The following is a 266,671-nucleotide window of genomic DNA, read 5'->3' as shown; positions in this document are numbered from 1 at the left end:
TATCAAGGGGTTTTCTTCATCTTTTCCCACCCGGAGACAGGAATATGAAAGGGGTCTGCTTGGAGAACCGGGTAAAGGGGAGCGCTCAGTCTAGTGGTGGGAGAGGAGGTTTCCAATAAAGCTTTTAACTTATCATTTGAATCTTTGACAGAGGCGAGTTTTGATTCTGTCCATCTATGATTTGCCTCTTCCCACCATTGCATGAAACAATAGACCTCTCCTTTTGCCAATTTAGTTTTAGATTGGCCAAGTTTGTCTTTTAAGACATCTACTCGGTCCTTGTCCCAAGATCCGAATAGTGGCCACTGAGTTTTGGGATCTCCCTGAGTTAGCCTAGACCATTTTTCCAGAAATTTACAGGAGTCCAGACCCTTCCTAAAATACATAAAATGAGCTGGCGTTCCTTTAGGGAACTGCCCCGACTTAGACGTCTGGTTACCCATCCAGGAGGACTTTACACACCAATCACATAAGAAGGAAATTCGGGGTCGTCAGAGCGATGCCCGGTGCAACACACAAAAGGAGCCCACAGGCTACTGCCTCAATTGCCCTTGTTTTCACACCAAGGGTTTTACCCAAGGTGCAGTGCAGCTGCGATTGTGCAGATTTCACTCACTCAGACCGCGGGGACAGGAACCCCTTGGTTGGCCGATCCCTGGACGGAGATGGCACCCAGACTCAAACACTCCACAGAGAGGATGGATAGACACAGAGACAGGACAGTCCTCAGTCCGGACAAAACACAGAAATAATTACCTGACCAGATTCCTGATGTCAGATCCCGGGATCCCTACCAGAACAGAGTGGGAACCAACAGGTTCGATGGCGTAGACTTCACTGCGGTCGTTCACCCTTCCGTTCAGAAGCAGGACCGCTCGGGCCAAATGCCCAGGTGCCGGCTGCCACGGTCATCCCACAAAACGATCAGGAATCACACGGCCCCAGTGAAGATGGTTGCCGTCTCGGTGGAACCTCCAAATTGTCAGAGTTAGAATCAGGATTCATAATTTGTCAGACCACTCTGTTTTATTAGCACAGCGCTCTGCCAATAACACCCAGATAATGTGAGTGGCCATGCAAGACCCAAACAGTCTTATTTATACAGATAAAAGAGCGGGAATTAGACAAAGGAACAAAGAAAGCAAAACGGTAAAATTCACCTGGGGCACAGCATGCATATCCTTCTTCCTTACTAACTCTTACCGATCTAAGGCTAATGCTTCACCAATTGCCCTTAAACGGTGCAATTGTTCTATGTTAATGTCTGTATTCCTGACACCTGGATTACAGCATTCCAGCAATTTTGCTTAAAGGTACAGACAGCATTTCTTTAATCCTTTCTATTTTCACAATATAATTCATTCTACTTTCACAGAGCGTAAGTGCCTGACTTAGCTTTGTGGATTGAAGTGTTGTTCCTGTGATTTTTGTAGGTACCTAAAAGTAGTTGCTAGGATGCTCAGTGCTGCAACAGCTAAGCCCCTTCTGGAGCCCATCCATGCTGCTTAGAAAGCCAGTGCAGATTAGGTTCCTGATCCAAAGCCCACTAAAGTGAATGACAATTTTTCCATTGACTGAGATGCAGGGCCGGCTTTGGCTTTTTTACCGCCCCAAGTGCAAAAACAAAAACAAAAACCTGTGTGGGTGCTGGAGCAGCAAAGGGGGGGAACAAACCTGCCAGTTGGCCGGAGCGGCGAAGAGGCGGGGGGAACAAACCTGCCAGCCATCCGAAACAGCAGGATAACTGCCGGCCAGTCAGAGTGACAAGGGGGAGGGGGGAGGCATGAAACAAACCTGCCGGCAGGTAGGAACGATGAGGGGGAGGAGAGGGGGGCGCGAAACAAAACTGCCAGCCAGACAGCAAAGGGGGGGGCGAAACCTGCTGGCCGGTCGGAGCAATGAAACGAGGTGGAGGGGGGCGAAACAAACCTGCCGGCCGGAGCAGCAAAGGCGGGGGGGGTACCTGCCGGCCAGTCAGAGCAACGAAGCGGGGGGAGAGACAAAGGGGCAAAACAGACCTGCCAGCCGGAGCAGCAAAGGGGGGGCGAAACCTGCTGGCCGGCCAGAGCAGCAAAGGCGGTGGGGTGGGAAACTTGCCGGCCAGAGCAGCAAAGGGAAGAAAAACCAAAAAACCAAAAAGAAAAACAATCCCTGTGGGGCTGCGGGTGCAGGGGGACTCCGAGCCCTGCAGGCCCGGGGCAGCGGAGTGCACACCCCAGCTAGCGGGCGGGTGAGAGAGAAGGGGGCTCCAGGGCTTCCTTAAGCGGGGCGCTCGCCATGCGGCCCTGACCACCGCACCGCCTGCTGGAGGGCTCCACGCCGCTCTGGGGGGCAGGCTGCCATGCCAGGCTTGCTGCAGACCTGGCACTGCTCCCAGCAGCTCCCCTCCTCTGCGCCACCGCCCCCTACAGGGCGGCAGGAGCAGCAAACCAAAAAGAAAAAACTTGCAGGGGCGGCGGAAGCAGCGAAACGCAAAAAAAAAAGAAAAAAGGATAGGGCATGGAGCCGCTCCTTGGAATCTGCCGCCCCAAGCACCAGCTTGCTCAGCTGATGCCTGGAGCCGGCCCTGCTGAACTGGATTCTAGATCTGGCCCTTGCTGCAACTATTTCCCTTTAGTCATTCTAAATCTGCTAGTCCTGGATTTTTTTTTTTCTGTCCAAACTCGCCTGCTCTCATGAGATCTTATCTTGGGTATTACAGGAGCAGAGATCCATGGCTTCCACCGCAGCGAGGAACAATAAAATAACTCGGGGGAGGCACTGACAGAGAACTGATCCAGAAATCCTTGCTGAGAGCTGAATTACTTAATCTCTCTTCTGTTAAGGGCTTAGCTAAATAAGAAAGTTGCATCAGTATTACTTGACTCTGCTTTTAAGCTGATGTAGTTTAACCAGAGTAAAAAGGCTCTGCTGACAGTCTTATTTCTGCATAAGAGTGGCTTATTTATGTTTAACCTGGTTCCTGATCGACTTAAACCCTCTGCAGCCTTTTTGCAGCCTTTTGCAGCAGTTTAACTATATTGGTTTAAATTCATGCCCTACATTATACTGGCACAATTTTTTGGGGGGAATGCACATGCTGAACTCTGCTGACTTGAGGAATCACAGTCCTGAAGTTATCCTTGAACCTGGATCTATTGTGTGCCAGCATTGTGCTATTTGCAAATTACTGGGATAGCTTTCCCTCTTTGTTTGTTTGTTGTTTTTAAATAAACTTGTAAGCTAGATACTTGTCTGCTGCAGGATGAGCTGAAATAGGTTTAAATCAAGAAACACTGCTTCAGATACATTGTCATGTGATTAATGGGGGGGGAATCTCTCGCTCCGTTGGCCACTTGCTGAGATCATCAGGTTCTGTATCTCACTGTCAGTGAATCCTGCCAGCTCAGAAGCATGTAAGCTTCTTCAGTGCTATCTAATGATTTCTTTTAAGTGCTTTTGTGCAAATAAAATTCAGAAGATCAAAGAGTCAGGAAGATGGGATAAAAATTAATAAGGTTTATTTTTAAAGCAATAGTTGTAAATATGTTACTGACATCTTCTCTTTCCTGCTTAATAACTAAAGTCCTTGGCTTCTGTTGAAATTATTTTGATCATAATGTGAAATCCTACCCACTACATATATTGTGTGACTGCACATGGTAGCTTGCAGTTATTTGTGATGTGGAGAAAATACTGCACTAAACAAGAAATCTCTAGTTACCAAGGGAAAATGTGATATAAATAGAAACAGCTGGATTTTTTTTCACTTTGCTCCTGAAAACCTATGTTGTCCACAAGTCCCTAAGAGTTGTAGCTTATTCCAAACAATTCTGTTCAACAAAAGATTAGCCACAACCATTTGAGTAAAGACGTCCAGTTATTTATGCTGCTTATTTCTTTCTTCTGTACAAGAACATCAGTCCCTTCTGTGCTCCATTCTGATGAATTATTGAAAAGTATCTTTGAAACAAACATTTTATGCATAGATACTTTGCTATGAAAATTTCATCAAACAACTATGATTAGTTAGCAAAGAAAACAGACAAGGAAAGACAGTGACTTATTCTCCTTAAGCGCCACCCACAGTCAGAGACAACGGGATGGTTCTCAAATGTTCAGCAGTGAAATAATTAACAATGTTGACATTTACACATTCATCATTAGGTTTCAACTTTATCACAGAAATAAGATGCTCGGGCAGTTTACATTTCAGAGCTAAATTAATCTCTGTTGAAGCAAATGAGTAACACCCAGGATGAATTTGGCTCATTGTATCTGTCAGTCTGCAGACGCAAGAAGATAACCTCAGTTTGATCTGATGCTATATTTGAAACCAGGGAGGCCAAAATCTTTGTTTCAAATGGAAGCTTAAGTTTTGCAGAAACTGAACAGAGAAGTGGCAGTTTGTCCTGCCTGTTTAGTCTGACTCCCGCAAAGCATTATTGGACATTGGAAAGGACTCCTATCTGTGTGTTCCTTCACACTATCAGCTACAACAATACACACATGCACAATTGAATAACAGAGAGCTGTGCATGAACTGAAATGTAGGTGATTTCGGATTCCTCTGCAGAATAATTTCCTTCAGTAATGTTATATAATTGCCTGAAGCCTCACTTGGATAATTAGTCACACATAATCTCCACCTTGATGCAAATGCCTTGTTACAGAAGAAACTCTTTGCTTTTAATGGCATGATATATTCAATGATTCAAAGGTGCTGCAATTTTAAAAGATAACTTAATCTGAAGGCTTAATTAAGTAATGATAACAAGAAACAAAACAAATGAACACGTACTGGATATGAGCATGATACAGTAGGAGTTCCATGCAAACCTGATGTGCTGCAATACTTATGCATGTGCTGTCACTTAGATCACAAACTATGAACATGTTTACAGTGCTGCTTTCCCCATTTTCCCCTCAACAGCAGCCACCACCAACAGTCACCACCCCTTGTAATAAAAGACGTGCGAATCTCAAGATGTGAGGCTAAACATGATCGGCACCAGTTGGTACCCAAATGTTAACTTCTTCTCACAGCGCCAGGATCTGAATCAAACACCCCATGCCCCCACAAAAAAAACTACAGCTGGTATCAAGGTTCAGCCCTGGGGTCATTCCAAAAAGTGCTAGGAAAACTAACGTAGGGGATTTGAGGTGTTGTAATGCATTCTACTGCCCCAGGCAGCTCGGTGTAACCTCAAAAGTTTGTCCTCTCTCACCAACAGAAGTTGGTCTAATAAAAGATATTACTTCACCCACTTTGTGTCTCTAATATCCTGGGACCAACATGGCTACAAATACACTGCAAACATTAATTTGAATGGACGTGAGCAACCCAAATTCCTTTGAGGATCTGGGCTTTGATCCCTCCCTGCCTCAGCATCTTACCTAACATAGGGATAATATTTCCTTTCTGCCAACTTTTCTTTTGTTTTATAAGCACTTCATGGTCTCTCAGCATGGCTCAGATCTTCAAAAGTGCACCCAAATCTGGGGGCAAGGCACCTAAATACCTTTGAGGATACATGCCTATGTGTCTATACAGTGCTTAGCACAGTGGAGCCTCGATGTTAATTGGCATCTAAATGATACTATAAGGTAAATAACAACACTTTCAAACCTGTGTGCTTCAAACTAGACTCCTAAATAAAAGTTTGGCTTCTTTTTAGAAAGTGCTGATGTGCTTATAAGACAGATTGGAGAGAGTCCAGAGAAGAACAACAAAAATGATTAAAGGTCTAGAAAACATGACCAGTGAGGGAAGATTGAAAAAACAGGGTTTGTTTAGTCTGGAGAAGAGAAGATTGAGAGGGGACATGGTAACAGTTTTCAAGTATGTAAAAGGTTGTTACAAGGAGGAGGAAGAAAAATTCTTCTTCTTAACCTCTAAGGATAGGACATGAGCAATGGGCTTAAATTGCAGCAAGGGAGGTTTAAGGTTGGACATTAGAAAAAACTCCCTGTCAAGGTGGTTAAGCACTGGAATAAATTGCCTAGGAAGGTTGTGGAATCTCCATCATTGGAGATTTTAAAGAGCAGGTTAGACAAACATCTGTAAGGAATGGACTAGATAATGCTTAGTCCTGCCATGAGTGCAAGGGACTGGACTAGATGACCTCTCGAGGTCCCTTCCAGTTCTATGACTCTATGACTCTACTTGCAACTCCCATTGACTTTAATGGGATTTGTGGGTATTCAGCATTTCTAAAAGTTGCACCACATTCCACTTCTATTTAGGAACCTAAATACAGATTTAGAAGCTTAAACTTCAGGCACCCAGCTTTGCAGTTTTATTTACAGATTCTGTCTTATATAATTGGAGAAGAAATTACAACAGAAACAAGCAGAGTCCTTAAAAAATACCATCCCCAGAAGCAACCTGCACCTGTGCAAAATTTTCCAATTAAAACAACCAGAATCCTAGGTTACAAACACAAATATCAAATATTATGCCTGCTGCATTAATTATGTGTCTTTTCTCTAAGCATTTTAAACCCTACACACCACTGATCGGCTGTAATCAAGTCTACATAATAACATCTTCAAGTGACTCAAAGCTGTTCTGAGGCTCATTTATAGCCCTTCCCCAATTGTGGACGGTACTAGAGGTGGGCCAATGATGCCGTGAGGACTCTAACAGCACTAATTAATCAGGCTTAATGAAAGGGTTACTCCTGCAACGTTATCCCTCCAGAAGAACTTTCACAACGACCTTCCACTGCCCATGCCAAAGTGCTGTAAAAGATTTGCCTCTTCCTCAGAGCAAAGGAAACTTTTAAACATGACTTGTTGCATCGACTCTTTTTTCTGCTAGAGGATGGTAAGTCATAGAAGTGGTTCTACCAGTTCCCTGCCTCAGTTTACACACAATACAGCCAACTAGGCTTTATGTTTGCCTGAGTTGACTAGAGATCACATTTCCCTCGCAAGCATTTCAAAGAGTTGGGTGAGTCTACTAGCTGCACTTCCTTGTTCTGCTTAGCGACCCACAAAATTAGTGTACTTAGGACAAACTGAAGGTAGGATCAGGAGAGAGAAAGTCAAACCAAACGTTGTGTTTTGACATACTGTGGTTGTCAGTACAGCAACCTTTAAATTGCCCATAATAGCATTTTAGATTGCTGCTGAGACAACAGAGGTACTCATTTAATCTAAGACGGGGGCGGGGGGGGGCGGGGGGGGTAGCTGTCTGCCTTTGTGCTATCAAGCACAGGATGGTAGCCTTAGCTAGGCTATATTTACCAGTAGCTATGAGTAGCATGGAGATGATAGAAAAGTGCAAATGTATGTGGTTACTGAAAATCTAGGCATGTGTGTTTCACTCACCCTCACTGATGAATGGTTAAATCAAGTCTTAATGAATAGGTCAGAAATTCATACTTCACCATTAACTACTGTTTTATTTCAGGCTCTTTCACTTAAATGGCCATGATCCTGCCTGCTATAATTTAATTGCATTATTTACCAGCTTCAGAAGAAAATCATTCTAGCCAACATTCTTGTCCTGGTGCTTGGTGGTGGATTTTCCAAACAGAAGATTTTCTTTCCCCAGAATGCCCACTGTATGCCACAGGAAAATACACAAGTCTGAGCTTTTGTTTTCAGTTGGTTATACAGGTTCAGCCTACCGATTCACTCTTCCTGTCTTGGCTCCTGTCCAAAGGATCCATAGAATGCCCTGAGAGGAAGAGCAGAAATAGTCATCTGTGACAGCTGAGATACCTTCTAAGAAGGGATAAGATGAAGGAAGAGCACTCCTAAACTGGTGGATGTGTGAGAGAGCAGGTTGTGCATTGGGAAAGAGGGTGCAGATTCTACATCCAACGCTGAGCGAAGATGCCCCCTTAGTGTCAAGATCTCAGTTAGAATTTGCGAGACAGGAGTCTCTTAGCAATGGGAAGCACAGCATAGATTTTTTTCAGTTAGCCATTCTCCTCTTTCAGGAGTAAGGGCCACTACGAAGGAAGAGGAGGGGAGAGCATACAGAGTCCCTGTTAGTTCTGAAATAGCTTTTAGGAGCATCTCAATTCCTTGCTGCAATTAGTTTGGGTAAAAGTATACCCTAAATTTCTGGCATTTTTCAGGAACCATTATTGAGACTGGAATGCCAGTAACTATGGTTTCAGCTACTGTATCTTTTTTTCTCTCCAGAAGACTTTCCCCCCCTCCCTCAGTTTTCAGGAGAGAATGATTTTACACAGTGAAGCAAGGGTGTAAGGAAACAGCATTAATTATGTGGTTATGAACATTACTGCTGAGCTTATAAAGCGGGAGAGAGTGAATGAAAACATACAAAAATCAAGAGAGAGAGCTAACCACACTAGGGACAGCGTGGGGATTCAAAATGTAAAAGACTCATCTGAGATGCAGGATTCTTTTCAACAGCCTGCCTGATTCTATGTGCAGAGCAGGCAGGCAGAGTGAAAAGACAGAATGACATGCTCTCATGTGTGCACAAGCACAGCTGTTGGCTCTAATATTAGTCTGTCCAGCCTAGGCAGTCTTAATTTAATATGCATCCTACACATTATTGTATAGAATAATTTGTAGGATGCATATCAAAGATATGCTTAGCACCTTGATGCTATGCACAATAGTCACTGAGCCAAATTCCTCCCTGATATAATTCCTTTGACCTCCTTGGAGCTACTCCAGGGATGAATTTGTTCCATTATATTTTCATAGCTTAAAGGAATCATAGACGTTAGAGACAGAAAAGGCCTATTAGAATATAGGCTGCTTCTCCTAATGTCATTGTGACATGACAACTAGGTCCACCTCAGAATCCTGACCAATGTTCAGAGGCTGCTTGAAGTTTCCCTGATGACATGGGGCGGCATTTCCAGGCTTTTGAAAGTTGATCTCCCTTTTAGGAAAATGAAACCAATAACACCGCCTTCAACCTTATGTAGTTAAACCCCTACCCAAAATGAGCAGAGTAGAATAAACAGATCTACACAATATACTTGCTCTCCTTTCTTACATACTTTGCCAGAGACATACTTTAGGTGTCAACATTAACTATCATTGTTAGCATTCATTGAAATGCATGAGAACTTCTCATCTTTGAACTATTATGTCAGGCTCTCTGCAAACTCAGACATTCATGTCTGCATAGGTTACACTTGGATCAGATTTTCTTTGTAATCATAATAACAAGAGACTTACTTATTTTTTTGTGAAAGCTGAGACTCTGGAGAACAATTAAGAGGCCTCCCCGCATCCCTTTGGCTCTTGGGAGGGAGTATACCCTACCCTTTGGAAAACACTGATTTAGGGCTTGCTCCTGCTCCCGTAAGTTAATGGGATTCCTGCTCTTGATTTTCACTGCTGTATGACCAGACTCTGATATTCACAATATTGCCTATGTCATCACCTCAGCTGGATCAGTTTAAGTTGTCTCGCAAATAGATATTTTCTATGGGGCCAAAAGATATTGAGAAGTACATATCTAACCATAGGATGGCATGTTATAAAAGAAACCTAGCATGATCTAATCTCGATAAAGCATTCATTTTAATATTAACAATATCACATGGCGTCGTGAGAACAATCATGTCAATGCCACTTTTTAAATTCACATTACATATTCATAAGAAAAGAATGTTCAATGATTCTTCTCGTCTTTAGTGAGTGGCTGAAATTTGTTTGCAATATGATTAAAAATGGAAAAGTTTAATTTAATTTAGGGATATGGGGGTGTTTGAATCCAGGTGCTTGGTTTATGCACTTCTTGTTTCAATTGCCCCTTGAATTCCCATCACTGGTCACTTTCAAATCAAGATTGGGTGTTTATTTTTTAAAAGAGATGCTCTAGTTCACAAGAACTGTTTTGGGAAAGGTCTGTGGCTTGTGTCAGACAGGCGGTCAGACTAGGGCAGACCAGTGGTCCCTTCTGCCCTTGGAATCTATGAAACTATATTAGCCTTGTGCAGTGTGGACTTGTGTGTTCAAATGACAAAATAAAATGTAATTCACAAAAGGTTCACTGAGCATTAGTGGTATGAATTTAGACTAACTATAGTCAAAAGGTAGAGTTATCACAGCAATGTAGCACTAACCCACACCACCAGTGTTGTAAATAATGAGTATAGATTTAATTGCCTAATTAATAGAATTAGTAGTAACCCTCCCACTGTAGTACATTATAACTGTGGATCTGTAATAAAGCTATATTGACCTTTTATAGCTCATCTCCTTGGCTGGTGTAAAGCTGGCACACTTCAATGTAGCTGTTTACAGCAGCTAAGAATTTAGCTCTACTTCTTTGCACTTTAGGGTGAAACTGTAGTTTCAATTGTCCTATATATGCTGTGAGCCCAGACAGGTTAAAACAGTGTAGTAAGGGGATTCTGTATGTACTGGGCAATTCCTCTTTCATACAAATAGTCAAGAAAATATTGATTCCAATCCACTGGACTGCATAGTCGTGTGGCACTGGTTGGGTGTGAGTAGGTGACTAGTTGCTCTTTAGTGACTGTCAGACAGAGAATAAAAGGTCTACTAAGAGCAGCAACTATGGACATTTTCCTTTAGGTCAAGCGGAGCAGGCTTTTTGAGGCAGCACGACAATGGTTCAGATCTCATGTATATAGTAACCTGCTGGCAGCACATGAATTCATTATGCTGGAATTGATCATATTCAACCCCCCCGTTTATCATGTGAAATACGGAACAAGGTACATAATACCCATATTTGTAGATCAAAAGTGATTTTTTTGTAGTGGGAACTGCCTGATTCATCGAGTTAGATCAAGCAGAAAATGGAAATAAGTAAGACAGTAGAAGAAAGAGACCTAGGGCTGGTTATAACTTGTGATAGTAGATACACTGTATTGCTATTAGCAATGAGTCAATAGGGTGTTAAATTTCAGAAATAGGGGAATAATGTTTCAATCAAAGATGTAATGGTCCCTGTCCACAGACCTGGGTAAGGAAACACGGATTAAAAATGGATATCCTGGTCCTGGAGAGAGTACAGAGGGTGACAGGTTTGATTCATGATCTGAAGGGTATGGTTTATCAAGAAACAAAGCCTCCAGTGGTAAAACAACACTGCAATAAAAAACTTTCAGCACCAAGACACAGAGCTTGGGTGGGTCATCTGACTTGGGCTCACGGGGCTTGGGCTGCAAGGCTAAAGAACTGCAGTGGAGATGTCCCGGCTTGAACTGGAACCTCAGCTCAGACTCTCCCACATCGCGGGATCTCAGAGCCCAAGCTGCAGCCTGACTCTGAATGTCTACACTGCAATTTTATAGCCCCACTGTCTGATCCCCATGAGGCCGAGCCAGCTGCCCTGGGTCTACTCCAAGGGTTTTCAAACTTCATTGCACCGTGACCCCCTTCTGACAACAAAATTACTTCACGACCCCAGGAAGGGGGACCAAAGCCTGAGCCTGCCCAAGCCCGGGGGAGGCGGGCAGGGTCATTCCCCACAATTTACTGCTTGTATTGAGGCAGGCAGGGGTTGCCTCTGCCCAAGCCCCACCGCCCCTGCCACCCAGGGCTAAAGCCCTTGAGCTTTGGCTTCAGCCTTGGGCAGTGGGGCTTGGGCTTTAGCCCTGCGCCCCAGCAAGTCTAAGCCAACCCTGGCCACTCCATTCAAAGGGGGTTGCGACCCACTTTAGGGTCCTGACCCATACTTTGAGAACCGCTGGTTTCCTCCAAACCACTCTTGTATTAAATGGCACATTTCTCTAGGGTAACATGCCTTTAGACTTTAACAACAAGTTACATGGACATAGGTGGCACTAAAGTTTAGCAGAACTAGCATGCAGGTGAAAAACATAATTTATCAGTATGAGGGTTTAGCCCACATGTAAAACTAGGACTATATAAATCAATAGGTTCCTATATTTATAACACTGTTAACTCAGCTGGACTCTAGTCATAAAGCATTTATATCCACCTTACGAAGAGAAGACATTATCTTGTTTCTAAAGTTATATGTTCATATATGCAAGATTCATCTTCAGTTGTTAGGACTACTACTACAAAATAGATATCAATTCCACTAATTTTTGGATACATGCCTGTGTTGTAGTGTCCTTTATTTCAATATATTCCTGCAAAAATCTTATTCTCTTAAATCTTTTGTGGTTTCATTCTTATCAGTATCTAGAGTTATACATTTTTTTGTGGTGATATGTTGCAGAGTCATGCATAGGCTGTATTTATCGTGAACTTTGACTGTGTCATGAGGTATCTTGCCTAGTAATCCATCTTCCCTAGGGTGTAATCTAACATTCCAAACCTCTGAGCAGCTGTTAGATAGCTGCTATTTACAACAAACAAACAAAACCTCCAACATTTATTGGGGAAAGGTAGGTTTTTCCCTCCATCAACTGTAGGGGTTTCCCCCTCCAAACCACACTGGTTTAAAAGTAGGATGGGAAATATTCAGTCCTGGTGATGGATTTATGGTTCCTTATCTCTCAAACCAACCCCATTAGGCATGTGGATTTTCTCATGGGAATCCTGTTTCCTTACTGCGATACAGCACTTGTTTCTAGCCCAAGCAGCTTGGGAGACCTTATCTTACAATGTCAAAATTGTGACTTTAGATGAATTTAGAGCCCTCTTCTTCTGAACTCTATGCTGTTGGACTTCTGATACTTAAGTTTCCTGCTTTAGAGGCTGAGGGATAAATATATGCATTGTCACTAAAAATGTTTAAAACTCACATTTTAGACATATAGATTTTTCCATAAAATGAACTTAGATTTGAAACTCAGTAGGACCATCTTTCTGGGTTGTGCATGTACACTGCATCCCAGAAGGGAACTCCACTCCCTGATTGGGGCCTCTGCCTGCTACTGTAATACAAATTAAAAAAAATGCGTGCCATACAGGGAGTGGTATGCTACAAACATTTTTCTCAGCACTCATCTGGGCACTGGCAGTTTGATCAACCCACAGTCAGGCTGACAAAACGTTTCTATCCCCTGACCCCTTTTGTGAGTGCACTATATTCGATTTGACCTCTTCTTGTCTACTATGAAAACTTCTACCTGTGGACCCTAGGGAACTATTCAAACTGGATGAGCTGAACAGCTTTTAAGTCTGGCTGAGGCTAGACTATGTAAATGGATCTTGTTTGGGTGAAGTCACCTCAGATCTCGTCTACACTAAGGCTCTAATCCGCATAAAAATGACTTGTAAAACGTGCCCAGGCTGAGTGGGCCATAAGGGAACCATATGGACCGGCCTCAATTGGTCCCCTCTACTGCATCTTTCACCTCCATTCTTGCCGGCTCTAGTGCAGGGCCTGTCCCTGGAGGTTGCAGGGATTAGGCTCAGCAGCTGCTAGCAGCACGGCTCAGTTTCCCCGGCGCACTGGAGGTGTGTGGGATGGGACAGGGCCAGGTCAGCAACGTCCCCACCCCGGGAAGCGACTAGTGTAGCCTGCAGCTGCCCCTGCCCTTCCCACGCCGCAGGAGTGTGTGGGGGAGGGGGAGGTGGGAGGGGAGCAGTGATGGGAGGGGCTGAGGGGGAGGAGCAAGGATGGGAGAGGGAGGAGCAGGGGCTTCCCAGATCACGTGATGCGGCGGCCCCAGTCCGTTCTTGCCCTCTGATTGGCTGTCCGGCATCAGGTGACGGGCGGGGCGTTTCCCCGGGGCTCCTGGGAAGGCGGCGGCGGCGGCGCTCGCGCTCCATGAGCCGTAGCTGAGGCAGCTGCCGGGTGCGTGGCGGGATGCGGCGCTGCGCCCGCCTGGGAGCCGCGTAGCGGGGCCGGGGGCTCCGGCCGGGCCCCATGGGGAACACGGTCACCTGCTGCGTGTCCCCGGACACCAGCCCCAAGCTCGGCCGGGCCCGCGCGGGGGGCGGCGGCGGGGCCGCGCCGGGGAGCGAGCGCCGGGCGGACGCTTACCAGGTAGCGGCGGCCGCGGCGGAGGCCGAGTCGGGGGACTCGGATCCTGGGGGCGGCCCCCACCTGCAGCACATCAGCGACCGGGAGTTCCCGGATGGTGAGCGGCGGAGCGAGCGGCCCGAGGGGGAGGGGAGGGTCAGAAGGGGAGGGGGACCGGACCGGACCTGGGGGATGTAGCGAGGGGCCGGGCAGAGCGAGGGGGGGTCTGCCCTCAGGTGACATGTGGTTGCGCCCTGCTGATGGGGGCACCGTGGGCGTGGCAGCCCACGGGTACCGGCCTTGCCCTTGCGCTGTGATGGACCCTGCTTCGCCCCACTCCCGAAGGGAGCCCCCAGCACTGCGGTGGGAGGGGGTGAGGCTGCTGCCTGATGAATCTATCGCTTATTGGAGGCGCCCCCCATTTCTTTGGGATGGGTCCCCATGGATACCCAGCTCCGTACAGGGGATGCTGCCCAGCCACCTCTCTCATCCCTTGCCCCCCCGATGGGCTGGCTGCAGGGAATGTGCTGGCGAGGCAAGATGCAGCATACATTCTTCTGCTCCTTGGGTGGCTAAGGACTGAATCAGCTTCTCATTTGGACACGTAACTGCTCTTGAGGCGCTCTGAACATCCGTGCTGTAATTCGCATCTTAATTTTCTTTAGTGTTGCACTGCTTCCCTAGATGGCCTTCTGTAGGTCATGATGTAGCTGAAACAAAGATTTATTGGGTATTTGTAAATTTTATAATTCTTATAGGTTGCTGGGTTTTCTTCATTTTCTAGAACAATTTATTTTTGGCTTGAAACTAAACAGAAATATCAAGTCAAAGAACTTTTCTTAAGGAAGTTAGGGGAGGATCAGAAATAAGGCTTAGAATGGAAAACTACTGGCAAGCTTAAAGGGATGTTATTTGCTTGCAATCTGGTCAGTGTCTTAAAAAAAAAAGTTAAAAGTTGCTGTAGGTTCTACAGTTTAACCTGAAATTCACTGTCAAATTTTGTGGTTTCACAAGATTTTCCTCCTAGACTGTGTGGAAGCCCCACCCAAGAGGAGAGACCAACTCAACAGACAAAACAGTGAAACAGGCTGTAGACAATCAATCTCTGTAGAGTTTTTCTTTAAATTTTAGCTGCCAATGGTAATATCAGTAAGTAAAACACTTCCAGGTGGAACTGTGTGTTTTACATTGATGATAGCCCTTTAACTTTGGAGTCCTAACTACCATCATAACTTTTGTGGAGCTGACAATAGTTGCTGCATTCCCAGTCTCCATTTAGCTGAAAGAATGAGGAGGATTGGAGGGTAAGGGGATTATTAAATTATAAAGATTGTGTGTAATGTGACATCACCCTCAGAGACAAGGACAATTTATAAACCATCCCCACAGGGAGCTAAATTACAGCAGTAGACTCATTGTGGTTCTGCACTTACTTCCCCATTGGCTCAAGGATTCCAGATGTTTCACTGCAGTCTGAACAGCAAACTTGGGTGTGAACATAATTGTTCTGTAGTGTTTCAAATCTCTCAACTGCACCTACCACCTAAGTAGAGCTGACAGGGCCATGCTGTGGTGGGAATTGTTTAGACATCACCTGATGTCTTACTGGTGCTCTGTGTGTGAGAACTTCGGTTCAAATGGTATTACACTCAGGGCTTGTCTACATCAGAAAGTGGCAGCACTGGTGAGGGAGTTACAGCGCTGCAACTTTGAAGGTGTACACATCTGCAGGGCATCACCAGCGCTGCAACTCCCTGTTTGCAGCGCTGGCCGTACTCCCGTTTTGTCTCGGGTGTAGAGGATCCAGCGCTGGTGATCCAGCGCTGGTAATCCAATGTAGACACTTACCAGCGCTTTTCTTGACCTCCGTGGAAGGAGGAAGCCTCTGGTAATCAAGCTGGTCTCCTTTCCCGGTTTGCTCTCGCGTTCCCGGAACCCCGAGCAAGCAGGTCTCCTTCCCTGCGGTTTGCAGGGTGGCTCCGGGAACGCGAGAGCAAACCGCGGCGAAGCTGGTCTCCTTTCCCGGTTTGCTCTCGCGTTCCCGGAACCCCCCTTGAAGCCACCCAACAGCGCTGCAGTGTGGCCACATCTAACACCACTTGCAGCGCTGGTTGCTATAAGTGTGGCCACTCTGCAGCGCTGGCCCTATACAGCTGTACTAATACAGCTGTAACAACCAGCGCTGCAAAATTTTAGATGTAGACATGGCCTCAGTCTTTCACATTTCATGACTGTCTGCTTGACATCTTTAACTTCTGACTTGTATAAGAGAGCTTTGCCATCCCATTTCATGATAAGCACCGCCACTCTACAAAATACACACAGTTCAAAAGAGACAGCATGTTTGCCATCTGGTGTGTAGGATGCCTGCAGTAACATTTAACATTGGTCTTCCATTCTTGTTCCTGAATTTTAGGGACACATTTTTGGCAGTCATTTAGAAACTGGCTGCAGAGGAGTATGAGAAAACTGTCAGAAATGGAAGATTTAAACAGCTATGGTTCTGCACACAGGACCATATGGCATAGCTGTTTTTATAGAAATGAAACTAAATAGAATAACCAACTTTCCAGATTTCCTCTGAGACAGCTGTGTAATGCTGCAATGGAAAAAGTCACATTTACAGTTTAGGAAAAGGAAAATCCTAATCATGCAAGAAACTGTTATGGAATTTATGAACTATTTCCTCCTAATTGTCTTTGGGTGGGAGTGGGTGGGTTTAAATTCTCTAATAAAGATTCTAGTAATCTGATAAATGCCTAAACTAAATAAAGCTGCTCAGAAATAAGGGCTGTGTTTGTCTGAATCTCTCAACTATGTAATCACTTCAGTTTTGATCCAGTGCTGAATAGCTATGGTAAGCTTAATTGTGAGTTCATCCCAATGTCAGAATTGGCCTTGGAGAAGAGACGCATTTAATTTTCTGGGTTTGCAAACTTATGACAGTACTGTACAATCAAAGGATAACATAGTAGCTATTTAACACAGATTGGCTTTGAGGTTGTGGAAATTTTGATCTTGAGGTTGGACATAATTCTAGAATTTGTGATAGGCACAAATTAGACAAGTTATAAGACTTTCAGAGGCATAGTTATTCATACAACATTGCTCTTAATTCATTTTTATGTTGCCTTTGGTAAATTAGGCCTTATTGCAAGAAATCACTGTCTGTTTCCTGTCTCTATTAATATTATTGTATGTCTTGGAGAAGCAACCAGCTTAACCATGAAAGTTATTTACTTCCAGGTAATAACCATAGGGGAGCCAAACAAAGAAATCAATTATAAACAAATTTGTTACTTTTAATATTATAAAAGTCAGGTTTAGAAAACTATAACTGATCACACAGGTCCGGGTCAGAAGGCTCTATCTAGAGAGAGAGCTGAGTTCTCACCACTCCGTGAAGCTTGAATTCATTGGGGTTCCCAGATGGTGGTAGCTGAGGGTCCAGAGTGTGGAGACAGGCAGAGCCCCCAGCATGATCAGTCAGGAGAAGATAAACTCCCAGTGGAACTGATGCAGATGTTGGATACAGGCATCAGAGCACTTACTTAAGCATGGGTAGGGGGTTTTGTAGGGAAAGAACAATGGTTCAAGGGAGAACACTAGATTTGTTCATTGGGTAAACTAATGGCTCAAGGGAGTATACCAAAGTTGTTTTGTTCAGGCTAGACAATAGGAGCTGATCATTCCTGGCTATGGGCAGTGTTCCTTCAAGGGAGCTCACAGTGCAGTTAGGCAGCATCAGTATTTTGGATACCAATAAAGGATATTTTTACTAGAATTGGTCTGATAACTATCGAGCAGGAGGTGTGCAAGTGTGGGTTCATTAACGTATGGAACAGAGATCTCCCATCATGCACTGCTTCCCTGCTTTTCTGGTCCCATAGTTCAGTGCGGTTCTTGCCTTGGAATCTGTTCTCCATTCTGTATGCTAATAGGCATGCTTCCCTGTCCCATCTTTGATGCAGATGAGGCTAGGGGAGTTTCCTTGTCACCCCAGTCTGGAGGGGTTTAGATGTGTCTTCCACTGCCTTTTTTCATTGCTTTTTGTAAGTCTTCTGATTGGCTTTGGTTCAAGCAGAGGTGGGAGGGGGGTGCTTTCGTGAGTCAGACAAGTTGGATACTGCACCCTGGTTCCCCAAGAACAGAGGTAACAGGTAACACTAGTGTCTGAAAATGATGATAGACATCTTGCTCAATTTCTGGCTTGAATAGAATTCTCTCTGAAGTGCTCTTTGAGTGGGGACGATGATAAAGCAGGGATTACACTTTAAATTCACACTTTAACTCTCTCTCGCCTTTGTTTTGCTGAAATTGAATGTTTCAGTGACAACAGGAACTTGACAGTTAACAGCTGAGACTTAGCACTGTTAACCTGTTTGCATTGGAGTATGGTGCTGATGTGTGCCTGTATCTTAAACTGGAAATGGTCCCCAGTTTACCAGCATAGTATCTTAACAGCACGTTTTAAACTATTGTTGGTTTGATGGATAAACCAAGATTTGATACTTAGAAAAAGACAGTGCTCAAACTACACTGCATAAATCCAAACCAGTTAGGATCTGTTTTTGTTGTCGAAGAAACATCTTCACTCCAATTGTAACTTGAGTTACATATTCAGTGAATATGTACAGCTGAATAAATCCCTAATATTTTTGTTACCACAAATTGGCCTATCCTATATTCAGGATTGAATTACAGTAAGCAGTTATTAGCATCTATTAACTGTACTGATGACACATGCTACAGCTCATTGGACTTCAATATGAATACTCATTAAATTTAGTCATTTAAAAAGTTCCTATACTTATTGCAGGCTGATGGTTTACGGTTCTGATCTGAGGTCAATTGAATCAAGTCCTCCTAGGGAGGATAGTATGGTGCACTGTCCAAGCAAGGTTGGTTAATAGCACTACTTGCATTACATGAATCAAATCCATGTGAGAAATCTGCATGTATCAAATCTGAATTTCAAAGAAGTCAATACTTTTGGAGGATATATGTGGGGAAGAGAGGAAGCTGATCAGAAGAGGAAGAAAATGAGAGGTAGAGCTGACATAACCAGCACTGGGTTGAACTAAGAATTGGGATAACCAGGAATGGGGAAGAGAGCCAGGCAAGATTAGGAGAAGCACCAGGTGGGGTGAAATAACCACTTGCGGTTAAGATAAAGATCAGGGCTAAAAAAGAATGGAAAAACATAGGCTTCACTTCTCTCTCCCCTTCACTATCTGTCTAGGATGAGAACCTTACTACTGGAATACAGCACAGTACTTGGTTCTTGTTTTGACAAACATGTCATCTTATTTTCTTCCCCTTTGACTAGTTAGATAAATTTATTCTAATACTGACAAAGTCCCATTCAAAAGATGAAGGCTCTCCAGAGGAGTGCAGAAGCAGTTGCCTAACCTGCAGGAAGGCATAATCTGTGAAGTCTGTCTGTCTGTCTATCTGTCTGTCATGATGAATATACAGTGCAATAATACATTGATGAACTATAGTCTATCCGCAGATCTTCATTTTAGATATCTAAGCACTATTCCATTTTATAGAATAACATGTCAAATAGCCTGAAGTGTGTGGGTGTTTTGCTCTTTTTGATCTTGGTAAAACTGTTTGCAAGCTAAATCAAAAATAAACTTTGATGCAAGGAGTCAACTTTTCCCCATGATGGAAACTGCTTGTGCATCAAAGACTTAACCAGCTTATGTTGTATCTTATTTTGTGGCTCGTTGTATTTGAAGAGCAGTAGTGAAGTGGTGCATTCAGTTGTCTGCTGAGGTAAAAGATGAAGTTGCTGGTGGAAGACATGCTTTGCTCGACACAATCACAATCTATTTTTGTTTTGTTTGTCTTGTCCTGTTTCAGGCTTGCTGTCCTGTTTGCATTCTGGGTTTTATCCTTATGATCTTCTTGCTCATCTCTTTAATCTCTCCCTCTTGTGATCTTCTATTTTTCCCAGAATTACAAATGGTATAACATCTTCACACATACCTGCAGCGTGTTTGCTCAATTCTTGACTCCCTACGTTACCTAAAATGCATCTTCCTGCTAGTAGGTACAGTGGAACCTCAGAGTTACGAACGGACCAATCAACCACGCCTTATTTGGACCTGGAAGTACACAATCAAGCAGCAGCAGTATAGTACTGTCGTAAACATAAACTACTGGGGGGAAAAGGGAAAGCTACTGTTCAGAAGAAAAATGTTAAGTTTCAAAACTGTATTAAGTCAATGTTCAGTTGTAAACTTTTGAAAAAACACCATAACGTTTTGTTCAGAGTTACAAACATGTCAGACTTATGAGTAACCTCCCTTTCCAAGGTGCTCTTAACTTTAAGGTTCTGTTGTAGTTGACACCTGATCAGAGGTCAACTTAATGAGTTCCCATTGGATAGGTGGAAATGAGGGGGTGGATCAGAATGTCTTCCCCATGAATGTACTGTATCCATGTGGTAGTTGACCATGAAGCAAAACACCGGTGTTGTGTTTCCCACTTTTTCTTCCATGCTTAGATGCTACTAGTAACCAAAGAATCTCTCTTGTTCTCCTCTCTGTTTTTCCTCCATTAAATTCTGCAAATAATTCCATAACCAGGGATTCTTATGGCATGGTAATCAGTCTGTGGCTTGTATCTACAGTTCCAGTTCATGAGAAGCTAAGTGTAGTTTATATGGAAAGGCAACTTATTTTATTAACTTATGATAGCATGATCCCACAGGGCAGTGGAGCTGCTATGTGGAACTCTTCTCTTGGCTATTAAAATTTCAAGAAAGATTGCTTTCCATGTAACTTTGGAAATGCTAGATAAAATATTCAACAATAAGAGCGTATAACAGTAGCTTGGTTTGATGAAACTTACAAAATAAAGGAAATTCAGGATTAAATTTCAGCTCTCTACTTTCTCCAAATATTGAGAGCTCTGTTTGCTATTGTATTGTAATTCCTCTCATCTTAAATAAGACTTACTACTTTTGATTTTTGTTGTTACTGTAAAGTATTGACCCAGCTGCAGAAAGGGCCGGGGGAGGAGGGGAATGGGAACAGATGCGGATGGCAACTGTAAAGTGCAAAAGAGTGGGAAGAGAAAAATCACTGGAGTAAACGTCAAAATTTAAAGTAGGAGAAGCTTTTAAAATAGCATTTCAGGTCTGCCCCCATCCGACTCCCTTGCAGTGAGACTCCCTTTCCTTTTTTGCCTTGTTTAGGCGGCTTTTGTCTTGCTTTTCCCTGCTCAGGTCTCATGCCCAGAAACAGCAGGGGGAAGGTGGCTAAGAGCCTTCATGGATATCTCCGAGCCTGCTTGGAGCCTACAGTGGGTTCATGCCGAAAGAAAAGAGTTAGCTAATGGGAAGTGGGTGGGGACCGTGAGACTTTTTGCTGCTGAGTGTGGGAGCTAACTTCAGGCTTTTAACAGCACTTCCTTTAGTAGCTGGGAAGAACAGGGAGGTGGGGCTGGGAGTGTGGGGTAGAACATTTAGTGTGAAATTGGAGCTGAGATCTCAGATACGCATCACTCGCTTTAGAACTCTAACTAAAACTGTATTTCTTTTTATGGTTCTGAGGTAACTTTTTTTCATTTTATTCCTTATCCATACAAATGGAACTGAGAATATGAAAAAATATTATATAGAAATAGATATACAAAGTGAAATAAAACACTATTTTCAGTGTCCATAAGGAAGATAAACTGAAAACCTACATCAGAAAGAAGGTGGTGACTGCGCTCAGAGAACTCTTTGCATAAATTCAAGCACAGTAAAGCAAGAATACTAAAATTAATAAAATCAAAAACGTGGATTGATACAAATTGGGATTTTTAGGTTAAATCCCAATTTGAGTTTAATAAAATTCTGAGTTGTTAAAGAAACATACTGATGTACAGAAAACTGCCTTCCATTGTTGAAATTCTTAACTTCTTTTTTTACTGTGTTTGTGCAACATTATACCTAATACTGGCTCAATATCAGTTGCGACAGGAGTAAACCCTTTACACTGTTGAAACTGAGCAGCCCTTACAAAACTAAAAAAAAAAATCAAACTAAAAATTACATTTTAATCAAACCTCTTACAGAACAAAATGTTAAAGGCTGAGAAGTTAGGCTACCGATAACCAAAACTGCTATGAAGAGAGAATTTGAGCTGATGCCTGAAGTGACCTTTAAAAGGAAGTTTGAAAAGTTCTCTAGTAACTTTTATGAAAGTCAGAGCATCATATTTTCAGCATTTAAAATTCTTACTGAGGGAAGGTATTGTTGCATTTTCACTTCACTGTTTAAACTGAAGTTAAAAAACCCCACAACCTCCCTATAATCAGATGGCCTACTATGCAAATTAGTACCTAATACACTGCATTATTTTAATTTTATCTGTAGAGACTAGATGGAGTCTGACTTGCCAGATTATTGGTCCATCATTTCTGGTAATAGTTAACCCCTGACTTCCTTGTAAAGCATTCCCTGTAGTACACCAGACAAAGTGTACATGAAGAAACAGTGAGGAAAATGCCTTTTTTTAACCTCTGGGGTGATCCGTTTTGGCTGAGAAGCCTGAGATACGGCTACCCATACTTTAATGTACAAAAATGTTTTTAAATATAAAAATCTGTAACTTTCTAAAAATTCCAGGGTCTATTTTAACTTGTGCTAACGAATTCCAAATGCTGAGGAAATGCAAGAGGTTAGTGCAAACAGGGAGGAAAAAGACAGTTTAAAGTTGGTTTTTTAACCACCCAACTAAATGGCACATTGAGTTTGTATTAAATTTTTTAATTGCTGTATTAAAATGTGGTCCATTTGTCACATCTTATTTCATTTGGGTTTCCATTTTCCTTCGCTCCCCCAGATACAAAATGTTGAGGATGTTTCTCTCTCCTTCTGTAAATTTTGTAATTGGTTTTATTTTTCCCTCTGGAATTCTTGGTCCCTTTCACAGTCTGACTCTGCCCACCCAAAATCCTTTTGCTACTGCACACACAGCTCCAGGTGATGGACTCCTGTTCAATTTCTCTCAGTCCCTGAAAGGCCTGATTAGTGCATGTGGTGGAATGGGCATGTATTTTTTGTTTTAGGTTCCTTAGCAGGGGGCTAAGAGTTAAATTGACTAGGACTTTGTTGGTTTTGCTGTGAAGGAGATTGAGTACCACAGGGACTTCTGAAAATGCAAAACCTTTAATACCACATCCAGTGTCAATCCATGAACAGTATACAAATACTTTGCAATATCCTTATTTATTTCATCATTGTGTCATACAAAAAGCAATTTCCCTTTGTATTTATTTGTCGTCTGAAGTCCTGGTCCTTGGAGATTATCATTTCTTCAGCAGTGACCAATGGTGTATTTCTTTGATGATGAAAATAGGATTGGACTTTCAATGGAGAATGAACTGATAGGAGTTTCTAAAGATCCTGCTGTCACGCAAGTCTTGGTTTAAAGTTTTCTTACTCAGCAGACCTATTATATTCAGAGCCACGTTAGTTTACTTTAGTTGCTAAAATGCAGTAATCCTCCCCCAGAGTCAATCTGGCAATGGGAGGTTGAGTTGGATTCAGTTTCCTCTGAATTGACTGTGGAATGGTTTACTAAGTTCCTGTGCAAATTCATGGAAAATGGAACTAAGGGTTTAATTTGAAGACTCCGTGGCATAAGTATAACTGAGAGCATAACTTGCCTTGCAGCATCTTTATTACTGGTGCTGACGCATGGAAGACAAAGAGCTCACCTGGATTTTCAGTGTGTGTGTGAAATTTGCAGGGCTTGTGATTCTTCATGTTAGAAGTAAATGGAGCACATTTGATTTGGAAACTAAACCCCACAGTAATTAGTCACTCTGAACATAAATGCACTAAAATGGTTTGAAGGAAATGGATCATGAAACACCACTTTATCTTCATTCATAACTGTGTTAGGGAATAACAGACTTTGTACTTTCTGAAAGTTATTGGCATACGTATAAGTCTGTTGTCTTAACTTATTGTGAGTGTTAAATAGCGTGGACCTTCCTGTTCTGGTAGATAGTGAAATAAGGGCAGTACAGCTGTTAATCAAAGTTTCAGACTGCTTGGCTGGGGACGAAATCCAGCCCAGAACAAAGAAAAGAAACGATTTTATGACTTAAAATGGTTTAAGTATGTGCTATATCACAGTGTTAGTGCTTTGAGCAATACTGCTGTCCAATGAAGCAATGGATGAGGATAATGCTACCATAGGAAATGCAATATTTTAGTGTTCTCCTGCAATGAGTTCACTTGCTAGAAAACTGTTATGGGGGTTGTTTTTAGATAAGAGTGACATCTAGTCTGTTAGCCACATTCTAACTCGTGAATGTAGCTAGGATAATGCAATGTAAAGCACCTCTGCATTCTTAGTATGTAAAGGCTAATTATGGAGGTGCTGAGTAAAAGTAAAAACTGGGTGCTGGCCTAGTGTTGTAGCAAGAACATAAGATCTCGAGTTGTGAGTTGGTAAAGGATGGTTGCTTCTAGCAGTAATGTGATTTTCCTGGTTTTAGGGGTGTGGGGGAAGATGCATATTAGCATCAGTGCATCGAACAGTAGCACTGGTGTTTGCAGAGATTACTGTTTGCCTGCATTTCAGACTACAGCCATTGTGGGGAAGATGCTCATAGATGAAAGTGTTGTAGAATAATGAAGCGTGATCAGAAACCTACTTTAGTTCCATGCCACTTTATCCGAGCAAGGTGGTCTAATAATTTGACAAGCTGAGGCACTTTGTGAATAAATTTCATTTTCTAAGGAGAAGTAAAGGAATGGGAAGAAAAGGGGTTTTTTTGTGTGCTAAATTGTGTATTTTGCTTCTGATTTCAGGACAAAATGTCTTAGTAATGTTGTAGTTACTATGGTTGTGATTATACGCTGCAGTGACTTGACTTCACAGTTGTCTGAGAGCTTTCCTTTCCCCACTTTACTTCAAATTGTGGGCTTGATTGAAAAAAAATTTATTATGAGGAGACTGTGTTTTGACTTCTGCTGGACTGGTAGCCAATAAAACTAAAGTTCACTTTCTCCCCTCCCTGTAATTCTGTGCTTTTTCAGAAGATAGTCCTTTTACTTCCTCCCTCTGCAAGGCCACTTGTCAAACTTGATGATCTTTCAGTTGTCCTGGAGTAGTAGCCGACAATGACTTAAAAGCACATCGTCTCCAAAGCTGAGTGTGCTGGTTTCTGGCTCACAGATGCTGCATGCATAAAGGACTAGGTTTGGTCATGAATCCCCTGTGTTACTAGCAGGTCAGCCTTTCCCATGGTTTCTCTCACTGCGCTCCACTTGCTTTCTTGTCTTCCTCACTGCTCTGACGTCCTTCCTGTGTTCTGCTTTGTTCATCACCTCTGCTGTTGCTCCTGCTTATAGCACTTGCCCAGCAACACAGAGGGAAGTACTGGAAAAGTGAAACTGCCACAGCTGACCAGTTTTGTCCTGCATGCGCTGTGGAGGAACAGTGCAGTCATATAGATGCCAATCCTCCATGGCTGCTCAGATGGTAGGGGCTCTGGAGTTGTGAGCTACTAAATGCATCTCTTCGTCCCTTGCATTCTCAGCTGCTGTGGAGGAATGCAGCTCTGCTGTTCCTGCTGGTGCCTTTCACACTGCTGAGGGGATGAGAAGCACTGGTACACATGTAATCCTGATCAGGTGTTGCTGGGGTTTTGTCCCAGAGACAGCACACTATGTTGTCTCAAAGTGGTTTACTAGTGTGTGTAACTAGAAACAAGAAGGGCTGTATCTATATTTCTGGTAGCACTTTCAGCTTTTCACTTTGGCTTCTAGTATCTAATACTAAGAAAGGATTGGCAGAAGAGAAGAAAGAGGAGGCCAAAATAATGGAGGTGGGGTCAGGGTCAATTTAATCCAACAGAGTGTCTTGTCAGTTAGACAAACATCACTTCAGTGGAGCTTCAGAGATGTGAAGAAGCAATAGGGGGTATATCTCACTTGGCTGACTTTTAAGAAAAAAAAAAAAGCAGCATTACTCTTTGCTCTTAACTTTTTTCATCCAATTTTTCACTGAGATATCGTCCCATTATGACAGATTGAGATGTCTGTTCAGTCATTGCCTTTATGCTTTAAAACCACGATACTTGTCCGACAGCCTTTGTATTGCAATGCCTTATAAACATTGGTTTGAATTATGATATGCTATACAGTCTGCTTAGCTAATGATGAAATGTAACTTGCATGATAGAGGAGATGACTGGCATCTAGTAATGAGATACAGAGCACTTCCACTTCTGGGTTGCTGCTTTTTTCCTGTCCAGATTGGTAGTGGCTGGCAGTCAAAGTAGCAACCATCTTAACTATCCAGTCATATATAAAATGTGTTGCTCTTAGTCCATTTCCTAGTGGGCAGGTGTCCATGTTACATAAATCCTCAAAATATTATTATTGTTAAGTATTAAAATTAATACTCTTGTTGACAATCCTGAGTATAGAAACAAAGGAATTAATGGGTGGAGAGAGTAAACCACTCCCTCTTTTTGAGGTGATCCTGCCAAATTGTTACAGCCGATTGTTCAGGACTATGAAGAAGCTTTTTCATGGGCACCATGAGCACTAAACTTACTGTGTGTGTGTGTGTGTGTGTGTGTGTGTGTGTGTGTGTGTGTGTGTGTGTGTGTGTGTGAGAGAGAGAGAGAGAAAAACTGTACAAAGAAATTTTTGCTTTAAGTTTAAAAAAACTGATCAAAGGGATCAGTTTTCTTGATTATGATCTGTTTGAAGTGGGAGGGCTGGAAGAATTAAAAAAAAATCCCCAAACCTTCATATTGCTAGAATAGATCTTTATGCACCATATTTGTATAGTAAGGTTCAGAATTACACTGTTCTGGAACTTGCTGTGTTCAGTCCCAGACTAATGTCAGAACAATACTGTTTGCCATGATCAGTGATGGTTTAAGCCAAATATTTGGCAAATGTCCCAGGGCTAGAAACCAATGTAATGTGCCATTGGGGAATCTTGAATGAAAGGACTGAGAGGAGTATGTTCACCTGACCCGTAACTTGACTTAAGCTATATCTACGCTTTAAATGCTACAGCAGCCCAGTGCTGTAGCATTTCAGTGTAGACCCTCACTACAGTAATAGGAGGGGTTCTCCCAGTGCTGTAGTTAATCCACCTCCCTGGGAGGCGATAGCTAGGTCAATGGAAGTGTAGATGTGCGGACTCACCCCTGCGGCGCCTCCTTCTGGTTGTCCTCAGGGGAATTAGCTCACTTCCAGCCAGGAGCACCCTCTGCAGGCTGGTGATCCGCCTGTCCTCTTGGCCCCTGTGTCCCTCCCTGGACTCTGGTGCCCTTTTAATTGGGGTGCTGCCCCCTAGCAATACCCCACCAATCTGAGTCTCCCTTCCCTGGGGAACCCCCAACCCACTATCCCCACCTTGCCTCAGTTTTGGCTACTGCCCAGTCTCCATCTAGCCCCTGTTCACCGGGGCAAACTGCAGTATCAGCCACTCATCATAGGCAAAGGCGTTTGGACTTGCTGCCCCCTGCAACTCCCAGTACCATTTGGCCTGGGGCTTTCCAGGCAGGAGCTCCCCAGCTCCTCTGCCTTTCCCCAGCCCTGCTCCACTCAGGTACCCTGTGTCTAGCTCTCTGCAGCCAGGCCCTTTTTCTCTCTACAAGCAGAGGGAGAGTACTTGCTCCTGGCCTTTTTATACAGGCCAGCTGTGGTCTGATTAGAGTGTGGCCCAGCTGCTGCCACTTCCCCAATCAGCCCAGCTTTTAGAGCTGCAGTTTTCAAGCCTGCCCAGGCTGCTTTTTAAACCCCTCAGGGCAGGAGCGGGTAACCACCCCGCTACAGGAAAAGTCCTGCCTGCCTAGTTCCCGGAACCCAATAGGTACAGGAAGAACGTCAGTTTAGCTACATTACTCAGGGATGTGGATTTTTCACACTCCTAAGCGACATAGCTGGGTTGACCTAACTTTTCAGTATCGAAGGGGTAGCCGTGTTAGTCTGGATCTATAAAAGCAGCAAAGAATCCTGTGGCACCTTATAGACTAACAGACGTTTTGGAGCATGAGCTTTCTTGGGTGAATACATCTGACAAAGTGGATATTCACCCACGAAAGCTCATGCTACAAAACATCTGTTAGTCTATAAGGTGCCACAGGATTCTTTGCTGCTTTAACTTTTCAGTGCAGACCAGCTCTTACCATGACACATGAGGAACAGATATATTATGGGTAGATGGTGTGTAGCACAGAAGGCTTGTGTGTATGTGCCTGGGGAGAATCCAAGAGATGCATGAAGAGTTGTCACATTATTGTAAGATGTATTATTTTGCCTACTAATTATTTAATCAGCATTTTAGTGTGGGGATAGTGTCAGGATTAAGGGTGTAAACAGTTTAATCTCCCTTCACTTTTTCTGGGGAAAGTGTATGGGGCATTTTAAGTTAATTTGTACCCTTGAAGGAGTCATCACTGCGTCAATACGTTGTCTTGAGATACTAGACTTCTTGTTCCTGGTTTGTATAGTTTATGTAGTAAATGCAGCATATGTTGGAAGAGGGTTGGTCAGAATGATTAATGTAAAGAATCAGGAATTTTGTTTCTTAGGGTGTAGGAGAGCCTAAGTTTTGGTTGGTTGGGTTTTGTTTTTAAGTCCCATCAGAAAATACATTAATTGGATCGTAAGGCATAGATTGGTATTTCTACAGCATGAATCCCTCAGAACAGCTGTTCCACCTTTCATAAACCTAGTGCCAGCTTGATATAGCATGATGTTTACAACCCTTTCAGTACTATGACTTTTCCAGGCACTGTGTCTGTCTCAGTCTAAGTGAGGTGTGGATTCTTTTCTGATGTCATCTTTGATTCATCATGGCAAGAGACTAAAGCAACGTTAATTCTGACATTTCCTTACTTGACTACTTAACCTACATCAGTGTTTCATAGATTAGTTGGAATTTTAGTGAGCAGGCTCTCAAGTGATCGTTTCTGAGTGGGTAAGTTTTTTAAAAGTGCTCTCCCCTTCCGTCTCAAATATTTGTAAACATTTCCTGATTACCTAAAATGCATCTAATTTAAATTTATGCAGATTTTCCACTAGTGCAGGCAGAGATGTAGTTAAAAAGCAGTTTGGCTTTTAAACTAAGTATTTATCCCAGTTAGTGAAACGGTTTTTAATGCCAGGGTAGCTTGTCCACATGGTATTCTGGGAATTGTGCGTCTGGCATAGCTTCTATAAAGGCAGGACTAGTGATGAGATTAAAATCAAACACTTTGAGACTCAAGTGAGGCTTGAGCATGCTTGTAGCTAAGTAGAACCTACTTTGAAATAGATGTTTCACCAAACTATACTGCCTCCCACTAGGGTGGTTTACAAGTCCCAAATGGAAACCAGGCTGGCTGGGAATGGGGATGAGAGAGCAAGAGGGATCTGACAACAGCAAGTACCTGTCCTGGGATGGGGGAATTCCTAAAGGTAGGGGATAACAGGAGGCTGCTTCTTAGCCCGTGTGATAGCACCAGCAAGAGGTGGCAGATCTTGCTACTTCTCAGGACTGATGCTATTTGCATATCTCAGGCAGCTTTTCTTTGTGGGAAAGGAAACTTTAGTAAAGTGAAAAATAACCTGTTTACTTACTGAGACCATTTTTTGTCCTCTGCCCTAAATAACTGGCTTCTAAATTGTACCTCCATTTGCTTATAGTTTTAAAACTAGTAGTGTAGACTGGATTTTTGTTTGGGACATTAAGCTAAAAAGCCAGGATTTTAACACCAGCTTGTTGATTTGAAAGCTGATACAGCTCTCCAAGAGTCGGACAGCCTTCAGAATGTTCCCTTCAGCCTCATCAGTAGTCACCTTCGCTACCACTACATGGGCCTTTCTTCTCTTCACCCCAAACTGAAATGCCATCTCTTCGTCCTTTTGTCTTTCAGATTTAGCCTTGGAATCAAATCCATCTGACCATCCCAGAGCAAGCACAATTTTCCTGAGCAAGTCTCAAACAGATGGTAAGCGAATGCTTGTTTCGCTTTTTGAAAGGGGGTGGAAGAGCAGTGAAAAATAACTGGATATTTGAACTGCGGGTCAAGCTGAGTCATGGAAACGTAAATTGCCTTTGTGTTTAACCTGAGTCACAGCAAGAAATTACTAGCTTAAAAATTTGCAGCTCTTCATAGTAATGTCTTCATAGGCTGTTTTATTATGACTGTGCCATTTGTGCTTTATGGGTATCAAATATCAGGAGATTCAAGCTTCTTGATTTCCAGTAGTTTGAGAGAACAGGTTTGCCTTACCTCACTTCGGTATTTAGCTGCAGAAGACAGTTGTTTTATGACCAGGGATTGAAAAAAATCCCCTTGCAAGTGGGAAGCTTGCCCCAATGAATGGTGGGCCGAAGCCATGAATTCTGTAAGGGACACTATCCGTTTGAAATCTGTTCACTTTTGTAAGTGTTTAAGTAGTTTCAGAAAGCACATCTATTCTTGAGCCCCCCTTAAACACATGCATAGATTTACTAACTTAAAAATTTTTCCCTTTTCTGTGGAAGGCTCACACATTGGAAACTGACTATTCAGGGTAAACAGTGAAGCTATCTGATCACAAAAGGCTGTTGAATGCACAAGCTAAACAAACTGAAATAATGGAGAAATATATTCTCATCTTTCAGTTATAGAAATCTGTTATTTGTAATGATGATAGTGTTAGAAATCAGTGATTTAAACTGATGGGTCCCTTAAGATTCACTTTTCTTTTAAAGTTTTTAACCCTTATTTGGAATGTTATCTTTGCAACCATAAGAATTAAGGACCTATTTGCCTTGACAAAAAGCTTCAGTGTGGCTGCTGCTTGCTTATAGTTCTGCCAAAGAACAGTAGAGTTAAATTGACAAATCTGTAGATTTCAGAGCTGCTATTCAGAATCCCCTTTCTAGGGAGATTCAGTAATGTCAGCATCATGATTATGCTGATTGGGAAGTCTGTAAGTGAGAGAGGTGGGCACTGAAGTTAGTCATGGGAAGGAGGACTCCACCTACTCCCACCCTACCAAAAAGCCCCCCCAAAAGAGGTAGAGGTTGGGACAGCTATAGAGATGAAGTTGCAAATATTAGAACTTAGTTTAAAGTGGCATTTGGATACTATCAGAAAACTTGACACATTTGGGAATGTGGTTTACTTGTGCAGTATGCAGTCTTTAAGCCATGCCAGAAATATGTTAAACTATACGAAAGTCCTGCTGGCGGAGGATCAGTCTTAAACGTGGGTCTGACATGTTCAGTATTACTTGGAACTGATGTATAAACATTTGTTTTAGAAAAGTAGTATGGATCTGCTAAGGATTAGTAACTGTTAGCGCTATGGTGGACAGGACTTTTGCATGAGTAGAAGATGCAGAACCTTTTATTTAGAATGTACTGGGTCTGCTTTATTTCTGAACATTTTGCCAGGTCAATAAAATCAATGATTTCTACTTTGAGACATTAACACTTATCCGGGCCAGCAATTCTTGTCTGTTTAAAAGTGGTAGTTTATACATTGGTGTCAAATGTGCTAGTTTCTGTACAGACAGGTAGGAAGACACTCTCTGCTTTCAGGAACTAGCAATCTGTAAAGTCAAAGGTTGAAGGTTTGGAAAGAGTATGTTGTACAAGCTGATAGCCAGACTGCTCATTATTTTTCAGCTTGTTCTGTACATATAAATATTCCCAACTGCTCCCTATGCTTAGCTAGTTTTAGTTCTGTTTACTGCTGCTACTTTATAGTTGGCTTTTAATCCTTATTGTATTTTTAAAAAGACCAATACAGTATCATGAGAAAATTGAAGTAGTTCCAACCCTCGTGTAGACTTTATCTAACAAATAAAAATGTGGCCAGATGGCCATGAGCTTTGGCTTGTGTCATTTTTGGAATGAGAAGTCTCCTTTCACCTTCTGTTAAGTCTGTGGCATAAAAAGATTGCATGACAGGTCCCTCACCAAAGGCTCTTAAGCGAAGTAAATTGTCATGGGATAAGAGGGAAGGTCCTCTCATGGATTGTAACAGGTTAAAAGATAGGAAACAAAGGGTAGGAATAAATGGTCCATTGTCAGAATGGAGAGAGATAAATAGTGATGTCCCCCAGGAGTCTGTACTGGGACCAGTTCTATTCAGCATAATCATAAATGATCAGGGAAAAGGGGTAAACGGTGAGGTGGCAAAATTTGCAGATGATACAAAAATCACTCAATATAGTTATGTCCTGGGCAGACTGAGAGGAGCTACAAAAGGATCTCTCAATACTGGGTGACTGGGCAACAAAATGGCAGAGGAAATTTAATTTGATAAATGCAAAGTAATGCACATTGGAAAACATAATCCCAACTATACATATAAAATGATGGGGTCTAAATTAGCTGTTATCACTCAAGAAAGAGACCTTGGAGTCATTGTGGATAGTTCTCTGACCACATCCATTCAGTGGTGCCATGACAGTCAAAAAAGCAAGCAGTGTTTGGAATCATTAAGAAAGGGCTAGATAAGAAGACAGAAAATATTATATTGCCCCTATATACGGCCCACATCTTGAGTACTGCATGCACATGTAGTTGCCCCATCTCAAAAAAGATGTATTGAATTGGAAAAGGTTCAGAAAAGGGCAACAAAAATTATTAGGGATATGGAACAGCTGCCATATGAGGAGAGATTAATAAGACTGGGACTCTTCAGCTTGGAAAAGAAACAACTAAGGGGCGGATGTGATTTGAGGTCTATAAAATCATGACTAGTGTGAAGAAAGTGAATAAGGAAGTGTTCTTTACTCCTCCTCATAACACAAGAACTAGGGATGACCCAATGAAATTAACAGGCAGCAGGTTTAAAACAAACAAAAGGAAGTATTTCTTCACACAACGCACAGTCAACCTGTGGAACTCTTTGCCAGAGGATGTTGTGAAGGCCAAGACTATGACAGGGCTGAAAAAGAACTAGATAAGTTCATGGAGGGATAGGTCCATCAATAGCTATTAGCCAGGATGAGCAGGGATGGTGTCCCTAGCCTGTTTGTGGAAGTTGCTGGGTTTTTTCTGAACCTCTGAAGTCTTCCCAAAACGGAGGTAGTTATCCTTGAACTGTGTGGTAGGGCCAGATGTTGATGCTGAGAATATTTCCATCTATGCATATGAAAACTAACAGCTAGTTGTAAAATGTGCCCAACTTTTACAGATGATAAAAGCTTTACATTCAAGGCATTCTCAAGTGTTTCTGGCTGCCAAATAGTTCAGTTAGCTTCCATACATATTTTCAACACTTCTGCACTTTTTAGAAGACTATACAACTGAAATAGTGCAATTCTTAATTGTGGTTCTAAACTGAGTTTAGACTCTGTCATTTGATTTTATTTGAGCAACAGTATAACTTCCATTATCTGAATTGCCTTTATCCAGAAACGCTAGTTATACAAGGCCACAGTATCTCTCCCTCCCCCTGGAAAAAGCTGGGTTAGTTATCACCTACTGTCTGGTTAACATCAAGGTTGCAGGAACTGGGATTTGGGAGGATTTCTAGAGATAGGAATGAGAAAAGTGAGGTGTGAGGGGAGAATGAGAGAACATGGAGGAGGAGAGAGCAAGAAAGAAGTGAGGGGTTCAGTGAGAGGACAGAGGGAGACTTGATGGGCTAAGGAAAATGAATGGGGCAGGAGGAAGGTGAAAGGGAGAGAATGGAAAGGAAAGGAGGAGGCAGGGGGTGGGGGTTAGCTGCAATGGGGAATAACTTCCTTGTTGCTGCTTGAACACTTCCTGGCACTGAAAGCCCCAATGGACGGGGCCAGTCCTCTCCCTCCCTGTTTGTACTGGTGCTTGCAGACTGTGAGGCTGTCAAGGATGCTCCCCGTTTCCTTACCCTTCTCTTTACCTCCCTTTGGGCTCTGTCCATGCAGCATGGCTGCAGCATGCAAGATCAAAGCACAGGAAGGCCTGATCACTGCCTCTTGCTTCCTCTGGCTTCTAGCATTAAATGCTCTGGCACTTCCATTTATCCAAATGCCCAGTTATCTGAAAGTTTTGGCTGTCCCCAGGTCATTTGGATAAGTGAGAGAGTACTTTATTCATAATGGCTTTGTGAAACATTTAAAAACAAATGTGTTGATTTTGTCCTCAAAACTGAATTCCTGATGTGGAAAGTACAAGAACTAAAATAGGATCCAGTGTGTTGCTTGTTTATATTTTGGGAAAACACTGCAGCTTGCTTGATACCACTGCATGCCTTGCTATGGAACTTCTTATTTTATAATCGAGTTCATTTTCCTCCCCCATTCCTAGTGCGAGAGAAGAGGAAGAGTAACCACATCAATCATGTAAGTAAAACAAACCATCAGACATAAGATGTTTAAGGGATACTGTCAACTTGGAATTTAGTCAAATTTCAAAAACACATTCAAAGTAGCTGTAGGTCCTTTATGTACCCCAACGTCCCTGCAAACTTTATTAATTATACACTTATCTTTTCCAAGTTTTAAACCCTTTCACAATCATTTCATTCCTACATTGCTCTGTGAAAGATCTACGCAAATGGAGAAAACAGACACAGGAGAGCACAGCGATGAATGAGCTGTCAAAACATAAAATAGCATTTTTTTTCAGTTATACTGACCTTCTGTATTAATTGTAAACAGTAGTGGGGGGAAAATTCAGACAAGTGTGATTCTTAAATTGATCTCTCTTTAAAGCAGAAGTAAAACCACGTACATTTAAAAACTGAGATTACAAGCTATTTAAACCTTAATTCGACAAAGATTTGCGATTATGAGTGTTGCTATCTAAAGGCAATTTTTAGGAAATGCAGCTAGTCTTCATTGAAGTAATGACATTTCTTCAGTGCAAACTGTCTTGTTAAAAGGAAGAAAAAATTGAGCGATGGCTTCTAATAAACAGAAGGAAGTGATCTGACTCTTCAAGTGCTGAGCATCCATCCATAGCACCACTGCAGCTCTCACTGAAGTCAGGTATTCAGCACCTCTGGAAATTGGGCCCATGATAACCTGGCAGTAACTTTTTAGTAAACAGAACTGTTCTGAGCTTCTCATTTGCTGATACTTCACACATCTAGCTCATTTTCTCCCACCCTCCCTTTTTTTTTTCCTTTTTGACATCTCACCAGAGAGAGAGATGCATGAGACTATTATGCCACTGGATAATAGGTCAGGGGAGATGTCTTCTAATAACTTACACTCTTGGTACTTAAAAAGAAACAAACTTAAATTAGTAAAACTGCTTTGGTGCTGCAAGTTTTTGGATGTGCCATTGAAAGTGAAATGTATATGCCCACATTGGTAGCACAATGACTTGTGTATTTTGTCATTCTTAATTTATATCTATATCTGTGAAAATAAGTTCCAGTTCTGTCTGCCAAAATTCAGGTTGAAGACTTTCTTGTTTTTGCTGGAGGACTTAAGAACTGCCATGAGATCTTTCCCCAGGCCTCAGTTGAGGGGGTGAAAGGTGTTGGAGCTTACACAGATTTCTCAGTGACTGAGGTTTGGTATTAAGCAGAGGTTGGCAAACCTTAAACTGTTCAGTTAAAGCTCTTCAACTTTGTGAGGTCATATCCCTTTGGTTGTTCAGGGAGGCCTCCAAAAAAGAGGGAAATCAAATCCTGATGTTTTTAATACTAATAATCCTTAATACGAAAAATCCTTTTAAATATTTTTTTTAAACAATCAGACCTTGTTCAAACATCAAACGCTACATAGTTGGAGGACAGGAAGTGAATTATACCTTACTGAGGAAGAGGCACTCATTGGTAATTACCAATATTGCATCCTTCAGCATGCTTTGGTTTCTTCTGAGGTTTCCTATCCCAAGTACAGACCCTCCTTTGCCTGAGATTACAGCTGCAGACCAAAACAAAGATCTCCAGATAGCTCACGTTCTGGTTCAAAATGATAAGCCGGATACAAGGAAGAGATTAATGTTATGAAGAGTTTATGGAAGAGCTGAGTTTTAAAGAGAGGATGGAGTGGCCAGAAAATGGGAGCGTGTTTAAAGTGCGGGGTGTGGTATAAAAGAAGGGGATAAACAAGGAGTGGGAGAAGGAGACATGGGAGCAGTTGGCATAGAGGAAGTAGGTAAATGTATTAAAGGAGGGAAAAGGCTGATACCAAACTAAAATTAGAACACTTACATTTGTTGTCTTGCGTTTATGTACATGAACATTTCTGTCTGTCTGCAGAATTAGCAGCATCTTGGCTAACTGTACTGATATAGGGCAGTTTAGACGCAAAGAGCATTCATCTCCAGGTGCCTCCTGTTTGCTTCTTAGTATCCATCTGCAGTATTTTGGATTTGTTGATGAAGTTGTACACCCAGAAGCCAAATTTCTGTAAACAAATTTGTAGCAGCACTTTTCTTAAATTTGTCTTTTTTTTTTTTTTTAAGGTTTCTCCAGGGCAGCTTACGAAAAAGTATAGCTCATGCTCAACCATATTTATAGACGACAGCACAGTCAGCCAGCCTAATCTTAGAAGCACAATAAAATGGTAAGTACCATTCTGATCATGCGAGAGGCAGAGTGACATTGCGGGCTTTGAGCCTGGGATTGGTTAATCCTGCTGGTCTCTGTCAGTCAAGGCAGTCAAGTGGCTCTGATTTGACAGTTCATCCCAGACAGTTTAGTCACAGAAAGGGATTGGGGCTAGCAGAGTTCGGGAGGTGTGAGGGCTGAGTTTTTCCCTTGCCATCCAGTAATACAGCTTAACGTGTTTTCACATGTCAGGGCTTGTCTGCATAGGACATTACTTCGTGGCAGGCCTGTGCACTGTAGAGTCACACGCTGCTGCATACTAATATCCTTAGTTACAACCACACTCAGTTCACTTGATTTTTTTTTTTTTTTTTTGCAGAATTGGAATATTGATATTGAATAAAAAGGGGTTTTTAATTCTTTAAAACGAAAGCAAAGCAACAAACTCTGGGTTGAAAAATGAGAAGTGGTTTTGTGTGGAGTTCTGTAGAATACAGTCCTTGGGAAGGTCTTCCCAAGCTGCCGATAGTGCTAGTCTGCCCTCTAGTGGTAGAAGAATATACCTAATGCAGAGCTTTAGCTCTGGGTCCACAGTCGTCCTCATGTATTTGAGTATAGTTATAAAACGTCTTTTTATCTACAAAGAAGTGACAATACAACCTCTGTTGTTCCCCATCTGAGGCTTCTTTTTGATCCACATGCCACTGATAGCATAGTGAGAGCTAGTTTCATATACAGCTGGTAGGGAGCCAAAGCTGAGAAGTGATTTTCCTTTCCTTGATGCAACGAAGAGCAGGCAGATGCTAAAGTTTGAACAAATTTTGGAAGTATATTAAGCTACTGACTTGGCTATTGGAATCCAGATCTGAAAGTGACACAGCTGCGTGATACACAGCTGCTGCTTGGCCAGAAGGGAGGTGCTGAAGGTGAAGAGTTCAAACCATCCCATCCTCTCTTGTCCTCTGTTGCCTTGCTATATGCCTGGCTGTCCTTTCAGCAGTGGGTTGGCTGGCATGTTGAGCATGTCTGACTTTGTTTAGGACTTGGTACGTTTCTTCGTTTGGTAAGACTCTAAGGTTAGACTAGGAGAGGGCTGTGCAGATCAGAACTGTAATGGGGTTAGGAAGCTGCATGTACCGCTTGCCTCTCACATCTGATCCAGACAAAACTGTCAGACTTGTTTCAAAAGGAATTTTCCAGCCAAAGTGGAAAACCGAACCACCAGTTCCCCTTTTATTGGCCAGTACAAGCAATGAGTCTCTGCCATCTGAAGGCTGTTTCATTGTCCATGTGAAATGAGTTGTTCGAGTTGGCAGTCACAACAGGTGTGGCCAGGACTGAATGGGCAAGAGAGTGAACTCTACTCCTGTCTGCCTCTGGGGCTATGACTGACACTCCCTGGTGGGGAAATGGGCACTGGAGTTATGCCCTTTTTCTCTGACTAAACAGATCCTTTAGTCCCTACAGCTGTCAGTTTAATGTTTCATAATATTAAATTCATTACTCTGAATGTTCTGGCTTTTTAAATTTTGTACGTCTACTCAAACAAAGGGTTGCACCAAATCCAGCAAGTGTAATAAGAGAACAATTTTACTGCATGCGTTGTACTGCTTTAACTATTTTGGTACAGCCCCTCCCCCCAGTGTAAATGTGCTTATACTTGTTTGGGCAGGGGAAACTATACCAACATAAGACACCTTTTGGTCTAACTGTGTGCATGCTGCATTTCGTACTGCTATGACAACATCAGTAAAAATAAACCATATCCCAAAACTGACCATTGCTATAGCAAAAACTCTGTAGACCAGGCTTTTCTCTGCACTCTACACTTTGAAAAGCTGCAGTGCTCCTACCCCTTCAGTCAGTTCTGAACAATCCACTGACTAAACGCAGAGTCATTTGATTTTAGTTTTTATAAAGGATATTGAAGGGGAACATCAGCTAAAAATCACCTGTTTGAACATTTTTACCCAAAGTTATTGTGACTGAAATTAGCCGTTTTTTCCAGACTTCTGACTTTGTACACTTGACATTATAGTCAGATTTACTACTTAACTTGTTTTTGTGGGTCTCATGCACAGTAGGAAACAGGTGAAGAAAAAATTGGCAGGGGAGCTTGTGCAAGTACCTGAAATACCTGAAACTTTTAAAATCGGATCTTGAGTATATACTATGAATGTAAAATGCTCATTTGTAGCAAGGGAACTTCCAAACTGAAGCTCTGCTTACATGTAATGTGTTTTTGTCTCAGCATGAGTCAGTTTTTAAGGCTGCTCACTTCTTAGAAACCACCATAAAGAAGACCTTGGGCCCAGGTGGATGATTTAAAGATGAAGCGAGACTCTTACTGAGAATTTTCTTTGGCCAGTGTTTGGAAACGAAGATGACAACAGATCTAATTTAGAGGGTTAATAGTGAACTAGGCATAAAATAAAAACATGACAAATTTAAAATGACAGTTTATAACTGAATCGTTTATTTTGCTAATCTAGTGGTGCCCTGTCAATAAATGTGGACATGTTTATTTTCAAAGCATATTGTCAGTATAACTCAGGATCTCTAACTTCATTTGTTTCTGGTGTGTGTCGGTACCATACAGTAGTGGGTGCTAGCTTCTTTCCACCATTGCATCTGTTCCACATATATGGCCCACATCACTGCAGTGTCTGAGTACCATTATGGACTGGCTGCTTTCTGATTGTGGAACGAACAGATGTTTCAGCCAATAAGCCCATCTTACCATTAAAGTACAGTGTTTAAAAAAAACAAACAAACAAAAAAACTCCAAAGGGAGCTTATGATGAGCGGACTTCTGGCATGCTGAAGCTTTTTGTCAGTGGTTAATCAGACATGCATTCAACTAGGTGCCACAGGCTTCTTTTATGATACGAAGATGTATACATGTAGTTTTTAAAATGAGTTTAGCTAGCAAATCAGATTGTATCTGTCTTGGCTAACTTCCGTTCACAGGAGAGAACCAGAGCCAGGGAATGAGAACTTAAGAAAAAAATGTACTTGGGAGAAGGGGAATCACTAATTTCATTTAATCTTCAGAAATAGAATAAAGTCATACTCTAAATGGGTTCTAGAAATCTGTTTTTGTCCTGAGCAACATCTTGTCAAGGCAGAATATGCTTCGATAAAATAACCTTTTTTCACCCTTTCCTTGCAGTGTGACATTAGCAATATATTACCACATAAAGAACAGGTGAGCACTCTAAACTTCTCTCTCTAGTTAAGCAAAACCATGTTCAAAACATCATACAGTTTTATGGAGCCTCTGCTTTTCCCTCATAGTTATGTCATAGGTTGATCAACCTTCTTGTAAAACAATGCTTATGTTCAATATTACGTCGAGGGTGAAGCACAAAAATTAAAGTGGCAGTGTTGGAAAAACATACTGAACTTGTTCTAAAACTTGCTGCTGCTTTTAAGTGTACCAGCACTTGATCTAGGCTTTGGCTGGTCTCCTAAATAAAATGGGGTTTAGATTATTACAGTTTAGATGTTCATTAGAAAATGTTGCTTTATGTACTACATTAATATGCAAATACCACATACTAGTAACCTCATTACATATAATCTAATCCCTTTCCTTGGTATGATGCTAAATATTTGAATTGGGAAGTGAATGTTGAGCCTTGTAGAACATTTTGCCACTCAAATGAAGTTGCTAGAGATGCCCATTCAGAGAATAGAAATAGAGACGATCACGAACTGTCCATGTATTAAACAAATGATCAGCAGCTTCTTAAAAACAAGCCAGATCATGTCTAAGATCTGGCAGCAGAGGGGTGCCAGCCATCTCTGTCACTGTCCTTCTTTGTGAAGATGTCACTTTTTGTAGATTTGAGATCTGCTGCAGTCTTACTTTTGCTAGAGGTCTTACCTGAGATTAACTACCTTGAGAGAACTGCCGGTGTGATTGTGGAGACTAGTCCCTGGAGTAAACCACAAATGTCTAGGGACTGTCCAGGCTTGCCTCTACGATCCTATAAACTGCCTTGATCAATTATGAATAGATTAATTTTGAGATAAATAACTCTCAGGGTGGTGAGTGGGCAGCCCCAAGGGTTGAGTAGAGCAGGGATGCATGTCAGCTTACTTCACCCCTACAAGTTTTACAGAGCCGTTCCTTTTAGAGAGGGGAGAATACCCTTGAAAGGTATCCAGCCTTCTTGATTGGGGAAAAATTGGGCATGTTTTAACACTGTTAGCTCAATCGAGTTAGTGTAACATGTTTGAAAAGCACTTTTCATGTTTGAGGTCTTGGTACATATCCCATCTTAAAGCCTAGTCTATACAAGTCTTTTGTAGACAAGGCATACACTGCCTTTAACATATGTTAAACTAATCCAGTTAAAGTCTACTCTAAGGGAAGCCTAGGCTACAGTGTGGGCCAGCAAACATCTTAAGGAACAGTAAGAGGGCTTTTCATTCATGTTCAGTTAACGTAATTGAGTTAACACAATTGAAAAAAGTACATCAGGGCCTTTTCTTTACTAGAAAAAAAGGTGTATTTTTAAAAGCGTGTTGGTTAACATGCTAAAATCCTACCGTAGGCAAGGCTGTTGTAGTTTTATGAACGTTAGCTGGCTGAAGTAGACTCTAGGGAGCAAAGGTTTTATTTTGACTAGCTAACACATTAAAAATGTAGTGGCTTTGCCTGTACTAAGATTTTAACGTGTATTAATGGCCACACCATTTTTCCTAGCGAGGACAGGGCTAACTGAAGCTCCCAGGGGTAACTGCAGCTGAGGGATTCAAAGTGCAATGCTTGCTATATCTTCCCTAGAAAAAAGGTGCTTCTGACATTGAGATAGTTAAGTGTTGTTGTGAAATCCTAGTAGAGACAAGGTGCAGGTAGTTGTTTGCCTTGATGCCTCTAGTCAAGGTCAGCACTATACCCCTCACTTGGGATTTGTCTCAACTAGCTACACTGAGTGCAAACCACCTGTGCTTTGTCTCTAGGATTTTACATCAAGACAGCTAACTCACATTAGAGATTTCAATGTAAAAACATGTTTTTGTGTTTCTGCAGCAAAGACCTAGCCATAAGTCCACTGGCACCATGCTGCCAGGGCTTGTATTACATTATATTTAGCTGCAGCGTACATCGTATGACTATAAAGCAACACTTCTTATACAATGAGATGAAAGTTTTTGTTTTCAGAAGAACCTATACAGTAAATAAATTTCATAGAATGTCAACTCTAGAGCCTTTATGCAGATGCTTAATTTAGCTTCTGGTAGTGAGAATGTAGTTAGCTGTTCACATGCTTGCTTTTGCTAATTAAATTCTTTCAGTTGTGGAAAATCTCTTCATAATCATGCTTATGGGAATGCAGCATAACCTAGTGCCAAATTCCAGGAAAAACCTACAAAACTGAAAAATGCTTTAATGTGGTGAACAATTTTTACAATATCAAATGCTTTGCTCTGCCAATAGTTATTCTCCATTGGTAAAATGCGTACTCTTGTTTGATAGAGATTCAGCAAGATCTTTGGATATTTTTGATGAAAAATCCCATCCTCTCACGGTAAGTGTAATTTCTTGAGCTTATATCTGTCTTTTTTGTTACTCATGTATTTATTTTCATCTGTGTCGGTCTTGTATATCCAGTATAAACAGCATTCACTTTAAAAGAGTAAAATTGCCGCCTTTTAATTTTTTTGTTAATCTAGATCTAAGTGCAGGCAAAGATGTATGAGCCGCCTCTTGGAGTTTCTAAAACCAAATTCTTTTATGAATAGACGACCAACTATTATATTAGTAGGCAAATTGCCGTATAGTCTTCACTTTTTTCCTCATGGTATTTGAAGAATAAGATGCAACAAAAAGTGAAGTGGTGACATTTAGCATGCATCATGTTAGTTCGATGTTTGTTCTGATTTTTACTATTCTTTCTTCCCTGTGTCTGGTTTTTTTAACACTATTTTGTGCCAAACACTTGGCTAAGGCTGTATAATCATTTTGGCGGAAGCATGTGTTACCTTTACAGCCTTTGTGCCTAACCTTTAAGTGATAGCAAATAGGAGTACATAGTTCATGAAGCATCACACAAAGCAGGAGACGGTGAGTCTGGCCTTTAATGAACCTGAAAGGCAAAATTTTAAAGTAAATACGCTTAACGTCTCCTACTCTGGCAGTTTGGGGCATTCAACATATTATTCTAAAGTTATTAGTTTTCATGCTCCTGTTTACAGACAATCTTCTAAGGTACAAAACCTGATAGTAGATTTGAGCTGAAGGCTGTGTGCTTCAGTGTGCAGTTGCTTGAGTGGTGTCGAGTTATGACTGCCTTTCAGAGTCCTAATCATTTACTTTGTTTTCCTTTTCATCAGGATTGAACTTAGAAGTGCCGGTGCTGGTTTAAAAGACTTTTGTGGTTTAAAAAAAATAAAAATAAAAATTCAGTTTGCCTGTCAAATATTTAAACAGATAAAGCTTTGATTAATCTTCCTGCCAGAGCTTAATGTTAATACTAAAGCATATTTTTACTATTAATATTAAAAATATAAATATTTCTGGTGTGGGGTATGTGTATTGACTATATTAGCTGAGCTTCATACTTTTTAAAGTAACTTTACAAATTGTTCTTTACAGTGTCTGTGTAGCGGCAGTGTTTGACCTCTAGTATCTAAAACTACTTTAAGGAAGTTTAATTTGGCAGAAGAATTATTCTGTAAAGATACCTTCCATAGAGGAGTCTTGCTCCAGGGTCTCAACTCCGTGTGTGAGGCCTGCAGACATCTGCAAACTCTCCACATCTTTTCTGTCCCTAAAGACAGTGATAATGAGTAGGAGGAGTGCAGCCACCTCTGCCTGTTGATCACTTGTCACTACAGAGATTAAGCTTTTGAAATTTTTGGAGCTGTTCTTGCTTGATTTCAGTCAGCAAAGAAAGGTCCTCCCTATAGGAGTTGAACCCCTTCGGCAGATGTTTCAGTACCACTTCACCCTGTCCAGCTTTGACTGTTCCCGGTATCCTTTTCCATGGCCTTCCCTGCCTTCCAGTCAGATCATAACTTTTTCTTCACTTCCCCCTCTATTCCCTCCTGAATCTGCTGGCCTAAGATCAACAGTAGGATTCCATGTTCCAGGCAGCCTCTGAGGAATCTTGTTTCTGTGTCCAGGCTCAGTTAGGTGCTTTGCCTTAGAGTTCACTTACTTCACTGCTACTTGCTTCTACAATTCCTTTGTCTGTTTAGGACAGAGGTGGGCAAACTACAGCGCGTGGGCCACATCCTGCCCGCGGCACTGTCTGGCCTGGCTCCTGAGCTCCCTGTCGGGGAGGCTAACCCTGGCCCCTCCACTGCTGTCCTCCCACCCCCGCAGCCTCATTTTGCCACGCTGCCAGCACTCTGGCCTGCCGCTCCTGCTGGGTGGTGTGGCTGCAAGCTCCTGCTGCTCTGAGCGGCATGGTAAGGGGCAGGGGGTTGGATATGGGGCAGAGTGTCTCAGGGGGCAGTCGGGGGACAGGGAGAAGGGGGTGGTTGGATAGGGCAGAGGTTCTGGGGGTGGTGGTTAGGGCACTAGGAAGGGGGGGGTAGGCGTGGGAGTCCCGGGGGAGGGGGGGATATTGGGGACGGGGGTGTGGATAGGGGTTGGGGTAGTCAGGACAGGGAACAGGGAGGGTTGGCTAGTGGGTGGGGTCCTGAGGGGGCAGTTACGGGGGCAGGGGCGGGAGGGAGTGGTCAGGGCACAAGGAATGGGGGCGTTGGATGGGTTGGTGGTTTTGAGGGGAGCAGTTGGAGGGGGGGAGAGGCCAGGCTGTTTGGGGGAGGCACAGCCTTCTCCACCCAGCCCTACATATAGTTGTGCAACCCTGATGTGGCCCTTGGGCCAAAATGTTTGTTTGCCCACCTCTGGTTTAGGATATCATCCTCTGTTTCAGCCACTTGGGACAGGAAAAAAGCATCCCTTCTTCCCTCCTTTAGATACTCAGAAACTTATAAATCTGGCTTAGTGATTTGAAGGAGAAATCCTTGAATGGTATGGCAGAGTCAGGTTTGACAGCTGGATGCCTGGGTTGTGCCAGTGCCACTTGTGCCCTCACAGATTCTGCTTCCCTTTCAGCCCAGAGGTCAAAGTCCAACATTATCCCCTACAAGATAGGAACTCCACCGTTTGCAGAGTCCCTAATATCCTCTGTTCTGATTTGAAGTCAGTAATACTAAGGTCGGTCTGTCTTGAACAAGACTTTACGTTCCCAATGAAGCATCAGCTGGAGGTGCCAAGTAACAAGTTGCCCCTGACTCACAGCCGCTAAAGCCTTTAACTTAGGGTAGCTCCGCTTCAAAGCGTATGTCTACACTTCAGTTAGATACCTGAGGCTGGCCTGTGCCAGCTGACTTAGGCTTGGGCTAAAGGGGCTGCTTAATTGCAGTGTAGACGTACAGGCTCAGGCTGCAGCCCAGGCTCTAGGACCCTGTGAGGTGGGTGAGTCCAGAGCTCGGCTGCAACCCCAGCCCCAGTCCAAATCTCTACACCCTTAGCCTGAGCCCTGCAAATCTAAGTCAGCTGGCATGGGTCACCCACAGGTGTCTAACTGCAGTGTAGACATACCCAAACACTCCAGCCTCCCCTCTCTCTGTACAAGTTCAGAACCAGAGACCTAACCATCTCAGAGTGCAGTACCACCTTCGATGCTCTCCTTTGACAGGTTTTTTTTTTTGTTGTTAGTGTGACTTTTAGTTCTGTAATCGAGTGACCAGGGAGATTGAAGTATTCTCCAACTGGTGTTTGAATGTTATAATTCTTGACATCTAATTTGTGTCCATTTATTCTTTTACGTAGAGACTGTCCGGTTTGGCCAATATTTGTGATTGTGGCTTATTTGGAGATGGAATTTTTGCTTCCTGCTAAATAGGAAAGTTCCATGGATGAGTTAGTCCCCTATGGGGTGGTTCATGTTCTTGCCCACAGATCTTCGAGAATTACCTTTTCAGAACTTAGAATTTCCCTTGCCTCGTGCTAGGTAGCTCATGCAGAGCAATGAAAATCTTGCATGATACTTTCCAAGAAGCAGAATGCCTAGGGATTCCTGATGTTATGTAATTGCTGTGTGGATGCAGAAGAATGCAGCATGGACATTGATATGCCAAGAACATTACCCACCATCTCGCCTGTCAAGATTATATACTTTTGATCATCACTCCAAGGATATAATCAAGAAATGTAACTTCGGGATGACAGGCAGTAGTCTGCCTTTCATTCAAACCTATATTCTTATAGGAGCAAAATGTGAATTTAAACTGGACTACAAGAGACCAGGTAAACTATTGCTTTTTGTTAGAGGACTCTCCTAATATTTACGTGTATGGCCAGTGCTGCTTTCCTGTTTTGTAAAGGATTTTGTTCCTTCTCTTTCCAAGGCAAAAGTTGGTGTAGATTTGCCTTTCAGATTGGTGAAAGGCAACAATAGTGTATTGCTGTAAAAAGCAGTCCCAAGTAACATTTAGACATACAGTGACTAACTCTAGGCACTTTCTGTTTCAGCGGGAAGAAGTTCCGAATGACTACGGCAAGCATGACCCTGATCACAAGCACATTTACCGTTTTGTACGGACGCTTTTTAGCGCAGCGCAGCTGACGGCTGAATGTGCAATAGTGACACTGGTAAGCCTTGCTCGATCATTCAGTTCAAGCTGTCAAAATTCCTTTTCCATTGAACAAGTTGATTAAACTCTGCTGAATATAAGGTATATGTAAATTGAAAAAGGATACAAACACTGATTTGTGGTTATCAATCAGCTGCAAAATTGTATTTATAATTTTTCTGATATTTCAGGAATGGCATGTACAAGTCCTTTCCTGTGTCTGCATATGCAATGTCTGGTCAGTTTGTAAAATGAACCATTTGTTCCAATTTGATAAAATTAATGAAAAGTGAATAGTTACTGGTGAGATGCCGTTATAGGGGAATGGTCAAGGGGTCTATGGCACTTACAGGTTGAATCTAACCCCCATCAGTCATGATTAAAAACAACCACTATTGAATAGTCATTTGTTGGCCAATAAGAACCAAGTTGTGGCTTCAGTATAATTCTTAAGGGAAATATCCACATTAGGAAGTTATTTTCCCTAGGCATCTGTGCGATGAGTAAGGTTGAATTGACTGAATTTCTGTCTAAATCCTAGAAGCACTATGAAGCATGTGATGTCTGCCCACATGGTATCTGCAATATTTGGTTTCCAGGACTGTCAGTCAGGCACATTAACTTCAAATTCATGTGTAGACTTTCCTACTTTTTCTTAACTGCAAATGTAGCAATGACCTTTCTTTACAATATGGCTGAAGGCCAGTGGGCTTTGACATCACGTCTCATTTCACCTGTGGTATGCAGGCAGGGCTTGAAAAATCTACTCACCAGTGGTATATAGGCTAATTTTCTTGGAGAGCAGTGAAACTTTTTTCTAAAGGATCTTAAGTAATCAGTTTCAGAGTGTTTTAAGCTTTCATTTAAAAATAAGCTGCTTGCCCTTATGGTAACTAAGATACACTGTTGGGTAAATTGAAGCAGTGGAGCCCTTGCTGCTCATGACTTTTCCAAGCCACAATTTAACTGGTTTATTCAGAAACTTATGAGCAACAGTAAAACTAACCAGGTCCTATTTACTCTGCTCCTGCATATGATGCTGAAGGGCCGATGGAGTTATTTACTGGTGGCGGAGAAACAAAACGTGGTTATGTATAATAATATAGTAGAGACCTTTTGCAGAAATTAGGAGTTTAGAGGAAGATATAGCAATGGACCACCACCCTAAACACCTCTAGAGTTGGGGGGAATTAACTCCTTTTCCCTTCCATCAGTTGAGAGAGGTGGGCTGCTTCTAGTTTATCAGATGTATGTTAGCCAGAGACTGATGTGGAAGATAGAGCCTGTAAGTGGGTCTAGGAACAGCACTCTGGTAAGAATCCCAGCAGCTGAGCTGCCTGGCCATTGCAGTGCTGGATCCCCTCCTCCCATTTTATCAATATCCAGCTGTTAAGTTTGGTCCTCTGACTAGTAGCTGCTTCCAGGTATGTTTTGATAGGATCTTTTAAAAAAAATAACACCACCCAAAACATACAACCATCTCATTATGTTCTTGCTATGTGACTTTGAAAAGTGCGGCAGATAAAGAAACTGAAGATTGACACTGATTGTCCAAAAAACACTTCCTAACTTACAGTTATTCTGGGGATGTGGACTTTACCAGATAGATTTATAGCAGGCAACTAATTTCAGTTTAGTTTCACATCTAGGAGCGGAAGAAATAATACAGAGATGAGTAGAGGAGGAAAGAATTACAACCAAAAAGAGATAACAGAACTGAGCGTGGCAAAAAAGCAGACTCTTAAAGTTAGAAATGATTTAATCAAAATTGTGACTGTGAAGGCTAAATAACTACATTGAGCTACTGAAACTCTGCAAGCATTTTGAGTTGCTTTCCCAAAACACGCGTGCATTTTTACAGTGCAGGCCGTGTCTGACCTCAGGCATTCTGGCCAGTACAAATATTCAGAAATTAGCATTTCTCCTGATCTGAAGGTGTGTTTTTAAAAAGTAGACTTCCGCCAGTAGGTGGCTCTATTAGCTGTTCGAAAACTCTGGGATTCCAGTCTATTTGAGTCCATTTTTTCCATTCAAAAAAGTCTTATGAATAGATGAAAAAGTATTGAAAACATATTGAGGTCACTAAGCTCTAGTTCTCTCCAGGCCCCCACACCCACTTGTGAATGGTGTTTTTAAAATCTTGATTCACAAGTAGATTTTTTTTTTCTCAAAAGTATTTTTTTCTATAAAAGTGCCAGCTGCTTGGCACATGTAGCCCTGGAGTAAACCTGCATGTACCTCTGGGAAGAGCAGTGTCTGTAAGGAAACAGTTGAGATTCAAGCTGCTTGGGGGTTGGTAGAAATCATATCTGAGGAGGTAGGAAATCCACTGGGAACTTTGAAATTCAGTTGTCTACTTGAGGCTTTGTCACCACCTACCTCTCAGTGTGGCAAGCTGAGATGTGAGGGCAGCGCTTACTGAGATGTGTTCGCGGTGACTAACAATCTGCTTCATGCAAATTGAAATGGAGCTATGATGTGACGGAACCTGCATACCACAATGATGGGCATGGGGCAAATAGATGCAATGCAGCTTAAGGCTGTGGAAAAAATGGCTTAAATGCAGGCCATGATACTTGCTTTAACCACATTAGCCCAGCCATGAAGAGAGAAGGCTGATGTATTAGTGGAGTGGTTAATAATCCTGCGTTGGCATTAATGAAAACGTCACACTTGTAAAGGACTTTCATTATGAGTCTTACTGGTATAGCAGAGCTTATTGTTAGAAACTGATTTTACTTCATGCATTGTATTCTGCACTTCAGGATCATTCAGTCCTTTAATGTCTTGCATTTAAAATGGAACGTGTAATCTTTTTGAAAGTCTGAATGCTAAAATTCAGTAATAGCCACTAATTCTGGTAGCTTAATGGATTTGGGATAAATAAATGAACATAATTGGTAAAGTCTAATTAAATCTGACTGAACACTTGTTTGGAACTCGAACTTCAGATTGAGATGTCTAAGATGAGTTCTCTTTCTGTAGGTTTACTTGGAAAGACTCTTAACCTATGCGGAGATTGACATCTGTCCTAGTAACTGGAAAAGAATAGTTCTAGGAGCTATTCTGCTGGCTTCTAAGGTTTGGGATGATCAAGCTGTGTGGAATGTGGATTACTGCCAAATATTGAAGGACATTACAGTTGAGGACATGTAAGTTGCAAGTTTTGTCAATTTGCTGCTTTCTTAAAAACAGTGTTTTTTGGAGAGCTGCCATTATTGTAAAATTGTCCATTCTAAGGCTGGTGTGTAGTATGGAGAATTGAAATAGTTCATGTTGTCAGGCTTTGTTCCCTTTGAAGTAGAATTATCTGTCTGTTAACAGGGGAACTCTGGATAAAAGCATTCTCATAGAACAAGTCCATATTGGTGTTTAGCAAAAATGTATTAAAAGTTTAGTGTCTGCCATTTTCACTTCCCTTAGCTTGATGATTAAAAAAACAAAAACAAGCTAGTCACTAATCGATATCACTTTCAGGTTTCTGTTTGCTAGTGCAATAAAGAAATATTTGGTTTATAGACACAATGGACATCGTTTTAAAAAAAAATCCATTGAAATTTAAACTAAGAATTGATTAAAATACTACTTGTTGCTCTTGGAGTTTTTGTAAGAGCTTTCAGGATTAGTTGTGATTTCTCACTCCTGATCCATATTCCAGCTTTCAGCCAAATCAGGAACACCTTCTTCCGTTTAGTCCAGAAGCAAATGTCTTTTGTGACACATCGGCACCCCTAGTACTGTGACTGCCTTTCTCCTCTGAATGAGTTGTTGAAAGCACTTTCCTGTGATCTGTGCAATTAGTTCTTCAGCTGTACTGTTCATCCTACAAATAAACATGTTCCTCTGGCCTATTCTTTTTGCCTTAGGTTTTTCAATTGCAAATCGTAGGAAACCGTGAACCACCTTTGTCATTACACATAGGCCTTGAGCCCCACAGCTCCTGCTGTGTTCTTGTGGTATTCTGTACTTGTGTTGATGGAGCACAATATGTGGAGAAGAGCTGGGTTGGGGACTAATAAATTTTTTTGTTTACAAAACAATGTGAATGTTTTGAACAGTCACACTGTGTGCCCCGTGTAGAAGCTTGACTTGTATTTTGTGCCTTACAGCAGTTCATGACTGGTTTTGCTATGACATTTCCTCACATTACCTGAGGCACTCAGGCCAGGACCTGACCATCTGAATCTCTTCTGGCCTAAAAAGCCATCTCAAAAGGCCTTAAAGGCTCTTGACCATGTGTGAACCAGCTGGTCATTAGTTCTTTTGGCACCTTGTGTGTTTTCTCATCAATAGGAGCTGAAAGAGTAGAATGCCTTGGGTGGCCAGAAAGACCCAGTATTATATTGCTTTCCTTAGGACGTCCTAAAGTTTCATACTACTTCAGCGGTGATTGATTCAGACTCTTGTTTAGTGAAATGTCTCTTCTTCTGAACGGCAAGATGGGTATGCAGTAAGACTAGTCTGTGCTGACTTCAGCTTAGGCAAGCAACTGGTCCAAATCTTCAGGTGCCTCAGCTTCTGTCAGCAGGATTTCTGGTGCAAGACAGCAGGAAGCATTGATCAGCCTCATGCCTTCTTTTTTGTTCTGAACTCCTGTTGCATCAGATTTCTACACTAAACCACTTGACGTGGTATCTTGAGACCCAGTTGTCTCCAGTGCTGTGGAAGCACTGAGCATATTGAAGTAGAGGTTTGGACTCCCACAAGATGCATTGGTCTCTGGGCTGATGTCTATGGCTAAGCCTGCTGTGATGGTCCTAGTGTTAACACACTTACTCTGGTAGTTTAGCTGCTCCTGCTTTTGCAGAAACCTGCAATGCCTGTTTGGGATTAAGGCAGTTTCAAAAAATGATTTGAGAGATTTGGATGTTAAGGAGGAAGAGAACTCTTCTGATGCAAAGCATTTCTTTGCTGGGGAAGAAGATAGTAAGCAAACTCTTTCCAGGATATTTAACATTTACATGGTATTTTAAGACTCTGAACATGAAAACTACTAACTTTCTGGATTTGGCTTTCTACAGACTTGAAGATAAGGTCCTTTAAATTTGGAGCCCATTTAGGATACAAAGCATACATATTAGGGTATGTGGAGATAGGATAGTAGTGCCCATCCACTTCCTTCTGGGCTATTTGATGTTTGTGTCCTGCAACCCCAGCTGGGTCCAAGTTGGTAGGTAAGTAGTACCTTCAGCATAGGAACACCAAGATTGTTGCATCACACTCCCTGTTCGATCCTGGTTCTGATGACTACTACTGTCAGAGTAGATCTGTGGTAGAGCACTTCAGGACCATAATCGGAAACATTGGGACGCCTTTGGATGAAGATTTGCCAGTTCATCTCGATGGCAGGTGTCATTGGAAACTCCGTGTACTTCATGGGCAGATGCTAACTAGAGCTGTGTTAGACAGCCCAGGCACTTATTAGATTCTCTTCCCAAACAGAATAAAGGTTCTCAAACTGATTTGGCACTGTGGAGACAGCAGTGGTATCTATTTCCTTTGATATCAGTGAGATGACAGTATGATAAACTATTTACAGTATTGATGTTTCCATGAGAACAAGACTGCCTTTTATAAGACTTTCCACAGATGTTCAGCAGAAATTTTGAGGATCTGCCAAAAGATGGATGGGGAATGTCTTTTAGGCAAAAGTTAAAGGCTAGTTGCAGATGCTAAGCTCAGTCATCCAGTCCTCTTCCAATCAAGTATGTAATAAAGAGACTGCATCAGGCAGAAGCCAGCCCACGAGTCTGGTTGCAGGGTTGCTTATTACATCCAAAACTGGTGTTCTACCTTCCTGTGAAAAGCCAAAGTCTTCTGAGGCCCTAAGAGAAGAAATAGCGTCAAGATTTCTGAGGTTGGGAAACCAGCCAGACTACCAGGATCCCTCTTTCAAAGGATCTTTCTGTTGTAGGGAGACCAAAAGCCTTTTTACCTCCACCTCCCCAGTAAGCTTGCATTGCTGTGGACTTTTGCCCCTTAGGCATTAGCTAGCGGACTAATTAGCTTCAGAGAATTCTCCAAACTTCCCCCTTGCAAATGCAGTTTGAGACTATAGGCAACAACTCCCCTCCTGAAAGGCTATCAGAAAAGGGGAAGATTTTATTCTAGCTGCTTGCGTATTTTCCCAAATGACAACAGGCTGGGGCTCATCCTGCATCTCAAGTCTTAAACACTTCAGGTTGCAAGAGAGAGTCTACACCAGGTGGGAGTCCTCAGTCTGGAAGATTCTTCCTCTTGCTGCTTTTCCCCACCAATCTTTTAAGGGCAGCAACATGAAGGCCAGTGCAGGATATCAGCTGAACTGCCTGTATGGGTAGATTGAGAAGAAGCAGATGAAGCAGCCAGGGAGGTAAAATAGCAGGTAGGGTAGCTAACGAGCAGAGGAAACATTTCTTTTGGATGTGGGGAGCAATCTGACTGAGGTAAATTGATGTGGCTATCTGTCTGCATAACTAGAAGGCCTTTCCTGGAATACTTGCCAAATAGCTGGCCAAGTGAATTCTTTGGCTTTACACAAACCATTAAAACTAGGTCACTTCTTCTATAACCCCTCCTTATTGGATTAGTATGGTGATTGGTGCACTTAAACTGCATGTCATTTTATATTAATATGAACATCCTGATATGATTTACATCTACTCAGTACCCATGAGCTTGTGTTCTACGAGAACACAAAATATGTAGAAGTGACTTCATGTCAAACTGAACATCAAGCTCCAGGGACTAATCCATTTTATTTAATTCAAATAACGCAGTGCTTAGGACAAATACTAAATTACCTACTAAGGTGGTTTTAACTGCTGCCTTTAATCAACCTGCTAATGTTCTAGAGAAGGCCCTTTTTTTTCCCAAAATCCATGTCACTGGGCTTTTATATGGCGAGGACTTCAGCTCTCAAAACCCATCAGCTTTTGGTTTCAATTTACACCTCCATAGGCTCTGTCTCCAAGAGAACATCATCAAAGCTGCAGTTTAATTATATTTCTTAGTTAATCGTGGTTTTATTTCTGTTCTCAATTATTTATCGGCATGGTATCTAAGCACCTCAGAGGATGCACAAAGCGTTCAGCATAGGGAACTTCACACTGGATTTGGTGCTTCACTTCTCCCAGGTTGTAGCTAGCTCTTCTGTGTGTTTAAAAAAAATTAACAGTCTGATAGAGCTATAATTTCAAGTACATATTCAGTCTTATTCAGTATAAGGCAGTTGTGTGTGCTATAACGGTAGGCGTCTCGTTTCTTTCTCAGTAGTAGATTTACAGTGCAGAAATGCTGCATATGTTTCCAAGCACTTTGGATTCAGCCTCAAAATTTGACCTGTTTGGTTCTACAGGATTTTTTTGAGGACTAGGGTCACACATTTCTCTTCCCACATAGTAATTGTACTTTCCAAACAATAAAATATCAGAAAAGTGTTTTGAGATAATGATCCTTTTTAAAACCAACCAACCATGTGTTTATCATCCTTCACACCAAAAACGTTCCTTTGTTACTGTTGAAGGTATTTCCCTGGGGTTGTCTGTCTGCTTGTTTTATACACACGCCTTTCCTGCAGACTGGTCTTCAAGAATGGGGCGCTCTTGACTGTTTTGGAGAAGAGAAGTGGAACTGGTGTTCTTGTAGCAGATAGCAGTTGTGATAAATCACCATTCATCTTACCTCAAAGCACGTGTCTACACACACAGTATTCTTGAAAAATTTCCCACAAGTATCCCTGGTACAGCTGAACTGGTGTTGGCAATGCTGGGGAATCCTGCTGACTGTTAACAGCCAATATCTCATCCTCTAACCCTGCTGGGAACAAATTGAATTGACATAGGGCTGAAAAGTTAATTTTTTAAAGGTGTTTTTCCCTAGTGTGGACCGATGCTGAGTTGAAGGGTCTGTGATCTTTTTGATCAAGTCTCTCGTGCACATGCAAAAACTTTCCACCATTGGATTGAAAGGAGCTGGCATTCTAGGAGGTGGCTTACGTTTCACTGCAGGGGTTTAGCCCCTGCTTGAAACTAGAAGCTTAGAACTCTGAGCTTGGAGTTTATGCAGAACAGACCCAATTGTGGTGGCCTAATGTGATCTAGATCTTTAGGAAACTGCTACTGGTAAGTGATTTCCTTGTAACCAAACCTAACTTAAGCCCAATTCAGTCTCGGTGTCCCTTTAATTAGTACTTGGCAGTGTATTTTTTTTGCCAGTATTAGCTGTTCTGCTATTTTTAAACTACTTTTTCCAATAGTGGGAATTAAGTCCTTTTGTATGTTAATCCTACTGAGCGAAGTACTTGGGAAAGAATTTCAGAAATGGTCATGTTCAGATGTTGGAGACAGCTTTGTAGCAAGTGCTGAGTTTGCTGCAGATGTTAAGCAGAGCCTTATTGTTTGACACCAGAGCAGCAGTATCAGTGCAACTTTTATTTACCAAACACTTGGGCCATGTCTAAACACAAGCTGCTCTGATTTTAACTAAATGGGGAAACTTAACCAGTGGACCCATACTAAATAATTATACTGCTATAGTTATTCTGCTGGTCTATTTCCCTGTATAGACAAGCCCTCAATCAATTTAGAAACCAGTCTAACTAAACTGGTGTAACTCTTTGTGTGAACACTCTCTTAAATCAGTTTGAGTGTCACAAGGGTTTTATACCAGTTCCACTTAAATCAGTTTGGTGCAACTTTTGTGTGCAAATAAAGCCTTTCACTCTCTACGGCTGTTAGACCTAGCTGATTTCTAGTAGCCTGTGTGCTTCATTTTCTCTTTGAGCTGAAATTTAGAAGATCAAGGACTATGATCTCTTTCATTCACACCCCTACCTACCTGAGAGTGGTAATTGCAGAACTGATGAAAAAGATGCTTTACAGGTCTATAGCTGCTAATAAACCAAGTAGGCAATGCCACAGAAGAAGGCATATTGCAGAAATAAACGGACTTTCTACTATTCATAACACCACTGAAGTGCTTAATTTTGCAGTGTGGTATGGTACTTGGGGTCCCAAACGCATTGGTTAGCTGTTAGAAAATTCGCTTTTTGTAGCTGTGGAAAGTGAACACTACCTAAAGTCCTCTTACGAGTATATGAATTTAATTTTGATATGAAGGGCAAATGGAGAGGCAACATGGGCAAAAGTAAAGCATCGACATTCTGCATATCATCCTCTGCCTCACCTCAGTCTCCCCAGAAGAAAGTTTGGACCTAAAGACACTTTCTTAATTGAAAAATTAAAAGAAAATTAATTTGATATTTGGAAACCCTTCTTTGCTATAAACTTTTCTGCCTTGATGGAGTTTGTCTCTAATCAGTGACAAAATTAATCGTGCAGCTGCTAATCCTGTGAATTACATTGTGCAAAAGAGGGAACATGCTGTTCATTCTTTTGGCTACCTACATTTGTACAGAAAACACATGGGTATTATGCTTTTGCTAGATTTTTTTAAACTGCTTTTAACAGACTTGTTAATCCTATGAAGTATTGTATTTTTACACAATTAAAATGTATTAGTGTAGCAAGAACAAAAGGGGTGATGAAGAGCATTTATTCATGGGATAAATCAAGCTCTGATCAGCTGATCACCAAAACATTATCTGATTTACATTTCTATAGGCTTATGACCATATGAACAGGAAATTAATTTTGGCAGTAGGTTCAATGGGACTCAAGTCCACCCTGCTAGAAATAACACAAAGCTGCTATTCACGTTATGAGACCAGCCATCCAACCCAAGACACAATCTGGATGATTCCTCAGTTTGTTTTTCCCTCTCTGGTGAGGCCATCTTAAAAGCTTCCAAAGAGCAAGAACAACGTACTGAATTTTTTGTGACTTACCTTTCAAACTGCATACAGTTTGTTTATTCATCTGCTCGCTTGTGTATTAGTCTTGGGGACTATGGTGCTGTTCTCAGTTAGCGTTGAACTTAATTGCCTATTCCAGGTACCAGTTTATTTTTTAGGTTAATTTTAAAACTTTTTATTTCCTTGTAAAACCATTTCTGGTCTGTTCGATACCTGCAATAGGCAAAGAGCTTTTTTTTTCCGTGTAACAGACCGCTTCCTACTTCCCTCCCCCTCAAATGATTTGGACGGTACAGATAGCATAGTGAGTCAAAACTAGTGCCTGTGCTCTGACAGAGGTACTTTGTTATCCTGCCTAATGCCATTGAGAAGAAAATTCCTTTTCCCACCTAATGCTGCTTGCTTATTTATTTACTTATTGGAGATGAATCCATGTTGCCTCAAGAGGCTTTTTTCTCTGAGATAATAGGGGCAGCTCTTCATAGATCCATTTGTTGCCGTGGTGATATGACTACTCCTTTTGTTGGTCCGCCTCTACTTCAATAAACCCCCTTCCTGTTATCGGTCTGGTGAAAATGTCTGCAAGTTCTTCAGAGCTAATAAATAGCATACATCATTCCTTTCATCTGACTGCTATAGTAGGGCCTTCTGAGAGAATGAGAATGGAGTAGGAATTGTACAGCTGCCCTAATGGAAGTCTGAAGAATGAACCTTCTAAGTCAGTAGTGAGTGTGCAACAGTGCAATGACCTTTCTCCCTAACCTGGAGGTGCTGGGGCTAAGAAGCTGTACCTGCTTTTGAGCACTAGTGAATTAATCCATTGTGTTTTGAAAACAGTAGTACAGCCCAGAATTTGAAGGGCTGTTGTAGAACTGGTAATTGTGAAAGTGCTTCATGATCTGTGTTCAGCTTGACTTGGTTGCAAATGTTGAATCCCATTTCCTTGTTTCCCTGCTACCCCTTTTAGGAATGAGATGGAAAGACACTTCTTGGAGCTGCTGCAGTTTAATATCAATGTTCCTGCCAGTGTTTATGCCAAATACTACTTTGATCTTCGCTCCTTAGCAGATGACAACAACCTGAATTTTCTGCTGGAGCCTCTTAGTAAAGAGAGAGCACAGAAACTGGAGGTAATGGCCTGAGACTTGGTGAGCTGGGCACTCGTGTGTCTGCATAATAACAGCTTCTCTGGCTAATTGTATTATGTGGTGATTAGCAAAACTAAAAAGCTTTTAGAGTCGTGTATTAGAGAGGTTTAACCCCTTAATAATGGGAGTTGTCACCTGTAAAACACATTGATGCTTTATAACTTACTCCATCTCCTCAGGATATTTGCTTAAGAGGGGCTACAATCTATTTAGGTCCTTTAAATAAAACACGAGGCATTCATTTCTGGAACTGTAGTTCAGCTTGGTCACTTAATAGTAAAAGCTGTATTTGGAATGGACTGTTTCTCTCTTTCCCTGGTCACGTCTCCTTTCCAAGCGCCCTAAAACATCCTGTTCAAACCTGTTGAAATTCAAGTTTCCATAGCACCCAGTGCACAGCTCCTTTTAGCTTTAAAGGAGTACTTACTGCTCCTAATGATGATTTATTACACTGGCTGTTTGATAGTAGCAGCTGTGGAGGTGGTAGTTTCATTTCACAACTTGAAAAAAATCACTGTGAACTAACCTTCTTCTTCGAGTGCTTGCTCATATCCATTCCAATTAGGTGTGCGCGCGCGCCGCGTGCACGTTCGTCGGAGACTTTTTACCCTAGCAACACTCGGTGGGCCAGCAGGTCGCCCCCTGGAGTGGCGCCGGTATGGCGCCTGATATATACCCCTGCTGGCCCGCCCGCTCCTCAGTTGCTTCTTACCGCCCGTGTCGGTCGTTGGAACTGTGGAGCACGGCTAGCCATTCTCCACCTCCCTAGCGTTTCACTCTTCTACAGTTTAGTGTATATAGTTCTGTTATTCTAGTAATAGTTGTAGTTATAAAGTTAGTTAAGTGTAGTTGTAAATAGTTATACAGAGGATTGGGGGTTCGCCCCTTTTCCTCCCCGCGGTGCCGGGGCCCATGCCTGGTTCACCCGGCTTTAAGCCTTGTGCGGCCTGTCATCAGCCGATGCCCACAGGAGATCCGCACGACTCCTGCCTGAGGTGCCTAGGTGAGTCCCACCTTGTGGACAAGTGCCGGATCTGCAAGGCGTTCAAGCCCCGAACAAAGAAGGAGCGGGACAGTCGCCTGAAGCAGATCCTGATGGAGACAGCGCTGACTCCCCCACCGTCGGCACCGACTCCGGCACCGGGGCCAAGTGTCGCCTCTGCTCCGGAGCTCCCGGCGCCGGCAAAGGCTTCAACTTCCCGCTCGGCACCGGCCCGGCACCCTAGCCAGCACCGCTCCCTTTCCCCGAGGAGCAAGAAGCACAGGGCTTCTGCGGTGCCTACAACTGCACCGCAGTCTGAGCGTGCCTCCAAACCTGACCGCCCGGCACCGTCATCTGCCGCGGCACCGAGCGTCGTCGCACCGTCGATTCTGGCTCCTCAGGGACCGTTGAGTCTGGTGCATCTCAGCTCCTCAGTGAGAACAGCGGTTGAGCTTGTCGTGCCCTCCACGCCGGAGAGCTTCTCCGTTGCACGCGACCTCATCACCCTGACAAAGCCCGAGCTGCCCCAACCCCCGGCACCACCGGTGCAGGTTCTCCAATCGATGGGCAAGCCTGCCATGGTGCGGCCGCATTCAGCGGGCACTACTGGGCATTGGTCCCGTTCCAGATCGAGGGACCATTCTCAGCGACGCCGCTCGCAATCCTGAGACCGCTACCTGCGGCACCAGTCGTACTCGCGGCACCATTCAAGATCCCGGTTGCCGTTGTATTACTCTCGGCACCGGTCTAGATCGCGGCACTGACATTCCTACTGTAGCCGATCCCGGCATGGCAGCGTACGGCACCGGTTGACCTCCCGTCACCGAGCTGGTAGCAGGTCCCGGTCCAGATCGAGGTACCACCATGACTCCCGGTACCGCTTGCCAGCACCACGCAACAACGTCGGGGTGCGCAGGGGCCTGACGCAGTCATCGACGGCTCCTCCATGGCCTTCAAGGCACTCGTCCACTTCTTCCCGGATGGACAGCGCCTCTTATGGGGGTTCAGATGTGCAGGCCCACCCAGACCAGGGACCACCACAATGGTCCTTTTGGACGCCCTGGGCATACCATCAAGCCCAGGGCGAACCTTCGGGCCCCGCTCGCTCCCGCCAATCGGAGCATCGTGCACCAGAGGCCACGGTCAGCCGGCCCCCGCCCCCCCCCCCCCAGGTATGGAGGAAGTCCCTATGGATCCCCTGGTGCAGCAGGATGCTTGGGAAGTGGAGGTCCCTCTGGACGAGGCTTCCGTTCAGGAACCACTCCTCCCTGGGGTGTCTTCTTCCTCATCCCCAGATGAGGCGGTAGCGGGCACATATTCATCAGGGCCCCCGCCGATTGATCTCCGGGCACACCAGGACCTTCTGAGGCGAGTTGCCCAGAACATAAACCTTCCTGTTGAGGAAGTCCCGGAAGTGGAGGACCCGGTGGTGAGCATCCTTTCTGCGGAGGCACCGACCAGGGTAGCCCTCCCCTTCATCAAGTCGATCCAGGCGAAGGCGGACACCATCTGGCTGTCTCCGGCCTCCATTCCACCCACTGCCCGTGGAGTGGAAAGGAAATATATGGTACCATACAAGGGGTATGAGTACCTCTGTGTACACCCCGCTCCCTGCTCCTTGGTGGTACAGTCAGTCAATGAGCGGGAACGCCACGGCCAACAAGCTCTTGCGCCAAAATCCAGGGAAGCCAGGCGCATGGACTTGCTGGGCCGCAAGGTTTATTCCGCGGGAGGCCTTCAGCTCTGTGTGGCGAACCAGCAAGCCCTCCTGAGCCGTTACAGCCACAACACCTGGGAGGCTGTCGGCAAATTTACGGAGCTGCTTCCCCAGGACTCACGCCAGGAATTTTCATCTCTCCTGGAAGAGGGCAGGAGGGTCGCCAGGACCTCGCTACAAGCGTCCTTAGATGCCGCAGATTCGGCAGCAAGAACACTGGCATCGGGCGTAGCCACGCGCCGTATATCGTAGCTGCAGTCTTCCGGACTACCGCCGGAGCTACAGTACACGATTCAGGACCTGCCATTCGATGGGCAGGGCCTTTTCTCTGAGAAGACAGATCCCAGGCTACAGAGCCTGAAGGATAACCGGGTCATCATGCGCTCACTGGGAATGCACACGCCCCAGACTCAGAGAAGGCTATTCTGCCCCTACCATCAGCGCACTTACCCCCCGCCTCGCCCAGACAAGATTTCAGCCGGAGGCGAGGTCGGCCGAACCGTAGACGTCAGCCAGGTCCTCAAAGGGGTAATACTTCCGGGTCTGACAAGCCACCGCAGGGACCCAAGGTGAACTTTTGAAGGTGCGCCCGAGAGCAGCTTACCAATCCCTTCCCTGGATCCACTTCATTTCCTCAACCGCCCCCGCCCCTTCCTGCCGTCATGGTCCCAGCTAACCTCAGATCGTTGGGTCCTGCGCACGGTGCAGTTTGGTTACCATCTTCAGTTTGTTTCTCCACCCCTCTCCCATCCTCCCTCCTCGTCCCTCTTCAGGGACCCCTCTCATGAGCAACTTATCGTCCAGGAGGTTCACAAGCTCCTGCTCATTGGAGCTATAGAGGAGGTGCCAAGGGAGCTAAGGGGCAAGGGGTTTTATTCCCGGTACTACTTAATCCCCAAGTCAAAAGAGGGCCTTCGACCCATCCTGGACCTGCGAGGCCTGAACAAATTCATCAAAAAGTTCAAGTTCCGCATGGTAACCTTAGGAACCATCATTCCCTCCCTGGATCCCGGAGATTGGTACGCCGCTCTCGACATGAAGGACGCATACTTCCACATTGCGATCTTTCCCCCACACAGGCGGTATCTTCGCTTTGTGGTAAATCAGGACCACTACCAGTTCACGGTCCTCCCCTTTGGGCTCTCCTCAGCCCCCCGGGTGTTCACCAAGTGTATGGCGGTCGTCGCCGCTGCCCTGCGCCGCCGTCGTATCCATGTCTTCCCTTATCTTGACTGGCTCATTCGAGGCACATCGGAGGCGCAGGTGACCGGGCACATCACCATCATCACGGAGCTGTTTGCGAGTCTAGGCTTGACCATCAACCCGGACAAGTCCACCCTGGTGCCTACGCAGAGCATAGAGTTCATCGGGGCAGTGCTGGACTCCAACCTCGCGACGGCCAGCCTCCCCCGGCAGCGATTCCAAGCCATAGTGTCCATGGTCACAAGCCTACAGGCCTTCCCGACCACGTCTGCTCGAACGTGCTTCGCTCTCCTGGGACACATGGCCGCATGCACCTTCGTCACCAAGCATGCAAGACTCCACATGCGCCCGCTGCACACCTGGCTCGCGTCGGTCTATCGACCGGGCAGGGATGCCATAGACACAATCGTAACGATTCCACCGAATGTTCTCGGTTCCCTAGGCTGGTGGACAATGCCCTCCCAAGTGTGTGCGGGCCTGCCATTTCACGCCCCTCAGCCCTCAGTGTCCTTGACGATGGACGCGTCATCGCTGGGCTGGGGTGCACACCTGGGGACCCTGCGTACACAGGATCTATGGTCACAGAGTTGACTCTTCACATCAATGTGCGGGAGCTGCGGGCAGTTCGCCTAGCATGCCAGACATTCCAACGCCATTTGCCCGGCTGTTGTGTCGCGGTATTCATGGACAACACAACGGCCATGTATTACATCAACAAGCAGGGCGGGACCCGGTCCTCCCCGCTGTGTCAGGAAGCAATACGTCTGTGGGACTTTTGCATAGCCCACTCTATTCATCTAGTGGCCTCCTTTCTCCCGGGAGTGCGAAACACCCTTGCGGATCACCTGAGCAGATCCTTTCTGTCCCACGAATGGTCCGTCCATCCGGACGTTCTCTATGTCGTTTTCCGGAGGTGGGGGTTTCCCCAGATAGATCTGTTCGCCTCCAGATCGAACAGGAAATGCCAGGTGTTTTGCTCTCTATAGGGTCGCTCCCCGGGCTCCCTGTTGGACGCGTTCCTCATTCCGTGGACGGGACGTCTTTGCTATGCCGTTCCACCCTTCCCTCTCGTCCACAGAGTCCTGATCAAGGTCCGGAGAGACAAGGCCCGCCTCATCCTGATTGCTTCGGCTTGACCACGGCAGCCTTGGTACATCATGCTGCTCGATCTGTCCCTGGCGTATCCAATTGCCCTACCTCTTTGGCCAGATCTGATCACACAGGACTTCGGCAGGATGCGCCATCCGGATCTACAGTCCCTCCATCTGTCTGCATGGCTCCTGGCTGGTTAAGCCAGTCCGAGTTGCGCTGTTCTGATGCAGTACAACAAGTGTTGTTGGGCAGCAGGAAGCCTTCCACGCGTTCAACCTACCTAGCGAAATGGAAACGCTTCTGCTGCTGGTGCAACCAGCACGGCCACGACCCACTCTCCGTGCTAGTCCCCACCATTTTGGACTACGTGTGGTCTCTCAAGCAGCAGGGCTTGGCGATCTCCTCTCTGCGCGTCCATCTCGCAGCCATATCCACCTTCCATCCAGGCGAGGCTGGCAAGTCCGTGTTTTCCCACCCTATGGTGTCAAGATTCATCAAGGGCCTGGAGCGGCAATACCCTCAGGTCAAACGGCCTACCCCTACTTGGGACCTGAACCTTGTCTTGACTAGGCTCATGGCGCCCCCCTTTGAACCCTTAGCCACATGCTCGCTGCTGTACCTGTCCTGGAAAGTGGCCTTCCTAGTTGCTATCACGTCGGCTCGGCGAGTCTCGGAGCTTCGGGCTCTAACCGTGGACCCTCTGTATACGATGTTCCATAAGGACAAGGTACAGCTGCGACCGCACCCGATGTTCCTCCCTAAGGTCGTCTCCGCCTTCCATATTAACCAAGACGTCTTCCTGCCAGTCTTTTACCCAAAGCCGCATTCATCCCGGAGAGAGCAACAGCTCCATTCCTTGGATGTCCGAAGGGCTCTCGCGTTCTATATTGAGAGAACTAAACCCTTCCGACGCTCACCACAATTGTTTGTGGCAGTAGCGGAACGCATGAGAGGCATGGCAATCTCCTCCCAGCGTATCGCATCCTGGGTCACGTCCTGCATCAGGACATGTTACAACTTGGCCCGCGTGCCAACGGGGGCCCTTACCGCCGATTCTACCAGGGCTCAGGCTTCGTCGGCCGTGTTTTTGGCTCATGTCCCCATACAGGAAATCTGCCGTGCGGCCACCTGGTCTTCTGTGCACACCTTCGCATCACACTATGCACTGGTCCAGCAAGCTAGAGACGATGCCGCTTTCGGCGCAGCGGTTTTACAGTCTGCAACGTCTCGCTCCGACCCCACCGCCTAGGTAAGGCTTGGGAATCACCTAATTGGAATGGATATGAGCAAGCACTCGAAGAAGAAAAGACGGTTGCTCACCTTTGTAACTGTTGTTCTTCGAGATGTGTTGCTCATATCCATTCCACACCCGCCCTCCTTCCCCTCTGTCGGAGTAGCCGGCAAGAAGGAACTGAGGAGCGGGCAGGCCAGCAGGGGTATATATCAGGCGCCATACCCGCGCCACTCCAGGGGGCGACCTGCTGGCCCACCGAGTGTTGCTAGGGTAAAAAGTCTCCGAACGTGCACGCAGCGCGCGCACACCTAATTGGAATGGATATGAGCAACACATCTCGAAGAACAACAGCTACAAAGGTGAGTAACCGTCTTTTCCTTTATCAATGGAAAGCACTGTTTTTTATGAATAAACTTGAATCTCCACGTAAATGTTGTCTACTATTACTGACCTAGCAGAACTTGGCTAGTGAAAAATACTCCATGCCAGAGAGTCCTTATGACTGCCTAAGAGCTCCATTACTGTTCTCTAGTATTCGAGCTCACTTAATTAAAACGGACATTGCTTTTCACAGCACAAGCCTTTCTTCATGGTTGCTTTAACATGATGCTAGGGTACTATGCAAGGAGAACCATTTGAACAACATATAAATTACAGGGGAACCCCAGGCAAAACTTCTGTCAGGGTCAACTCCATCCCTTCTCTTTCTGAGGTAGATACATTGACTACCATGCAGTTTGGTCTTTAATTTGAGACCTGAAAAACAAAGACTGTGTAGACACTAAAAGGTCCGATAGCCCCTTTCATAATAGAGTTTTGCTATGTTATTCTTGGCCCAAACCACTTTTAATCCACACCCCAAAAATTGTGCAGCGTGCTGGGTTCTTAACTCCATTTCAGAAATGGCTGCATTTCAGGAGTGTTATGTAATCACTTACTGATCCTTTAAAACAGTAGGCAAGATATGCCTAAAAATGGAACTATATCATTTCATTATCTTTCTGCACATTTTGTTTTGCTTTTCATTGTGTTTTTTTTTTAACCTTTAAGTAACGTTAAAGCTAATACTGTCACTAACTGCTTGTGATTATAGTGCACCTCTGGGCAGGGAGCTCTTTCTATAGCTGTTTGTACCAATACCTAGCACAGCGGGGTACAGGTCCAGGACGGGTTCCCGGGTATTACCATCCTACAGATGTTTTTATATTTGAGCACTCCAATAATACTGTTCCTCAGAAAATTGTTCTGTAATCTGTTCAGTACGTAGGCAGAAGTAGATGACTTCTCGACAGGTGTTTGCCCCTGTTTTGCACTTCTTTGCTGCAAATATTTGAGTGCCTGTTATTCAATATTACTTCACTGAATGGTTTTCAGAACAGCATATGATTTGCCACAACATACTCACTAATGTGCATATATATGAAAAATATTTACTGCATAGCCTGTGATTTAAAACGTGTACAATTTACCAAGTATTTGCTAAATGTTTTTTTCTGAATTTGAAAACTGACTTGCCTTTGGCTTAAACACACACAAAGGTCAGTTTTTGGGAGCTTGTCTTAAGCAGTGAATTAGTATTCCAGCAGATTGAAAATGGATTTGCACCATATGGAGGAGTGGGGCTTAATGTGCCACACGGGTTCCTTTATGATGGATATGCTAGCATTAATGCTAAAGCGAGGTTTTGTCTGGTCTTGCAGCGGGGGCTTGTGCAGCCAGTGTCTCAAAGCATGCCACTCTTGAGCCAAATGAATGCCTCCAGAAGGAGGTTGACAGAAAGAAATGTAAATAATTATTTTAGAATACACTTAGCAATCTATTCATGCTGAGAAGCGCTGCTCACCTTTTGAACTTTGAGAATATTGGGCTGTGCAGAATGGGTGATACCCTAGAGAGAAGGTGCAGTCTTTTTTTACTGAATGAAGAGCTGTGAAAGCTCATCTGCTGATGGTGGTAAATTTTTAATGGAAGTTAATACTCACAACTGATATTCTGAGTCTAATAGTAATGGCTCAGCATACAAATAGAAAGTGACACTCTTCTGTATTTATTTATTTGCATTATGATGGCGCCCGGAGGCCCCAATCAGGACTTGAAACACTGTCCTGAGGTGTTTCTAATCGGAATAGTTGACACACATTTAATGGGAATCTCACTACTGGAATAACTGCACCAGTGTACATGCTGCTTTAATCGTTCAATAAACAGAGCTACTCTGCAGTTTAGTTAAAGCAGTTCAAATACTAAATACAGTTCTCAGACCTGTGTGAATAGGACATTATCTGCACTAAAGGAGGGTGGATGGTACTGTACAGTTCAGCACCAGGATCTCCTTATCGGATTCACAAACCCTTTGTGCTGGTTTACAAATGTCAGCAAAAAGTTGGCTGGCTCAGGAAGTGCAAAAACACCAGCCCTAATAAATTTCCCTTTCAAATTCTCCACTGTACACCCTAAGAATCCTAGATGGTTATGTTCGGGGAGGGAGGGGGGGAACCAGCAGCCACCTGTGACTTCTTCCTTCAGGGCTTAGGAATCTCTAGCATCCCTCCTGAGTCTCATATCCATAGCCTGGGCTCCAAACCCCATCTATTTACATGGAGTTTTGAGTGGAATTTGCACATGAACACACATACTTCAAGTTGGTTCCAAGATTTCCATTAAGCTGTAGAGTCTGGTATAAGATTTAAGTTTCTTAGAGATGTGGAGATTGAACTGCATTTAAAAATCATCTCCTGTGACTAATAATGATATGGGTGAACATGGGGAGAGATCCTTAAAGATGCAGTTTCTACAGCTCCTTAATGTTTTCCCTCAACAAAAGGCTTTTTTTTTTTTTGTAATGGCATACCCAGGGCAGCAGCCAGTAGCATCAATGAAAGATATAGGCATTATAAATGCTTGGTCCATTAGCGTTGCTGTTGTAAGAGCTTTCTTAAAATGTCGGAACGCTTCTAATTCATGCATTCATTCTTTTGTATCTGAATATATTTTACAGGCTATCTCCAGGCTCTGTGAGGACAAATACAAAGACTTGTCCAAAGCTGCTATGAGACGATCTTTCAGTGCTGATAATTTAGTTGGTATCCGTCGTTCTAATGCCATCCTCTCCTGAGGAGAGAGAAGGGTGCAGCACCGTGAAGCCAGTGTACTTGTGAACCGGAGAAATACCACCACTCCATGCACATAAGCCAGCAGTGATGGTGTCTTCCAGAAAGGGGAGGAAGGATAAAACCAGCCAAGGGACCCCAGGGCCTGAGGAGCGTATTCCATTCAAAAAATGGGACCTTGTCAAATCAGTGCTCCTCCTTTTAATGTATCCAGAGGTGCAAAAACAAGCTCCCCACCTCCCCCCACAGATGTTTGCTTACTGTGTAGGCCTATAGCTGTGAACGATGAGGTTTTTAATAATGAGTAGTTTTAAATTTTAGGATTTAAACACTAACCACGTGACGATAGTTACAATGTTCTTCCCTCTTCTCTCTGTCATCCAGAATCTTGTTGCGTTTGCCTTTCAGAGCGAATGCAGTGTTAACAAAAAAAAAAGAGGACTCTAACGAAGTATAAAGCCACTCTGGAGCTTGAAATGATAGCATAGATAAGTGTTTTGCTATTCAAAAGCTGCTATTATTGGTGGTGGTTTCAAAACCAAGAAGCTGTTTGAGCAGGATATAATAACTGTGTACCAGCAGTGTCATTCCGGTAGAGCCTGTCAAAGGATTTTGAATGTTTTGGTTGGAAGCAGAGAAATGGTGTTACATATTGATTGTTCAAATGTATAGGGTCCATGCTGCATTTCTTGTGAACTATGGTGCTTCTCACTTTCTAATACTTTTACTACTGCTTAGGAAAATATGCATCCTGTATATCTTTCTGAGGCACTGAATGAGAGAGAGCTGTATTGGAAACAATGTGGCAATCCAGTGATGAATAGCCAACTGAATTGCTCCTCTGAATTCTTCCACTACAGGTCTGTTGTGCTTTATGCAGTGGAGTTCTGACAAAGTTGATGCTAAGATTATCATGTGTTTTGGTTTCCCTAGACTTCCTGCTTTCAGATGGGCGTTTACTTTGTGGTGGGACAGTAGTGAGTTTGAGGATCCTGGACTCACTGGTAGGGATAGATACCTATTCCCAATTAGCACATAAGATTTCGTTCAAAGGAGTTCTTAAAAAAACAACCCCCAAATGTATAAGTTGTCACTCATTTTTTGGAGAAGTGACTTGTGTAGCTCTGCTTTTCCTGAAGATAGAGTTTACTCCCCCAGAATGAGAAGTTGGGATGAAGTTTCCTTTCAAACTTCAAAGCTCTAAACAGGATAAGTGTTAGACTCTTCCTGGTACTAACCCTTATATACCTCCTCCTCCCAGTTCTACATAGATTCTAGGCACTGAATGACATTTAGTTCCTAGGTCAAATTTTGTTCAACCCTGCTTCCATCCAAGGTCCAGTAAGCTGTCAGCTCCCCATACCTTTTGAGATTAGGGACTTCCAAGTATAACAGTTTGGCAGCATTCAAACTATTTAAATACGTATAGTATTTTAAAGTTTGCAAATCTACCAGCTCCAGGCCCGCAATCCATGGAACTTCAGGTATCGATCACGATTCAATTTTGAAAATAATGCTACATCTTCAGGTGGTTTTCCTTTCTCATGTTTGTATTAAAAAAAAATAAAAGCTAATAATAAACTCTATTTTAATTAAAGCTAAAGGTGATTAGAGTGTTCTGTACCACTTTCTCTGAGTTTGTTTGCAAATAACTTGTTGAACAGATTAAGATGAAGATTTGGCCTTGCGTGGCTGCTTTAGAATCTCACCAAATCTTAGTCCTATGGTGTGTGTGAAATCCATCCCAATATGAGCTGATTACATTTTTTTGTCTTACCACCTTTATCTGAAAATATCCCTTACGAACCAAAAATGAATATTATTAGAAGTTTCAAACAGTTTTGTGTGTGCTGGGGTCATACAGTTTGCAATCAACTGCAGTTTGTGTATTTTAAGCTGAAGGAAGGGTATGACTGAATGAAAACTTCTGTGATTCCAGGTCCTATTTATTGTTAACATTTGTGAACAACAATGTTTAAGTAACTAATGGTGACTGGTAGATTTTTTTGGTTTAAATGCATGGAGACTTTTTGGAGGTAACTTGTCTCTCACTGCTGCATTAGTCCCCCTTTTGAATCTACTCTGGAACGAGGTTAGCTGATTGTAATTTCCAATCTCTGATTTTTCAAGTTGACCTGTAACCTAGTTCTTACTAGTCTGTGTTTTAGTTAATACTCTGCAACCTGATTTGAACTTTCTGAAATGAATATAAACACTTTCTCCTGTGCTTATTTTGCTGATTGGTTTTACAGCTTTCACAAACATAGCAGGTGCCTTCTGGCACTTCTAAGGAAAGCATCACCTGTGCCTGGTGTTCACCTTTTCTTTGACAGATGAAATAGTGAAGGATGTAATAGCACAGTAAGAAAAGAGATTTATGATTCTGGTGTCTAGGCGCATGACCGATCCTAGGATGTATAAATAGACATCTCCCTAACAGTGTGGGAGAATTGGAAAAGAACTTCCCACAAAGTAATCCGAATCTGCAGGATTTATCGCTAATCTTTTGTGTAGCTAGCACAGGCTCTCACAGAAGGCTAGGATTGTATCTGACTCCTCATAACCAGACTGAAATCAGGAGCTGCCTTTGCTCAGTGGTATTTCAAGTTACCAAGTAGCATGCACGATATGTGGTGCTGCAACAGCATGGGGCATCTGATGACACATGCAGAATAGATAAAATCTGCATTTGAAAAAGTCAGTTTACCTTACACATCAACGTTCATTGATGCATTAATCTGACAGACTGGCTAACAAATTGCTACTTATCAGTCAGAATGCTGATTCTCTCCTTTCCACCTCCCTCATATGGAAATCCACTGTTCAGCCAGCCTTTGGTGACCAACCCCTACAGATGTTATATTCAGTGTAGTTCTAGCTGTCAGTCCCAGGATATGAGAGAGGAGGTGGGTGAAGTAATATCTTTTATTAGACCTTTCCCAGACCTGAAGAAGAACTCTGTGTGGCTCAAAACCCAGTCTCTCTCAACGGAAGTTGGTCCAATAAAAGCAATTACTTCATCCACCTTGTCTCTCCAACCTGTGAAAAATACCGTGTATGAAATTTCTACACAGTAAGATATTTGTGTGGAAACATCTCTTACTAGGTTCTCTGCATTTCTACTGATATTTCATGTTCTTCATTTTAGGTGTAGGTGATCGTGTTTGTATTACAGATGCTTTGAGTCTCCTTACCCGTTAGTTTACATCTTTGCCTTAAAAGCTTTTGAAAATGACTTAGGGAGGAATAAAAGGTATGCTCTTTTTACTGCTTCACAATGTATAAAGGCCTGAATATTTTTAGAACACTTTTTCTTTGGAAAGCAAGTCTTGCAAAAACAGGGTAGTAAAGAGGAGTTAGCGGTTGACTGGAGAACGAGTGAGATTTTGCTATAACCAAACTCAGATCTGAGCTACTGAGGAGGGGGAAGTGATTTTTAATCTATTTAGAACAGTTAAATAGGAGTTAACAAAAGAAACTGACAACCGCTTGTGAGAAATTAAAGCTGGCAACATCCATTCCCCTTTGGTTGAGGACTTAACTCCCACTCCAGTGCTCTAGTTTTCCAGCAAAAACACAAAAGACAAACCTTTAAAATCTACTTTGCAACCTCAGAGAAATTGGGGATATTCAATCTTTTGGACCTTTCTGTATAGAAGCAGCAAAGAAATTGGGTTTTGCTTTTTGGTGCTGTAAGACACCTTAAGGAGAGACAGCATATGCGTGTTTCAAAGGGAATCTCATCCAGCTTTTCCTCGGGAAGCCTGGTGTTTTTAGAGAAGGCTCAATAGAAGGTGTCAACCATGCTGTTTCAAAAACAAGCCATTGCTAAGAGGGAATTTATTCATAAGCACTATTGGAAATGTCCCTTTAAAAACAATGAGATTTTATTATAGAGGACAAGTTAATTCTTTTTCTCTCTCTGCCTGTGAGCCAGCCTGGCAGGATAGGTCAGTGTGTGCATTGGGCTGTGTACTGGGTCTAGATAACCCAATGAAAAATGCCCACCAATCCAACAGTTGGATACTTAAATCTTTATTGAGCTGCAACACTGTCATCTTCTAGTCGTAGTTGTGACACACTCAATCGCTGATAGCAAATTGCCCAGCTATGTGCTTGCTTCAATGCAGGCTAGTTAGAATCAGCTCCGCTCCCATCCACAAGTAGTATTAGGTGGAGATCAACACTCTGCCAACCATTCATTGCTACGGGCTTAGTCTGATAGAATCCCAGCTGAAGAATGCAAACTTGCTTCAGCGCAACCTTTGCCCTCTGGATACAGGAACTGTGTGTTTTGTTGCTACGACAACTTAGTTTGAGAACCACTTGAAGTGGGTTTGGTGGGTAGTACTCCCAGGATAGAATAAATGTCAACACCCATATTTTTACCAAGAAAAGACATCAGGCATAATGTGGGCAAATGGAGGAGGAGGAGGATAAGGGAGCAATTTTGAGGCAAGCGCTGAAGGAGAGGTGGAGTACGTGCTACAGAGTACGTTCCAAGCACGTAAGTAGGGGTGGCTGCTGGTCAATGCTGAAGTGTAGATCTGAATAGTGGAGAGAGCTCCACCAGAAAGGAAGTGGTGGTATCTCTTCAGACCTAATTTCCATGCAAGAACAGCTATACTGGGTCAGACTAATGGTCCATCTAGCCCAGTATCCTGTCTTCCGACAGTGGCCAATGTGCCCCAGAAAGAACAGAAAAAGTAATCAAGTGATCCATTCCCTGTCGCTCACATAGTTCTTGAGTGACCTGTACCCAGTTTTGGTAAGAAATATCCATCCTTATGTGATACATGTTCTCCTGCCAAGTGGCATACCAGAGGGAAATGCAGAAAGGATTTATAGAGTGCACCAAATTACACTGCTCTTTTCTTAAGAGCGTTGTCACTCAACAGTCAACTCAACGTTTACCTTCCTTTCTTCTGGTGCATGGTATCTTAGAAGTTGTGAGCGCTCTGGGGATTTGGACCTGATCTTCCTGTCTCTCACTTCTTTGTGGTTCCATTGAATTACTGCTGATTTGCTGTACTGGGGGTGGCAAATTAGGCTAACTTGTCAGTCTGTAAAGGCTAGACCTAGTTCTAAGACAGCTGGAGGGGGAGGGGGCAGCAGTAGGAGGAGGAGGAGTCTAATCCAAGATACATGAGTTTATCCCCAGTTGTGCAGTTCCTAAACTTACAGGCAGCTTTTTTCAGCTCACAAGACTAAGATCTTGACAGCACCTGTTCCCTGCCAGCTCCTACATGCTGTGACTGGTTCTGTGCAAGACAATGGAAGACACAGTAGCTGCCCTGAGAAGATTAGTCTGAATAGACAGATACGGACTGAACACACCCTGGGGGACCTAGTGATGAGATGCCTAATCATGGGATAAACTATTCCAATACCTTACTTGTTAGTAAGGGACTGACTCGCTTAGGTGACTAGCAGCCTGCCACCTACAGTAACCAGCTTCCTTCCCCACCTGGAGGGATGAACTCTGGGCCAGCGCTGTGTTGAATCTTGGTGTCCTACTTCTGCACACCTATTCAGCTGTGCATTCTAACTCTCCATGCAGATCCAGGTCTCCAAATCCCAGAGTATGGCAGACTCCAGGAGAGGGAAGGCTGGAACAAGGCAAGACCCAGTGTGTGTTTTAAAGGGCGTATTTAAAAGAAAGTGAGTGTCCCCTAGCTTATTAGAAAAGGCCCCATTCTGAGAGGTGCTGCAGGCTCTCTACCCAAAGGAAGTTGTGGATCTTGACGCATGGCAGGATCAGACTCTGTGACCATCTTATTTGCACTGATGGAGAATGGCCAGACAGGTATTAGTGCCTTGGAATCATAAGCTTGGGGGTCAGTGTCTGTATTTTGTCCATGATCACTTCTGATAGTGCTGCTTGGGTGATAGAAATCCAGCTGATGCTATGCACACTTCAGAGCTAACTGGATAGCTGAGTGCTGCGTGAGTAGTCACAAGTGAGCAAGTCTTAACCCTGTGCCTCCCTATTTTAAATGCTCTTCCTGCAGCATCGGTACCTTTAGACTGAATCCTTGCAAAATGAGATGTTACCTCCTGGAAAGGAAGATTTCCAGGGTTTGTCTTGCAGATTATGTGGGTCTGCACCAAATCTGGACATAGGAGTGTATGCCAATCTTAGTCCTAGTTGACTGAGACTTGCTTGACTGTGTTAATTGGTAAGTACTGAAGGACAGGGGTACGGTGCTTGAGTTTATTGCTGGATAAGGACCTGACACTATTCCAAGTCAAAAGACCCATACATTTTACAGCAAGGCCTATGCTCTAACTATGGGGTGTTACCTTGAACAGTCAGGGCAGTGCACTTTACAGGAGCTGTTATGGACACAAGCCAACAGCAATGCTGGCCTTGAAAGCAACTCTTGATCTACTAATGTGTTTACCCCCCCTTTTTTTTTAAAGTCACAGAACAGACCTAAGCTTCCCCCCTCCCCCCATTTCTGTAACATTTCCTTACAAGGCTTTGTTTATAACCTGCAAGAGGACTTCTGGTGGGATTCCATTAGCTACATTCCTGTTTCCTGCAGGGAAGTGTGACATGTTTCTTATTTGTATAATAATGCCTTGAGTCCCCAGTGTGGGAATAGGGCCTGATGGAGCTAAGCACTACTCCTATAAGCCCTATTTCATTGCCTCAGGGCTAGTCTCAGCACATACTTTCAGTGCCTCCTGCTGGTAAGAAATGGGGGGGGAAGCATTCTCTAGCACATTCTCATTTCCCCCTCTGTTGTTCCTTTTTATTTTGCTCTACCATCATCAGGAACAAAGAAATAAAAATAGACACTTTTGTTTTCTCATAAATAGCTAATCTCATATTTTTTTCTTTGAATAAAGTTTTCTTCAACTTTTCACAAAATGGAACACATACAAAGTTACTTCTTAAAAAAAAAAAGTTCACAGGGTCACAACTCAAGTGTGTGAAATCTAATGTGAACAAGTGTGGGCCCTACCCCCCTGGGCACAAAATAATGTCTCTTTACCCACCTACTGCTTTTAGTTGTTGCTGCTGCTTTGCAGTGGTGAAAATCTGGAGAATCCTGAAAGCCAGGGCAAATAAAGCTTCAGCCGTTATGATTGGTTGTGGCAAAGGTTTGTCACTAGCTCAAAGCTACCCTGACCCCTGCTTCAACTATGCTCACATTTTTTTCAGCAGTCCACAGCTGTTTTTAAAAAAAAGAAAACTATACTGAAGCAGTTACACTTGAAGCAAAATCCTTTTGATGTGGTCTTGTTCAAGGTAGTGAATGACGTGTGTATAGCCGTACCTACAGCAGGCCACTCCAGCAAGACCCAGGTAAAACTGGGCATGAATTTAACAACTAAAATGAGTCAGGATGCTGAACTACGCCCCACAACTTGCCCCAGTGTAGCTAGGCTGAAGCTGCCTTGTTAATGAGAACAAACCCGTATCAAAGTTCACTAAAATTCTCTAGTATATACAGACTAGATACCATAATACAATTATTTACAGGGTGTAACAGAACTATCTCCCAGTGCAGTACTGTACACTCACTGCATTGCAAGGCCCTTGTCACAGCTGCTGCAAACTTGTGCTGGGGCAGGTTATTGCCAGGCTGCTGGGGCCTTGTTCATACGCTTGCCCCCCACCACACATGACTGGACAGGCAAGACCCTGGCCATCCTTGCTTTCCAGCTCTTTGTTTCTGACAAGCAGGGGACGAGAGCTTGCCTATAGCACTACCTTGGGAGGAGGTGGGGTGTAGAGCGTTCAGAGCCTGGCCATCTCAGGTAACAGCTGCTCTCTGGGGCCACCGTGGCCATGTGAGGTGGTGCAGCTCAGAAAAGAACACATGCATTCAGCTGCTTCTGGGGAAATCAGGGTTTTTAGAGCTTTTCCCCTCCCTCCTTCTACTGCCCACAAAGCGAAGGACTAGACTCAGGGGCCTGGGCCTTGAAATATTCTGCTGCTGCGGAGAGGGACTGTGTGCAGGTCAGTGGTGCTGTTACCTAGGGCAGGTCAATGCACCAGCCCTGCCCCCTTACCCATGAGAGTCCCACTGACTGAGCGCTCGCTGGTGGGCGCCAGCTTTAAAGCCACACCACTTTATAGTCCAAAAGCAGGTGCAGGGCTACCCCCACATTGCATCAAAGCTGGAGGCTGGTGCAAGGAGAGGTGGAGGGAGGGGGGGGAGTCATTAGGGGGTGGTTTGCTAGAAAGTGAAGAGCACGCTGGGGTTTTATTCCTAAATTTGGTCCCAGGGAGTGGAAGCAGCTCCTGGGAAACTCGAAGCAGCTGCACTTAGCGGGGGGGGGGGGGGGGGGGCTGCTCTTTTGATACAGTTGGTAATTCCTGCTCCTCACACCCAGCTCCTGACTCTGGGTAAAGCTGCCTGCCCAGTTTGGCAACAGTGCCTTCCTTCAGCCCCGTGAAGCCGGCCTGCTCTGCACTGCGGAGCCCTGGCTGGCTTAATGGGGAGCAAACTGCCCATTTGTGTCAGTGTTGAGGCCTTTGCACAGGGAGGGGATTGCACTCCTGCGCACCAGTCATGAGTGGGGAGCAGGGAGACACTGCTGCCAGCTCTCCCTGGGGTCATTTCTCCCTCACAGGGCTAAATACACAGGCAAAGGGGCCTGTTGCTGCCTGACGGCTCAGCGAGCCTGTCTCAGCAGAGTGTAGGGGCAGCCCGTGAAATTGACACGAGCTGAGGCAGATCTACACGTGCTCCCGCTGAAGCCTCTCCTTTTTGGAAAGGAAAAGGGGCGGGACGTGGGCCCCCAGTAGTGTGTCCAAAGCAGGGGCAGCCCCTTGGAAGCCGGCAGCCTGGGTAACGCTGGTGGTGGAAAGTTGCCTTCCCCTGCATCGTGTCCCGGGCGCAGAGCTCCTGGGCGCTGACACGGCCCAGCCGCTGGAGCAAGGCAGGAGGCCGCGGCTTTGGCTCTAGGCTTTAAAGAGTTTCAATCCGGCCACCATCCAGCCGGTTTTCCGCAGCTGCCCGGCCCTGCCCTCCGGCTGAATTCGGAAGCCAGGCGGGTGGCGCCCCGCCTGGAACAGAGCGGAGAAGGAAGTGGCCAAGCCGGTGTCAATAGAAACCTCTGGCCCGCGTTCCCCGGGGGGGTGCAAAACTGGCCCGCACTACTGCAGCAGGCGGTGGCCACGGGGAAATGATGCACTGGGCAGCCGCTAGGCACCTCTGCCTGCCCCTTCCCCATCGCCCCCTGCAGAAAGGGCAGAGCCCGGCTTTGGCTCTGCCTGCCCGGCGGGGGGCGGGCGATGCTTCCTGCTAAGAGCTGGCTGCGGATCGCTGCTAATCGCGCCCTCGCCCACTGCAGGAACTGGGAGTCAAAGCGGGAGAAGAGGCGGCAGTAAACTCCGCCCTGGCAGGCTGAGGCGGGCGCAGACCTTTGCGCTGCTCCAGACGGTGGCACCACTCGCAGGTTGCAAACACGGGCAGGCGCTAAGTGCGCAGCGCCAATAAACGACCGCTAGCAGCCGGGGGCCCTTTCCCCGCCCGGACTCTTTCAGGGAGGAGGAGAAGCGCCCCCCTCCCCAGGACACTTGTTTTTTGTAACTGTTTCCTGCGCTTGCTTTCCCCACCCCCCTTCACTAACTCGGGGGATTGACTCCGGTTTAAACAGGCGGACTGTTAAAGGCCCCTTGTAAACTACGAATCTCTGCTTCGCGAGAGCTCACTGAGGTTTAACACCGCCCCACCCCCGCGGCCGGAGGAACTGGAGGGGGGGGCGGATTCCCGGGGACTGCAATGGCCCCAGCCTTGCACGGAGGAGGGGGCTTGTCTGTTGCATGGGCACGGAGCTGGGTGCCGAGCACTCAGCGAGGGGGATTTGCCTTCGCACGCAGTTGATTAAAGCCCCGCAGTGTAACGGGGCTGTCCCTGCCTGGATCAGCAACCAGCGGGGGCTGGCCTGAGAGCAGGAGGCCGCTGACCACAGGAATGAGGTTCAAAGTCTAGGGCTTAGTCCTTATTTAAACCCCTTAGCTCCGTCCCATTCCCGCTTGCCAGACGCTGACAGTCCGTCTCGTCTCACCCCCGGTCCTGGGGTCTGGCCCTGCTCTAGGAGACGACAACGGATTAGCCCAAGACCTGTCAAGCTTAGGGTGACCAAATGTCCCGATTTTATAGGGATAGTCCTGATATCCGGGGCTTTTTCCTTATAGGGGCGCCTATTACCACCCCACCGCCTGCCCTGATTTTTCATACTTTCTAGCTGGTCACCCCGGTCATGCTTAGGTGACTGCCCGTCCCTTGCACCCAGCGGAGGCACCCTACGGAAGAAGGCAGCAGTATCGGTAAAAGGGGCATGAAAGCCCCGTCTTTATTCTCCGCCCCCGCCACCCAGGGTTTCTGAATAAAGCTACGCTGGAAGTTGATCTTCCAGTGCGTCGATCTTCTGAAAGTCTCCGTTCAACGGGCTCCCTCGTCTATTACATCCGCCCGTGGCCAACTCGGAGTGAAATCTACCAGGCAGCCTTAGGGAACCGTCCCTGCTGGTACCCGCAAGAGGGGAACGAGCAATAGGCTGGAGTTACCTGCGAGCGGCTCTGAGCGGGGCCGGCCTGAGCAGTCCGCTCTCCCCACTCAGCCAGGGGGGCCACACCCGCTTCGAGGGACCCTGGCACTTCCCAGCCGGATCCCCGTCCCCTTACGAAGTGCTGGGGGAGGCAGCAGCTCCCGGCCCCCGGAGCGGAGCTCCCACGGCCCCGGGGGAGTCTGGCGCGGTCCCGGTGCTCCTCACACCTGAGAAAGCGGAACCTGCTTGTGGTAGGAAGCGGCGGCCGCGCCCCCAGCCCTGGCTGTCAAAGCGGAGCTGGCTTCCCCGTACATGGAGGGCTTCCTCCCCCGGCACCACCTCCCCGTAAACTGCCTCCAGGAGTCCAGCGTCTTCCCGGACCAGATCCACACGCCCGAGGTGATGCCCACCACCAGGCACATGAAGTACTTGAGCATGAAGACGGCGTAGTCCGGTTTGGGCTTGCTGGGGTCGCCGGGGCAGGAGCAGTTCTGCGCCCTCTCCCAGCTCTCCCGGTAGTGCTGCTCGTACACGTAACACGCCACCACCAGGGTGGCCGGCACCGTGTAGAGGACGGTGAAGATGCCGATGCGGATCATCAGCTTCTCCAGCTTGTCCGTCTTGGTGCCCCCCTGCTTGATGACGCTGCGGATGCGGAAGAGGGACACGAAGCCCGCCAGCAGGAAGAGGGTCCCGGTGAAGAGATAGACCACCAGGGGGGCCAGCACGAAGCCCCGCAGGTTGTCCAGGTTCTGGTTGCCCACGTAGCACACCCCCGCCACCGGGTCCCCGTCCACCGAGCTCAGGGCCAGCACGGCGATGGACTTGACGCTGGGGATGAGCCAGGCGGCCAGGTGGAAGTACTGCGAGTAGCCGGCGATGGCCTCGTTGCCCCATTTCAGGCCTGCGGCCAGGAACCAGGTGAGGGACAGGATCACCCACCAGATGGAGCTGGCCATGCCGAAGAAGTAGAGCAGGAGGAAGACCATGGTGCAGAGCGCGGGGCCCGTGGTCTCGTAGTGCACGTGGCGGTACTCCGGGTTGCAAGCCACACTGGCGTGGCCCGCCACCAGCCGCACGATGTAGCCCAGGGAGACGAAGAGGTAGCAGGCGGAGAGGAAGATGATGGGCCGCTCCGGGTAGCGGAACCGCTCCATGTCGATCAGGAAGGTGGCCACGGTGGTGGAGGTGGAGAGGAAGCAGAGGATGGACCAGAGCCCGATCCAGAAGCTGGCGAAGGTCTTCTCGTCCTGGGTGAAGTAGGGCTGGAAGCAGGGCACGGCGCAGTTGGGCACCTGGCCGGTCCGGATCTTGCTGTAGAGCGGGTGGGACTCGCGGGCGATGGGCACGAAGGGCTCGGTGCAGCGGCACACCCGGCCGCAGTCCGGGCTCAGGCTCCGCTGGGGCCCCCTGGAGGCGCGGGTGGGCTTGGCCAGGGCGGGCGGCGCGGCGGGCGGCGTGGTGGGCTCGCTGCGGTTGTAATCCATGCAGAGCGTGTCCGGGTCCCCCAGCGCCGGCAGCCGGTCGCAGCTCATCCGCTCGGGCCAGGCGAAGCCGTACTGGCGCATGAGGGGCGAGCAGCCGGCCTTGGCCCGCTCGCACACGGCGCGGCAGGGCGGCAGGGGCTTGGCGTAGTCCAGCAGGCAGATGGGGGTGTACACGCTGCAGAGGAAGAAGCGCAGGTCCGGCGAGCACTGGATCTCCACCAGCGGCCAGAACTGGTGCACCTCCAGCCCCGCCTCGTCCTGCGTGTCGTGGTTGAACTGGTTGGGCATGTAGGTCAGGTTGTAGCCGATGCCCTTGCACATGGGCACCGTGATCTCCTGGCACGCGGGCGCCTTGGCGGCGGCGGCCGCGAGCAGCGGGAGCCGCAGCAGGAGCAGCAGGCTCAGGAGCCCCCGGCCGGCGCCGACCATCGTGAGCGCAGCGCGCCCCGGCACCGGCCGCGGCTGGCCCGGGGCAGCAGCAGACGAGCTCGGGCAGGAGCTGCGGAGTCTCTCCCTGGCGCCCGCCGCCGGCGGGGACCCCGAGTCCGGCGGGCCGGGGCGCTCCCTAGGCACGGGCGGCGCTCGGCTCCCGGAGAAGTTTGGCAGCGGTCCCTGCGCCGCGCCCGGCCCCTGGGGCATGGCCCGCCCGCGAGGGGCGGCTCGGCGCTCAGCCCCGGCCGGCCCGCTGCCCCCGCAGGCCGGGCTCCATGGCCGCGGGCAGGCACCTGCGGCGGAAGGGGACGGGGAGCGGGCAGGGCATCAGGCTGCCCCGGGCACCGTGTAGCGCCCCTGCAGCTCCGCCTCCGGCACACGCTGCAGCCACCGCCACCCCTGCAGCCGGCGCCGGCGGAGTGGAGCCGCGGACACAGCCACCTGCGCTCAAATGCACGGGCTGCAGCCCCGCCCCTCGCTTGCTGGTCACGCCCCCTGCGGAGTGCCACGCCCCTCCGCGATTAGCCCCACCCACTCCATGCGGTGATCCCCGAGGGAGCGTCTCATCCGCCCTCCCACTGGGGCACACACCGGCGCCGGGCGGGGCGCCCCACCTCTGAATCTGCTCAAACGGGGGTCCTGCCTCAGCCACAGCTCCCCATCCAGGCCACCCCGGGGCTTCTGAGCGCTCACTTCCACACAGGCACCGGCAGGGGAGTGGCTTGCACTGTCAAATGCAAAGGTGGGTGTGGCGATGTGTCCCTTCCCTTGCCCTGGGTGCACAACATCACAGCACCATGCTAGTGCGTGAGCCCCACAGCGGGAAACTGACTTGCAGAGAGTCTCTTTGCAGCTACCACAAACCTAAATAGTAAACAACCCTATAGGGAATCGATTAATAACACAGATGAGGAATTTAAAAAATCTCAGTTTAGGATTTGTAAACTGACAGTTCTTAAAACATTCTAGGTGTCCTAATATTTTTATTTGCTAATATTTCAACATCTAGAGAAGACTCATAAGTTTAATGTGTTTGAGATGTAGTTCACCCCATGCATGTACACAAAGACAACTTATATGACCTTATATAGAAACTTGGCAATAGGTGGACTGGGATAATGGAGCTCATTGAAACAAACACAATTCCCTACACAGCGATCAGTTGAAGTGACGAACAGGAAGGAACAGGACAGGAATAAGCTGTGGCTTTCTGCTTTCCACACCTAAGAAGTGCATCAGTAACCTACTAATGCATCCTCTGGAGAGCCCGAGAGCTCACTAATTATACAGTTCATTAAAAACTCACAAACAGTTTTGGGATGTTTCTCCAACATATCCTTCTGCTATGAAAAGTAGCTCCCAGTAATAGGAGAAGCAAACGTAGCAGGGAAACATTTAGAAACCCCTTGTCTCAGCTAGTTTGAATCTAACTGGGTCCCTCTTGTTTGCGTTGCTGCTCTCTTGGTCTCTCATCTAGCTCTTTCTGGCCCAGCAGAATCCCAGCTGCTCTTTCAGCAGCACAAGGTCAGCTCGCTTGCTTTGCTAAAACGCTGATTGAACAGCTCCCAGTTTTGCTAGACACCAGACCATGAGTGCTGAGCCTCTGATGCAGGGACACGGATGGGGCGTTTAGCACTCCCAGGAAAGAAGCAGCTATTGAAACTTACTTTTTCCCCTTCATCTCCTCACTGCCCCCTTCACTTTCCACCCTCAGAGGTGCAGTATCTTTGTCATGCCTCCTCCATTGAGGAGTAGGATTTTGGCATGTAAGAGTAAGCAGTGGGAATTGGTGTACAGCAGTGATATAATTAAAAAAAGACCCAACTAGCCAATCAGAAGGTGGTTTGGGACACTCAGTGTCCTGTGTTGGGGACTAATAACCTGCAAGCACAGAATAAACTATAAATTACCCACCCTCGTCTCCAGGCCTTCAGTTAATATTCTGACTGCTAACCACCTGTTTCCCTAGGCAGTCTGCGAAACTAGCCCCCTCTGCACTGAACCAGAAAGAACCAGAGCAGGAAACAAACATAGAAACAGCATGTAGGTTGAAACGTCTGCTCTGTGTAATTCTGTCTAAAAGAGATTCTTATGCATGTAAACAGTCCAGGTCTGGAGAGAAGGGTAACTACTTTGCAGATGCATAAAGATGGTTTGGCTGGAGAGTGGGCCACTGCAGCTAGGGATGTCTCAAGTGTGACCTGCTGCTGAACTGGAAGCCAGGCTACCTCAGGAAGACTAGAGTTCCCTTTGGAAGGTGTCCCAGAGTACATCCTATTAGACTCTCACTTCTGTATTATAGAATATCAGGGTTGGAAGGACCTCAGAAGGTCATCTAGGCCAACCCCCTGCTGAAAGCAGGATGAATCCCCAGCCAGATTTTTGCCTGCTCAAGGATTGACCTCATAACCCTTGGTTTAGGAAGTCAATGCTCAAACAACTGAGCTATCCCTTCCCCAGGTACAAGCTCTGATCCGGCGCCTGTTGGAGACCATGACAAAACTCCCATTGACTTCAATGGGAGGTGGAGCATCCCATATTATTTCCCCTCCTAGGAGAGAGTAGGTACTATGACAGAATCCCGCCCAATTAGTTTTTCCAGAGAAAATAAGGGTGGGGCTACACTAGCAGTTAGGTTGATCCAGCTACGCTGCTTGAGGGTTGCGAAAAATTCACCCCCCCCCCCACCCCCCGAGAGACGGATGTAAGCCGACCAGTGTAGACAGCGCTAAGAATTCTCCGTTGACCTAGCTGCCACCTCACGGAGAGGCTGAACCCCTTCTGTTGCTGTAAGTGTCAATGCTACAGCAGTGCTGCCGCAGCCTTTCTAATATAGACAGAGAGCCTCCTGATTACAAAACCCTGGGCCTAGTGCCCAGGGATTGCCCTGGAGACCAGCTCATCAGCCCAGAGAAAGCAAGTGATGAACCGGGGTACACCTTGTGATTCCAACATCCCATCCCTTCTCCTTCTAGATGGGTGTCCCCTTGACTATTTTGCTTTAGTCTGAGTAGCAATAGAGCACCCTTGCATGCAGAAACTGTCAGCAGTTTCTCTTGGTTCCACCACCATTGTACTACCAGGGGACAGCAGCCATGGCATTGGCCCACCTTGGGTCCTGTGTACATAGGGGAAATATCCATGGTCACCTTCCTGGTTACCACAGGCTGGACGCTTCCCCACGCAGCGTCACTCAGCTGTATCATCCTGCTCCCTGAGTGGCATGAAGAACCAAGAAATTGCTGATATTTTTTCAAAACAGAAGCCAGCTTCTGGTTCATAGTATCTCATCCATATTATAATCAATAGATGATAACGAACACGGTTCTTGTATTTATAAGGTGCCTGTCACCTTAGGTGCTAATTCCCAACTAGTCAATGGGAGTTAAGTAAGTGCCTAAATACCTTTGTGAATCACACCTACAAGGCTCTGATTCTGCAAAGGCTTAGACCTTGTCTACACACAAAACGTGCACCAGTTTTGCTAAAATTGGATTTTTTAAATCAATTTCTTGAAAGCAGTGCAAGGCCCTACATTAATTTAACCCTGTTTCGGTTTACTGATTTACACTAAATCAAAAGAAACCAGATTTAAACTGACCTAAGAATGCCTACCGACCGGATTGCACCAGTTTAGCAAAATCACTTTAAACACCTTACCGTTTGCTAAATCAGTACAAGTCTGTACGTAGACACGTACTTCAGTAGCTGCTTAACTTTACACCTGGAACTAGTTCCATTGACTTCAAAGGGAGCACTGGTGTGTGGTATTAAGCACGTGCATAAATAGTTGCACGTTCAGGGCCTAGCCACCAAGCTAAGCATTAATAACTGCTGTCCTGTAATAACAGTGAGTAGTGCTTTTTTGTCCACGTGTAAAATTGCCACTTTACCAAAAAATAATCAGTTGATACTTATACAAGCGCTTAACATATTAGGAAGTGGACTAGACAAGTCTGTTATATCTCTTTCTTCAAGATCAAGCTCACTGCTCCTTATGGAAACGTCCTATAGCATTTAACAGGGAAGAAACCAGTCTGTTTCTATAGACACTAACAAGCCTGATGTCTGGGAGAATGAGCTCCTTTTCCTAGAATTTTTGAAGCTGCTTACAGAATTGAGAGTTTTGGAGTGTTAGCAGCCAGAGAAAGGATCTTCTCTATTCATTTCAATATGGCAGGTCTGTAAGCGGATTCTATGATTTCTTCATGTTGCAGCTGCTTGAGCATTCCAAAACTGAATGCAGTTTATCATCAATATTGTAATACTGATAACACGACCTTTGGTGTAAATGGCAATTTGCAGCTACTACAGCTGGCTGAAAAAGGGGGGGTGGGGAATTGCAAAAAATTGGTCCCCTTTTGGGTGAATTTTTTTTTTAAACCAGTGCTAGTAGGGATTTAAAGCAACCAGGTCCCATCTTCAGAGTGCTTACAACCTCATTATTGGCTCATTCTTTCCTTGTAGTCTCCTCGTCTGTCTGTTGCCTCTCATTGAATGCTGCCTGTAAGCTCTTTGGGGCAGGGACCCGTTCTTTGTTGTGGGTTCTTACCGTGTCTAACACAATGGGTCTCAAGTCATGATTGTAATCTAAATAATCATCTGGCAACCTGAGATCTGCAAAACCTTAAAGACTGCATGTGTGAGTGAGGGTTTTTGCAGCATTGGATCAGCTAAATAACAAAACCACATAGGCACGTAAAGACCAAGTCAGGCACTGTGTGGTATGGGAGAGGACGGGAGTGAAGCAATAGAAAATGACAGCATGTTGCTGCCTCCAGGAAAGCTGATTCATTCATCCATTCACAGAGTTTAAGGGCAGAAGGGACCAGGCAGCCTGATCTCCTGCATGTGGCAGGCTATTGCATTTCATCCAGTTACCCTTGGATTGAGTCCAATAACTTGTGCCTGACTTGAAGCATGGTCCCCAGACAGGCATCCAGTTTTGATCAGGAGATGGAGAATCTACCACTTCCATTGGTAGCTGGGCTGAGGTATCCTATTTTGTATATTTCTTGGTTATTGTTAACAATGACAAATGAATTAAATGCCATGCAGCCGAGGGATTTTAATCCATTAATAGTGAGCCCCTGTTCCCCACCCCACCCCTGGAACACGCTCAGCTGTCACTTTCATTCACTTAGGACGGAATGATCAGATGCAGGCAGAAGAGGTGTGCCTGCTGATCTGAGTGTTTGCACATGCAAACTGGTATTTGCCTGTGTATTGAGAGCATTGTGGGAGCAAAGGTGCAGGGAGGCGTCCCGTTACATGCAAATACTGCCCACATGTGCAAATGCAAGCGCATGTACCCGCTGGGCCCCAGCTTGAAAATACTGTCTTGTTTGGCTTGCAGTTTTAGAGAAACAATTGCACTGGAATCATGAATTTATTTGTCTATCCAGGTGGCAGGTGTCTATGAATTCAGCACTGGAGTCCACCTCAGCCATTTTCAGTAATAAAATAGGCCTGTTTGGGAGATCAGACCCCATTTCATCTGACTCTGGTAGGAAAAACTGCCTGACTGACTAAACTTGTAGATCGAGGTGACAGGCTGGTAAAAACACCCGCAGCCACAGCTCCCACCGCTCCCAGCCGCAGTGGAGCTGCCCTGGTATTAACAGTGGAGCTGGTCCTACAGCTTTCAAAGTAGGCAAAGCCTGTCAGAGCAGGGAAAGCAGCAGGAGAAGGAGGAGGTGCTAATCATTGTCAATGAGCAGCACTTAGCACCTCCTGGGCTGTTAATGACAATGGGATTTGCCCAGGCAGGGAACAGGATGAGCTGTGAAAGTCCAATGAAAGGCACTGAAGCAAGTGGGGATTTTCATTTCACTTCATTATCAGCAGCTTCTGGTCAGTTTGTTGTTACCCTTGTGCACTGTCTACGCTAGTTTTCCAGAAGGTGAGCGAGTTCTCCAAACATGCCAGTGCAGCCACAGGACTGCTCTACACTGAAAACTGGGGGCCTAAATTAGAACACAGCACAGCTAAATCTCTCAGGGGTGCGAAAAATCCGCACCCCTGAATGACGTAATTAAACCGACCTAATCCATGGCATAGCCAGCGCTAGGTCAAGGGAAGAATTCTTCCATTCACGTAGCTACCACCTCTGGGGAGGGTTTCTTAACTACACTGACGGAAGAGCCCCTCCCCTCGCTGCAGTGAGTGTCTACACTGAATTGCTACAGCTGTGCCACTGCAGTGTTTTCAGTGTAGATATAGCCAGAGTCATATTGCCCCGCTGTGCCCCCAAGCCAGCAGCGGGGGTGGTTAAGAGGAGCTACAGTAACTCTGCACTGCCTGAGGATCATCCTACCCCCGGCCAAATCCTCCAGGGATCTGCTGTGGCTTAGGGTGTAAGAGTTCACTCAGGCTCTTATTCAGGGTTTAGTCCAAACTCCTGTGCTGTCCACACACAAAACCCTTCGACCCAGGTTTATATGTGCTTTGAACTTGGGCTGTTTACCTGGCTTGGGGTATAAGTTAGAACCCAGGTATTCCTTTATGGTGAGCTCTAACCCACCCACTTTCCAGTGTGGATCGAGTTGAAGCCCAGCTTACAGAGCTAGGGTTGTGATAATCCTCCAATGTCTTCCCACAATTCCTTGGAGACTGTCTCTTCCTGCTTTTCTACCCATCGGCTTCCTCTGTACCGTGAGCCAGCTGCTGGTTGATATACAGGTACTCAGCGTTTAAACCCTTCCTTCCACGCATCCTGCTCTACCTCTGCACAGCTCACTCACTCAAACAGCGCTAGAGCCAAGTCGCTATCTGGGAGATCCTCATCCCAGCGTGTTGCTGGCTGGCCAGTGATGCTCAGCCGTATCCTGGTGGAGTGCTGGTGCTGGTTCAGTTAGCAGCATGGTTCTGGGAGACATACCCCAAACCTGCACCTCTGCAACTGGAGGAAGAGGGGAGTAAGCAAATGGCAATCCAGTGCAGGAAGAGAATACAAAACTGGAAGAGGGCATGTACAGCAAGGTGGACGACGCCAACGGCATATCAAGACGCTCCCCATCAGCCTGCCCCTACTATGAGGATTTTGACCAGGTGCTTGGCCCTGCCCTGACCATGAAGCCCACCCCTGTGCTTTGTGTTGGTGACTCAGCAAGAGTGGGTAGGAGTAGGGTCTTGCTGTTGAAGCCAATAATGACATAGACAGGGATCGTCAGCAGCAAGAGCGAATTAAAAAATCCTAGCTCAACGTGCAAGACAAGAGTAGGATCTGTGTTTTACTCAGCAAGCCGTGCAGGATCCTGAAAGGTTTTCACCAAATGGCGAGGGTGTCGCTTTACGATCAGGACTGGCTCTATGCCAGTTTCCAAGTTGGAGCACTATATACTTGCAAATCTTTCAGACTCTTTCTCTCGCTCTTTGCATCATCAAAGGAGACCTACTGGCAGTCACATGAGTTTTCCTTTAAATGTTCACACTGAAAATTTGTTTGAATGAAAACGATAGCGGAGTGGCTGCTCTGCTTTCGTTTAGGTGGCAAGGCGCTGATTGTTTAAAAGATGGCTATTCCTAGTGCTCTAAATCTAGATCAGGGGTAGGGGTCTGCCACTCCACCCCTTGCCCCTTCCTGCCTCCTCCTGCATTCTGCACAGCCCCCCCTCACCCCACAGCCCCCACCGGCTGACCAGGGGCATGCAGTGCAAGGAAGAGGGTGGAGCTGGTGTGTGGGTGTGTGAAGGGGCTTGAGGCAGTGGGGGCGTATGTAGGGGGGTGCGGACTGGCAGGGAGGGGGTTAGGCAGGGCAGTGGGTGTGATGAAGGGCCTGTTAGGGAGATGGAGCAGTTGGGGGTGTGTGGAGGGTCAGAGTAGTGAAGGGGATTGGGTGGGAGGTGTTGGAACAAGGAAGATTGAGGTGGAAAGGAGGGGGGAGGAGCGAGTTATGCAGTGGGATGTGTTTGGGGGATTAATCTCTGTCCTCTCCAAAACCCCCAGATCCAGGCCCCCCATTTCTGTTCTCTCCCTGCACAAAACAGCGCCACGGACGCCATGCTCATCCCAGCACTCTTCCTTCAGCCTCTCCCCAGCTCCTCAGTCCTGCTGCCTCCTTCCTCTCCCGGCAGAGAAACATGAGACAAGGAGATGACACTGAGGCAGTGAGGGGACCTACTTGCAGCCAGTGCATTCGGTGGCTGGGGCAATCATTGCCAAGGAGCCAGAGGCAGTGAAGGGGGAAAGTCCATGGTGCATGGGGCTATGCAGAAATTATTTAAAAAAAAAAAAAGGTCAGGAAATGAAAAGCTCGATAATTTCATTGTTTCTCTGATGGTGCCTTGTGCCCTTCGGAGAATGTGGAGATCAGCTAAACGTAAACCTCTGCAAACCAAGAAATACGTAGTACCTGCCACTCCCACTGTGTAACCTTAACTCTGCCCTCTTTGACAGCTGCCCCTAACGCGTAGAGGAGCATTACACCCTCCCAGATGCTGCAGAACATGTTGGGAACTGAGTGCCTGTACACTGAGAGACTGACACCTTCTCCTTGCTAAGGCAAAACATGGGTGTAGGTCAAGCAGAGCAAACAGGAGCTACCTACAGCTGCAGGGCCGGCTCTGAGTTTTTGGCTGCTCCACGCAAAAAAAAAAAAAAAAAAAAAAAAATCTCAGAGAGAGCTACTGCCGAAGGAAAAACAAAACCAAACCCAATACAACCTGGAATGCCGCCCCTGGAATTGTGCCACCCCCAAGCATGTGCTTGGTTTGCTGGTGCCTAGAGCTGATCCTGTACACCTGACCTACATTCAAACTCCGACTTCAGCTAAATCACCCCCGCCTCGCTAAATGTAACCACGCTTTCACATTGCCCTGAGGAGTCCTTCGGAGACATTGCCTTCGCTTACCCTCACTGAGCCCCCCAGCCCATTGTCATGTATGACCCTGGCCTGCTGACAATTCCCATGGCACAAAGACATCTCTACCAGCACAGCCTGCACACTTCAGCAGTGAATAAGGCCGACTTGATTGCTCATGGTACCTCCCTTCCGAAGTGTAAATTCATAGCTGTAAAGGCCAGAAGGGACCATTAGATCACGTTGCTTGATCATACCTGGCCAGAGGATTCCATCCGGCTACTCCTGTATTGTGCCTAATACCTTGTGACTGAGCCCAGGTCTCCGCTCAAAAGTTAGGTCAACTCAGCTGTGAAAAATCCACACGCCCGAGCGGTATAGTTACACTGACCTAACCACGGGTGTAGACAGTGTTAGGGCGCCAGAAGAATTCTTCCGTCGGTTTAGCTACTGCCTCTTGGGGGGTGGATTAACTACAGCACTGGGAGAATTCGCCCTGCTGTTGCTGCAGTGAGTGTCTACACCGAAAGGCTACAGCTGCGCCGCCCATAGTGTTTTACATGTAGACAAGCCCTGACTCTTCCACACAGGTGTCCCAGCTTGACCTGAAGAGCCAGCAGGAGATGCATAGACGACGTGAGCCTCCCCGTACTGTAGGGACACACTCTAAAGGGGAAGACACGTGACTGCCTCACGCCTCCTCTGCCCAGTGACACAACATCCTCCCCCCTCATCCCGCACAACCAGCCAACAGTAAGCGGAGCTGTGGGGAGCTGCGGACCCTCCACCTGTCCTGGGCAGGGGTCCAGGAGGTGGAAATATTGGCCAGGGGCTGCTCTCAGGCCATCCCTCCCTGGGCATGTGGAGGGGCTGTGGCTCCCCACAGCTGCTTGGGCTCCGTGGGCTGCTCTTACCCCTGCGGGCTCCAGCTTCTGGCTTGGCTGGGGGTGGGGGGTGTCAGGCCTGTCCACTTCCAAAAGTGGGAGGGCCATGGCCTCTTGGCCCCACCCTGTTCCAGGGCCCCTGACCAACACTAACAAGGCCCAATTCTGCTGAGCCCAATGGACAGCCTGTATGGCTAGCCTGCAAAAAGAAAGGGGAGGGGATTGAAACTGTGTTGCTGCATCTGTCAATAACTTGTTATTCGTGCCCCAAACAAAACAACACTGCACGTGATGCAAAAACCACTTTAAAAAGGTCACTCCACTGCTGCATCCCCTATTACATGCTGCTTATTGAAACCCTCGCTACCCTGGGCGCACAGCTGGGAAAAGACACAACGCTCCATCAGTCGACTGCTCATAAACACGCCGAATAGCAATGCTGAGGAGACTGGTTTGAAGCAGCCTGGCTGAGCACGAAGGCACACAAGAAGGCAGTGAAGTGAAAAGGTTAAGGTGCTGTCTAACCTATTACCCTTTCAACGTGTGCCTTTGTCCTCCGTGTCTGTTCTAGGAATTTTAACTCTTCCTCCGCTCCACCAAACAGACCTCTCACTCTCGAAAATCCCGTCCACAGCAGTGCCGCTTGGGGTGTCGCTGGGCCCCATTTTAAACATTCTGTTGTTTCACTTGCAGGTGGGGCTGCGTGGCTTTTCTGTGGGAAGCGACAGCTCTCACAGGTGGTCAACGAATAGCCCAGAACCAGAGAAGAGCAATAGAAAAGAGAACAAAGCTCGCCTGTGGAGATGGATGGAACTGAGAGATATTTTTTCGAGTCTGTTTCTCTCTTTTCTCCTTCTGACGCGTCTGGAGGATTTGGCCTATGTCTGGGTGTTGGCGAACACGGGTGGTGTCTATGGAGTTCAGGGTCTCGTGCACCTCGTAATATGGAGCTCTTCATAAAGGCAGCAGAATGGCCTTTTCCCCAGTTCTTGTTTTTCACACCCACTCACAGCCATTAGATTAAATCCTGCTGCTCCCTCCCCCCACCAAGGCCCCAGGACTTTTGACACGTTTCATGGCCCCCCAACCTAGCCCATCTCCTGGCAGAATAATCAGGAAGTAGTGCTGGGGGGAAAGGTGTTGGAGCCAGGGTGAGTCAGCAGTGACCAGTGTTTGCTTTGTAACTGCAATCACACCACAGCCTTGGTACAAAGGTCATGGTAATCTCTCAGCTCCCCTCCCGCTGCCTGGCTGTACTCCCTATATGGCAGGAAAGACTGTGGTGCAGCTGCTGCTGGAAATCTGTGCAAAGCTGAATCCCCCCCTCGTCAGGCACATGAAACAAGTGTGGTCCTTCAGTCCCACCCTTCTAGCAGGCATCTTCTCTGGCCTAGTTTGGGGGAGGTTAGCTGAGCTTTTCAGGGGCATTTTTTTTTTCTTAACTACTGTATTCTGGGATTCAGTTGCCTTAGGGTGACAGATAGCAAGTTTGAAAAATGGGGACAGGGCATGTGTGTGTGTGGGTAATAGGAGTCCATATAAAAAAAAGCCTCAAATGTCAGGATTGTCCCTATACAATCAGGGCATCTGGTCACCCTAGGTTGCTTGTTGTGGGGAGAGTGAAGGCTGTTGAGCTGAGCTGGGTTGAGCTGAGTTTTTGTATGTATTGTATGTTGTAAATTACAGATATGCAATCCAGCCGAAGGTTAGGGCCTCTGTTGCCAATCAAACTACATAAATAAATAATACACACCCACCCCCACATCCTGAATGCACTGCAGTGACCTGGATGGTAGCGGGTTCTTTCCTAACTGGCCCTGTTGCACAGCTACCGCATGTTGATTGTAGCTAGTGGGGCTGAGCATGAGATCAGGTTTCTCCCTTTGTCGTTTTAATACAAACTATCCCCTGCAGTTTTTGTAGCCTAGGAGTGGCGATAGTAGTTTAATTTCCTGCTCCTGTTGAAAGCTGTGTGTACAGCCATTGATGACATGGGCCAACTGCACCATCATCAACTGACAGAATGCTGTTAAAGTGGCATGTCCCCATTGTGTGCACAGTGTGTTTAAGAGATATGGCCAAATCTTCCACTGCCAGCTAACGGGAAACACCAGATTGCATGGCTGGGAAATGGTTAGGAAGTCATTGTTGATGCGGAGATCAACAGGGACCCTGATAGCAATTCAGGGGCAGGGGGAGGGACTCACAGCATTGACCCCCTAATGAGCCACCACCTTCTGGGTAGGCTTGGGTAAGCCATGGTCCTCCCCAGAGTTTCCCCTCCTTTGCTTGTGCAGGGGACAGCTCTCACTCTGCCTTCAAGCCACAGCTGACCTCCCAGGCACACCCCCAGGAGAGTCTAAACAGAAACCAGAGGCAAAATAAGATCCAGCTTTTGCCTTTTTCCAGACATAAAATCGGCAGCCCACTGGCTACCAGCCTGGAAATAGTTTTCGCAGTGCTCCAACCAAGCAGTGTATGGTACGTGCCATGGGACACGGATGGCATGCATCACCCCGGCCCATTTCACTCAGACAGAAGCATTGGCCTCAGTGCTCAGCCTATTATCAGAGTGCAGATTCAGAGACTAAATCTGGAAATTCCTTCGTTCACTGAGTTTTTCTTACCTTGACACTTTTCCGGTGGGAAAAATGTTCATGAGCTAGCCAGTCGCTATACCTATATCTATGCTGCCCATGAGTGGAGTGCCTTAACACTGATTCTGTGGTCATGGCTGTCAAAATGTTCACAGATTCATAGCTTTTTAAGGGATGATTATGATCAGCTAATCTAAAGTAACCCTTGTATAACACCAACCACAGATTTCATCCCGTAAGTCCTGCTTGTAATTGAACTGGCGCAGCCAGCCAGTGTTGATTTAAACGTTTTAGTCCCTGGCAGGCCAAAGTTTTGTAGTCACGAGAGCGAGGCTGTGCTTTCAAAAGCCTGCCTATAACTCAGCATTGTTTGGGCCCGTGTAACGTTTGCTGGGGTCTCTACACTGGCACAATGACAAAGCACATCCACGGAGCTCTGTTAAACTAAGTTTTTCCTGTGCTGAAGCTATACAGAAGCTGGCTGTGGCTATTTACAAGGTACCCTTCTCTTTGAAGTACAATAGCACACGCCTGTGCAGGCCTCACGGTTTTTTTAATTCTCCCCTGATCAAGAATTTCTGTAAATTAGGAGACTGTCAATAAACAATCATTGGAAATGTCACTAGGGCATTTGGTTCCTGATCCAAAATATGACAGATGGCAGAGGGCCTTCTTCTGTGCTGCTTACTGTGGAATTAGGAGTTGCTGGATGTAACACCACGGCATTCTTGTCTCTTTCTGTTAGTGTTTTTTATTTTGATGAGTGTTTCCCTGGTGGGCCACACGTTGGTTTGTCCTGGGAAGTGTGTACATGTGTGTTGTTAGGGGAAACAGAGACATGCTGGCTTCCCAGATGTTCTATCAGCTGTTTGTTGCAGGTTTTTTGCCACTGCTCCAGATGCATCTAAGTCTTAGAGCCTGGCTGTAAATAATGCTCTATTTTTACATGAAATCTAGCAGCCATTGGTTGGCTTGTCTATGCTTCTGTTCTTTTTTTTATGAATACATAGCAGAACACCCATAACAGGATTATGTATTGTATCAGTGCAAGCACATTTGGTAGGATTACGACTTACCTCTAGAGTATCGTAGGTGAGCATAATGTATGACAAACAAATACAAATATGTTGGTATTATAATGTATTTTTTTGTATTGTGGCAGTGCCTCAGAATCCCTCACAGATCAGGACCTCAGTTTGCCCGGCCCTGTATAAGCACAGAACAAAAAGACAGACCCTGCCCGAAAGAGCTGAACAATTTAAGGGAGTACGTGGGTGATAGATATTGTGAATTCCTAATGCAGCGCTTTACCTTTACCCCATGTAATAAAGATGTTGAGGTATTCCCCCATCCCACCAGCAGTTTCTGTTTGGACATCATGTGGCTCTTTCCTTCCAGGAGACTGCTGGCCTAGGCTGACACTATATGAGTTCCTGGAGATAGACCTTGTCATTGTAGATCAGTGATACTCAGACTGAAGCTCAGGAGCCACCAGTGGCTCTTTAATAGGTCTCTTTGCAGCACACGATATTAAAACCGTGTGATTTAATTATTAACCAATCTAAGTTATTAACCAACCAGGATGCTTTTACTATATTAACCAATTGTAGATTACTTGGCCAGTCATTTTGCTGTGAGAATTAGATAGATCCATCAATTGACAGTAAATGAAACAAGGAATTGACACAACTGTGGCTCTTTTGGGTAATGTTGATCGCTAATTTGGCTCCTGAACCATGGGGGGTCTGAGTATCACTGTTGTAGACAATTTCTGCTCACTGAGAGCAGAGCTGTGCTTGGTAAGAATGAGACACATCAAGTTGCGAGCGGTTCCGTATTTGATTCTGTTATTGATCTTGTGTTAGCCTACGAGCATTAACTTGAATAATTCTCTTGATGAGGGTATCCTGGGATTTTTATACATATCAGCTGGGATTGTCAAAAAGACCTCAGGCAGTTGGATGTCTAATTCCCTTAGGTTTCTTTGAGGAGACCAGCCATTCCCCTTGTCTACACTAGCGGAGTTTTACAGATACTTCCCATATTTGTTAATACTGCGTCAGCTCCACTGGCATAAACGCTGGAAGCCGCAGTGTAGATGGTTTGCTGTTTGCCTCCATCTTTTTAAGTACCATGACAATTAGACCTGCTCCAAACAGGGTTAGTTGAAATGGTGCCAGTCCCAACACTGCTAAACTCAGTACAACAGAACTAGTGCTAGCAGTGGGGGAAATGTTTCCAGTTACACAAGGCTCCACTGCCCGGCCCATGGGTAGTCATTTACCTCAACTATGAGGATTTGGAGGCGCATTGCACCCTCTTTGCCCAGGTGAAAATGGCAACACCAGGTGCAAGGCAGAGGAGAATAAGTGCCATGTTGCCTTGGGGGGAAAATGCAGAGAGGGGTTAGCCAGCGACTCCAGCAGGGCAGAGCAGAAGCCACCAAAGGGGAGGAAGGACCTGTGGACATTTGGAGAACTTCCTACAGTTTTGATTGGTCTGTCTCAGCCTTGTGCTGATTGGCCCCCATCACAATCTCTTCACCTCACATTTATGCCACATCTGCCCTTCTTAGCCTCTTCTCCCCAGCTTCGTCCTCCTCCCTTTTCTAAATGCTGATCCCGGCCTCATTAACCACCCGCTTCCGCCCTCCCCCCCTCCATTGGAACTTATATGCCACTGGCTGCCAGCACATTGGTCACTCTGCTTGTGTGTTCTATCCTTCCCCCATCCTGGGTCTGGCTTGCCTATTTACACTGTAAGCTCTCGAGGGCAGGGACTGTCCCCTACCGTGTATGCACAATGCCTAGCACACTAGCTGGGCCCTTGGGCACTGCCCTGTTTGGCATGATTTGTTTTATTTTTACATAATGCATCTGTATCAATCAGCTGCCTGGCTTGGAAGACGCGCATTTTCTGTATCTAAACTCTCAACACATGGGGCTCTGGAATACATGTATAGATTGTACCTAAATAATGGCACTTGTCTGGCTTCCCTGCTCCAGTGTTGTTTCACTGCCTGGCCTTGCTTCTGACCACCTGAGTAATGTGAGACCTTGGGCTGGGAGACCTGCACTTTGTGTGCAGAGCCCGACTTTGCTCAGCTGAACGAGGGCGAATGGTTTATAAATACGAAGCCAAGGCCCTGCATTACCTTTGAACAATGTAGCCAGAGTCCCACGTTCAGTTACAGGGCAGCTTGCTTTGTTCTTGACATTTCACCCAGGTGGGTGACGGACATCCGACCAAGAGAACAGCATGGGCGCTAAGGACAGCATGGGGGCTTTACCTTTGATCTTCCTGGCTGCCCTGTTGCGGCCCATCACAGCCTGACATTTTTCATAGATGTACTTTTTGGTGCATCAAGTTGTGGTTTAAAATTTTTTTTTACACTGGCCCTTGGAAAAGAGCAAAGGCTCCATGCTGAAGTTGACATGATAAATTATGATGACTCTTGCAAAGCCCTCAGTGTTCCTTGTGTAAATACTTATTTTTGGACTTTAAAATTGTGGATTATGTAACTAGATGGTGAGCGACTTTAACCCCCTCCCTCCACTCTATTGACTTGATAGAATCTAATGGCTCCTTCAAAGCAATTAGGGTCTATTGGGTTAGGGCCTACTGTGTATTTAGAACATTTTTAAAACATGTGTTATTTACCCAAAAGACTGTAATGAGTGTTTAAATACCTAGCTGGATGGGTTCTGAAATGGATATTGCTACATAGAGTGAAATGTTTCATGAAAAGAGGTTGCTCTGAGTACTTTGCAATGTGAAATAGCTTGCTCATTTGGGATTTTTAAACAGCAAGGGGGATTGTGGTGGGTAGAAATTTGTATGTTTAAAAATCTAGTTGTAGTGAATTTTGGGTTTCATGAAAGTTGCCAAATTGGAAAAAGCTGTTGGAGTTCATGCTCCAGAGTCCTGGCCCCGTACTGTCCATCAATGTGGCTGAACAGCAAGGACTGCTTCCTGGGGGGAATGAAGTGCTCAGCGCCCCGGTTCACTCAAAATTTTCTCCTGCAAAGGTGACAGTGAATGACAATGAGGTGGAGCTTTTCTTTGGAACAGGACTGAAACCTACTGCCTCATTTCTCAGACCCTGCTGAGCGGCCATCAGATGGGGAACAAGTCCTGGTCAGTACAGACTCATGCTGGATTTGAATTGCTGACCTCAGCTGGTTTTAAACTGCATAGCTCCATTGACTTCCTAAGAGCGCCACTGATTTACACCAGCTGAGGATCTGGAGGCAAAAAGCGCCATCTCCCATCTTGGAGCTATCCAGTCCCTCTATGAGATGATGATAATATAAGCTAATTATTACATGCTATATTTTTAGACCAAAACTGTTTTTGACCAACAACCACCCTAAAATAGCTGTTTTCTTTCATTCCTCTCCCTTACAAATGGAGCACCAATTTATTTGAGTCAAATACGCGCAGCCATTCCATTGTGGCACAAGGTTTTGCGTACCATGTTTCAGACCAGAATATTTGGCAATGTGCTTATGTTCCTATGCATTATACTCAGGCTTAAATACACTCAGTTTCAGTTGCAGCATATAAACACCTTCACAGGGGAAAACACTGGGGGCTAAAGGGCTCTTCTCTAGCAAAGAAAGGCAAAACAAGAACCTATGGCTGGAAGTTAAAGCCAGACAAAATCAAATTAGAAATAAGGCACAAATTTTTAACCCAGAGGAAGAAACAGTCCAGGGAAATGATAGATTCTTCATGGCCTGAAGCCTTCAAATGCCTTTCTGAAGGCTGTACTTTGGCCGGACACAGGTTATTGGCCAGTCCAGCAGTAACTGAATGCAGTTCTATGGTCTGTGCTATACATGCGGTCAAACTAATTGATCCAATGGTCCCTTCTGGCTCTACAAATCGAAGACAAAGGTATTAACTGTCATAGCTCAGCATGGATGCAAACCATGGTCAGAAAACCAATTTTCAACCCATACGTTCATAAAAATGTCACGATCTGGTACACGCACGGTAGGAATAACAAAGCCCTGAACTGGCCCCATTTATACCCTCGCTCTTTCAAGAGGCTATGACCAAGCTTTTCAAAAAGGCTGAGTGATTTTGGACACCCATTTTGAGACACCTTAAAGATGCCTGAGTGTCAGAAAGTAGAGGGCACCCACTTACTGAAAACCAGGCCCCTGGAAATGTCTCACAGTGGCCATCCAAAAACAGGGGCAGCCAATATCACCAGTCGCTGTTGAGAATCTAGACCTGGGTGTTTTCCTCCATCTAGAGGGGAGGACACACACACTTAGCAGTATTGGCAACTCAGGCTTGTATGAGCCAGTTAATGAACATCAGGCACAGGGTGCTCCCAAACCAACCTCCTTTGACCTCAATATGTGCTTTTAACATAGAGTCTAACTCAGGATGCCACTCGCCGAGGAGCGAGTTCAGGTTAAAGTCAAACACTAAGTTCAGGGACGGGGAGAGAATTCTGCAGAAACAGCAGGTCAGCTGCTGCTCTCATATCAGAGCAAATCCACTGAAGTCAGTGGATTTATTCTGGATTTCCACTGGTGTAAAGGAGATCAGCATCTATCCCAGTGTACGCAACCCTGGGGCATGAGGTTGTTCCCTAGTGCCTCCTGCTGGCAAATGGAAGGAGGAGCCGCAGAGGAAAGATTTTGCCTCTGCGGCTGCATCTATAGTGCAATGGAAGCCCTGTGGCATGGCGTGGCTGGCCTGGGTCAGGTGACTCAGGCTCACAAGGCTCAGGCTGCAGGGCTGCCAATTGCAGTGTAGATGTTTGGGCTCAGGCTGACGTCTGGGCTCTGAGACCCTCCCCGTTATGAGGTCAGGACCGCCAGAAGTATGTGGGGCCACCGGCACCCAAACTCTGCCCTGCCCTGCCCCCCCCCCGCCATCCCTTCTCTCTGAGGCACTGCCTCATGCTGCCTCTTCCCCGCAAGGCCCCACCCCCCACTTGCGCCTCTCTGCCCCCTCCCTCCATCGTTCACCCTTATGGCCAGTAAAACGTGACAGGGCCATGGCCCCCTCCGTTCCAGTGCCCCTGCAAGGGGTCTCAAAGTCCAGGCTCTGGCTCAAACTCAAACGTCCACATTGCTGTTTTTAGGCTTGCAGCTGAGCCCTGTGAGCCTGAATCGTGGGGTTTTCATTGCAGTGGAGATGTACATTGAAGCCCCGTCTAGATTTGGCCGGGAACTGGCTTAGCCACACACTGAATTTGGAACCACTAGCAGACAATGTAAACGTGGTTTGGCCGCCCTCCCACCCTAGTGAACCAAAACAAGTTTAGGCAAACGGTGTTTTAGAGCATTTCAGTGACCACACACTGAGTATGGCCGCACTGCAATTCAACACCCACGGCTGGCCCTTTTCATCTGACGTGGGCGTGGGTGGCTGGGAGGGGGGCATTTAATTTCTGTGTAGCCATTCGGGCTTAGGCTGGAGCCCAGCCTCTGGGACCCTCTCGTAGTGGGAGCCTTGCAAGCCCAAGTCAGCTGACATGGGTGAGCCACAGCTGGTTAATTGCAGCGTAGATGTACCCATTGCGTCCTACTATGAGTGAGAGGTGGCTGGGGAAGGGCTGTACAGAAAGGAGGAGATGGCTCATCTCAGGAGAGACTCTCAGGGTGAAAGGAAGACAGCCAGCTTCCATGCTGAGCAAATGCATACAAAGCCCTAGAAGGAGCTGGGATTCGATTTGTTTCATTTTTAACCAAAGTGGATCCTTTATAGCCGCTAAACTGATTGGTGTTGCTGCCACCTCAGCTGAACTCCATAAAAGTCCCAACGTTCCATCTATGTATTTTACGAGGAAAGGAAAAAAGAGCCCCAGGAAGCATGTTGCGCTGATTAAAAGTGCCAGGATGTGCCCTGGTTAAAAGTGGCAGAGGCTTGGCCACTGCGCGCATCTCCCCAGGCTGCATAAAGGGATGGGGTGGCTCTCAAGGTACTTGAAACAAGCCAAACGTTGACTCCAAAACCATACCCATATGTCGTGCTCCGGCTGCAAAATACCCTGCGTAATTGGCTACAAGCTTCAGAGAATAAAATCCAATTTACCTGTCAAAAAGAAGCGCTGAATGGCCCTCTACAGAATGTGGTGAGCACTGAAGTGCCGCCAACTCCTAGCCCTGTAGTTTTTCTCTGCTCCCCCCGCACCCGATTTGTAAGGGGAGGGAGGGGGGAAGAAGTAAAAGTTGGAACAATCCACTAAAAAGGCCTAGTGTTCTTTGCACAGTTAGCCCACTAATTACTATTAAACCCTAGTTCCTTTTTGTGTTCCAAGGGGTGGCTTCAATGTGATGCTGGTTCTTGGGCCTTTCATGAGCTTGGCCTAACCCTTGAATAGCTGATTCCCCTCTCCGCTCCCTTTTTCTACACTGCCTGCTACCCCCTCTCTCCCGCACCCGCTTCTTCTCTTTTTTTCCTTTGCTTTTCTGATAGCATTTTCTGTCCATGTTGTGTAAGGCCCTAAATGAATCTTGACTGCCCCCACGGCCGACTGGAGAAGCACAAAAGCAGCCCATTCCACTGGCTACAGCGCCATTGTGTGCTCGAACAATGCACTAATTGGCGGTGACAATTGTGCGGTTGGAGAGGAAGAGGAGGGGGGCGGGTGGGCTTTTCCAACCAGCGCACCCCCTCAATAAAAAGACGACGACAAGGCGGGGGAAGAGAGCGAGAGAAAGAGACACGCACACAAGCTACGCCGCCGGCTTGTTTGCGCCGAGCTGCCAGAAAATTAATAATGATACGAGTAAAAATAATGATTTTACTGTGTGTGGTGGTGGTGGTGGGGGAATAAAGGGAATGTCTCAATCTGCCAAACAGTCTCAAGATCCTAGTGGCTGAAGAGTGTATGTGACGGGGGCGGGTGGGGGGGCACCACTTAAATACTCATGGGAAAAGAACACAAACAAAACCCAGTGGGGCCGGGTGCCCTGGTGCTCTGCTGTATTTAAAAAAGCCCTGAATGAACTGGACTTTCAAACTCTTCTTTCTGCCTAGGACCAATGGGAAACAAGAGTTGACTGAGTACGACAGTGCTCTACTGTGTACAGCCGGGGAGGATGGGTGGCTGGTCTGTGGTGTGGCAAGTCCTGGGCTAGTATAACCATATGGGACAAAGTCTGAACACACCTGGGTGTCATCTTCAACTGCGCTACAAGCCCAGGCGAATGAAATGATACAACATGAAGGGTGCCCAGGGAGCGAGGCCACTCCTGTGACTGTTGGGACAACATGAAGGGTGCCCCAGGGAGCGAGGCCGCTCCTGTGACTGTTGGGTAAGGGTCAGATTCTCATGTCACGTACCTTGGGGAGTAACTCTGTTCATTCCAACAAAGTTGCTCTGGCACAAGATCAGAATCTGCCCCGGCATTTGCAGCAGAAGTTCTGTCCAGATGAGTGAGGTGCAGGTTCAAGATCAAAATCCAACATCTCCAAACTAATCATCTGGAATAGGAAAGTAGCAAGAATAATGGGGTAGGAGAAAGAGAAAAGGCTGATGGGCTTGGAAAGGAAGGAGAATCTGGTGGTTCAGGCTCTGCCAAAGATCGCCCGTGTGTCCTTGGGCAAGTGACATGGGAGTAGAGAACTCATCACCCAGAAGTCTCCACTGAGAATCCTCCTCATCAACTCCCTCTCAGAACAAATCTAGTGCATCCGCTGTACCTCAGTTCCCCTGGGTAAAATTGGGATGCCACCCTCTGCCTCACAGGCACAATGGGTTGAGACATTCATTCCGCTGTGTCAAGTGCCCCATAAATACCTACACGGAGGTGAATTTCTTGGAAGCCTAGGAGGTTTTGGAGACGCATAGTCCAGGACCAGGCCACCAGACTGCGAGCATGGAGACAACCCCCCCCCTCAAGTGGGAAGCTGCAAGACGGCTAGAGGATGGGTCGTTTCAGCTAAATCTTTGCTGCAAACCTATCCTAGCTACCTGGAGAAAGAAGCAAAACCTCTGACTAGTAACAACAGCCCATGGGAGACTAGCAACTCGCCAAAGCAAGACGAATGAGGGGCTCCAATTCTGTCTTGAAGAAATTGAGGAGAAAAGTTGGCATAATCATACAAAGGGATGCAAAGATGTCTAGTCAAGATGGACCCACACTGAGCTTGGATCTAAACTTCCCCCTAAATCAGGGTGTCTGGACCTGGGGTTGTGGTTTTGCCCACTATAAAAATGGGGGTTCAGCTGTCAAGTCTGGATCTGAATCCCCAGGTTCTGGGGACAGGCATGTCCACAATGATGTGCTTTAAATAAAAGCCAGGCAGCACAAGGCTGGCTCAGTACTGCCAGCCCAGGGGGCTGTGGGATGAGTTGTCCAGGAGAGTGACTGGAGTATGGCTCTGACGCTTTGCTACCAAACAGCACGTGCTGTTGGCAGCAGTGGTGCCATAAACCTGGCTCATGACAAGTTGTGCTCTCATTGGCTTTTTCTTTGTAGCTCGGTATCAGCGAGGTTCTGACTCAAAACCACAAATGCTGGGGGAGACAGTCACAAATTCCTCTCTGGCTTTAGCGTCATCTGTGCTGTCTCTGGCCAAAGGGTGTTAGAGACCCAACCCCTACTGAAATTCCATGGTATTTGGGTGCCTAACACCCTTAGACACTTTTGAAAAATCTAGGTTTCCCTGTACATAGGCCTGGGGTCAGTGAGATGGAAGCACAAGAAAAGGTGGTGTTCCCTAGTAGTTAGTACCCACAAAAATGGCATCGTGTGCGAGTTTAGGTTGCCCTTAACATAACATACGAGCATGGAAATGAAACGCTGGCCTCTAGCATTGCATACGTTCACCCCCTCTGTCCAGAGACACACACCTCGCCACTAGAGACACCACCGTCCAGCATAGACGGCGCTACACAACCGCTCCCCGTCCCATTTGGCACGTTTCCCTTCCAGCACCCGCCACGGGCGGAGGGGAGCTCATCAAACCAGAACTGCTGCTAACATGGTGAGTTACATGCTGTCAATGTAGCAAACAAACCGTCTGCACTTCCCTTTCCCTTGTAGGATCCAGTCTAGCTTGTACTGAATTCTCTGGAAAGATTGGTGTTGATTTCTGGAGAGTTAGAGAAGGGCCTTATTTAGTGAGATTCCCTTTGCCCTGACCCCCTTCACAGAAGGGCTTTATTGCTTTATGGCCGTGCAGCAGCACTTCACATAAACCTTTAGGTCCCGTTTACAATGCCACTGCTGTGTACGTCTATTACACCCTCCTTATTTTACCTGGTAGCATCTAGTGTTAACTTGGTACCAAACACACGTGCTGCTGCTTCATTTTTACCGGGAATCTGCCACCCTTGTAAACTGCTACAGTTTGTATTTCTGAACGCTGTGGGCTCGATGCTGGTCTCTCTCATACTGCTGCCTCTTCCACTGACGTCACTGGGATCTGTCCCTGTTTACGGGACCAAGCTTGCTGAGCAGACAGCAAAGAGCCCAGCCCCAGAGTAAGGTGCTATTACAGGGTGTGGAACCTGGCCCCAGCTCAGCATGTTTAAAGTCAAACTGTGCCCGTGGCTGTGCACGTCCAACAGCCATTGATTTCAATATCAGGCGCACCTATGTGCCGCAGAGCTGAATGTTAGCCTCAGGGCTCAGTGCTTGCATCACTCAGGGCAAGGTTCTGTGCCCACTGGACTCTGTGACAAAAATTCAGCACAAGGCATTACTCACTGTGAAGCAGCATGGCAGAACCATACGCTGGATTTTCAGTGCACTTTGACTTAGCATTTGCACATTATGTACCTGCCTCTGGCATTAGTCACAGACCAGTGAGGTTAGTTTGTAAACAACGGTGCTTGATACAAGGACACCTTGGTTTCAGTTGTTACATACGTACGCTCGATTTCTACCCGCTGCTGTCTTACTTTGGCCAAGTGACTACACCTCCTTATGCAGGCGTATTTACACAGTGCTCACATTGTTAATATGGTTCAATGCTACGACATTGTACATAGTGAGCAACTCTGAGTTCTCTAGTGAATGGAAAGTGCAAGACTTGAAACAAGCCCTTACCTTATTTCTCTTTCCAGATGAACTGACTAACCTCATTTTTAGTGTCTGAACAATTCAGTGGCAGAAATTCAAGAGTCCTTTACTATAGGCAATGAAACAGCTCTTCAGCATGCTCACCACCCCGATGCCAAGGTTTTCGTTTGTCTGTGCTTCAAATGGCTGGAATTTACTCCTACTCACTGTGAAGACCTTGTCTGGTTTGACTTGTGACACCCAATTAGCTGATGTGCTTTTCAGCTCTTTTCCTTAATGGTAACACAAGGCCCTCCTGACTAACCTGGTGTCTGAAATGCTATTTGGCTGCTGTTTAATTAAACAGGAGCCCTTTTAAGAGACAAACCATAACTGTGTACGCCAAGCCCCAGGAATTCTTTCCCTTCCCAGAGACGATTTGCATATTGGTTCATGCTGCAGTTCTCAGCCCCACCCCTCACTGGTCACTGCCAGTCTCAGAGCTAGACAGCTCAGAGGGCTGGAACGCTCTCCTTCCCCCGAGCTAGCTCTAGCTGGCTTCATTTACACCAGTAACTTCACACCAGTGCATCTCTATCCAGAGTTTTATGTTTAGAGCCCTACCAAATTCACAGTCCAGTTTGGTCAATTTCATGGTAATAGGATTTTAAAAATAATAACTGTCATGATTCGATCGGAAATTTCACGGGGTTGTAATGGTAGGGGTCCTGACCCAAAAAGGAGTTGTGGGGGAGGATCACAAGGTTATTGGGGGGGGGTTTGCAGTACTGCTACTCTCCCTTCAGCCACTCGCTGGCCGCCCAGCTCTGAAGGAAGCAGTGCAGAAGTAAGGATGACATGGTATGGTATTGCCACCGTTACTTCTGCGCTGCTGCTACTGGGGTGCTGCCTTCAGAGCTGGGCACCTGGCCAACAGCCACCGCTCTCTGGCCACCCAGCTCTGAAGGCAACACAGAAGTAAGGATGGCAACAGTGTGACCCCTCCCACCCTAAAATAACCTTGTGACCCCCCCCACAACTCCCTTTTGGGTCAGCCCCCCAATTTCAGGAACGCTGGTCTCCCCTGTGAAATCTGGTCGTTTGTGTGCTTTTACCCTCTATTATACAGATTTCACAGGGGAGACCAGATTTCACAGGGAAGACCAGATTTCACAGTCCGTGACGTGTTTTTCATGGCCATGAATTTGCAGGGCCCTATTTATGTTGTACTGTTTATGGCAAGCAAGCAGGAAAGAAACCCTAGGGAAGTTGACGAGGGAGGTAAATTTTAGTTCTCTAGAGCTGGGGTCGAGCTCTGGGTGGGGGCAGAAGCCATATGTTACTTTTATTTTAGAAAGGTTCCCGTAGACTCATTGAACCTGGCCCTTGCGGTGGTCACGTGCACCTGGTTACATTCTAATTCTAATTACATGCTAATTCCGCTATGTGGACTGCCTGTTAAAAAATGAGTAATTGAAAGATTATTAAAGTTCATAGTTTCCACGGCCAGAAGGGACCATTGTGACCATCTATCTCATTTGACCTCCTACGTAATGCAGACAAGTTGGGCATGGCAAATTCTCATTGTAGGTGGACGGTCTGATATGAAAAGATTATTAGGGTACGTCTATACTAGCCGCCGGATTGGTGGGTAGTGTTCGATGTATCGGGGATAGATTTATCACGTCTCGTCTGGGCGCGATAAATTGATCCCCGAATGGATGCCCATACTCCACCTCGGCAGGAGGAGTAAGTGGAGTCGACGGGGGAGCCATGGCAGTTGACTCGCTGCCATGAGGATGGCCAGGTAAGTCGAACTAAGATCTTCGCATTCAGCGACGCGAATAGTGTAGCTGAAGTTGCGTATCTTAGTTCAACCCCCCCTGCTAGTGTAGCCCAGGCCTTGGAGAAGAAGGCCCGATTCTGCACTGCCCGAGCCTTGGTTAGTCATTTACACTGGTGCGTTGTGGTTTGGTAGCTGCAACACCCGCTTCGCACTGGTAGCAAATGACTATCACAAGGTGCCCGATCAGACCTGGGAGCACAGTGCTGGGATCATTTCGCCTACGCAACCCAATGCAGAATCATTCGGCCCTAGGCACAGGAAGGGTGGATTTGGAATGAGGAAAAGTGTTTCTGTGTGGCTTAGTATGCTAGTCACATTAGTGAGTGGTTATAAGGTGACTCCTCCAGGGGCTGGGACTACAAAGAATCTTGAGCTGGTCCAGCTGACTCTACTGTAAAGCACCGTGTGTGCAAATAGGGCATGAAAGGGCAAAAATGCCCTTAACAGCTGGTTTCTCCCAGTAGATTGGACTTCAGAGGTACAGCCCAGCGCCGGTGTGCTCTGCCTGTGATACAGTGCTCCCAGAGCATTGAGAGGGGCGTCTAGACACGTGTATGCCCTCAGGATGAGGGGTATAAATGAACCCACGAGGAGGAACACAATGCAGAAGGGTGTCTGGGTCAGGGGTTCATTCAGCCTTATCCTCGTGAGGGCCTCTCAGGGAAAGAGACCTGATTTATGGCCCACAGCACCCTGACTGACAGCACGCTGGGAGGGGAGAGGTACACTGCCCCTATCTTGCTGATCTCAACTAGTACTCAGCAACTGCGCTCCCACTGGTTTCTGTGGGGCCTGGAGAGTTCACAGTATCCCAATGGGGCATTTCTACCTCCTTCCATGCCTGGGCTGATGACAAAGCTCAGGCCCGCTGAGCAGTTAACAGAGTGGGTTAATAGAAGTAGCAGTTAAGTCCATCTGCCAGGAAAACAAGGGCCATGAAGGTAAGGTTTTATTGCCGTAGTTAGACTTTACTGCAAGGAGGCAGTTCCAAAGTGTTTACTATGCACCACAGGGTGGGAGGGGGCAGGAAAAAAATCACAACTATGAGGTTATTGACCCAAACTGAAATCAAGGCCTCCTACCCCAAATGGCCCCTGACAGAGGCTGGAATATATTTTTTTGCCAACGTGGTTCATTTAAATGCTCATAAAATGAAAAAGAGCATGATGGGGAAAGAGCTGCTTTCCAGCCATCCGGCTCTCTGCTTCCCACTGATGCCTAGTGATGAGCCAAAATGTCCTGCCTTGTCTAATCCTATTGACTGGAAAGGTGTGTGTGTGTGGGGAAGCTGTAGAAACAGAACTCACTCACCTTGTAAGGCAAATAAGGAGGTAAGAGGAGGTCTTATCAGGAACATGGTTACATGTGTGGCTCCTTTGACTTCAGTCAAACATTAACTCGTTGCTCTTTATCTTAGCTGGTTTCATCAGGGGGATGAAGTCCAAAGGCACCTGAGGAGTAGAGGATTTACACTCCTGATTGATTTTTTTTTAAAGGGTTGGGTGGGAGGAGTGGGGGAGGGATCACTCTGGTCTAAGACGTGACAACACAAGGGTCACCAGTAGACACTAGAGGCACTTCCCTTCTTGTCCATTTTCTCATCATCTTTTTCTTCCTTTATTTTAAACAGTAGATTTAGTGCTTGCAAGAAGCTCTGGCTTCCCATCCCTGGGGCATGGATGCACAGACCTGATAAAGCAGAGAAAGTGGCACTAAAAACTTCCCTACAAGGTTAACTTGCCTTAACCTTGACGTGGAGGGACCACATCTAGGAGGTGACAGGGTAGGTAAATAGCCATTAGATGCCTGGTCTCGCTACTGGGCCTAAGGATGCTAGAGCATCCAAGTCCCATGACATCATAACGGGATGTAAGCGCTCCGGGCTTCCACCTTGTTTATTTCAAATTCCCGCACCTCGCCAAGGCCAATCTAGTTTATTTAATCTTTGCCTGGTTGTAGATTTTTAAACATTATATTTCCAGAAATGAACCCAAGTGCACTTTAGCATAACACAGCAAATTAAAACATTGTCATCATCCACAGAGCCAGGGACTGGGCATTTTTATGTATGTGGTCTTTTAAAATTTGAGAAACGCTTAGTCATCACATTCTTGCTGATGCAATTCCAGGGATGTCTCCTGGCCTAAGACAGCTCATTGTGCTCTGTGGTGCACACCAATGTGATCATCACCTTTGTTCTCACTTGTGATCCAAAGCAAGATTTGAACCCAGGTCTTCAAAGATGAAAGGTCAGTGCATTACCATGTTCTGACAAACCCTTGGACTAAAGTATCCTGCCACTCCTTTCCAAAATCTTGCTCTTTATTTCTCCATGAGGCCTGCTTGTCCACAAGACTACAGCAGTACGGAACAGTGAGGACGGGATCTGATCATGACACCAGCTGACTCAGTGGTGAAGACTATTTGCCCTTGCCTATACTGACTGCTCAGTCATTGTCAGCGTCACGACAGCTAAGATGTCTTCACAACAGTCTTAGAACATGGTAACATTCTGTAAGGCAGACAAGCCAGAGGTGGCTGCATTTCAGTAGTGAGTGACGTGGTCTTTCTACTTCACGGTGGCAGTGAGAGATTTATGGTCTGGTTTTCAAAGTTGCTGAGCAGCAACCGCTCTCATTAATTGCAAAAGGAGTGGTAAGTGCTCATCACCTCAGAAAATCCAGTCATGAATCGTTTGTAAAGTGCTTTGAGATCCTCAGAAGGGAGGGACTAAAGCTCAAAGCCCAGTGAAATCCATTGACTTCAATGAGCTCTAGGCCAAGTCTACACTTAAAATGTAGATTGACATAGCTACATCATTCAGGGGTGTGAAAAATCCACACCCCTCAGTGATGTAGCTATAGCAACCTAATCTCCAGTGTAGATGCAGCTAGGGTTGATGGAAGAATGCTTCTGTCGCCCTGGCTACCATCATGAAGAGAGGTGGTGTTCCTACAGCAACGGAAAACCCATGTCCTCTAGTATAGACTGTGTCTACACTACGGGGTTATGCCGGCATAGAGACGGTGCCATAGCTATGCTGGTATAGTCTCTGTAGTGTAGCCATGGCATTGGATCTGACCCAAGAAGAGCAAAATATTATTATTAGCTAGAAACTAGAGGACTTTCCCCAGTGCACTAGGGTTTGAAGGTAAACTAGATTTAAGGCCTGAACAATCACCCAATGTTAAGTCTGCCCTATTCATGCTGCAGTGTTTCAATAAAAGAAAAAATGGTGCCAAGGAGACTTTTTTTAACCATTTATTTAGATTTAGCTTTATACACAAGAGACTGGTGCTCTGAAATTATGTCACAAATAACCCCCACCTAGGTACACTGTCAACATATAATTCAAATCACTGAGCTTAAATGGTAACATTATTATCTTTACTGATCATAAATTAAGGATATTGATTCAACAGTTGCGGATAATTAAAAATAAATCCTTGTCAAAAGTAAAAAACACAATTGTGTCACACACAGGTTAGCAGCTAGACTACGATGACTGTCCATGAACGAACAAGGCAGTACAAACTCAAGAGACACCACCATTGGTAAAATCCACTGTTCTTAAGTTCTCTAGGTAAATTTGGAGCTCATGGACGAGGGAGTGGGTTCAGGCTAATGCAGACTGTAGGAGCCTCCCCACACTGGCTTTTCTTAGATCTTGTCTACCCAAGAAAGTTGTCTTGGTTTAACTGAAATTGGTTTTGAAACTGGTTTAGTTGAACTGGTGCAGAGCCCTGTGTAAATGCTCTCAATTCTTTTTGTAAGTTTCTTATTTTGGTTCAGTGTAAGAAAGTAAGGGATTGATTTACACTAAATAAGCCAGATTTAAACTGGTTTGAGTATCTGCACAGCCTTTTGCACGAATGTCACTAGAATGGGTCTGAAATCATACCTTTTGTTAAACCAGTGTAAACCTGCCTTTAGATGAGCCCCGAAGCTAAACTAAATCAAGCCACCCCACTAATACAGTGGTTTTCAAACTGTGGGTTGCGACCCAGTACTGGAATGTAAGGTACTGGGTTGCAGTGGCTCTGGTCAGCACCACCGACCAGGCCGTTAAAAGTCCCATTGGCGGTGCTGCCTGGCTAAGGCAGGCTAGTTCCTACCTGTTCTGACCGTGCTGTGCCTCGGAAGTGGCCAGCAGCAGGTCCAGCTCCTAGGTGGGGGGGGCCATGGGGTTCCGTGTGCGGCCCTTGCCTTGAGCACCGGCTCTGTCCTGCAGACGAAAGCTGCATGGAGTCACTTGTGTGCCTCCACCTAGGAGCCAGATCTGCTGCTGGCTGCCTCCGGGGCGCAGTGTGGTCTGTGGTGCTAGGACAGGCAGGAAGCCTGCTTTAGCATTCCTGCTGAGCCGCTGCCCAGGAGCTGCCTGTGGTAAACCTATGCCCTAACCCCACACCCCAATCCCCTGCCCCAGCCCTGAGCCCCCCCCAAAACCTGAAGCCCCTTCCTGTACCCCAAACCCATCATCCCCACCCCAGAACCTGTACCCCCAGCCCAGAGCCTTGAACTCCCACACCCCAATCCTCTGCCCTGAGCCCCCCCAAACTCAGAGCCACCTCCTACACCCCAAACCCCTCATCCTCGGCCCCAATCCAGAGCCTGCACCCCCAGCCCAGAGCCCTGACCCCATCCTGCACCCCAATCCCCTGCCGCAGCCCTGAACATCTCATTCTCAGCCCCACCCTGCAACCCTCACCCTCATACCCCAACCCTCTGCCCCAGCCTTGAGCCCCTTCCAAGCCCCAATCCCCCTAATCTCCGTTGGGTCGCGGGCATCAACCATTTTCTTGGTTCTGGGTCGCCAGAAAAAAAGTTTGCAAACCACTGCCCTAATGCACATTGGTTCCGGCCAGCGATGACTCTGGCTTTCTAGACTCTGGGTTTCTCTTGGGATTCCTGACTGGGCCAGAATGTTTGGTGGCTCTATAACGTGGGTGCCTGCCCTCCTTAGGGACTGAGAGGCGATCAGCACTTCAAGTCAATATGTGATCTTAGGATGCAACAGCTTCTCTGCTCAGCTACAGGGACAAGAACGCCATTTTTAAATGGGATTCCTGCTAGTGGTTTAGATAATGGGCTTAAAAGGACACACCAGGTGGCCGGGCTTTCCCCCAGGCTGGCGCACACATTGGTAGCACTTACTGCTTCTTTGCCGGGACTTAAGCAGTTTAACCGCCTTTCTCGGATGTCAGTCCATCAGCATAGACGGGCTGTCACGTGTGACACTGTGCCAGCTGGTCTTGGCCTAGCCCATGGTTCCAGAAAGACCAGCTGGCACAATGTTAAACATGACTTGTCCCGGTGTGCACTACAAAGAGGTGTTGGTCAACAGGACACCACCTAATTGTCTCGTGAAGAGAAGCCCGCTTGTGGAATTCTCCTGATCACAGGTAATAGTGAGTTACCTCCCCTGACAAAACATCCAAAGTGCAGGAAGTTACAAAATCGCATTGTTACAGTGCTTGGTAAAGTGGATGCCAACGGGAGCCGGGGTTGACAGCTCCTATCCAAAGTGGTTTTCAATTGTGACAGCGAGTTTCTGACAGGGATCCTTCACCTTTGGAAATTAAGGCACCCAGTTAAGCGAAAGTGAAAGGTTTGCATGGAGCTTGGTGTATGCAGAGCTGGTATATCCTGTCTGTGAGGGTCCTGCGGGGGTGAGGTGGAGCGTGAGGGAATGTTAACAGAAGATTTAGTTGAGATCTACAAATTAATCAAATAGCAGCTTCTGTCAGGAACCATGACACAGGAACAAAGACACTAATATACAGTATTGTAAGGCACTCTTACTGGGGAGGGGGAATCGAAAGGCAAATTATGAAGATGGAATCACCAGACTCCACTGGTTCAATACCTATACAATGGCCTATGAAGCTGGAAGTCTGGCTGGAGAGCTCAGGAAGACAAAGAAAAAGAGAGAGAGAGCTTGCAGCAGGGCATAAGAGCTAAGATTGTAATGATTAGTCAATTAAATCCATTCTATAGATACCAATAGTCAGCTGCAATCTGGACGTGATCTTCCCAAAGACAGGTTCTGTTCCAAAGGGAGAAAGCAAACTGAAGGCTCTCAGGTTCTCCATTTAATTTTAATGAGGCTTCCCATTTTTTTAACTTGCAAGACATCAATACATTAGAGTGTACACAGCTACTGATATTAACTATTAAGAGAAAGACTTGCCACGAGCAGCTCTCTCAATCTCCACTCCACAAGGGGTGATCAAGGCCGGAGTTCTCGCCAAATGAGCCTTAGCTCAAATAGTTCAGAAGCCAACCCAACTGCGAGCTCCTTGCATCAGAGAAACGAGGCTGGACCGGTATGTGCCAGTCTGGACACTGTGTCACATGATGGAGAAATTAACTCTCATCAGCTGAGACGGACAGAGCAGGAAGGGCATAGAAGCATGTAAGAGAAAAAAACGCAACAACTGGTGAAACCCATCCACTGGGAAATCCCTTGTTTCTCATATGTGACAATAGCACTAAAATCTTAAGGTCACAGGAGCAAAATTGTGACCAGACACCAGTCAAAGCCAAACCTACTATTTGGAGAAATGCACTTTGCAGCAGAAATTAGGACGCCGACTGATTCAAGTGCACACAATCAAGACCAGCAAGATTTGGGAAATTTCGTTCAAGTGGTTGACAATATAAAAAAGCTGCAGCTTTCATTTTCTAGCTATGTCTTTACTCCATAAGGCAGGGGGAGAGAATTGCAAACATTTTTTTTCAAATTGTACTAGGTTAAAATAGTCTCAGGCTAACTAAACTAAGATTCAAAGTAGTCATAAGGATCAGGCTATAATCTAGCTTTTTCAGTAAAGCGCGCTAGACCTATGGCGACTATTCGTTCTGTACAAGCTTATAACGGTGCTAACTGGATGCATCATCAAGAACATCTTCTATAACCCTCCCCCGCGCAGCAGAAAGAGTGTTTTCTTCATGTTGCAGACAAGTCAGAGCATTTTACTTCTGATTTACCATGAAAAGTTTCTGCACAAATTTCGCAAGCACAAAAATAGGAGTTATATACTCCTGGGAGAAAGGGATTTACTTTTCAGGGAACGATCCCGTGTCCTTTTCGTTGGTGTTCTATGCCGAACAAGGAACAGGTGGTAGTCCTGTCTATGTGTAAGAAGTCTAAGGAGCCAGGCAGAATGGGCAAAGAATGGTTCTCCTGGATCAACCGCAGTAGCTATGTTGCTATAGCAGAGACTATAGAGAACCTGCCCCCCGTCCCCCAAAACAAAGGCATCCCTGCAGCAAGAAGGGGAGATTTTGTTGGAAATCATGCATCATCAGATTGTTTCCTGTGTAGACGGGGTTCTTGCAGAAAATCGGCCCCTTTTCAGTGGATGTCAGTGTATACTTAGTAGTGGGAGAGTTTTGTTTTTTTACTAATAGAATTTTAAAGTTATGCTTTCACCTTGCAGCGCTGAAAGTTAACACGGACCCAATTCTACTCCTCTTGTAGTCAGGAGTGAGCCTGCTGGAAGGACACAATCTATGATGCAGTTTGCCATGCATGCTGACACAGAACTGGGTACTCCTTATGGAGAAAGGAGTGAGACTTCCCCCGAGAAGAAAGCTTCTTCCACACTACGAGGAGGTAGGTCTATCATTCCAACGGGGCGAATGTGGCTCTATTCCAGGAACTGGCTCCCTTCCAAAATTGCTGTATGACAGCACTTCACATGAACCTTTGGTATTGGCAGCAGCTCTTACTCAACGTGATGTGCTAGTGGAGTTTGCCGTTGGGGTGATGGCAGCCACTCCAGATCTGCTCTTTACATCAGACTTGCTATTCCATTTGCTGTAAAGCTTAAAGTTAACAGGCCGAGTTCTGCTCTTAGTAATACTCATGGAAATCCAGAATAACTCCAATGGGATTATGCCAGAATTTGGCCCAAAATATCCAGTAAAGCACTGGTGCATTTCGATGTTGCACATGGATGTCAAATAAGTTAACAAATTAATTCTGAAAAGCTCCTCTGCTCTCATACAAGGTGTGCAAATGCGCTCTAACGCCCGGAGCGAAACATCACTGTAAACGACCATGTGTTCTAATGTGTTATGGTCTGAAAACAGCAACTGGCATTTTTTGCGTGACCTGCCATTATGTCTGAAATTAATTCAAACTTGCACCAGCCACATCAGGTTCATTTCCGGCTGGTGGCTTTATCTCATGACTGGTCTAACTGACACACACTGAAAACACACAGTGGGGCTGGATTGTTTGTGTCACCAGTGTGACTCCATTTCCTGTTTGTATGACTGTAATTCCAGCATATCTCCCCAGGTGTTTGCATTTGTGCACAAGCACGAAATGATGGAGCCAGCAGGACTCCCACGGAGCACGCTCTAGGGACCATATTGGACATTAAAGCATTTCACCTATAGTCCATCGAGTTGGGAGGAAGGGTCGTGCAGTGGTAAGGATGCATGGCTCATTTTCAGACAGTAGGTATGTTAAACAAGGGTCTCTATGCTTCCCTTGGCCAAAAGCAATTCATTACAAGGTCGGGCAACCAGACAGCATTATCTTCATTAAAATGACAACCAACCAAAAAACTGTGGAAGCATAGTTACCCCCCAACACACTCAGCTCAGGTTCAGCTATTTCCCCACCCTCCAAAGGTTGGAAAAACAGAAACACTGGTGTTTGAATAGAAGAGAGGACAAATTTTTAGCTTGCCAACCACTTCCTATGAGTATTATATCCTCTTCTCTTTTAAATGTACCATTCCAGCAATTAATGCAAATTTCTGGTGATAGGGGCTCTGGTTGCTCCCTTAAATACAACAGCTACCATATGAGGTTTCTAGGCCAGGCACAGAGACCACTCTAGCTATAGGGACGCTTGGCAGCTGCCCAGGGCAGCTGATTTCTGGGCGGCTGCCCCTCTGTCATAATTTCAGTGGCGCTGTGACCCTGTGAGCCAGGTTGCAAAGCCACTCACTCATATTTGGCCCTGCCACCCCTCCATCATGATGGAGGGACATCTAGGCCAAACCTGAGTGGCCGGGGGGGGGGGTGGCAGGGGAAGAAGCTTACTGGCTAGGCGATTATCTAAGAAGCACAGGTTGGTGGCCTGCCATTTAGGCTGCTAGAGAGGAGCGATAAATAAATACACATGCACACAAGTCTGTGAACTTTTCTCCTGACACTGTACTTGCTTTCTATAAATATACATGAGTACATATGTATGTAACATACATACTTCTGTAGGGATCGGAGAAAAACTCAAGATATTTAATGGATTAAAGTGAAGACGATCTCAAAGACTCACTGGTGGTGAAAGACATTGTCAGTGGTGAAATATACACGTTTTCCCAATTAAATCGATCACACATTCTCTTTGCACAGAAACATGATTTATGTGTTTCTTGTTTCCCCGTATTCCAGGTATGTGGGGCAGAACACACTTCTAAGAACTGCCCTTTCCCCCTGGTAAGTTCCTATTGAAGTACTAAAGTCCCTCTGGAGCCTGCATAATGCTGCCAGGGGCCAGTGCAGCACACAAAATGCACAAGAAAGATGCAGGAAAAAGATGAAATATGTTTCATGATTAGGGAAATTTTGCACACATACACTATACACACAGATATATATATTAAAGGCAGAAGAAATCTTTTCCTGTAGCTCTAGCAGATCCAGGTGAGAGAAGCATGTTTATCACCCCTACGGATAAAGCATTGCTCATTAATATAAGATGAGCTAAAAAACAAAATGATCTGGTGGTTTAAAATGGCTGTGAATGTGAACGTACTGGGGATTTGAACTAATATCCCGTTAATAGAGGCTTGAGTAGACAGCAGCGGCAGGCAGAAGGTATGATGCTCCAGTAACAGGGCAAGAATAGTATTGCCACCCCAGCCAAAAATAGCAATTAGTCCTCTGTTGCTCATATAGTATTCTGCTGGGAAGGCTATAAATATAGACACACACCTAAAGGAATTCTCCTGGGTCTTACGTTTGAAAACATCCTGAATAAAATCTGACATGAAAAGCTCTTTTTTCTTTGGGTGGAGGGAAAAAAAACAACCCAAAGCCATTAGAAAAATGATCCATGCATCTGCGTCAGATGAAGCAGGTGGGCACGGTACCATTGCTACTTTCTCGGCTCCTGAAAAACATTTCACCAGAGCCTCAGCCAAGACTAATAAAAATAATAGGCTTAAATAAGCAGATGATTCACTGTTTCTGACCGAAGAACAACAAAAATAACAGCCATGTGGTCGTGGCAGGAAATCTTTTCTGCCTTGAGGAAAATCTTCTCCTGAGGTGGAAAACAAAAGGTTGAGCGCTTAATGGGCTTGACTGAAAACATTTCAAGCAAGCCACATTTCGCATGAGATCTAGTGGTTCAACTTCACTGCAAAATGCAATTTGGCTGTTGATATTCTAAAGCCATCCAGGTTTCATGGCCCTTTTGGCCAGTGCTAAGCGATAATCAGGATGAGGGTCAGGCCAAGTCTTTGCAATCAGGTTGCTGCCTGACTAGCTGAGAAGTGGCTTGAACTGGTGACTGCAGAAAGACGATCTCTTCTAGTCAGCCAGGGCCTAAGGGAAGTCATGTGTTCTGATAGGACAGCTCGAACATGGTACAAGACTCTTCCAGGCTCTCGTCCATATTCAGTCTCCTCCAGAAGGACTTCTGCTTCTTCTGCAGCTCTTTGCGCACACACCTGGGGCACGGGACACACTTCACTTTACACTCCGAGTGGAAGACAGCGCCACAGCTTTCGCACCTGCAAACACCAATTAGCGCCGTTAATGAAAGAGACATGATGACTGATAGCATGCAACTGATTATAACAGGAGACGTGGCCAGCAAACGCTTGCTGGGAAAGTTCTGGTTGCTTAGGCCTTTCCTCACATCTAAATCATGCAGATTCTTTTGCTTCACATCCCTAAGACTCGACCTTTCCTATCCATCCACATAGCTCAAACTCTTGTCCAGGCTCTCATCATCTTATGTCTCGAACACAGCAACCTCCTCTCCTCTGGCCTTGACAAATGCAATCTTTTCCCACTCAGAGCCATTCCTGGTCATTTCCCCAGCCCATTGCTTTGACCACATCACTCCTCTCTTTACATTCTTTCCCTGGCTCCCTCTTCAGCACATCAAACATAAGCTACTTGTCTACATTTTCAAGGCCCTTCCTGACCTCTCTCTCATTTAGTAGAGAAGAGTCAACTCCTGTTTCCGATCGGCCCTTTATATCAGCCTCTATTGTTCACTTGTTACATTGTCCAGCAAGCACCTTCATGCTTTCTCCCATGCTGCCCCGCATGCTTGGGAGGAGTTCCCTGTAAACATCTGCTTCTCCTTCAATTCCCTGCTCATGGCTCTCCTTTGCCATGGTGCCTACACAAAATGTGACAATAGTTTGGCGGTGGTGTGCTGAAAGCACATCCTGTCATGCTGACCAATACGGTCTCATTGGTTCCTTGTGCTCCCCCATCTGTCTGTATCCACCTGTTGTCTCTTGTCTTATGCTTCGATTGCAAGCTCGTTGGGGCAAGGCCTGTCTCTGTTCTATGTCTGTCCAGGAAAAGAGGGTCTTGGCCCATGACTGGAGCTATGATAATACAAATAAATAATAATGAATAAATAATAATATTAGGAAGCAAAAGGCTATACTACACAGTACACATGGGGGCAAGATTCTCAGCTGCTGTAAAAAATGGATGCAGCTCTATTGAAATCAACGCACCCATGTATATCTGGCCTAGGATTTCTGCTCTGTTAATTATTACCATGATAAGTGTTCATCTTTTTAAGTGTCAACGTCAAGGCTCATTAGGGAATAGGTATATTTCTCTGTTAGAGAGAGACTGTGTTCTCTCATTGCTCTTTTACAAAAGGCAAGTTTTCTGCTTTAGTTTGCACACTCAAAGTGATTGTCTCCACTTCTGTTAATGCATATTTCAGAGCTTGGGACAATGGAATTATGACATTTTCTCACTGGAATTCCACTGCAGTGGCCAGCTATTCTGCGAAGAATAAAACTGCTGTCCACTTCTACCACAGAAGAAAACTAAGATATTCAACCAAGTACAAAGGCAACAGAGAAAGTTACTGGGTATTATTCTTTGGCCTGTGTTATGCAGCAGCTCAGACTACAGGATTGTAATGGTCCCTTCTGGTCTCACCCTCCGTTACAACAGTGTTTTTCTTTTTTTAAATGTGATATGATAATTTAGAAGAATCCAACGACCCAGCAAAATGAATGGTTTGTTATTTAACCATTCAGAGACAATGACATCAACACGTTAATTCTGAATTAGGTACTGCTGTGAAGCATGTTAATTTAAGAGCCGTGCAACATTACAATAATTATGGAGAGCTAAGCAATTTTAAATTCTCATCTTTTCAGTGCAAGTAGCCAGCAGCAGGGACGAACACATCGTGGGCTTGATAGCTGCAGCTTTGTAGCCAAATGAGAAAAGGGATAGAGATATATAATCTTAGATGAAGTGGGTGTATTAAATAATGAAGACAAGAGTACAATATGAGTCCTTAAGGCAATTCATTTTTTAAATTTAGAGTGTGGTCAATTTTCATGATTTCATCACAAATCTTGTGCTGTTTGGTGTTTTCTTTAATCCCCAGCTGCTGGAGTCAGGTGATTGCGTGGAAGTCTCAGGTTTCCTTTGAAAAGGAGTAAGTTTCTAGCTCCCAAGATTGTGGAGAAAAGCTTGAAAATGGGAAGCGAGTGACACCCTAACGGCTGAGAAACCAGGAGGCGAACAAGAAAGACCATAAATTTATTTAAAAACAAGCCAATCAGATGGTTTTTTAGAGCCAGCTCATGATTTCTGAATAATGGGGTTGGCACAACTGGGGGAAGTCCAGGCACAAAGATTCCTTTCCTCATGTGCCTCTCAGCTCCTGACTGCACTTTAAACCGTGGGTATAAAGCTTTGTCCAACTTTCACCTGCCACAGGGCTGGGAGGAGGACCAGGGGAGACTTATAGGGGCACATCCTCATCTGGTGTAAATTGTCATAGTTTCACTGATGTCAATGGAGCTGACAATTTACACCAGATGAGGATGTGCCCCACACTCCCGCTAAGGATGATATTACCTTGCCCCAAGCTCCACCCCCTCATTCTCTGAGAGAGAATTACAACCCATATCCAACAAAGCACTTCAGCTTGATGTCCCATCCACTTCAATGGGAGTTCTCCCATGCTTCAAGTTAAGCATGTGCTTTTGCTGGCTAGGGTCATGTAAGACACACATGCATGCACATACACACACGTATATTACACATCTGCACAGATACAAATGAATGAGAGAAAGAAAACAGCCATGCCCTTTAAAACTTTAAATCATTCCAAACTGACACTAATGGTGATTTTATCAAGCTAATTCTCCCTGGTTAGTCAGTGATTTACAATTCTCTGGAAGTTGTTAGAGGCTAATGATTGATGATGAGTGTAATTTTGTGTTCATTCAGTGCCACTCCCTTCCCCCTCTTGATAATTCTCCCCAGCACTCAGGGAAGTGACAAAACTTATCAGGCACTGCTGTTGAAATGGATGCCTGACGGAGTACAGAGGAGCCGACTGCACCTGCTCTTGCCATCCAAAGGTCATTAACGGAGGGGGGAAAAGAAAAAGGATTACAGATTTCAAAATTTAAACAAATTCATTTGTCAAATGCTTTGTAATTCAGCAACACACTCAGATGAGGATCATTTGTGAAATTAACTAACGGCTCTCAGTTCCCCCAAAAACAGAGTGGAAAGAAATTTCCCATTATTCTGATTTATTATTTGGACTGCGGCAACCCCAGAACAGGGCCCCACTGTGCTAGGTATGGCACAGCCACAGACTAGAAAGATGGTCCCTGGCCCGAAGAGCTTACTGTACTTATTTGGGAGTGTGAGCAGCAGTGACACAATCCAGATCCAGGACTATTGGTCTTCTCTTTGATCCCTCAGTACCCCAAAGGCCTTCACCAATTGCTCCATTTGCTCTCCCAACGATGCCAACCTTGAAAGCCCATTTCTCAGCTTCTCTCACAAATGCCCATGTGCTTTTTGCCCCAACAGCAGGCTGGGCTCAACAACACTGTATTCAAAAGAACTCTAGTTGTTGCAGGCAAACATGGTTGCCCACTGCGACTCCGGCTTCATGCAGGAGCCGGACTAGACGATACTTCTGTTTCCCTCCAATGCATATGCCTAGTTTAGCATTGCCACAGAAACTCTTGGGACACTGACTGGGGCTGATGCTGAGTTCGCTCTCCAGCAGGGCCGGCTCCAGGCACCAGCCCAGCAAGCAGCTGCTTGGGGCGGCACGTCTGGGTCTTCGGCAGCAATTTGGCGGCGGGTTCCTCACTCTCTCTTGGAGCGAAGGACCCGCCGCCGAATTGCCACCAAAGACGGAAGCGGCGGGTAGAGCTGCAGATTGCGATTGCAGCTTTTTTTCTTTTTCTTTTTGCTGCTTGGGACGGCAAAAACCCTGGAGCTGGCCCTGCTCCGCAGTGATGTAAAAGAGTTACTCCACTGAAAGTGAGTGAGTTCCCTAAGGCAAAACAGCTGAGAGATCAGAATTAGGCCCACTGTACCTTAGAATATAGAAGATGATTTTCAGCATCCCAGAGTACCAAGCCATATACAAATGAAAGTAACCTACCAATATCAACTGACTGACCGTGCTTCAGCTCACTAGGAAAGATCTTCCAACCACGACAGAAAAGCAGATCCCTTGTGTGAATATTTCAGTCACATTACTGCTTCTTTCATACTGAAATCTAGTTTACCAGCATACATCAAAAACATGAATGGCTGCTGGGCTTAAAACTCCCGGCCCAGTGATTCCTCTTGACAATGTTTTCGTGAGACCATCTCCTAGCATACAGAAATTTGGACAACATACGGACACGGATTTGTCAACAGAGACACATTTGTGTTTAACAATTAGAACATCTTTCTACCTTCTCTAAGTCCATGAGCCAGAGACTTAAGAGGGGTTATTTCCCATAATTGGTTAATGTAATTTGGGGTTTGCAGGTGCTCCTGATTACATTTGGCCCAGAGCACACTACTAAACATGGCATCGTGTATCCTGAGAGATTTGCAATGCTCTGAAACATCAGCCCTGCTTTACACACTGTGTACTGAGTCCACTGCTGATTCTGGACTAGCTTCTAAGTTGTCCTGTTTACAGTTAAAGGCAATCGATGATGGAGGTGCTGTACAGCTGAAGGAACCTTTGCAGTCATATTTACTGTTTCTTTCTAGCTGCAATACACGATTCCCATGCTGTGGGAGCCTTCAAATAATGTTAAAATTCAGGAAAATACAGCAGCCAGTGAAATGGCCCAGCCAGCTGCATAAGCAAGTTCCCCACAACTTGAACACCATCTAGTAACTGAGGGGGACAGCAGCTCAACAGTGAACCAAGAGTGAGCCGGGAACTTGAACTGAACTCTAAAAGTCAAACCTAAGTTATACATATCAGAAGTTACCGACTGCAACATCCCACCAATTAAACTTTCAAATACACTCCGATGCGTACAGCTCACATCCTGGCTACAGCACTGCCTAACATGTGGATTCATGAAACAAAATTTCCCTCTCCCCATCCACCTCCTTCCCCCAGCTCGCCAGCATACAGATATGGCTGGAATCTGGATCCGTTGCAGCTGTATTTTGTAAGGGCAATGGGCAGCACCTGTGTTAGAAGAGAGGGCGTTTCTCATCCGCATCTGAAACAACATCCCTTTTTCAAACCACCCTCATATATTATATATATATAATTTGTGCTCCTCTCCTCAGATCCTTTTGTAGTGCCTTGGACAAATACAACAGGCATTGTTGAGATCCACCAAAAGTAAACCACAAGAGAGACGTTTTGCTTTGAAGAAGACAGAATAGAAGAACAAAATCAGACTTCTATGGAAACAATTCTGGGTACATGCATGAGAGTCAGAGACTCAGTGAGTATGTGTGAGAAAGCCTCTCTCACTGGGGGGTCAATTTTTCTGCTCGTGGTCAGCCAGTTATTTTATATTCCTTGGGAATTTGGGCTCAACGTTTATAGCTCTATCCCTGCCCCTCTCATCCTAAGGGATCTTCATGTTGGAGCTTGGAGCAGTCCCTTCATACAGCCTCCTTCTCACAGAAGAGTGCATGAGACTTTGCAAACTATACTGCTCTTTATGCAACCCACTGAGATGGACGCTGACTGCCAAGAAACACAAAACACTCCCTCTTCCCCAGGAGTAGCATGCACTGCCTGCTTCTGCAGTATTTCCCATGGGAGCAAGAGCACAGCACGAGAAATCAAATTCGGGTCTCCCTCGGGGCAGTAAATACCAATATGGGCAAATATGAAAATGGTTTCAGGAATAACGTGCTGCCCTTTGCATCTTTAGATGAAAAGATGTTCCCTGGAACAAAATTCCCATAACTTAGTCCTGAAAGAACTGCTAAGGTGATCATGTGACCCAACAAAATGCAAGGAAGTCATTACAGGGTTGTTAGCTCAGTCTATGACCAAGCATTATAGTGCACAGACGCCTGGATCTTGAAATCAGATCCACACAGGTGGACAGAGCCCACTGACTTCAAGGCAGCTCCATGCAGGTGTTAAGTCTACCCGCACAAGTCTGATTGCAAGAATCTGGGCCCGTATCAGGGATTTGCAAAGATGCTGGCCAATGCTTTAAATGCTTGGCTATTATTTACCAATGATAGCACTACACTACTACAAGTGGTACACAAAACAGCTATCCTCCCTTACATAGAAATCCATGGAGGGGGACTACATATTCTCCCACCATTACGTAACATTATTTGGTGCAGCGAAATGTTCTGATAGCATTTGTTGCAATGGCCAGAGATACAAAATAATTCAATTAAAGCAAACATGGCTCCTTTGGTTCCTAATGCGATGTTTGTAACATTGGCGGAGTTTACAGTCATAAGGTAATTTTAGCATCGTTTTTTGTTACTGAATTTTCATTGGTTGTGACGTGCTGTAACATTTCACCTTATCTCAACATCATAATATGTACAGATTTTTTTTAACAGGTATCATTTTCACCTGGACACTGTCACGTAGTCTTTATGTATTGGCACTGATGCCATTCTGTCAGTCAAGTTAGTACCAGCAGTGGTCGTGTTTTGCTCTCTTTTCACCTTGTGACAGATGGGTGCCTGAATTTCGACTCCATGCCAAGGCTGTCAGTAAACGCAATCACTGTCATTTGGTGGTGGGCATCAGAGTGGACTAGTCAAAATCGCCTCATTTTGCTGACCATGCCTACAATTTGAATCAGCAGAATCTACACAATGAACATCAAAAATAGCTTGGTAAGCCTTGTGGCAAGGTTCTTAGTCAAAAAGAGAATGCCATCCATCAATCTAAGATTGTTCAATTACTCTCCAATTCCCTTGGTGTTCCTATTCTTCCCAATCCAGGTTTTCAAAAGTCTTTGGCAGGCTGGAAGTGACTTTTGCTGACATAAAGCTAGACTTGCTCCATACCCACAACTGGGGTCAGATTTTCATGCGTGTTCAACTCCCAACATGTCACGGAAGCTCTTTTGAAAATCTCTTCGCTTGCTCAGGTGCCCACAGCACTTCTGAAAATTTGGCCTGTGGTGTCTTTGGGGGAGATTTTCAAAGGCACAAATGGCAGTTAAGCACCTAACTCCCGGTGACCCCACCTGAGTACAACCCCACTTGACCCCCTGGCTACGTACACGGGTGGCTAGCCCATGCCGCTGTGGACACACTGCTATTTTTAGGCACAAAGCTTGAGAAGATCTAGTGCAGGTATGTCTACACAAGCTGGGAATCACACCTCCCAACTCAAATGTAGACATGCCCATAGCCTCTCAACTTTTCAAATCTGAATGTTGCTGCTGTTTCTAGATGCATATTTCAAGATTGTCACATATGCCTGTTCTGCTGTTTTTGTCTTCCAGTGCTCCTAAAGTGCTCCTATTTCCATAGAGACAAAGTATGTTTTGCAGTCCACAAAAGACCATCTGCAACAGTTTGCCGCACTTGGGTGTCTGTTCCTTAACCTTACTCATTGTCATAGGTGAACCATATTTGAGATACTATTTCTGAATCCTGACTTCTTTCATGGTTGAAGGCCGTAAGTCCCTGCATCTTTTGTGAGAGTTCTGTATACTATTGACAATAAGCTGATGAGTCTGTAGTTATTCAGGCCTTTCATGTTTCCTTTGTTATGTATGATGACGCAGTGTTCCACATTAATAATGATACCTTCCTAGTCTTCAAATATCTTTTGAAGAGCTTGTGAATGTAGCATGTTGTTTTCATACTGACTCTCAACCTTTTAAGAGGGCATCTAAAACAGCTCTCTCTCTTTCTGGTATTTTATCTCCTTTCGTGCTCTTTTATGGCCAATTCAGTGTCTGTGGAAACTTCGGGGTATTTTATGATTTAAGCATATTTTCTTCTGGGTTGCTGGTTTGCATCGGTGTATAGGACCACAGAGAATTAGCCTGTTCTCTAAATAATCTTTGTTCCATTACAAAGTATAACAGAGAAGGAGCAAAATCCCCAAACCAAAACCAGACACTTGTTATGCACTATATTGATACTATTATTCTTTATTATTACATATTGCCCCCAATGCCACATTAAAAGAACAATAAGATTGAAAAGCCAAGCACTCAAAAGTTAGGAAATATTACGATACAGTCTTAAACCACATGATCACATATTATTTTTTCCATGGGATCCCCGTTCATTCAGCATAAAGAACATGAAAATGTAATCATAAGGAATTGTTTTCAACTTTCTTTCACCGAGATCACATGTATTTGTTCAGTACAGCTCTGGTTAAAATAATCCTAGATCCTGCACAGGCATTAGTTTTTATTACTATTTATTCTTGGATCGCAGAAGTGTCTAGATCAGTTTCTCAAACTAAGGGCCCTGAATCCAAAAGGAGTCTCAAGACAATTGGGGGGGGTGTCACAAGATGGTATGGTATTGCCACTCTTACTTCTGCACTGCTGCTGGTGGAGGCACTGCAGTCAGAGCTGGGCGACTGGAGAATGACAGCTGCTGGCCGGGTGCCCAGCGCTGAAGGCAGTGCCGCCACCAGCAGCAGCACAGAAGTAGGGGTGGCATGGTCTGGTATTACTGTACTCCACCTTCCAGCAGTGTCCTTTAGTTGGAAACTTGAAATACAGTCACCCTATTTCACTGCCTTTGACTGCAGGAATAATGATTACATACTTCATTCAGTGCTCCTTTGAGTATGTAGAGTAATTTGCTATCACTTTTTTTTTGGGGGGGGGGGGTGCAGAATCATCACAGCCTGAAATATTTTCAAAGGGGGATCCAACAAAAAGAGACTGAGAACCCCTGTGCTAGGTGCTGGGCAAACATACAATCAGAGACAGTCCTTGCCCCAAAGAGCTTACAATTTAAGTAGACAAGCCAGGCAAAGGGTGGGTGAAAGGCAGTGTTATTATCCCCATTTTACACATGCATCAGGGAGATGAAGAGAGTTACTCAAGATGACATAGGAAGCCTGTGGCAGAGATGGGAAATGAACTCAGATCTCCTGAGTATCATCACTCCAGTGCCGAGTGACAAGACCCATCCTTTCTCTGATGTAATTCTAGCCGCTGAATTTTATTTTGTCATACAAAGAACAATCTACTCTATGCCAGATCTTGAAACCCCTTACTCAGATGAGTAATCGCTTGAAATCAGTGGGACTCCATGTGTGAGTTAGGGATTGCAGGATTGGGTTCTCTCTTGTCCAGAACTCTGTAGGTGAAATTCACACAGAGACAGGGAGTGAAAGCAAGAGAACATGGACAATTCATTGTATTTTCTAAACAGTGCCCTATGTGTATTTTGCATCTCGCACACTCAGCTATACAGCTGTAGCTCAGCTATGGAAAAACCCACACAGCTAAACACTGCAGCTTAAATGAGCCTTGGCTAGAGAAGACAACCAATTTGTGATCTTATTCTGGGTGTGTGCGTGGGCAAGATGTCTGAACCACTTAGTTGCGGGTAACACATGGGCACCCCACAAAACTCTCAGAGAGGTTAACAGAACCAAAAGAAAAGGAAACATACTAGTTTGCGTTCACTTTCAAAACAAAAAGCCCCCAAAGGCAATTAATGCCTGATGCATATGTACAGCAACATTGTTACAGTTGCCTGGGAACCAGTCCCAGACGCATGCTGGAGAGGAAAACGGGCTCTAATACAGTAAATGAATGGAAGAGACTTGGCACTAATGTAGGCAAAGGTTTTCCCTTGCACGAGGCGCTTGGCAGAATAGTGCCTTCCTCCCTTTGCTTTTTGCAGCACTCTTACTCTCTTAACCAGGCAGCTTGGCATGGACAGGAGAAAATTTTTATGCATTGTTTGAAAATGTCATGTCCAAATACAGTACTTCAGGCCTGCTTTAAAAAATATGCATCTGCTATATAGAATACAGCATGTAAGGAATAGAACACTATATCTGGACCTATGCACCCATTCTAGGTTATTAAGCCTATGGCCAGATCGGGGCGGCTCTAGGCATTTTGCCGCCCCAAGCACGGCAGGCAGGCTCCCTTCGACAGCTTGCCTGCGGAGGGTCCGCTGGTCCTGCGGCTTTGGACCCTCTGCAGGCCAGCTGCCGAAGGCAGCCTGCCTGCCTCCCTCGTCGCAACTGGCAGAGCACACCCAGTGGCTTGCCGCTCCAGGCAAGCGCTTGGCATGCTGGTGCCTGGAGCCGCCCCTGGCCCAGATATCATATTCTGGAATTTCCCGCACTAAATACAGATTGCAGTGCAACAAATTATAATTATGACCCTCATTGGTACACACACAATTATCCAATGAGGGCTGCTCTTAGTGTATTAATGCTTCCTGCTTACAGATAATATTCTGGGTTGAATGCACTCTGAGACTCAAGAACAGTACAAACAACTGCTTAATCCTTAGACTGTCCCATGTGAGGAAGGCAATTATTATCCCAGTTTGATAGTTGCAGAAAGTGACGGAAAGAGCTAGCACTGTGTGTCCAGTCATGTGTATTCACTGAAGAGTTTACTCTGACAGCAAACCCGAAGCACAGATGCATGCTGGCCAGTTCCAAAACCCATGGAACATGTGAATAAACCAAATTAAACAGAGCCTGATTCTGCACCTCCCACACTGGTATACGCTGTTGTGGTAGCACCTAGGGGATCTAACCCAATTGTGCGAAGTGCCATGCAAACACAGAACACAGTCTCTACCCCGAAGAGTGTACAATCGAATCATAAGAAGAAAGAAAAACAGTGGCTGTAACACGAGTGCTCCCTTTGATTTCTATAGGAGCACTGGTATGGCAAGGTCCTACTCAACATTAGAATGGCAGAACTGGGATCCAGGCAAGTATGATTTTCTCACCTGTACAAGTGGTGCTGCATCAGGCTCAAATGTATGGAGCACACAGTATATTATAGTTTAAAATTAGCATTGGAGCCAAATAAGGAGACAAACATTAGGGCTGATTCTGCTCTTGCTTGAACCAGGAGCAATCCGTAAGACTTCACTAGAATTACTCCTAATTCACACCACAGCAAGTGATTTACACCACTGGGCCTGATTGCAATGCCCTACTGTTCCCAGCTGGCAATGTTGTACAGCCACTCTGCACAGGTGCAAACTACCATGCAGGGTGCAAAGCTGCAGGGAATCATGCCTGCTGCGTGCCTGGGCATAGTCAGCTACAAAACAACGTTCACCTCAGAGTCTCCTATGGAAGTGGGATCAGCAGCAGGGAAAGCACTTTGCTTTAACACGCTGATGTTTCTGAATGACAGGTGTGTTGATCTACTGAATTAATGGTATTTATTAACATATAACAACAGGCTTAAGCAAAGTGGGCAATGTAAAGTGAGGGCTATTTCTTCTGTTGCTCTTGATTAAGGCAGCAAGCCTGTCTTTAATTTCCCCTTAGTTACGTCTACATTTAATGCTGTTGGGTTTCCAGGGTGTTTTATGTCCCACTCATCTATTTATATTTCCAGATTTGCACTCAACAGAGGGAGAATTAAGGGGTAAGTGTCAGCCGGAGCTGGATTCTGCAGGTTTAAAGCTGAGGATGAGACTAACGGGATAAATTTGGAGGTCAGACCGAGTGCTCACGAAATCCGAAAAGCAGCCTTGAAAATGTATTTACAAAAATTAAAAACATTGAGCTAGTCCCTCGGCTGGTGTCAGCAGGCATAGCGCCCCTGCACTCAAAAACCAGAAGACAAAGAAAAAGCACACAACCTTTATGATGCATAAAATATAATCTCATAATTGTTAACGGCAACCTGATGATGTTTGAGCCCTTGGGGCTGGCAGTATTGCAAGCATGGAGATAGGGAAGATTTAAAGAGAGCAGAGCTGCTAGGATGGTAGTTTCCCCAGCTGCAAACTGGGGAGTATGGTAAAGACCTCCTCTGTGAAGCTCTTAAAGCTCTTTGGCTGAAAGACGCTATGTCCGAGCTAGGGGTTATTAATTAATTATTTATTATTATTATGATGTCGGGGGGGGGTATTTTCTGGGAAGTAGGGCCAGATGGATTGGGTGCATGGCCTGAGGAGTGGCTCTGCACTCGGGGAAGGAGTGTGTGGGAAGATCTGCGATGGGAGGTAGAAAGGTAAGTGGTATTTGGTCTCGGAAAGAAGAGTGATCAGGAATGCAGATCAAGAAGCAGAAGGGAGTAGGAAGGGAGATGTGAGTGGTTCTGAACGTGGTGCCCAATAGTTCTAAAATATAGATACAAAAACATATTTCACCAAAATATAAAGTCATCTAACAAGCGAGTGACTTGACTTAACTGAATGCAAGGAGATGACTCACAGTAGTAAAACCATCATACCTAGTTTCTTTTGACCCTCCAAGCAATAAAAAAAGTGCTGGCAAGATCAGGGCCTTATTCACTGGGTAGCATTAAACTTAACCTTAAACATAAGACATAACATTTTATCTAAGTAGAAAGAGAGAAAACCCTTACAAAGAACAATCCTACTCACAGTGAGTAATGACTCTGGGTGAAGTCCTAAGACTGCTTATGGAGTAAGATGCAACTCAACGTAAGGGTGGCAGAATTGGACACAAATTAACCATTTAATTCAATTTCTGAATCAATGAAATTTTCCCAGGTAATTCATGAGATTTACAGCCCTGACGTTTCAGAAGGTTGTTCTGGGTCATAATACAAATAAGCATAATTATTACAGAAAATTTTACATCTACAAGGATGTTATGTTTTCATTTTGGATTCATTTATTTTATTTTATTTCTGGATTAAGAGAAATAAACTTTCTACCCCAGAGCTGAGTAAGCAATAGCAGACTATATCGATGTATAGTAACCGGTTACTGACAAAACAGAGGACAAAACTCTGAAAACCCATTTACAATCAGGGACATTCAAGCTTACTTTGAGACATGTTGGCCAATAAATTAACAACCTAATAGGAGATGATGAGTTGTTTGCCCTAAACTTAAGCCTGGAATAAATTTTAATTCCAAGCAATAAAAGAGAAGGCAGATCCTGAGCTGGCGTAAATTGTCATAGCTTCAGTCAAGCCAGTGGTGTGATTATTTATACCAGCTGAGGATCTCGAGCCAGGAGTTTAAAATGACTGAGTTTTCAATATATTTCTAATTATTTAAAGAACTCCCAAAGGAAGCAGAGTCTATGGGCTTGTCTACATCAGAAAGTTGCAGCGCTGGTGAGGGAGTTACAGCGCTGCAACTTTGAAGGTGTACACATCTGCACGGCATCACCAGCGCTGCAACTCCCTGTTTGCAGCGCTGGCCGTACTCCCGTTTTGTCGCGCTGGTAATCCAATGTAGACACTTACCAGCGCTTTTCTTGACCTCCGTGGAAGGAGGAAGCCTCTGGTAATCAAGCTGGTCTCCTTCCCCGGCTTGCTCTCGCGTTCCCGGAACCCCGAGCAAGCAGGTCTCCTTCCCTGCGGTTTGCAGGGTGGTTCGGGGAACGCGAGAGCAAACCGCGGCGAAGCTGGTCTCCTTTCCCGGTTTGCTCTCTCGTTCCCGGAACCCCGAGCAAGCAGGTATCCTTCCCTGCGGTTTGCAGGGTGGTTCGGGGAACGCGAGAGCAAACCGCGGCGAAGCTGGTCTCCTTTCCCGGTTTGCTCTCTCGTTCCCGGAACCCCCCTTGAAGCCGCCCAACAGCGCTGCAGTGTGGCCACATCTAACACCACTTGCAGCGCTGGTTGCTGTAAGTGTGGCCACTCTGCAGCGCTGGCCCTATACAGCTGTACTAATACAGCTGTAACAACCAGCGCTGCAAAATTTTAGATGTAGACATGGCCTATGACTTTAGAAAGATCCTTGATGGGCACTTACTTAGATAAAGGATAGCTATAGAGGAGGGGAACCACGACAGGGAAATCAAACATAAATGGAAAGAGGATTCCAATATGATTGGCCAATTTGTATTTTGCTGCCTCATTACACTCTGCACAGGATGGCTGCCTCCCAAGAGAAGCCACAGAAAGGATATACCCTTAAAAAGCTTAGAACTTCGTAAGTCCTCCCCTCCAGCACAGCTAAGACAGCAAACTGTTGTTCTGTATTGTTGAACCGGATGTCAGAAGACTGCCAAGCATGGCCCACAGACCTGCTAATTAAGTGAACTGATTGTGTTTGTTTTGGAACCATTTGCCAACAAAGGAATGTGTCATGCTGATTAGTGAGAGGAGGGTATGTAATATATGTGTATTCAAACCCAGATGAGTGCATAATCCAGGTATTCACTCTGTTTGCTCAAGGACTGACAAAAATGAACAGTGAGCAAACAAGCGGACCAAAGACAAACACCAGTCCTTGAAGAGGGGTCCCTTGTGCGTCCCCCTTTTTTTCTTAGATACCTCTGTCTAAACAGGGACCCATCCTGCACAAATTCCAACTCAAAACAAAGGAGAATATTTTGGAATGAGACTTTCCTCTGCCTCAGCTGACACGAGACTGTGCATACATTTATAGCCCTTGAAAGCTGAAGTCTAGCTGGGTCTGAAAGGGCCAGATCAGTGGTTCTCAACCAGGGGTACGTGTACTGGGGGTATGCAGAGGTCTTCCAGGGGGTACATCAACTCATCTAGATATTTGCCTAGTTTTAGAACAGGCTACATAAAAAGCACTATTAAAGTCAGTACAAACTAAAACTTCACACAATGACTTGTTTATACTGCTCTGTGTACTATACACTGAAATGTAAGTACAATAGTTATATTCCAACTGATTTATTTTATAATTATATGGTGAAAATGAGAAAGTCACCCATTTTTTGGTAATAATGTGAGGGTGGCACGTTTGTATTTCTATGTCTGGTTTTGTAAACAAGTCATTAAGTGAGGTGAAACTTGGGGTACACAAGACAAATCGAACTCCTGAAAGGGCTCCCGTAGCCTGGAAAGGTTGGGAATCACTGAGTTAGATCAGGGGTTCTCAATCTTTTTCTCTCTGAGGCCCCCCTAAACATGCTATAAAAACTCCCGGGCCCACCTGTGCCACAACAGCTGTTTTTCTGTATATAAAAGCAGAGGTGCCAGAACTAGGGATGGAGCTGCACCCCCTGGCTTGAAGTGGTTTCCATTTTATACAGGGTTTACAATTTGGTTCAATGGCTCTCACCTCCACTATACAAATTGTTCCAGCCCCCCTGTATAAAACCCTGCGAAGCTCAGCTGCTCAGAATTCGGCTACAGCCCTGGATGGTGGGGCTCGGGGCAGCGTGACTTCGGCTTTCTGCTCTGGGCTCCAGTGAGTCTACTACTGGCTCTGCTTGGGGGACCCCCTGAAACCTGCTCATGGCCCCCAGGGGGCCTCAGACCTCTAGTTGAGAAGTGCTGAGCCAGATGACAGCTGTCATTCTGGTTCCTCCAAAGAGACCGAACTCTCATGTAGGAAGCAGAAAGGCTAGGCTGTGGCAAAAACAACGCCACACCCAAATCAGGACACACGAACGAACTCACTTTGCCTTTCAACTATTTAATGAAGGGGCCACTGAAAAAAGAACAACCTATTTTTGCCATCAACTGCAGATCAGTTTATTACTTGTTTTCTCCCCTAAATTTTATAAAAAGCTAAAACAGTACAAAGGTCCAAATTCTGTTCTGCGTTACACCAGTGCAATCCCATTGATTTCAATGGCTATGCACTGGGACAGCTGAGAGTAGAATTTGGTCCTTTGGGACACTTGTGACCACATTTTCAGCCAGCCCCAAACACCTCCTTTTCTTCCACATGCCAATGATGATGGCCACAAAAGCTGCCACGTGCCTCTTTCTAAACACGAAGAATCCAGTTCAATTTGCTAATAAAATCAGTTGCATGCTCAAAAACAGACATGCAACGCCGAAGAAAATTAGGCTTCTGAGTCAAAGCTGCCATTCTCTTCTTACCTTCACATCTATAACACAGGCATCAAAGAGTCTAGATGATCATAGGTACCATGAGTTGCAACACTTGGGCACAAGAATATGAGAAAATAAGTGAATCCCAGAAAAGTGTGACTAAAGTGAAAACAGCAACTGAAACCTAATTACAGCCTTGCAACCCTCATAACAGAACATCTAAGTTACAAATCTAAGGGCTTGTCTCCACTTACCGGTGGATTGACGATGCGGCGATCGATCCACCAGGGGTCAATTTAGAGGGTCTAGAGAAGGCCGGCTAAATGGATCGCCGATCGCTCTCCCGTCAACTCCGGTACTCCAATGGAACGAGAAGTATAAGGTAAGTCAACAGGAGAGTTTCTCCCTTTGACCCAGTGTGGTGTAACTGCCGCAGTAAGTCGACCTAAGCTACATCGACTCCAGCTATATTATTCACGTAGCTGGGATTGCGTAACTTAGGTCGACTTAACCCTGTAGTGTAGACCTGCCCTAAATTTGCACCAATAGCTGATTTAGGAGACCTGTTGTTTTATAATCCAGTAAAAAGTACAGCACAAGTCATGTCTTCAGGTTTAGTGAGTAAGAACATCCAAGTTCTCTGAATCTTGTTCTGGTTCTCTCTTCTCACAGATACAGTGTATTCTGTGTATTGTAACCATTTCTGTCTATCTGTGTAGTTAGTCCTTATATTATGCCTATGACCATGATGAGTAGCTAGGTCAGCAATCCTTGTCATGTGTGTCACACAACAGCACATATAAAAGTTTCTGCTCTCACCTCTGCTGCCCATGTGCTGGTGGAGCACCAAGTGAAATATACAAGCTCACTTTGTCAGTGTCACTTGCCTCTGTTTACAGGTGGAATAGAGCAGGAAAATTAAATTGAAATGACCTGGTTAGTTTCTCTTTGCTGCTCTGCTCCAAGGCAGAATGGGGTATCAGCAAGGAGAAGAAAAAAACTAGTGAGGAGGGGAAGCGGGGTGGCTGGGGACAGGGATAAAAACAAGGATTAGCAAAACAAGAGGAGGGAGGGGAGCAAAAGGAATGAACAGCTAAAAAAGGAGAGCAATATTGGAGGCCCTTCATTGTTTGTGACTTAATTAAAACTGTTACTGAAGAAAGCTTCCTTTGGCTGGCATGACTTCAATAATTATTTTGCATTTGTTGCATTTTGCCACTTGAACACAAAAAACTGCTGACCTCTGCGTGTACAAATAGAGAAAGGAGCAGTTTCACTCAGCTTTCACTAGCCTTTTGAGAAATGCTCCAGGTTTCAGAAAGGTTTTAAATTCTACAAGTGTGAGGTATGCAGTCTCTGGCTTCAGTTCACAGGCTGTGGACACTACAAACCCCAAGGCTTTGGTGGCCAATCAAAAATTCAATAGACAAATCATGTACGCGCACACACTTCAATTAAGCTTCACCACCCGACTATTTCACTACTTATTTTTCTGTTCTCATCAGGCTTTGTGGATATTGTTAATTGTTTAGTACAGTCTTAATAGTCCTCTTATGCCGTTTCATCTAAGTCTTTCCCTTTCCAACTTCTCCCTCCAGATACATTTTTCTTGCACACCATTTATAAAACAAAACTGCACACCTTGTTTAATTTATGTCCAGTGCTTTGTCTCCACATTTCTTGGAATGTGAATTCAGAGAAAGAATGTGCAAATATTCTTTGAAAGGCATGTCAGCCTGAAACACCCAACAGGCTGGCCTTGGCCACTCCCGACACAGAGGTCTTTGTCAACTCACGAGAATCCAATTCTCAAAGCGGAATTTTGAACAAGCTGATCCGGACCACCCCCAGAGTAGGCTCCTCTGACTTTTTTTCTACTCTACTAACGCAACCGGAGACTAAATTAAGATGAGGGTGTATTAGAAAAGGACAGATTGTACTGCTGGAGGTATCATTGTCTTGATGGATAAGAAATTCAAGGTCTTTACCTCTTGTGATTGTTCTAAACCCAAGAAACTTCTTGCAAAAGTAGGAACATTGCTCCAGTGTTCTGGCCAAATTCCAGTTTTTGGTTACTGCCTTGAGCCTTGTTAGATCTTCCACGTGATTGTAACTGGATACACTATCCTTCCTCACTTCCTGTTCCCATACTGTTATATAGCATGCTGCGCATTGTTAAACAGCTGTTGTAGTCTCACCTAGACGCAGCTACATTTTAGTGGTGGGTGAGACGATTTCTGTCTGTGTGTGCGTGTGTGCACGTGAATATAAATCTATGCTGCATACACACATGGACAATAGAGTATCAGTTATATCCTTACCTCACAGTAAGGGTTTGGCAGTAATTCAGAAGAGGTGATTATTATCTAATAACGCATGGGTACGTTCTACCATAGGTCCAGTGAAATCAAAGGCAGGATAGACCTACAAAGTCATCCTCAGCTGACCTTTGTATTTGTAGGGCCCTGTGCAAACTCAGTTGTGCATAGCCACAGGGAGATTCCTGCTAGAAAGCAGCCCCTGAGCGCCTCTATCCTTTTGAGCATCAGCAGTGGGATCTACAGGTGTTTGAGAGCTCTGTGAAATGGGGTTTAGGCTCTTTTGAACCAGATAAATGACAAAGTGGCCCTTCTCTATCTATCTGCTTGCAGGCTCAGGAATGGCCTCTCTGGAACATAAGTCCAGGGCAGACGTCCTTAACTGTGAACTAGTGAGGCCCACTCCTGCTGAAATGAAATGTCATTTGACCTGGAATTTGAGAAGATAAGACATGCAGGTAAAACACAAGAAAGGAAGGATACTGTACCTGCTTGTTGAAATATCCTCAAAGGGGTAAAGGATCTCTCCATTGTTACAAATCTCGCAAATGAAGCCCTTTTGGCTACAAAGGCTGCAGCTGTACACATGAGAGGTGGCAAACTTGATTACCTTCCCCAAGAAAGGAGCCAATTTTCCTTCAATAACCTGGAAGAAGAAAACGACGACATTAACAAACCCATCTGGGAGCAGGATTCCTTGAAATAGTGACATGTTTGTCTCACTTTCATTAAGACAGGGAAGCGACTACTCACAGTCAGTTGAAATAATCTGAATATAACTCCCAGTTATACCTGCATGAAAATCCTAAGTATGGTCAAAGTAATATTAATGGTCAAATCTGCGCAGAACTGACAATGGTGAAAAGTGGAAAATTCATGTGATTGCTCCCCCATTAAACATATATATGGCAACAACATTACTGAATAGTGGATCATTTTACATACCACATATGTTCAAATACCAAGGCACAATGGGATAAGATAGTGGTTTGTCTACACAGTGGGGGAATGCGCTCTGGGGGAGTGATTTCTAAAATGCACTAACTGGTCTGGACAGACTCTGCCGGTGGACACTAAACATGTCCTAGTGCCCTCTAACACAGTGGTCACACAGACCAATTAACGTGCAACAAGTAGTGCCTTTAGAAACCAACCCCCCACAGAGCACATTACCCCAATGTGTAGACAAGCCTAAGAAGAGAGTTTCATTCTTTCACATAAACACAAATGCTGAAAGATCAGTGACAGCTCAGAAAACTCTCTTCAATTCTTTTCCTTTACTGTTACTTTTCATTCACATTTTTTTGGCCCAAACGCCAATGATGTTTTAAAATCCTAATTTTCTCTTCATTCACTTCTATCACAAAACACAGTTCTGCTCCCAAATCTATTTTTTTCCCATTGATCAAATGGAGGTTTCTAATTGTAACAGAGTTGATTTTTTGGTACATTGATAACCATTCCAACATTGTATTTATTCTTTTCTACAACGAGATGAATTCTAAAATAAATGACTCAAAGGAAATAGCAGTTTCTCCTTAAATGACCAGCTCTCCAATCAAAATGACCCACATCAATCCACTATCAGACAATACTGTAAGGCAATCAGAAGTGATTTGCACTCCCTTCTCGGTGTGAAAAAACTGTATAAGGTAGATTAAGCCCCTAGCCATAACACTCCTCTAAATTTCGTATTCAATGACAACATTTCAATAAGGGCGCTTCAGGCAAAATACTTCTTTAGACGAAATTTCATGAACTTTAAGAAATGACAATGTTTCAATAAGGGCGCTTCAGGCAAAATACTTCTTTAGATGAAATTTCATGAACTTTAAGAAATTCTGCTAGTGTAAGGAGTAATGAGCAAAGCACAGGGCCCTCATATGATACTTTCCCTCCCCTCTCTTCCCATGATGTGAATGGCAGCCTGCTAGATTACTGGTAGAAACATGTGGCAGGATTTGACACTGACCTACAGTTAACAGGAACATCATAACTGTTCTTTAAAGGAGTATGCTAAAGATGTCCCCAGCTCCCAAATAGATGAAGGATCATATTTAAATGTGTGCCTAACTTGCCAGGTTTGGCTCACATGGATTTTCAACACATTTTGCTCATTGGTTTTAATTCACACTATTTCATACCACTTGAATTTCACTGGAAATTTCAGGCTGATACAAAGCCAACGTGGCCAAGGTGAAGCTCAAAGCAAAGCTGGTGAATACAAATCCCAGTAGCATTCTTCATCTCTGTCTAGCAGTGTTACTTCTAAAGGCCCATTCTATCCCATCACTCTTCCCATCGTCATCGCTGGGAGAACACAAGCAGGAAAGGAAATGTAATGGATGCCACTAAGGGTATGTCCACACTACCTGCCGGATTGGCGGGTAGCGATCGATCTATCGGGGATCGATTTATCGCGTCTCATCTAGACGCAATAAACCAATCCCCGAACACGCTTCCCGTCGACTCTGGAACTCCACCAGGGCGAGAGGCGGAAGCGGAGTCGACGGGGGAGCCACAGTCATTGATCCCGCGCCATGAGGACGGGAGGTAAGTCGAAATAAGATACTTCGACTTCAGCTACGCTATTCCCATAGCTAAAGTTGTGTATCTTACATCAACCCCCCAACCCAGTGTAGACCAGGCCTTAGTGGAAGTGTCCCCTCCTTGACAAAGCTCCACACTGTTGAGACCATCTGTGAGAACAGGAAACAGCGATGTTATTGCTAGCGTTACAGATAGGACATCTGCTCATGTTCGAGGGGAAAATGACATTCCTATTGCATCCTGGCATAGGAAAACCCCTATACTGGGACATAAACAATTCAGAAAGGTCACTGCATGTAACGGAACATGAAGGTTTGGTTCAAGGCAATGACACTGCTCACCTTATAGGCAGATCCCAACCTGAGGAGCAACAAGTTAATGCTGCAGTGTTAGAAAGAAAGAAAGATCTTTTGCTTTCAAACTCAAGAGTAACTGAGGGTCAAAAGTCCAGATCAAGTGGAGGGTGGAGGACGGGAGTTTAGCAGCATCCAAGAAGCATGAGAAACAGCAGCAGTGTTGCTTAAACATCTTGGCTAGAGTTTCAAAGATGAATAGTGATTCTGAGGTGCCTCAGGTATTTTTTGGTTCCCAACCCGAGTCACCTTAATGGGACCTGATTTTCAGGGTGGGTGCTGAACACGGCCTGAAAGTCAGGCCTCTTAGTTGGGCACTTAGCAGCTGAAGTGCCCCAAATCACCAGCCAGAAAACCTTAGCCGGAAAACCATAATTGGAACCAACAGACTAAGGCCATGTCTACATCTAAAATTTTGCAGCGCTGGTTGTTACAGCTGTATTAGTACAGCTGTATAGGGCCAGCGCTGCAGAGTGGCCACACTTACAGCAACCAGCGCTGCAAGTGGTGTTAGATGTGGCCACACTGCAGCGCTGTTGGGCGGCTTCAAGGGGGGTTCGGGGAACACGAGAGCAAACCGGGAAAGGAGACCAGCTTCGCCGTGGTTTGCTCTCGCGTTCCCCGAACCACCCTGCAAACCGCAGGGAAGGAGACCTGCTTGTTCGGGGAACGAGAGAGCAAACCGGGAAAGGAGACCAGCTTCGCTGCGGTTTGCTCTCGCGTTCCCCGAACCACCCTGCAAACCGCAGGGAAGGAGACCTGCTTGCTCGGGGGTTCGGGGAACGAGAGAGCAAACCGGGAAAGGAGACCAGCTTCGCTGCGGTTTGCTCTCACGTTCCCCGAACCACCCTGCAAACCGCAGGGAAGGAGACCTGCTTGCTCTGGGGTTCGGGGAACGAGAGAGCAAACCGGGAAAGGAGACCAGCTTCGCCGCGGTTTGCTCTCGCGTTCCCCGAACCACCCTGCAAACCGCAGGGAAGGAGACCTGCTTGTTCGGAGAACGAGAGAGCAAACCGGGAAAGGAGACCAGCTTCGCCGCGGTTTGCTCTCGCGTTCCCGGAACCACCCAGCAAACCTCAGGGAAGGAGACCTGCTTGCTCGGGGTTCGGGGAACGCGAGAGCAAACCGGGAAAGGAGACCAGCTTCGCCGCGGTTTGCTCTCGTGTTCCCGGAACCACCCAGCAAACCTCAGGGAAGGAGACCTGCTTGCTCGGGGAACGCGAGAGCAAGCCGGGGAAGGAGACCAGCTTGATTACCAGAGGCTTCCTCAGGTATGCTGGGATACCTGCTTATTCCACGGAGGTCAAGAAAAGCGCTGGTAAGTGTCTATACTTGATTACCAGCGCTGGATCACCAGCGCTGGAACCTCTACACCCGAGACAAAACGGGAGTACGGCCAGCGCTGCAAACAGGGAGTTGCAGCGCTGGTGGTGCCCTGCAGATGTGTACACCTCCTAAGTTGCAGCGCTGTAACTCCCTCACCAGCGCTGCAACTTTCTGATGTAGACAAGCCCTAAGAGAACTGGCTAAATGAGGGAAGGGAGCTATTATGTATATTTGAAGGACTCTTGTTTAAATATTAAAACAAAAAGAAATCAGGTCTGTGTCTGAATGCATATAAAGTGTGAGGAGAAAAGCAGGGCCTGGAGTTTCGTCTTTGTCATTTAAAGAACACTTCTTTGTGATTCATTCACACACTGCTCCCTCTCCAAGCCTATGGAAATGCTTCAGTTTCTGCACCTCGAAGAGTGTTAACTCTCCAGGAGTGGCAGCAAGCCCCCAACAGAAAGGCTCTTCCAACACTGATGCATGGACTGTACCTACACAGCTTCAGCAAAGGCAATAACTTGTAGGCATTTTCAAACAGGACGGCGCAGATAATATTGTAGCCCTTGATGCAAATTACACATCAGTAAAGCAGGGCCTGGCTTTAATATTAACCCTTACTTTGCCACTACATGGGCACTCACCCAACAGCACCTTTTGAATAGGAAAAGAAATCTGAGAGATCCTTTGAAATACTGCTAGGAATCTAAGGACTGATCCAGCACACAGAACTGGATGTAGCAAGCGCTTGGTCCTATGGGCAAGATACAGCAGTTACTTCATACAGCACTGTACTAACTTCTGTGTGCACTTTCGGAGGTTGAGAGATGCCACTCGGATAGTTACGCTGGTCTACAATACAGCGTTAGGCTGAAGTAAGGCAGCTTAAGTGTCTACACTACAGTGTTGCTCCCGCTGATGTAAGTTGCCCACTACACCAACCTAATAACTCCAGCTCCGCGAGAGGCATAGCACTTAGATGGATGTAGCTAGGGCGATGCAGTGTGAAGTAACGGGGTCAGGAACGGGACAGATAATAAACCAGACAAAATCATAAAGCCCTGGTATGCGCACACCTTGAATACTGTGTGCAGGTCTGGTCACACATCTCCAAAAATACATTAGAATTGGAAAAGGTGCAGAGGGGGGCAACAAAAATGATTAGGGGTATGGAACAGCTTCCTTAAGAGGAGAGATTAAAAAGACTGGGACTGTTTAGTTTAGGAAAGACACAACTGAAGAAGGATATGACAGAGGTCTATAAATCATGACTGGTGTGGAGGAAGTGAATAAGGAAGTGTTATTTACTCCTTCACATAACACAAGAACTAAGGGTCACCTGATGAAATTAATACACAGCAGGTTTAGAACAAACAAAGGGAAGTACTCCTTCACACAATGCACAATCAGCCGGTGGAACTTGTTGCTATGGGATGTTGTGAAGGCCAGAAGAATAAATGGGTTCTAAAAAGAATTAGCTAAGCTCCTGGAGGATAGGTCCATCAATGGCTATTGGCCAAGATGGCCAGGAACACAACCCCCTGCTCCAGGTGTCCCTACACCTCCAGCTGACAGAAGCTGGGACTAGACATCAGGGGATGGATCACTTGATCAATTGCCCTGTTCTGTTCATTCCCTCTGAAGCACCTGATACTGGTCACACTCAGAGACAAGGTACTGGGCTAGGTGGACCCCTGGTCTGATCCAGTTTTTGGGTCAACATCCCATCCAGTATCTGGGTAACTAGACTCTTTTAGTCTTTCCTAATTCACATTTGTGGTAGGGCAAAAAAGGTCAGATCAAAATGCCAATCCTACAGTCATTTCATCTTTCACTTTATGCAGACAGTCCATCTGGTTTTACTCAGTACCCGCATCACTTTTGGTAATCCTTGTACAGCTGGCCTTGTGACTTATGACTTCAATTTTATATTCTATTTTTTTGTAGTTAGTAAGCACTGACAACAGACTTGGGTCTGCAACAGACATAAAATACAGTTTTCTGCTCCAGAGAGCTTAAAATCTACACAAGATAAACTTGACAGGCCACCCAGAGAAGTGCAAAATTTGAGTTTTATGAACGCATTGCAGATTACTATGATTAATGTGTATTCCAGTATAACCCAGTGTCCTCTATTGAATTCATGGCCCCAGTGTGCTAGGAGCTGTGCAAACATACAGTAAAAATCAATAACTTCCCTAAAGAGCTTCCTGTCTTAATAGACAAGATGGGCAAAGGGAGGAAGAGTACAGATGGAGTATTGAGGCAGAGTTAGTATATGACTTGACTGACATCACACAGGAAGACTATGGCAGAGCTGGGTATTAAACTCAGATGTCCAATGTATATCACCTATTTAAAAAAAAAGTATTTATACATAGCTAATCATACCACAGCGCAAGGAATTAACCTGAATGGCAAACCAGTTCTGTCCACAAAGACTTGCACTGTCTCTGTGAGAAAGCCTAGATGGCCAGAACAGTGAGGAAAGTTGATGTATATTTTCCATGAAATATTTTTTGTCATAGCAGTGTATTAGCTTGATTGATACTTCTGGTGTGTACACATGCTACTGCAGTGAAGATCCAGTCTTCAAAAACAACATGCACCCCAATCTGCAATATGAATAATAGCCCCTTTTACAGCCTTTGAGGATGAGGACAAAACGCAATATCAAACTGATGTTATCACTGTTTTTAGTGTCTGCAAATTCAGGGCCATTTCACTTCATAGCAGACTGCATAGACCATTGCTGATCAGTGGCTAGGACATTTCTTTGCAATTTGTTCATTTTAACGTTTGTATCGCATGAAAATGGAATATTGATCTCCATCTGGCCCCGCGATCTGTGGATTTTTAATTACGGGCCCCAGAAAACAGTTTCACCATAATGCCTCTGTAGTGGGCATCTTCTGGATGAGGGAAAGGAAGCCTGGGACCTGTAACCAAGCACTCTCTAGAGAGAGATTGAGGCCTGAGTTGTCAATTTTTAGACATTTCAGCACTAGGAAGACCAAGTCCCAGGATGAAAGTCCTGCCAATATACGCTGAAATCAGATCCCGAGCCTTATGGAAACATATAGATGGGAAAAGGAGGAGGTGTGTTAAATGAACCTAGTCAGACAGGGATATAGCAGGCTTTGTTTCCACTCAGTCCCCTAGAGCAGTGGTCCCCAACGTGGTGCCCACGGGCGCCAAGGCACCCGTGGGGGCATCTATGTGCGCCCACGTATTGTCCGGCGGACGAGCATCCGCCAAAATGCCGCGGAGAAGCAGCATCATCCGGAGCCATCGCCGCCAAAATGCTGCTGTTTTTCGGCAGCATTTTGGCGGTGATGCTTATTGATGTTGCCACGTCTCGGCGGCATTTCAGCGGATGCTTGTCCACTGGGCACGGTCCTCCGTGGCTCGTCATCTGGTGCCCGCCAGATGAAAAAGGTTGGGGCCCACTGCGCTAGAGAAAGAAGGGGTGATCAAGCCCAAGGGGTTAAAAGTAGAGAGAAAGAGGAGCCACAGAGTCCTTCTCAGTCTATTTCACACCAGGGGAACCTGCCTGTTTTCCCCAAGACAGAAGACCCTGGTCCTTGGGTTATACGTTTGAGTCATGTTCATCTTCTGCTGCAGCAAAGCAGCATTTCAGTAGACAGTTCTAGTGTTAAAAAATTATGTAGCTAAAACAACACGGAGTCTGGTGGAACCTTAAAGACTAACAGTTGGTTAGTCTTTAAGATGCCACCGGACTCCCTGTTGTTTTTGTGGATACGGACTAACATGGCTACCCCCTGATACTTGACACCATGATGTAGCTAAAGTTTTCTTTCATTGCATCTTAGTGGATGGTGTGTCCTCTCAGTGCCCCTCAACAGAAAACCTAGTGACTGCAGGTGGAAAGGCCATGGCCCATTTTCTGAGCAGGTGGGGGAGCATCTGAAATACAGTCCAGTCACCACCGAGAAGTACTTGTGCATTCCAAGACGAACTAAGGAGACTGGCCAACAGTTTCAAACTGGATGTTCAAAGTTAGCACCCTGAATCAGGAGCCTGAAGGCTTGCAGCTCCCACTGAAGTCAACTGCCTAAATAAGCAGCTAGATGCCTAGATTTCAAACCTGAGAGGCCCTAACGCACTGGCCTGTGTGATTGTGGTGAAAATAGGAGTGCCCAGACCTTCCGTCAGCACTCATCATGGGTTAGAAGCCTGAACATTTTACTGAGGTGCCCAGAACAGGAGCCAGTGTCGACCATTCACTCACTAGGCCTCTGTGCGGCCCAGCCTGCATGTCAACCTAACAGGTCTTGGTTTTGTGAGGTGGCAGTCTGTTGGGATCACACTCGTTACTTACGAGCCCACAAGTTTGGTTTTCATTGAGTGGGGAGCAGCCCAGCGCTGGCTTTGTAGGCCAGTTGCCATAGTGCTCGAAAAGGGTTTGACTGCGGTTCTTAAGTGGAGCCAGAGCTCACTGAGGAGGAGATATCCTGCCCAAGGGCACATGGGGAGGGGCACCACTCACTACATCTGTACAACAGGTAAAACTAGTGCTCCCCCAGTGCAGCCATCCAAATGCACTGAGGGCAGATCGCTGGCCTTGCTCCTCCTCGGGCCTAGAAACAACTCTTCAGGGGCCATCCAGATGGCCCGCAACGCGAACAGAACCCCCTGCACTCCAGGTTGTGCCTGGCCGCTGAGTAGGTGCATTGGTGAGGAAGGGCTCTTCCTCCTCAAGCACTCTAGGGTAGGAGGCGGCATCAATTTGCTTTGAAGCCTTCTTGCAGAGTGATCAAAAATTACAACCATATTAAAGAAAAAGGAGAGCGAGCAAGAGCCTCACACTGGTTTCTCAAGACCACAGCTCCAGTGCAGCCATTTATTACTCATGTGTTGCACAGGGAAATTGCAGTGTCACGTTCAAGTGCCGCAGCCAATGATGGTCTGTGGGATTGGAAAAAGGCACACACAATCCACCTATTTCAGCTCTCCCCTTCCACTCTCCCTTGGCCAACCAACAACATTTACACTCACTGCAAGGAAAAGGAGAAAAAGGCAGCTTGAAGGAGGGCACTTCTTCCCAAACCCATCATTAATCCATCTAACTGATCAATCAAGCTCTTAAAAATAGCAAATGTTGCCTTATTGGAAGGCGTTCAGACACCACAGGGACGGGTGTGGTATAAGAACCTGGCCAGAACAGAAAAAAAAAAGGACTTTTCACATCTCATAGAATACTTACCAAGGGCTTACTTATTCCATTACAGTAATGTGGCCATGGCTGCTAATTTTTGGTTTCTATGTTTGGGAAGAAAAAAATGGAGCCTCTTGATTTTAGATGAGACAGAAAAACTTGCTAAGCTATATTATTAAAACTTAAAGCCACATGCCACTCACTGAAACAGGAGAACTTGGAGATTTGAAACCATCACACTCCTCAGAATAATTATTATTTGTTTTACGGTAGCACCCAACTGAGATTGGTGCCCCACTGGGCTAGGCACTTTAAAAGCTTTAAAATCACCCAGATAATTTTAACCAAAAGGTAGCCATTGCTGGGGTTTAAGTTCTACTTCACCTCGAGTGGGGATCACAGATTGAAGGTGAAGGGAAAGTCTGTTTTTTAAGTCAAACTCTGAGCGTGTTAAAAATGTGGTGGAGGTATGTTTTAAAATGATTTCCTTACTGCATTTTACATTGCAAGTCTCAGGATTTATTTATGGTGTGTGTATGGGGGGTCCCAGTCATGAAATGTCAGGTGCTGGCACATAGCACTTCCCTCACCAAAATGGCCCAGTTAATCAATCCGAAAATGATTTTGGAAACACTGAGCCATCCTCTCATGGCTATCCAAAAATTGGTGCTATTATAGTACATTACAGCACCCTCCTTGACAACTACAGAAGTAATGGGATGTCACTTGAATGGCAAGCTGGTACCTGTAGATTCACACCCTAATTGCTGCGCACTAGCATTCTGTGTAGACAAGCTCTGATCAACAAAATTCATGCTGCTTCTTGTATCAAACAAACAGCATGTTTCCCAGCCCAGAAAAGACAAAGGAATTGTCCTAGGCAACTTTTAAAACACACAAGACACCCCAGCAAAGTCAGAAAATTATGAAAACATGTAACTCAAGCACTTCTCTCTTCTCTGTATTCTCTCTCTCTCTCGGTTGCATTGTTCATTCGGTTAGGTAGCAGCCTGGATGTAATTTGTAAGGAGCGACCACGCTTTGTAAAACCAGGAGGATACTGAAGATGAAAGGGAGCAAGGGCTATTGTTCAATCTGAAATCCCTTTGGACATTAGATTAATGTGAATATGAATGGTAACGTGAACTTCTTCAAAGCTTCACTGCTTGTCAGTAAGACTGCAGCCCTTGATGGCTGCCCGACTCTTCTATAGCTGGAATTAGTCCGGTTTTTGTTTCCTTAGCTTGTCCTTTTAGACTAATATATATAATAAATATTGTCCTGCCCAGCTTCACTGAGTATCTCTCAGCTGTAGGTTTTTAGTCTGTTTTAATTCAAATTCTTATTCTAAACAGAGAAATATGCTGTAAGAGCCCCTTACTGACACTGATGAACAGTTACTCACATCCTAGTCCCATTGAAGTCAATAGGGCTACTTGTGTGAGTAAGTGCTTACCAATGTGAGTGAAGGTTGCACAATCCAACCCCACTAGAAAAGCGGGAACACAATGTTGCAATAATTTTTTTAACATTAAAAATTAACTCGGGAGACTGGATGGCTCAGCTGAAGCATTTCACAGCAGAGCATTTCACCTCTGGATCACTGGGTCAAGCCTAGCCCAAGAGGCCAGTGACTGAAAGTATGAACATGATTTGACTATTTGGGTGATCTGTTGGTAGACTCAGTTCAGTTCCTCATGAACAGACATTCCAGTCAGAATGGACAACGTAACTGGCATCCTTGCACTGGCAACCTCATCAGAGAGTCCAAGGATCGACTGGACAAGATGGAGACTGAATTACCCTCCAACTCAGATTGTTTTGTTCCACAGAGATGTACTGGGAGTGTGAATCTTCGGAAACTGGAAGTGGAAAAAGAAATGGTTGGCCAAACTCCCTGCAGATTGCATCCACCAAGCTCCATGAAGAGGATTGACAAAACTTGCAAGGCTTAACAGTCTGAGCCTCAATACCCTTCCATCCACATATCCTCACACTCAAGTCCAGAATCACAGAAATGCCTGCTCCCTGCATCAATGCCACTTTGGTTACCTTTCTAAAAACTGGCAGATGTCTGAAAAAACTTAGACCATTCATCCATTTCCCCGGTGTGCGTGTGGACGAGACGGGGTAGATGGGAGGAAGTTTGCTAACAATGCCAGCTAAGAAAGAATATGTCAGGAAAAGGGGTTGTAACCTCCACTGAAGCCCAGCCTGATTTGTACTTGTGGAGTCTGTCACCTGTACAGCAATTCTTGTGCACCTTTGGTTAACTTTATGAAGTGCACCAGATGTTTGCATAGGACAGAGGACATCAATATCTTTGGTGACCTACATAAAGATTGTCAAGACTTCTGGTAAATTGTATAAAGTTTGCAGGAGACCACCACAGAATTCATATATCCTATAGTGGGTGAAAGCAGCCCTGGAGAAGGCTGCAGCAGAGTAAGAGGGATTGAGTGCGTAGCTGACCACAACTGTTAAGTGCCAGCTTAACCAGGGCCCAGCTGGCACTTATAAGAGGGCTGGGGCCAGAAGCCAAAAGAGAGTCTCTCTCTGGCTGTTGAGAGGGATAGGCGTGGCTGCTGGGAGCGGAGCAGGGCACCTAAAGTGGAGCAGGGCTGGGGAAAGGCCAGATTTGCTGGGGAGCTCTGGCCTGGAAAATCCCCAGGCTGCAGGCCGAGTTAAGGGCCCACAAGGGTACTAGGGCTGCAGAGGGGCAGCCCAGGAATAGGCAGAGGCAGCTGGTCCAACCTCTCTTGCCAATGATGAGTGGTTTACAGACTGCAGTCGGCCCCAGTGAGCAGGAGCTAGATGATGACTGGCAGTAGCCACTGAGGCAAGGTGGGGATAGGAGGTTGGGGGTTCCCTGGGGTGGGGAGACCCAAATTGAGGGGGTGCTGTGGTGGGCACAACCCCTGGGCAAAAGGCACCGGGGTCTGGGAGGGCCACAGGGCCAGTGGCAGGTGAGACACCAGCCTGCAGAGGGTGCCCTGGGCTGGAAAGAGCTAATTCCCAAGATGACCAGCAGGAGGCAGCGTCACACCGTCACATATCCCTATTTCCAAGATGAGTAACTCCAAAAAATAAGCACCTGAATGTCTGAAAGAGTCACACTGTATTCCACTGCATTTAGGGTTCTTGAATTAAACTAGTTTGAACTTGGTGGGCCATTATTTCTGAATTACCATAGGAGAAACATTAAAATAGGAAAAAAACATTTTTTAAAGGATTTTTTTAAAAAGGACTTAACACATTTGAAAATGAGGATGTGAGGACAAAAGCAGCACTTCTGTGGAAACCTTCTTACAACCTGAACTAAGGGCAGAATTCTCTCTCTGTCTCCACGCTCCACGCTGGCCAAACAGGAAATGAAATTCAAAATTTCGCGAGGCTTTTCCTGTTTACCTGGCCAGTGCATCCGAGTTCAGATTGCTTTCCAGAGCGGTCACAGTGGTGCACTGTGGGATACCGCCCGGAGGCCAATACCGTCGATTTGCGGCCACGCTAACTCTAATCCGATATGGTAATACCGATTTTAGCGCTACTCCTCTCGTCGGGGAGGAGTACAGAAACCGATGTAAAGAGCCCTTTCTATCGATATAAAGGGCCTCGTAGTGTGGACGGATGCTGCTAAAATCAGTTTAAACGCGTAGTGTAGACCAGGCCTCTGTATGCTAGATGTAAGCAATACATGCCTGCTGAGGTGTGACACAATGATATACCACGTAATGTCAGCTCTCCAAACACACTGGCCCAGATTTTTACAAGGTATTTAGGTGTTACTGTGCGTGGCGTTGCAACACCTCACTGATTTAGGAGCCTAAATATCATTTTAAAAGGGATTTAGGCACTTACTGCTTAGGTCCCTACATCAGTTAGGCATTGCAACAGTGAGCACAGCGGCACCTAAGTACCTTTAAAAACCTGGGCCATTGTCACTATGCCATGGTGGAAGAATGATCAGAAAATAAACATTGGCAAGAAAACCAGGAATATCCCAAATTTTCTGAACTTGTATTACTAGATGTTTAGCTTCCTGAGCCACTAAAAACATACAAGAGCGGCCAAGTTGGACACTCTCTCAGAAATATGACTGCAAAACTGCTGAGCAGTCCAGGGTTAAGTATTTCAGTTAAAGAGGTGAGAACACTGTAAAACTCAGATACTGTATAACTGCCACTGCAAGACAGTAAATTTGCCAAATGCCTCTGTGACCCCACCCTTGTAAATCAGCTTGTTAATCATTATCGTCACAGACGTGATAAAGTTGTTTTATAAGCCAACACTGAGGCAGTAACATTAACTACTTATGTAGGGGCTGGCGTATTTCCCTGAAGAAGATAACATTTATTAGAAGGCACTCACTTTAGAAACACTGGTTTGCCTAATAAACCTCGTCTGGAGCACTGGACAATCTGTTCCACTTCTCCCGCCATCGGATTTACATGTAGACACAAGTGAGGCACAGAGGGGACTGGGTAAGTGGTATGTAATCCCTAGAACTGTGGTTCTTAAACGTTAGCAACCTGAGAACCCCCATTTTGATTTACATTTTTTGTGGACCCCCAAGTCCCTCTGCTGAGCCCCAGGCCCTGCCCCACTCCACGCCTTTCCCCAAGGCCCCACCCCTGCCCCTACCTATTCCTGCCCCTGCTCACTCTATCCCCCTTCCCTCCGTCACTTGATCCCCCCAACTCTCACTCACTTTCACGAGGCTGGGGCAGGAGGTTGGGGTTCAGGAGGGGGTGAGGGCCCTGGGAGGGAGTTTGGGTGCAGGAGGGGGTGAGGGGTGCGGGCTCTGGGAGAGAGTCTGGGTGCAAGAAGGGGAGCGGGCGCAGGCTCTGGGAGGGAGTTTGGGTACAGGAGGGAGTTTGGGTGCAAGGGGGGGTGAGGGATGCAAACTCTGGGAAGGAGTATGGGTGTGGGAGGGGGTGAGGTGTGCAGGCTCTGGGAGGGAGTTTGGGTGCAGGAGGGGTGCGGGCTCTGGGAGGGAGCTTGGGTGTGGGAGGGGATGAGGGGTGCAGACTCTGGGAGAGAGTTTGGGTGCGGGAGGGAGTTTGGGTGCAGGCTCTGGGAGGGAGTTTGGGTGTGGGAGGGGATGAGGGGTGAGGGCTCTGAGAGGGAGTTTGGGTGCAGAAGGGGGTGTGGGCTCTGGGAGAGAGTTTGGGTGCGGGAGGGAGTTTGGGTGCAGGCTCTAGGAGGGAGTTTGGGTGCGGGCACTGAGCTGGGGAAGAGAGTTGGGGTGCGGGTGAGGGGTGTGGGCTCCGGCCCGGTGGCGCTTACCTCAGGCAGCTCCCGAAAGCAAATGGCACATCCCTCTGGCAGGGGCTCCTAGGCAGGAGGGGGCTATAGGGTCTCTGTGCGCTGCCCCTGCCTGCAGGCACCACCCCTGCAGCTCCCATCAGTCGCAGTTCCTGGCCAATGGAAGCTGTGGAGTCGGTGCTCGGAGACACCCTGCTCTCCCCACAGAGGCCACAGTGACGTGCCAGCCGCTGAGAGTGGTGCGGAGCCAGGGCAGGTACGGAGCCTGCCTTAGCCCCACTGCGCCGCTGGAGTTTTAGCACTTTAAATCTCCCCGATTGGCTTCAGTAGCCTCCGGGAGATAGAAGGAGGGGGAGGAGTTGATCAGCAGGGCCTGTGGGGCCCCCTGGAGTATCCTCAGTGACCCCCAGGGGTCCACAGACCCCAGTTTGAGAAACACTGCCCTAGAACATCTAGAATTATAGATTCAAACCTTGGCAGCATTGTCCCAGGCCTCATCCTTTTGAAATAAAGTTTATGATTATTCATCAAGGCCAAGAATACACTCGGTGCTGTACAATGCACAGAGACAGGTCTTGCTGTGAGGGACTTATTCAGTGTAGGAGGCAGACACAAAAAGGACAAGAAGCACTGGGAAACCAGAAGTGGTGTCCAATATTTTAACCTCAATCATCATTCTTAGTTATACAACGTAATGGTGGAAAAGCCCTTTACATACTGTGGATTGGTGTCTGTCTCATGAAAGAAATAAGCCTTAAGGAGGAAACTCATGGAGCATCCAATGATCTAACAGGATTTCTATATGCCAACCATCCTCTAAATCAATTTCTGACTACTGCTCTGGAGGTTTCCCTCACTCCCTCAGAATCAACACCATCTAATCTAAATTGAGCTTTAGCTTACTAGCTGTTATCTGTCCATTACTCCATTATTACAAAAATTCGGCCAGTGAGGACACTGCGGAGAAGTACATACCCCAGCATTCTTTCTTCCCCTCCATGGCAGCCAAGACACAAGATTTAAAAGAAAAACCCTGATGATGTAATGTGTTTCAGAAAGCATTGTCAGCCTCTTCTCTTTGTGCTTCATCTGTTGCAGGTGATCTGCACTGTATTCCTTGAAAAACATCAGAAGACCCGGGCGAAGGAAGGGTGAACTGATGGCCTTAACTATAAACAGTGGATCTTTATGCAGTTCTTAGGAGTGGGAATGGGGGTATTGAAACACAAAGGGTAAAACTTTGGTTGAAGTTAGTGGCAAACCTCCCACTGACCTCAGTGGGGCCAGGATTTCACTCAAAGGTCTTCAAGCTGTGAACTCAGGAACCAGTGTGTCGTAATATAGTTAGCTAACGCCAACACACGTTATAGCCAAATATACAAGGGAGGGGAAAATACATGCCAGGCAGTTACTGACCATTTCAAGTGAGTGAGCAGGTGAGAGTGTGAGGCGAGAGGAGGTGAGGATTGTCCTAGGTTGCCAATGAGGGATTTCCTGGAGGTTTTTTCAGGTTGCCAGATCCTGAATCTTCCAATGTTCTTGTTACAATTTCAATACACAATTCAGCTTTAGTCTAGTTGAAAGGGGCAAAGCGAGGAAGGAGGATCTTGTGGCTAAGGCACTGGGCTGGGATTCAGCAGAGGCAGGTTCAGTTCCCAGCTCTGCCACTGACTCCTTGGGTCACCCTCATCAAATCCCATACTCTTTCTAGTCATTAATTCCCAATCATCTGTTTCATGCTGTGTCACTTGCCCCACCCTTCACCCATCTCGCATATTTAAATTGTGAGCTAGTTAGGTCATGGTTTGTCTTTTCAGATGTGTGTTGTATAGTGCCTCACGCAAGGGGCCATGACATTGGTTGGCAGTAGGCACTAGAATATGAATAAATAAAACCAAGGAGGTGTTCCTTCTGCATGTGTTTGAGAGCCACGTTTCTCCTCTGCAACAGGCTATATTTGAACTGAACACAAGACAGCAGCTGCCTTCAGCAGACTTGAAGAAATGAAACGTTCCCATTACACAGGAAGCAAAATCGTAAGATTTAGCTTGATAACACAGCAATTGCCGTAGGCATCCACAGAGCTTCAACGGTAACTGGGAACAACCATCCACGTCCTACAAGTGCTGGTTGCAGGATGGGGACCAGACGCCAGGAATCCTAATAGCGATTGCTCCCCTCTCCCACACAATTCCCCAAGTTTAGTCTGTTTTGCACAGGAATGAACTGTGCTGCATTAACTAATAACAAACCCGTAGCTGAGAACAACCCCCAAGGAAATTTAGCAATACATACCGGCAAGAATTAAAGAGAAAATAGAGTCAGTTCAATTAAACATCCGTCGCTAACTTGCTTTCAGATGCCTTGCTTCCTTATATGCAATAAAACTCTCCCCTGCTGCACTTGGAAACCCGTTCTGAACATACAGCACTGCGTGGCCCTCCAGTGAAATGAGACACAGTCTCCTGTTACAAACAGGCCACCGGGTTAACATGAAATTCCACCTAAGGAGATCAGTCTATACCTTTGGAGATGGGGGAGAGAGAACAGGAAACCCCCCCACAAGGTCAACAGATAATGAAGATCCTCTGCTTCTCTGTAACATGCAAGCATATAATTTATGGGAAGAGTGGGGGAAAAAGGAAGGCCCTCTCACGAAGTATGTCCAAGCAATGTGGTGAAAAAGCTCAAGTTGACACAAGAGAGAAGGAGCCAAAATGCCTCAGAGTAAACAGCAGGGCTTGAAACTGCTGGTGCCAGATCCACATTGAGTTCCACAACGTGACTCCTGTGCCAAAGCTTCTTCTATCTTCACATTCGTAGTGTTTCATTCCCTCAGCCTCTTTCTTCTTTCCCCCAAGGTTTCAAGTAGGGTTGCCAACTTTCTAATTGCACAGAACTGGACACTTTTGCCCTGCCCCCTGCCCATCCCCTGCCCTGCCCCGCCCCTGCTCACTCCATCCCCCCTCTGTCGCTCGCTCTCCCCCACCTACACTTACTCCCTCTTTTTCACTGGGCTGGGGCAGGGGGTTGTAGCGCAGGAGAGGGCGAGGGCTCCAGCTGGGCGTGCAGGTTCTGGGGTGGGGCCAGAAATAATGGGTTCGGGGTGCAGGAGGGGCTCCAGGCTGGAGCAGGAGGTTGGGGTATGGGCTCTGGGGTGGGGCTGGGGATGAGCGCTTTGGGGTGCAAAAGGAGACTCTGGGCTGGGGTTGGAGCCGAGGGGTTCAGAGTGTGGGAAGGGCTCTGAGCTAAGGCAGGATGTTGGAGGGGGTACGGACTCTGGGCTGGGGGTGCGGCTTCCAGAGTGGGGCCAGGAATGAGGGGTTTAGGGTGCAGGAGGAGGTTTCAAGCTAGGGCAGGGGGTTGGGGTATGGGGAGGGGTGCAGGCTCCGGGAGGTAGTTTGGGTGTGGGAGAGGGCTCAGGGCTGGGGCAGGGGTATGAGACCGGGTGCAGGATGAAGGCTTTGGGAGGGGGTTTGGGTGCAGGAGGGGGCTCAAGGCTGGGGCAGGGGGTTGGGAGAGGGTGAGGGCTCCAGGAGGGAGTTTGGGTGTGGGAGGGGGCACCAGGCTGGGTCAGGGGTTTGGCGTGCAGGGTGTGGGCTCCAGGCAGTGCTTACATCAAGGGCTTCCCAGAAGTGGCAACATATCCCTCGGTTCCTAGGCGCGGGGGTGGCCAGGCGTCTCAGCGCGGTGCACACTGTCTCTGCCCACAGGCACTGCCCCACAGCTCCCACTGGCTGTGGTTCCCGGCCAATTGGAACTGCAGAGCTGGCATATGGGGTGGAGTCAGCACGTGGAGCCCCTGTAGCCGCCCCTGCACCTCGGAGCTAGAGGGACATGTTGCCGCTTCTGGGACCTGCGCAGAATCATGCAGGGAGCCTGCCAGCCCTGCTTCAACCGTAGCCACCAGGGTCCATTTTCGACTGGATGTTCAGAGAACTAGCACTCCTAGCGCAAGGCTCCAAGATGGCAGCACTACATGTAATTTCTGTCACACCCAGGTGTTCTCCTAATCTTGCAGTGGGGATGAATAATAGGTGGTTTTAAGAAGCAGGTATTGAAACTAAGGTCAAAGGCTGCGTTAATCAAACAATACATAAAGTGTACTGGGAATCTGCATGTTAGAGAACAATTTCCTTAACTTGAAAATGTGTGCGTGCGTGCGTGCGTGCGCGTGCACGCACGCACGCACACACACACACACACACAGGATGCACCTGATTTAAAAAAAACCCAAAACTAGGATGCAATTAGATGCTCAGCTGTACATTTAATTTGCACATATAATCACCATGACCGTGTTTCATTATCTCATTTAAAGGGACAACCCTGAAATGATATTTGCATTTTAGTTTTCAGAAAGGGTCCTGAATCAGTGGCTTGGTTGGATAGGCAATGTGTTATCTGAGGGATGGGAACGCAGTCAGAGCCCAACCCTTCAAGCTGTTACTCCGAGTTTGCCATATTGGGCCCTTGGTTCTGTGTGGCAGATTAGGACAAAAAGCACAAGATAACAAAAGGTGCAGTCGCCACTGTGGGGCAGTCGAACTTCCTGGAATGGAGAGGCAGGATGAGCCAGTGGTCAGGGTGCTAGCCGGGGACTTGGGAGACTGCATTGAATTCAGTGCTCGGCCACAGACTTCCTCTATGACCTTGGACAAGTCATCTGGCCTCTTTGTGCCTCAGCTGCCCATCTGTAAAATGGGGATAATACCACTGCCCTACCTCACAGAGGTGCTGTGAGAATAAATACAATACAGATTGTGAGGTGCTCAGATGCCATGGTAATGGAGGCAGATGGAATGAAATAAATTTTGCAGAACAGTTTCTCTATAACCAGGTTCACAACTGGCATACTGTGATGCAGGGCTTCTCAAATGTATTCCCAGCATAGACCATGTTTTTAATACAGAGATTCCCATGGGTCACCTCTCTCTGCAATGTGCAATTGCGAAACATCCTGGTGGCACCCACAGCAATGCTTACATTGACAACCAGCATAAGGGGAAGTAACGTGCTTTGCTGTCTTTCATATGGCAAAGGGGGAGCCAGCCTCATGTGTCCAGCCAGACAGCACAGTCTGGAGCCTCTGAAGCAAAGCACTGAAATCAACAGTCCAGGGCATTGCTTCTACCCCCCTCCGAAAGAGGAGTTTTGATGCTGGTTCAGACCCAAGCCAGGGTGGCAGCCACCAGAAGCTGTTAGCTACCTGATGGCTTTTAAGTGGCTAGAGTAGAATGAGTGTGGACTCAGTCTGGTTCCCAGTCAACCAAGATTCATATCACAGTAAATACCACCGTCATTAGTATTCATCGTCTCCTCCTTCTTACAGTCTCAATAAGGATAACAAGGACTTCCCTATATCTGTATCTATTGCCTTTCAAAATAGTGAAGGGGACAATGTGGGGAAGTTTGTATTGCTGCTAGTCAGGGCATACCTGAAAATAATTCAGTCTCCAGAGCTTTCAGCCCAGCACTTTGCACAAGCAAATACAGTCATACTGTTTTTTGTTCGTTTTAAAGAAAGGTTCATTACAGCAGGCAGGTCCCATTGCATTCTCCCCACACGATGGCTAGGGACTCCAACTACATATCTAATTTTTAATGAGCTGAATGTCGTTTTGAAGCCCTGTTGCAAATGTGGGTTTCAAGCAGAACAAAAAAGCCCTTTTGTTATTTAAAATATATATATATATATAGCCAAGATCTTGACATATCTAATTAAACTTAGATCTCCTCATTTTCCAGGCCACCATCTACCATAATGACTTTAGCCTACTTCACTATCCAAAATTCTCTCTCTAACCGTAAGATGCCATTTGCCTGACCAGTGTACCAGTCCTGTTGCCACTCTGAATTACAGCAACTCTCTTGTTCCCAAGTATCGAGGTAAAAGGAGAAAGCTGTCCAATCTTGTCATTACCACTAAATGTAACACGAGCTGCCAGCAATTCGGGAAATTAGTATTCGCCTAAAATATCAGCTGCTCGGGAGAGTCTTCTGCTTGGCGTTTCATGCTGGCCCAGCTGAAGGAAGTCTCAGAGCTGGCAATCTTTGAGGTATAAAGTTTCCAACCACATGGAAATGGAGTGACTGTGGCAAGGAAAGGAGCCTTAGGCACAGGAAAATATCTGAGAGGCTTAATCACTAGTAAGAGGCAGGGTGACTGTTTCGGAGGGTGATCTGATGGCAGATCATTTAGTTTTTATGGTCATGCACTCCTCTATGTATGCGTCTGTTTATGTGTGCAGTATATACACACGCATGCTGCATAAACAGGTACAACACATGATAATGTGGTGTGTATAAAGGGTTTTGGAAACAGCTGCCTCACTCATGAGTGGCAATGCCAGAGGGGATTTTGACAGCACAGCCAGCACCGCCTACTCTGTGTTAGCCACACACACGCGTAAAGAAAAACTATGTTATGAACGTTAGGAGAGTTCTTGCTTTGTTTTCGTGTGTGTTTGTTTTCGAAGCCCTGATTTTTGTATTCTGTCCCTTGTAAGATTACCACTAGTCCTACTGTGCGGGCCATAAGCAATGCCATAAACACACAGCCATACGCTATACCAGCGAAAGTTCAGTTTCGCTGGTGCAACTGGGCCTCTACTAAGGGCTTTTGCCAGCACTGCTGTCATCCGGGATTACACCTCCTCACACCCCTGACCAATAGAGCTAGGCCAGAAAACATCTGTGGTATATGGATTGCAAATTTTATGGGGAAAATGTGTGTTTTAGAGTTTGGTGTATGGTGGGTGGAAAAGGAGATTGCCACGTCTGGGTTTTAAAGTCACTAAGCGCTGCATTATAACCCAACCACACGCCATTTCTCAATAACTGTACTGGGACAGAATGGTCAGACATTCTGAATGATCATGAACCACGAGGAAAAAAGGATTACAGTTCCCCGCTCGCTGTGATCCTGGAAACTGAACTGCAATGAGGAAGAGAGGCTAGAAAAGCTGGCCTTTTCGACAAAAGATTTGAGATGGTTAGAAAAGTGACCTGGCTCTGAAAGTGTTTGTATTGCTCCTCAAAAGTGCTTGTAGCTCTGTCACCACAAGACACTGGAGCACAGCTCAGGTGAGATGCAGGCTTCGGTGAAGCATTCTTTTTGCACAATTTTAGTTACTTAGGCAATATTACATTTATAAACCATTTCAACAAAAGCATAGGAATTGCCGTACCAGATCCGAACAATTGTCCACCTAGTCCGGTATCCTGTCTTGGAGAGCGGCTAGTACTGGATGTTTCAGAGGAAAGCGAAAGAAATCCCCGTAAAGGATATTCTACCCATAGGGGAAACTTCATCTGAATATTAGTCAGTTAGTGGTTTGTTTACTGTATACAGCTTTCTTCAATTTAACCAGATATCTTGTTTGCTTTCTGGGCCACCCCAGTGTATTGAGCAGATGTTTTCACTGAGCTGTTTGTAATGACACCTTTGGTCTTTTTCCTGAATAGCTGCAGTTAATTTAGAACCCAGCAAAATGTCCAAGTAGTGAGAACTGCATCAACCGTCACAAGAACTACATCTGCTAAAAATCATCATCCTAACATTTTAGGTCAATATTTGCCACTTACTACCGGAATGTTCCCTTGTCTAAGTCTTTAATTGGTTGGACTAGCCCTGGATAAAGTAGCTAACAGAGATTTAGTGATGTTTTAATAGAGGTCTCATTCGTGACTCACACCAGATTACTCTCAGGGGCTTATGAAGAGTGATGGCTAGAGCGGAACACAACCATAGCCAATGGGGCAGAATAGGTGAGCTGTCACACTTTGTTTTTCTGCTTGTTAAATTTGAATGCTCTTAATTAGTTATCTTGCCTGTGAATGCCTGTGCGAACAATGAAGAAGAGATCAAGCTTGGGGAAAAGCTAAGAATACATGCTGCCCAAGCTGGGCTAAGCTAGCTGGGTGTAGTCAACTGGGGCACTGTTTTGCTGTGAGAACTTGATTTAAAAAAAAAAAAAATCCTTCTGTGAATAAAGAGCATCACCTGTTTTCTCTTTGGATAAAGGGCAGGCCTGCCAGGTTGCTCACATCTGCATTAGCTGTGTCTGTGAATCAGCAAAGTGCTAACATAGCACTATCCCATTAGGAGTTTGGCAGCTTTCCAGAACTAATGACATATTACTTGGCTGTTTTCCTTCCTAGGCTAAGCCCTCCTGCACCAGCCCAGCTCCCATCCTTATGGATCACAGCAGTAAAAGCCCCCAGACCATTAGCTAATTACTAGTAGCAGAAGCCCAGGCTGCCACCCAGGTGTAATTTGTAAAGCCACGTGTGTCAAAAAAGCCAAAAATGGCTGAGAACTTAAAAGCTGGTCAGTAACAGAGAGCAAATCCCAGGGATGATGAAACCTGGGGATAGTTGAAACAAAAAGAGCCCTCAGGCAGGCTTGCAGCTGCTTCCACCATTTCACACTGACTCAACAGACATTCTGGGCATCAGGGTGGTGGCTGGGGTTACTGTGCATACTGGCTGCGTTGATCTGTGTTGAGGGGGTCATGCTGGGACATTGGTGTTGATCTTTGCAGGTGGTGAATGAGGCGCGTGTGATGTGGGGAGGAACAACGTGTGTTCAGGGTTATCATGTGGTGTTGCGTGGGTGGTTGTGTAGATTTGTGTGTGTGAGGCAGTTGTGCTGGAAGTTCTGTGTTGATTTGTGTGGGTGGCGGATGGACACACAGAATGGTAGTTGGGCCAAGTAATTCACACTCTTTGTGCAGTCTCCCTCAACCAACCAATGAAACCGTTCCATAAAAATTAACTGTACAGTATGGGTGGGGATATGTTGAGTCACCTCTGATATCACAATGCTCCAGGACTCTTGGCGGGGCATAGAGACACGCCTTACTGCAGCTGTACACAGCATGGGGGTACATTGGTTAAGTCAAAATGGCAGAGAACTTAAAAATGGACAGTACAGACCACACATCCCAGGGGTGATTGAACCCGGTGATAGATATTCTGAACAAAAAGAGCTCGCAGCCATGTTGCAGCTGCTCCTTGGCTTCACATGGAGCCACACAGACAGAGCGGCAATCCTGGAATCTTACTATCTAGATTCCTGCTTATTATTAGTACTGTGGTAGCACCTAAGAGCACTAGTCAGACACTGGGACCCCCCGGCCCCACTACACTAGGTGTGAGTCTTAAACTAGATTTCCCTCTAAATAATACTGTGCGTCACCATCTTCATCTCAGGCAAAAATGAATTTTCATTCAGCTCTCTTCGTGCACCCTCAAATTCAGCGTGCCAACAGCCCCCCAGATAGCACATTTATAAAAACACAGCTGCCCAGAGGAGAAAGGTTTCTTGTTTTCTGGGCATTTTAAAGAGCCCTCTGCAGGACAAATACATCAGACTTGGAGTCACTGGGGGAGAGGGCACCATTTCTGCAGATTACCTCTCCCTGCTTTTCTAATTCATTCACCAGGCCTTATCTTTCTATTAATCTTTAATATACCTTTTGGTTAATTCCCCCAACATGTACATTCTACATGACAGCAGGGCAGAGTGTTAAAGCAACCCCAGGATATAAGGAAATGAGCAGGGGAGGAATCAAAAATAGGGAAAATATTCGGGAATTTAAAAAAACCACCACACACTGGCAGCCAACAACCAGTAGGCAGGTGAGAGCAAAAATGGCGAAGTACGATATGGGGGCTAGACAGTGTCTTTAAGGGCACTAATGCTCCTCTATTAGCTCCATTCTCTCTTTCTCTCTCTCTCTCCTCCCCATCATGGTTTCAGTCTGACAGAAATGGGCAACCTGATTTCAAACGTAGAGACTCTGAAATGAGGAAAAGACTCTCTAGGCCGATAACAAGGATACAGCTAGATTAAAAGCTAAATCCAATTTAACCCACCCCAGCAGAAACAGTAATTGAATTACACTGCCTCTAACTATGATAAATTTGGGGAGCCGGGCGGGTAGGAGGATTGCAAATACAAATAAACACAAAGAAGTATGTTGGAAGGAACTGCTAAATAAATGGATGCATTGTGACTCCTGCCCATCCCTACTCCCACAGGGCCTTTGCTAAGCTGCTGATTGCTTCTAAATCTCTACTGCCAATGTTAGGAACTGATTAAGCAGCTTACAAGGCAGTGGGGGCTAATAGCCTGGCCCACCAGGGAGACTGCCACTTCTGATTTAAGCAGCTTGTTATTTCATGGTTTGGTTATGAAAGAAGAGACAGCAGAAAAGCCTAAAAAGCCACAAAAGCAGTTTTATCCCTCAGATGACTAGCTTTTTTAAAAACGTGGAATTATTCCCATCCCAGAACTGTACCAGCCCACAAATTACTTGTTGCCTCAGCTTTGGGTTTCTGTGTATTTGCTGCCACACAAAACTTGTATTCTCCCAACTCCCCTCAATTCTTATTGCCAAGCTAATTCTTGTCATTCCATCTGTCCCGTGTTGAAATATGGGTGCCGCATCGCAGGCTATCCATTCAGTTTGTTCAGCATAGACTGAAGCAAAGAAGTGTATTATTGGGACATATCTGGTTGAGTATCGATGGCTACAGTAACCCATGATGGTCTGATTTTAAGTCACGTGTCTGGTTAATTTCACCATTGTTATTAATTTGTTGGATCTCAGAAGGTACACATGTTTTGTTTCACACCCAGGAGCCCCAGGCACTGAGCAGCTCACCATTATGTTAGGTGTTATACAAACACAGAACAAAGAGACAATTCCTACCTCAAATCTATGCAAACATTACTAGTTCCACTAAGGGGTTAAACTCCCCGAGGGGTTACGCCTACATTTTAAAGCAATTTCCCCTTTCCTTCCAGGGCAAAGTGAACATAATGGAGTGAACTACCAAAACCCAATTGAAACATTATGGTGACCACGCTGAAGACAAAAAGGCAAGAAATGCAAAGTGAAAATGAGAAATGGGTTCATTTGAAACCTCCCAATTCAAAACACCCCCGGTGTTTTAACTGGTGCTCAGATTCCAACCCTGAATCCAGATTTTGAAAACGGTTCCTGGGTAGAATTTTCAAAAATGCCGAATCTGTTCTCTATAGACAGTGTTTGTACCGGTGTAGCTATATCAGTTAGGGGTGTGATTTTGTGCTGCTGCGGTTATACCAGCAGAACGCCTAGTGTGGATGCAGCGACCCTGTTAAAGTGCGTTAGACAGGATAAAAAATTCATAAGGGATAAGCCACAAGGCAGCGTCCTCCTACTTCAGGATGCGAATAATCCACTAGCTGGTGGAGCTAAGGAAAAGGTGTTCTCTTAGAAGGTGTTTGGTGGCATGTACTAACAAGGCCATAACTACGCTACGGGGGCTCTAGTGGCATAGCTACTGTATCTTAGCCCCACAGTGCAGATGCAGTCTACAGCGATGGAAGGGATTTTTCCTTTGCTGTAGGAACTCCACCTCCCCAAGCAATGGGAGCTAAGTGGATGGAAACATTCTTTTGCCAACCAAGCTGCGTCTACGGCTGGGGTTAGGTTGGCATAGCTACTTTGCTCAAGAGTGTGAGCAGCATAGCTGTGTTAACCTACATTTTAAGTGTAGATCAAGCCTAACACATTCAAAACTGCGGAGACCAGGCAGAGCTGTACTTTAAGCAGGTGTGAGTTAGAATCATAGAAAAATCATAGACGATTAAGATTGGAAGAGACCTCAGGTGGTCATCTAGTCCAACCCCCTGCTCAAGACAGGACCAGCACCAACTAAATCATCCCAGCCAGGGCTTTGTCAAGCCAGGCCTTAAAAACCTGTAAGGAAGGAGATTCTACCACCTCCCTAGGTTACCCATTCCAGCGCTTCACCATCCTCCAAGTGAAATAATGTTTCCTAATATCCAACCTAAACCTCCCCCACTGCAGCTTGAGGCAATTGCTCCTTGTTTTGTCATCTGCCATCACTGAGAACAGCTGAACTCCATCCTCTTTGGAACCGCCCTTCAGATAGTTGAAGGCTGATATCAAATCCCCTCTCACTCTTCTCTTCTGCAGACTAAACAAGCCCAGTTCCCTTAGCTTCTCTTCATAAGTCATATGCCCCAGCCCCCTGATAATTTTTGCTGCCCTCCTCTGGACTCTCTCCAATTTGTCCACATCCTTTCTGTAGTGGGAGGCCCAAAACTAGACGCAATGTGGCAAGTGTGGCCTCACCAGTGCCAAACAGAGGGGAATAATCACTTCCCTCGATCTGCTGGCAATGCTCCTACTAATGCAGCCCAATATGCCGTTAGCCTCCTTGGCAACAAGGGCACACTGCTGACTCATATCCAGCTTCTCATCCACTACAATCCCCAGATCCTTTTCTGCAGAACTGCTGCTTAGCCGGTCAGTCCCCAGACTGTAGCAGTGCATAGGATTCTTCCGTCCTAAGTGCAGGACTCTGCACTTGTCCTTCTTGAACCTCATCAGATTTCTTTTGGCCCAATCCAAGTTGGTATTCAGGCTCCCCCTTCAGCTTCAACTAACACTACTCAGCAATGAGTGTAGACAGAGATCCTTGAGGAATGACCGGGGCAAGCTAACCATGCTTTGTCTGGAGCTCCCCAGGAAGTTTAACACCACACTCATTAATACTTTTGCTAACCTGTTAACACACCTCAATTTTCCAGTATAGGCAGGCCAACATGGCATCTGCCCATAGCTATTCCACCTAGGTTTCCCCTCCATCTCTTCAATGATGCGTACACACTTCATTTTGGTTACACAGCCACATACACCATCAGGACTAACTTAGGCCACGTCTATGCTTAAACTGCTACAGGGGCACAGGCAGCTGCATTTTTGTAGCACTTCAGTGCAGACACTCACTACAGCCAGGGGAAGAGTTTCCTGTTGCGCTGTCGTTAATCCACCTCTCCCAGGGGAGGTAATTGATGGGTGGAAGAATTCCTAGCATTGCTTACTCCAGGGGTTAGGTCTGCATAGCTATGGCTCTCAGGAGTGTGGATTTTTCACACCTCAGAGAAATGCAGTTGTGCCGATATAAGTTTCCAGTGTAGACCAGCCCTTATTTTGTGTGGTCCAAACCCTGTTGTCTTGACTCAGGAAGAGGGAGTTTTCCTCGCATAAGGCTTGCAGAGCTTTGTTCCTGGTTCCAGGATGCATACATGTGGCATAAACCTTTGTTTTGGGGCCTAGAACATCCCTGTATGTCAAGATTTTTATGCCAAATGACAAACCACCAAGAGATTAGGATGTGTTGCTAACTCCATCACAATTAATAGCTGGGGAAAGCGTGTCATTCTTGTAATCCACACAGGATGGGAAATTACTGGGCAAACAGAAGAAATGTACAATCAGCGGAAGAAACTTACCTGCTGTAGGTCTGCCAGGGAATACAGGTGGATCTGCTGAAGGAGGTACTCTCTGGGGAAGATTCTGAAAAGAGGGAAATAGATATGAGTGGACATGGGCTTCTGAGAAACAGAAAGTTTGGCTGGAAAGTTCCCAAACCAGGAAGGTCTCCAAATTCTTCAGCCATCACTGGGGAATTGTACATTCTCCTCCCAGGACTCTACACGGTAGTGATGTTCGATAAGTGGTAGTTAGGGGTTGGACTTATGTTACTCTCCCAAACAACAGCTGCTTTCACAGTATTCTTTTATTTGTCGTCCTCACCTTTGCCCAGGGAAAGAATTAATACAGTGGGAGTCCCTGTCATTTTTCTACAGCTGTCAGGGAAGCACGTGCAATGATAGTTACAGAAGTAGAAACCTCATACTGTGGGCAGAAAAAGCCTTTCAAACAACGAGTTGGCTAATACAAAAAGAAATCGTTCAATGTTTCTGAGGCCTTGGTAATAAAGACCTCGTCTGCACTAAAAAGTCATTCTGGTATAACTATGTTGGCTAGGGGTGTGATTTTTTTTTTGAACCACTAAAAGCCTCAGTATGGACACAGCAAAGAATCCTGTGGCACCTTATAGACTAACAGACGTTTTGGAGCATGAGCTTTCTTGGGTGAATACCCACTTCTTCAGATGCATGGACACAGTTATACTGGTATAAAGGTGATTTATGCTGGTTATAGTAATTATTCTTCCCTTATGGAAGAAGCTAACACCAGCATAACCAATATAATTGCATTCAACCTAGCAGGAGTTGTACTACTGAAATTATACTGGGTAGAGCGGTAAAACTTTCTAATGTAGACAAGGCCTTATTTTCAAATCAGACCAAATACACACTTCAAATGTCCCGTGCTAAAAATTAAAACTAAAAATCCCAAGTAGTAAATTGGTGAAGCTACATTTTTATGAATCATACTTGAGCTCTGAACTAGTGGTATGGCTCTGCACTACCTTCCTAGGGATCTGGTATGATTTCCAGTCCTGGTCTCATACTTGGCCTTCTCCTAGAAGTCAGAAACAAGGAACGGTGGGTCTCTCTCTCTGATACAGGGCACAAAACTACCACTGGATTACCAGGCCAGATCTGGGCAGGTCACCTATCAGTAAGCAAATCAGGGAAGCAGCGTTGCCTAGTGGCTATCAACCTGGACTGGGACTCAGGAGACCTGGGTTCTATTCTTGGCTCTGCCACCGGCCTGCTCGGTGACCTTGAGCAAATCACTTTACCCCTCAAGCTCCTCAGCTTCCCCAGCGACAAAATATGGATCACCATACTGACCTTTATAATGTGCTTGGAGATCTATGGATGAAAAGTGCTGTGTAACAGCAGGTATTATTAAACAGCTAATCCATTCACCTGTGTCTTTGTGGCTACTTTTTGTTTCCCCATTCAGCAATTTAGTTACATAACAGCGGGCAAGGGGCTTGTCTACACAACAAGCTACTGCATGGCAAGCCAGGATGTGAATCTGCAGTGCACCAGCTTGCAGCACAGCAATGTCCCGCATGGACACAGCTACGCAGCAGTGCAAGTCCTGGAGTGCGCCGGGTGAAACTGGGATCCAAATCCACACTTTGTCAATGGATAGGGCTGTGCAGATATGAAGTTTTGGTTCAAGTCCATCTCTACTTTACAACAGACTTTCATGGGTTTCATGCAGTGTTTCCCCTCTGGCGTTCGGGAAAGAGTGAAGACCGGTATCATCTGAGTAGGATCAAAGAGTTGCAAACAGTGGCCACTGCCGTCAGTGGATAAAGATTGAAATCATTTGACAGGGAAATAACCCTTCATATTCCTGCCTCATGTTGGGTGACTGAGGCTGGGAAATAAAGCTCTTGTACTTCTGTGGATCACACCTTATTACATGGCGTTAGAAGAAAACAACCTTTGGCAAGAATGGATCAATTGAGCTACCTAAATCTTGCAGTCTAGAAGGCAATGGGGCACAGAGAACTGGTGGAGTCGACTGCCGCACTTTTGAAGCAGGAGGTATTGCGAGAAATCAGAGATGGTGAAACCCTCCGTTGCACATGGGAGGTCCAGGAGCATTAGAGAGCTCCACTGATTTAGTGGGAGCATGAAGGAAAAACAAGCTGCTAAACACAGTCACTCAAAAATGTTAAGGATACCGTGAACTACTCAAGAACGTTATTTAGGAAAGGCAAATTTTCCTTACAAGGAACAAGATGTCAGGTAAGACCATAGACCCTTCTGTTACAGATCTGTGTCATGAAGTTAAGTCTTGTGAGTCTGAGCAGACAACAAATGGACTAAGTGACTGAATTACTTATTGTAAGAAACAGACTTGACTTTGCAAAGGTCTGTGCGTCTCACATGGAAATGGTAAGAAGCAGGGAGAGAACTGAAATGCATCTAGTTAAAAATACATACCAAGACAGACTGCAAAGGGAAACAAACGGCACATCAGATTGGTTTGCGATCAGCATGAAGGCAGTCATAACAGAATGCAAAGGTGTCCTGGGCAAGGAATATACTCATTGGGGCCGACTCTGTGGGTGCTCTGGGGCTCCTCCCCTGAGCATGCTGCGTCCCCGCTTCTCCTCCCAGGTTTGCCACCGCAAAACAGCTGTTTTGCAGCATAACAAGCTGTGGGAGGAAGGGCGGAGGAGCGGGAACGTGGCGCGCTCAGGGGAGAAGGCAGGGAAGAGGTGGGGCCAGGGCAGGGATTTGGGGAAGTGATCCAATAGGGTGTCATAAACAGATAGTTAAGGGTTAATGGAACAGGAGTACTTCATGTCTCTTTTGACTGTAAAGGGTTAACAAGTTCAGTAAGCCTGGCTGTCACCTGACCAGAGGACCAATCAGAGGACAGGATACTTTCAAATCTTGAGGGAGGGAAGTTTTTGTGTGTGCTGTTAGTGTTTGGTTGTTGTTCACTCTGGGGGCTCAGAGGGACCAGATGTGCAACCAGGTTTCTCTCCAATCTCCCTGATACAGGCTCTTATAAATTCAAAATAGTAAGTACTAGGTAGATGAGGTGAGTTAGGCTTGTGTTTGTTTTCTTTATTTGCAAATGTGTATTTGGCTGGAAGCAGTTCAAATTTGTATTTTGCTGAAAGGATTTTAATTTGTACTTGTATACTTAGGCTGGGAGGGTATTCCCAGTGTCTATAGCTGAAAGACCCTGTAACACATTCCATCTTAAATTTACAAAGATAATTTTTACTGTTTTTTCTTTCTTTAATTAAAAGTTTTTCTTGTTTAAGAACCTGATTGTTTTTTTATTCTGGTGAGACCCCAGGGGACTAAGTCTGGATCCACCAGGGAATTGGTGGGGAGAAAGGAGGGAAGGGGGAGAGAATGGTTAATTTTCTCTCTGTGTTAGGATTACTTTCTCTCTCAGGGAGAGTCTGGGAGAGAGAGAGAGAAGGAGCAGGGAAGGTGAATTTTTCTCTCTGTTTTTAGATTCAAGGAGTTTGAATCACAGTGATCTTCCAGGGTAAGCCCGGGAGGGGAAGTCTGGGAGAGGCAATGGTGAGGGAAAGGAACTTGTGTTAAGATCCAGAGGGTCTGGGTCTTGGGGGTCCCCACACAAGGTTTTGGGGGGACCAGAGTGTACCAGGCACTGGAATTCCTGGTTGGTGGCAGCGCTACAAGTACTAAGCTGGTAATTGAGCTTAGAGGAATTCATGCTGGTACCCCATCTTTTGGACACTAAGGTTCAGAGTGGGGATTATACCATGACATAGGGGCAGGGAGGGGGTGGAGTTGGGGTGAGGACTTTGGGGAAGGGGGCTGGTGCAGGAGGGGGCGGGGCAGGGGTGGAGTTGGGGCATGAGCCCTCACCGGCACCAGGAGAAGTTGGCGCCTACGGATATACTGAGTCAATCTTGCAATGAACGTAACTATTTTGCAAAAGTGTGTTGCACAAATTGCAAAGCAAATACAAAACCAAAAATACATCCATGGACCTGCAGCTACAGGGCAGAGTGCTAATGATGAGGAAGCAAATAGAATTCTTGGTGGGGTCCATTAATAAATGTACAATGCAAGGTTCTACAACAGATTGAGGTGTGACGAGGGAATGAAACGAACCAAAACAGCAGTTAGAAACCCAAAGAAAATACATGCGAAAAGTATTGAGGGTCTGATAAGAACTTTAACAACAACATAAAATTCATTCGAAATTACACTGGAAGCCACTGAAGAGATTTTAGAAACAGGGACAAATATAGATCTGGACAATATTTTGTACCAACTGCAATTTCTGGACAAAATCAAGGCAAAAGACTGGAAATTAAAACATCAGTGAATCCAAAAAATAATAAAAGCTCCTCATTTAATTTTGCTCTATTGGTCCTCAGAAACAGGTATTGTAGGCTGAGATTTTCCAAGCTGCTTAAGAGAAGCTTGGATTAAAAGTAATGGAAATTGAGGTATCCAAATTCCCTGGGCAGCTTTGAAATGTTTAGCCTCAATGTTTTGGACAAGTTGTAAAACCAAGGTTTTGACCATTTGTGGCTATTAAAGATTCCGCAGCACTCTTCTCAAATAGGGATATGTCCTAGCTATATTTCAGCTGAAGGAATTACATTCTATCTACCTAATTCCTATCTGCAGTTTTATATGGATAGGATATTCTTCACTTCCTGTCCTAAACTGTTGCACAGACAGGTGTGTTCAGCTTACCAGAGATAAAGACATTTCAGTTGTGGGTTAAGTAATCCCTGTATGTCCTCTGCTATAGGTTAAGGGCCAACCACAAAAAAGTTTTCCAAAAACTAAATCCAAAGAGAACACTGCACTTTGGACTTGTCCGTAGTAGATTTTAAAACTGATCCCTAAGAAGTCAGGCCTAAGATGTCAGCATTTTGAACCAGCTAACGACATTTCAGTCTAACTAGGATTTATTTTATTAACACACCCGACCCTATTCTTCTGATCACGCAGGCAGTCAGTCAACACAATAATAACATTGGCAGGAACTGTATTGTGTGTCAAAGTCTTCACAGCATTGCTTCTGCTAAGAAAAATAATTAGCTAGTGAAAGGTTGTATTTTTCAGGTTATTGAAAGACAAGTCTGTAACTCCTATTAGATAGTAGTTGTCAATGACTGATATCAGTGAGTATTCATAAGATCACTGAAGTACAGGCAACACTCTCGCACATGTGTAATAAAAACCAAAATGAAGACTACTCCACTTACTAGTATGTCATTGTCATAAACAGATAGTTAAGGGTTAATGTCTCTCTTACCTGTAAAGGGTTAACAAACAGGGACCCCAAACACCTGACCAGAGGACCAATCAGAAGACAAGATACTTTCAAATCTCATGGGAGGGAAGCCTTTGTTTGTGTTTTTTGGGGTTGGCTTTGTTCTCTCTGGGTCCAGAGGTGCAACCAGGTTTCTGCCAATCTCCCTGCTAAAGTCTCTTATCTATTTAGAATTGTGAGTAAGAAAAGGCGGTCATAGTCTTTTAATTTGTTTTTTTTTCCATTTACATATGTGTACTTGCTGGAAGTAGCTTAAATTGTGTTTCTGCTGGAGAAAGTTTCTTTCTATTGTTTGTAAGTTGAAAGACCCTGTAACTGTTTACCATCTAAAGTGCAGAGATAAACCTTTTACTTTTTTTTCATTCTTTTTTATTAAAAGTTTTGCTTTTAAGACCTGTTTAATTTTTTTCTCCTAGTTAAGGTTCAAGGGAATTGGTTGGGAGAAGGGAAGGATAAATTTTCTCTTTTGTGTTATATTCACGCAGTTTGTATTGCCTCTGGGTGAGGGGGAAGGTAACACTCCCCTCGGTGTGGTGATTCAAAAAGTTGAATCAGGCGATCTCCTAGTGTTCCCAGGGCGGGAAGGAGCTGGGAGGAAGAAGGGAGGGGGGGAGGGAATGGCTTATTTCCCTTTGTTGTGAGGCTCAAGGAATCTGCGTCTTGGGGTCCCCTGGGAAGGTTTTGGGGGGACCAGAGGGTATCAGGCCCTAAAAATTCCTGATTGGTGGCAGCCTATCAGATCTAAGCTGGTAATTAAGCTTAGGGGAATTCATGCTAGTACCCATATTTTGGACGCTAAGGTCCAGAATTGGGAATTATACTTGTCATTATTTAAGGTGACCTCAGCCAATCGAGACCACAGTGACAGACATTCCTTTCCTGTTCCCATCTCTCTTTTTTGGATCATGTATTAGCCTGCAACTTACACTCCAAAATTAATGTGCTTACTGTTATGTGCCAGTGGCCAGTGCTGGAGAGAAAGCGAAATACCACTCCTTCCTCCCAATTCCATCTTGAGAGAAAGAAGCTGGCAATGCCTTCCAGCTCTTAGGTAAGACTAACACACACACACACACACACTGCCATGAGCATGTGAACAGGAGCTCAAATGAGAGGAGTACTTATTTCTATTACCATAGAAACTGGGCCCTGGAAAAGCAAAGCTGGTCTGGTTTCATATTTCTCTGATCCCTCTATTGATGATAAAAATGTATTCTTGTTGAATCAGGATGGAGATGAACAGCTGAGCAGCTGAAGTCTGCATCTGCAGCAGCACCGCCAACCGCATTAGAAAATGGTAGAACCTGAGCCTTTGAGGGGCTGAGAATGTCCAGTGTGGAGCGTGGGACACCCTCAAATCCCACTGAAGCCGAGAAGGGTTGAGGGCACTCCACCTGGGAGGCTGCAGCCTATGAAAGGGTTTAAAAGTTGGTGGCACAGTCCATGCACTGGGCAGTTTTAAACAAATGTGCTGTGACCATGTCAGAGCTGAACAGGAGGCAGTTTCAAACACATGGTGCAGCACATGACAGCACAAGGGAGATCTAACAGTGGAGCTGCACTATGTCCATTAGCCAAATTGTTTAAATTTGGACGGTGAAACAACTTTCCAAAATGCTTTAGTTTATTAAACAGTCTTGTCTGACCTGTCACTCCCTCTTTGCTCAGGCGCTAGGGGGCTCCACAATTCAATCAAGGCAAAACCAACACCATCCTTATTAAAATGCAAGCATTGAAAACAAACAGATGAGGTTTTAATACAAACAGAAGGATGGGTGAAGAGTGAGTAGGGAAGAATAAAATATAGGGTCAACACGGATCATGTTCATAAACTAATGTTTTTGAAATAAAAGACTCAATCTTAAGAAGTCCACCATCAACTCAAAAAAAAAATCACACTTCTCCCTCAAAACTGAGCACCTTGTATAGAGACAACGCATAATGGCTGATAGGGTTATACCTGAAAAACATCAGTGAAAAGGATCTGCATTAGCTATTAGCCAGGACAGGCAGGGATGGTGTCCCTAGCCTCTGTTTGCCAGAAGCTGAGAATGGGACACAGGGGATGGATCACTTGATAATTACCTGTTCTGTTCATTCCCTCTGGGGAACCTGGCACTGGCCACTGTCGGAAGACAGGATACTGTGCTAGATGGACCTTTGGTTTAACCCAGTATGGCCATTCTTATGTTCTTATGTACATTTTAAACTGAATGACAAATTAATTCCTTTTTGAGTGTTAGTAGCTGGACTTTGTACTGCACATTATTGAGAAAATGTGGCTCCACCTCCTGTGGAATTGCGGTATAGTAAAGTACACACACACACACACACACACACACACACACACTGCTAAAAAGAGGCCAGGTATTTCAAAATGTTGTCATCCTTTTTAGAATACTCGGAAGAGAAGGGTTCCACAGCCAGCATGCCAGAATCTTTAGCTAGGTTCTTTGAATACTTACCTGATCCTGAACAAGTAATAAGTAGTGTACAACAGAGCATGTTAACATTTTATTGCAACTTTGCATTAATAAAAAACAGTGATAGATGTTTGCTTTGGGTATGTAACAGTGCTTTGGGTATAGTCTGTTTCATTGCTCCTGTGCGGAGTCGCTTATGTCTCAGTCCTGCAAAGACTGAAGCGTGGGCTTGGATCTTTGCAAGTTCAGGGCTCTTATTTTCTCCCTTGATGTAAAGCTTCTTTATAAACATCAAAAATGGGAGTGATAAAAACACTTATAAAATTATGGTGAAAGGAATATCAAAATACTCAGGTCATCTCACTTTAAAGGGCGCTCTATGGGAATTTAAAAAAAATTAATCAATTAAAAAAAAATTCAAATCAACCGTGCCCTTCTCAATCACCTTTCAAAAGTGGGGAGACCAGAATAGAGATGGGGAGACAGATGGCAAATTCCACACCAGCATGTCCTGAGGCTCACTGCAGCAAAGACCTGATCTCCTGCTGCCTCAGGATCTGACACTGGGATACCTGAAAGGCAAGTGGTTTCTGAGTGCAGCACCACACTAAAAGCTTGTCCTACGCTTTTAGGTAATTTGGAGACACCACACAGTCTCATCTACGCTGCGAGATGGAACGGTGTTTTAAACTGCACCAGAGGACGGCTGTGTTGTCACCAGACTGTCAATCATGGTTAAGTTTGTGGTGTACAACCTAAGTTCAACGCTAATAAGTCTTTTAGATTTGCCACTTCCTGGGAACAATGAAATCAGAAGTCCTCCTGGTTTCAAAGTCTCCACAATGTTTTACCATAATGTGCTTGAAACAAACTGAACCTTAGGAGACATTAACTCCAACTGAGGGGAAGACTTTAGCATTCTGTGCAGTCTTCTAAGTTTCCCAATTGGTGATTTTTTTTTTTATTTTTTTTTTACAATGCTATGTAATCTGCAGAGCAACAGTCATGCAAGACATTTCATCCTTGCCCTTGGTGTGATCTTATCTGGTAAGTATCTGCCCAAACAAAAGGTTATCTTGTAATGTCCTTCTGGAAATAGATCACTGATAAGTTTTTGCTTTTTGCATTTAGGCAAAGTTGCTGTTTGTAGCCAGGGCGCTTTGTTAACCGTAAGTAATTGTTCTGCATTTAAAGTCTGTTTATCATCAGCTCCAGTAATTTTTCTCCACTGGGTTAAATACCCTGACAGCTCTGCTAAAGCTACAGCAATTAATCTGCCCCAACCTGACACTCTGGCTGAAGTACAAATGTGATAAGCAGAGCAAACTCTTCTTTTCACACTGCAATCAAAAGAAATCAAGTTAGGTGGCAGATGAGCACAATCAAGCCTTTTGTATCAAAAAAGTTCGCTAAGAAGCCAGAAAAAAAGATTGTCATCACTATGTCATGTGCCAGCCAGCGGTGTCTTGTTTGACCAGGTTTAGAACGTTTTGACCTGATGGGCTTGTGATGAGGAGTGGGAGAGGAAGCGGAGAGGAGGATTAAGAGGAAAAAGTGTGATTCCTAGATCCTATTTTTCCTAATAGATGCTTGAAAATCCTTAAAATGTGAGAATAATAGTGGGCAGGGGAAAAAAAAAAGTTTTAACATGATGCAAGGTAGATCTTATTCTATTCTCAATCATACTGTGTCACATTTTTCAGTAGTCCCATTTAACCTGAACAATTACAGGAGAGTTTAAGTTAATTTCCACTCATCCCAAATATGCATGCAGGATAAAGGACTGCATTAGGCTTCCAAGCAGACGCACAGGGTCTTTTTACTAGATTTTACGTCACAATTCATCTGGAGTGCAATTTGTCGATAAAATTAAGGTACAGATTAAGTAAAGTGTGGTGTTTTTCCCTGCTGACAATTCTTGTGATTCTATTGTGAGTCTTTAGCTATGTGGCGTTCTTCTGAAAGCCCCAGCTCCAGCAGTCACGTTATTAAGGGAGAAGCTCAACTTAAATGAAAGTCTGTAAGAAAAGCTGGTCAATGTGAACCTTGAAGACTTAGAAAGCAAAAGGCGAATTAAGTTGCATGTATATTATTTAAATCTCATGATTTTTAAGCCAATCTCATGATCTGGGGGGACTGACTCATGGTTATTGAATTCTAGAGGTTGTCCATACTGGTGCATGTAAGCAGCTTCGCGCATACCACCCAGAAGTACGTTGTCTAATTATCTTTTAGAAACCACCAATCCCTGGATATCTTTCATAGGTAAGGATGGTTAGATGTATTTCAAAATATGTCGGTGTAAGATGTGGATTGGCCTACCAATCCATTACATCGGAAATTCTCTTGTTATAGAAACGGTACTGAAAACTAAACTGATTTATATGTATTTTGACCAGGCCCATCAGGCCGAGCAAATGGAAACTGTCATTGATTTCAGATAATGGTTAATCATATGATATTACACTTACTGTAGGCTGGAATGTTAGAAATCTATTTGCTCTAGTCCAGACTGAACTAGTAGTGGAGGAGTTCAGGAAAAAGACAGTTACTCACCTTTGTAACTGTTGTTCTTCGAGATGTGTTGCTCATATCCATTCCAATTAGGTGTGCGCGCTGTGCGTGCACACTCATCGGAAGATTTTTACCCTAGCAACTCCGATGGGTCGGCAGGTCGCCCCCTGGAGTGGCGCCGCCATGGCACTGGATATATACCCCTGCTGACCCGTCTGCTCCTCAGTTCCTTCTTGCCGGCTACTTCGACAGTGGGGAAGGAGGGCGGGTGTGGAATGGATATGAGCAACACATCTCGAAGAACAACAGTTACAAAGGTGAGTAACCGTCTTTTCTTCTTCGAGTGATTGCTCATATCCATTCCAGTTAGGTGATTCCCAAGCCTTACCTAGGCGGTGGGGTCGGAGTGAGATGTCGCAGAGTGCAATATGGCGGAGCCGAAGGCTGCGTCATCCCTAGACTGCTGAACCAGGGCATAGTGGGAGGCAAAAGTGTGGACCGAGGACCAGGTCACTGCATGGCAGATTTCATGAATGGGCACGTGCGCGAGGAAAGCAGCTGATGATGCTTGAGCCCTGGTGGAGTGCGCAGTCACGTGGCCCGATGGGACATGAGCCAAGTCGTAACAGGCGTGGATGCACGACGTTACCCAGGAGGAAATGCGCTGCGAGGAGACAGGAAGCCCTTTGATCCGCTCAGCCACCGCGACAAAGACTTGGGGGGGTTCTGTGGAATGGCTTAGTTCATTCTATATAAAAAGCAAGCGCTCTACGAAATTCTAGGGAGTGTAGCTGCTGCTCCCTGCGAGTCAAATGCGGTTTTGGGAAGAAAACAGGGAGGAAGATCTCCTGGTTAACGTGGAAGGCCAATACCACCTTGGGAAGAAAGGTCGGATGCGGTCGCAACTGCACCTTGTCTCTGTGGAACACCGTATACAGGGGGTCCACCGTGAGGGCCCGAAGTTCCGAAACCTGTCTCGCGGACGTGATGGCCACCAGGAAAGCGGTTTTCCAGGAGAGGTAGAGAAGAGAGCAAGTTGCTAACGGTTCAAACGGGGGGGAGACATGAGTCTGGCAAGAACCAGGTTAAGGTCCCAGGTTGGGGCAGGGCGGCGTACCTGAGGGTAGAGGCGCTCTAGGCCCTTAAGGAACCTAGACACCATTGGATGGGAAAACATCGAGCGGCCATCCTCTCCTGGGTGGAATGTAGAGATGGCCGCCAAGTGAACCCTCAGAGATGATACCGCCAAGCCCTGTTGTTTGAGGGACCAGAAGTAATCCAAGATGTTAGATATGGATAGCTCGGCGGGAAGGAAGTTCCGCTCCATGGACCAGCACGCGAAGCGCTTCCACTTGGCGAAATATGTAGCTCTAGTGGAAGGCTTCCTGCTACCCAGGAGTACCTGCTGCACCGGGGTGGAGCAACGCAGCTCAGAGCGAATCAGCCACGCAGGAGCCACGCCATGAGGTGGAGCGACTGAAGGTCCGGGTGACGGAGCTTGCCGTGGTCCTGGGTAATCAGGTCCAAGTGAAGAGGCAGGGGAACAGGGTCGGCTATGGACAGGTCTAGCAGCATGGTGTACCAGTGCTGTCGGGGCCATGCTGGAGCTATCATGATCAAGCGGGCTTTGTCCCTGCGTGCTTTCAGTAGGACCCTGTGGACGAGTGGAAACGGTGGAAAGGCGTAGAGCAGGTGCGTCGTCCACGGCACAAGGAAGGCATCCGCCATTGAACCCGGTGAGAGGCCTTGAAAGGAGCAGGACATCTGGCATTTCCTGTTCCCATGGGATGCAAAGAGGTCCATCCGGGGAAACCCCCACTTCCGGAAGAGTGAAAGCGCAACATCCGGGCGAAGCGACCGTTCGTGGAACAGGAAGGATCTGCTGAGGCGATCCGCCAGCACGTTCCGAACTCCTGGGAGAAAGGACGCGCCAAGGTGTATGGAATGGGCTATGCAGAAGTCCCATAGCTGTAAGGTTTCCTGGCACAGGGGGGGAAGATCTCGTGCCACCCTGTTTGTTTATATAGTGCATGGCTGTTGTGTTGTCGGTGAATACCGATACACAACGGCCCTGCAAGTGTTGTCGGAACGTCTGACAAGCGAGGCGGACTGCTCTCAGCTCCCGGACATTGATGTGGAGGTCCAGTTCGCGAGGTGACCTACGGTCTTGGGTGCGTAGGTGCCCGAGGTGAGCTCCCCAACCGAGGGATGATGCGTCCGTTGTCAGGGACGCCGAGGGCTGGGGCGGGTGGAACGGGAGCCCCACACACACAATGGAGGGATCCAGCCACCACTGGAAGGAGTCTAGCACGAGGGAATGGTGACGACCATGTCCATAGGATCCCTGGCTGGACGGTATTACGAGTTGAGCCAGGATTGGAGGGGCTGTAGGCGCAGTCTTGCGTAGTTCGTTACGAACGTGCAGGCCGCCATGTGGCCCAAGAGAGCGAGGCAAGTGCAGCACCGCTTGCAGCCTCCGGATGATGGCCGTGAGAGCCTGGAACCGTGGCAGTGGTAGGCAGGCTTTGGCAAGAGTCGAATCCAAGGTGGCGCCGATAAACTCTTTCCTCTGAGTGGGGATTAGAGTCGATTTTTCCATATTGATCATTAGACCTAGATGTAGGAAAAGGTTCTTGACAATGCGGACGTGACTGAGGACTCGCGTCTCAGAGGTCCCGCGGATAAGTCAGTCGTCTAGATACAGAAAGACATGTATCCGACTGCGGCGAAGGTGGGCGGCGACTACAGCCATACACTTGGTGAACACCCTTGGGGCTGTAGAGAGGCTGAACGGGAGGACCGCGAACTGAAAATGCTGCCGGTTGACCACGAACCGGAGGAACCTCTTGTGAGGCGGAAAGATGGCTATGTGGAAGTAGGCATCTTGCATGTCGAGGGCGGCATACCAGTCTCCAGGATCCAGGGATGGGATAATGGTCCCCAGAGATACCATACGGAACTTCAACTTTACCATGTATCTGTTGAGTTCCCGCAGATCGACGATTGGTCTGAGACCTCCCTTTGCCTTGGGGATCAGGAAGTAGCGGGAATAAAACCCCTTGCCCCGTTCCTGCTCTGGTACCTTCTCTATGGCTCCGGGAGGAGCGCTTGCACCTCCTGTAGGAGGAGTTGCTCGTGAGAGGGGTCCCTGAAGAGGGACGAGGGTGAAAGGGGGGGTTTGAAATAAATTGCAGATGGTATCCAAGTTCCAACGTGCATAGGATCCAACGATCTGATGTTAGCTGGGACCACGCAGGGAGGAAGAAGGAAAGCCAGTTGGAAGAGAGCGGGGACGGATCCTTTAAAGAAACTGGTACAACACCCTTGGGCGCACCTTCAAAAGGAAGGTTTTGGCCCGGGGGAGGCTTGGAGGAGCTTTGGTTCTGGCCCCCTTGGTTGTCTGATTGTCTCCGGCGGCCGTTTCTGCCTCGCTGTCTGGCAAAGTCTTGTCTCTGCCGGGGTTGAGGGTAAGGGCGGTGCTGTTGGGGTCGGAAGGGCCTGCGCTGCGTTACAGGCGTGTGCATCCCTAACGAAAGCATAATGACCCTGTTGTCTTTTAGGCTCTGCAGCCTAGGATCAGTTTTGTCCGAGAACAGCCCTTGACCCTCGAATAGAAGGTCCTGAATCGTGTGCTGGAGCTCCGGGGGGAGGCCGGAGACCTGCAGCCACGAGATACGGCGCATAGTTACACCAGAGGCCAGAGTCCTGGCGTCTGAGTCTGTGGCGTCCAGAGAAGCTTGGAGGGAAGTTCTCGTGACCTTTTTCCCCTCGTCGAGGATTGCTGAGAACTCCTGCTGTGCATCCTGCGGAAGCAACTCCTTAAATTTGTCCACCGCCGCCCAGGCTTGCTGGTTGGATACCCAGAGCTGGAGAGCTCCCGCAGAGTAAACTTTAAGCCCAAGCAAGTCTATACACCTCGCATCCTTCGATTTAGGGGCTGGGGCCTGCTGGCCATGGCGCTCCCTCTCGTTAACCGACTGGACGACGAGGGAGTAAGGAGGAGGATGTACATATAGATATTCATAGCCCTTTGAGGGCACCATGTACTTGCGCTCTACTCCTCACGCAGCGGGCGGAACAGAGGCCGGAGACTGCCATATTGTAGTGGCATTGGCCTGTATGGTTTTGATAAATGGGAGAGCCACTCTAGTGGGGGCATCGGATGACAGTATGTCCACCACTGGATCTTGGACCTCTAGGACCTCCTCGGCTTGCAAGTTCATGTTCTGTGCAACACGCCTGAGGAGGTCCTGGTTGGCCCTGAGGTCAACTGGAGGAGGGCTGGCAGAAGAGGTTCCAGCCACTGCCTCGTCAGGGGAGGACGAAGATGAGAGACCTGGAACGAGCGGGTCTGAAGAGGGCTCTGCCTGAAGCATCGTGTCCGTCTCCCTGGGGAGCTCGGAGTCCTGTGGCTGGGTCACTCCTTCCTCCATAGCAGGAGGAGGAGGGTGGGTAATCGTGGCCTCCGGTGCCCTGTGTTCCGAGGCCGTCGAACGCGGTGAACCTGGGGGAGGGCCTTGGGCTTGATGGTACGCCCAGGGCATCCAGAATCCCCACTGCTGCGGACCATGATCCTGAGGCTGGGGCTCGCTGAACAAGGCAGCAGGCATGTCGGTGTCCAGGGCGTATACACTGTCCGCCTGAGAGGACAGGGACGGCTGTCGGGACAGCCAAGGAGGAACCGAGCGAGGCTGGTATGAGTCCCTCGCTCCCGTCGTTGGAGACCTCCTCGGTGCCGGGGATCGGTACCGGGAATCGTATCGGTGCCAAGACCGAGACCGGCACCTGCAACCAGCGCGGTGCCGGGAGGTCGACCTGGATCTCGATTGTCTACGACGGGGTCGGCTGCAACAGTCTCAGTGCCGGGAGCGGTACCGAGAGTACCAACCGGGATGAGAGGTGGATCTGCGCCGCGAGTACGACCAGTGCCGCCTGGGTGAGCGGTGCCGGGACTGCGAGCGGCGTCGAGATCGGGACCGACCGCGAGACCTGGAGTGGTGCCGAGACCTGGATCGGGATCGGTGGCGGCTCGTTGACTCTAGCGAAGGAGGCCTCATAGTGGCAGGCTTGCCTCTGGAATGGAGACCCGCACCGGCGGTGCCGGGGGTTGAGGCAGGGCCAATTCAGTCATGGCAATAAGGTCCCTGGCCGAGGAGAATGTCTCCGGCATGGAGGGGACCGTCAGCTCGACCACAGGTCTCACCGGGGAGCTCTCCTGGACCGGACTCGACGGCCCTCTCAGGACCGGAGTCGACGGTACCACAGTCGGTGCCGCAGCAGGGGTAGCTGCCGGGCGATCTGGGCGAGTCTGCACCAAAGGTGTGGAAGAAGTTGAAGGCCTTCGGTCAGGTCCCTGCACAAGAGAAGGCCGGTGCCGAGGTGTCTTGGCGGGGCTGGTGCAGTCCGGTGCCGGAGAAGCGCTGTCAGCGCTCGGTGCCGAGGACGGAGGGTTAAGGGCTGCCTCCATAAGGAGAGTCTTTAACCGAGAGTCCCTCTCCCTTTTAGTCCGCAGCTTAAAGGCCTTGCAAATGTGGCACTTGTTGGAGATATGCGATTCCCCGAGGCACTTTAAGCAAGAGTGGGCATCAGCTTTTTACAGGCTGAGCACAGTTTAAACCCTGGTGAACCAGGCATGGGCCCGGACACCGGGTGCGGGGAAGGGCTAGAGCCCAAACCCCGCTAAACTATGTACAACAACTAACTAACAACTATAAACTATAAAACTAATACTATGAACTAAGTGAACTATTCACAACAAGAGATCAGACGAACGGAGAGAAGCTAGGGAAGTGGAGGACAGCTAAGCCGCGCTCCACTGTTCCAACGACCGACACGGGCGGTAAAAAGGAACTGAGGAGCGGACAGGTCAGCAGGGGTATATATCCAGCGCCATGGCGGCGCCACTCCAGGGGGTGACCTGCCGACCCACCGGAGTTGCTAGAGTAAAAATCTTCCGACGAGCATGCACATGAGGCGCGCACACCTAACTGGAATGGATATGAGCAATCACTCGAAGAAGAATTACAAGTTTCCTTTGCTACCATACAGGAGACACACTGGCTAGAGACCATTGGAAACTAGTCTTTCTGGAGTAAAGGAATTCTAGTTGGCAAATGAAGCATAGGGATGGGATTGCTGTAATGTGGACAAGAGAAGAGTTACTTCAGAGAACAGCTGGAAACCAGTGTCTGAGCAGATTGTCATAGCAACATTTACTACTGCCTACAATAAACCATACATAACTGTGATCTGCATTATGTCCCAACAGAAGCAGCAGAAGAGGAAGAGAGGGATGGACTATATCAGCAGATGGATAGCACTGTAGATGAGATTCCTGATCGCGATAGGATTCTGATACGGGGAGATACAAATGGCAAGGTTAGTAGCAGACAGGGTAAGCAAATGAATAATGCTGAACCCCACGGCTTCGGGACAACAAACGATAATAGGAGAAGGTTACGAACTTGCAGTGCAATGCACAATGTGATTATTAGCAGGACTCAGTTCCTCACAAAGACATGCACAAGGTTACAGGGAACTCACCCGATGATCAAATCAAAAACTAGATTGAGCACATTATCATCAGTGAAAGGCATAGTCACTGCTGGACACTGGTATCTATAGAAGTGCCGTGTGCGGAGTGTGGCAGTGATCATGAACTACTAATGGGAAAGATGAAGATTAACTAAAAGATGGGTGCAACTGCAGCCAAATTTGATCTTGATAAGTTAATAGGTCTGTGAGGGAGACATACAAGGTGATGCTTGGAGAACGCTTCAGGTCATTATTTTGTGATAATGAATAGGGCTCCGTGTCTGTCATGGAGGTCCCAGAAGTCACAGATTCCATGACTTTCCTAGAGCTCTGTGACTTCTGCAGCGGCCAGTGTAGCTGACTCCAAGACCTGTTCAGGCAATTCCTGGAGATAGCCACACCAGCCATTGCTAAAGCTGCCCTGCAGCCAGCCGCATCAGCCGCTTCTCAGGTGACCCTGGGACCAGCTGCACCAACCGCTGCTTGGGTGTCCCCCGGCTGTGGTCCCGAGGTGGCAGTAGCTGTGGCAGGGAGGCGACCCTGGGGGTGGCAGGAGCAACTGCTCCTCGGCAGTCCCTGGCAGCTAGTGCCGCTGGCCCCGGGCACCCCCAACAGCCTCCTCTGGCCCCTCCCCAGCAATGCCCCTCCTCTAAGATTTAGTCAGGGGTATTTATGGTATAAGTTATGGACAGGTCATGGGCTGTGAATTTTTTTTTATTGCCCATGACCTGTCCATGACTTACACTAAAAATACCCATGACTAAATTGTAGCCTTAATGATGAATAAAGCTTACTACTGACCAGATGGGAAACAGTCAAAGAAGCAATACAGAACACAGCAGAGGAAGTTACTGGAAGGCGTAAGCAAACAAGGAAAAACTGGACAAGCAATGAAACAAGAACATCACAGGAAAAAGTGTAAACAAGCCAAAACTGCTGGGAAAGCAGAAGTAAAAAGCGTTACGCGGATGATGGAAGGTATAAAGTGGAATGATTTAAAGACAAATGAAGTAAGAAAGAAAATCCGATGTGAATCCAAGGCGCAGGACTGGCTGCAGTTGAAAAGATTAAGATGGTGGAGACAAATGGATGAGAGGAGGCCAAAGAGAATATTGCAAACACAACAAAGACCAGTCCAACCACTGATTAGATGGCGGGACATCGTACCCAGGGATATGGCCAGATTGGGCTTAATGGAGTAACAAGCCATGGACAGGAATGACACTGTCTTCCTCGTGTCTGCAAAGATGCTCTGGGAGGAAAAGAAGACATGCAGCTTATACTTATTTTGAAATCAGTAGACAGGTTCCCCATCAACACACATGCGAGACTGGACAAATGAAAATTATATTCTTACTGTTTACCGGAAATCCTGCTTGAGGACATAACTTTTTTATGTAAGTGCAGAAGTTCCCAAATTCTTCTCTCCAAGGTAAGTAAGATCATGAGAACACCATGAAAATTAAGAACTACTATAAATTAAAAGAAGGAACAAAGCATTATTGATTTTTAGAATGGAAGGCAGAGAAATAGTTCAGGACAGACAGTTTCTACTTGGAATTAAATAGCTCCACCTTTTATCTGCTTAGATCACCCAGCCACCTTAAAATGAAATGAAAAGCAATGAGGTACTCTCTGTTCTTTCAGGTGCAATTTGGAGTACTTGGAGTTTGCTGCAAGCAGACTCTGAAGTGATCAAATTAGGGTGAATGTGGGCAGAGCTAGTATTTCAAGTAGTGCTCCCAGCTAATGAAAACACAATTTGGAATCTAAATGGGGTTTTTCGAAAGCAATCTATCTTAAACAGAAGAAACAAGGCTAAATCATTTTAGACTAATATTAGTAATCTATTTGACAGAGGGTGACAGATTGCATTAGACATCATGTCTGGACTTAGAGATGCTATGTGAACGAAAGGATTCTGTTACCCTCTGAAATATTTGTGTAAGTTTCTTAGCAACAACTTGAAATGTTTAAGGCAAATATGTTGAAAATAATCTAGTTCTGAGGCAAAAAGAAAGAGATTTATTTCTAAGGCCTCATTGTAGGAAATGACAGAATTCTTTCAACGTCAGTAGGTCTGGGCTCTTGTTCTGCAAAGAGCTGACAGTATTAGCTAGTCAAGGGGTAGGCAACCTCCAGCACACGTGGTGAAGGCAGCACGCGAGCTGATTTTCAGTGGCACTCACACTGCCGGTCCTGGCCACTGGTCTGGGGGGCTCTGCATTTTAATTTAATTTTAAATGAAGCTTCTTAAACATTTTTAAAACCTTATTTACTTTACATACTTTACATACAATAGTTTAGTTCTATATTACAGACTTATAGAAAGAGACCTTCTAAAAACGTTAACATGTATTACTGGCACGTGAAACCTTAAATCAGAGTGAATAAATGAAGACTTGGCACAGCACTTTTGAAAGGTTGCCGACCCCTGAGCTAGGGGTACATATTTGTGGCACTGGAAATGTGCTCTTAACCTGATTGCAACAGCAAGCTTTAATTCCACCTCTCTTTAATGTGCTCTAAGTAAAGCCACCAGTGCCAGGTTAAATTAATATAAAACTCTGTCCTGCAATTAATAGAAAACTGTAATCCTGTGGAGGGGACAAGTAATTAGATGCACAATTCTGCTTAGTCTTCCACCTCCATGCAGAAGGAGCATGTGTCTACAGATGGAAATCACTGAGATAAATGCTAAAGGATAGGTGGACCTGTTGCAGAGCCAGAGACTATTAAAACAAAAACAAACTCTGTGATAATTCCTTCACCAAGAAGCTTTCAATTAAGCCAGAACAGTAGGAAGAGAGACAACAGAGGTTAAAATTACAAGCCCTTCTTATGTCTACGAGAGACAAGGAGACGCCTCCACACTTAAAGGAGAAATACACAAAAACAAGAAGGATGCTTCCTTCAATTTACATGTTCCCATACATTGCATCACCTGTTTAATGGACAAGAGCTCCTCTCCTCTCCCCTAGGCACCAGATACACTGTTTCCACTTTGCATGTTTGTGTTCTCTGGTAATAGGACAAGCAGAAGACAGTTGGGAGAGCTATATAACTGCAGCTTGCATCAGTTCTACACAAGCACTAGATTTATGTCCTACATTTGTTTCTCCCCCAGGAACTGACAACGTGTCAGATCCTCAGCTGATGTGACTCAATGGAGCAATGCTGATTTACACCAGTTGAGGATCTGGCCTAATGGGTCTAGCCAAACTTGTTTTCCTTTATTGTTTTATCTTCCCTTCTGCCTTTAAAGACTGCTTCGAACTACCACCCAAACAGCCACCATCATTGCCAGAGCCCATCAAGTGAACTAGAATTCTTAAGGACAATAAGGCCTGCCAGTTCCCTGCACCTCGAGCCACTAGGTTCTGAGATCTCTAGTCACTTGCCTTAGAGTTCACAGTGAGGCTCAGGTTTTCTGAGGAACGCCAGGTTTTACAAAATTCCCAAAGTACCTATGTATACCAAGCATTATAAATAACTTTTCCACATTTAAGTCAACCAGGTCCTGAGCTAAACTGGTTTATAGCCATCTGGAATTCTTCAGAAACAGTGACTTGTAAGCACTGTAAACATTTTAGTCTTCATGGAGGACATAGAGAACTTGGAAATTAATTGCCATCCTGGGTTTGAGATCTGGGTTCAAGAGGAAGGGATAGATTTAAAAAAATGATAATGAGGAGGAGAACACCCCAGAGTAATCTGCTCTTTCCCTAATAAGGAAGGCTATCAGTGTCCCACAAGCAGCAAGGTGCCAATACGATTAATCAGTCTGTTTTTAGTTCTCTCTAGACAGCAATATTAACAGTTTGTTTCAGTCTGTTTATACGGTTCTGACAGGTCTTCAAGATGCTGTGTTCACTTGCCAATGATTAACAACCAGCCATGTACTAAGGTGAAGATCAAGCTGAAAAAGAACGCCTTTGGAACAGGATAGATAACTGGATTCTCTCCCCCAGCCCTTTATTTTCTGACTAGGAAACAGCACTAAATTTAGTAGCACTGGCTCACAGAGTTGTTCAAACTCCCCTTTCCTTGTATCTTGCCCATGTGATGAGCTGATGGTTAATTTAAGTCACGTATTTTCTTTGAGAATAGAGCTCATTTTCTCTGTCCAGCTGTTATGCTGAGCTATAGGGTCTGCATATTGGGAAGCAACATATTCAGAATAAAGGTCCTGGAGCACGATTCTGGACAGGTGATGCTGCTTCAGTCTTGTTTTCCTCTTCAGATCAGTCCAGCCCCTTTGGGAAGGCCACCAGGGACCAAATTGGTGCCAAAATCACCCTGCTGGAGATGTCCACAAGTGAGAGTTAGGCAGCTAACTCCCATTGAAAGTCAATGGGAGCTGGGCACTTACCTGCCCTTTGTGCCTTTGAAATGGTCCCTTTATGGCTTTTGGAGCATCCCACAAGTTCCTACCAAACTAGACACTCTTCCCTATAAGAAGGAACAAGAGACAAGGACTGTGCATAAAGCTCTAGCCACAAGCCCATCCGTCGGCCACGGTGCTCCTCTCTCAGCTGTGTATTACATATAGGTCATGGGGAGAGAGGAATGAGAACTTCAGGCAGCGCTAGAAGACCAAGATTAACTCAGGCTTATGTCATCACAAGCATACAGAAAACAGGGCACCCAAGAACTGTCAGAAAACACCCATCAAAGTTCTCTGTTTTTAATCATTGGGAGTCTGGAGGTCTGTGGGTCAGGAAAGGGAGTGTGTCCCCCTCCTGCCCTTTCCCCCTCCCTCTCATTTATTAGCACTGTATGCTAGTCAGGGCTTTTCCTTCTGCTGTAGGGAATGTACCTTCAGCGGCTGCTTGATAGTGAATTGCCAGGAAGCCTCCATACAATAGATGGCAGACATATCCTACCTACTATCCTGCTTCGTCTTTTCCTTTCTGTCTACCCACAGAGCTGCACCTTACTTTACATTTTACTCATTTTGATTATTTACTAGTATAAGAGTTTTGTGGGTTTTTTTTTTTGTCATCCCTTTTCTTCCAAAGCCTCGCACCTTTTCTATGTTTCCTGACGAATTCTATCTGTCTTTCCTTCCCCATCTCCTGAGCTGCCTCTGTTTCTTCAGTCTTCCCCCTTTGGCCTCTTGGTAGTTCCCCTCAATTCTTATTTTCTCAAATTCTCTCTTTGTCCTAGTCCCTTGAATGCCTCTTCAGTCCCTTTGGACTCTTTCCTCTCATCTCTTTCCATCAGCTCCAGCTCAAAGTACCTCCTCCAGTCTCCATGCTTTCCCCTTCGTCCCATTTCCTCTGGCCCCGTTGCTTTTCTTTGTTCACTTCTTCTTTGATCTGTTTTCTTTCACTCTCTTCACTGACTCTCTTCAGTCTCTCCTACCTCCTCCTCGCTGTTTTAATCAGAGCATTCAGCATTAATCAAAAGCCCTAATTTCTTTTCAGACACTTTTCTCCAGCCTCTGTAACGCTGCTCTCCTTTTAGTTTTATTGTAATTGAAGGAGAGAAAATAGGAGCAATATTACAACTGTACAGCAGGAGAGCCCGAGTGATAATACTGTGCACTGGAGCCAGAGAAAATAGGTTTAATTTTCAAAATCTGGCAGATGGGCTCCCCGAAAGTTGAAGAAGCAAGTCTGTGTGTTGCTGCTCAACTCCACAACACGTGCACACAAATATTTACACACAGTATGTTTAACATAGGAACTCACTTGTTGCTCTCTAGAGCTTTGCCGCCTTTGCTCAGCTGTACTTGATGTAATTATTCAAGGCCGTGACATTTAGGTTATCTAATGAATAGCAATCACCTCACTTCCATTCCTGGGATAAAGAAGCCAGTGCAACCCCCCCCCCCCCGAAAAAGTTATACCAACCCTCAACATCCTTAAAAACATATATACACAATACAGGGAGTGGGACAGGCCCTCTCTCCATTTACTCTCCCTTTGGCAGTTGAACATTTCAAAATGGCAATGCTTCTAACTGAAGGTGACAGATTTGTTTTCCTAGCAGACTTGAGAAATATGGATACATAAGAGATGCATGTTCCAACAAGCCAGTTGCATTTGTCTGGATTCATTCGCCTCACAGAAAAGAAGAAGAAAAAGAAAAAAGATAGAGCCAAAACAGGCCTCCAGCCCCTTTCTTTAGGAGATCCAGGGTACAAACAAAGTTGGCCTTTCTACAGTTGATCTGCTCTTGTATTTGAAGAGGCTGTTTGTCTGTCAGAGCTGTTTGGAGAAGATCATCAGCAGCTAGATGCGGCATGTTTTACAATGAATTGTGCCTTTGATAAATAAACTTGTGGATTGCAATCTGCCTATTTTATTTTGAGGAAAAATCAGCAGGAGAGGAGGAACTGACATTACCCAAATCACACACTTTCCATTATCGCAGTGATGGCCTGAGATAATTATGTATTATCAGCCATAGACGCACCACTGAGGAGAAACAGCATGCTCCTATGGGAGGAATGACTTCAGGTACCCAAGCTCCACAGTCAGCCCACATGAATCACTGAAACAGGCTTTCCTATGGCAACAGACAATCTCATTGTATAAAAAAGCCTCTGGTGACAACTACAATGCAGCTGGCTTTCACAATGGGTAATGGCTTATGAATTGGACCATGGAAACCAAGAGGAGGTAGTGAGGGCTGAACATGTGCCGACAAGAAAGAGGCAGGACAACAGGAATCTTGTGCTGCATGTTGTCCGTGGTTCTTACCTCCTGCGCAGGTCTTCTGCCACTGCTGCTCTGCAGCTGAACAAATAGGCTCTGAGAGATCTCAGCTGCTGTCTCAGACGGACGACAGTCGCCAGTGGCTCAACATGTCTGTACAACATGGGATTTTCCTGCTGGATGTCAATCAACGGCTCCTCGTACACATACTCCAAGAACTCTTTGGCTTGCTTTGATACCTGAAAAACAAAGCACGCAGTTTAGATGTGCTTTCTTTCTGCCCTTCCTTAAATGGTTTTATTCCTCTCTCTTATGTGCGTTTTTAATCGTCATGTGAATCTGAAACCCTCTATTGGAATTTCCATTGCCAACTCTTGGAGAAGGCAGAGATGAGAGGGATCCCACTGTGAACTTCTATTGAGAGCCAACTCCTACTTTATCGAGCACATTACGATAAACTTTAAGGACTAGTATCCTATCTTTCCAAATCACAGTGATATTCACAGCCATATATATCCTTACCACTTCTCCAGCTGGTGAAGATCATCTACAATATCTGTTTGATATTAGATAGTGCGCTATTGAGGACATTATCCTGCCATTGCAGCGGGATGAAGTTAATGATTTATTCTAATAGATCTTTTACGTGTCTAACTACAATGATCATTAAACTACTCCTTCAAACGGCCTTTTCCTGTCTAGGAATGTTTATATGTGTTCGTGTGCATATACACAGTGATTCTGATAAGTCGGATGCAACTGACAAAGAAAATAAATGAAACACTGAAGGCCCAATCCAGCTCCTTTTGAGATCAACTGGAGTCATCTCAAACTTTAATGGGAGTTGGGTGGGGCCCTAAAGAGAGTAAAAAGTAGGTTAATATGAGTACAACAGAACCCACTGTATCATCAGCCATTCCAATGGTAATTTCTCCCATGTTTAGCTGTAATGTAAAAAAACACATAACACTAAAAGAACAATCAGAACCACATCCAGCAATTTTTGAAAACAAGCATAGATGAGAAATGGGTATTATTAATTATTATTATTATTATTATTCATGAATCATGGTGTTTCATTTTCAAGAACTTTCTCTCTATCCCATTCCATCTTATTGTTCTGTACATCTGCACCCACGATAAGATACTGTAACCCCCTTGGAACTTTTTATCCTAACTGGGAAGGATACTTCCATTTCAAAGACCAAATACTCCTCCTTACCCTACTTCTTTATTTCTGCATTTTATCAACGGGGGGGAGAAAAAGCCGGGAGCATGTGAAATGAACTGCAAACCACTTGAGACTCTGCTGTAGAAAAATGATGTGTTTCGCAATTCAATTAGTCCTCCTGGTCCTTAAAACCAGTGTTTACACTGAAGCAAGGCACCAATGAATTAGGCTAACAAAGATACCTTTTATGAGGTGAACAAAAAGGCAAAGTCTACACTATAGTCTTCTCAGACTTAAAAGGCCTCTCCCTTCAGGTACTATAGAAGATGAGGTAGACAAAGCCAAATATGTCCTTACAGATGGTACCAGCTAGTGCAGTGGTCCTCCAGCAAGGGTACATTTACTCCTTGGGGCACGCAGAAGTCTTCTAGGGGGTACATCAACTCATCTAGATATTTGCCTAGCTTTATAACAGGCTACATAAGAAGCACAAGCAAAGTCAGTACAAACCAAAATTTCATACGACGACTTGTTTATACTGCTCTGTGCACTATACACTGAAATGTAAGTACTATATTTATATGCCAGTTGGTTTATTTTATAATTATATAGTAAAAAGGAGAAAGCAAGCAATTTTGCAGTAATAGCGTACTGTGATACTTCTGTATTTGTATGTCTGATTTTGTCAGCAAGAAGTTTTTAAGTGAGGTGAAACTTGGGGTACACAAGACAAATCAGACTCCTGACAGAGGTACAGTAGTCTGGAAAAGTTGAGAACCACTGAGCTACTGGAATTAGGAGCAGGTCAGGGAAGAAGATGTTACAGTGAGAGATAATCCCAACTGTAAGTCTTCACAAAGAATAATCTCCACGTTAACAAAAATATCATACATAATGCCAAGTACTGGCTGCAGGTTAGCGATTATGCAGATCATACAATGTATATTTTTAAACATGGGAAATACTGTAAGGTGAATTAAGGGTCATGGTTCCACAGACTTTTATGGCTCAGAAGCTGTATTAAACATCCCATTCATCTCTCCCCTTTAGATTTTTTTTAAAACAGTGCAACCCAAGGAACTGCACTGTCCAAACTGAGGAGCGGAAAATGCACTGTATCAGTAACAACCTGTGGAGGTCGGGTAAAGAACAAAATTCTTCAGATCCCAAATGTTCCAAATGCACACAAAACTTTAGCTCCAGAACAGGCTGGTGGCATCTCTTGGTTTTGCTCTGTTAGCGAAACTAATATAGCTGTACACTAGAGAGAAGAATACAACCATCTTCATCGTCACACTGATTTTACACACATTAAACCATTTAGCCTCACAACACACCTGAGAGCTACCAGACCTATAATAAGCATCACTGCTCTTGTACTGAGGGGGGTGGGAAAGTCAGATAGCAGCAATTCCCTCAGCACCACACAAGCACTCAATATCACAGCTCGGTTTGAAACTCGGAAGTTTCTCACTCCAAATCCTGTGCAAGGATCACTCGCATGTATACTTTGCTCCCCATCGGCACAACATTCAAGCACATCCTGAAGTGCTTTGCTGTATCAAGGCCTAGGAATGCGCAAGTACATGATCTTAACTTTGAGAGCAGCCAGCAAGTGGAATGTAGAACATGGGGAGGTTTCCAGAATTTTTCCCACCGCAGAACCTGATGCCAGTATCCCCAGGGCTCAGTATTCCTTTTGGAGAATATTCTTTCACTGCGAATCAGTATTGAAATGATGGGAAAGCCCACTTGCCTGCCAGCGGCCTCAGGGGAGATATAGGAATGAGCAGGAGGTGATATTATATTTTTTTTCATGGGACATGTTCATCAGCAGTGCATCCATGGACGAGCGTGCGCACAGACACAGACACACGTTAAAAGATTATTAAAGGTCACAAAGTCAAGCACTCAAAAGTTAGGAAATATCAGAATCAAGGTTGCCTGTGCAACCTTCATTCAGTCCCCTTGTGCGCATACTTTATGGTACACAGTCTTTAATTACAAGATCATGTTTTTTTTTACCAGGACCCTTGCCTGAGGGAGTGCACAGAATGGACAGTCAATTTATAACTCGGCCAAAATTGGGTGGATTTTCATGGGGATGACAAAAGACACATTCCTGACAAAAACATCACCCTCCCCCCCCCACAAATTTTACATCCCTGCTCCAAAATATAGGTGTGCTAGCGCTGTTCAAAGAAAAAGTCACTAGGGTTTTTTCTTTTAACACAGGCAACACAATGTATTTTATTCCTATAGAATCATTTTCAGAAATGGCTGAATTGTTTTTGGAAAATTTCAGCCAAAACCTCGGCCTGAGATAGGAAAACTGGCAAATCAAATTTCAGCCCAAATGGTTAATGTCTGGCAAAGTTATAAGCTGAAAACAGGGACAAGCTTAATAATAGATGGTGCTACCAGCCCTGCCTATAATACACAAATACAAATGCATATACTTTTATTAGAAACACCAGAAAATGTCATTCAAATACAAGTATTAAGATTGAAGAGCGCTCTGTAGCCTAAAATGTCAAAAGAACAGGAATGGGGGGAAAACAAGGATCAGTATTTTTTTCTGGAGGCTGCCATCTTGTGCTTCAGAATCTAAACACGAAAAGTCAGACTCATTGCAAACTCTTTGGAGCAGGGGCTGTCTCTCTTCTTGTGTTTGTGCAGCTCCTAGCATGTTTTTGGATGCTACTGGAAGCAAACAGCAATACTTATTACCTTTTGCATGTAACCAAGTAAAAATTGCCAGAGAGAAGAGGCTGCATAAGGATAGGAGGAAGAGATATTTAAAAGATTATCTCCCTCAAGAACATGAAATACTCTACTATGAAAAGGACTGAGAACCATAAGCAAAAGTGGGAGTTGGGAGAAACTGTCTGAACTATGATTTTGGTTAAAAAATTCCAGTTGCTATGTAAGGAAGCCTGCAGAAGCATGGTGAATGAACAAGTCCTTTGAGAGGGTTTCTGTTAAATAACCAAGGGGTTCTTTCCCTTAGGCCACGTCCAGACTAGGTTTTAAAATCGATTTTAGATACACAACTTCAGCTACGGGAATAACGTAGCTGAAGTCGAATTTCTAAAATCGAGGTACTCACCAGTCTGGACGGCGCGGCATCGATGTCCGCGGCTCTCCGTGTCGATTCTGGAACTCCGTTCGGATTGATGGAGTTCCGGAATCGATGTAAGCGCGCTAGAGGATTGATACATCGCGTCCAGACTAGACGCGATATATCGATCCCCGAGCTATTGATTTTAACCCGCCGATGCCGCGGGTTAGTCTGGACGAGGGCTTAGTAGCCAAATGCTTTTGTATACAAATCTCGGGTAATTCTCAAGATCCAGCACACGGTAAAGCTCAACTCTGTGGATTTCTCCTGACTTCTGTTTTTGCCAGAGGTGAAAGTAACTTAGAGGAGTTACCAGTACGCAGGGCTGGTGTCCCGAGCAGGAGGGGCGGGGCGTTTAAATCTGGCTGCAGTAGCGGTGGCTAGGACCACTGGGTCTTTAAGACGCCGCCAGAGTCCTGGGGCTCCCGGCCACCATTGCTACCCCGTGGCTCTGGTGCCAATTTAAAGGACACGGGTCTCTGGCTCCGGCTGTGGTAGCGGCAGCCGGGAGCCGCAGACCCTTTAAATCGCTGCCACTACCCCGGGGCTCTGGCAGTGATTTAAAGGGCCAGGGGCTCTGGCCACTGCCGGGAGTCCCGGCCCCTTTAAATCGCCACCAGAGCCCCAGGGCTCCCAGCTGCTACCCCAAGGCTCCAGCAGCAGAGCTCTGGCAGCGATTTAAAGGGCCCGGGGCTCCAATCACTGCCTGGAGCCCAGGGCCCTTTTAAATTGCTGGCCTGGGGAAGCTCCCCACTGGCTGTGTACCAGCCCTTGCTGGTACGCCGTACCAGACCGTACCGGCTTACTTTCACCTCTGATTTTTTCCAAGTCTTGTCCTGTCAGAAGCAGACAGATGGGATCTTCTTCGACTGTGAAGACCAAGAGTTAATATTATACATGCTGTTCAAGTGCAGTAAATTCCAGGGAACAACTGAAAACATGTAGCTAATTGTATCAGCTTTACCCAACAAGACCACACACTGGGCCTTGCTCCCTCAGCTTTGCTAGTGGCAGATATAATAGGTGCCAATGAACCTTGCAAAGGGGGACGAGATGGCCGGGGAGAAATTATTTCATGTTCTTCATCCACGGTTACTCTGTTCATAGGCTGAGTGATTGACATATATTCTAGATGGCGTGAAATACAGAAGCAGTCAATACGTGGAAGCCACACTCATCTTCTCTCTGATATTTCACAGGACTGTGCTGAGTACGGTCCACTTTGACAAAGCCCTGTTCCTATCAGCCCCCATCGGTATATTACGCATCAGGTTGGAAGGTGGCCTCCTGTTGGAGCAGCTCCTCATGTCCTTGATGGACAGGGTTGCCTCTTTGGTGAGGCTTTGGAGCGCAGTTCCATTTTGGGAGTGCTGTTCAAGAGATCTATCTGTGTAGGTACTGGCGGGACACTCAACATCAAGGTTGCTGCAATGGTAGTGGATGAGGATATCCTGCTTTGAAAGCGAGTCCAAGAGAAACAGAAATCATTAATACGAAGGATACCTCAGGAGAGTGGGATGGTGTTTCTGTCTCTGCCAGACCAGGACATATAATCAATACACTAATAAAGAGTCATGCAGCTACATTATTGCTATTAAGTACTGCAGGCAAAACTAAGAAACTTTTTTTTTTTTGCATCTGAAGTATCTAAATGGATTGTACAGTAGTGACACGGCATCACACTCTACATCTGAAGTATGAGAGAAAGAGAAAATGGAGATAAATGAAAGACTAAGGGTCATCTCAGGCCAGTGTGCTCCACAACAGAAGAGGATTTGCTTAGTTCCAATGAAGAATACAATGAAGATAGAAACAAGGCATAAAATTGCAAAATCCAATATAAAGAGGCAAAACTAACAGATTCCCTTAAACCTGATCAGTTATATAGTGGGCTAGGAAACAAAGGATGGTCTTGTGGTTAAGGGACCGGCCTGGGACTCAGGGGACCGAGATTCAATTCCCAGCTCTGACACAGACTTCCTCTGTTACCTTGGGCAAGTCACTTGATCTCTCAGTGCCTCAGTTCCCTGTCTGTACATTGAGAATGACGACACTCCCCTACCTTGTTGGGGTGTTGTGAGGATAAATTAACACTCCTGAGAGACTCAGCTACTCCGGGGATATACGTACTTACAGAGAACTTGACACTGCTCCCAGCCAAGTGAATGTTCACAACTGTATTGTGCTCTGGCAAAGTAAAAACTGAGAATTTTTCACTGTTATAATCAGAATTAATTTGATTTTAAATTGAAGCCTAAAAACTCTATTCTGCCTTTATGCCCTAACTCTGTGAACATTGGCAGTTCCTTTTCTCCTGTAGCCAGACTGTTTGAAATGGTACAAGTTTTAAATTCTAAATTAAAAATCCAGTGTCTCTTCTTTACGGTCTGATTGACACACCTTTTCACTAGACTGCCTGCTTTACCATTCACTTGATCCACATTAGAGGCCCTCATCCCATCCCTGTCCAGCGAAATGAGTGGCCTTTGGGAAGGGCATCCAAAGGAAAATAATGTAATATCTAATATTCAATTTCTGGCCTCTGGGGGAAAAAAAGAGATCCTTAATCTCATTATGCAAGAACTTTATTAACTCCTTAAAAATCTGATATTATTTGGAATCAGATTATCATTTTCCTAATAGCAGGCTCTCGTTTTCTTTAATAATCTCTGTCTTTTGACAAATTTTCTTCTTCAAGAGAGCCTGTTTTTTCCCCTAACAGAGCATTTACCAGTTCTTTTATTTCCTTTTCAAATAACCCATAATAACAATATTCGCAGACGTTAAACATCAAACAGGCTCTCCTAACAGTGTCTGTTATGTTTGAAGCTTTAGTACAATCTCCCTTCCTCATAAGTCTGTTATTGTTTCAGCACACTCCCCCTGCAATGCCAAAACAACACCATTAACCCTATGAAAACATCCAACAGAAATGCATGTTCTATGCACCATTTCTCTGGTGTCCTTTGGGAAACATGCTAAGATGTATAAAACAGCCACTAGTATATATCTGCCTGTCTACCATTCATCCATATTTGCATATCTATCCGTACACTCATAGCGTCTGAGTGTAAAAAAAAGGTAAAATTCAATCTAAAGAACTGTACTTATCTTCCACCTCATCCTCATACTATGTGCAAATCTCTCTCTTTACATTACTTCTGTTGTTTATGCCCAGGGAAGTGTTGATGTGCCATCCTTCTGCTTTTATAAAGAAGACTTGTGCTCAGAGATGAAGTCCACTATGTTCTGAAACTAGAGAGATCTGATTTCCCATAGACGGAATTCCATAGGACTAGTGCCTGCCACCAAAAAAAGGCCCTGATCACCAAGCTCTCCTCTTGGGATCCATCAACTGTAGAGCTCCTGAGAATCACAGCTCTTGGAGCTGCCGCGAAAGAGGCAATGTCTGAGGTAGCCAAGGTCCAGTCCATGAGCTTAGGGAGGTTGTGGAATATCCATCATTGGAGATTTTTAAAAGCAAGTTAGACAAACACCTATCAGGGATGGTCTAGATAATACTTAGTCCTGCCATGAGTGCAGGGGACTGGACTAGATGACCTCTCAAGGTCTCTTCTAGTCCTATTATTCTATGAGGACTCTGAAGATTAGGACCACGAGAGCAGGTAGAGAGGAACCCCTGCTTCTTGAAGTACTACAGCAGTCATGAGTGGGGGCAGCCAGGAGGAGAAGTGTGGCACCATGAGGGAAGAGACATGGAGGTGGCTTCTGCAGATTTGAAGACGTGCTGTGGAGGGGTAACAGGCTGAGTAGGCAAGACATGTGAGAAGGGGACAGATGAACTATCAGGAATCAGGGCCTGCAACAGAGCTGGTCTTTGGGCAATCTAACAAGCACAGCTGGCCTGTAGTCGGCTAAATGATTGGCTACAGGGCCTGATGGATGATGTAGGTGCCGACTTCATGGCACCCATGGGCAAAGGAGCTTCCCATACTTCCAGGAGCACCCCCCGTGGAGCATCCATGGGCAAAAAAAATAGTGGGTGCTCAGCACCCACTGGCAGCCCTGCCACTCAGCTCTTCCCCCTCCCTGCCAGCGCCTCCTGCCCGCCACGATCTGCTGTTCAGTGATATTCCAGACGCACTGGGGTGGATGGGAGAGGGGGGGCAGGAAGAGGTGGGGCGGGGCAGGGGTAGGAAGAGGTGGGGTGAGGGTGGGAAGAGGTGGGGCAGGGATGGAGCTTGGGGGACGGGGTGGAGTGGGGGGGTTGAGCGCCCTCCGAGAACTCAGGAAGTCGGCGCCTCTGAGTGGGAAGAGTCAGCAGACCAGCTCTTACACCGAGCAGCAATTTGGCGGCTGCTTAAAACATTTGCCCACAACTGTTATGGCTCCTGCACCTGCTTGTTCCTAGACTGGCTCCTCTTTGTTCCAGTCCTGCTCCTGCCTTGTTCCTGACTGGGACCCAGCCCTGCTCGTGCCTCTCCTCAATCCAGGTAACCCGGCTCTGACCTTCAGGTCCGACTTCCGACTCTGATTCCCACTCCAACCACTGGGCACGACTCCTCCCATCCTGGTCAGGAATGTGATTGACTAGATAATATTAGTCAATTGTAAAATTAGATTTTAACCTTCAGCATCATTTGTGTTTCTATTACATGGCATTCAATGTATGTCTTCTCAAACCAACACACATGAAGATTACCTTGTATTTTGAAGTGTCCCAGTTATGAACCAGTCGTGCGGGGATTAGAAAGTTGTCATCCACATGGCAGGTGCTGCAGTAATACCATCCGCTGTAACTGCACACCTTGGCTTTTCCATTGGACAAGCCTATAGAGCGCTGACAACCTGGGAGAAGGAAAGAAGAAAATAATATTTATTTTGTATCCTTTGCTAGTGATGCTTCATAGGGTGCAATAAGGAAGTTGATTAACCACTTCCCAGATGAGAGCGGTTTTAGAAGATGAACTGTTTCATATCCCTTGCAAATACCAGAATTCAGCATTCTGGTCCAATTTCAAAAATGTCTACTAATTTTGGGCGCCCAACTTGAGAGATGGACACCTGATTTTCAGAGGTGCTGAGCAGCACCCACAACTCCAACCAAAGTCAATGGGAACCATGGGTACTCAGCAATCCATTCCTACCTGTCTCAAAGCTGGTCACTCAAAACCTGAGGTCCCCTCAGAGTTGTGACCTGACATACACACAAAAACAACATACCTGGAAAATCACTTCTTTTTTATGTCTCAACTCCTGGGTTCAGGATTTTGAGTGTCTACCATAAGAACTGCCACTATTGTAAACATCTGAAATTGGTTAGGAAGTGCTGTTTTGGGTGGCTGTCAGATTGTGATAGGTTTCAAGGCTTAAGGGTGAAACTCAAACACCTGTCTTGGTAGCCAAATAAGGAACGAGAGGAGCAAGGATTGCCAGCTCCGCCCCAGACTTTACTCTGTTCGGACATTATCAACATCACTCTCATTTGGTTTTGGTCCTGACAAATGAACAAACACATTTTCCTTCAAAGGGATTCGCTCTCGTTGTCCCCTCAAATCAGAGGTTTGACTTTTGTTGTTTACTTTTGAAAGAGAGTCAACACCGTAATTTTCAGCAACATTTTTCATTTGAAAAAGGGACAGTTCTGCAAGAAAGCCATGATCTAGAGACTACTGCATGAGCAAAGCCTTAATACCACGTCTTTCATACAGATGCATACCATCAACTTGCATAAACATCATTTATTTGTGTACTAGACCCTCCCACCCACTGCAAAATCCTTTATCTGTTGCTGACTGGATGAGTGCAAGCTAGCCATCTTCTAACAATGGGCATTGAACTGGCATAAAATGGTCATACAAGGGGCACTGAATTGGCACGTAAAAGTAAACCACACACTACAATGGCAAACAATAACTATCATATTAACAACAGGGAGGACTAGTTTTATTAATTAGATGCCATGGGTTGTTGTAAACATATATACATCGGGAAGGATACATGGGTATATTTCTTCTTTTCCCTATTGCAACAGACCCAGACCAGTGGGGTATAGGAGTCTGGTAGAGAGCAAATATACTGGTCACTGAATGAGTAGTTTTCTGTTCCCTGAGTGACCAGAGCAGGGGCTGCACTAGAGTAATCAGGAACCTGCTAGAATCAATTAAGACAGACAGGCTGATTAGATCACCTGCAGCCAATCAAGGCAGGCTAATCAGGGCACCTGCGTTTAAAAAGGAGCTCACTCCAGTCAGGCGGGGTGGGGGGAGCCAAAGGAGAGGAAGTGCGTGTGAGGAGCTGGGAGCAAGAGGCACAAGGAGCTGAGAGTGAGAGGCTGTGCTGCTTGTACAGAGTACAAGCGTTATCAGACACCAGGAGGAAGGTCCTGTGGTGAGGATAAAGAAGGTGTTTGGAGGAGGCCTTGGGGAAGTAGCCCAGGGAGGTGTAGCTGTCACACAGCTGTTACAGGAGGCACTATAGACAGCTGCAACCCACCGGGCCCTGGGCTGGAACCCGGAGCAGAGGGCGGGCCCATGTTCCCCCCAAGCCTCCCAACTCCTGATCAGACACAGGAGGAGTTGACCCAGACTGTGGGGAAGATCACTGAGGTGAGCAAATCTGCCAAATAAGCGCAGGACCCACCAAGGTAGAGGAGGAACTTTGTCACACTTTGTTGTGCTTATTATTAATAATCACTTGTATTACGGTAGTACTTATTTGTATTACGGAGTGCCCGATCAGGATCAGGATCACTGTGTAACCCACACAGTGAGAGACGATCCCTGCCCTGAAGAGACTATAATCCACGGTCAGGACTACAGTAGACTCTTTTGTCAGTATAACAACATTGGTTTGGGCTGTGATTTTTTACCACGTCTATGCCAGCAAAAGCCCAAGTATAGATGCAGTGCTTTTGCCACTATAACTTATTTCATTTGGGAAACAAGCAAAAATTACACTGGTAAGCTACATCTACACTAGGAGGATTTGCCAGTACAGCTAGACTGGCAAAGACAAACCTTTTCCAGTGTAGTCTAGGCCTAAATTAAATGACTTCTCCTCCCCACCTCAGTATTTGATGCTACTTTGGTCGTGTCTACACTAGAAAAGTTTTGCAAGCATAGCTATACTGGTATAGCTGTACCAGCTGCATCTTATACTGATGTAATTGTGCTGCTGGCGTAGCTTGCAGCAGGTCTCCACAGACACAAATCTATACAGACAAAAGTACTTTCACACCGGTATAATTCCAGCTACACTAAATTATATCTAAAGTAGAAATGCTACAGTGGCACAGCTGCAGCGCTGAAACTATGACGCTGTAGCGTATTCACTTACTCCAGCGACGGAAGGAGTTCTTCCACTGCTGTAGTGAACCCACTTCTCTGAGAGGCAGTAGCTAGGTCGATGGAATTCTTCTACTGACTTTGCGTTGTCTACACTGGGGGTTAGCTCCATCTTCACCACATCTCTAAGGGATGTGAAAAGTTCACATCCCTAAGCGACATAACTGGGACAACCTAACTTTCTAGCATAGACCAGCCCCAACATTTTTAAGGTGCTCAGATACGACAGTAGTGATCATATGTGATAAGTTCCCAGCGAGAGAGAAAACAGTCCACTCACAGCATGTCTGAATAAATCAAATGAAGTGCCATACGGCTTTTTAAAAAATTCTTCTGATATTGGATTCACTCTATTTTTTTAAAGCCATATTTCAAGAACTTTTCCCTCCACAGTCTGACAATCATTGAAAGCCCTGTTGCCTAATAGAAAACTAAAAAATATTCTAAAAGTAAATTTTACTTGTAAATCATATTTCTACATTCTTTTCTTCTTGTGTTTTCATTACTAAGAACATGGGCATGGGAACAGGATCTTTATTGCCAAAGGATTCGTGTGCTTCTGCCACATACTGCCATCACCAAGCCCCCGTGACATCATAATGAGTTGCTGTGGAGAGATCTGTGAGATCACAGAGGATGTTAAGGAACTTATGTTGAAAACCGCAACTCATGCAAGTAGTCTATTGAACTCAATAAAGAGATTTGTGTATCAAGGTTTGCAAACCCCTCGAATCAGCAATTAGCAGCAGGAGCAGATTAACTCCTAAGCAAGAAATATCTCCTTATCATGCAAGCATCCCTACTCATGAGATACAAGGGGAGAAAAACAAAAACCTGAAAACGCGATACATCCCGTATCAGCAGAACTTCGCTAACAAACACTTTCCAAAGTGTCCTATGAGAAATCGGCAATTCTTGAACATGAACTAAAATAATCAACGTATCCACTCTACTTTTAAGGCAGAACAAGCCATATGAAAAGGTTCATAACTTACTTGTGACAGATGAATATAAAAGTAATTCTTTCAGCTGAAAATTTAAAAACACAATCTTAAAAAGACAATTAAAAATTTTTTTTAGCACTTATTGCTGGTCCCGAACTAAAGACATGACACACAGACATGCTATGATCAGGATAGCATAAAATGAGAAGTCATAAATTATGAATAACATCTCTCATAGAACATTTTTCATCCAGACATCTCAAAGAGAGTTACAAAAGTAGGTATTATGTCCATGTTACAGATGGGTAAGCTGAGGCACAAGGCCCACTTTAAAAAAAAAAATCTACTGATTTTGAGTGCCCAACTTGAAACACTTGAGAACTGATTTTCAAAAGGTGCTGAGATCCCATGCTTGCATTTAAAATCCCTGGGAACTGCAGGTGGCAAACACCTCTGAAAATCTGAATGTAGCTGTCTTCCAAAAATGGTGGCACTCAAAATAACCAGAACCTTTTAACTGTCTGGCCTTATAGTAAGTAACTTCAGCAACATCACACAACTAGTTAGTGGCAGCGCTGGAAACGTAATCCCATTTGGTGCCTCCTCGTCCCTGTGCCCTCAAAACTGGACGATTCTGCTTTCTCTATGCCCACAACACTGCTTTTCTTTCCAATATCGGAACGATTGATTTGAAAAATGAAACAATGAAGAACATTTACCATGACTGGATGACACATAATTTTAAACTAAGGCCAAATTTGGGGCACAAACACTTTGACCACATCCCTTACAACCAGCCCTCGGTAGCAAATTTACCTAGTCTAAGAGACAAGTAAATCTGAAGTGACGATGCAATTTTGTAGCCCTAGAAATAGTCCAATATGTTCATATTCCCATCTACGCACAACAAACATGTATCTGGGGTAGGATTGCTGACTTATTTAATAAACTGCTTCCATATTAACCAGTTTACAAGAGTTTCCACATTATACATAACAACACAGCGACACGTGGCAAAGTTAGGTAGCACACCTAGGTGGTGAACTCCATATAGATCAACCATACCACTAAAAAAAAAGTGTGTGTGAATACAGAAAGGTGCAGTGTTAGAACAGCTGAAGAGATTTAAAAAAAAAAGTACACTCTGTTTGTCTGACATGCCATTCTATTAGCACTGAAAGATGCCAGTAGAATGTACTCCCTGTTTCTATGGTACCGATGTTTTTAAAAGCACAACAGAGGTAAGTCTTGCCTCTCTGAAAAGAAAACACAGAATGACACCCGTCCTCTCAAAGGGCAAGATGGAGAAGTCTGATTAAAGTTAACACGCACCTTTCCCAAGCAGAACGGTAACAGCTCATAAAGTACAATAATGTTTGATTAGCAATACACCTTGGTACAGTAAACACTGCAGTGCCCCAGCCTTACAAAAAAGCAGCAACGAAGGATCTAAATCCTTTTTTGTCATCAGCCGCCTCAGAATTTCAAATCACAGTGTGAGCACAGAAGATTCAGAGTTTGTGCACTAAGTAGTTATAGTTTTTGCATTTACTACATGTAGCCTTCTCTTATACACTGGATGAAATACAGTAACACGCGTGATTTTATTCTCTTTTGAGTTTGTACTGGCTGATTTATTCATGCGTGGTGAAGCCACGAGTGAATTATACAGAACACTCCCAACTGAGCACCACTAAAAGCTTTACAAACATTACAGATGATCTGGTATTTGCCAGAAACACTATTCTGGAAAGTTTCCCAAGTCTTATTGCAACTGTGTTTTGTATCTCTCCACATAGGATGTTAGTTTGCATTAGTACCTTGAGTCCAACTAACTGAGTGGAAGGAGGAAATCAATTAAACAATACCTCTGAGAATTCCAAAAATGATCTAAAATAATTTCACTACAAAGCAGGACGTCACCATTTTAAGGCCTATCCTCTTGCAACGTGCTGGAGCTAGACGTGAACGGTTCCTTATGACAGTCCTATTGCAATTCACTGAAGCCCTCTGCAAATCCTTACTTACAGGAGTAGTTCTGACTCATGGTTTGAAATCAATGGGGCTGCTTATGTGAATAAGGCTTACTCACCTGAGGAAATGTTTGCAAGGTTAGGCCTTCAAGCCACACTCTAGAGGTTTTGAATGTGACTTAAATTACGCAGAAGACCCTGCTGGTGATGTCAAACCATGGGAGAAAAGACTCTATGCCAAATCCCAGAGATCAACCCAACTAATTGCAAATGTGGGTACGTGGAGTTTAGGTAGCCTCAGAGTTCTTGGTCCTACAGTTCCTAGAAACACATTGGGTGGGTGGACTTAAAGCAAGAGTCTTGTGGGTCAGAGATCACTCTCTACCTCTCTGCTGAAGCACATGGTGGCTGTTCTCTCTGCTCCCATAAAAGGCTGAATATGGTAATGTACAATGCAAGGATTCTCAGTACATGGACGAAAGACACGAGTCTCAGGTACATTCCCTGTATGTGCTGAAATCTACATTCCTCACCTGGCAACCTATTTGCTTATTTATTTTTATGTAAACAACAGCTAAAAAATGCCCTTCCAAGGATGTAGGCACCTAAGACACCATTAACAATACAATGAATCTTAGCAGCATTAAAGTGATCCATTCAGCAGGAGCTCAGCCAGCCAGTCACATGCAAAAACACCTACCTACCCTTCACCCATCGTCGTCCAGGTTTTAATTTTTGCCTCTCCGTACAGTTCACTCTGCCTTTCATGGGGCAGCGTAAGTCATAGGGTTTCTCATCTTAATGCATAGCTATTTATACCGGCCATTCTTACTGCACTACAGAGGGGATATGGGAATAAGTCCTAATTTATTGAGCTAGAAAACAGATTCTAACTGTGACAGACGTAACATTCGTCTAGGTAGGATACCCTCAGCCCTCTCCACACACTCTCTCAAACAGATGTCTTGGGCAACATGCCCGGAAGGTCACCAAATTCAGGCTACTTCGGACCAAAGGTAGTAAGTAACAAGTTCCAGCATCCCGGAGCCCTCACAGAGAGTGCCTGGCCAGCCACCTCCTCTATTTTATAATGAAGGGGATCCTTCCCAAGAAAAGCCATTTCTGCTAAAGCAGCCATCCGTTTTTGTACTGTTTGTTTCGCCCACTCCCAGCCGCTCTTGTCCTGCTAATTTCGCATTTGTTTTCCAGGTCCTCGGAAACACATTTCTGACTTGGTTACAGTGTATTTCACACGACGCTGCAGGTATTAGTGTCAATTACAACCTGTGCATTCGGAACAGCCAATTTGCACACGCTGCTTTCTTTCTGGATCTGGCCACGGCCACTGTACCTCCGTTTTCCTTCACCTTATAGGCTTTGCTCCATGAAAATCTCTCTACTTTCCCCTCCCTGAACCGTGCTATTTGCTGTGTTTCATAATGGTGGTTATTTCTACAACTCTTTCAAATCAAGTTATGAAAGCAGTGGATTCCTTTGATGTGACACGGTTCAAAGTGATGTAGAGCGACAAATATATTTCTGTAGCATACACCAATTATGCTATTTGAGTTTTTTTTTTTTTTAAAGGAGGAGGAGAGAAGGAGCAGCACAGGGTTTAATGCCTTTGAAATCCAGACTGTGCATCTAAGGGTTAGAACACAAAACCGGCCATCATGTTTGATAGAAAAGAAGGCACTGCCTTTTCCCAACTGTAAACCCTCCTAGGCTGAGTGAGAGAACTGGGGACAATTGACCTCTTTAAGGAGACAGCGTTAAGTGAACAAGGGTCTTCCTGGTGAGGGGAGGGGTCAACAAACAGACTGCCCTCTCGCACCTCTGCTCCCCATCCCCAAAAAAGAGACGTAACATCACACATTCAATTTCCTAGCAAGCTCATTTTTACATTTGATGCACAGGTACGAACCCCTATAGGAGAAGCCAAAGGAAGGGGGAAAACGTAATATCACACCTGATCCATCCCTGACAACTGCGTATTGGAAAGTAGATATGGCAGGGAAACATGTAGCTGTGGGTATGGTATTTGCAATAGGGAGAAAACAGGCTAGTCCTGAACAGGAAGGCAAGGAGGAGAAAGAGGGGCTGCAGAAATAGCAGCGACAGAGTGCTGTGTACAGCGGTGATCCGTTCTGGGCTTAATAATGTCTCTGCCGGCAGATTCGCTGCACCAGTGTCAAGAGGTTTGTTTTCGAGTTCTAACGCTGCGGAAGAAAAAAACCCAAAGAAAGCGGATGACGCAAGAATTCATAATGCACATCTTTCCTAGGGCCAGGGTAATGGCATGCTAGGAATGGGGGGCTCGTGGTTAAGGGGCTGGGCTAGGCTAGGACACAGGTGACCTAGGTTCAGTTCCTGACTCTGCCACAGACCTCCTGTGAGACCTGGGGCTTAGCAGGGCCAGTGCAAGGATGTTCTGCACCCTAGGCGAAACTTCCATCTTGTACCCTCCCCCATCCCCGAGCCCCTGCCCTGAGGCTTCCCCCCCGGCGGCAGCTCCCCCCCCTCCACCCTGAGGCGCCCCCCGCCCCAGCTCCCTCGCTCCAGCCTGAGGTGCCCCCCAGCGGCAGCTCCCCACCTCCCACCCTCTGCCCTGAGGCACCCTCCGCCCCCCAGATCACCCCTGCTCCACGCACGAACACCCCAAGCACGCCGTTGCTGCTTCACTTCTCCCGTCTCCCAAGCTTGCAGCGCCAATGAGCTTCGGCGCCACAAGCCTGGAAGGCGGGAGAAGGGAAGCAGTCACAGTATGCTTGGGGAGGAGGCGGGGCAGGAGTGAGCAGGGGCAGGGAGTTCCCCTGCGTGCCGCCCCCCACCCCCTTACTTGCTGCAGGCGGCCGTCCCCACGCTCCCCTGCCCCAGCTCCCTCCGCCTAAATGCCGGCAGTGACCAGGGCGGCTGAAGATCCAGCCACCATGGTTGCTGCCGAAGAAAATGGTGCCCCCCAAATGCCAGTGCCCTAGGCGACCGCCTAGGTCGCCTAAATGGTTGCACCAGCCCTGGGGCTTAGGTGCAGATTTTCCAATCTGCCTAGGGAATTTGGATTTCCAATAACGGGAACTGGGAATCTAAATCCTTTAGGTGGTTTTGAAACTCATCCGATGAAGTGGGTTTTAACCCACGAAAGCTTATGCTTAAATAACTTTGTTAGTCTCTAAGGTGCCACAAGTACTCCTGTTCTTAATCTCTCTGAGACTCAATTCCTCATTTGCAGTGGGGACTGCACTACTTCCCTACCTCACAGGGGTGGGGTAAGGTGCTCAGATACAATGATAATGACAGGCCTAGAGTTATCTAGACAGACAAGTGTACAGTTTTTTTAAGCGTCTAGCACGCTGGGGCTGGAAGAGCTCTGTAGCAAAGCAGAAAGGGGCAGTCTAGCTTTACACAGAACACTGTTTTCCTAATTTTCATCAAGTGCCCTGCTCAGTGTCAGAAGAACGAGACTCTGTGATCTTGTCACATCCATGACATGGAGTCAGAAGTTGACTCATTTAGAAACAGTGTAAAGGTGAGAAAGGAAAATGGCACAGAGTTTGATAAGGCCACCTCAAGCTACCACCTTCCAGCCTTCATTAGCAGTGGTGTCCTTAACTTTCTATGTTCTTAGAGCAATGTGAGTGATTCATTCCCAATAGAATGTACATGCTGCTGAGCCAATACTCCCAGTCCAGCAGGCAGAGGGAGAAATATTTAAGAACAACAGAAAATTATATCCCTGATCCTGCAAATGTTTACACTCACGTTTAACTTTATACATGCGAGTAGTCACTTTGCAAAGCTCCTCGTGTACGTAGAGCTAATAAGCATTTGCATTATCAGGGCTGCCTGATGTATTCAGCTGAAAAATCTGTACTTTACTCGATTTTCATTTTTGCTCTGCAGTTCATTGGAGGGGCACGTAGCCCCTCCCTTACCCCCGGTTTTCTCACTGACTTTCAGCTCATGGTAGGCCTCATGGTTTGCAAAGTTTGTGTTCTTTGATACAGTGGCTGCTTATTTAGAGAGCCTCAACAGTACTTCAGTTTAGATACAAAGGGTGGTTTTGTATTTCTGTCTTGGGTAACTGCTGCACTATGTAGTGTATGGTTACTAAAAGCAAATTCTTTTAGTTTTGACATATCTGTTCAGGTGAATTTCCTCTCGTTAGTCACCATGTCAGTTATAGCATTTACATGTATATTTCATTTAGCAACCAAGGTATGCTTAATGCTTTACAGATGCATATGAAGATTTATGGCCTGTTAACTATCCATGTAGTACTCAGCCTCTAATTTAGCCTGTAATTTGTTTTGATGAGTGAAAGCTGCCTGGATTGACTATCCCGATTTCTCAGCTTGACAGAATAAAGCCATATCTCATGAGATTACTTGTTTGGAAAATGTAACCCCTGAGGCTCAGAAGCTCTCTCTCCATTGTTCAGTATTCTGTTGCGGTTCCTTAACCGTTTTCCTGACAATGCCTCTCCTATCACAATGTGTGAGGGAATAAGAAGTTTACAGATGCTGCTTTTGCAGTGCTATTGTAGCAGTGTTGGTCCCAGGATGTAGTGACATACCGTGGATGAGGTAATATCTTTTATGAGACCACCCCTGTTGCTGAAAGAGACAAGCGTTTGAACTTACATGCAGCTCTTCTTCAGGTCTGGCTGAAGAACTCTGTGTAGGCTTGAAAGCTTGTCTCTTTTGCCAACAGAAGTTGGTCCAATAAGAGATCTCCTCACCCACCATGTCTCTCCAAGACATTGCTTTTGGCATTAGCCTGGTCAGACATAACAACATCAACAATAGAGGCATCTCCTACGCTCCAGTGGCACTCTAGTCACACACAAACTGGATCCATAGGATTTATGGACCCAAAACTACAGTAAGTGAGCTGTGACCGTTCGGTTACAGTGTTTGTAATGGCTCCAAAGAGCTTGGAAATGCAGTGCAATCTCAGTCACACTCCTGAGGTTGCAAAGGCGTCACTGAGGGCAAACTGTGTCTTTACAATGGGAACTTGGATAATAATTCTGTTTGTGATGCTCACCTCAGAAAAGAATGCAGCTCATCCTCCCAGGACTGTGGATAACCGGAGTAAAAACTTATTTTTGTCAGAAGAATTCAAGACGATTCTGCACATATGTATCAGATCACAAAGAGAGCAGATTGACTCGGATGTCAGTTTTACAATCACTGTTCAAAGCTGAATCACATCTCAGAATTGGATCAGAAAGCTCAGCTGAACAAACACACCCTGCCTCTAGAAACCAGAAGAAAATGGCTTCTGCCATCGCCTCGTTACATGGGGCATGCTTAGCCAATCAATACCGCAGGAGAGCTATCGTGTGATACAAACAGCAGCATTCAAACTGCTAGTGCACTAATGACCAGTAGCCTCACCATGTTTCTAAATATTCACCTCAGAGGGGCTTGCTCCTCTGGATAAATCCAGAAAGATCTAATCGCACACCAAGGCAAAATTACTCCTGTATCCATCCGAGAATGTGACAGATTGAGCTTTCACCTGCAAGCCAATTCAGAATCCTATCTGGTAGTCCTTTGCCTGGAACCTCCCCCAGAAGCCAATGTCTTTGTCCAGACTAGGTGTAGCTAACACCTTCCAAATTCTAGTCTAGACAGGGCCAGTGGAGTTTTTGCATGAGTACAAGGAATGCAAGTCTGAGCCCTAAAGGTCCCAAACCCTCTTCCACTGAACTCAATGGAAGTTTTTCTATTGATTTTAATGGGCTCTGAAAGGGCAACTATAGGCCCATGAGAAATCGTGGTTAATAAAGCACCATTACAAATGCCATTTTTTAATGCAACACACACTCTCATAGGGAACACTATAGAGACTCAGAAGAAGGGGAGGAGGAAAAATCCCTGGAATCATGGAGAGACAGAGAAATGAGATCAACTAAGGTTAAGCTAAATAGAACATAAATTGATATGTACAGCACTTAGATACCACAGCGGCAGATGCCTTAGATAGGTAAGATTGAGGGGCTAGTGGCTGGAATTAATGAAATTGCAATAACCTGGGGCTGAGGGTCTTTAAAAGTACATTCTGATACAATATCATCAGACAAACAGCTTATTGAAATTTGGCCCATAGTGTTTTTAATTCAGTAGATAGGTGCTACTGAATTTCTAGGGTGTTACAACAACTTGCAAAGCACCTGCTGAATTCAAAGGATGGACACCTCTAGCTGTCCACTGGCGACTGTTTTGATGAAAGTCAAACCAAGTCAGTACTGTAGCTGGATGGTTTTTTAAGTGACTGAATAGTTTTGTGAACAGTAATATTTGCTGATTTGCCAGGAAATTAAGGGGAAACCTATTTCATTCTGCAAGACAAAAATCAGCATTTTCCCAACCAGGGGCGAGCTCCACACTAGCTCTAGCTAGCAGGACGAGCTGTGGGACCTCGTTTCTGCTCTGCCAGATCCCTCCGACCAGTGCAAATGTGATCACAACATAGCCATGGGTAAAATGCCTCCTGGAAAGCCACCAACCTTCCACCTGCTGCTCCTGCGTGGCCTCTACTGCAGCCAACTACAGAAGCAGCTCATGCATACAGGGCTGCGGGCTCGCTGGCCCAACCCTTGCTTTTCTGCTCTCATGACGTTCACCTCAACAGGGAGAGCACATGCAGCCAAGTCTACGGAGCCCCAACAGCAGCGTGTATCTTTCTGGCAAGTGTGGGAACAATGAATGGGAGTCACTTGGCACAGCAGGAAAGAGATGGTGGTGGTGGGGGGAATGCAAGAATGGAAAATAGAAAGCTACAACAATAAAGCTATGAGCACATTTCGCATCAGGGTGGAACGCACATATTCATTAGGACTGGCAGCTAGAGCTGCGCGTGTTTCCTTTTATTAATCTAATTACAAATTAACGGTAAAAAACAAAAAGCTGAAGAGGGAAAAGAGACCACCCCAAAAGGAGAACGAGACTAGTGACTATGCCAGAGCACAGTGCAAGGAGACCAAGGGAAAAGGCAGCTTATCTCACCAGGCCTTTTCAAAACTGGGGGCACGACAAAAAGGGCTAGGAGCCCCAGGTGTAGTCGGATCCCCTTAGGTCTGTGGGAGAAGCTCCTTCCTTTCCTCTTGACCCCACAGTATTGAACAAACAGCTAGGTGCTTCACTGCAGGGACTGGGTAGCTACACTTTCCTCTGGAGAACTGGCTGCTAGCCACTGCCAGATGCGGGATAGTGGACTTGATGGACACATGCTTTCATCCAGGCTGGCAAATCCTATATTCCGAATCTGATCAATTCAGGGATTTTGCCTGTATCCAAATGAAGTAACTAAATAGTGGATCTATCTGTGACACAACCCAGTAATGGAAAAGGACCTTGTGACCGTGTAAACTTTTCCCATATCTGCACATTAAAAGCCAAACCACGAAGCATGACATTTACTAGCTTAGACCCTGATCTGGAAAAGCACTTAAGCAGGTGTTTAACTTTATGCCCATGGAACAGTCTCACCCGAGTTAAATTATGCACATGCTTAAGTGTTTGTAGGATCAGGGCCTCAGGCCTCTGATCCCATGTGATCATCTAGCATGTGAACCCTACACCTGTATGGAGTTCCACGTATTCACCACCAGCGTGGGCACCTGTGCCAGGGAATCACAGTGCAGGATCCAGCTCCTGGCTTGTAAGAAGAGAGTCCAGGGGCACATTAATTAGAGACCGAGAAGACACTGACTTTTTGGGGCCTAGGGAATGTGCAGCTCATCCCACTTTCTCTCCAGAAAATATTCATCTTCGGGGCAAAAAATCTGTACACACAACAAAGCATATAAAATATATGCAGTCTTAAAAATCCCCACTCCCTTCCGACTCTTTTAATCAACAGCCTACATATTAGCTCCCTACCTTGAAAACACAGTGTGAGAAACGAAATGCCCTTCCCCGCAGTAAGAGGGAGAAACCAGGGTGGGGGAAACCTCTTGCATGCACAGATCAAGCTAAGGCATCAGTTCCCACCAAAGGAAAACTGTTTTTTCAAACCACCCTTCTCACCCCAGCACATCAACAATCTGACCCCCGCCTCCCTTCCCCTCCACCCCGTGGCTATGTCTGACACTGCTGCCCTGGCTTATATCGATGGTTGGAAAGTGCTAGTCAGCCCCCAAGATAAACCTGTCAAAAGCTAGGCACAGAGATTTTCATTCTTCTCTACCTGCTTGTGAGTGTCAGCTGTTTGTCTGGGAGCTGTCCCTGAAAAGCTTTTAAAAGTGTGTGTGGGGGGAAGAATGTGGAGTGCAATTCAAACAAAAAGGAACTCCAGACAAAGAAAGAAGGGGGGGGGAGTAACCCCCCCATCAAACTCCCAACAAACTTCTTTATCAGAGGTTCATTGTCAATCAATTAGCCAAGGCAGCAGGGGTCTGTAGGGTGGGCGGTAGCATGGCAGACAATGGACTGTCCTGTTGTATTACTGTTTAATCACTTTTACTAAATAAATAAAGCAGCCCCGAGGTGCTGTCATGTCAAGGGAACTTATAACAAAAAAACTTCATTTCTCATTGGTCATTACTTTTTTTCCCTGCAGGACAAGAGAGGGTTATTACTGTAGCCTTCAGTTCCATCTTTGTGTTGCTCGCCTTTGATTCCCACTCGGACCCTGCCACTTTCCGGCACTAATTTGGCAGGTTGAACAAAGAAGGGATTTGTACCTCCTGTAAGGTCTCAATTAGGAAAGGCTTCTGCTGTATTATGTGCCATTCAGACACGACACAATGACGGTAATTACAAGAATTTGCACTAAATGGCTGAAGAATTCACAGCAAAACTTCTCCCCACCTTCTTTCCAAGCTTCCCCCTTCCAGCAGCTGGGGTGGGAGGGAAGGCTCTTAATGCCTGCAAGATGTAATTACCGACAGCAGTTCTGTTAGGTTAAACAGCAGCCTATGAAGTAAAACAGCAGAAACCGTCTATATAGCGATGAAGATGCATGGAGATCTTCAAGACTCATTATTCCCCAAAGTCTCCTCGGCACAAACTTTTCCTCCCTGAAGCAAACAGGATGGAATTTTCCCAGTTATTATTCATTATTATTATTTATTTGTATTATGGTAGCAGCTAGAGGCCCCAAATCGACTCTCCGGGACCCCGGGGGACAGGCACAGCCCAGAATGAAAAAAAACAGCACTATGGCCATAAACCCTTCTCCAAAACTGGATGTGATGTATGGGTATATGGAAATTCAAGTTAAAATTATGTCCAGTCGCCTGATTCTCAGTCTCAGAGATGCCGAATGCCCATAAATTCTACCGTGGGAGCTATGCTTGCTCATCACCTCTGAAAAATCAGGCCATGGGAGCACAGGAAATGTCTAACAAGTAAGCGTCAAGGCTCGTCTTCACATACAGTTTTATCAGTGCAGCTAGTGTGTTAGCGAAGACATTACCTATGCCGCCGACAGGAGAGCTTGTCCTGCCACTGTGATTAATCCACCTCCCTGAGCGGCAATAGCAGTGTCGATTGGAGAAGCTCTCCTTTCACCATAGCACTGTCTACATGGAGGGGAGGTTAGGTTAGTATAACTGTGTCATTCAGGGGTGTGGTTTTTTCACACTCCTCAGCAATGTAGTCACACCGAGACAGGACTGTAGTGCAGACCTGGCCTCGGAGTATCATGAAAGCTACATGTGGCTTTTTAAAAATAAGACCATAACTTAAAAACAGCACTCACGCCCCAGCAAGGTCAGAGTGCTTTATTTCTGTGGGGAACGTCTGAGTGACTCGAGATGCAATGTAGCATGTTTCAGAGAGGAAATCCATCCTTTCCCACACAAAAGGCTGCTCCCACAGGATAAAATCCAGAATACCCCAAATACTTCTCAAATTAAAGACGACAGGTTATTTGTTGCTCTCCCATGGCCTGATCCCACCCCTGCTGAGGTCGTTGGCAACACACTCATTAGCTTTCTTGGAAGCAGGGCAGCACTGAAATGGTGGTGCTAAAGGAGAGAACGTTTCTTTACTGAATTTTGTTTTAAGTGAAGAGAATTAAGAAGAAAGGAAGAAAATGAAGAAGGAAACTCTGAAAATATCTTAAAATGAGACTACTGATTTTGCCTCCACTGGGGTTTAATAAACCCTGACTGCTGGGTAACAGATTAGAGAGACAAGATAGGTGAGGTCACATCTTTTACTGACCAGCTTCTGCTGCTGAGAAAAACAAGCTTTCCAGTTTACACAGAGCTCTTCTCCAGCTCCATGGTAGCTTGAAAGCTTGCCTCTCCCACCAACAGAAGCTGGTCCAAGAAAAGATATTACCTCACCCACCTTGTTTCTCTAATATCCTGGGACCCACACAGCTATAACAGTACTGCACAGGAAGCCCGATTGGGGTGGGGGTGGGGGACGGGACTGGGGCATTGTGCCCCAGGCCCTGCAGGGGCCCCCACAAGAATATAGTATTCTGTAGTATTGCAACCTTTTTTTATGGAAGGGGCCCCCAAATTGCTTTGACCTAGGCCCCCTGAATCCTCTGGGCAGCCCTGGTACTGCATAAGGGTAACAGATTAGCCAGATCTCTTTCAGGTCTTTGTATGACTCCCCATCAATGTAGTATCTGAGGCCCAAAACCGCAAAGGCTATTTAGGTTCCTAGCTTCTACTGATTTCAACAGAAGATGGGAGCCTAAATACCTCTGAGGGTCTGGGCCCAAGTACCTCACTACCCATAATGTATTTATCCTCACAACACACATGAGAGAGGAAAGGGCTATATCAACATTTTATAGATGGGGAATTGAGGCACAGGGAGACATAGGGCCAGATTTTTTAAGGTATTTAGGTCTGTAAAGATGTAGTTAATGAGATTTTCAAAAGCCCCAATTAAACTGTACCCTGGCCCTGAACTAGTCAGTTCTCAACTGAATTAAGGTTGCAATTAATCAAACAAAACAAACATGGATGCTTAAGGCTGTGACCTTAAATCCACTTCCAGGGAAGGAAAAAAGCAGATAAGCACACATCTGGATCTCAGGCCTAGAACACACACAGACGGGTGACAGTATCTGAAGGAAGGGCACGATAATCCAACCAAATAGGGAGTCTTGAAACTTGAGCTTTTAAGGAAAGGAAAGACTCAGAGAAGATGCAGCAATGAAAAAGTTACACATTCTGCAAGTTGGATAGTTGTATACAGCATAGAACTCAGATCCCCGTGGTCCTAAGACACAGGCCCCTACCACTTGAGCTACCAGAGGAGCTCTAGTAGCCAGGACCGGCGCTATGGGTTTGAGCGCCCTAGGCGGACGGCAATTTCGCCGCCCCGCGCGCTGATCCCGCGGCTCCGCTGGAGCTGCCACAGTGGTGCCTGCGGAGGGTCCGGTGCTCCGTGGCTCCAGTGGAGCTGCCGCAGTGATGCCTGCGGGAGGTCCACCGGAACCGCACGAGCAGCCGACCATCCGCAGGCACGACTGCAGCAGCTCCACTGGAGCTGCGGAGCACCGGACCCTCCTCAGGCACCACTGCGGCAGCTCCACCGGAGCCGCCTGAAGCCCCCTCCGGCAAAACGGCGCCCACCATTTATTCTGGCGCCCTAGGCGATTGCCAAGGCTGCCTAAATGGTAGTGCAGGCCCTGCTAGTAGCCATTAACAGAAAAGGTCCATGACAAAGTACCCTTAAGCAGTTCCAGTTGTACACACACATACTGGTTTGATTATTACAATACTCTGGCACTTTTGTAGTGCGCAGCACCCTAGAGTCTTAATATTGTTTTACAAACATCAATTAATGGATCCCCATAATCCACTTGTGTCTGGTAGGATTTCTTATCCCCATTTTACAGATGGGGAAACATGCACAGAGAGACTAACAGGCCTAAATGTTCAAAAGTGACTAGTGATTTAGGGTGCCTCCATTGGTAGATGCCCGACTTGAGACATTTTAAAGGGGCCTGTTGACTGTGGGGGCATGTTCAGCATTTTCTGCAAATCAGACTCCTTTAAGGTATACTAAAAGTTGGTGCCCAAACCTAATGCATCCAAAATCAGAATCACTTTTGAAAATGCAGGTCTCTGCTAGTCACGCCAGGATGTGCTATGAGTCAGTGGCAGAGTCAGAACGAGAATGCAGAATTTCTGACTCCCAGTCTTGTGCTCTACCCACTGGACAAGACTTCCTCCCTATGAATCACCTAAACCTCCAATGAAATGCAACAACTACTTTACAGTAACACAGCACAAGCTGGAACAGGAAGTGAATAACACTTGTGTATTCAGCTGAGGCTAAAGGGTAAATCTTTGCTAGGCAGAATATGATTACTCAAAGTGGAATTGGTCCTGGACAATGATTTGACATCCTACTCTTACAAAAATGCTGCAGGACAATTGCACCTAGAAGTTTACACCTTTCACCTCACATATTGGGGTAGACTCCACACTGACTCAAAGTGAAATACACTACCTGCCATCACCCTTCCTGCAGCCCCCCAGCGTGCTTTTGAGACCCCTGCCATCCAATACCCACCCAAACCTGCTTAGGATCAGAGATTGCATGACACCACATCACAAAATGCTGTGCCTTCAGGCCTTATTGCCATTAAAATAAATGCCTTTGTTGTCATTAAAGGGGCACCTTAGCTCCAGAATTTAGCTTCAGCATTATTTCTATTACATTAGTGCCATCAGGAACCAGAGCTCATTGGGCTAGGCAGTGCACACGTGCACAGTAAAAAGAGCCAAAGAGATAACCATCTACCACATGCTGAAGGTTAATTTAAAAAGGGGTTTACAAAACCTAATATGATGGGAGATGTTCTTACAGTTTGTGTGTCACTGGAAGCCGCTTGACTCAGAGAGAAGAGCGCCACCTACAGCACCACTCCTTACAACATCTTCTGTTTCACTCGGACATGCCCCACGCTGTGGCTAACCAGGCCAAAACCAGCTTTAGTTTGCCAGATCTGAGGCCTTCACAGCCTGTGGCATTACAGGGATGGAAAATCAGAGCCTATGTCTTGGACAAATGTGCATGAATCCTTACAAGGACTTAAAAGCAGTTGCTCTTTTATCCAATATAGAGTATGTGAAAGCAAAGCCACTGCAATGAAGTCGCTTACCTGCACACTTGAAGCTCTGGGCTGTGAGTCCTCTTTCCAAAGACAACGTGGTCAGAATGCTCAGAAAACTGGTGGTCACAGACTGGCGCTTGCTCTGCCTGAAGTCCTTCCCCAGAGGCTGATCTCTGGCTTTGTTTCTGAGAGTAACCTCCAGGTTTGGACCTAAACTTCTGGCTGCGTTGGCAGCAGATTTCAGGGCCTCCATCCACTCCTGTGCCCTCTGACGGGTCTCTGCACGCAGCCGAAGAACATCTTGAGGGAAAATGACCTGAAAGCATGAGTCACAGTCATCCAGAATATCTGTCTGGACAGTCAGGCACACGTCAATGTTATAGCTCAGAAGAGGGTCTTCATCGAGACTCCCGGGCTGAAATGCCATGAGACAAGATCTGCTCAGTACAAAAGTAAACGCTTTCCAGTTATTCTGGACCGTTAACCTATAAAGAGTCCCTGACCTGAGAATGTTTTGGTACTCCTTTGTATTTTGGCTCAAAGCTGTACACTGGAAAAGCTCAGCAGGCTTCTTTTGTAAGCCATGAATCTGGGGAAGGTCCCTGTTGTTGTCCAGCTTCTGTGAGTCCTCTAGGTCTTCCTGCTGCCTCATGAACGTTGGCACAGAGGAATGCCCCACCTTCCAAAGTTTCTTCCCCCAGTCCAAAGTCTCCCACGGTGACTCTGCCTTCAGCTGCAGCTGGGAGTTGTCCGACAGAACAGCATCCACCATCTTCGTTTCAGTGCTGACTGTGACAGTGACACTTTGGAAATGTGAAAGCAGGTACACGCTAGGAAAATTCTGGTTGCCGCTGCTGTCGAGGTAATACAGGTACAGTTTGTGTGGAGAGAGCTCTGCATAGCAGGGCTGCCAATAGCTGTCATGGTCCTTTCTAATTTCTAAGTATCCCTTCTTCTGAATATTTGGGAACGTCAGCTTGCGTTCTGGAAGAAACCAAACAAGACAATTACTCAATTCTTCCCCAGCAATTCACTCTATAGTCGTTCTGGCTCACAGCAATTGCCCAGTATTCCTGGGCACACCAAATGATGAATTATTATATTTCTAAGGGGAACTGGTAGGACTGCGGCAGTCTTGGCCCAAATAAATATTTGCAACAGGGACATATGATCAGGAGAAGCAGATCTTGACACATCCGTTTAGCCAACTGCAGATTAGGATTGAGATTAAATGATAAACATAATAATACCCAGCTTTCACACAGCTCTTTTCAGTTGTGGATCTCAAAGTGCTTTACCAAGGGGCTTGAGTACCATTCCCCCCATTTTACAGATGAGAACTGGAGGCACAGAAAAGGAGAGGTGACTTGCCCAGCATCACCCAGCAAGTCAGTGGGAGAGCTGGGAATAAAACCCATGTCTCCTGAGCCCCAGTCCAATGCTCTATCCACTAGGCTGCACTGCTTCCCATGGTACAGCAGAAATGGAAACCCTAAAACGCTAAATCATATTAAAAAAAAGGTGGCTGGGCTCAGCTGTATAATATTTTCTAGAGGTTCTTTCTAAAGTGGCTCTATCTATGGACATGCCATACATCCTACCACCTAGAACCTTCCATGCAGTTTAGGTATTGAGAAGTATACTACTCTCTCTATGCCTCTCTCCCAGTGAACTGTGGGAGAACTTGTCTGTCCTTTGGGGTGCAGCAGAGGGAATTGTGGGAAGGCACTGGAGAGTTACAAGCGCTCAAGTGGCTTAGCCTGTATCCTCACTGCAAAGTGGGTGGGGTGGGTTACCAGCCCAAGTGTAAGCAGAACCCAGACTCTATCCTATAGCCCCACCTGGGCCAGCTAGCTTGGGTTGAAAGCACCAGACAGCTCAGGTCAGAGGATTGTGTGTGCAGGTACGAGGAACATTAAGGGGAACACCTCAGTAAGAGCATGAATTCATGCTGCAGGGAAGACATACCCAAGGGTTTGGACTAAGAAAAGTGGTCAAATTAAGGTCAGATTTAGGTTCTGTCTAGATTAGAAATGCTGGGCTGCGGTAGTGCAGATGCTTTCTACAGCAACAGAACTATCCCTTCTGTCGCCGTAGCAACTCCACCTCTGAGAGGCAGTAGCTAGGTTGACGGAAGAAGTCCTAGCGGTGTCCACACTGGGGATTAGGTTGGCTTAAACTACATCACACACAGGGCATGACATTTTTCATTTCGCTAAGCTATGTAGTTAGGTTGACCGAACATTGTAGCATAGACCAGGATTTAGCTAATACCTGACCTTTTCCCTAGCGTAGTCACAGAAACCAGGGCAAAACTCAACGAGCGACAACAACAAAATCGAGCTCAGCGTGCTACCCTACCTTTACACTGGGGAAAAAGGTCAAGTTTAGGTTGGGCTTAGCTAGCACGTCCTAAATCCTGACAAACACTAAGGACAAAACCATGTATTTAACATGATAAGTTTTCCCAGTGTAGACACAGACTTTCTGTGCAGATGTTTTCAACAATTTCACTGACTTAAGCATTATCATGGATGTAAACATACAAATGTAACTACTCCCTGCAAATGGACAACCTACTAGAGAGTATTTTGGCTAAAAGAGAAAACCATAGATCTAAATCGTAAAATTGCAGAGAAAAATTAAACTCATACCCCAAATGCAAAGGGAGAAAAAAAAATAAGAAACCAATTTTGTTTGCCTTACATCTCTGGCCCTGACATTCATTAGTATTTCTGTGCTAACTCAAAAGCCATTAATTTCTTTGAAATCCCCACTAATCCCTTTGTAGTGCAGATAATGGGTACACATTCTACAGTCATCTTCCTTCTCGGTTAATCCAATAAAAGAGACGGTGCTCCTGCAGACCCAACAGCAATCTCACTCGCTCTCTCTGCTTCCAAAGTACAGACGACAGTTCAAGCTTCCTCCATAATAAGCCAGACTCAGAACCACTCCCTACCCCCAGGCCTCGTTCAGCTACCCCGAAATGTGCTTGTCTTTTGCTGAGTGACAGAAAGGCCGTCTCTCTCTCTCTCTCTCTAGGCATTCCCTCTCCCAACTCCCCTTCCCTCAAGCTTCTGGGAACTGGCTTCACCCACTTCCACTTTAATTGGGACAAAAACATCAGCCAGCTTGATTAAAATTCAAATTAATACTGTTCGGGACAGGGCAATGGGTGGTGTATTAGAAGGTGCCCCTCCCTTCATCCTCCTCTGCTCCTTCATCTCCTTGATGCACAATAAGCCAGATAATACCCATCCACTGAGTGCTACCATCTTTCTGTCCACCACATAAATAGAAACAGCATTTCTCTTCTCCCTCCTCCCCCCCAAAACCAGGGAAATTCAATTGAGGCACAGTAAAAAGGGAGATAATCACAGTAAATAACCCACATCTGGGCTTAAGCTTTTATGAACTGTAATTTCTTGAAAAATAAGGGGAAAACAAACAGATAGCAGCTGGGAGCAGACGAGAATTCTCTCTGCAGATTACCTCCTCTCTCTGGTTAGTTTGTTTGTATTACATCTCATTAAAATTTCTTGCACTGAGTGTCCACCTGACATGGTGGCTCAGCATCCTCAGATCATCTCTGATTTCCACAAGCATTGGAAGAGGGGAGATCAGAAGTGGTTTAAGCAAAGCTGGGGTATTTTTTCCCCATTGCTAAACAGCTTATATTTGTGTTTCTGTTTGTAGGCAGGCAGCCTGTCCCTTCATATGCCAAATAAATGCTACTATTAAAAAACAAATAAATGTGTTTTCTCACATCCCGTTATTTGAATACATTTGAGAGTAGGTAGCGTTGTTCAGAGACAGAGAAGACAGCTCCGGGGTTCTGTTCCCAGATTGACCCCTGACTCTCTGTGTGACCTTGGACAATTCATTTAACCTTTTTGTGCTTCAGTCTACTTATCTGTAAAGGGCATATAACACCTACTTTACTGGCATGCCATGAAGCTTAATCCATTAATGTTTGCAAGGAAAATCCTTGGCCAAAAGGTTATGCTTTTAAGGCCCTGATCCTACACAACTGAACTCAGTGGAAGCTTTGACAATGATTTAGCCAGGATGGGTAAGGATGGTGTCCCTAGACTCTGTTTGTCAGAGGATGGAGATGGATGGCAGGACAGAGATCACTTGATCATTGCCTGTTAGCTTCACTCCCTCTGGGGCACCTGGCATTGGCCACTGTCGGTAGACAGATACTGGGCTAGATGGACCTTTGATCTGACCTGGTATGGCCGTTCTTATGTTCTTATTTCTATGGCTGCAAGATCAGGTGTTCACAGCACACAGGATTATTATTAATTTAAAAACAGGACTGACACATAATGAACACACATAATTAAACTGGATTACTCATCTCCAGTCTCTTACGAGGCTCAGTCCCGACAAGGAGCTGAGCGCTGTGGCCCCAGTCTAGCAAATCACTCTACACGTGTGCTTCATTTTAAATTAACAGAGATGGTAATTAATCATTGGAACAATTTACCAAGGATCGTGGTGGATTCTCCATCGATGATAATGTTTAAATCAAGACTGGATGTTTCCCAGAACGATCTGCTCGAGGAGTTATTTTGGGGAAGTTCTATGGCCTGTATTATGTAGGAGATGATCACAGTGGTTCATTCTGCCCTTGCAATTGAATCTATAAGTATATGAGCAGCCCCATCAAATTCAGTAGGACAACTTGCAGTGTTTTGCTGGACGGGGACTTGAGCACGCTGCGCCTGGCAGGATAATGCTCACTTCCTTCGCAAGTCACATCCTGGTCTCTTCTTCTCCATTAACCTCCCAACAGCCATTTCAGATGGAGGAAGGAATTTCCCAGGTAATTAGTATATTTGCTTTGCCTCTGTCCTGCAAACAATGCATTTTATATCTGGCAATTAATTCCCAATATTTAGGTTATAAGAGCCCAAACTGGTTTATTTAGCCTTATGTCACATGCTTCCAAGTAACCTTACCCTGGGGTCTTGTGTGTCTGGGCAGCAGTTTGCACAGAACAATACTGACATTAATAGAAGAAGAACCGTTTTCACTGAGCTTTCACGATTTTTCAGTCTTTAGCTTCAAGGATGGCAAAACCGACTTTGAGAACAGTGAATCGGGCTACCTCTAATTCTAGGTTTGTCCATTCCTGGGGGAGCTGGTTTAATCACATTTTCAGTCAATGGTAAATGTGCATAACGTATTCAAAACAACTGCACCTTGTTCCAAGGGGCAATGGAAATATGCAATCATACCCACCTCCTTCAATGAAAGAAGCGAAGATTTTGAGAAACGGATCAAACTTGAGGAAAGTGGAGGGGTCTATTTCAGGAGTGGGTGAGGTTCTGTGGCCTGCACTATGCAGAAGGTCAGACTAAATGATCACGATGGTCCCTTCTGACCATAAAGTCTATCAGTCTACGAGCACACAAGCCTGTTTTTTATAGTACAGCTTTATTCATGCTATCTGTTGTTACTCATCGATTCCCTAGGGAGGTGGTGGAATCTCCATCCTTAGAGGTTTCTAAGGCCCTGCTTGACAAAGCCTTGGCTAGGATGATTTCGTTGGTGTTGGTCTTGCTTTGAGCAAGGGTTGGACTAGATGACCTCCTGAGGTCACTTCCAATCCTGATATTCTATGATTCTAGGTTTCTTAAACCACTTCTACAAACCAGGTATGTGTTAGTTTCCAATAAAATGTTCACATGACAGCTATTCTAGAATATGATTCAATACAAAGATGCAGCGTGAAATGAACCGCCTAGCCAAATCATAGAGATTTACAAATAATTATTTTCTCCCTGTTTTTCTAAATGCAGCGATAAGGAATTTTTCTGAATCTGGGGCCTGACTTTGCCGTCAGTTACACTGGTATAAACCAGGAGTAAATCCCCTGAAGGCAATAGGCCTTACTCTCCATTGACCTACACCGTATCTAGTCACTTACACCAGTGGACAGCTTCCAGGTCAGAACAATAGCATTTTGCACTGGTGGCTGTCACTGTGTAACAGAGCCGAGGGCCCAATGAATTCTCAAGTGCCAGAGTGATGCATGGGAGACCAGCATCAGGACCTCCATTCACAGGTATGGAAGAGGCAGAAGGTGCATACGCTACAAAAATGGCTACCTATTAGTGGCTATTAGATACATGAAATGTACATCCCGCACTTCTAAAGGAAATGGGAATAGCAAATGAAAAGGCATTAGCCAGCTTTTGTATAAACTCCCTAACTCCGCTTCAAAGTGAAGGAAGAAAGGGATGAAAGCGACTAGCAAAGCTTTTTAAAACAGGTTCAGCTCACATTAGGATAGTTAGCTTGGCATCGGCCGTAGGAGAAAAGTCTTAGAAACCAAGCTGGAAATGCTATATAAAATCACAACTTTATGATAAGCAGCTAGCATGGCCCCAGGAGATCAAAACTCCGTATCAGTAACTCAGTGAAGTTCCATAACTCCGCAGCACAAAGCCCTAGGGATAAACCATTTTCCCCACCATAGTTGCAGCCAATAATTCAGTCTGAAGAGTCCCAGTCAGGCCTCACATCCAAGCTCATCAGTGCTATTCCATAACCCTTCTGCCCCAGTGGCTTGTCTTCTGTGTCTGTGCCCCTCTCACCCTCTCCTACTGGATTCTCCATCTCCATCCACCTTCCAGAGCCTCCCATGTACACAAGGCAGCAGAGTAGGTCATGCTACCCATCGCTATAATGCAGCTACCTCGCCAATGTATCCCCACCCTCAGCATCACCGCTGAACTTGCCTTGCCTCACTTCTACTCTGACAATGTCCAATCTGAGGGAGCAGTCAAGATCTGGTGAGAAGCATCACCCATGCAAGTGGACTAAGGGAGGTATTGAGAGAGTGTGGCAAGGCACCTTCTCAGTCTCCTCAGTCTCTGCTGCTTTTAGCCCTGGTGAGACAGGATCAGGTAATTCAGTCCCCCTTGGGACACAGGGGAAGTTTGCTCCCCATATCTCCACCAGTCCTGGTTAGCGAATTCTTACCCCCTTGTGGGAGAAAGTACTGCCTCTCCTCCTGGAGGGTCTCGCTGTTTTGCTGCTCCTGCACTCCTGGCAGCAGGGCTTCTTCTCTCTCTGCTCTTCCCCCTTCCTTCCACAGGGAAGGGTTTAAAAAGGTCTCAGGCAGCCCCAAGTTGGAATCAGCTGGTCCCAATTAACCTCAGGTAGCTCTCCCCTCAGCTGATTCTAATTTGCTACCTTGGTAACCTTTCACAGCTGAACCTGATTGACCTGTGGTTGCCTCTCAGTTGATAGGAGGAGGGCCTTTTAACCTTCTGGTACTGATTCCTACCCCTCCCTTGCAGCTCTCTGTCCTGAGTTTATCACATATCCCCCCCCACCCTGCTCAACACTACAGGGTTGGGCTACTTGGGTCGGCAAACAATGTACCCTTGAAAGGCCATCTGCGTTGCCATGCTTGATTCCGGACCTATGTTGTATTCTGAAGTGGAAGAGCTGTAGCGACAGGAACCACCTTGTCACTCTCGCATTTTTCTCTTTGTTTTGGTGCATCCACTTCAGAGGGGCATGGTCCGTGACAAGGGTAAACCTCCGTCCGAGTAGGTAGTAGCGAAGGCTTTCTATGGCCCACTTCACGGCCAGGCATTCCTTCTCTACTGCGGCATATTTACATTCCCTGGGCAGGAGTTTCCTACTGAGGAACAGGACTAGGTGTTCTTCTGCTCCAACCATTTGGGAAAGAACCGCTCCCAATCCAACCTCAGAGGCATCCGTTTGCAGGATAAACTCTTTCTCCCAGTCTGGAGATACCAGCACTGGATCGGTGCAGAGAGCGGTCTGCAGATCTGCAAAAGCCTCCTCAGCCATGCTAGACCATCTTACTATGTCCGGACCACGGGCTTTCGTTAGGTCTGTTAGCGGGCATGCCCTGGTGGCGAAGTGGGGGATGAACCGCCTGTAGTACCCAACCAGCCCCAGGAATGCTCTGACTTGTTTCTTCCGGACTGGTCGGGGCCAATTCTGAATTGCCTCTAATTTGTTGAGTTGGGGCTTCACCACACCTCTCCCCACTATATACCCAAGGTACTTGGCTTCTGCTAGCCCAATTGCACATTTGGAAGGATTTGCAGTCAGCCCCGCCTTTCTCAAGGTGTCGAGGACTGCTTCCACCTTTCCCAAGTGCGTCTCCCAATCTGGACTATGTATAATGACGTCATCAAGACAGGCAGCTGCATACTTGCCATGTGGACGCAACAGTTGTCCATGAGACGTTGGAAGGTTGCAGGAGCCCCATGTAAACTAAAAGGGAGGACAGTGTATTGATACAGTCCCTCTGGTGTTGAGAAGGCCGTCTTCTCTTTGTTGGCCTTGGCCAAGGGAATTTGCCAATAACCCTTAGTCAGGTCAAGAGTGGACAAAAATCGTGCTTTCCTCAGTCGGTCAATTAACTCATCTACCCGGGGTATGGAGTACGCATCAAATTGGGACACCTCATTCAGTTTCTGGAAGTCATTGCAAAATCTCATACTGCCATCCGGTATAGGTACAAGGACCACTGGGCTTGACCATTGGCTATGCAACTCTTCAATGACTCCTAACTTCAACATTTTCCTGACTTCTGTTTTGATCTCTTCTCTTTTCGCCTACAGGACCCGGAATGGCTTGACATTCACCTTCACTCCAGGCTCTGTGAGGATGTGATGGTGAACCTCGGTAGTCCTACCTGGCTTTTCCGAGAACACGTCCTGGTTGTGCTTGATCATGTTGATCACCTCAGATCGTTGGTCAGAGGTCAATTCTGGGGATATTCTCACTTGACCAGGTGGGTTGCTCTCAGGAGGAGGTGACCCTGGAGTGACCACATGAGCTTCTCTGTCTTGCCAAGGTTTCAACAGGTTTACATGATAGATTTGCTCCAGCTTCCGGTGTCCAGGCTGTCGGACCTTGTAATCCACTTCTCCAATAGCTTCTATTATCTCATATGGCCCCTGCCATCTGGCCAGGAGCTTGCACTCCACTGTGGGTACAAGCACCATTACCCGATCTCCCACCTGGAATTTTCGGATCGTCGCTTGGCAATTGTAGTATGTTTGTTGGGACCCTTGTGCCCTTTCCATGTGTTCCCGCACTATGGGGGTGACTTGGGCTATCCTGTTTTTCATCTGCAACACATGCTCGATGAGGTTTTTCCCTGGGTTCGGCTGTTCTTCCCAGCTTTCCTTGGCAATGTCCAGTATGCCGCGGGGGTGGCGACCATATAACAGTTCGAATGGGGAGAACCCAGTTGAAGTCTGTGGTACCTCCCTTATCGCAAACATTAGGTACGGTAGCAGGGTGTCCTAGTTCTTCCCATCCCGGCTCACCACCTTTCGTATCATGTTCTTCAATGTTTTATTAAAACGCTCGACGAGGCCGTCTGTCTGCGGATGATAGACTGATGTCCTTAGGGTCTGTATGTGGAGCATTGCACATAGGTCCTTCATTAATTTAGACATAAAGGGAGACCCTTGATCCGTCAGGATCTCTTTGGGTATTCCCACTCTAGCAAAAATTCGGATTAATTCTTTAGCTATGATCTTGGACGTAGTGTTCCGTAGGCTTCTGGTTCTGGGTCAGGATTCTCGTTCCTCTCCTCTTATCTGCCCTCCTTTCTCGCCGAGTCTTCCTTGGCTTCCCAGGGGGCGAGAATAAATCCTGGGCAAATTCATGGAAGGCCGGGGGGTCACTAACTATCGAGGCCATCCCATTGCTCTCTGAGTCATTACCACCTTCTGACTCCCCTCCAGGAAGTAGACTGCCGAACCCTGGGAAGTCTCGTCCTATGAGGACTGGGTAGGGGAGTTTCGGGACCACCCCCACCATCACCTTAGTGGGGTTTCCCAGGACCTCCATTTTTACTGGGATGGTCGGGTAGTAATTGACATCCCCATGGACACAGGATATCCCTGTGCGCTTGGCCCGGGATAGTTGATCATACCCGACCAGCTTTCCTGAGACCAGCGTGTCTGCACTTCCTGAGTCTACTAACGCGGTGGTCTTTATGCCATTCATTTTAACTGACCTAATATATCTATGAGGGACCGACCATGGCTACCCCTACTAGATTTATCAGGTCACATGGCTCTTCCAGATTTCCCAGGTCACATTGCATGGGCTGCTCTAGGTTTGGCCATTGGGCAGCTATATGCCCTATCTCTCCACATGCATAACATCGGTATCTTGCTCGGGGCAGCCCCCTAGCTTTCGGGCTGTGAGGCCTTACCCCCCCGAGTCTTTCTCTCCCAGTCCCCAAGTCCCTCTGAGTACTCTGGCTGCTCTTCAGCCTCCTTCCTCCCCTCCACAGTTCGGCCCGGAGCTACAGCAACTCGAGCCCTTGGTACACAGACTTGCCTCCTATTCTGGCACCTCCCTTCCCCGGTGGTCCGAGAAAGTTCCTGCGTTGCTAGATGTCTCTCTACGAGGGCAACTAGCTCATCATAGGAGGAGGGATCATTTTGACTGACCCATCCTCGTATGTCCGGCGGTAGCCCTCTCATGTACCTGTCCAGCACCATGGTTTCCACGATTTCCTCCGGCCGGTGGGTCTCGGGGCGCAGCCACTTCCTGGGTAGATGGATCAGGTCAAACAGCTGAGACCTCAGGGCTTTGTTGACCCGGTATTTCCACTCATGGAACCGTTGTGCCCTTACAGCTGTCGTCACGCCAGACCTCGCCAGGATCTCCGCCTTTAGCTGGGAGTAATCTGAAGCTGCTTCCGTTGTCATATCAAAATATGCTTTCTGTGTCTCCCCACACAGAAAAGGAGCCAGAATACTGGCCCACTGGTCTTGGGGCCAGGCCTCCCGCCGGGCCGTTCTCTCAAACGCAAGGAGGTATGCCTCCACGATGTCATCCATTGTCATCTTCTGTAAGTAGTGACTTGCCCGCAGGGGCCGAGTCCCAAGGGGGCCGTGTGCTAGGGTGGTCAGGGCCTTTAACTGGTTCACAACCTCATGCAGGGTGGCTCGATCCTGAGCCGCCTGGCTCATCAGTAGTTGATTTGTCTCCTGCTGTACTTGCACTGCCTCCTGCTGGGCAGCTATCTGCACCCTGGTAGTTTCTTGTTGGGCCGCGGCGGCCTGCACCAATGCCTTCACTACATCCTCCATTTTGGGTTCGAATCTCACTCCTGACACCACGTGTGGCAAGGCACCTTCTCAGTCTCTGCTGCTTTTAGCCCTGGTGAGACAGGATCAGGTAATTCAGTCCCCCTTGGGACACAGGGGAAGTTTGCTCCCCGTATCTCCACCAATCCTGGTTAGCGAATTCTTACCCCCTTGTGGGAGAAAGTACTGCCTCTCCTCCTGGAGGGTCTCGCTGTTTTGCTGCTCCTGCACTCCTGGCAGCAGGGCTTCTTCTCTCTCTGCTCTTCCCCCTTCCTTCCACAGGGAAGGGTTTAAAAAGGTCTCAGGCAGCCCCAAGCTGGAATCAGTTGGTCCCAATTAACCTCAAGTAGCTCCCCCCTCAGCTGATTCTAATTTGCTACCTTGGTAACCTTTCACAGCTGAACCTGATTGACCTGTGGTTGCCTCTCAGTTGATAGGAGGAGGGCCTTTTAACCTTCTGGTACTGATTCCTACCCCTCCCTTGCAGCTCTCTGTCCTGAGTTTATCACAAGATATAGTGTCATCTAGTGGATAGGGCACTGGACTGGCAGCTGATTTCCTGGCTCTGACACTGACCTTTTGTGTGATCTTGGGAAAGTCGCTTCACTATGCTGTGCCTCAGTTTCCCCCTCATGCCTTTTGTCTGTGTTGTCTATTTAGAGTGTAACTTCATCAGGGCACATCTCTTACTATGTACGTGTGCAGCGCCTAGCCACATGGGGCCTTGATCTCACTTGGGACCTCTAGGTGCTATTTAAAAATTAAATAATTAAAATTAAATAGCTCTGCCTTCCAATATTCATTCAAATTATTCATATTCATATTAATTCATATTAAAAGCTCTGCCTTCCAGTATTCAAACTTCCTCCGCTGTCCTCCCCAGTGCTTTTATAGCAGCCTCGTCTCAACCCTGGGAATAAGTTAACCCCAGGTGACAGCCACTCTGAAATTAATTTGATTTATCAGGGATCGTTTCTAACCCATACAAGGCTTTCCAAGGCTTTCAGGAGCAAGCATGATGTCTCTGCAGATCTCCAGCTCGCAGGATCAGAACCTGCAATAGAACCCAGATCTTCCACATGGCAATGAAACGCAATATTGCTCTGGCCACCAGGATGGCAGCGACTGGATTATTTTGAGAGCTTTACTGCCGTAGAAACCCAGAAACACAAAAAGGCCTCACATACAAGAGTTTTTAAATCATGTAACCATTTTATACTGAAGATTGACACCTGAAGTGTTGCATGAAAGAATTAATGGAATCTATGCAGGCAAACGGACTCAATCCGGTAGGCCATTTCTGTCACTAAGCTCTAGGGCCATTGACATCTACGTCAATTTACACCAATGAGGGTCTGGCCCAATTATCCTACTTCAGTTGCATATGCTATTTGTGAGCCCATCTTCCAAGCCATTAGTTTGTTCAGTTGACCTTCACCGCACTCATTCTTTGTACTGATTTCTCTTCCTTCTCCAGTTTTGTATCACCAGCAATTATCAATAACCTCTACAGCACATTCCCTCCATCCAAGTCACTGGCACATCAGATAAGTGCAGACAATAAGCAACCTTAGTTACCCAGCTCTTCCACCAGGAGGCATCTCATACAGACGCACTTGCTATTGTCAATCTCCAAGCCAATTCTTTATCCCCACAAAGAAGCTCATGGCTACAGAGTTAATTGTGATTATTTTGGGATCTCGGTCAGACACGGCTGCAATGTCTCATCCTTCTCATCTACATTGAGGTGGAGCAGATCCAAGTTTGTGTCCCACAGTGCTAGACGCATGGTGCAAAATACTGTACCTGATGTCCCCTCGTGCCTGGTGCACCCACTATATACATGGCTTCTATGTCACAAGCTCTCAGGCGAGTGCTTCAGGGACAGATTTTCAAAGATACAGAAGACAATTAGGCACCTAAAATCTGCCTGGCAGGTGCTCCAAGCACTAGGCCCTATGGGCTCTACTCCCTGATTGGTCACAATAAGCACTTCACCAATCATCTTCAACATCTTGCTCCTCTCACACACCTACACCTGCACTTCACCACCTGCCTTTCAACTACCACAGAATCATCCCCGCCTGGCAGTTTTCCTACAGGATGCTCCAATAGAGCACTAGCCTTGGCTTTTGAGTCCTAGATTCGAATCCTGGTCTGCCACAGCCTCCCTCTATGACCCCCAGGCAATTCACTTAACCTCTCTATGCCTCAGTTTCCCTTCTGTACAGTGAGGATAATAGCACTGCCCTACCTTACAGGGGTGTTATGAGGATAAATACATTAAAAATTTGAAGCACTTTGAGATCTGCTGATGATTATAATAGGTATCGTTATTATACCCTCTTTGAGAAGGAGGAAAAGAGCAGCAACAGATTCATGGCACAGCCCTCTGCTGGTTATTATTGCTCAGACCAGTCATTATGATAACAACAAAGCTGGAAAGAAAACGGTCATGGTATTTTCTATGAAAATTTCAAAATAAATGAAGAATGGTCCATTTTTTTCCCAAAAATTTTCCCAGGTTTTTTATGGAAAACCAAATGATGAATTTTTGGGGCTTTTAGTTAAAAAAATTCATTTTTTTCAGAAATTTTTTGTTTAGGAAAAAAGCCCACGTTTGCTCAAGGAAAAGTTTCAGTAGAAAATGTTCAAGCAGCTCTAATCAACCCCTTTCAGGGGAGCTGTAATGTAACACAGAGACCTTCCCTCCTAAGAGCCTGGTCTGGCAAACACTTATGCATTGTAGCTTGGGGAGATACATGGATGTTAATGGCACTAGTCACAGGCATAAGGTTACTCATGTGTCTCTTTCTGCAGGACTGGGGCTTAGTCACTGATTCAAACATGGCCAAAAGTTGTTTGCCAGCTGAGGACCCTTGTGAAATGCATTGCTGATCTGATTCCATTTTCTAGTAAACAAAACATCCACACCACAGAAAACCTACCACCACATCTGACCTCCAGTGGTGATCCAGGAGAAAGCGATGAATAAATAGGTCTTTGCTGTCCCAAATTACCCCCCTCAAGCCTAAATGAAGTTCCTAAACAGCATTGCTGGGGCAGCATGAGGACATCCGCACTGCTATTGGCTTATGCTGTACCTGTGTCTATGAATGATGACATCAGGCCCCTGCCATCTTTCACAAACCATACATTCCCTTAAAGAAAAAACCGCTCTGCTTCTCCTCACCACACACTGCTCCGAAGAGTCTCCCTGCTGCTAGGCACTGAGAATTAGAAAAGTTTCTGTAAGTGTCTGGAAAAGGAAGAGCCAGGGCTTCTCTGGCCAATCTGAGGCAAAGGGCCATTCTTGTTCAGGAATAGAAGAATGGGAGGGAGAGCAATGTTCACATGTTTACAGACAACTCAAAAGTAAGTCGACAGCAAATGATCCCAGCAAAGGAGACCCACAAGCCCAAACTGTGTTGCTCATTAACGTAGGCTTATGTCTGGCCCAAAAAAAGAAAAACAAACCCAACCTAGTCCATAGTGTACTATATAGGCATAAAGGAGAGCTCAGCTTTCTATCATTCTACTCTTGCAACAGCATATAGATGTCATAAGCCCAGAAGACAAGATTCCCTCTTTAGAAGGGTGGGGCCTGAAGTCCTTACTCAGGCAGAACTCCCATGGAGGTTAGAGAAGACAGCGTTTCCCTGCCTAAGCTGACTGCAGTGCAAGCTTCAAACCAGCAGAAATGGTGAAAAAAACAATATGCATTCTGTAAGTTTCCAGCGTTACCGATCCACAGATGAGGATTTTTAAAAAATACAGGGGGTGTAATCCTGGCCCCACTGAAATAAATGAGAGGTTTGTCATTGATGTTACTGGGGTCAGGATTTCGCCCTGATAGCCAGGAGAACCTTGGACATTTCCCTGGCTCTGATACTGACCTGCTGGGTAACCTTGGGCGAGTCACTTCATCTCTGTGTGTTTGCATTTTTCTCTCTTGTCGATTGAGACCTCAATCCTGCAGACATTTACACCTGTGCTTAACTTTACTCCCAAGAGTACTCCCAGAACCAATGGAACTAGTTAAGCACAGGTGTAAGTGTGTGTAGCATAGGAGCATTAGACTGCACCCTCTTTAGTGCAGGGATTGTGTCTCATTGTGTGTTAGTACAGCACCTAGCGCAACAAAATCTCACCACTTTTAATTGAGGCCTTTAAGCCTTAGAGTAATACAAATGAGAAGAATAATGGAGGAGAAGCATTAGAACACAGGCACTGCTCAGGAGGTGACTATGTCTGAAAAAAAAAAATCCATGTGAACAACGAAGATGCCTGCTCACATATTGTACTTAATAGTCTAAGTGATCCTTCTTTGAGTGCTATGGATACTTTCCCTTCGATTGGAGAGGCTGCCTGCCTAGAAAAACAAAAGACTGTCCTAACTTAAACGTCCCTCTTCACTAGTTCCACTAACCACTCAACACTGCACTCTAACACAAATTTGGGGGGGCGGGGGGGGGAAGCAGTATTAGTTTCTAATGCGTTAGCAGTTTTGCTGCCAGGCACAAGGGGATACTGCTCCCGTAAGGTGCATTTTTCAAATCCTTTCCTTCCATGATGCTTGGAAAGGACCCAGTTCCACTTGCCTATGTCGTGAAAAAACAAGCCGCGGGAACAGATAAACATCTAGGGCTAAATACTCTAGATAGGTAATGACTCATGACACAAACTGGCCAGTCTTAGAAGGACCAAGAAAGCCTGCAAGCTCCACGGGAGACTCCTTTCCAGGAAGCAGGTCCAGTGAGGACGGAAAAGAAACAGCTGAGGCTACTAGCCACAGCACTTCAGCTTTAGGTTCTCTGAAGGGTTCTAGAAAGGGTTATCTCACTATGGGTGAGAGAACGGACTTTTCCTTCTCTTGCATTACTCATATGACTCCCCCCATTACTATAACAGCTGCTACTTATGCTTAACAGGAATCATGGGGTCATTTTTAATACTTATTTAGGGACTTCCATGAGAAATATTTACCCGTCATGAGCACACATGGTTGTGCCACCCGCTTCTTGTCTTTTTTCACAGTAGATGCCAGTTCTTTAGAAGGCGCTCAGGACCAAAGAAAGGCCTCTATTAACTCAGAAGGAAGAAATATAAAGGCTATTGACCTCTTAACAGCCATCAATTGGTTGAGCAGGAAGGGGGGAAATAGTCAGACAAGTTTAGCCTGTTTTCAGAGCATAAAAGACGTTTTTTTTTCCTATGAAAAAACACTACAGATCTGGAGACATCTTTTGGGGAAAGACTCTTAAGTTCCCCTTTCAACCTTCACCCGACTCCTACATAAACAGCAGTCTACTACAGGTGGGGGCTGGTGTGCAGGAAGTAACCATTCCAGAGATTTTGGGAAGATGTAGTTTTGTCGTTCTTGTTAACATATTCCTCTTTCCCCTGCCCTGCTCAGTTTTCCTGTTGCTGAAGTTGTCTGTAAATATAATCTTCCGCACAAAGTCATTTTTAAGAGAGTAAAGCTTTTTACTATTTCAGTGTGTTTAGATTTCTCAGGTGACTTGTTGCAGGCACCTGCGGGGAATTCTGGGAATGGGTGGGCTATAAAAGCTAGCCCCAGGGCATTGGCTGCCAATTTTGAGTGAGAAATGAGCAGGCCTGCTACAGTGGAGAGTAGACTGTTTGCTGGTATCACTTATATGGAGTCTGCTAATTTCTAATGAATTGAAGTTACACTCAGTTTGTGGGAGTCAAGTCAAGTTTACTGAGATGAGTGAGTGTGGAGACAGCCCTTCCAGCTCTGGTAACGGAAGATCTCTGCTTAGGGTGACCATACATCCCGTTTTGGCCAGGCCAGTCCCTTTTTTAAGCCCTGTTCTGGCTGTCCGACGTTCTTTTCAAAAGGAGGCATTTGTCCCATTTGCTCTTGCTGGCTCAGTCAGTTGGCAAGAGCAAATGGGACAAATACCCATTTTAGTCAAAAAAAAAAAAAGCATGGTGTGGTGTGGAGGGACGTGGGGGTGTGTGTGAAGATGCCAGTCTCCTGTGGGGGAGGGGAGCGCTGCGGGGGGGGGGGGGGAGCAGGGTTCCAAGGACAGGCAACAACTTCTTGAGGGGCACCCCTGCAGGGTTCCAGTGACCAGCAACAGCCTCGGAGAGTGGGGTAGGGCGCAGCTACCCAATCAAGTGCCAGGAGGTGTTCAGTTTTCTCTCTGGGAAATACGGTCAACCCCTCTCTGCTGTTGTACCGTGTGCACTCTTTGCCCTGGGGACAGGAGCCTTGCTCAGCTTTAAACAGAGAGAAGCAGACTGCGGGGGGGTGTCCTTATTCTGCCCGAGGGAAAGCAGGTAAACTAGGCAGGAGGCTTTTTGGATCACTCTCTTCTGCCCGCCTAAATTCCCCCTGCAGTTTCAATACCCTTTTTGGCATCCTTTCCTAAACGGTTGTGGAGCGCTGTTGTGTTACATAGCATGTTTCACCCCAGAGGTGGTCGCAGCTCCCTGCGGCTAGAGTGATTCCTCTTATGGCTTTATATCCTTAGGCCCCAGTCTGGCATTGAGCTCTGGGTAGGGGCGGGGATGTGCCACACAGAGCAGTTGTGGTGGGGTGGTGGTTTGCAGTGGATTGGGATTCTTTGGCACTTCCAGAGGACAGTGGCTATGTAAATATTAGATGGTACAAATCTTTAACTATAGAAGGGGGCAAACAAAGCTCAACCCATCCCCCCAGGACACTTTTTTATAGCATAAAACTAGGAGGGTCATGCAGCTGGTATAGGCTGAGCTCATGGCACACTCCAGGGGCTCCTTGATCCCATCATTCTTCCCACAAGCTCTATGGGCACCCCCTCCACCCTTCTATTTCAGGGACTCTCTGAAATTCATCCCATCTCCATCTGACAGGGGTTCTGGCAGCCCCTATTCCTCTCATCCCCATAGTAGAATTCCCCCAATATCCCCTCACCAGAGGGTTCTGCAGCCTCCTCCAATTTCAGGGTCCCCCCATTTCACCCCATAGCAGGGGTTGTATGCCCCAGTTCTCCCACCTCATAGCAAGATCCTCCAATATACCTCCAGCAGGGGCTCTGAACCCTCATTACCCTCTTCCTCCCATTTCCCCCTCCTTTCCTCTATGCCAGCTGGTCTGCCTGCCCCCCATTCCCACCTACCAACCATGCTAGGAGCCCTGTATGACCCCTCTTCCCCATAATAGGGCCCCCATCTCAGCCCCCCACTGTCATGGCTCTGTTTGCTCCCTTCCCTCCTCCATGCTCCATTCCCTGCATTCTGACCTCCTGTCCTCCACTCCCCATCACTACTTCTCTTTCTGTCGGGGAGAGAAGCCATTCAGGCTGTCAACATATTAATTAAATTCTGTTGGGAGGATGGACAGAGGTGGGATAGAAGCGTTGCTATGCCAGAAGCCATTAACGGGTGCCATGGACCAACTGTGGCGGTGCTAAACAACGGGCAGAGGCCTCATATGTCTCCCATGTTCTGCCTTCTGATTTGATTTTTCCCCAAATCAGCAAGGCGCTGGCCACTGATGCTTCGAATGTTCCCAGAAATGTTGGAGTTCAACGGACGTGGTGTTCAAAAGTTATCACGCTACAGGAAGAGAAATGCCATTAAGCTGAGTGTAAGGTCCTCACAAGCTCAGCCAACAATACTGAAAACCCACACTGTAATTCTCTCTCTCATACACAAAAAGAGGTGAGGACCACAATTTATAACCCTGTCAAGATACATGCACTACTCTATAGGGGCCACAATGCCTGGCCTTTCCATGGGCGCACAGGATCCTTCCCCCTCCTGGGTTAGCCCCTGTAACGACCAGACAGAGCTACCATCCCTGCACTCAAGGGAACATAGAGACAGCGCTGCCCATACTCTCCCACGGGTGCACTGCTCAATATGGACCGGGAGGAGGTGGGGTGGAACAGGTGCAGCAGGCAATAGGAAGCAGGATATACCCCCTTAAGAGATGGAGCAGTGGGCATGTTCCCCTTGTGAGCTGAGAAGTTGCAGGAGGCAGAACCCCCGGGGGTCCCCTTGCAGGGGTATAACTTACAGGGCAGATTTTCTAAAAAAAACTCAGCTCCCATTTAGACACTACATTTTAATGGCTAAGAAGGAGCCAACCTCTTTGGAAAAGCTGGACTTAAAGGCATGCTGTAACCCCTAAGCCACTGTTTCTTAACCTTTTTGATACCAGGGACCAGCTTGCTCCCTTCCTAAACTGTGTCAGGGAGATCTCAGGGACTAGTACCGGTCCGCGGACCAGCTGTTGACAAACATTGCCCTAAGCAACCACACAGTCTGGCTATTATAATGATTGTCCTCCTTTTCCTTTCCCCTTCCCCTCCCCATCTGGTTTTCTTGTATCCATTTATTAAGCCATGTCTTTATTTAGATTGTATGACCTTTGTGGCACGGGCTGTGTCTGCTATTAGTGCTCAATGCACTTTTGGCAGCTGCAAAATAAACAATCATCAAGCAGGAGACACTGGTTCGGGGTTTCTGTGGCCTCCAGCCAAATCTCTTCCAGCGTCCCGCTCGACAGAGGAAAAGGGAAATGTGTAGTTGGTTGAAACATTGCTTCATTTGCGTGGCTCACTGAGAAAGTCTGTGTCCATCCGATAACAAGACTTCCTGCATCCCATACAAAGCCGACAGAGATGTATTAATATTGACAAGGGCACAGATTGTTTGCTGGAGTTTCTGTTGTTTCTGAATTTAGTACCCAACCTTTCTTAAAGAGATAGTACAGAGTAATTTAGGCCTAAGAAAATAAAATCAGGTTGTGTCTTTAAAAAAAAAAAAAAAAAAAAAAAGCAAGCCTATTTTTTCATTATTTATTTCTAACACTTCAGTGAAAACTGTTCCTTTTTTTAGATTAACCAGTCTCCCAATAAACTAGCAATCCAAACTGTCTAGTACGTGAGAACCTGCAAATGCAACTAACCAGAAAGAACCAGAAACAGATCTTTCTTAGTCAATCTGAAGGAAATGAAAAATGTAAACAAGTGTACTTTTAAACCCAAGAACAAGTAACAGCAGTGAGGGAATATTTTTAAAAATATGGGCCAGATCCTGAGCTGGTTTTAAAATGATATAGATCCACTGAAATCAATGGAACTAGGTCAGTTTACAGCAGCTGCAGATCTGGGAGCCAGCAGTTTCCTTTTCAAGACAAGATCAATGTTAAAAAGAAATCATTAGTAAAAGCAACGAAGCACCTGTACGTACCAGTGTTCCCTTGAAGGTCCTCTCCCTTATTTAGTGTGGGTGATGGGCATGACAGCCTGGAGCAATTGGTGTCCTGACTCAACGGCGGCTGCACAGATGCACCTGTGAAGACAAGTCCCCAGTCTATGCGGCTTGCATCTGAGCGTGACCGGTTATGCCCTGGCTTGAAAGTGGAGGCTTCCTCGTTCTGCACTAGGATATCGTTCACAGAGCGGGGCCTGTCTCTCCGCCGCTGACAGAGATTAAAAATATTAAAAGTTGAGGCTTCCCTTTGCTCCACCCAGGAGAGATTATCCGGGGCTGTCTCCCTTTGCCCTGTAAACTGACCTTTGGCAGGGAACGCTTTTGGAGCGTTGGCTTCCAAGAGGCCATTTCTGCAGTGTTCCCAAATGAGGCTGTTTTCAGCTAAGGAAGTGATGTTTCTCAGGTCTCCGCTGTTCGTTATCTGATTGAATACTTCATGTCCTACCAGCTCGGGAACCTCCTGCACCCCATACACCTCGGAGGGTTGCACAACCTTTTCCAGCTTAGCATCAAAACTATTGAAGAAATCTTCAGTCACCTCCAAGGCCGGGCTAATGTCGTCAACTTCTAGTGCTTCCATTTCTCGTGTTGCTGAAAGGCCTGAGTTGTCAGTGCCGGTTTAGGAAGATGCTGCATAAATGTCCAGGCACAGAGGATAAAGATGCTTTAGGAAAGCTTGCGGCATCACACTGACCTAAATATGGCGGGAGAAATACAACGGCCACCAAAGCCTTTGGTGGCAAAAGCTGTTGGTATCCGAGTTTGACTTCAGATGTGCTACTTAACTTCCAGGCGGTAGGATGCCAGGGATGAATTGCTCCTCCACTGTTATTTTGCTGAGTGTTAAGTTATTTACGCAGATCCTGGGAATGCGGTTAAGTTATTCATTGTGACCAGTTCATGGCAATCTGGAGTCCCTGTAAAGCAGAGCACAGAATCATTTTAATAAACCTGCTTTCATTTAAGTGAAGCTGTTTAATCGCTTGATTTTTCCCGCCGTCATCATCCCCTCTTTCCTTTTGGCATCAAAGTTACTGTGTACAAAGTCTCCCTACAGGGTTTCTGTTGTCCACTGAGTGGGAGATTACGTGTTATCACTTTTTGAATTAGAACCTGTACGGAGCAGGGAGGGGCACCAGATAAGTGGGAGCCACGGTGATACCATTTATTAGCCAAGATAAGCTTTTCAGGGCTACAGTGAAAGGTGTTCTTTATTAGCTTTCTGTGATACGGTGACCTATGGAACACTCGCTGCAGGTTTCTATGAGGATATAAGGGAATCTAAAAAAAAGCCTGGGAGACTTTAGGACGTGAGTCGTTCCGGAAACGTTAAGGCTCAACTAAGCTGTGCAGTGAATACTTTGCTATCTGGCCCTTATTATACATAGCACTGTGATCACCTGGCTAAAGAACCAGGACTGAGAGGCTAACACTGACCTGGACTCAGAATTCCGTCTTTACTTTTTGGACTATCCCAGGGCATTAGAGAGACACAGTGGGTGAGGGAATATATTTTCCCTGTTAACAGAAGCTGGTGCAATAAAACATATTCCCTCACCCACCTTATCTTGCTAATATCGTGGGACCAGCACAGCCACATCAACATGGCCTATCACAGGGCACGTAAAACAGTGGTGGAAACGTAAGGGCATAGCTACACAATGCTAAATAAAACCCAGCGTGTCCAGGGGCGTCCTTAACCAGCAGCCCATCACCTCCACCCGGGCAACTGGCTCACTGATGTCCCTGCGAAGTGCCGAGGCAGAGAGGAGTTTTGAGGCCCAAACCTGCAAAGAGCTGAGATGGGAGTCGAGCCCTGGGCTCTCATTCTGGTACAGTAAGGGGCTGCTCCTTTCCCAAGGAGTAAATCCCTGTTTCCTCACCTCTGCTGCTGTGTCACCTCTCTTGGAGTGAGGCTCCCACTCACTATGCTCCTGTTGTTGGGGGCAGGTGCAGCTGAAATTGAACCAAATCATTGAGAAACACGCCTCTATGGATTCTTGTCACCATCCTTGGGGGGATTTCTATTTGTTTGAGTGCAGGCCTCTAGATACTGTACTTAGACAGACCTCACTAGTGCTGGAGGAAGCCAGTGTTGACACTGAATTTAAGAGATTTTCCAATAAAACTAAACACCAAATAGTTAATGTTTATTTTAGAAAAACCCTGCACTATAGTGTGTCTTTGCCATTGCAGAGGCTGCTCCCCATAGGAGGATAAAAGTCCACTACTGCTGTCAGCTAGATCAGTGGTTCTCAAACTAGGGCCACCGCTTGTTCAGCGAAAGCCCCTGTCGGGCTGGGATGGTTTGTTTACCTGCAGCATCCGCAGGTTCAGCCGACTGGCTGTGGTTCGCCACTCCAGGCCAATGGGAGCTGCAGGAAGCGGCGCGGGCAGAGGGAAGTGCTGGCCGCCTTTCCAGCAGCCCCCATTGGCCTGGAGCAGCCAGTCAGAGCCACGATCAACCAAACCTGCGGACGGTGCAGGTAAACAAACCGGCCCGTCCATCAGGGGCTTTCCCTGAACAAGCGGTGGACCGACTTTGAGAACCACTGATCTAGAGCAGTTACTCCTTTAGCCCATCTGGTTGAAGCTCTACTTTTAACGTAGCAGGTCCTGCAGCTGCTCCATCCTAATAAAGAGAAGACCATTCAATTTGTTCAGAACAGAGGGGAAATAAGGGCTTGTCTACATCACAAAGTTGCAGCGCTGGTGAGGGGGTTACAGCGCTGCAACTTAGGAGGTGTACACATCTGCAGGGCATCACCAGCGCTGCAACTCCCTGTTTGCAGCGCTGGCCGTACTCCCATTTTGTCTCGGGTGTAGAGGATCCAGCGCTGGTGATCCAGCGCTGGTAATCAAGTGTAGACACTTACCAGCGCTTTTCTTGACCTCCGTGGAATAAGCAGGTATCCCAGCATACCTGAGGAAGCCTCTGGTAATCAAGCTGGTCTCCTTCCCCGGTTTGCTCTCGCGTTCCCCGAACCCGAGCAAGCAGGTCTCCTTCCCTGCGGTTTGCAGGGTGGTTCGGGGAACGCGAGAGCAAACCGCGGCGAAGCTGGTCTCCTTCCCCGGTTTGCTCTCGCGTTCCCCGAACAAGCAGGTCTCCTTCCCTGCGGTTTGCAGGGTGGTTCGGGGAACGCGAGGGCAAACCGCGGCGAAGCTGGTCTCTTTCCCCGGTTTGCTCTCGCGTTCCCCGAACAAGCAGGTCTCCTTCCCTGCGGTTTGCAGGGTGATTCGGGGAACGCGAGAGCAAACCGCGGCGAAGCTGGTCTCCTTCCCCGGTTTGCTCTCGCGTTCCCCGAACCTCCGTGCAAGCAGGTCTCCTTCCCTGCGGTTTGCAGGGGGGTTCGGGGAACGCGAGAGCAAACCGCGGCGAAGCTGGTCTCCTTCCCCGGTTTGCTCTCGCGTTCCCCGAACCCCTGTGCAAGCAGGTCTCCTTCCCTGCGGTTTGCAGGGTGGTTCGGGGAACGCGAGAGCAAACCGCGGCGAAGCTGGTCTCCTTCCCGGTTTGCTCTCGCGTTCCCCGAACCTCCGTGCAAGCAGGTCTCCTTCCCTGCGGTTTGCAGGGGGGTTCGGGGAACGTGAGAGCAAACCGCGGCGAAGCTGGTCTCCTTCCCCGGTTTGCTCTCGCGTTCCCCGAACCCCCCTTGAAGCCGCCCAAAAGCGCTGCAGTATGGCCACATCTAACACCACTTGCAGCGCTGGTTGCTGTAAGTGTGGCCACTCTGCAGCGCTGGCCCTATACAGCTGTACTAATACAGCTGTAACATCCAGCGCTGCAAAATTTTAGATGTAGACATACCCTAACAGTCCTCTACCGGGGAGGGTTTGTATTCCCCAATAACTCGGTTTCCACCCACCGTTTGCTCTATTGTGGCAAATTACTTATTTTACTGTTTAATAATATGCAGCCTTCTATCATCTTTGCTATCTGGGCATTAGGTGCTGCAGTTCAGAAGTGATGGCCTTTGTAAAAGGCTTTGTAAGACACATGCTTTAAAAACAACAATATGCAAAACCAAGGTAACTTCAAACCTTATCCTGTTTTTCTTGGCTGTGACTATGGTCTTCCAATCATCATGCTTCAGACAGCAGCTTCAAATAATATTGCCTTGCTGCATATTAACTACCACTCTGTGATGGGCACTGATTTGCTAGGCTGCTTCTGACTAATTGTCAGAAGAGGGGCCGGAATCAAAACGGTGAAGCTGAACAAAATGGGTGTAAAATGGTGTCAAATCAGAACGGGGTGTGTGTGACAGTCCCTCTGCATGGGTGTTAATGGTTACACAATGTGTGAGGCAGTGTGAGGAGAATATAGGCCCTTACACACTTATAATTGGAGAGGAGGCAAAATTAGAAGTGCATACCTACCCACGTTTGGGTTTCAAGTGAAGGACTGATCCAAGTCCACGCTGTCCCCCTCACAGTTTTCATTCTGGGTCAGACCCAAAATTGTAAAGAGTCAATCTGCCATTGCTAGTTCAGGTGTAGCTCCAGTCTTATGGGAATAGTTGACTCTGGGAGATTTCCAGCATCTGGGGCCTAAATCCATCTTGTGAAGTTTCAGTGCTGTCAAAACTGAACCTTAAACCTTATTCAAGCTTGAATCAGGATACCAAACCCTAGCCTGATCCTAACCCAGATCTGGACATCAACTCTGTGGTCCATCTCTACAGCTTGAGGGAAATTCTGGCTCCACTGAAGTCGATGGGAGTTTTGCCATTTGTGACAGATGTGGCAATTTCCTAAAATATCTGTGGGCGATCTCATTGTGTTAAGTTTATGCATCGTTCTGGGCCAGGGATTATATGTAATTTCATGGGGGAGGGTGACCCCAGCCCTCCAGGAACTAAAAACAGTGTGTGTGGTGGTGGTGGGGGTGGTGGGGGTTATGGGGCAATTCATTCAGGTTTTCACACCTCCAGAGAGGTACCACCACCTGCGCAGGCTCCCATATACTGGTTCAAACTGGATTCTCCAGAGACCAACAGACAAAGAAGGGACTTTTGGATAAATAGCTTGAGTTTAAAGTGACTAAGGGCCTTCTGTCCAGGGAGGCACACAATCCTTGCTGAAGGATTGTAAGTACTTGGCCCACTGCTGGGTGATCTCTGATAAGCTGATTAGCATGCTTGTAGGTTCTTTTACTGGTTTAGTGTGTTTTCTCTGTGACTTTCCCCTTAAGAATAAATGTGCTTGCTTAGAAAGGGCTGTGTGGGGACTTATAACTGTGGCACTTACGCTGTTTGTAGCCTCTGAGGAGAACGGGAAGCAGGCCTGCTTAGGCAGTCTGGCTTGCTGGGGAACTCACAGTGCAGGCAGGGAGCTGTGCAACCTGGAAATACTCCAGTCAGGAAGGAGAGCGACGCAGGTCTCCACCAAGAGAGTGGGGAGCCTAGAGTGCATGCAGTGGCCCTGAACTATGACACCACTGACTTCAGCTGGGCTGGGATTCCACCCCGCGTTTCACCACTAATATGCAGCCATCTCTGAAGAGGAGGGCAGGAGCAACACAGAGCATAGGTGCTTATTGACCGTTCCCTGCCCCAAATCTCCTCTTGCAAACCAATAAAACGAGAGTGTCTTGGGATAACTGGGCAGGCACCATACCCAACGCCTGCAGAGCACAAAGCAGAGCAAGGAATAACTTCCATGGGTTGCATAGGGAGCTGCATTTTTTACCTCCTCAGCCAGGACAAGCACATGAGCAAAAGGCCTTTGCATGGAAGAAAACAAATGGCGGGAGAATAAAGGACTTCCATAGCCGTAACCCACCCACCCTCAAATCCGTCACTGGCATTTCTTTATGAGAGATGGCTCATACCAGGACTGCTTGAGATTCATTTACAAATTTGCAGTTAGTGTTAGCTTAAACAGAATCAGCAATGAGATATAGTCAAATGCCAAACACTGCAAGCAACAGGCTGGCCCACACAAAGAGGCCATTTCACCAGCATTGCAGAGAACCCAGCCCTGCTCTCACTTGATGGATTTAAAGAATCTGAACAGCAATGATTGCAGAAGGGCTTGTGACCCGTCCCAGAGACGTTTCAGGGGAAGACAAGGGGCACCAAACCACACAGTCCCTTTGTTTTCTAGTCTGCATCAATACAAGAAAAATCACTTAACGTACCCAAGAAATTGTGCACTTTGCAGGTTTATTACCAAACACTGGAAACCGTTTTATGGGGCTGCAAGCGTGTCCTGCGTTTGTGGAATGAGGATTATCTCATGTCACACAACCTCCCACATTCTTGTAAAGCCATGCGTTCCAGAAGCACATGGTGATACTGACTCACATGGAGACAGGATGACCTGATGCTGCATCCTGACGTGACTTCGCACCATCACCACCTTGGGATGCAGTATGCCCAGCACAAACTGTTAAAAAAGGTCACGTCAGTGGGGAGTGGTTACTCCTTTCCATAGTCTGGGGAGTGCTTCCTTAAAGAACGAAAGGTGCTACATAAATGCACAGTGAATTATCAGTCGTGTTTAGCCACTACACTGATACAGCCTCTAGAAGGATCCCTTACATTGACTGCATCTGTCAACGACAAACTCTAAGAGTTCCACTCGGGCTTTTGCATCTACTTGGATCAAATGAAACTCGATTCTGGCCCCCAGATAAACAAACACGGGAATAGGAGGGATCCAGAGACGGGTAACTCAGAGTCCATATGAAGAGAAAGGGAAGAGAGTAGCACTGTTTAGTTAAGGGAAGAGATGAATAAAAGGGGGTCTGATCAAGGCATATAAAATAACGAACGCCATACAAAGAATCAATCAGGTGTTCCCATTTACTCTTCATAATACCAGAACAAAGGGAACATTCAGTTACATTCAAAAGCAACACATTTAAGACTGACAAATGACGGGAAGTATCTAACTTGTGGAGCGCTATGCTACAAGACCTTGGCGGCTAAGAGGCACTTTAGAAAAATTTACCAAGTGAGTTAGGAGTCTAAGTGTCACTCAAAGTCAGTGAGACTGGAGTTCCCAAGCCACTTAGGCACATTAGAAAATTTTAACCTACAATGTTAGTAGGGAATTTTGATAACTTGGCTACAGGAAAGTGCTGAGTGCCGCCTCGCACTGCTCCGGATAGCAGTCTCCTCTGTGCAGAGCTCCTCTGTCTAGCCTTGCAACCATGAGTAGAGCCCTACCAAATTCACATCCATTCTGGTCAATTTCACAGTCATAGGATTTTAAAAATAGTAAATTTCATGATTTCAGTTATTTAAATCTGACATTTCACAAGTACTGTATTTGCATGGGTCCTCACTCAGAAAGGAGCTGAGAGGGTCACAAGGTTATTGCAGGGGGATTGTGGTGCTGCTACCCTTACTTCTGGCTGTTGCTGGCGACAGCGCTGTCTTCAGAGCTGGGCTCCTGGCCAGCAGCCACCACTCTCCAGCTGTCCAGCTCTGAAGGCAGCACTGCTGCCAGCAGCAGCGCAGAAGTAAGGATGGCCTGGAATGGTATTGCCACCCTTACTTCTGCACTGCTGTCTGCAGAGCTGGGCCCTCAGTCAGCAGCCACCACCATCCAGCCATTCAGCTCTGCAGACAGCAGCGCAGAATTAAAGGTGGCATGGTATGATATTGCTGCGCTTACTTCTGCATTGCTGCTGGCGGGGTGCTGCCTTCAGAGCTGGGCACCCAGCCAACAGCTGCTGCTTTCCAGCTGCCCAGCTCTGAAGGCAGCGCAGAAGTAAGGGTGGCAATACCCCCTAAAATAACCTTGTGACCGCCCTGCAACTCCCTTTTGGGTCAGGACCCCCAATTTGAGAAATGCTGGTCTCGCCCATGAAATCTGTATCATATAGGGTAAAAGCACACAAAAGACCAGATTTCATGGAGGGATACCAGATTTCAAGGTCCATGACGCGTTCTTCATGGCTGTGAATTTGGCAGGGTCCTAATCATGAGAGACCAGATTATAACCGGTCACTGGAATAGGACTGAATATCGCCCATCCTGTGCCACACAAGGTAATTTTGGAGGGAAATTCTATGTTTACAAGAAAAGGAAGGAATTTTTTTTTCTGGCAGGCTGTTCCTTTCTTCATGGCTGCTGCTGTAAGCTGGAACGTTAGGAATGGAGTTGAAGGAGATGGGTAAGTAAGCAGAGGGTGTGACTAGAATAAGACATAACTGGATATCTTCTGGCTAATTTGATTTTTTTTTAAAAGGGTGTTTTTTTTAAATATGCTTTTTAAAACTTGACAGTCCAACTGTAAAATCCTGAGTAGCAGCATTTCACTCTTAGCGACGCTGATTTCTTTTTCCCCTTAAAGAACACTTAGGGGCAATTTTTCAGGATGATGCACAAGGATTTTACTGCCTCAGATGGTCACAGACCAATCCTTGCATTGCAAGTGGACCCCTTAGGCACTAGAAAGCTGAAAAAATGCAATGCTGTCTCATGAAACCTTGTATTTACATAGCTCCTTTCACCCAGAATGGTCCCGACGCACTTTACTAACTGCATAGAGAAATCATTCACCCACCACCGAAAGAAAGACCCTTTAGAAGTAGGCTGCTTGCCACATCAGGAACAGTTATTTTCAGAAGAAGAAATACAGACTAACTTCTTCAGCTGATGGAAGCTACGATGGGGAAGGCCAAACGTAGTTCCTGAAATTGGAACTGGGCCAGTCAAAGCCAGATGAAGGCATAGCCACTATAAGTCTGTGCCTTAGGACCCAGCTCCCTGGGTCACGTGATCACATCAGACTCTCAGCTTCTATTTAAAAATAAAAAAGGATGAAGTTTTTAGCCCTTGTGGTTGCAAAGAGAAGCTTGTAAAAGTCACCTGGGTTTAACTGATGCAGCAGCCTCTGCCTAAGTCTGCAGACAGCCTGAAACATAACCGCCGCATGCACCTCAATGAGAGCTTCAGTGCAAGGCTCTCTGCCAATACTACCCTAGCAGAGTGTTGTGTGGCAGGAGAAGAGAGCAGTGGGTCTCTGCCCACCAAGGCAAATACATCCTGGTTCCTGGGCTAAATTCTGGGGCCCTTCTCCTGCATCACTCTAGGTGGAGGCTGGGGCCACAGTGTGGGCATGGGGGGCTGCAGGGGCCCTGTGCTGTGGTGTGCCTAGGGTCTGGATTGCCTTAATTCAGGCCTGGGCCAGGACACCAGGAATAATACCCCGACTCTTACAAAACATGCCATGGGATGTACAGATATGTCTCCAGAGCACACTAAGCCCAGGTCTGTGGAACCCAGGCTTGTGGATTTGGGGTTTCTGGATTTACAACTGCTGGACCTGGGTCCCCGTATGGCACTACACCAGCCTTCTGAATCAGGTCTTGCTCGATCTGCATCCGTGCTGCAAAATGACAGGGCTTGGATGCGAGGTGCAATGGAACTCAGGCTCTGACCCAGCCCCCTCACACAGTTCTAGACCCGGGTCCTCAGTGCTTAGTGACCTGAGTCAGACTGATTTGTGTGTGGACAGAAAGGGGGCTTGGACTCAAACCTGATTCAGAGCCCGGGGGGGGGGGGAAGGGTGCAGTACGGACATGGCCTATAGTGACAAGAAGTGACCAGGGCCTTGGATTCACTTCTCATCCAAAAGACAGATTGACGCCTCTTTCGCTAGAGCTACTTTCAGAATCTCCACTCCATGAATCCTGAGATTCAGGGCCTAGTGGCCATTAATACCTAATGTCCTTTTCCATGATTCGTGCTCTAAGCCATTTCAGTCTGTAACTTTCCTTTGACAAATGACACACCTTGAGCAACCAATGCACAGGATTTTTTTCAGGACACCCTGCACTTTTTGCAGATCCAAGATTTTTAGATGGCTGCATTGGGTCAGGTGATCAAAATATTACCCAGAATCTAAATTAGCTGTATTGTGGTCACTTGAAATCCCTGAGAACAATACTGATCCGTTCAGCAGCACTGAAGGGTCACTATCAAACTAGTTAGCTAGCAAGACAGATCAAGTCACTACGTAAGTCCCTTTCATGATTTCAGAGGGGGAGTCTATTCGATTGGTTAGATCAGTGGCTCTCAACCTTTCCAAACTATTGTGCCCCTTTCAGGGGTCTAATTTGTCTTATGAACCCCCAAGTTTTATCTCACTTAAAAACTACTTGCTTACAAAATCAGACAGACATATACAAAAGTGTCATAGCACGCTGTCACTGAAAAATGGCTGACTTTCTCATTTTTACCATATTATTATAAAATAAATCAATTGGAATATAAATATTGGACTTACATGTCAGTGTATAGTATACACAGCAGTATAAACAAGTCACTGTCTGTATGAAATTTCAGGATGTACTGACTTGGCTAGTGCTTTTTATGTAGCCTGATGTAAAACTAGGCAAATATCTAGATGAGTTGATGTACCCCCTGTAAGACCTCTGCGTGCCCCCATGGGTACAAGTGTCCCTGGCTGAGAACCACTGGGCTAGAGTACAGGACTAGGCGTTAGGATTCCTGTGTTGTAATTTCAATGCTCTGACTGACTGGTTGTTATTTGACCAATAAATCTGTGCCTCGGTTTACCAATACTCACCTCTCAAGGGGATTAACATTTACAAAGAGTTTTAGACTTAAGGGATGGAAGATAGCAGAGAAGTGCCAAGTATAAGTGCATGGCATGTTGTTTTCCTAGATCTACCCATGATGCAGACTAAGTAACGCCCCCAAAGGCAGATACTAATCATCTGTAGTGGAGTAGTACCTACAGCGGCAGTCCTCAACTTTTTCTTACACAACCCCCTTTATATCGGGATGAGCCTAGGATTCCTCTCTCATCTAGGAGCAACCCCTCTCCCATCCAGCAATATGAGAAGGGCTGGATGGTGGCAACCCCTAGTCTGAGCACCCCGAGCCAGCAGGCCTCAATCAGGGATCAGGGCCTCACTACAGTAGGTGCTGTACATACATAACACAAAAGGTGAGCCCTTGCCGCAAAGAGCTTACAAGGTAACGCAATGTACTGGTTATCGCAATTGCATACACTTAGCCTGGTTTGCTCACTGCGAGTCTTAATCTGTAAGTAGAACTTCTGCCTCTTTTCCCTATTCACTACAGGTAGAGTGACCAGATGTCCCGATTTTATAGAGACAGTCCCGATTTTTGGTTCTTTTTCTTATATAGGCTCCTATTACTCCCCACCCCATCCCAATTTTTCACACTTGCTGTCTGGTCACCCTAACTACAGGTTGTCTGAAGGGAAAAACCACCCAGCCAGAATCCGGAAGTAATTTGAGTACAGTAAGGGACAGTTGTCATAACACATGCATCAGCCTTGACACGAATTCAAAATTACATAAAATAATTGTTGGATTTTGTATTTAAATATATTTTGGGGGCTGGAAGAATCGAGATCACCCCCCCTTTTCTTTATGTCTAGATGGGAGGTGCATCCCCGAACTTTATCCCATCTCATGGGATTACAGCATGAGAAAACACTAGTCTATGGCATTCATTTTTCTTTAGTTGGGGTGGCTTATTAGATTTTGGGCCTTAAAACAGCTGCTAGTCCCGTGGTCTAACTGCTTTTCTGGCATTGGTCAGCGAGTAAATATTACAAGCCCTGGTCAATCTTAGCACAAGGAGAAGAGTCTCTAAATGACAATTTTTAAAGTACTTGTAAAAATAACTTCTCAGTATTAGTTAAGCACCAGAACAGGTTACCGAGGGAGGGCGTAGACTCCTTGTCCTTGGAGGTATTTAAAAACAATTAAACATCTGTCAGTGTGCAGAAATGGACTAGATCAGTGGCTCTCAACCTTTCCAGACTACTATACCCCTTTCAGGAGTCTAATTTGTCTTGCGTACCCCCAAATTTCAGCTCACTTAAAAACTACTTGCTGACAAAATCAGACATAGAAATACAAGTGTCACGGCACACTATTACTGAAAAATTGCTTACTTCCTTATTTTTACCATATAACTATAAAATAAATCAGTTGGAATATAACTATTGTACTTACATTTCAGTGTATAGAACACAGAGCAGTATAAACATGTCATTGTCTGTATGAAATCTTAGTTTGTACTGACTTTGCTAGTGCTTTTTATGTAGCCTGTTATAAAACTAGACAAATATCTAGATGAGCTGATGTACCCCCTGGAAGACCGCTGCGTACCAACAGGGGGTATGCGTTTACCCAGATTAAGAACCACTGGACTGGATGACCTCTTGAGGTCTCTTCCAACCCTACATTTCTATGATTCCATAATATAAATCTGAGAAATCTAACTGTCCAGGAAAAGAGCTGGGCCCAGTATAAGAATTCCCCATAGACCAGGTTACACCAGTTCCCTAAATACATACTTTACCACATCATATATATTCTGAGACAATGCACCTAATAATTCTGGGAGAAGCTTACTAGAGCCAGAGAAAAAGCATTCTCAGTCAAGAGCTCTTTAATGCAGGATAAGCTAACAGAGAGAGAAGACTGATCTTACGTTAATCCAGCTTCATGTTGCAAAACCCAACTGTCTGCTAGATTCTTCCTGCCAAGAAGAGTGACAAGGGACCTCTAACACCCACGCGTAAGAAACATCAAAGACTGTCCCCTAGAAGCTGGGAGAGGTGAAGAGCAGAATCAGCCATGATGAGGTTTATGGATATCACTAGGTGAATCTAAAGAGCAGTATTGAGTGCTGAGATGCTACAGTGCTCTAGAAGTAACAGAGAGCAGAGGGGTGGGATCCCGTTAATAATGACATGTACCTGTGCAGCTGGCAGGGTTCAAAACTATATATCCTGGGGTAAGTTGATGCAGCTCCGCTCTCTGATGGAAGTAGGCTGATTTATGCTTGCTAAGGATCTGGCCCTGGCCCTTTAAGCAAGAAGGTTCTCAGAGCATTCTGTGGACATGACAAACTGCACTACGTATCTAGAGAACTCTTCACCCATCATCACCAAACAGAATATTAGTTAATAATAATTGGAACCTACAGTAAACCATGCTTTTAATTTTCCCAGCACTTTGCAAACCTTCATGAAAATGCAGCAACCTCTAGGGTGAAACACGGATGCAAACAACTCATGGCAACAGTGCGCAACAAGCACAGTGCACAAAAGGAGGTGAACATGATGGGGCAATGAGGAAACATGGATGATGCAAAGCTTCCCCCCGGCCCCCCCACTCAAGACAGGTTTGTGTACAGAGCTCCAGAGATCTTTATCACACAGCCTGGCTGACTCCTTTGCCCTACAGCAATCTGACACATACTTCCCTCCAGGCGGAAGAATGCCCTGAGAAATGAGTGGCTGCATCACTTCCTGCTGGCTTCACAGTGATTAGCTGTTTGAAAGCTCTCCAGCTGGAAAGGAGCAGGGAGTCTGGGCAGAGATGGAACAGAAGGGAAAGCAGCACTGCAAAAGGGCAGCCCTATAGCCGGCTTAACACGGGCACTTGCCCTGCTGAGCCAGAGTAAAAAAGCTAAGGCCCCAGTGTGGCTATGCACTTTAGCCTGTGAGTTGCCTCAGTGAGGTCACAAAGCGCTTTGCTGGACTGAGGCCTTACGCAGGTCAGCACTGATTCAGCAAGGCAGTGAAGCACATTCCTAACCTCAAACACATGAGCAGTGCTGCTGCCTTTCAGCTGGATGACTCACCTGCTTCTCAGTAGGCACGTGCATAAGTACCTGGCCGAATCAGGGCTCTAATGAACACTTACTGCACGTAACCCTCTGACAAGCCTACACTATGCTGCAAACGGGGCCTACATCTATTCTCTAAGCGGCGACATTGGCCTGGGTTTCTACAGCGGTCAGCCCAGCTGGCCTGTTCTACCCATTCCCGTTGGAGGCAGAAGGCATTCTCGGGGACCCCACATGGTGCCCAGTTCTGGTTCTCTTTGTTTCACGTATGTTTACTTAATTCACATTTTGTCACACTGACCTGGTTAAAAACCTGCATCTTTTTCCAGCCAAGCAGGCAATTCAGAAACACAAGAAGAGAACAGGCTGTTTTAGCTTCTGAGATCAGCACAAAGAGGAGTGAGCCCTGTGTTATAGGTGATGTCACTAGGAGGACCCACCAGGTTGCAAGCACAGAGGGGTAGTATAAAGACCGAATTAAACATTTTAAGAGAGATGTTACTCAGGTTGATGCCTTTTACAACTAGAGCTGCTGGATCAGTGTGTCTCCATCCAGAAACTACAGGTGGGGGGCAGGGGCATCCCAGATTGCAGCTACAAATAAATAAAAGATTTAAAAACAATTAAATAATCTGCCTTGAGGCTCTGCTAGAGCCGCATCTCATTCTAAAGCCCCTCTCTCACATTTCACGGAGCTGTGTTGGGGGTCAGAACCAGTGCTAAAAAATCCTATAGTACTTTTGTTCCCAAATGGAAAACTGAGTTGAAAAAGGATGGAGATTGCTGGAATTTCTACTCAAGTTGTTCCTCTGCTGTCGTTTGTGCACCAGGGTCCTGCTGGCAAGTGTTCCCCACCCAAGAGATGCCTGCTTTTCAGCGGAGAAACGCATGTATGTAGGCCCAGGAGCTATGGGCACTCATCAGCTCTCATATAGGGCCCAGAGCCATTGGGGGGGTCTTTCTGGAAAAAGTGCTATCCAGCATAAATGTAAAGGATTATTATTGTAACTTTATTATCTAGACTCCAGCCAATTCTCCTAATCAAGGACAGTATGCAAGGAGCTAACCCAGGACAATTCAAAGCTAATTACACTAAGACCTTGGAGTTCACGGGAATATAAATGCATGTATGATTACATAAAATACCACCATTTAACAACAAGCATAAAATCATTTCAAAACTAATCTTTTCTGATTTCCCAGCTAGTGAGTCCTGGCATTTTGACACATCTATTATCGCCCGAAAAAAGAAAAAAAAAACAGTGGAGACTGAACTTCAACAAAACAGCACAACAGCCCAACCCTCTGAGATCATGTCAACTTCTGAAAATCAGCCAACTCTGGGGGATGGTTACAGCAGCACATTATTGTTATAACACCGTATTATTCCTCTGACGCAGTCACAATACAGACTGGACTCACAGTTTACTAACAAAAAAATTACAAACTTTATCTCAAACGATCTTTGCAAAAGATCAGCAGAAACCTGACAAAAGCTGATTAACTTAAATGCAACATGATATATTATTTGTAAACTGCCAAAACCAATCAGCTCCCAGGAGCTCAGATACAGTGGTGAGGAGGGCCATATAAGTACCTAGATAGTGTGGATGAGATTCTTTAGCTACATTATGTAGTTCCCTCTCCCAATATGTTGAGCTTGTGATTTTTTTAATCTGTAATTTTAAACCTGTAAACTTCTAAATCAAGTAAAATGTCACTAAACCGCAAACCTGGAAGCTATATACTGGGACTACTGTTGCCTGAAATGACTGACACCATGCTCCTTCAAAGATTTTCCACGTTTATCTTTATGCATTGTGAGTAGCCCCATTCACTTCAGTAGGACTACTCAGTGTGAGTAAAATTACATGTGTGTATAAATCTCAGCAAGATTGGATCCTTAAATATTTGTTTTCTGAGACAAATCAGAGACAAATAATGCATTCTCTTTGCAAAGCTATTATTTCACTCTTTCCTATCTATTGGTGCCACAGAGCACAGCATCTAAACTAACACTATAGGTATTATACAGTCCTACAAGATAGGCATATATTTATTGGGATTATTTAATCCTACAGTTTATAATTCTATTGACTATGTTTTGGGAGTTTGTCCCATAAGAAAGCAAAAATAAAATACATAAATAAATAAAACAAAACAAAACAAAACACAGCAATGCATGTCCCACCAGCACAGAGGGATGTATTTGTGTTGTGCTGCCGATATGTACACAACCGCAGGATGGAATTTGATTCTGCCTACCTGGAGCAATCATAATTCCAACTGAAGTCATTAGGAGTTTTCCGTGTTGCAAGGAGCTCAAGGACTGTACCTTTTAATAAAAGAGTCTCTGTTTGTGTCTGTTTCTCTGGCTAGATATATTGCTACATATGTGTATGTATATATACACATCTCTCTGTGTTACAAATAAACACACACATATCATATACACAGAGGTATGTATACATATGCATGCATGTCTGTATACAGTATATAAAGAAATACAAATATAGTTGCAAGGTGATGGGCACCACAGGAAAGCTAAGACAGACAGCTGTCCCTCTCTCTGTGTGTGTTTATAAAACAGTGAGAAACAGCACAGATTGATCAAACCTTTGATACATGTCCTGATATGTAAAACACAAACCCAACCACAGCCCAGCAGATTTACAACAAAGGGAACATTTACCTGGCCCTCTGGAGCTCCAGAAAACCCACTTTGCCATTTATTCCCAATGGATGATCTGTGCTGTCCAATTACTCCTCACTCTGCCAGGACAGGCAACATATGTGTCCTGCCTTCTCCATCCTCCTCTCTGCTCTGTGTTTACAGTCTGCCTGCCTCAGTCCCTTCTCAAATCCTTCCCTCCCTCCTCCAGGGAAACAGCTCCTCTGACAGCAAGGTTCCAGCTCTCAGAAGTTCTCGCTTCCTGCCAGCCTCCGCTCTGTGGCGTATAGCTGGCCATCAGCCACCACTATGTGACAAATAGCTCTTCTCCTTGTTTCTTCTAGTCTTGTGCACTGCTTTCATCTTCTGCTCTCTCTCTCGGATAATGCAGTACCTATGGCTGTTCACCATGCCACTAAAATGGATATTAGCTGGTGAAAAATTAACCCCCAAGCATGTCTGTGTTTTCATCCCAGTTTGCAGTCTGCGTCCTCTATTCTCTGTATATTAACTCTATGCATCTGCTATGATGCGTTTGTGAGAATATGGGCATGTGACTTAGTGGATTGTGCACTGGAGTGGGACTCTGGAGCCCTGGGTTCTATTCTCAACTCTGTTGGTGGCCTAGAACATGTCACCTGATCTCTCAGTGTCTCCATCTGTACAAGTAGGATAATGATACTGATGTCTCCATTTTACGCTCTATTGATGAAAAGAGCTAGGTATTATTATATCGATATACAGCAGCTGTATCCTTCTGTGGTTTCCTGTCTTATACTTATATTGTAAGCTCTTTGGGGAGGGACTGCCTTTTTGTACAGCACCTAGCAGTGTGGGCTCCTGGTCCATGACTAGGGCTCCTAGACACTACAGTAATACAAATAAATAATAATAAAGTTATAAGCATATAAATCAGTTAAAGTGATAAGCAACTGAAAATGGGGTCTTATAATGGGAACTGTCAGACAACCTTAATGATAAGCACCACTACCAGCCTATAATATCTGCCTATAATAAATAAATCAGCAGTTTTGCCAACCCCAAGTGTTCAAAATCATGAGATTGGCATAAAAATTATGAGTTAAAAAGAATAAATGTGAGGGTCTTTTTATTTGTCTTCTGTTTTTGAATCTGGTGGTGGGAAGGAGGATAGTGTCACAATTTCAAACTCTTTTCTATGATCATGAGGGCTAGAAATTTCCTTTTAAAAAACTGAAAGCTGAGGTTCTCACACAGTCATTTGACTCCAGGAGTGGGGACTTTATGAAAAACATCAAATATCATGAGATTTGTGATAAAAATCCTGACAGCTGCAATAATCTTAGCAGCTGAAGGTTGTGCTAAGGCAGTGGTTCCCAAACTTTAACAACCTGTGAACCCCTTTCACTAAAATGACAAGTCTCACCAACCCTCTCCTAAAAAAAACCCACCAGAGATTTTCTCCTTTACCAGAGTATAAATTATAAAAGCAGTGATCTTGGAAATATAACATTTGTTTTTATGACATGCTTATTACACACTATTTATTATCAATTATTATTTATCATTACAGTGTTTTTGTTACATTATGAAAACAGCAACACTCTTCCAAGATCTCACTTTCGTAGCTTGTATCACTTTGAATAAGCCTGTTATAAGACAAGGCTCCTATGTTTCATCAAGGAGTATCAGATGTGAAACAGCAGGAAGGTATTTAAGAAGCCAACTCAAAGAGATCCTTCTAAACAAGCATTCCGGTCTTGAGCAGTCCAGGCAAACAACACATGTTACAACAAAGCTTAAACTTGTTCTTTATAATAATTTTAAAAGCAATGCTAGCTGCCTATTTAATTTTAAAAACAGCAAAAAATATCCACCTCCCTTTCCATTTTGTATAATGACTCTTGAAGTTTAAATCTCCTCAGTGTGATACATATGCTTGCGTTGATCTGCTTAGCTCTTGGAGGTCCAGGGGCTCCAAGCTCCTGGCTTCATGCTGCGCGGGGTCCTTAGCACAGCCCTAAGTCTGCTCTTAGGGAATTTTTTCCCGAGAAGCCCCTGTAACATTTCATGAACCCCCAGGGGTTCACAAACCCCAGTTTGGGAACCACTGTGCTAAGGTATATAAATATTTCACCCTAGATTTGCAATAATATCTTCAATTCAACCTGTTCCTCTAGGTGTTACAAAGTACTTGTTTTATTATTTGTGTGGTGACTAAAATTGTCAGCGATGGACATAAACTGAACAACCAGCCAGAGCACTCTAAGGATCCATTTAAATGTCGGTCCAGATGGTACTTGATCTGCCAGGAGGCGAAATCCTTTTGGGATTTGCCATGAGGATGATTTTACTTTTATTTGCTATTAGTTATTTATAGACCACCAGAGCTGGTCAAAAAGAGGGAGAGAGAGAGAAAGAGAGAAAGTGTGTGTGTGTGTGTGTGTGTGTGTGTGTGTGTGTGTGTGTGTGTGTGTGTGTGTGAGAGAGAGAGAGAGAGAGAGAGAGAGAGAAAGTGAGAGAGAGAGAGACAGTGTTGAGGGGAGGGGAATGTCGAAGTTTAAAATGTCGAAATATAGATATAAAATGTAATTGAAGTTTTGAATTCCAAAGTATTTTGACCAGCTCTGTATAGCCCTGTAGACATGCATGGTGTTTTTCTGAAGTTGTGATCTTCTTACAGGCAAACAGACTTTTAAAAAAAAATAGATTTCTTAGACTTTTATTAATATACAAGGATAGAACCATTCAAGTATAAAATGGAGCTAATTTACTCTAAGCAGACCCTTGCCTTCACCAGCTGACTCTAGAAATGATATATTTTCCACGCTCTCATACAAAAATAGAATTTATACTGGCTAGCTTAAAACAGATTAGATCGGTCATTGGAAATTTTGTGGCAAAGTATGTGGACAGTGTAATTTCATTAGCTTTTGTATTGGCATTAGGGTGACCAGGTGTCCAGTTTTTAACCGGAACACCTGACTGAAAAGAGATCCTGGCGGCTCTGGTCAGCACTGCTGACCGAGCCATTGACTGTCTGCTTGTCGGCGCCACACAGCGGGGCTAGCAGGATCTCTGCTAGCCTCCGCGCCGTGCGGCTCCTGGGAAACAGACGGCATGTCTCCCCTCCCGTTACTACACTTAGGGGTAGCCAGTGGGCTCCAAATGCTGCCCCCACCCCAAGTGCTGCCTCTGCAGCTCTCATTGGCCAGGAACGTGCACCTGTAGATGGAACAGCATGCAGAGCCACATGGCTGTGCCTCCACGTAGGAGCCGGAGGAGGGATACGCCGCTGCTTCTGGAAGATGTCTGAGGTAAGCACCTTCCAGAGCCTGCACCGCTCACCCCCTCCCATGTCCCAACCCCCTGTCCCAGCCCTGATCCCCCCGCCGCCCTCCAAACCAATCAGTCCCAGCACGGAGCACCCTTCTACATCCCAAAACCCTCATCCACAGCCCAGAGTACCCTCCTGCACCTCAAGTCCCTCATCCGCACCCCCAGCCGGAGCCCTCACCCCAACCCACTGCCTCAGCCTGGAGCCCCCTCCTGCACTCTGAACTCCTCATTTCTGGCCCCACCACAGAGCCCGCACCCACAGCCAGAGCCCTCACCCCTCCTGCACCCCAGCCCCCTAAGCCAGCCCAGTGAAAACGAATGAGTGAGTGAGGGTGGGGAGAGCGAGCAACAGAGGTGGGGGGGATAGAGTGAATGGGGGATGGAGCCCCAGAGAAGGGGTGGGGCATGGGCAGGGCCTCGGAGGAGGGACAGGGCAGAGGGCGGGGCAAGGGTGTTCGGTTTTGTGCGAGTAGAAAGTTGGCAACTTTAGGTGACATATATAAGTCCCAATTTAGCAAGGCATTTAAGTACATGCTTAATTTGAATCCCAGGGAAGTCAATGGTGCTTTGCTGAGTCATGCTGGGATTGCTTGTGTGCTGAACTGTAATCACATGATAAAGCACTTTGCAAAATTGGGACCATGAAGTGGATGCAATTATTTAGATCCACAGAGGAGGAAGGGGTTATGGGGAGTTATTTTTCTCTCTCTCTCTCTCTCTCACACACACACACACACACACACACACACACACACACACACACACACACACACACACACACACAAACTAAAGTAATTTAGATATGGTTGGCATAGTGCATAAAAGTAATTTTCACAAGGAGTATCCATTTTCAATGAGAATGCAGATACACAAGTGTCTTTGGCACGAATAATAGTGGTTTATGAGTGAATGAATGAAAATGACTCAGTCTCTGCCTACATGAAAATGGAATGGATCTTATTGCTCCGTGATGAGGAACATATCACCCAAGCACATGAACCCATCCAAGTAGAGATGCTTGAACAGCACCTAGAATATAGGCCAAATATCTGGTTGAGGGTCTTGCCGTGTCTTTAACCATGCTAATACGATACCCTTACTTATCACTTTATTTACTACTGTTCATTCTTCTCAGAGATGCTAGTGAAGGTTGGCTGTTACAGTTTGATTTCGTTCTTCAGCATGAAGGAAAGGTCTCTACGCAATTGAGACTTGATGATGCTTCTAGCTAAGAAGTGTGAATTGTCCCAGTGGTTCTGGGAGTCTGCTTGGATGTAAAGTGAGCTGATAGCAGTGGGCCAGCAGGCCACCCCTCGATGCCAAAAATGGAGGACAGAGGGTTATGTAAAAAATAATAATAAATATATCGCTCTTGTAAGCCCTGTTTCAGCTATTGACTTTAATGGGGCCGCTAGTGTGTTTAAAGTTACACTGCTGCTTACATACCTTGTTGATTCATGGCTATCTAGTACTTCTCACCCATAGATCCTAGAGTGCTTTCAAACGGCAGTGGGGAAAGCCGGCCTCCTCTTGTGACCCCAGGAAGACCTTAGTTTTGAAGTAGGGAGTGGATGTCGTTTGTTTTTAGTAAAGTTAGAGTATGTCTCCACCGCAGCTGGGAGTGTGCTTCCCAGCCCAGGCAGACAGACACGCTAGTTCTGGTCAAGTGAGCGCACTACAAATAGCAGCGTAGCTGGGGATAGAACGGCAGCAGCTCAGACGAGCCCACCGAGTGCATACACAGGGGGTCCAAGCAGATTTGTACTCTGGCGACTAGCCCGAACTGCCCCCCACTGCTGTTAGCATATGAACTCCAGCAAAACAGGCACACGTCTGTCTACCCACGCCGGGAAACATGCTCCCAGAGGCAGTGTGGACATAGCAGAGTAGACAGTTCAGAAGTAGGGAAAATTGAAACAGAGCTTTGAGGCCATGTTGGGTAAGGACCAGCAGTAGCTCAGAGCTGTCATTGGCCTTCCCTTTAAAAACAAGTGAACTCATATGGAGCTTTGTATCCATGAATCTGGAAGGACTGTAACCAAAGTGTCATGAACCTCAAAAATTATTAACTGCATTAACCTCCCTGGGGTTCCCCACAGGGCTGGTAAAGGATGATGATCCCACCCTTCTTAGCCTCCAGCAAACCACTTCTCCTGCAGCTAAAGATACCTATCCCTGCACTCAGGTTCCAAGGTATGGGGTACAAAGCCACTGAGATGGTTGATGCTCTTTGCTGAATAGTCAGGGTATAATTTGAATGCAGAGAATACTCTTTACTAAGGGAAAATTTGGGCAATGTCTTTTACTTTTAGGTCTTTTGAGATGAACAGCAAAAACCCACCATTTTCTGCAGTGGGATGTGATGCCTTCCTATTTCTAACTGTGATTTTATACCTGTGACCCATAAGGAATCCATCTGCCACAGCTGAAAAACAATTTGCTATTTCTGAGATCAGACAGCTTGCTTGCTTTCACACTTAATTAATTGTCATATATGGTACTGATATGCTGCATGCTTTTGGATAGATTGAATAGCCCACCTTAACAGACTATCTTAAAAATTGTGGGATGGCAGCTGCTCTCACAAGTCTCTATCTTAGGAACATTAACAATAGAGAGTTTATTGTTGATCTGCAGTTGGTATGTTCTTTTATTCATTCAAGCATCTAAATTCCAGAATTAACAAATTTGATGTTTACACTCAGTCCTTTCATCTTGTCATGAAAACTCAGATTTTCTTAAACAGCTTGTATTTATTATGGCAACAGCTATAGCTATAGACACAATGAAACAGGCTTCCACACAGCTTGAGTTCCAGCTTTGTCCCCCTTGTTTACCAGGAGCCACATCCTGTCTGAAACTATGTACAGGACAGACATCTAGTGGCTGACTAATATACTGCAAGTAAATCTATCATTCCATATATCTATCATCCATATACAAAAGTGACTTAAGCATTTTGCCTCTTATTTTAATACCTCAAACGCCCTCTCTGCTTTTTAAAGATATTGCTGAGGGCTCTATAGCAAAAGAGATAGAGGGCTACTCTGTCTGGTAACTCTGTGATCTGAAAAATAGGGATCTTTGGCTCATTTGTTTGTACGATAACCTCCAGAATTAATAGTCTACAGAATCTGATTGTCTCCCACTCCCACTAATGCTCCAGAATCCTTTCCCTTTATTTCAGGGTTTGGTTTCTTTTGTTAGAATCTGACCTCTCACTCCTGAACAGGGGAACCCCCACAGAAACCTTGGGCCACATCCTCAGCTGGAGTAAGTTGGCAGAGCTATGTCAGCTGACTGCTGCCACTGAAGAGCTGTGCCAACTTACACTGGCTGAGGATCCTGTCCACCATCTTTCCCTCTTCTCTCTGAAGAATGAGCCTTTATTTCACACATTGTAATTACTGACTCCTCACACGAAAGCTGTTACTTCATGGAAAGACGATTAACTGGTACATTAAGCACAAGATGAAACCTTCCCGATAATTGCTGGTAAGTTCACGTTTGTGAAAATAAATCCCATCAGATGATTAAATTAAACACTGGCAATAGCCCTATTGTAAACGACTTTCACTCATTACACCGAAAGAAAGATCAAAGAGAACGCGTTGGGTAGAGTTATCTCAACTTATCCAAGTTTGCGATTCGGTCATCTATTTAACACATTAATTAGCCCCATAGTCAATGGGAATGGCAAGGAGATAAATACATCAGAACAGGGCTGGCATTCACATTCGTCTTGTGGTTTGTAAATAACCAGACACTACAAGGGTGATGGGCACTTGAAAAATCGATTGCTTCTCAGTTCTGAATTACATGCTGTACGGGGCGGGGAGGGAGGAAGAGAAAAATGGGCCTGATTCTGAACTCAGGTTAGGGTGACCAGGCAGCAAGTGTGAAAAATCGGGATGGGGGTAGTGGGTAATAGGAGCTTGTATAAGAAAAAAAACCAAAAATAGGGACTGTCCCTATAAAATCAGGACATCTGGTCACCTTAACTCAGGTGCACCTTAGTAATGCTCTGAACTTGAATGGAGTTACTCCTGATTTCTGCCAAGATGTCAGCACGATGAGACTCAGACCCAGGAAGAGGGAGTAGAAGTTGGAGGAACCCCTAGCGTTCAGCGCCCAGCATTTCTCTTCTTCTCTTGCACTCAGTGCCCCTTTTTGAGAAGCAGACTTTCCCATCCCTGTGGAACTGCGACAGGCAACTCCTTTCTCCAGCCACTTGGCTTAGACCCTGCTTAAATAGGAAGATTGTTTCTGAAGTGGAGTTTCATCCCAGCCTTTCCCTGCTTTGCTTTCTCACGTCAGGGGAGGGGAAGAGATGAGAGCAAGCCATGGACATACTTAGAGCTAGTTCCCATTGTGAGCCCGCCATTACTAGCGCAAACACACGCACACACATAGCTGTGCACACACACACATCCAGAAAGCTCCACTATTCTCCTGCTAATGGGATTGGCACTGCTTAAAGCAGTCTGCTGGGGCATTGTCTGCAACCACGGCAAGGGAAACATTATTCAAAGGCCTTTCAGGGCCTGAAAGAAGCAGCAGAGCAGAGTAATTATCGGAGGCCCTCCATTAACAAGGGCATCTTTGCTCTTTGTCTGTGTTGGTTTAATAAGGCCTGCTAATGGGGCTATGGGGGAGGGGCACCCTAATGGTTCTAAACAAAACTCCTTTTCTCCCCTCCTCTCTTGTGATGAGAGGGGACCCTATGGAGCCAGCCAGCAAAGCCGTAAGTTACCATATTGCAAAGTGACCTTCAGTAAAACTTGGTGTGAACCCGGCTGCATTGAGCCCCCCGCTCCTCAGCACTGTGGGGGCATCATTTTGGTTCTCTGTGCTCAACCCTCTTTCCCATATGTCCATGGCCCCTCCCTCCCCCAGTCATCTTGTGAACCTTTCATGACTGGACACAACAGCGCTTGGTGGCAGTAATGAGGAGTGACAAAGCAGAGTAATTCCTTGCAGCAATATCTGGTACTTCTGCCTGTTACTCAGCCTGGAATCCGGTGGTGAGTCACCAAAGCTCGCTTCTGTTGGGCACTAGAGAGGTCGAAAAGCAGCTGTTGGCTCTGGGAAATGAAACCCTCTCCAGTAGCACAGGTTCAGATCAAGCACAGGCCACTTTGACCAGCCATCCAGTGATGGGTTGGAGGGGATTCTTGGGAGCCTTCTGTTAAAATTCTGCGAAAGGAAGGTTAGGCTGATTTCCCTGCCCTGGATGGAGTCACTCACTCTCAGAACACTGCTCAGCTGTCCCTGTTGAGATGACAGCCATGAAGTGCCAACTTTGGAAGAGCTAATGTTTGGTCTTTGCAATGAATCAGATTGAGCCAAGTGTCAGGCTCTTAAAAATGTCACGCAGAAGAAGAGCTCCCCCAGGACTCCTCCACGAAAGATAAATACACACACAGTGCATATAAATAATACAGTATTACATACATATATAAAATATGCTATTAAGTAATAACACAAACAAACCAAAATAGCCCTTTTCATGCATAGATCTCAAAGCACTTTACATACACACCCTTTACTGAGGAAGAAACTGAGACACCAGAAACTTGACCAAAGTCACATGGCAGGACTGGGGCTAGACCCCAGGTCTGTAGACTACCAGGCCAGCTCCCCTAGCCATTATACAAGGCTGCTTTTACAGTAACCAACAACCTCAATTTCAAATGAGGGTACTTGAGCTCTTTGCTGTACAACACACAGTGTAGGTGTTAGGAACAGAGCATCATAAACATATTCCCAGCAAATGCCCTTCATAGAAGTTTGTTTGCCAAGTGATGTCAGTGTTGCCTCTCTCTTTGGTTATAGTTATGAGGAAGTGGTTTTGTTTCAATAGGAAACTAGATGAACAGATTCTCAGTCCTCTCCACCTAAATTCCAGCTAAACTGCCCCTCCCCGGCCCCAGTCCCAACCCTGAACCTGCTGCAGATGGGGAAGAGGTGCCTATCCTGTGACCCCAGCCCCAGACTGGACCTGCCGTGGATGGGGAAGTGTGAATCATAATTTTCAAATATCATCTTGATGCTGTTAAAAAAAATAATCAAAGCCAAAACAGAGGAAGGCCCAGGGAGTTTGACATCTAAAAATTGAAAGCCAGTAGAAGTTCGAATGCATAAGGCAATGGGCTATCAGGAGAGGAACTGATCTCTGGTACAGTGTTGGTATTTCAAATACACCTCCTTTCTTTCTTTGGTGGATGAATGCTGATAGGTCTGGTGCTCTGAAGAGGGATTTGAATGAAGAGAGGTAATAATTTTGAGCACAAGCAGATGGAGGGCAGGGGTGACATGGAAGAAGACATGAAGATGAGTGGTTGAAGAATATGAAGTGAGTTTTAATGGGCATAGGCAGAGTGAAGGCAGTGTGTGGGCCAGCAGACAGAAACAAGTGCTGAGATGTAGGGAGGGGTGGAACTGTGTGGAGCACTGAGAGGCTGGGACCTGATGCGGAAGACGAAGGGAAGCTAATGGAGAGATTCAAAGAGGAGGAGATGGTTTGACCAGTGCTATTTCTCATGGACTGGAAGACATGACGCAGGGATGCCAGAGAAGGGGAGGTTGCAGTGGTAGAGGAGAGGGCTGACCAAAGCATGGACAACAGGGGTGTGTAGTTGGAAAGAACAGATTTCAGACCTGATGGAAAAACTAGTAGATTGGGCACCAGCCCGTGAGTGGATGAATAAAGTGAGAAAGGAGTGCAATGTGACACTGTATAGCAATGCTGGGGAAGATAGCAGACCTCTCAACAGTGATGGAGAAGGGAGGGGAAGCGGATGGTACAGGGACAAGGACTTAGATTTGAGAACCGTCAGTATAAAGTCATGTTGCTGGGCACTCTCCAGTCCAATGAATCCTCTACTGGTTAAGACTTCCACAGAAAAAGGGAAAATATTCCAGCCAGGCACTGTGATTTCTCAATCCACTTCTCTTTAGATTCACTCGTTTACTCCACAATTTTAATTTAAAGACTTTCCCACCACAAATCTTACTTTCTTCTATATATTCCTTTTTGCTGCATATCTTGGTGCTGCCAGATGATGGTTTTAAATGGATTCCTTACAAGCTGGTCGTCTCAACACCACTTTCTGCATCACATCACATTGAAGTTGGAATTCTGGAAAACCAGGGATGGGTTTGATCTGAAGTCAGTGGAAAGACTCTCATTGACTCCAGTGGGCTTTGGATGAGGCCCTAAATGAACAGTTCTCAAGCTCCTTAAATGTTACACAGAGCTGAACAGTTTTTCAGTTGTTTCTGTGTACTGAACCTCAGCAAAGAGGAACAGAACTAAGGAATGTCTTTAAGAAAAATCAGCAACGTGTTTGTTTGCAAACCATTGTGAGCGTAGGACATAATGATGTATTGGACAGGAAAAAGCCATCAAAACGTTGCAAGCATGCCCCGGTTCAGTTCAACCCCACTTCCCTGCTTTGTCTCTGCATCCTTTGAGCTCTTCTCTTTCTACAAAACATGTAGTGGCCTTGCCAGTTTATTTATATCCTTGTACCAATGGCATGACTTGGCAAGGTGTTCCTCATGTCCTCTGCTGGTTCCCCTCCCTTCTATTTTCCTTTCGCTGAACGTGGTGCTGATGAGAAGTGTCAGATTAGTAACTGGGTAGACTAAAGACCAGTGTTCAGCAACAGAACAGGTGGCAGCAGTCATATCTCATCACACTGCTCTACCAAGGTGGCCCTGATTTGAAGAAACCACCTCCAAGAGTTAAGAAGGGAGGATGACCTTGTGGCTAAGGCACCAGAATAGGTCTCTGAAGGACTGACTCCAATTTCCAGCTCTGCCTCAGACTTCCCCTGTGATCCTGGACAAGTTGCTTAATGTTCCTGTGCTTAATGTTCCCCGTCCGTAAAATGGGAACAATAATACTGTTGTAGGGTTACATCCACAAATGTTTGTGCTCATTCATTGTGGCGGTGGGTCATAGGTAGCAGTTCAGCTGTCAGTACTTGGCATCTCTGCTCCTACTTCCAACAAAAAAGGCAATGAGTGCTAATTACTGTAGTGTAGGGATGCAAATACTCAAAGCTAGACTGAGCCACTGAGCAGCCATTACATGATAATGACTTTCAATCCCTCCTGATCTCTTTAGGATTTGACCACGTACCCTTAAACTGAAAGGCTGTATACTCCCCATTATCAGTTCCTTGGCTTGAGCTCCTAACTTTTAACATGAGTTTCTGAATCTCTTACTTGGATGACCAGCTAATTTGACTCAACTTTAAAAAACCTCTTCCTAAATTAGAATATTTCTTAATCTTCTGCAAGGAACCAGCCCTCTTCATTCTGTCTTTGAAGAAGAGATTTAGAGCCAGATGGTTAGACCCAATATGGCCCTTTCGCACCACTCTGGCAAGGCAAGTGGTTTAACTGTAAGACTGGTCAAACTGGCTTGGGTGAAGCTGGGGAAAGGGAGCATATCTGGAGTGTTGTTGCACTCCAGAGATCCCCAGTTTCTGTCACAGCTGCTTGGGGACACTTGCACCTGAATGTAACTTAGAACAACCTCAAGGCTGCTCTAAATTGTTGCAGAAACTGAAGAGCACCACGGTATAAATATAAATACGGCAACCAGCTACATTTCTCCACCTCGCAAGCCCTGCACTGAGGATCTAGTCCTTAAATCCTGGGATCATCTTCACGCCACAGTTTGGGAAAGATATGGACAACTAGAGAAAGTCCAGAGGAGAGTAACAAAAAGTGATTAAAAGTCTACAAGAAGTGACCAAGAAGAAAGATTGACAAAATTGGATTAGTTTCATCTGGAGAAGGGAAGACTGTGGGGGTGAGGCATAATAGTCTTCAGGTATGTAAAAGGTTGTTATAAAGAAGAGTGTAATACATTGTTCTCCTTACCAACTGAGGACAGGACAAGAAGTAATGGGATTAAATTATGGCAAGATTTAGGTTAAATGTTAGGAAAAACTTCCTTACTGTAAGCATAGTTAAGCAGTGGAACAAATTAGCTAGAGAGATTGCGGAATCTCTGTCACTGGAGGTTTTTAAGAGCAGGTTAGACAAACACCTCTCAGGGATGGTCTAGATAATATTTAATCTTGCCTCAATGCAGGAGACTGGACGAGATGACATATCAAGGTCCCTTCCGATCCTACATTTCTATGATTCAATGGGCTGCTCCCTGTGACCAAATGCACCCCTGTATTCACACCCTACCTACTATTGTAATAATCTTTCTACAAAATATGCCTTGTGGCACTTTTTCAAACCCAAGCAGCCCAGTTAGGCAAGAGTGGTTAAGCAGGTCTCTCTTAAACAAACAAATGTGAGTTTACCTCAATTTACATATAAGTGGTAAACAAGATTTTTGAGACAGCAAGAGGGAAAAAAGGCAAATCTGCATTTCATCATACACAGGGGAGAAGAATGAGCATGAGGCCACCTTCACCCTCAGACCCCCGTCGCTTTCCTCGATGTTAGAATAAACTTTGCTTTGAGAGGTAATCTTCAGAAGAACCCAATGCAAAGGGGAACTAGACTATAAAAGCAAGGGGCAAAAACATGCCAGGTCATCTCTACCTGTCAGGGCCGGTCCCAGACCGCAGCGCAGGAAGTAGGTGCTTGAGGCGGCCAGTGGAAAGGGGCGGCACGTCCAGGTCTTTGGTAGCAATTCGTCAGCGGGTCCCTCAATCCCTCTCGGACGGAAGGACCAGTTGCCAAATTGCCTCTAAGGGGATGGGAGTTGGACATTCACTGCTGCTGTGAAATTTCACATGGCTCTTGTGTTTGGCACAGGGACAACCATGATGTTCCTAACGGGCCATGATTTCATTACAATGTTGTTAAGTTCAACTAAACTCAGTCACAGGGAGCAAATGCAGGTTATAAACCCAGCTGGGAGAGCTCTGGAGGATGAAGTGGGCAACGAATATCAAGTTTAATTACGTTTTGTCCTAACTGAACCATTTAAAGAGTGAGCCCATTTCGAATGGGGCTACTTTTCGTCCTGTAAATACCTCTATAAATATGGCTACACCATTCTTTTTCTAAACTGCCATCCACTACTGTTCCAGATTTCTAGTGCAAAAACACAAACACCCCTCCCCCAAAACTCCCAGATCAATAGTAAAAATTAACTGATCTATAATTACGTTGATGGAGGGGGTGAGTTTCAAAAGCGTGTACAGGATTTAGGAGCATGAGTCCTGTTGACTTTCAGAGGGATTTGTGTTCCTAGATCTCCTGGGTATTTTAGAAAAATTTCCCTGCAATCGTTCCATAGAAAAGTTAATATAACTACAATGATAAATGATAACAGTAATGCATAGGCCACAAAGTTTTCCAACAGTGGTCATTCCCCAGCACATTCCAACAGCTTTGTGCGTGCCAGATTCCATGCCAATCCGATTTCAGTGACACTGCAGGGCTGAGATGCCATACTGAGCTCCCAAGTGTGCTTTCAAAATGTATGGGTGAGACTGTAAAATCTCACTGAAATACACTACAAAAATCCTTCACGGTGAGAGCTGGATACTGTTCCTTCAGATATCTATGATTCAGGAATCCATGATGAGTGAAACATTGTAGGACTCGTGATTTCTATAGAAACAGCTGTGCTGCAGCCACATTAGTGAATTCAATTGTCTAGCCGAGCAAGACACTTTTAGGACTAACTCATTTCTCTCCCTTCCTTAATACACATCTCTCATTTGCTTGAATCGTGTCTCCTGTGCCAAGTCCCCTCAGTACCATTCCAAGCATTGGGTAGGGAGGTCCTCTCAGGAGTGACACAACCTTTTTGCTCCTCCAGATCTTTTTTCCTTGTTTCCAGTGGATTGTTAACCAGAAAGTAAGATGTTTGGCTCAGGTGATGTCTGAGTGTCAGCATAGTTAGATTTATCCAACCTTTCCAGCCTGCTAGAGCAGTGTTTCCCGAACGGTGTTCCACGGAACACTGGTGTTCCGCACGATGTGAGTAGGTGTTCCGTGAAAGACTCTTTCACTTGATTTTTGTACTACTTTGTACGCACTTTTCAGTTAGAAATTGTTAGTTCAAGTTATTTTAAATTTGTATTTTTGCTGTGTTTTATAAAATAGAATATATTTGAGCATAAATAATGCAATTTTTTACTTGAAAATCAAACGACTACAAAATAAGATTTTAAGTGTTCCGTAATAGGCTAAAAAGTGTTCCGTGGCCAAAAAAGTTTGGGAAATGTGGTGCTAGAGAGATTGTTCCATAGAAAGCAGTGATTTCAGAGGGTGTTGATTTGGACCAGAGATAAGATACTATCTTGAGCTGGACTATAATTTATTGACATGGTCGGGTGGATGGGGTGTTGACTGTGACACAGAAGACATAGGTTCTATTCCCAGCTCTGCTGGATGACCTTGGTAAAGTCACTTGGCTTCTCTGTGCCTTCATTTTCCCTCTCACCCTTTGTCTTGTTTGACTAAGCTCCTCAGGGCAGGGATCTCTTTCACTACACATACAGTACCTAGAGTGTCAGGCTAGTATAATACAATTGCTAGTGTAATAGAAGTAATGCTACCATTAATAGAAACAGTCCCATGGACTTCACTGGATATTGGATCCAGCTGTAGCTGATGATAATATATTGAGACAGTATAATTCATGGATATTTTCTATGCAACTCTTCTTATTACTGTTCATAGAAGTGGTAGTAGTTCAGTATGACTGCAAAGATGCTAGATATGTAGGATGAAACAGTTCCTGCCCCAAAGAGCTTTCAAGAAACAGAGGGTGTGAGACAGGGCTCCATCCCTGGAGCTAAGCAGTGGGAGAGTGAGGGGGTGATCAGTACTCATCTTGTCAGTGGCATGTTGGTTTTGTTTGTTTGTTTTTAAGCTCTAAACCATCACCAGATGCCCTGTAACCAAAGCTTTTCCAGTTTCTGGCTTGGCCATTATCTACATGCCTGTAGAGACCTTAATTATTTTCCCCACAACCCATTAAACTACCCGCACACCCAAAATAGTTCTCCCTCAACACAGCAAATCCAGGTATCCTGCCAAGAATCTGTCTCACTCCTCTTATGCCTAGTGACACCAACAAAGGTCACCCCTACTCTTGCCCAGTGGCCTGTTATTGTAAACCCATTTGCGAAAGGACCCTGTCACAGGGCAGGTACACCCTGTCCCCCTCTTGGTGGGGCAAGGGCATTGCAGCCCCATAGCTAAGTCCACCTGACTGCCCTTACCCCTTGGGGAAGACTGGCTTAGTGGCCAGAGCCAATGTAAGTACCCTCTCCCTCGGGGCTGTGTGGCCCAATGGCCAGAGTCAATATGGCCATCCTCTCCCTCACAGCTGGGTGGCCAGAGTCAATATGTTTGCCCCTCCTCACAGGGCTGTTCAGCCTAGTGGCCAGAGTCAATACGGCTGCCTTCCCTTGCAGGACTATGTGGTCTGGTGGCCTGTTGGGGGAGTGGGCTGCCACCAAGGGTGGGTGGTGGCCAGGGTAGCGGAACCCAGGCCCTCCCTACTTTACTGGATCCCAGCCCAGGGCCCTGTCAGTGGTAAGTTTACTTGCCATTGGCTCAGTGGGGATCCGACTGAAAAACTCTGACTTATTGCTAGATTCTACAACTGGATCAGTGTATAGTCCCCCTGGGCTACTTCCTAGCCTTTCTCCCAATGTGGTGGTCCAGGCATCTCTGGGGTCTCTGGGTTACTCAGCCTGTGCTGCTCTCAGCAGCTTTGCCCTCCCTTGGGCATCTTCAGGTAGCCAGGTATCTGTCTGTATCTCGGTGGGTCTGGCTTCTATGATCTGGGGCTTCAGCAGCTCATGACTGGAGCCAGCAACATGCATCCTCCCCCTTCAGCAGTCTGCCCTGACTGAGCTGAGCTGCTCCCTTTTATATTAGTGCTCCAGTTGGAGCATGCCTAGCAGGGATGAGGAGACATGGCTTCCTCAGCCCACAGTGCATGGTTGATCCCTCCTCATCCAGTGCGGGGCGAGTATACCCTGTCACAGGCAGCACTCCCTCCAGGGCACCTTCCTGCAGCCAACCACACCCACAACAATAGAGGTGAGGTCTGCCTCAATTTCCCCTTCATGTTGCCTTCGTTTCCATCACCGATCAGACCAGGGATCAGCAACCTTTCAGAAGTGGTGTGCCGAGTCTTCATTTATTCACCCTAATTTAAGGTTTCATGTGCCAGTAATACATTTTAATGTTTTTAGAAGGTCTCTTTCTATAAGTCTATAATATATAACCAAACTGTTGTTGTATGTAAAGTAAATAAGGTTTTTAAAATGTTTAAGAAGCTTCATTTAAAATTAAATTAAAATGCAGAGCCCCCCAAACCGGTGGCCAGGACCCCGGCAGTGTGAGTGCCACTGAAAATCAGCTTGCATGCAGCCTTTGGCACGCATGCCATAGGTTGCCTGCCCCTGGATCAGACCAACAGCCATGTCACTTGCCTGGGAAAGGAATTAAGTCTCTCTCAGAGTCCATATCCAGCCCTACTTCTGGGCATAATGATTAGTACAATTTCAACCTTCAGCCACTCCCCTCAAAGTCAGACAGTTCTTAAGAACCCAGAGTACAAAAGGTCAACACACTGCAATTCTCCAGCCTCAGACCAGCATTGCCCTTCCTGGGTCTCTCACCAGACAACAACCACTTTGATCCTCTGGGCTCAGCTTTCCTGGACTGAGCAAGTTCTTCCCCCTTATCTAGGGGCCTCTGCACAAGCATTCCACTCAGCAGGGATCCCCACTCTGGCCATTTCTCTCCAACAGCTCCCACCCGCAGCACTCTTTCAGCAGCTTTCTCTAGGTCTCCTCACCAGCAACTCTCAACTACGCTCTGTTAGATCTCATGCAGCCCTCCCCCGCTCCTTCCTGCTCCCCTTTTGTGCTTAGGTCTTTAGAGAGGGCCAGTTCCCTCTATCAGGCCCCGTTGGGAGGTGACTAGGTAGTCACAGGTGAACTAGACCCATTCCCTCTTAAAGGGCAAGTCGCCTTGTGACACCTATTATTATTACATTTGTGTTAAACTACTAAACTCCTGAGCTGGTCAAAATGTCCCACAATCCCCTGGGCATCCACCCATGACTGCTCCTGCACATAGCAACCCTCTGCCATCCTGCCTATAGATTTTCTATATCTCCCTCCCACAACCAGGGCCCTCTCCCTGTGCAAGTCCAGCCCCTTTCCACGGCTTTTGCCCCAGTGTGTGCTTGCTCCATAAGAAAGTTTGCTTGCTATATAATATTCAGCCACTAGAGGACTCCGTGTGCTGAATAGAGTTCCAGGCAGGAAGTGGTACCTGGTAAACAAACATGTCAGGCTGGAGCTTGAGCAGCTGCTGGCATGTCTGTTTATTTGCTAGTTGTTTCCTCTCAATAAATCCTGGTGGCTCCATATACTATTACCTGGTGTGCCTCCTGCTGTACAGGGAGAGGGAGAGCACAAGTAGTGAGGTAGCTAGTCTGAGTCTCAGGAGACCTGATTTCAATTCCTGCTCTAGTACAGCCTTCCTGCTTGACAATGAGCAACGCACTTGGTCTCTCTGTGCCTCAGTTCCCCATCTGTAATATTCCCCTACCTCCTGGAGGTGCTGTGAGGATACATACATTAGAGACTGTGAGGTGCTCAGGTACTATGGGAGTGAGGGCTGTATAACTACCATAGATAGGCAGGATGTCCAGCGTTCAGATGATGTGCCACAGTCTGACATCCAGCTGACACAGGGTTTGACAAGCTACCTCCCCCTTCCCTGCTGCTGCTGCTGCAGGAAAAGCTCCTTCTGGGATCTCCCCTGCATTCAGTCCCCGGGTACCCAAACCTTTTACTACACAGTCAGAAATTATTCTTCTGGTCCTTCAGAAACCTCTGCAACATGGAACAATTTCCTAGATCGAGTGCAGGCCTCCCTTCCATTTCCTATGCTGCTAAATCTCTGGATCCGACAGTGGACTGGACCCTACGGTAGGATAGAACAACCAAGGAAGGAACGGGGTGAAAAGCTGAGTGCTGGGAGTCAGATGCAACTTGCAACCTGGAAATTACACTGGACTTTTTGTTGTATCCTGTCTTCTAGCAGCAGGCTTTCAAAGTAAAGCCTTTATTTCACTGATTACAAAATTAGTGTTGGGTTTAATGAGATCCCTCTTTTTATTTGTGCCTTTTCTCTTTTCTTCCTTCCTTTTGATGGTGTGACCATTTGCTTTCATCTGTCTCCATGGCAATACGCCTCCTTCTTCCCCCGCCCCAACACATCTTTCCAAGCCTCGGGTACTTGTGATGCTGTGGGGCTCAGGCCTGAACGCTAAAACCATCTCAAATAATGTGGAGAAACAAATTGGTCCGTG

At 45.8% G+C, this 266,671-nt stretch overlaps 3 protein-coding genes across 4 annotated transcripts; 1 reads left to right on the top strand and 2 right to left on the bottom strand.

The window, feature by feature from the left end:
• The first annotated feature begins 13,718 nt into the window (after positions 1-13,718).
• Positions 13,719-66,621, top strand: CCNYL1 (cyclin Y like 1). The gene is made up of 10 exons (XM_030580071.1): positions 13,719-13,958; positions 29,744-29,818; positions 34,105-34,139; positions 36,220-36,320; positions 39,477-39,512; positions 41,793-41,844; positions 45,807-45,926; positions 48,893-49,059; positions 56,668-56,830; positions 66,075-66,621. The coding sequence occupies exons 1-10, from the start codon at positions 13,745-13,747 to the stop codon at positions 66,189-66,191; spliced, it is 1,080 nt and encodes a 359-aa protein (XP_030435931.1). The 5' UTR covers positions 13,719-13,744; the 3' UTR covers positions 66,192-66,621.
• A 9,853-nt stretch (positions 66,622-76,474) lies between these two features.
• FZD5 (frizzled class receptor 5) lies at positions 76,475-78,824 on the bottom strand. The gene has a single exon (XM_030580771.1). It carries the CDS (start codon positions 78,822-78,824, stop codon positions 76,920-76,922), a length of 1,905 nt encoding a protein of 634 aa, XP_030436631.1. The 3' UTR covers positions 76,475-76,919.
• Positions 78,825-111,133: 32,309 nt separating this feature from the next.
• Positions 111,134-248,177, bottom strand: PLEKHM3 (pleckstrin homology domain containing M3). Of its 2 annotated transcripts, XM_030580073.1 has the most exons (9): positions 248,035-248,177; positions 247,608-247,677; positions 231,724-232,664; positions 211,442-212,377; positions 192,789-192,934; positions 183,879-184,072; positions 160,426-160,489; positions 132,923-133,080; positions 111,134-114,483 (listed from the first exon to the last, which is right to left on the bottom strand). In XM_030580073.1, the coding sequence occupies exons 3-9, from the start codon at positions 232,325-232,327 to the stop codon at positions 114,306-114,308; spliced, it is 2,280 nt and encodes a 759-aa protein (XP_030435933.1). In that variant the 5' UTR covers positions 232,328-232,664; positions 247,608-247,677; positions 248,035-248,177; the 3' UTR covers positions 111,134-114,305. The 2 variants fall into 2 exon arrangements, with proteins under 2 accessions (XP_030435933.1, XP_030435932.1); XM_030580072.1 differs by lacking the exon at positions 247,608-247,677.
• Between the last annotated feature and the right edge of the window lie 18,494 nt (positions 248,178-266,671).

Source organism: Gopherus evgoodei, chromosome 11, assembly GCF_007399415.2.
Source record: "Gopherus evgoodei ecotype Sinaloan lineage chromosome 11, rGopEvg1_v1.p, whole genome shotgun sequence".
In the NCBI taxonomy this organism is placed as follows: Eukaryota; Metazoa; Chordata; order Testudines; family Testudinidae; genus Gopherus; species Gopherus evgoodei.
This window is presented reverse-complemented; position numbering and strand designations above follow the sequence as displayed.

Excerpts from the sequence above, each read along its gene's own strand:
- FZD5 (XM_030580771.1), bottom strand. The coding sequence starts at position 78,824 with ATGCCCCAGGGGCCGGGCGCGGCGCAGGGACCGCTGCCAAACTTCTCC.
- CCNYL1 (XM_030580071.1), top strand. The coding sequence starts at position 13,745 with ATGGGGAACACGGTCACCTGCTGCGTGTCCCCGGACACCAGCCCCAAG. Across the intron at positions 29,819-34,104 it reads GAGCAAGTCTCAAACAGATG|TGCGAGAGAAGAGGAAGAGT; the intron begins GTAAGCGAATGC and ends CCCCATTCCTAG. Across the intron at positions 36,321-39,476 it reads CTTAGAAGCACAATAAAATG|TGTGACATTAGCAATATATT; the intron begins GTAAGTACCATT and ends CTTTCCTTGCAG.
- PLEKHM3 (XM_030580073.1), bottom strand. The coding sequence starts at position 232,327 with ATGGAAGCACTAGAAGTTGACGACATTAGCCCGGCCTTGGAGGTGACT. Across the intron at positions 192,935-211,441 it reads CCAGAGCTTCAAGTGTGCAG|GTTGTCAGCGCTCTATAGGC; the intron begins GTAAGCGACTTC and ends TCCTTCTCCCAG. Across the intron at positions 160,490-183,878 it reads GCAGAAGACCTGCGCAGGAG|AATCTTCCCCAGAGAGTACC; the intron begins GTAAGAACCACG and ends CCCTCTTTTCAG.